General features: G+C 41.2%; 2 protein-coding genes across 4 annotated transcripts; one reads left to right on the top strand and one right to left on the bottom strand.

Annotated features, from left to right (window-relative positions):
* Nucleotides 1-29,448: 29,448 nt before the first annotated feature.
* On the bottom strand, nt 29,449-36,858 carry SBDS (SBDS ribosome maturation factor). Its single transcript, XM_045786137.2, has 5 exons — nt 36,498-36,858; nt 35,695-35,824; nt 33,875-34,075; nt 32,151-32,315; nt 29,449-30,237 (listed from the first exon to the last, which is right to left on the bottom strand). Exons 1-5 carry the CDS (start codon nt 36,623-36,625, stop codon nt 30,109-30,111), a joined length of 753 nt encoding a protein of 250 aa, XP_045642093.1. The 5' UTR covers nt 36,626-36,858; the 3' UTR covers nt 29,449-30,108.
* Nucleotides 36,859-37,624: 766 nt separating this feature from the next.
* LOC123784713 (S-adenosyl-L-methionine-dependent tRNA 4-demethylwyosine synthase TYW1) lies at nt 37,625-248,268 on the top strand. Of its 3 annotated transcripts, none has more exons than XM_087868361.1 (16): nt 37,625-37,805; nt 38,669-38,799; nt 39,420-39,557; nt 45,337-45,438; nt 47,071-47,265; nt 48,806-49,027; nt 54,181-54,303; nt 68,716-68,833; nt 73,236-73,288; nt 108,726-108,844; nt 124,813-124,922; nt 136,484-136,661; nt 154,700-154,835; nt 207,810-207,920; nt 215,992-216,159; nt 248,178-248,268. In XM_087868361.1, the coding sequence occupies exons 1-16, from the start codon at nt 37,802-37,804 to the stop codon at nt 248,205-248,207; spliced, it is 1,938 nt and encodes a 645-aa protein (XP_087724487.1). In that variant the 5' UTR covers nt 37,625-37,801; the 3' UTR covers nt 248,208-248,268. The 3 variants fall into 3 exon arrangements, with proteins under 3 accessions (XP_087724487.1, XP_045642094.2, XP_087724490.1); XM_045786138.2 differs by lacking the exon at nt 248,178-248,268 and adding an exon at nt 239,468-240,603; XM_087868364.1 differs by lacking the exons at nt 47,071-47,265; nt 248,178-248,268 and adding an exon at nt 239,468-240,605.
* The last annotated feature ends 5,402 nt before the right edge of the window (nt 248,269-253,670 follow it).

The following is a 253,670-nucleotide window of genomic DNA, read 5'->3' as shown; positions in this document are numbered from 1 at the left end:
TACCTTTCACATTCAGACATGCAATCTATCTGGAATTGACTTCGTGTATGAGATAGGAATCAAGTGTTGACCCCAAACCATTTGTAGAATAGATCAGCCTTCCTCACTAAACTGCAGGGTCACCTTAGTCATAGACTCCATTCTGTTCCACTGATCTCTTTGTCTGTCCTTGTGTTTACATCACATGACTTTTTCCCCCAGTTTTTTTTTTATTGTGGTAAAATACGCATAACATAAAACTTACCATCTTAACCATTTTTTAAAAAGATTTATGTATTTATTTTAGAGAGAGAGCATGAGTGGGAGGGGCAGAGGGCGACGGAGACGGAGAGGGTCTCCATGCAAGCAGTCTCCATGCTGAGTGCGGGGCCAGAGGTGGGGCTTGATCCCAAGACCCTGAGATCATGAACTGAGCAGAAACCAAGAGTCCAATGCTCGACGGACTGCGCCACCAAGGCACCCCCATCTTAACCATTTTTGAGTGTACAGTTCGGTGGTATAAAGTTCCTTCATATTGTTGGGCAACCCTCACCACCACCCATCTTTTCCAGAACTCTTTCATCTTCTCAAACTGAGACTCTGTACCCATTAACCAATAACTCCCTATTCTCCACACCCCCAGCCCTTGCCAACCACTATTCTACTTTCTGTCTCTATGGTTTCAGTTATTATAAATATCGCCTATAAATAGGCCCACATGGTATTCGTGTTTTGGGGACTGGCTTATTTCACTTAGCATAATGTTTTGTAGTGTATGTCAGAATTTCCTTCCTTTTCAGGTGATGAATATTCCATTGTATACGCATGCTGCATTTTGCTTATTCATTCACTTGGACACTTGGGTTGTTTCCATAAATTTCCCTGTCCCAGAGTCTCAGGGCACAGAAGCATTTAAATCTTCAGAGATGTCTAGGAGTTAAGGAAGGGTGTTTATAGATTTTAAACACAGGTCTGTGTATATAGGCAGAGACAAGAACTGCTTCTCCTTCCCTTCTTTGTACTTTTAAATCTTATGTTTTAAACATATCTGCTTAAGACCCTGCCCTCTTCTTTGTGTGTGTTAAAAAGCACATAACAACAACGAAAGCACAGAACATAAATTTACCCTCTTACCAATTTTTAAGTGTGTAGTACAGTATTGTTAATTATGTGGGTATTGTTGCACAACGAATATCTAGAATTTTTTTTATCTTGCATAACTGACATTCTATACCCGTTGAACAACTAGCTCCCTGCTTCTGTCTCCCCCAGCCCCTGGCTACCGTCATTCTGCTTTCTGTTCCTATGAGTTCGATGTCTTTCCACACCTTATGTAAGTGGAATCATACAGTATTGGTCTTTCTGTGATTGGCTTAATTCACTTAGCATAACGTCCTCAAGGTACATCCATGTTGTAGTATATGACAGGATTTCCTATTTTTAACAGAGAAAAATATCCCATTTTATGTATATGCCACAGTTTCTTTGTCCAATAAGCTGACAATGGACACTTGAGTTACTTATTTGTATATTTTTAGCTTTTCACATGTCTATGACACATTTTGTGTGGGAGGAAGAGGTCCAGATTCATTCTTTTGTTACATGGATATCCAGTTGTCCCAATACCATTTGTTGAAAAGGCTCTCCTGGGGTGCCTGGGTGGGTCAGTCGTTAAGCGTCTGCCTTTGGCTCAGGGCGTGATCTCAGGGTCCTGGGATTGAGCCCCACATCAGGCTCCCTGCTCTGCTGGGAGCCTGCTTCTTCCTCTCCCACTCCCTCTTGCTGTGTTCCCCTCTCACTTGCTGTCTCTCTCTCTCTGTCAAATAAATAAATCAAATCTTAACAAAAAAAGAAAAGAAAAGAAAAGGCTCTCCTTCCCCGCTGAATGCCTTGAAGATCCTGTCGAAATCAATTGAACATAAATATATGGATTTATTTCTAGATTCTTAATTCAATTTCTTTTTGTCTGTAGACTGTCGACGACTGTAGCTATGTAGTAAGTTTTGAGATTGGGAGGTGTGACCCCTCCGACTTTTCTTTTTCAAGATTGTGTTGATTTTTCTATGTCACTTGAAGTTCCGTATGAATTTTAGGATCAGCTTGTCCTTTTCTGTGGGGACAAAAAAGGCATTTAGAATTTTGATTGGGATTTTATTGAATCCGTAGGCCACCTTATGGAGGATTGCCATCCTAGCAATATTAAGTCCTGCAATCCATAAACATTTCTTTAGATCTTTAATCACTTTCCACCATGTTTTATAGTTTTCAGTGTAGAAGTCTTAAAATACTGAGATACAGATTTAACCAAAGAATTGTATTATTTTTGATGCTGTTATAACTGGGATTGCTTTCTCAATTTTGTTTTAAGATTGTTCATTGTTAGTGTATAGACATGCAACTGAATTTTTTATATATATCTTCTAGCCGTCTGGATGCCTTTTATTGATGTATTTAATTTATTTCTTCTTATCCAGTTGCCCTTGCTGCAACCTCCAGTACAGAGGAGTAGAAGTGAATAACATAGTTGAGTAGAAGGTGAAAGCAGCCATCGTTATTTTATTCCTGACCTTAAAGGAAAAGCTTTGAGTCTTTCACTATAAGTATGATGTTAGCCACAGGCTTTTATAGATGCCTTTTATCAGACTAGGAAAGTTCCCTTCCATTAGTTTGTTGAACTTTTTTTTTTTTTAAGATTTTATTTATTTATTTATTTGACAGAGAGAGACAGCCAGTGAGAGAGGGAACACAAGCAGGGGGAGTGGGAGAGGAAGAAGCAGGCTTCCCGCTGAGCAGGGAGCCCGATGCGGGGCTCGATCCCAGAACGCTGGGATCACGCCCTGAGCCGAAGGCAGATGCTTAACGACCGAGCCACCCAGGCGCCCCTGTTGAATGTTTTTTTATCATGAAAGGATGTTGGATTTTGTCACATGCCTTTACTTTGTCTGTTGAGATGATATTGTGTCCCTTCCACCACATGCTCTGTCCCCATTAAAAAAATTAATAGGGTATTACATAGATTGATGATTGTATGTCAAACTAATCTTGCATTCTGTTTTTTTTTTTTTTTAAGATTTTAGTTATTTATTTGAGAAAGAGAGAGCAGAGAGAGAGAGCACATGAGAGGTGGGGAGGGGCAGAGGGAGAGGGAGAATCAGGCTACCTGTTGAGCAGGGAGCCTGATGCAGAACTCGATCCCAGGACCCTGAGACCATGACCTGAGCTGAAGGCAGACGCTTAACCGACAGAGCCACCCAGGCATCCCAATTAGGAATTAGGAATTTGAGTCCTTGCCCTTTTCTTCCTTGGTCAGTGTAGCTTATCAATTTTGTAGATCTTTTCAAAGAACTCTTGATTTCCTTGTTCTTCTCTATTGTTTTTCTATTCTTTCACTTATATCCACTTTCATGTTTATTATTTTCTGTTTTCTATTTATTATTGTTTTTAGAGAGAGAGCGAGTGTGCACGAGTGGGGTAGGGGGCTAGGGACAGACGGAGAGGGAAAGAGAATCCCAAGCAGTCCCCACACTCACTGCGAGCCCGACCTGGGGCTCCATCTCACAACCCTGAGATCATGACCTGAGCTGAAATCAGGAGTCAGACGCTCAACTGACTGAGTCACCCTGGTGCCCCCCTTTTCTTCTATTTGCTCTGGGTTTAGTTTGCTCTTCTTTTTCTAGTTTCTTAAGGTGGAAGTTTAGATTATTGATTCGAGGTCTCAGTTCTTTTTTTTTTTTTAAAGATTTTATTTATTTATTTGACAGAGAGAGAGACAGCCAGCGAGAGAGGGAACACAAGCAGGGGGAGTGGGAGAGGAAGAAGCAGGCTCACAGCAGAAGAGCCTGATGTGGGGCTCGATCCCAAAACGCCAGGATCACGCCCTGAGCCGAAGGCAGATGCTTAACCGCTGTGCCACCCAGGCGCCCCCTCAGTTCTTCTTAATGTAGGCATATATAGCTATAAATTTCCCTCTGAACACTTTTACTGCGTCCCGTGAGTTTTATTGTGTTGTATTTTCATGTTCATTTTCCTTAATGGCTCTTTAATCCTCCTTCTAATTTTTTCTCTTTTTAAAAAAAGATTTTATTTATTTATTTGAGAGAGAGAGTGAGCTTGAGAGAGAGAGAACACAAGCAGGGGGAACAGCAGAGGGAGCGGGAGAAGCAGACTCCCCGTTGAGCAGGGAGTCCCATGCGGGGCTCGATCCCAGGACCCAGAGCCACCGAGGCACCCCTCATTTTTTTCTTTGATTAAATTTACCCTCATTGATTTTATATTTGTATCTCCTTTCTCCTAATCTGAAAATCCCAGTTCTCACTGACACTAGTATATTTACAAATTTGCTCTGTCCCACAATGCATATTCAGCAATCTCAGGATAATAATACTCTCACATGGGGCGCCTGGGTGGCACAGCGGTTAAGCGTCTGCCTTCGGCTCAGGGCGTGATCCTGGCGATCTGGGATTGAGCCCCACATCAGACTCTTCTGTATGAGCCTGCTTCTTCCTCTCCCACTCCCCCTGCTTGTGTTCCCTCTCTCGCTGGCTGTCTCTCTGTCGAATAAATAAATAAAATCTTTTAAAAAAAATAATACTCTCACATTACCACTAACAATATGATTTCTAAAAAACCAAAACCAAAACAAACAAAAAAAAAACCAATCTAGGGGCACCTGGGTGGCTCAGTCAGTTAAGCATCTGCCTTCGGCTCAGGTCATGATCCCAGGGTCCTGGAATCGAGTCCCGCATCGGGCTCCCTGCTCACTGGGGAGTCTGCCTCTCCCTCTCTCCCTCTGCCCCTCCCCACTACTTGTTTCCTCTGACTCTCAAATAAATAAATAAAATCTTTACAAGAAAAACCCAAAACAAAAAGGCTGTCTTCCAGTTCATCGTCTCCTGGAATTATACCTCACTAGGAATGTACAGTCACTTCCATAAATATTACGTTTCAAGTCACCAGGAATAGCTCTTTTTTGTGTGGTTATACCATTATCCAGATATTTAGTACATTTATTTCATTTTGGTTCTGATTTTTAGACATTGCTTTTTAAAGGTTTAATTTTGATCTGCAATTATGTAAAAATAGTAAGTGGTTTCAAGTTCAAATTTATAAAACGAGATATATTCAGAAAAGTTCTATACATTTCTGTTCCTATTCCCGGCATTCTATTTCTCCTCTTCCCCAGTAGGTTCTATTTCTCCTCTTCCCTCTCCTCTTCCCCATTTTTTTTGACATTTTCTGCCTTATCCTTTCATTGCCTAACCTGATGTCATAATATCTTTCTTTGACACCGAATGTTTGGTCTCCTGACACCAGCTGCAACCCGTCCTTTAATTCTCTGACACCGACTGGGTCTCCTCTTCAACATTTCGATTCGGCTCTGACATGAACTCCTGAGGTTGGTGCAGAGCCCACAGGTGAAGCTCTTGGCCCCACAGGACAGCCTCCACGTCGGAGGCTAGCCACAAGTGGGGTTCCCACGACACCCTCCTCACTTTCAATAATTTGCTAGAATGACTCCCAAGACTGAGAAAAACACTTTACTTGTGTTTACCAGATATGATAAAGGATACAACGCAGGAAGAGCCAAACGGAAGAGAAGGCCCAGAGCAAGGGAAGGGGAACAGGGTGCAGAAGCTCCATGCCTTCTCTGTTGTGTGCAGCCCTCCAGCACCTTGAGATGTTTACCAACCCAGAAGCTCCGTGTTCCCTGTCGTTAGAGTTTTTTAATGGAGGGTTCGTTACATAGGCATGAGTGATGAAATCACTGGCTGTCAGTGATTGAACTCAATCTCCTCTCTGTGGGGGATGGGGTAGGAGGGGTGGGGCGGAAATCATTTGGTTTATTATCTAAATGTATGCCCCCCATCATGAATCATTCATTAGCATACACAAGACAATAAATTCCAAGGTTTTAAAAGTTCTGTGCCAAGGGGCGCCTGGGTGGCACAGCGGTTAAGCGTCTGCCTTCGGCTCGGGACATGATCCCGGCGTTCTGGGATCGAGCCCCACATCAGGCTCCTCTGCTATGAGCCTGCTTCTTCCTCTCCCACTCCCCCTGCTTGTGTTCCCTCTCTCGCTGGCTGTCTCTATGTCGAATAAATAAATAAAATCTTTTAAAAAAAATTAAAAAAAAATAAAAGTTCTGTGCCAAGAAAGGAGGACAAGAATCTATCTATCTGTCTCTCTCTCTCTCTCATCTATGTATCTATCATGTGTCAATACTTTATAAGAATTTTTTAAAAGATTTTATTCATTTGGGAGAGAGAGACAGAGCACAAGCAGGGGGAGAGGCAGAGGGAGAGGCAGAGGGAGAAGAAGAAGCAGACTCCCCGCTGAGCTGAGAGCTTGACGTGGGGCTCCATCCCAGGACCCTGGGATCGTGACCTGAGCCGAAGGCAGATGCTTAACCGACTGAACCACCCAGGTGCTCCTGTAAGACTAATTTTTTAGGAGCCCTTTTAGGCTCACAGCAAAATTAAGAAGAAGGTGTAGGGCATTTGGGTGGCTTAGTTGGTTAAGTGTCTACCTTCGGCTCAGGTCCTGATCCCAGGGTTCTGGTCAGTGGGGAGCCGGCTTCTCCTTTTGCCCCTCCCCTTGCTCATGTTTTCTCTCTGTCTGTCTCTCTCGCTTGCAAAAATAAATAAATAAATAATCTTTAAAAAAGAAGGTATAGGTATTTCCCATATACCCCCTGCCTTCACACATGCATAGCTTCCTCCATTATCAACATCCAAATAATCATTTTTTGTTAATGTTTCAGAACATTGTGGTTTTTTTTAAAGTTTTCAACTTTAATTCCAGGATAGTTAACATACAGTGTTATACTGGTTTCAGGGGTACAATATAGTGACCCAACAGTTCTGTACATTTCTCAGTGCTCATCATGGTAAGTGCCCTCCTTACTCCTCATCACCTAGTTCCCCATCCCCCACCCACCTCCCCTCTGGTAACCATCAGTGTGTTCTCTATAGTTAAGAGTTTGTTTCTTGGTTTGTCTCTCTCTCTCTTTTGTTTCCTTTATTCATTTGTTTTGTTTATTAAATTCCACATATATTTGTCTTTCTCTGACTTATTTCACTTAATATGATACTTTCTAGCTCTATCTGTGTCATTGCAAATGGCAAGATTTCATTCTTCTTTATGACTCAGTAATATTCCATTATATGTATGTGTATATACATCCATTATGCACACACGCACACACACATACACGTCTTCTTTATCCATTTATCAGTCAGTGGACACTTGGGCTGTTTCCATAATTTGGCTATTGTAGATAATGCTGCAGTAAACATAGGAGTGCATGTATCCTTTTGAATTAGTGTGTTTTCATATTTTTGGGTAAATACCCAGGAGTGTGATTACTGGATCATAGAGTAGCTCTATTTTTAACCTTTTGAGGACCCTCCGTACTGTTTTCCACAGTGGCTGCACCAGTTTGCGTTCCCACCAACAGGGCACAAGTGTTTCTTTGTTCCACATCCTCGCCAACACTTGCTGTTTCAAATATTCCTTTTTTTTTTTTTTAAGATTTTATTTATTTATTCGACAGACATAGAGACAGCCAGCGAGAGAGGGAACACAAGCAGGGGGAGTGGGAGAGGAAGAAGCAGGCTCCCAGCAGAAGAGCCTGATGTGGGGCTCGATCCCAGATCGCCGGGATCACGCCCTGAGCCGAAGGCAGACTCTTAACAGCTGTGCCACCCAGGCGCCCCTCAAATATTCCTTTTTTATACATCGCAAGTGTATGCACGTATGTTGAATCTACCATTCTTAAATAGCATGCTATATATACACTATTTTCTTCACTTTGCTTTTCTCACATAACTATCTATACCAGATATTCTATAGCAGTGACTAGAGATGTACCTTATTCCTTTTTACAGCTGCAAAATGTGGACGTTTTAGTTAATCCTCTGCTAGTGGATGTTTGGTGTGTTTCTAGTCTTTTGCAAGTACAAATAGTGTTGCAATGAGTATTGTCGTGCATATATCTTTTTTCATTTTTGCCTAGGTATCTTTGGGATAGATTCCTAGAAATGGGATCACTGGGACAATCATGTGTAGTTTCTCTATGTATGGTCAAATTCCCCTCCATTTTGCAATTTCAGTAACATGTAAGAGTGACTTTGATGGTGTTTTCCTTTTTCTTCTGTTTGAAAAAGTTTTTCTTTCCATGTAATTAAGTTTTTCAACCTTTTCGCTTATTGTTTCTACATTAAGAGAGTCTCCCCATGGGGATCCTGGCTGGCTCAGTCAGTTAAGCATCTGACTCTTTTTTTTTTTTTTTAAGATTTTATTTATTTATTTGACAGAGACAGAGACAGCCAGCGAGAGAGGGAACACAAGCAGGGGGAGTGGGAGAGGAAGAAGCAGGCTCATAGCAGAGGAGCCGGTTGTGGGGCTCGATCCCATAACGCTGGGATCACGCCCTGAGCCGAAGGCAGACGCCCAATGACTGCACCACCCAGGCGCCCCTAAGCATCTGACTCTTGATTTTGGTTCAGGTGATGATCTCAGGGTCGTGAGATTGAGCCCTGAGTTGGGCTGGGCATGGAGCCTCCCTAAGATTCTCTCCCTCCCTCTCCTTCGGCCCCTTCCCTCTGCTCGTGTGTGCACACATGCACGCTCTGTCTCTCTTGGAAAAAAGTCTCTCCCCGAAGTTTTTTTTACCCATACTTTGTTTCAGTGCTTGTTTGATTTCATATTTTTTTTTTAAGATTTTATTTATTTATGTGACGGAGAGACAGCCAGCGAGAGAGGGAACACAGCAGGGGAGTGGGAGAGGAAGAAGCAGGCTCCCAGCGGAGGAGCCCGATGTGGGGCTCGATCCCATAACGCTGGGATCACGCCCTGAGCCGAAGGCAGACGCTTAACGACTGCGCCACCCAGGCGCCCCTGATTTCATATTTTTATACTTATATCTCTGATTAATTGGAATTTTTCCTGGTGTATAATGTGAGGAATGCAGTCAACTTAAGTTTTCCACGTGGCTATCCACGTAGCTCTTATAAAAATGTCTGCATTTCCCCCACTGATTTATCTTTATATATAACACATTTCCACATGTAATTGGCCTTTTACTGAATTGGTCCGTTCATGCATCAATACAACATCATCGTATATTGTTTAAATATAACAGGGGCTTTATAGTATGTTTTGATATTTGATAGGGCTGTCTCTCCTTTATGCCCCTTTTCAAGGTATTTCTGGATTTTTGTGGCTGTTTGTCCAGGCCCAGAAAAAAAAATCTCATTATATTTTTTACTGAAATTGTGTTCAATTTAGAAACTACCTTAGGGAGACTGATATCTTTATGATATTGAGTCCTCCTATCTAAAACCATGGTATATGTCTTTTCTTTTTTTCATGTCCACTTTTTTTTCATAATAATATTTTTATTATATTATGTTAGTCACCATACAGTACATCCCTGGTTTTTGATGTAAAGCTCGATGATTCATTAGTTGCGTATAACACCCAGCGCACCAGGCAGTACGTTTCATGTCCACTTTTTTGAGCTTCAACAGTGGTTATTTTTTTTGAGGGAGTGTTTAGCTTTTATTCCTCACTCCAGATTTTTTCCACCCTTTTTGAGAACTAATTGGCGTACGCCACTGTATAAGTGTAAGGCATACGACACGATGGTTTGATTTACGTGCATTGTGAAGTGATTACAGTAGTTTCAGCCAACACCCCTCTTTTCATATAGATACAATAAAAAGAAAGAAAAAAAGGAAAAAGTTTTTCCTTGTGATGCGAACTCTCTAGGATTTACTCCGACACCTTTCTGATACCTCATGCAGCATTGTCACCAGTAGTCATCATGCTGTACGTTATATCAGAGTACTTATTTATCTTATAACTCGGAGGTTGTGCCTTTTGACCACTTGGTGCGTACTTGGTGAACATTTATTGAACAAAGAGTTAAATGTAACAATTCTCATGTCAGGCCTCACCTTTCCATCTATCTCTCCTGCTACAGCTTTAGCCAGACCAAGATCTCTCTTGTCAGGCAATCACAGTGGCCTTCTGGTCTCCATCTCTAGTCTTCCTCCAGGAGATTAAATGATTCTTCAGCCCTGGAAAAAAACGTTAAGGCTAGTAACAAGTTATCTGTTTGGTCTTCATCTTTAACTCTGTGGGGAGTCTCTGGAGGGTTCTGAGAGGACACGAGACAAGATCCCTCTGGTTGCTGTGTGCAGGACAGATGGGAGGGGAGCCAGCCTGGGGGGGAGCGTGTATCAGGAATCAAGGCGCACGATGATAAGGTGTGGGTTCGCAGAGCAATGCCATAAAGAAGTGGAATCTGGGCACCTGGGTGGCTCAGTTGGTTAGGTATCCAACTTCAACTCAGGTCATGATCTCAGGGTCATGGGATCGGGATTGAGCCCCGCTGTGGGCTCCCTGCTCAGGGAGGGATCTGCTTCTCCCTTTCCCTCTGCCCCTCCCCCCTCACGCGCACTCTCTGTCTCTCTCTCAAATAAATACGATTTTTAAAAAAAGAGAAAGAAGTGGCATCGATAGGTCCTGGGATTGCCTGGATGTGGGTGGTGACCATGATGTGGACAGGCTCGAGTCTCTGACTTGGACCGCTGGGTGCTTAATGGTGGGAGGGAGGAGGGAGGGAAAAGGAAGCCTCAGAGAGACATAGGGGCACGTCTATGTGGAGATGTCCAAGACCCCACCAGAGCCCAGAAGAACCATCAGACTCAAGATGCAGACATGAGAATCTCTCACATATCCACGATGTTTGAAGCCACAGGACTGTAGTTTCATAACCAGGAAGATTGGGCAGACTGGTTCCTTCACGGGGTGACCTGAGACACGGAATCCTAGAAAATTCTGTGCTTCATGACATCCTTGCAATTCCCTTCCCCAAGTGCCTGGTAAATACACGCTTTGATGTGGGGCTGTTTTCCCCAGCCTAGTGAAGGGCTCTTGGAAGAAAGGGGTGCTAAGAGTTCACTGGATCGATGTGTCATCACCGAATAGGAAAGTATCAGAGCTTTACTGATGAGGAAGATGTCCTGTGTGATCCTGCCTTCAACACTGGGGTGCATGCGAAGCATAAGTTCTTTTCTGAATTCAGTTTCAGCCCCCCATTTGTCTAACAGTGTGGTGTCCAATATGCCACTTCCTTGCTCGTACACCCTCAGCGACTGCCCGTCTTGTCTAGGATCAAGGCTACACTCCTTAGAGTGGCCCCTAACATGTGTGTGTGGTCAGTCCCCCTTCCCAGGACCCCTCCTCTGAACGCAGCCGGGGTTCCGGTCACACAAGCCGTTTGCTGCCCTTGCCACCCCCTTATCTCTCACACCTCTCTTCTTGCGCATTTTCTGACCCCTTTAGTTTTCAGTGTATATTCCCTGCCTTTCTCCCTCTCCTTCCTGGGTTCTTGTAACATTCCAAGCTTCCAGTGTGATAACTGTCAAATCACTTAACTTTAACCACCCCCCCCCCATGACAGACTGTAAGTTCTACTGGGACGGGGACCACATCTCAATTATCTCTGTATTTCCAGTGGCCCAGCACCAAGCCTGATGGCCTGGAGGGGCTCTTGGAGGAGCCAATGAACGTGACCCATCCATCCAGCGTCTGCTGGTGGCGCGTCACAAGGCTCAAAAAATGCTTGTGGATTTAGCGCCTGGAGCACGTAACAGTAATGTGGTCCCTTGATGGGCATGTTTGTCGGGGAAATGGTGTCCTTCCCTTTCTTACAATATCAGGGTGTTGCCTGCGATAAATAAAGGCTTAAAACAGGTGAACCGTTTCAAAATGGGATGTGCCTCTGGATTTGGGGCTGTTATGCTATTTTAATTTAGTAAAAGAAGAGCAGTTTAGACAAGATGTCACCACATTGTACAATTATACTTAGCTCTCCGTTTCCATCTCTACGCTTCTGTCAGCTTTTGGCTAACGAGCTATTTTTCCAACTCTTCCTTTTCTGAGCCATTTGTTATGTTTTCCTGCTACCTCTCTTCCTGGCTCGGTCTTTATATAACACTGAAACAATTAACATGTTCAAAATGGAATTTTAAAAAGTGGAATAGAGGGGTGCCTGGCTGGCTCAGTTGGTAGAAAGTGCAACTCTTGATCTCAGGGTTGTGAGTTCAAGCCCCATGCGGGGTGTAAGGCTTCCTTAAAAATTGGAATAGGAAAGAGACTTGTTTGTGCTTCTGTGCTGGGCGCCGAGGTTTAAATTACTTGGTTACTGGTGCTTTTGTCAAATGCTGGGACCCATCTGACTGAGAATAATTTTGTGTCTCAGAATAAGAAGTAGGGATGCCTGGGTGGCTCAGTCGTTAAGCATCTGCCTTCAGCTCAGGTCATGATCCAGGGTCCTGGGATCGAGCCCCGCATCGGGCTCCCTGCTCAGCGGGAAGCCTGCTTCTCCCTCTCCCACTGCCCCTGCTTGTGTTCCCTCTCTCGATGGCTCTCTCTCTGTCAAATAAATAAATAAAATCTTAAAAAAAAAAAAAAGTAGATCCTTGGTGGAGATTTCTATCACTCTCCTGAAGCCTGGCTTTTACTGGCCTCTTCTGCCATCCAGGCAAAGGTGAGACCACAGAATTGTCGCTTGTTTGGAGAGAGTTTTCATGGTCAGGAAAAGGAAGCGAGTCAAGTTCCTGTCTCATGGAGAAACCCCCAGTGAATGTCACAGGGAAGTGAAGTCACTATGTGAGTCTTGTCCAGGGAGGCGGGCCAGACCGTAGACACCGATGAGTTGTGAATATCCGAGTTGCCCGGGGATACTGGTGTCCTTGAGGACGCCATCATAGTGTTTCTCCAAGTGGGGTACCGGCATCACCGTCACCCGCAGTGTTTATTAAAAATTCCATTCTTGGGGTGCCTGGGTGGCTTAGTTGGTTAAGCATCTGCCTTCCACTCGGGGCGTGATCCCAGGGTCCTGGTATCAAGCCCCGCGTCGGGCTCCCTTCTCAGCGGGGAGTCAGCTTCTCCCTCTGCCTCTCTCCTCCACTCATGCTCTTTCTCTCAAATGAATAAATAAAATTAAAAAAAAAAAAGTCCATTCTCAGTCCTCCCCGGACCTATGGAGTTTGAATGTCTGGGGACAGGGGCTGGAAATCTGTGTGTTAAGCAAACACCCTGGGGGAAGGTTGGTTCCTGTGTGCAGTCAATATGTGAGAAACTCTCCTCTGAGACAGAGCTCGTCAGACTGGGGAAGGGGGCTATCCGTGGGTTATACGATTTATTTAAAGGGGTGAACTTAGAATAAAAAACATGAAATAGGACAGAAAAGATGGGAGTGTATCTCTGTAGTAAGGCTAAATATCAGTTCATGGAATTTGTATCGTATTGTCATGTGGTGTGTGTGTGTGTGTGTGTGTGTGTGTGTGTGTGTGTGTGTGTGAGGTCATTCTGTAAAATGTACTTCTTACTGGGTTGTGGTCAAAAGGTTTGAAGGCACTTTGCCTTGGTAGCTGCCTGGGGAGGAGGCTTTGAAATAGCAGCCATAGGAGGCAGAGAACAGCCCTGAGAGACCAGCCTGCACTGGCTCTCTGTCTGGAATCTGGGGCTTGGATTTCCGGCCCCCCAGGCCAGTCCACGTCCTGGAGGGAGGGTGTCCCTCGGGCCCGCACCTGTCAGCAGGGGCCCTGCAGCCATGAGCATCTCAGGGCAACCTTGCTTCCTTCTCAGTATGGCGACTACAGCACCGCCCTGCCCGCACCAGGCTGCCCCACCATAGCAGAGCTCTTGCCTCCAAGAGTGAGCGTGTTGGAGACCCCCAAGTGTTGAGTGAGTCTTTGGGGCCCAGGGGTGGTTCGTGATGGTGAGAAAGGGGTCCAGCATTATAGTTGATCTTCCCTCCTCACCCCTCACCTCCATCCACGTTCGGTTCTTGGGTCCTGGCTTCCTAACCACCATCTCCTAAAATCCTTAGTTTTCTCTCATTATTATTTTCCGCACTAAGTTTTGGGTTGGGTTTGGTCCCGCTTAGTACTTTTTAAATATATCGTAGGATACCCTCTCTGTTAGACATGTGGTGTACATCTTGTCTTTCCTCGGGGATCAGAATCTGTGAGCAAGGCCTACACGCCTTTTAGACATTCCTCGCCGTGCTAGGCACTTAGGTGTCTAGTAAATACGAGCTGGACTGAATCGAAATACAGGCTCGGACTGGCCAGATAAAGGAGGGTCACGCCTGTGTGTATTAGGAGGATGAGTGTTTATTTCTCAAGCTCAGGCCGAGTGAGAATCGTATGAATGAAGAAGAATCATAATAATCACCACTCATCCACTGCTTCTTCCGTGCCAGGACTGTGCCAAGTGCTGACACGCGTTTTGTTTAATTAGTGATCCTCACACCAGCCCTGCTGTGCTGCACGTTATGACCACCATTGTCATTTTACAAAGGAGAAAACCAGGGGCATCTGGGTGGCTCAGTCGGTGAAGTATCTGCCTTCAGCTCAGGTCATGATCCTGGGGTCTTGGGATCGAGTCCCGCGTCGGGATCTGTGCTCAGCGTGGAGTCTGCTTCTCCCTCTCCTCCCGCCCCTCCCCGCTTGTACTCTCTGCTCTCTCTTGTGCCTTCTGTCTCAAATAAATAAATAAAATCTTAAAAACAAAACAGGGACATGTGGGTGACTCAGTCGGTGAAGCGTCTATCTTTAGCTCAGGTCATGATCCCATGGTCCTGGGATCGAGTCCCGCATCAGGCTCCCTGCTCAGCGGGGAGTGTGCTTCTCCCTCTGCTGCTCCCCCTGCTTGTGCTCTCTCTCTCTCTGCATCAAATAAATAAATAAAATCTTTAAAACAAAAACAAACGAGGAAACCAAAGTTTATAGAGGCTGGTCAACTTGTCCAATGTCCCATTGCCGTTAAGTAGGTGAGCAAAGACTCGAAGCCAGGCTGCGAGAGCCCCAAAGCGAGACCGTCAGGTGTCATTGAGAGAAGAGTAAAGGCAGGCAAGGCTGTTCCTACTGAGCTCGGCTCTTACGATCGGCACAGTCATGGTCGAGTAATCATGGAGCACCAGGAGGGCTTTGCCACTTGGTCTCGTCATCTAGGAGACTTTATCTCGTCAGAAGAAACCTGTGTTCTCATTCTTGGCAGGTGCTGAGATTTTCTCAGGTGACCGGGGGCCTGGGGGGAGAGAAGGTGACAATGTTGTGCCTGGAGCTCAGGGACCTCGCCAGGTGAGCAAGGAGTGTCACGTTGTCAGTCAAGGTCATGGGCACGGGCAGGTGCTGCGGGGAGCACTGAACCGTAGTGTTGGGTTTTGCTCTGTTTTGGGCGGATGGTACCCCACGGAGCCAGCACTTCGTAATGTGCGGCCCTTTTGGCACTTAAGGACTTCACGTCCATGGCAGGGGTCGTAATGACGTGCTGAGTCTTGGAGTCAGGCGGACCGGGGTTTGAATTCTAAGGATGAACCGCATGGTTGCTTATGGAGAAATTATTTACCTTCAAGCTAAAACTTGAATTTATCATCGGCAATGTGGGATGATGACATTAAAGGCTTGTGTGGGGTAAATGAGAGGGTGGGCAAGGTGTGGACGAAGTGTGTGCAAAGTGCTGTGCCTGGCACGGAGCGGACCCTGGGAAAATGGCGCATGGTCCCCACCATTTGGTTACTATTGGAAGGTCCGCCCAGCCCTGGGCCTGATTCCCTGGTGTGTAAATGGCGCTTTAATAATAACAATCGCGTCAAAGTAAAAATAGCTACGAAAGGGGTCTTCAATAGAGATTTTTGTCTAAAGAGGAGAACTCCCATTTTTTTTGGAATGATGAAACCATGGCATGGTGACGTTAGGGAACGTCTCTGGAGGCCTCATGCTATTAAGTGACAGAACCCGGTCTGCTTGATCTGTGCTCTACCTTTTGCGGCATTTCCATGAAATTAGTGGTGCAATGAGGAAACTCTTAGGGATATATTAGAAGTTCATTAAATCTTTAAAGAGTTGTGCCCACCTCCTGGGCAGCACGGAGATAAACGCCCCTGACACTGCTGGGGAGATTGTTTACTGAAGTATTAAATAGTCATTAGAGGGGCGTGTGGGTGGCTCAGTTGGTTAAGTGTCTGTCTTTGGCTCAGGTCATGATCCCAGGGTCCCGGGATCGAGCCCCGCATTAGGCTCTTGGATCAGTACAGAGTCTGCTTGTCCCTCTCCCTCAGCCCCTCCGCCCCGCTGTGCTCTCTCTCTCTCAAATAAATAAATAAAATCTTCTAAAAAATAGTCATTAGACATTATATAAAAGGGGCAGACTTATAGGGTGTGGCTGAGGCTCCAGCAACATTAATCCCTAACCCCCTTTTTCCATAGACGATCCACGGTATCTCAAATATAAAAATATTCCCTCAAATGTCGTGGACATAAAAACACTCCACCTAACGAGACTAATACAAAATACAAACAGGCACCATCAAAACTCATATCATTTCAGGAATATTACGAAGGGCAAAGTAATGGTTTTAAAACAAAACTATGGAGAATGGACCCTAGACATTTTGCCACCGCGAGTATCATCACGGACTTGTGCCACAGGGATAAGGCCAAGATGAATGCCTGGGGTCTCTCACCCTCCCCCTTCAGCGGGGGTGTGTTTTATCTTAATTCAGTCTCATTTCTGAGTTGAGGTGCCATGAAGTTTCCATGGCCATGTGGGTTCCAGGGGCTGCTTAGAAAATGCATTTGTGAATTATTTCGTGGGAGAAAGATAGTACCATTTCCATCCAGCTTCCCAGTCGAAGGGTCTAAGCTGCTTTCTGGAAATATTTGGCGAGCTTTGGTCAAGGGGGAGCCAGTTAGTTTACTTGCAAAATCAAAACGTGGTCCTTTTCTTTCCTGAGTGCCTGCCTGCCTGGGGCTTTCAGCCTTCAGCCCAAGGTTCCCGTGGGGCAGCACCTTTTCTTCTTCAGGATCCCGTTTCTTTTTTCTCTCAGGTACCCCTGAGATATCTGTCCCTCTGTGAGATTCAGTGTCCTGTCCCTGGTCATCACAAGACTTTCGAAGGCTGGGGATGAAGACTGATGATGAAAAGAGTGTGTGTTAAGCCTTACGCGTGGCTTTATAGGTGGCCTGAGGACCCCGGCGGGCTTCCTGGGGACACTTAGTGTCTCCTAGTCCAGTGGAGTTGCTCAAGGTCTGGGGACGGAAGGTCTGTCTCAGTGCCGTGTCACTCCCACTCGGTTTGAGCTGAGTGGTGGTCATCGTGGGTGTGTTCTGCGGGGACAGTGCCACAGAGGCCAACGGGGCTCATCAGTCATCACCAGCCCATCCTCTACCAAGTCCAAGGGCTTCCACGAAACCATTGCTTCTTGTGCTCATACAAACCCTGTGAGGTCGTCTGGAGATTCTGAGCTCCATCCAGCAGGGGGGGCAACTGAGCACCTGCCATGGGGAGTGAAATGTCAAGGCTGGGGGTTGGCGCTGGGAGGGCTGCACCTGACATCTGACTCAGGACCCTCTCCATGCCCCATGCCCCCCTCCCTCCTGGTGCAGTGGCCCAAGGAGGCTGCTGATGGGCCGGAGCCCCAGCGCTGTGGCTACCCTCCTCGTAGTGGAGACGGTTCTCGTTCATCAGGATGGTTTTCGCTGCTAGTCCATCTGGACCCGGTGTGGGATGAAGAGCGTCTGAGCCAGGGTGTCTCAAGAAAACCCAAAAGCTTTTGTTACTATACATGCACGTTGCAGTCAAGTTAAACTTTCAGAACAGTTCCCTTGGGGAAGTTTATTTTTCTTTGAAGCTGTGCAGAGTTTGGGGGTTTGGACTCCATGAGGACCAGTCTGGTCAGAGGGTCCCCGGCCTGGGCACACTGCTAGAGGCCCCCGCACCCCTCCCCGTATTAGGCGGGCCCCGCAGCCCCAGGGCACCCGGGGCCAACTGGCAGGCTGTGCACCTCAAACCCTGCTATGTCCTGGTTAGGCAGCTTCCGAGGGATGCTGGGGCGGATCTGGGCAGGGATGATTCTAGAAACCCCAGCATCTGCTCCAAGAACACCTCCCACTCCCTTTCTCATTCTAGTACTCTATTGGGGAAATATACACATAAATAAAATGTGAAGAAAATCCATCTCTATTCTTTGCCTGGAAGTAAAATCAGCAATCCCCCTAGTATTTCTCTTCTCTCCCTTCATATTTCCGTAGAAATTGTATTTTAACATCTGCCACAATTTATTTCACAGGAAAATACAAACCACACAGATCTTTTACTTGGTGCGGACACGAATGGAATTCACATTTACAGCATCAGGGTTTTTTGTTTTTTGGGTTTTTTTTCTCCAAATAAATCGTTTGAATGGATCAGCATCTACAATGTTTCCTATAGGGAGAAAGAAGTAGGCAGATCTGATTTCTCAGTGGTTTTTGAGAGTCAGTGGAGCAGACGTGTACACAGTAAAGCAAAATCTCCACCTTCCCACCGCGGTTATACTGATGTATTTTCGGATGTTTCTCCTTCTTATCTGTGGGCTCCTTGAGGGCAAAGGGTGTGTCTGTCTGGCCACTGTGTCCCCAGTATCTGGCCTTGTCTACTGATTTGTTTTGAATTGAGGAAGGAAAAGCTCTGTTTTTGTCATCCTCAAGTTTGGTTCTGAAAGACCCAGGCCAATTGATCACAGAAAAGGGAAGAAACTTTTTGAAAACACAGCATTTTCAGATATTGAAATCACGTCCTTGCCAGTCGGAACAAGTTCTCTGTGGATGCCTGGGCTTCGGGTCAGTGGCTGGAGGCACCCTGGTCCTTCTGTCCTGGACCAGGGAGGGGAGTACAGAGCTCACTCGTAGGACTTGAAGGGGCAGCTTCACTGAGCCCACGGTGTTCTAGACGTTGTTCTGAGTATTTCATGTTGTGTTATCTCACTTAGATCTTCCCCAGTCGATGAGGTAGGTACGGTGAGCCTCCTCTCGCAAACACAGACATTGAGTTGTGCTGAAACTGGATAAATCGCTCTCATGTCTTAGCAGAGCCTTCCTGGTCGTGAGTCACAGAAACCAACTGGAGATCGGCTTTGCAAAGGAATCAAAAAGGGAGGGGCAGGGAGGATCCAGGAATGTTCTGCTGAACCCACGGTCAGACTTGCCACTAGACTCGGGAAGGCCTTGAACTTGGATCAGGAAAGAGCTGGGAGCCTGGCAAACACACCCCTGATTCATCCTTCTGGCCAGCTGCAGAATGGCTTCTTTCTCTTGGCTTCTTCATCCTTGTAGAGAACGATGGCTGCCCCAGAGCTCCTGAAGTCAAGTATTCCAGGGCCAGCCGCCTGCTAAAACCTGATTGCTGCTGGCTCCCGATTCTAAACTCTTTACAGGGACAATTGCATCTTCTTCGTAGGGTCTGCAGCCAGGCACACACCTGTGGTTGCAAGAGTTTCTCCGTGTGTGGAGACGAAGGAGGAGTTCAACCACCTCCATTCTGACCTCAAACTTTCTAATTGATCACGGTCTTTCTGGCTTCTCTCTGAACTTGGCAAAAGAGCCTGCAGGCAAAGCAGCCCCTGATGGGAACCGAAACTACCGCTCAAGCAATGACTGTTCTGAGCCACCTATGACGGACCCCAAGACAATGATAGACCTGACCTTTACTGCCCACCTGCAGGTGCCCGCTGACCTTTGCCCCACATTTTCCTTGCGTAAACCTGGAGGTATTTTCAGCGTTTTGGAGACACTCTTTGAGACGCTAGTCCGCTGTCTTCCTGGTGTCGGCCTCACTGAAATAAATTCCTTTCTTGTTTCACTGTCACTGGTCTCTCCTCAAGTGACTGGACCTGGTTCATTTGGAACCCCGTGCCCCAGCTCCAGAAAGACTGAGCGATGGATTCTAGACAAGCAATGGAAGGGTCGTGGGGTCCACAAACGCTAAAAATGCACGTGCCGCCTACCAAGTTCACACAACTAGTAAGATTTAAATTTCTTTTTATCCGAATTTATTTCAGACTCTGGGCTTTTTCTATTCCTATAATGCTTTAAGGCAAATCTGTTTGATGCTTTCTTTTTAGTTCCTTTAGCCTCCCCAGATGGTTATCTGGTCTAGAAAATTTGTTGCAGAAAGTTGGTTGGAATGAAAGTCTTTCCTTCCTATGCACTTGGTTTCTTGGCATTCCTGTGGCCCCTCTCCGAGCTTTGAACTGTCTAAATGCTTGTTCTTAGCTTAAAATGTTGATTTATAAGCTCCAGTGTGATTCTGAATCACTCGGAGAGTGATTGAAACAGATTGCTGGGCCCTCCCCCCAAGTCTGTGATTCATTAGGTCTGGAGTTAAGTTCAAGAATGTGCATTTTTAACAAGTTCCCCAGAGATTCTAATGCTGCGGTCCAAGGGACTACACTTTGAGAACTGCTGAGCTGGAAAAGCCAAAGTCACGAACGGATCCCCGAAGACACACAGTGGCCGTGAGCTTTGTATAGTTGACCCTTGAGCGATTGGGTTGAACTGTGTGGGTCCACTTATACGTAGGTTTTTCAGGTAAATGCAGTATAGTGCTGTAAATGTGTTTTCTTGATGGTTTTCTTAACATCTACTTTTCTGTAGCTTACTGTATTATAAGCATACGGTATGTGATATGTGCAACATACACAATACGTGTTGTGTCATTGGGCCTCTGGTTAAGAGTATGTTGTCAGGAGCTAAGTGACTGGGGGTCCAAAGTCATATGGGGATTTTGGACTCCTCGCTTCCCCTGGTGGGAACTTCTAAGCCCTGAGCTGTTGAAAGGTCAACTGCACTAATAGAAAGGACTGAATTAGCAAACATGCAGGGAAAATTCAGCCATATTCCATATTTTATTTGAGCAAATTTGGTAAAGAAATTGCTCAGAATAGTGTCTCTGAAAAGCTCTGGGTACACTTATAATTTCTCTGCAAAACTTGGTAATGGAAATGTATTAATTCTTACTATAGAGAGCTGGAATCAGAAAATGCCGCAGCTGCCATGAATGTGTAAAGTGATAAAGACGTAGAAGAGAGAGAAGTGTGTCATTTGATATTCTTTGGTCCTTTGAAAAAGAAACTGTTTTCCTGTGAACACATTTAAGAATGCAAGGCACCCCGGAGCCCTTGGGGGGTATTACGGTGTGAGGTAAACAGAAATGGCAAATTAGCTGTCCACCCTGCCCGCCCCTCCCGGCTTCTGGGAGAAGTGAGTGAAGTGAGCGTGGGGGCTCAGGTCAGGAGGCAGAAGGCTGGGGGTCGGTGAGCTGTGAGGCACTCTGCATTTCACAGATCCCACAGCTGTGTTTGGGAAATCAGAATATCCATGAGGACAAAGTGGACTCTCGAGAGGCAATAAATGAAAACACAAGCCAACGAAAGGAGGACTTAGAAAAAAAGTGAATCAATTCTTGTTAGAAATTCTGTGTTTTGCAGTAGACTTGTTCCTACACCATTTACTTGCTATTCCTGAAGGAGAAGGATTGATTTTTAAAACTAAAATGTCTTCTGAGATGTTACATATCCCCCTGCTCAGAAACCTGATCTAACATGGAGACTTACCTTGAAGATACTTCCCTTCTACTACTTGCCTGGTAATAATTTTTGGTCAAAAGTAACACAGTATGGGGTGCCTGGGTGGCTCAGTCGGTTGAACATCTGACTCTTGGTTTCAGCTCAGGTCATGATCTTGGGGCCCTGGGATGAAGCCCCACGTTGGGCTCTGCGCTCAGTGGGGGGTCTACTTGTCCCTCTCCCTCTGCTCCCCCCTCCCACCGGCTCGCATGCACACACTCTCTCTCTAATAAATAACTAAAAAATTTTTAAAAAGTAACACAGTATGACCATGTAGAAACAGAATGATATAAGCCCTCTGTTTTAAAAAGGAAAATAAGAGATCGGAGATACGGGTTTCCCTCCAAGAAAGGAATTATCTTCAAAATGAAAGGAAACTCTGAATCAAATCACTGATCCAAGTGCTTGTTAATGCTGTGCTGTAAAATGGCTTAGTTTGTGCTGATAAGAACATGAAACTTACAAGCTTCTGAACTCCATGGAGAGCCTGGGCCAGCTGATGGTCCAATCTCAAGAGAAGGTTCCAGGCAAGACCAAACTTAGTTATGTTATGTGGTTTCCTCTGTTGTGTTTCCTTCCATCTAATATAAAGAGATAAAGACTCTTGCTATCACATTGTTTTAGGAAAGAGCTTTGTATAGCCTTTTTAACCTTTAAAGCCCTATGAATGTCAACATTTTCTCAAAGTGTTTTAGGTAGCGGTGGAAAGACACCAACTTGGTTAGGGTAAGAGATAATAGTGTTCCTCATTCACTGATGGTAAATGAACATTTTGAATTTAAATTTTCTTCCTGCCTTTCTGGGTTTTTAAGAGTCGCTTTCGTTCCCAGATGACTGCTATAATTAACAGCCTCCCTTTTGCAGATATTTACAAAGTGCTTTTGACAGTTTCAAAACCTAACACAATAGGGAGTTAGATTTTCATAATCTGTGGGGAAATAGGAGATGGATGCATGATTTGAGGAGACATTCACGGAATCATCCATTGACTTATCAAATACCGTACTAAGCTCCTGTCTTCTTGGGAGCCTCACTCTGCAGGGGCAATGTGGTGATTGCTAGAACCAAGGCCTGGCTTCCCAACATAATCTAGGTCGATTCCCCTCCTCTTGTCTGATCTTCACATCTGTCCAGCACATTTTATCAGTGAGGATAGAGGCTCAAGCTAAGGTGACCTCTGGCTGATGGCCATCCACGTCTGTCCAAGTGGGGAGGGGAACTTCCTTGCCCTCTGTTTCCAAAACAGCACAAAACTTGGACATCACCTGAATGCAGGACATGTTGGCCTCATGGAAAGCAACATGGCAAACTCTGGAAGTCAGCCTGGCCGAGCTTGATGCGCATTCAAGTGGGCTGATGCTCTGTGGTACAGATGGGTATGGGCTTTGCAGTGCTGTCTTCCTCATTGCTATGGTCGCTGGAGTAGCAGAGCTTTGTCCACCACAAGCAGCTCTGGGAAGCGGTGAAGAGCCCTTGAAACCATTTGGAGAGAGAGCTCTTCCAGGTGGAGTCGGAACCCTGCCAACCAGGTGAGCGGCCAGGTGAGTGGCATCCTCCAAGAGGCAAAGTACCTTGGACGCTACTGATTGGGAACCTGTAGTGGGAACTTCTATGAATCTACTTACACGAACTTTTCTCCAGCCTCCCCTGCAATACGGAGTATTCCAGAAGCATCTCACGTAGAACCGCCATCAAAAAGCCATGAGAGAGATGCAGCCGCTGAGGAAGGTGGTCCGGCACAGTTTCTCAGGGAGGTAAGCATCGAATTTTCACAGGATTGAGTGTTTGTGAGCATTGCCATAACAAAGTACCACAGACTGAGCGGCTTAAACAACCGAAATTGATTACTTCCAGTCTGGAGGCTGGAAGTCCAAGATGAAGGTGTGGGCAGCGTTGGTTTCTCGGGAGGCCTCTCTCCTAGGCGTGTGGATGGCCCCCTTCTCCCTGTCTTCACATGGTGTTCCTTCTGCCCATGTCTGTGTCCAAATTTCTTCTTCTTCTGAGGTCACTAGTCATATTGCGTTAGGGCCCACCCCAATGACTTCATTTTAACTTAATTACTTCCTGAGAACCCTATCTCTGGATATAGTCACATGCTGAAGTACTAGGGCTTTACAGCATGCATTTTGGGGGGACACATTTCAGCCCCCACTGCCCAGCAATCCCACTCCTAGATATATACCCCAAAGGATTGCAAACAGGTGGTCAAACAAACACTTGTATATGAATGTCCATGGCAGCACTATTCCCAGTAGCAAAAAGGTGGAAACAACCCAAATGTCCATCAACTGATGAATGGATAAACAAAAATGTGTTTTATCCATACAGTAGATTATTCAGCCATAAAAAGGAATAAAATACTGCATTGAAAAGGTTATGTTACGCGAAAGGAGCCAGATGCAAGAGGCCACAGATTGTAGGATTCCATTTATATGAAATAACCTACAATAGGCCAATGCATAGAGACAGAAAGTAGATTAGTGGTTTCCAGGAGCTGTGGGTGCTGAGGGGGAATAAGGAGTGACTGCTCATGAGTATGGAGTTTCTCTTTGGGGTGAGGAAAATTTCTGAAACTAGGTGATAATGTTGGTATAACATTGTGAGTGCATGCAACATCACTGGGTTGTACACTTCTAAAATGATTAAAATGGTAAATTTTATGTTATGTGTATTTTACCATGCATGCAAAAAGGATCGTGGAAGATTATGGCTGGACATGTGGCCTGGTGTCCTTAGCGTCCCCCCGAAGCTGGCGCCTCGCAAAGCCCTCTGCTTCTTTTGTCTCCTCCAGAGGGGACTTGCCGAAACCACTCTCCGTCATCCTCTTCGCCCCTGGTTGGGTTTTGTGTGTCTGATAAAATGTTTTCTCTTTGGCCTCCTAAGTTGAGGACCAACTAGGAGCTAGACCCAGCGATCAGAGGTCAGCTGGTACGTGAGGGAGGCTGCAGTTAAGGACCCAGCTTAAATGGCCCCAACAGTTCCTGCGTCACAGGCTTGGTCAGCCTCGGCCAGCTCAGCCTTGGGGTGCACGCATGACCCCTGCGGGATGCTCCTGTCAGTGGGCAGGCTGATCTCAATGGCAGGGTATCCAGAAAGGGGGCAACTTATGGCAAGGTATCCAGAAAGGGGGCAGCCCTGTTCCTAAACTCGGCAGCCATGTGTTCCCTCATCCCACTGGGAAGGGATGAGAAGGATAGGAATGTTCCTTTTCTCTGTAGAGGACATGAAAGAGAAATAAATGTTCCTCTCCCCATACCTCCTGTTCCTTTTAACCCCCTCTCCATGCCCTTCTCAGTCACTTTTCACAGGGAATTCTCTAGAGAAGTTTGAATATTTCTGGGCCTTCTTTCTAAAGAAACTGGACAGAGGGGCGCCTGAGTGGCTCAGTCAGTTAAATGTCTGACTTCAGCTCAGCTAGTGTTTTTGTATTTTGGGGGTATATACCCAATAGTGCAATTACTGGATGGTATGATAGTTCTATTCTTAATTTTTTGAGGACCTTCCATACTGTTTTCCACAGTGGCTGCACCAGTTTGCATTCCCACCAGCAGTGCACAAGGGTTTCTTTTTCTCCACATCCTCCCCAACACTTGTTGTTTCTTATGTTATTGATTTCAGCTATTCTGACAGGTGTGAGGTGGTATCTCGTATTCAGGGGATCTGCATTTCCCTGATGATGGGTGATGTTGAGCATCTTTTCGTGCATCTGTTGGCCATCTGGATGTCTTCCTTGGAGAAATGTCTGTTCATGTCTTCTGCCTAATTTTTAATTGGATTATTCGGGTTTTTTTGTTTGTTTGTTTTACTGTCGAGTTGGTAAGTTCTTTATATATGTTGAGTACTAACCCTTTATCAGGTTTGTCATTTGCAAATATCTCTCATTCAGTAGGTTGTCTTTTAGTTTTGTTGATTGTTTCCTTTGCTGTACAGAAGCTTTTTATTTTGAGGTAGTCCCGATAGTTTATTTTCTTTTGTTTTCCTTTCCTTAGGAGACATATCTAGAAAGATGTTGCTACTGCCAATGTCAGGGAAATTATTGCCTGTGTTCTCTTCTAGGATTTTTATGGTTTCAGGGGTCACATCTAGGTCTTTAATCCCTTTTGAGTTACTTTTTGTGTATAGTATGAGAAAGTGGTTCAGTTTCTTTCTTTGCATGCAGCTGACCAGTTTTCCTAGCACTATTTGAAGAGACTGTTTTTTTCCCATTGCCTATTCTTACCTCCTTTGTCAAAGATTAAATGACCACATAACTGTGGGTTTCTGAGCTTTCTATTCTGTTCCATTGATCTACGTGTCTACTTCTGTGTCAGTACCATACTGTTTTGATGTATTGTATCTTGAAATCTAGGGTTGTGATACCTTCAGTTTTGTTCTTCTTTTTCAAGATTGCTTTGGCTTTTTGGGGTCTTTTATAGTTCCATATAAATTTTAAGATTATTTGTTCTTGTTCCGTGAAAAATGTTTTTGGTGTTGTGATAGGGATTGCATTAAATTTTAGATTGCTTTGGGTAGTATGGACTTTTTAACAATATTTGTTCTTCTAATCCATGAGCACAGAATGTTTTTCCATTTCTTTGTGTGGTCTTCAATTTCTTTCTTTCTTTTTTTTTTTTTTTAGAGAAACACCACCAGGCAACAAGATGCAGCTCCTGGGATTTTTTTTTTTTAAAGATTTTATTTATTTATTTGACAGATACAGAGACAGCCAGTGAGAGAGGGAACACAAGCAGGGGGAGTGGAGAGGAAGAAGCAGGCTCATAGCGGAGGAGCCTGATGTGGGGCTCGATCCCATAACGCCAGGATCACGCCCTGAGCCGAAGGCAGACACTTTAACCGCTGTGCCACCCAGGCGTCCCGGTCTTCAATTTCTTAAATCAGTGCTTTATAGTTTTCAGAGTACAGGTCTTTCACCTCCTTGGTTAAGTTTATTCCTAGGTATTTTATTATTTTTGGTGCAATAGTAAAAGGGATTGTTGCCTTAGTTTCTTCTTTTGCTGCTTCATTTTTTTAAAAAAGATTTATTTATTTGAGAGAGAGAAAGGGAGAGCACACGAACAGAGTCAGGGGGTGGGCAGGAAGGGGCAGAGGGAGAGTCTCCAGCAGATTCCCCAGTGAGCGTGGAGCCTGATGTAGGGCTTGATCTCACAACCCTGAGATCATGACCTGAGCCGAAATCAGGAGTTGGTTGCTTAACCGACTGAGCCACCCAGGTGCCTTGCTGCTTCGTTGTTAGTGTATAGAAACACAATGGATTTCTGTACCTTGATTTTGTATCCCACACCTTAGAATGAATTCCTTTATCAGTTCTAGTAGTTTTTTGGTGGGTTCTTTGGGGTTTTCTAAGTATCATGTCATTTGCAAAATGACCCACCTCTTCCTTACCAATCTGGATGCTTTTTATTCCTTTTTCTTGTTTTACTGTGGCTAGGACTTCCAGTACTAAGTTGAATAGAAGTGCTGAGAGTGGACGTCCTTGCCTTGTTCCTGACCTTAGGGGAAAAGCTCTCAGTTTTTCACCATGGAGTATGAGCTTAGTTGTGGGTTTTTCATATAAGGCCTTAATTATGTTGAGGTATGTTTCCTCTAAACCTACTTTTTTTTTAAGGGCTTTACCATGAATGGATGCTATACTTTGTCACATTGTTTTTCTGCATCTATTGAAATGATCATATGGTTTTTATCCTCTTTTTGATGTATCATGTTGATTTATTTGTGGATATTGAACCACCCTTGGCATCCATATAATCTGCAAAGTTTTATCTGTAAATCCACAAACGATTTTCCCTTAATTACAAGCAAGATTTCTAGTCTTGATTCTTCTGTCTCCACATGACGGTAAGAAATAAGCCTGTGGACCTCAGCCCTTGAAAAGCAAGTTAACTCTTCTTGCTGACCACAGGAAGAGCTCCACCATGAATTTCTCGGCATTCAAGTAGCTTGCCAGACAGAAAACGCTTCTGAGGTATGAATTGTGTTGAGTGTAGGAGACAGGTCTACTTTTCTCTGCAATGAAAATGACTCTGTCTTCTTCAACTCAACTCACTCACCTCCATTCCCTAACCAGAAGTCTTACTCAACTAGGAATTTGGTAAAACGGAGGACTCTTCCAGGGGGGTTTAGGATGGGCCCCGGACAACTCAACTAAGTGTACTTGGAGTGTTGTGAAATCATTCCTCTGTAGGAGCTGCAGTATCTAAATGATATTTAGGTCAGGATTATACTTTTAGCTCAGAAGTTTTGCCATAAAATTCCACTTAGACTCATTAATTTTACAGGTACCAACGGGTATATACATGTGGAGATGAAAATCAATGGGCTTTCTCCCCTCAGCTATTAAATGCTTGTGCTATAATCAATACCTTGAGTTTCAACAATGTAAGAGCAGGTTGGCAAAAAACTTATAAATAAGGAGTCTCATTACTACCAAAGTCATAGGGACCTCATGATGTGGGCTTGAGGGTAGCATGCAGGAAAAATCATGTATGTGGCCGCTGCTTATGAGTGCTACCCCATTTCCCATCACAGCCCACGGACTAGGTGGTATATATGACAGCCTGGGGCAAATCAGTGTAAGAGACTGGTTTCAGGCAGAGACAATATCCCGATGGCTGTGTGTGTGTGTGTGTGTGTGTGTGTGTGTGTGTGATCTGTGCAGACCAGAATCCACCAAGCGGCACACCAGCACGCATCAGTATGAAGGGTGGGAAGCCTTAGCTCAAAGCTTGACACCTATTGTAGCTTTGAAGATGGATTTGACAGTCGTTAGCTGGACAAATTTGTCATCTCCCGTGCTCACTTCTGACAGCCCTCACTGAGATCGTATGTATCCCTCCACATTTATTCCACATCTGCTGGGTCCAAACGCACGATGGCTCATCTCCTGCTCTTGAGGAGCTCACCATCTAGCACGCCAGATGGGAATTTAAGCAGCTCTCTAGAATGCAAGGTAGGGTGAAATCCAGGTGTAGGAGGGGATTTCAAAGTGAAATCGCTCCCCGGGGTGGAGTGATTGTGTACGGGTACTAGCAACGCTTCACAGAAAAGAGCTGTGCTAACAGGAAAGGGTAAATTCTAAAATGTCATTCTGACCAAATGTACACGATAGCTTGCATTGAAAAAACGAAAGAAACAGCTCAGTCCTTAAAACAACCCACTAAAGCACCGTTCCTGGGAGCATGATTGGGAACCAAAATTTTTAACAGGTGCAGAAGCGTGACTCATTATGTGACCTACACTTGACATTTCTTAAGGGTCCAGCTTTTTAGGAGATGAATCATGAGAAAGACTTAAGATGATGTCAACTGTTGAACTTTCCTTCTCAAGATGCAGCTAATGAACATTTCTAGTGATTAGGACTTCCAGCCTGAACCACTAACTGTCTAAGCTGGAGATAAAGTGTGAAGTTCATTGGTTAACAATTATTTTCTGGGCCTTCGAGTTTAGATCTTCATGAAACAACAGACTGTACCAGTAAAATGGAATCAGTCAGAAGGCCATCTTAAGGACTGGTATCAAAACGGTAATTCAATTCCAGCATTACATAAAGTGTATGTTCCCAGGATATCCAACAGGGGTATTTCTTCTAACACTGTAAAAATCAATTTTGACTTCGCAATTTCAATTATTTTAAATGGACCATTTCTGAGAACTGGTATTAGCAGTGAATTCTGTGTGCTTATAAAACCCATCTGGACCTGTTCAAGTCAAAAACTTCTGTCCACAAAATACAACCATATGTTCATTTCGAGTGAAACCCTAATTTGTATTCTAGAACATCTCTTTTGAAGATAAGTAGATTTTAAAAAACCTGCATGTTGTCCATTTAAGTGTTTAAGTACTAGAAGAATTATATTCAATTACTTCCCAAATAACTAAGATTTATCAGGTGTCCATCCGAACAGGCCGTTCCAACCGCTCCTCACAGGATTTACTTCATCCTGCTGAGAACTCTCCAACCCTACCAGTCAGAAGGCGGAGAAAAGGAAGGGAGCGTGGAAGCTGTCTAGAAACACAAGCCATAGTTTAATAAAAATAAAGAGTGGTTTTATTGATTACATATAATTCCGCTATATTAATATATATATTATAAACTTTATGGATTAGAAACAAATGACTTTATTTTTACCGAGAATAATCTAGGTTATGGCAGCATGTCCAATGAAGATTACTTCAGTCCTGCGGTCGTCACCGAGCTACCTTTCAGATAATCAGAAAGTCATCATCCAAGCTATGTATTAGGCCACACATTTCACTAAATAGAAACAAGACATTATGTTTTCCTCAGCAAACACTCCCCTTCTGTCATGCCCTCCTACATTTATATTATAACATACAAAGTTTAACTTTTTACCCGCAAGACTTGCCTCAGGTAACTTGCACGTCGGAAAGTACGAGGCATGAGACAGAGCAAAATGCTACTCTGCCCTCTGTATCTTGGATTTTTCATTTTTGCCTAAAACCCCACTTTATGATTAAAACTGAGTGAATCCCACAGCGTAATACTTATTAGGAAAGTCTTTTTGTGTACACATTACCACAAAGATGGAAAGTAGTTTGAGTCAAGTCAAATAGTTGGAGCAAGTATTCGGCAGACCACAGAAACTAAAGAGGACTGTGGGAAAAGAAAATGCTTAGTGTTTTAGGGCTGAAGCGCTTGACGGGTGTCATTCAAATTTCTCGTCTCCTTCTTCCACATCTTTCAAGTTGAGTACTTCCAAAGAACCTTTGCCTTTGGTCTCCTTTTTTATTAGCTCATCGATTTCTCTGAAGCAGCCGGGGTCAATCAGACACACCTGAAACAAGGAACACAGCTGCTGACCACGAGGACGAACACAGCGTCCACTTCCTCTAAGACACACACACAGCACCTGCCGGACGTCCCTACTGCTACGGTTCTACAGTGCCACAGCTGAGACGATGCCCAGGCCGGCGGACCGGGTTCTAGTCCAGCCCTGTCTTTCCTTCCCCCCAGTTTTTACTTAAATTCTAGCTGGTTTACACAGTGCAACACTGGTTTCAGGAGAGAATTTAGTGATTGATCGCTTACATAGTAACACCCAGTGCCCATCATAACAAGTGCCGTCCTTAATACCCACCCCCCACCCACCTCTCTCCACCAACCCTGTTTGTTTTCTATCATTAAGAGTCTCTTTTTGGGGGGCGCCTGGGTGGCACAGCGGTTAAGCGTCTGCCTTCGGCTCAGGGCGTGATCCTGGCGTTCTGGGATCGAGCCCCCACATCGGGCTCCTCCGCTATGAGCCTGCTTCTTCCTCTCCCACTCCCCCTGCTTGTGTTCCCTCTCTCGCTGGCTGTCTCTGTCAAATAAATAAAATCTTTAAAAAAATAAAAAAAAAAGAGTGTCTGCTTCCCTCTATGTTTGTCTTTTCCCCCTTCCTTATATTCATCTGTTCTATTTTCTAAATTCCGCATATGAGAGAAATCATAGGTCTTTCTCTGACTTATTTTGCTTAGCATTATACTCTCTAGCTCCATCCACGTTGTTGAGATCGGCAAGATTTCATTCTTTTTGACGTCTGCATAATATTCTACCGCATACACGTACCACAACTTCTTTAGCCATTTGCCAGTCGATGGACACTTGGGCTCTCTCTACAGTTTGGCTACTGCTGCTGCTGCTATCGTCGGGGTGCACGTGCTCCTTCAGATCAGTATGTTTGTACCCTTTGGGTAAATACCTAGTAGTGCAGCTGCTGGACTGTAGGGGAGCTCTATTTTCAACTTTCTGAGGAACCTCCATACTGTTTTCCAGAGTCAGCCTCTGTCTTTCTAAGTATGCACGTAAGCCTGGCATTCACCTCCCTGCCTGAGGACTTCTCTGGATTCCTTGGCTGTGAAGTGAATGGGACTAGAAAACTATGGTTCTTTTTGTACTAAAATTTAGCATGGACATTACAGTTCAGTGAAAGCACCTCTCTTTGTTGACATCAGAAGGAGAAAAAGAAGCTTGAAGGCCTATTTAGAAATCACGTGTGACGTTTTGAAAAGATCTGACAACTTCGGAGTGTCGGATGTATTGCTCCACATTGAGTGGAATGCTCACCAGTCCCAGGCTCGAGCTCATTTAAACTGAAAATGTTACAAATTCTCAGGGCATGAATCCGCAGACAATGAAATCTATACTGGGTCTGACACTGTGGGGCGAGAGGACCTAACACACAATGCTTTTGTTGCTTCTAGAAAATGTTCTGTGGTACGGGGCGCCTGGGTGGCTCAGTCAGTTGAGCATCCGACCCCTGGTTTCGTCCTGGGTCGTGAACTCAGGATTGTGGGACTGAGCCCCGGGTTGGCTCCGTGCTCAACAGGGAGGCTGCTTGAGATTCTCTCTCCCTCTCCATGCCCCTCCCCCCTCAAATAAATGAATCTTCAAAGAGAAAAAAAAAAAAGTTCCGTGGTAAATAAGGCTGTCCAACTTTTAGTCCTATTTCCAATTTCCTCATAACAGAAGACTCACTGTAAGATATATTCTCTCATCCGAAATGAGCATGGACTTAACAACCACAAAAATCTCAAGGTTGCGTGACTACAAACTAGTTTTACTTAAACCTTGACATTTTTACTTAATTCTAGGTAAGAGGTTTTGGAAATGTCTGTTTATACCCTCTAAATGTCTGTTACACATTTATGACTAGAGAACAGACTACTTTGGTAACATGGAAGCAAAAGAATAAGAGTGTTTTCATCTCACAATTTCTAACTGTTGACTGTAGTCTTCACTCTCTATGACCTTGATCAGTGGCTTGAGCTTTTCTTTCAGCTTCTTCCCTTCATTCACTGGAAGAAGGAACCGGAGTCTCATGTGAGCACGTTCGATCTGCATCTTCTCCTTTAACTGCTTGATCACCTCCAAAGCCTGGCGAGACAAAATTGAAAACGATGGCCATTCCTTCTCTTCTTCTGCGGCCTTACTTTGTAAGGGATTCAAAACAAAGCAGTTTCCATCTGGCTGAATGACGGTTCTTAGATAGAACACAGAGAACATAAGCAACCATACGGAAAAAATAGGTACATTGGACTTAAAGATGACAAACTTTTGTGTTTCCAAAAAAAATATCCAGAAAGTGAAAAGACAAGCCATTGAATAGAAAATATTAGCAAATCACACATTTGATGAGGTACCAGTATGTGGAATAGATACAGAATTCTTACAGCTTGATAATGAAGACACAAATAATTAAAAAATGGTCAAAGGATGTAGACAGTGTTTTCTCCAAAGACGACCAAGGGTCAATAAGCACATGAAAATATGCTGAAATCATAGTTATTAGAGAAATGCAAATCAAAAGCAGAATGATACACAGGTGAATTAATTACAAATATGATCAAAGATGTGGCGAAACTGGAACCCTTGAACACTGACTGGGAACGTAAAATGCTTCAGCTGTTTTGGAAAATGGTTTGGCAGTTCCTCAAAAGGTTAAATATAGTTACCATATGACCCAGCGATTCCATTTCTGAGTACAGAGAAATGGAAACATGTACACACAAAAACTTATAATGAACTTCATAGCAGCCTTATTCATAAGAGCTAAAAAGCAGAAACAATGCAAATATCCATCAATATGGTATTTCCATACAATGGGTTATTACTGAGTCCTAAAAAGGAATGAGGTACTGACATGTACTCTAATAGGTACGAACCTTCAAAGGGCCACATATTGTATGATTCCATTTATATGAAATGTCCGGAATAGCAAAGTCCATAGAAACAGAAAACAAATTTGCCAAACACTAGTGAGAGGGAGGAAACAAGGAGTGACTGTTAATGGCGACAGGGTTTCTTCTGGGGGTGACAGAAATGTTCTCAAATTAGGTAACAGGGAAGGATGCAAAATCTTGTGAATATACCACTGAATTGTACCTTTAAAAAAGATGACTTGTATGGCATGTGAATTATATGTAAATAAAAAAAATGTAAAATACAGAGCTGAACTGACTCTTTAAAAATCCAAGTTTTGGGGCACCTGAGTGGCTCAGTCAGTTAGGTATCTGACTCTGGGTTTTGGCTCAGGTCATGATCTCAGGGTTGTGGGATCGAGCCCTGAATCATGCTTCATGCTCAGTGTGGAGCCTACTCGAGGCTCTCTCCCTCCCCTTTGCCCCTCCCCCAGCTTGTGCACACTGTCTCTTTCATGTAAATAAACAAACATTAAAAAAAAAAATCCAAGTTTTATCCTTAAAGGTTTGATTTGGAAAGGAAGATGAGAGCTGTAGTACATTTTTGCTTCATTAAAAAAAAAAAAAAATTCCATTACTCCTCCCTACAACCCGCATCATTTCCTCCCCCCTCCCCAAAACCTCTACCCAACTACTTCTAAGTAGCATCGTTTTATTTTAACAGACTATTTTAATGTTTTCTTCAGAGAAAACTGATTTTCATTTGGATACTTTTTGACATTAAAAACCACTCACCTGCTGTTTTGTACTCTTATTGGTTTTGACTGAATAGTGGATGTCCTTCATGGCTCTCTCAATAAGGATAACAGTGTATGGTCTCTTTGTTTCAGGGTTCACGCACTTGTCAGCTACAATCGTTGCGATGTCCCTGAACATCTGCTCCAGCTGTGTATGCCGTTCTTTATCCGATACCTGAACCTCTCCTTTAGTCAGAATCTAAAAAAACCCCAACAGATTTTAAAAAAGCAATGCCTTTATTGCACAGTATTTGTTACCTAACCACAAGAATTAGTAACTTGGGGAGAAAATTAAATTCCATCCTTCTCAGCTATTGATACACAAGTAATGATTTGAGCTTCACCTAAAGGAAACACTGGATTATCTTGTGCTGGAAAATCTTCCTTATTTAGGTGGGGAAAGGGGAAAAGGCAATCTTGCAAAGGTTATAAATGGCGAAATCTTTGAAAAGCAATTCCATTTTCAGGTATATTACACTAAAAACACATACATGGACAAAATAAAGAAACTTAGTAGAAGATTTAAGTTTTGGAGGCTTTTTGGAAATTTGGAGGCTTTGCAAAATTGTTCACGTCCTGGATTATTAAAAACAATGTTGCACAACAACAAAACCAAATAATCTGATTAAAATGAGCAGAGAACGTCAACAGACACGTCCAGACGGCCAACAGACGCCTGAAAAGATGCTCAACATCATTCGTCATCAAAGGAAAGAAAATCAAAACCACAATGAGTTATCACCTCACACTTGTCAGAATGACTAGAATTAAAAAACAAAAACCAAGAAATAGTGTTGGCGAAGATGTGGAGAAAAAGGAACCCTTATGCACCGTTAGTGGGAATGCAAACTGGTGCAGCCACTGTGGAAAACAGGATGGAGGTTCCTCAAAAAATTAAAAGTAGAAATACCATATGATCCAGAAATCGCACTACTGAGTACCCCCAGAAAACAGAAACACTAATTTGAAAAGGTACACGCACCCTTACGTTTGCTGCAACATTTACAACAGCCATCATACTGAAGCAACCTCGGTGTCCACGATAGATGAATGGATAAAGAAGATATGGTACATATAGAAATACAATGGACTATTACTCAGCTGTAAAAAGGAATGGGTCTTGCCATTTGCAATGACATGGATGGACCTAAAGGGTATAATGCTAAGTGAAATAAGTCAGGGAAAGGCTAATACCATATGATTTCACTCATATGTATAATTAAGACACAAAACAAATGAACAAACAAGAAGAGACAAAAAAACCCAGACTCTTAACTATGAGAACAAACTGGTGGTTGCTAGAGGGGAGGTGGGTAGGGAATGGGTGAAATAGATAAAGGGGATTAAGAGGTTTGAACTTCCGTTATAAAATAAGTAAGTCACAGAGATGAAAAGAACAGCATATGGAATATAGTCAAGAAGACTAATAACACTCTTTACTGACAGGTGGTGATGATGCTCACCTGAAACTGATGTAACACTGTGCGGTAATTATACTTCAATTAAAAAGAGTGATGTTATGGGGCACCTGGACAGCTCAGTCCACTAAGTATCTGACTCTTGATTTCGACTCAGGTCATGATCTCAGGGTTGTGAGATCGAGCCCCACATTGGGTGTGGAGCCTGCTTAAGATTTTCTCTTTCCCTCTCCCCCAACTCTTTCCAAAAAGAAAAAAAAAAAAAAAGTGATGTTATTCAGGTTGAACTATTGTAGGATAACTACTCCCCAAAAATAATGTTTTAAAGTTTAACACACCTATAAGTACTTCTACTACAAAGAACACTAACGTCAATTATGCTGTAGATGTTAGAACTCACCTGCTTACAGATTTCCGTCTGGTCGTCTGTTCCAAATGCACTGATCAGATCCTCCTTCTTTGCAACTTGACCTTTAGAAACATTTACAAACACTGAGTGGGTCTGCAGAACTTCATCAAGGTCTTTTTCCCTTTTGACAGCAGGAGAGAAAACCCTAAGTGAACACACTTGAAACTTGGAAATTCATTCACATTTAAATACAAGATGGCAACGATATAAACACCAAGAAACAACAAATACTCCCAACTGACCCTCAGTGCGAGGGAACATTTTCAAAACTCAGAACGGATTTGTATTCCTACTTAGTCACTGGAGACAAACGTCACGGGAGTATGCATGAAACCCTGAACCGGGCCGAAGGGCGGGCTGCTGCCAGGGAATCCCGATCCCTAGATGGCAGCAGCGAAGACACTACGCACCTCGGTGAAACTACTGGGCAAAGATCTGTGACATCAGGATGTTCTATTGCTACGGGAACTATCTGGAAGACTAGGTCCCAACCCTTTAATGTTATTTTGGCGAAAGGACCATATCTTGGGGGGGGGGTTTCTTGGCTGTAGCTTTAACGACACCAACCGATTAAAACAAAACCCAAACCAACAACCTAAACCACACTAACCAAATAAAAAAAGGAACCCCTGATTTAGGCGCTAAGCTCGGGAAGGACAGTGATTCTCAGGCTCACAGCCGGAATAAATTTTTCATTTCTTTCCCTGCCAACACCCCAGTTCATTCGAAGCCCAGGGGTAGGCCGCCTCGGAGGCAAGTGTCCGGCCTGAGCCCGGAGGGAGAGGGTGACTCACACGCCGCTCCGCCAGCCGACGACTTTGTTTTTGTAGCAGGCGATTTCGAAGCGCTTCCCGGCGCGCTTCATCCGTACCACGGCCACATTGGTTAGGCGGATCTGGTTGGTGGGGGTGAAGATCGACATGGTGGCTGCTCACAGACGCTGCGTCCGGGGAACCAAGGCTAACCCGCGCCACCGGCCTGACGATCACCTGCGCCTCGCTGTAACGCCCCGGCGGCGCGCGGCTAGACCACTAACTGCCCCAACGGCCGCCACAATACACCCAGTTAACTTATTGCGCAGGCGTCAGGTGTTGCAGACACCAGGGGAGGAAAAGAGAGCAGCAACGCCTGCGCACTGTAGCTTTTACGACATCGTTCTGCGCCGCACAAGTGAGGCGCCCTTCCTTAATGTAATATACTTCCGCCAATGAGCTAAAGAGCTGTGATTGGCTGGTGAATTTCATGTTTTCGCGACCGGGGGGAAACGTATAGCGCCGGTCCGTCTTAGTTCCGCAGAGTTCGGGGCCACACCTACCTTAACTCTTCATTGTGGAAAAATTGTAAGATAAAAAAGTTGAGAAAAAAGTACGATGAACTCCCACAAGCCCATCGCCCTGCTTCAACAATTAACAATATTTTGCCATTCTTGTTTCATTCTCCCTCTTTTTTGTTGGAGATTAAAGCAAATTATAAGATTTTAGCTTTAAATATGTTTGTCTATACTCCTTACAGATGCACCCAACAAGATCAACCAAGTCCTTAATATCACCTAATGGCCAGTCCATAACCAAATTTCCCGAAATAATGCCTTTTTACAGTCGGTGTGTTTCAACTGAGGACCAAACGCGACCACCGATGGCATTTGGTGGACGATACCTTTTTAACGCGCCGGTCTTCCCCCCTGTTTCTTTCCCAGATGCCACGCCCGTCTTGGCCTTGCTCCCCATTGGGTCCGCCCCTTGCACCTCTGCACCAATCCTCGAGCGTTTGGATGCGCTCTGGCTTCCTCGCCCTTGGCCGAGGGCGGTGCTTCCCTTGGGGCCCACCCCTTCCCCTCTGAGCCAATCCGAGCCGGACCAGGAGGGTTTCCTCGCGCGGAGATGTAGGCGGGGCTTCCCTCTGGTCCGCCCCTTCCCCTCTGAGCCAATCCCGACGGGCCGGCGAGTGGCATGGCTGCCCCCAGTGCTGCCGGCTGTGGGGTGTACTGGTAGTGCTTCAAGGTAGTTTGGCGGTCTCCTGGTATCCGCACCGGCCGCCAGGTCTTTCAAGTCTGCAGCCCTAGGGTCTGTCGGGCCGCAGGGCCTGGGCTCTGAGAAGAATGGGTAAGAGCCCCCCCGGTGGGCAAAATTCGTGAGGCGGGAGGAGAGAGGAAACCGTTTTTCTCCGACCCTCTCCGAGCGGAGTGGCGTCCTCGGGCCCCGTCCTTCAGATTGTTGCACTTGTCAGCCCCGGACGCGAGCCGCTGACAGCAAGGGAGTACTGAACCTTGCTCTTGACCTGGCTTTTGCCTCGTGAGGCTAGGGATGAGTTCAGAAGGAGCTATGCTTCTAACCTCAAATAAAACGCAGAGCAAACTGCCCACTGTCTTTTACCCACGTGTGTTGAGGGCTTTTGGTCTTTTCCAGGGTGGAGCCGCAACTGCAAAGGCCACTTTTGCCCTTTCCACAGTGGAGCGGCACCTGTAAACCCCACATTTTAGGCTTCGCCTTTTGAAATTGCCTCCAGGTTCAACATTTGAGGCCAGGTCTATTCACATCTCCCTCCAAAAAATGGGGTGTGAGGTCAGTTCAAAACCCTTTATAAGTAGCAGTGGGTCTTTAAAACTAGAAGAAAGGGAATAGTTTAGTACTTTTTAAAGCTTATGGAGCACACAAAATAAAGCAAAATTCATAATTCCACATGAAGTGTTTCAACTTCTCTTGCTTCCAAATGCTACATCCCAATGAAGGTACAATTTTGTATATTTTCCTGTGTTAGCCTTATCCTTACAATAATTTTATCATTACCATGTGCAGTGGTGTATTATTTTTATTAGAGTTGATTTTTTTTTATAGATTTCTTAGCCTGGTTGTTGAAAATGAAGTTTGTTTTTTTGTTTTTTTTTTAATTTTTTATTCTTAAAATCAGGAAGAGCACCTGTGTATGTGTAGCTTTAAGTAAAATCACCTGTATCATTTAAATTTAGATCCTTCTTTGGATACATGGGACTTCTCATCACCTTTAATGTCATTGTGGATAAACAGGTTTTACATATATTTGGGCTTTGCCTTTGGCATTAGCCTTTGGATTTGTTTCCAGATTGTTATCAGGAAGCAGGTAAGTGGAATTATTTTTTATTGGAAAGTGTTAAGGTATTACATTTATATAGAGAGTTTAGAGTGCAGATTTTCTAAGGTTTTTAGAAAAGCTAAAAGGAACTTTCAGTCACTTTTATGTTTGGTGTTTAGACATTTTTTTTTAATACCTGAAGAATTTATTCTCAGTTTTTAGAGACTAAGTTATTATGGACGGTTATTTATGTGTTCTTTGATGGGCTGTGGATGTCTCACTGTTAAGATACAGGAAGATTTTGTAATTAAAAATTAAACTTGTAAAAAAAGAGATCTCTTCAGCATCTTCAAAGGGCAGTTATCTTCTCTTTTCTTACCACTAACTAAGAATCAGTAAATAAGTTCCTACTGTTATTCCATGAAAGCACATTATGGATGAACGTGTGTATAGTTTTGTCCTGGAGGGAGTAGGAATCTTTATAGTCTTAAGAAATCTGGGTCCAGCCTTTAAAGGACCTGATTATATCAAGGGGTTAATATTTGAGGAGTACATCAGAAAGATAAAGAGAGTAGAAAACTGGTCAGTATCTTTGCTAGTTTTCGTCCCTGTTGAAGTTGGGAAAAGATTCAAACTTGATGGATTTTGTGCAATTGTTTATCTTCAAGGACAAGAACTCACAGGAGAAATCTGTTCCAAAAGCAACTCAGGATTTGATGACAAATGGTTATATCTCTCTTCAAGAGAAGGAAGTCTTTGTGTCTGGGGTGAAGATTTTCTATGGTTCCCAGACTGGAACAGCAAAGGTAAGAACTTCATGTGATACTTTAACTTGGGTTTCCTGATCTTTTAGAAGATCTCTTAAAAGTGTCCACTAACAGTGAACGGAATTAGTCTTCAGGTTTTTTTTCATCTTCTTTTTTCCCTTTTCCAGCTTACATTTTTCCTTTCTGGGGTGGTGGGTGGGTTTTTATTCCTTGTGGCCAATTCCCGTGATTGGTGGTGTCTGATGGTCACTGTCACGAAGGGTCTTTGTTTCGAAGCTTGCTTCTGCCTCAGCAGAATGGAGAGTTCTAAGCCTATTATTGATGGTGGGTGTAGAGGTAGGGGATAGTGAAAGGAGAATGTCAGCAGTAGTGTCCAGTATGGGTCCTGACTTTCACAACTTCGCACGGCTACTTAATAAACTGTATTTTGATTTAATAGTGTTGAAAGTGTTAACAGTAGATACTGAATACTGTCTAAAGTCGCTATATGCTGCAGATGTATATGCTGCCAGCTTCTTTGTTATGAAGGTCACAACTGTTTAGTGCTTTCCAGGGAAGGATTCTAAGGTGAACCTGAAAATGAAGTTTAAAAAAATCAATGTCGAGTGATTTTTGTGTAGTACTAAAGAGGGTTGTACTGCCCTCTTGTGGATGTTTTGTAGAATACTATTTCTTAGTTTTTCAGAACAGTTGAAGGTCACTTAATATTAAGTTCACCTGTAAACAACAGAGGTGGGAAACTGGAAGAAATGGAAAAAAGGCATCTGAGCAGCCAAAACAAAGTCCTTCTATGTTATTTATAAAAGATCTCACTCATAGCCTCTCTCGTGTGTTTTTTTCCCTAAAAGATCAAATTAACACTTGGAGATTGTAACAAATCCAGGGTGTGGGGGGTTCATAATGAAAAGAACTCTGTAGTGAATCTCTTTTTAACTATTTCTTATTTTTGGTTCCTCTGATGGCTATTTTTTTTTTTTTTAAGATTTTATTTACTTATTCGACAGAGATAGAGACAGCCAGTGAGAGAGGGAACACAAGCAGGGGGAGTGGGAGAGGAAGAAGCAGGCTCATAGCGGAGGAGCCTGATGTGGGGCTCGATCCCATAACGCCAGGATCACGCCCTGAGCTGAAGGCAGACGCTTAACCGCTGTGCCACCCAGGCGCCCCTGATGGCTATTTTTTTTTTAACCTGTGTGTGCCATATTTCCAGATTACTAACGTTAGTTAAAAGTTATTGACTCCTGAGGCGCCTGGGTGGCACAGCGGTTAAAGAGTCTGCCTTCGGCTCAGGGCGTGATCCTGGCGTTATGGGATCGAGCCCCACATCGGGCTCTTCTGCTATGAGCCTGCTTCTTTCTCTCCTGCTGCCCCTGCTTGTGTTCCCTCTCTCGCTGGCTGTCTCTATCTCTGTCGAATAAATAAATAAAATCTTAAAAAAAAAAAAGTTATTGACTCCTTATATTAATTAACCAGACATCCCTCAAATCTCAGTGGCTTTATTGTTGGCCACCTCTTTGTTGATGTGGGTTTGGTGACCCTCCTTAAAGCTGTGCCATTTGAATTTCTTTATTCTGCTCTCACACTGAATGGATTCATATTTGGCTGGGTAAGGGAGATTAGTTTCTCCTTGCAACTTCGAAGGTGTCACTTCACCATCATGGCTAGTCTCCTCATTCTTTTGTAGATGACTTGATTTTTTTGTTTCTGGAAGCTTTTAGAATCATTTCTTTGTCCGTAGTGCTTGGAACTTTGTTTTGTTTTGTTTTGCTTTACAGGTTTTATTCATTTACTTGACACAGAGGGAGCACAAGCAGGGGTGAGGGAGAAGCAGGCTCTCAGCTGAACAAGGAGCCCAATGTGGGGCTGATCCCAGGACTCTAGGATCATGACCTGAGCCGAAGGCAGACGCTTAACCAACTGAGCCACCCAGGCGCCCTTATGTTTGAACTTTTTTGAGATGGTGTCTAGATTGGCTCTTTTTTTATTAGCTCTTGTGCTGGACACTTGGGCTCTTTTGAAGATTTGTGAGCATTTCTGCAGATATTTCTTGGGCAAATTTTTTCCCCTTCCATATTCTCTTTTTTTCTTTCTGGGACTCTTGTTAGTTGGATGTTAGAGGTTTTGAATGGCTTCTTTGTCTTAAATCTTTCTTCTCTTACTTTTTGTAACTTTTTCTTTCTACTCCGTGTTGTGGAATTTCAATTCCAAACCTTCTTTTTTGAATGTTTTATTTTGGCTATTATGTTTTTAGTTGCAAAAACACTACTTTTTTCAGTTTTTATATTATCTTATTGGTGATTTAAGAATATCTCTCAATAAGGGCACCTGGGTGGCTCAGTTGGTTAATCGTCTGCCTTCGGCTCGGGTCATGATCCCAGGGTCCTGGGATTGAGTCCTGCATTGGGTTCTTTGCTCAGCGGGGACCCTGCTTCTCTTTCTTTTTCTGCCTCTCCCCTGGCTTGTACTCTCTCTCTCACTTGCTCTCTCTGTCTCTCAAATAAATAAATAAAATCTTAAAAAAAAAAAAAAGAATATATCTCAATGAATTCGTTTTTCTGTTCCCTGATTTATCTGCTTTCTCAGTTTTTCTGTTGCTATTTCTCCTTCTTGCTACTTGTTCTTATGGTATTCTTTGCGATCCATGGTTTTCTTTTAATATTTAGGAGAGAATGATGGGGTAGCTGTTGTGGATTTTCTATTATTGTGTGCACAGATTTGTGTTCTCTAATTATAAATTTTCGCCAGATGTTCTGTGCGCGGTGGGTCAGGGCATGCCATGGGACCTATTGGCCCCACATCTCCCTCTAACTACACCTCAATTTTTTTTTTTTTTTTTTTTGAGCATTAAGCTCCTTGAAAGTGTCTGCGTCACTATCTCCAAATCTCCAGTTTCCGTACTCCTGTTTTCCTTGGGCCACTCTTGTGTGTCCCCACGTGTTCCCAGTGACTTCCATGCTGCTAATTAATTCTCACTCTTCATCTTCCTTGACACTGTTCCTAGGTCATCCGCCTACTCGGCCAAGGCTAGCCTTCCTCACCGTCCTTTGCAGATTTCTCCTCATCTTCTTGACCTCAAAAGATAGGAGTGTCCCAAGGCACAGACCTTGAGACCATGTCTTTATTTGCACTTACCGTACTCTAAGGGATCTAGAGCTTTGCATTCTTACTATTAGATACAATTTGGCAGACTCTTTCTCTAGAGGGCAAGGTATTTTACTTTGTATACTGTGTTTTTTGGGTTTGTAGGGTTTGTGAGCCATACGGTCTTGTTGCAGCTGCTTAGCTCTGTGGCTCTAGTGTAAGTGGCATGACTGGGTCCCAGGACCTTTTACCCACAGAGACAAATGGAGGGCTGGCTTGGACCTGCAGGCCCTAGTTTGTATTCAGTGGTGGCCTCTAAATGCACGTTTTTAGTCTGGCTGTTCCGCTCCACTCCAGGCTCTCCTGGCCAGGGCCCTGTCGTAGGTCTTCATGGGACGTCTGGTAGGCATCCCAAAGTTAGTACGCTCCAGCTGAACTCCCATTTTTTTGCCCAGACCTTTTCCACTTAGAATCTTCACCATTTCAGCAGATGGCGACTTTATTTTTCCAGTTGCCTAGTTAAAGAACAAAACCAAAACCCTTTGAATTCTCTCTTTTTCCTGCTAACCCCCATTCCATTTGTAGCAAATGCTGTTTGTTCTCCTTTCAAAATGGCTCCAGGCGCCAGTCACTTCTCAGCACTCTGGCTCACGGCACCCTCTGCTTTTGTCTGGATCACTGCGGTCACCTCACCGCCGGTCGGTCCCCTTCATTCGGTGCTGCTCGGCCCCTCCCTGGCCTCAGTGTCCCCTCAGCTCAGCAGTCACAGGGACTTCGAAAACTTGAGTGAAATCACGTTCCCTTCAGCTTAAAACCCAGCAATGACCTCCTCATTCACTTAGAGTAAATCAGGGCCCTCACAGTGGCCAGGAGGCCCTCACGTCTGGTTCTCCATTATCTCTTTTACCTCTTGTCCTTGGTCCCCACGTCTCCGGTCTTATTAACCTCCTTGCCAAGCCTGCTCCCTCCTTCAGGCCTTTTCACTTACACGTTGCTCTGCTCGGGGTAACCTCATGGCTTGCCTCGCACGTCCTTCAGGTTTGGCTCAAGTCTATCTTTGAGGCCTCTGCCACCAAACACTTGTTGTTTTTCCAGTTGTGACACGAACTACCCAGAGTTTTTGTCAGACTCCACAGGTACAAGGACCCAGTCTGCAAGACTGTCTCCACGTAAGATGCCAGTCCCTAGTCCCAGGGGCCACCCGTGCTTCTGACTGGACCAGCTATAAATTCAATCCACAGTCCTCTCCTTAGTTCGATAATTTCCTAGAAGAATTCACAGAATCAGGAAATTGCCCGACTAACTATGCTTCCTGGTTTATTAGAAAGGATACAAGGCAGAAACAGACAAATGGCAGACATGGGGCAAGGTTACGGTGGGGAGGGGTGGCTCGGAGCTTCTGTGCCCACCAGCTCCTCAGCACATTAGTGTGTTCACCAACCCGGCAACTCCCTGAGTCCTCCCATTTAGGGGTTTTAATGGACATTTCAAATCATTGGCCGTGGATGATTGAACTCAGTGGGAGCAGTGGTTCTGAAAGTTCTAAGACTTTAATCACGTAGTTGGTTTTGTGGTGACCAGCCCCCATCCTGAAGCGACTTGGGGCCTGCCTCCCCATGAGTTATTTCATTAGCTTACCAGAGTCAGTAAGTTCCAAGGGTTTTAGGAGCTTTGTGCCAGGAACTAGGGGGAAAAAGACTGAAAAAAAAAAGTATATATATATATATATATATATATTTATTTATTTATTTACTTATCTTATGCACCTGTCCTGACCCTCCCTGTGTAAAATAACAACTGTCCCCAGACCTGTAATACTGTGTTCTTACCCTTATCCTGATTTATTTTCTTCCATAGCACTAGTCATCATCCGATTAACTATGTGTTTTCTCATTTCCATGTTTGCTCTGTCTCTGTCCATTAGAACATAAGCTCCCTGAAGGCAGGGACTATATGCGTCTTGTTCATTGTTGTGTAATATTGCCCAGACTTGAGACTGGCACGGTAGAGTCCCAGTAAAAGATGCTCAGTAGGCTCAGCTTTCGTCCTGGGAGATGGGGAGCCAAGTGTTAGATGACTAAGCGAAAAGTGGGAAGGCGTTTTTCAGAGTGCCAACATGTGGCTAGAAGTTTTAGCTTTCCCCAAACATTTGGTTCATTTCTTCTAGAGAAGAGCTAATGGGTGTATTTGGCCGGGGGTAAAGGGCAGATGCTGCCTGGGCTCGGTGTGCACTTGTCCTGTATACAAATTGTCTGCTCGTTGGTTCTCCTCTGCCCCAGGGTTCCCTCCCAGCTTCGCTGTAGTGGCTTTTCTGAGCCCAGACCCTCCCTGGGGTTTTGTCAGGCATATGGACTCTCCCCTAGGGCTTTCTCCTCCCTGTCAATTCTTCTGTTTGCTTTCTGTCTTCCAGAAATGTGTCACATTTCTCACGTATCCCATTCTCTCCCGTCTTCAGTATTTCTTATCACCTGCGTGTTTATTCTAGTAGGGCAAGGCGGCTGGAATGTCAAAAAGCCAATTTAGATGTAGTCCCGCATATGTACTTACAGAGTGAGAACAGCACCGTGGAATGACTGATCTCTATAAAGATGCTTGAGAAAATGGAAGAAGCGAGAATAGTATTTGTGTTTATGATGATAAATGTCAGTTAGTGAAAAAATTTTTCATGATAAAGACTGTATTTTGCTTTAATAGCGTATTGAAGACTTGATGTGATTTTTTTTTTTTTTCCTATTAGGGATTTGCCGCAAGTCTTGCTGAAGCAGCTGCCTCCCTAGGCCTGCCTGTGGCGGTTGTGAATCTGAAAGAATATGATCCAGATGATCGTCTCGTAGAAGAGGTTGGTACTTGGGTTATCTTTTCCCTTTAGTCCAAATTCTCAAATGTAATTGACCTCCTGCATTCTGCGATAAAGAGAATCTTCAGAATAAATTTAATTTTCGCGCTAAGGCGTTTCAGTTGGTTGAGTTTTCAGTATCAGTCAGAGGTGCTGAGCATGTGGTGTGGGACCTGTCCCTTTGGCGTGTGGTCTTTCCTGCTCCCGATCTCATCGTCAAGGGCGGGTGATTGATGGCAGTGTGCTGAGCCTATGACCCATGTGTGAGCTGACCGAGAGGTCAGGAGCCACGTGGGTAGCTGAAAGGGTATGAGTTTTGGAGTTAGAGAAATCTCTTGCTACTTGTGTGACCTCCGTGCCTTACTTAATATCTACGTGGGTTTACTTTCTTCACCTGAGAAATCCCCCTCCTTCTCCAGCTGTACCCAGGGGAGTCTGCCTTACAGTAGAGGTTCTCAAGGTGTGGTCCTTGAACTGGCACTCTCAGCGTCTCCTGGGAACTTGCTAGAAGTGCAGCCCAGCCCCGGATGTGGGACTGTAATTTTACAGGTGCTCCAGATGATTCTGAAGCAGCTAAAGTTGGAGAAGCACGTAGAGCAGGGATGGACGAACTTCTTTTGTAAAGGCCCAGGTAGTCAATATCAGCTTTGTGCAGCCATAGGCGGTGTGTAAACGAATGAGTGTGGCTGTATTCCAGTAACGCTTTATTTAAAAACAAAACAGGGGCGCCTGGGTGGCGCAGTCGTTGAGCGTCTGCCTTCGGCTCAGGGCGTGATCCCGGTGTTCTGGGATCGAGCCCCACATCAGGCTCCTCTGCTGGGAGCCTGCTGCTTCCTCTCCCACTCCCCCTGCTTGTGTTCCCTCTCTCGCTGGCTGTCTCTCTGTCAAATAAATAAAGAAAAATCTTTAAAAATAAATAAATAAAAACAAAAGAAAACAGGCAGTGAGCTGGACTGGGCCTGTTGGACATAGTTTGCCAGTCCCTTCTTAGTGGATAACCCAGCTGTAACCATTTCTTTCTCCCGTAAGAGAATCATGGAGTGTAAATGAGTGAGCTCGAATCTGCTCAGAATTACTTGTGAAAAATTATTAGCAACCTTTGAAACTTTATTATTAATAATGGATAGCTTATAACTGACCTTATGACTTAGAATTTTTAAGGTGCGTTCAAGCAGATGGAATACTGTGGCTCGCAGGACTGAGGGGTATTTTGTTTCCCCATGGAGATGATGGTACCAAGTGTTACATAAGTTACTTCACATTTAAAAAGTTTTCTTGCTTTAATTTTTTATGTAATTTTAAAGATCTCTTTCTATGTTTCTTCCCGATCGATTTGGATTTTGTTTCCAATATGACAACTGGAGACAATAGGAACTTACCGCCGGAGAATTAGAATGGAGTATATAGTTAGGGGCACCAGGGGTACATTGGCAGGAGCAGGAGACTGGATTTTCTCCCCATGCAAGGTGTCCTTGCTCTGTTTTTCTTTTACTTTTGAAAATGAGTAACGTTTTGAAAGCACCTTTGTCCTTAGAGATTAGTATTGATGTAGATGTCGGCGTTTTAAAAAGGGATTTTCTTTACCGGTAAGTTGTATCTTGAATATTCTTCTCAAACGATTACTTTCTTGGTTAGGTCACTAGTAAAAACGTTTGTGCCTTTGTGGTTGCTACGTATACCGACGGTCGACCCACCAAAAGTGCAGAGTGGTTCTGCCAGTGGTTGGAGGAAGCATCCAGTGATTTTCGATTTGGCAAAACCTACCTGAAGGGTATGAGGTATGCTGTATTTGGCCTGGGAAATTCTGCCTATGCCAGCCACTTCAACAAGGTAGGTGTGTGTTGAATTATAGGGATAAATTCTCTATTATAATGAAAAAAAATTCATACCCACACACACACATCCACATGTGTATGTGAAGTTGTCCCCAAACTTTGGTGTTTGATAGTAAACTTCTTGTGTTACTGTTTATAGTGGGGAATTGCTACACACATGTATCCAGGCTTGGGGTGTAGTAGGTTCTCAAGTAAATTTTTATTGAATAAAATGCTTACACCTCCTATTGTCTAGTGTCATAGTAGCCTGGATTCATGGCCATCACGTCCAGTCTGCTGTCCCCAGGCAGGACCTTGTGGATGGAAGATTAGTCATTCTTTGGACTTTCTCAGCCGCCTGTTCTGTTGAACAACCTTTATGGCTCAAGCTAACCCTGAATACAGTTGAGCTCATTGTCTTTTAATCATTAATTTTTAAAGGGAAATAGAAGAAAAACATTCACTGCCTTTTATGTAGTAAAATATTGTTTTGTTTTCCTACATCTTTTTTCTGTACCAAGTTAATTTGGCTCCTTTTCTTTTGCATTCTATTCTCTCTACTTTGTTTTTTATTTTTTTAAAAGATTTTACTTATTTATTTGACAGAGAGACAGCCAGCTAGAGAGGGAACACAAGCAGGGGGAGTGGGAGAGGAAGAAGCAGGCTCCCAGTGGAGCAGGGAGCCCTATGTGGGGCTCGATCCCAGGACTCTGGGATCACGCCCTGAGCCAAAGGCAGACTGCTTAACGACTGAGCCACCCAGGCGCCCCTTTTCTCTCTACTTTAAATAAAAACAATGTAGAGCCTCTCTGTTTCTTGTGGTTCTAAACAGTTACTAGAACTTTTGTATATGTACCTCTTCCCAAAATGGGCCCAGCCTGGCTCACCTATCTTTGGTAGAACGTGAGTAAAGGTGAACGTGGACATCTTTCCTTAAGCTTGTTTTCATTCGTTATATCAAGATGTCTATTTCTGCCCATATTTTCAAAGGAAGTAGACCGCCAAAAACTGGTACAGTTCAGATGTGTAAATGTTCTGTTTAATGCCTTGCCCCTCAGAAAGTCTATCAAGTTTTTGAACTCTTCACTGTGCTTCTTGGTAATCCCTGTGCCTCAGCTTACCTGCTCCTTCTTGCAGTACGTCAAAGTTCTGAATTGATGAAGTCGTGAGTCTTGCCAGATGGGCTGCATTTGCCCTTTGTGTTTAAAATGGGCTTTGCTACATTTCGGAATAGATTTCTTTTGCTAAGAAGTTACGTGATTCTGACCACGACTTCGAATAGTAGTTTTCAAAGTCTTTTTTAGGTAGTAACCTTTACCTTCGTCAAAGGGTTTGTCCCTTTGTTTAAAAAGAGTCTTTTGCAGGGTCTTGTCACATGTAAACAGTGTAGAGTTTGCAGGTTGCGGCTGGGGCTGGGGGGCCTCTGTAGGCCATGTTCCCCCTTCCCCACAGCAGCCAGCAACGGGGCCCCAGAGTGACTTGGACCTTTTGCAGAACAACCGCCCAGCCTGTGATTTAGAGGATTGTGTCTTAGCTCCTCTGTCTTCTTCTTGCAGGTTGGCAAGAATGTTGATAAGTGGCTCTGGATGCTTGGTGCTCATCGCGTGGTGACCAGAGGGGAGGGGGACTGTGACGTGGCTAAAAGCAAACACGGGAGCATCGAAGCGGACTTCAGGGCCTGGAAGACCAAGTTCCTCGCCCGGCTGCAGGCCCTTCAGAAAGGAGAGAAGAAGCCCTGTGACGGCAACTGCAAGAGAGGCCAGTGCGAGTCGTCCGCGGTACGGAGCCCCTGTCCGGGTCTCGCTGCTTTCCTCCTGTGTGTGGGAATGCTGGACCTTACTACTGCCCCGGGAAACTCCTTCCCTGGCTGGTGGTTAGGAGGAAGATCTGCGGCTCCTGTGGTGGTGGTTTAGAGAGTGTGCGGCCTTCCGAGCGAGGCCGGTGTGGGCAGCATGCTTTCCTGTTTCTCTGCTTTAATGGTCGCCTTGCCAGAGTTGCGGACTTCTCCCACAGCTGGCAGGGAGGAGGCAGAGGCCTGAGGTTACACACGTCCTGTCTTCGTATCCCCTAAGCACGTCTTCCTCCCGACCTCTCCTGCTGAAAGACTCTGTTCAGACTGGAAGGCTGCCCATCATTCTAGATTCTTCTCCTCCTGTCCCTCACATTGCAAACGTGTCTCTTTGGTCCTTGTTCAGGGACCCTCGTTTCTTGGAAGCTCATGTCACCTGACTGTTTCACCGCTGCTGCCTTCATGGCTGTCTGTCTGTCATCTTTTGGTCACCTGCTTACTTGTGTCATTCAAGAACCACTTGCTGACTCACTTCTCTCCACCCTTGTTCCTGTTGTTACCCTTGGGGGCAAAGCCATCCGTCCAGGTGATCGATCCAGCGTCCTGGTCCCCCAGGTGCCTGCCCTTCACACCTCCAGCAGCCATTGTCTTCGCTGACCTTGACCCCTCACTTCCACAGTCACCTCTGAAATTTTATGTTCCTGTGACCTCGGCTCTGATCTCTCGCAGGTGTCCTACTTCAAAATTCTTTTGATCCCATCAGTTTTTCATTGGATAGTGAAAACTGCTTACTTCACTTCTGTCCTTACGCAGTTTAGATTTTATACTCATTCTTTTATAAACAATCTTCAGTTGCCTTGCCTTCCAGTCCCTTATCTGACCCAAATGGTCAAACCCCAAGCCAGGTTGAAACCTACCATTTGCCTTTCCATTTTCCTGCTGCTTGCTCTTTGTCCCCGGATTCATGACCACAGGTCCGTGTGTGCACTCAGACCTGCCCAGCAGTGTCCAGCGTTCTTGTGTAAGTTCCCTTTCTCACTCTCCAGATGACTGTTGAATTCTCTTTCTCCCTGCTCCTTCCTCCAGCTTTGTAGGAAGCTGCTGGAGATCTCGTATAGTGCCGCGCACCCCATCTACACATCCTCTCCATCTCTTGTGCTGCAGGAGACCACAGGTCTGAGTCCTGTCAAAGCCACTCTGTGCGTGCTCTGGAATCAAGGGCTTTGTCTCTGTTTTCTGTGTCTCTCTTGCATTGTTAGTCTCTTCCCCTCCACTAGATTGTTCTGTAAATTTATGAACACGCTTTGGAATCACCCGGCTCAAAGGAACAGGAAAAGCAAGCAAGAAACAAATGTTTCTTTTGTTCTGTATGTTTCAGCTGCTGTTTCATTTTTCTCTTCTCTTTCCTGGCTAGTCTTTTTGCTCATGTTTATCTTCCCTCCCATTGGTCCTTAATATTTTTATACAGTGTTTAAAGAAATTGAGGTAAAATTCATACACATACGATTAACCCTTGTGAAGGCTATGATCCCGTGGTGTCCAGTACATTCAGTCTTGTGCAAACACTGCTTATGTCGCAGTGTTCTTTTTGTATGTGTTGGTACACTTGTTCGTTTTGCAGACTGGCCAGTTTCCATCTGATTTGTGTTCATGTTTGCGGGTTCTTCTGCCTGCTCAAATCTGCCACTGAAACCCGCTAGTGAAATTTTTAGTTCTGTACTATATTTTTCACATCAAGAATTTCTTTGTAGCCTTTCTATAAATTCTGTCTCTGTTGGTGTTCTCTATTTGTTGGGACATTGTTCTCCTGGTTTCCTTCAGCTCTTGGAGCATATTTAAGACCATTGACTTGAAGTCTTTATCTGGTAAGTCTGTGTTTCCTCAGGGATGGTTCCGGTTGATTTCTCCTGTGGATAAGCCAGACCTTTTTATTCCTTTGCATGCTTTGTGATGTTGTGTCGAAAACTGCAAGTTTTGAATATTATCATGTGTTAACTCGAAATCGGATTCTTTCCCCTCCTCAGAGTTTATTTTTGCAGTTTGCTGGGTTGTAATTGTTTGTTTAGTGACTTAAAAACCATCTTTGTAAAAACTGTCTATTGTGTCTGGCTTCTTGAAGTCTGTTTCTTTAGTTTGTATTTAGCTAGTGCTGTGACAGATTTCCTTGGATGTCATTTTTAAGTTTCCTTTTTCTTTTTTTTTTTTTTAAGATTTATTTATTTATTTTAGAGAGAGAGTGGGTGTGTGTACTTGAGTGGGGGGAGGGGCAGAGGGAGAGGGAGAGAGAATTTCAAGCAGACTCCCTGCTGAGCACGGTGCCTGATGTGGGACTCTATCCCAGGACCCTGAGATCATGACCTGAGCCAAAATCAAGACTTGGACGTTCAACCGACTGAGCCACCCAGACACCCCAAATTTCCTTTTTTTTTTGATTTAGTGTTTACTTGGTTTTTGTAAACCTTTGTCAGAACTCTGGTAATTAGTCAGAGTTAAATCTGTTGGTTTTTACTTAAGTTTTAGTTGTTTCTATGGGAGAACAGGCCCTTTGAGTTACCTACTCTGCCATTTTTGCTGGTATCAGCCTTGGGTCTTAACATTTAAACAAACTTAAGTAAAAAAAATTTTTAAATCAAAAGTAGCACATGTGCATTTAAACCCTCAAATAGTGCTTCTAGGTTTATAATTAAAAACTATACTTTCTTGCCTTATTCTGTCTAATTCTTATTTCCCCAGGGCAGTCATTTTCAATTCTAGCTTTTTCATCAGATATTTACCTCTATATTCCTAAATAATAAGCCCTTCTTTCTATTTCTTGATTTTTAAAACACTTCAAAATCTCCGTCTCTGTCTCACATAGACACACACACAGAGTATCACTTCCCTTCCTCTCATCTTCTTTGTACAGTTGTATCACACTCTCTCGCCAGACCGTTATTTGTTGTGTCATAGTTGTGACGTGTACGTGCTCCAATCTGCCCTGTGTACTGTGGTATCACGTGTTCATTCCTACACGTTTATGTCCCTTAGATACTGGCTACATCTGCTTTGATTTCTCTATGAATGTTACTAATTCATTCCAAAATTCTAATGGACCTGAAAATTATTTTTCAGTATTCTGTGGTTTTTACTGATTTCTTGGAGGCTTCTCTTGAGTCCTTTCTCCTCCATGTCCTTGGAGGCATTGCTGCTCCAAGACTTGGTGTGGGTGAGGTCCTCCCTTTGACTGGCTTCCTGGGTTGGATTTGCTGATTCCTGTATCTTCTGCCTTCTTATTTCTTGGTTGACTCTTGTTTTTGGAGCACATTCTCCAGTAGGTCTCTGAGAAGGGTTGTTTTGGAAGTAAATTGATTGATGCTTCACTGAGTAGGGTTCTAGCTCGGAGTAATTTCTTTTTTCTTTTTTTCCAGAAAATTGACCACATTGATCTGCTGTCTTCTAGTTAGAGTATTGCTTTTGGGAACTTCAGTTTAATTTGATTCTGAATTTTTATTATAAAATCCTCTTCTCCTCCTCCCAGAAGCTTTAGAAGCTTTGAATAAAATCCCTCTAACTATCTATTCTTTGCTCTGTTTTTTCCCCCAAATTCTCTGGCTATCTTTTCTGCTTTCTCCTCTTGCACAGAACATTTATTTCTAATTGATCTGTACATGAGAAATGCAGCGTCTTGGGGTCCCAGCTTTGACTTTGGTCTTCTGTGTTAGTCTCCCCTCCCAGTATTGTCCCTTTGACTTTGCCTGCTCTTCCCTGGTCCTGTCCAGCTGTCAGTTAGGTTCTCCAGAGTTCAGGAGATACTTCCAGCTCCATCTCTCACGTACCTCTTAGGATTCCCTTTTTTAGTTCATATTTGTCCTCTTTGAATTCATCATATGTTTGTCAACTCAGTGATACGTTTAAAACTGTGCTATTAAAATATTCTGTTATTCAGTGTTATTTTCTTTTTCTTTTTTTTTTTTAAAGATTTTATTTATTTATATGACAGAGAGACAGCCAGCGAGAGAGGGAACACAACAGGGAGAGTGGGAGAGGAAGAAGCAGGCTCATAGCGGAGGAGCCTGATGTGGGACTCGATCCCAGTACGCCGGGATCACGCCCTGAGTCGAAGGCAGACGCTTTAACGACTGCGCTACCCAGGCGCCCCCTCAGTGTTATTTTCTATAGGACGGGTGTTCAGAGTCCTCCACCCTGCAGCTGGGAGAAGTCCCAGGTTCTGCTCACCCACTCTGGTTTGGCTCTCTGCCCCACAGCAGCTGCTCTTTCCTGAGTCCCAGGACGTCCTATTGCCAAGCGCCATGGGTATTTCTCTTCATTTTACTTGACCTCTCCACGGTATTGGATACCGACTCCTTCTTTGAGTCACTCTCTTCTCCTGACTTTCACGATACCATTCTCATTATACCATTCTCATACTCTTCTATTTTCACTTGGAACCGCCTTCCTTTGTCTAATCTCTACCTGGTGGAATGATTCAGGACTTAGTGCGAGGTTCTTTTCTTTGTTGATACTTTCTCCCTGGATGAGCTTATCTAGTTTCATGGCCTTAGATTCTGTCTATGTGCTAGTCATTCCCAGGTTTATATTTTCAGCTCTGAGGTTTACCTTGAATTTCGTTCTCTTCTGTGCATCCTCTTTAAAATCTGCCTGGATGTCTGAGGCATCCCATACTTTACAGATTCAAAATGGAGCTTTTCATTTCCACTCTCCCGGTCTGTTTCTCCCCAAATCTTTCTCATCTCAGTAAACAGCACCACCGTCTCAATTACTTAGAAGAGAAGCCTGAGAGCCATGCTTCATTCCTTCCTTTTCCTCATTCCTGCATTTAGTTCCTCACTAAGCCTGGTTGGTTCTGTGTCTCAGAGGTCAGGGAATTTTTTCTATAAAGGGCCAGCTGGTAAATATTTCCATCTTTGTGGGTTATATGGTTTCTGTTGCCACTACCAGTCCTGCCACCATATCACGAAAGTAGCTATAGACGATTTGCAAGTGATGGTTGCCTTTAGATTTGGCCTGAGGCTGGCTGCATGTGGCTTGTGGGCCATAGTTTGCTGACCTCTAGCCTAAAATATCTCAAATCTGTCCAGTGAACTCACAATCTGGGAGGGTTGCTACTTCGAACAATGTGTTTCTGAAGCATTGATGTTCCAGGAGGAAGAGCCCTTTGAGAGCACCAGTGAGGAAGAGTCTGGTACAGAAGACCATCAGAATCCAAATTCTGTCGTCGATGTTGAGGACCTCGGCAAAATTATGAATTGTGTGAAGAAAGAAAAGGTACTGTAACTCTGGGAAAGAGTGAACTTGGATCCTGCAGTTAGCAAACATCTAGAATTCTATATGGGGCTGTGGTCCATATGAACTCATTAGGCAGTCTTACTTCTTTGCCTCCTTCTTGAGAGTGCCACACTTCTTTGCCATTTTTTAACAATTTTAAAAAAATTTTAATTTAAATTTTTTTTAGAGAGAGAGAGTGCGATCTGGGGAGGGGTGATAGGATGGGCAAAGAGAGATAATCTCAAGCAGGCTCCACACCGAGGGCAGAGCCCGATGTGGGGCTGGATCTTAGGACCCTGAGATTATGACCTGAGCCTAAATCAAGAGTTGGACACTTAACAAGCTGAGCTGCCCCACTTCTTTGCCATTTTTACATGAGCTTGTAGTAGGATAGGCAGATTTTAGGGCAGGAATTGAAGAAAGGGTAGATGGGTAGAGGGGCTTCATTCAGTGATGTGGCTGAAGAGACAGGTTGAACAGCATGAAGAGATTGAGTGTGTTAAGATTCCAAATGGAACTCTCTTAAAGTTGCTTCCCTGTCATACGGGGTGAGTAGTGTTGGGCTTAGGGATAGCACCTTGGTTTGTAGGCGCAGAGATGAGCATAGGTGGAGGCCCTAGGAATCTAGGAGATGTTAGTTTGGGTTGTCATTGTTGCAGTGATGAGATGAATGTGAGAATGTACGGTGCGGTAGGATTTTACACAGATTGCAGTGATCTGAAATTGAAATAGTATAATATACATGATAGCATAAAAGTATATAGACTCAGTTTATGTATGAGTTTTGGGAAATGAGACTATCCTACCAAAAATGTATCAAATGTATAAATTTTAGAAACAAAAGAAGTAAAATTATGGAAAAATCCAAGAAAATCAATGATAAAATTAACACAAACTCAAATGAAAGAAATCAATAAGGTAGCAGGATATAATAATATATTTTCAAACAACAACCAGTTAGAAACCGTAGTGGAAGAGAAGACCCCCACTACAGCAACTATATAAAAGATAAATAAGTATGTAGAAATAAATTTTAAAAAGAAATATCCTAAATCTCTGATGAAAACTGAAAACATTCCTGTAATTAGAAGTGTTCTGGCTCCTGTTGAGACAGATAGAATAAAATTTCAGGAATAGACCCAAAACTATATGGGAATTTCGTATATAATAAAGGTGGCATCTCTTTTCCCTGGGGGAAAAATATCCTTTTAAGGTAGACGATGTTGGGAACCAGGTAAGCTACCTGTGAAAATTTAGAATTTTCTCTGTGCCTCTTACGTACATCAGAATAAACTCCAATTGGGTCAGAGATCTTGATGTTGAAAAAATATATAAATAACAGAATTAGTTGCATTATTATTATTATTTTTTTAAAGATTTTATTTATTTGACAGAGAGACACAGCCAGAGAGGGAACAGAAGCAGGGGGGTGGGAGAGGGAGAAGCAGGCTTCCCATTGAGCAGGGAGCCCAACGTGGGGCTCGATCCCAGGACCCTGGGATCATGACCTGAGCCGAAGGCAGATGCTTAACAACTGAGCGCCCCAGGCGCCCCAGATGCATTATTTTATAATGTGGAGAGAGGTTTTCTGTATGATTCAAAAATAAAAGATTGAATTTACCAATGGTTTTTAAAAAAGATTTGCATGGTTATAAGCATATCAAAAGACAAATGATAAAGAGGGGGAAATATTTGCCCCTTATATAATAAAGAAGGAGTTAATTTTTGTATTGTACAAAGTGTCCTTAAAGTTGAAAGAAAAAAGACCTAAAACCTAATGGAAAAAATTGGCCAAAACACCTAAATAGGCAAGGCTCTAAAAAAGCTCTACAAATAGTCTTTAAGCATATGAAAAAATGCTCAAATTCACTCATAATGAAGGACATGCACATTAAAACTACATTGACATACATTTCTCACCTACCAAAATAGTAAAAGTTCAAATTTTGGACAGCTGGTGAGGCCCGGGGAAAACAGGTACTCACACCTTGCTGATGGGAGTCCAGAATGGTATAACCTGTATGGAGGGGCATTTGGCAGTCTACCAAATTCTCCTGCATTTACCTATGATCCAGCAGGCCCAGTTGTGTGAGTTTGCTTTGAAGATACATCTTTACTAATACAAAAACAGCAAACACACAAGGTTATGCTATAAGCGTATGTAGCAAACAGCTGCCAGATATTGGTTGAAAAAGCATGATATAGCCACACTCTATAGATATTGTTGTGAAATCTATAGATATTGTGTGAGAAAGAATAAGGTGGGGGGGACGCCTGGGTGGCTCAGTCGGCCAAGCATCTGACTCTTGATCTCAGCTCAGGTCTTGATCTCAGGGTTGTGAGTTTGAGCCCTGCCTTGGGCTCCGCACTGGGCATGGAGCCTTCTTAAAAAAAAAAAAAAAATAAGGTGGAGCCATGTGTATTAATGTGATTTTCACATGGTGTTGGATTGGATTTGGGAGTTGATCTGAACATAAGATTTTAAAAAAAAAATGTGTTTATTGTCATGGCAGATTTGCAAATTTATAATTTGAGTGTGTATTAATAGTATTTTGTAGCTGTGTTTACAGAAAGAACCTTTCGTGTTCTTTTTTTTTTTTTTAAAGGTTTATTTTTTTATTTGAGAGAGAGAGAGCACCAGAAGGAGGGGCAGAGGGAGAGGGAGAGAATCTCAAGTACACTCTGTGCTGGGTGCAGAGCCTGACACGGGGCTGACACGGGGCTGGCATGGGGCTCGCTTGATCTCACAAGAGTGAGATCTCGACCTGAGCCAAAACCGGGAGTCGGACGCTTAACCGCCTGTGCCACCCAGGCGCCCCCAGAACCTTTCATGTTCTGACACCAGCCAATACCCAGTTCAGTTCAAATGACCTGCTGTTCAGTTTAATTCCAACACTACCTGAAGTTGGCCTCAGGCTCTGCCGGTTTAGGTTATAGTCGCGCACAAGACTGCCTCCTCGTCAGATGGCAGCTCTAAGTTGGGGGCCACCTGCCCTTCTGATCACCTGGTTATAAATTTGAGGGTCTCATGATCCCCTCAGTTTCGATAAATTTGCTAGAATGACCCAGAACTCATCGAAAGCACTATCCTCACAATGACAGTTTTAAAGGATACAAATTAGAAACAACCAGTGGAAAAGACACATAGAGCAAGGTCTGAGAGCAGAGGCGTGGGGAAGAGACTCAAGAGTTTCTGTGCCGTCTCTGTGTGGAATCCAGGCACGTCATGCCTCCCCACCACATCCATGTGTTCACTAACGAGGAAGCTATCCTGAGCTTCCAGAACTTTTATTGGGATTTCGTTGCATAGGCACGACTGATTAGATCATTGGCCATGTGATTGAACTCATTCTCCGGCTGACCTCCCTCCCTGTTTCTTTCCCTGGGGCTCCAGCTGGCCCAAAGTGGTATTGAGTGGTTGGTCTTTCTGATGACCAGCCCCCATCCTGAAGCTATTTAGGCCCCCCCCAACCAGTCACTCCATTTGCATAACAATGACCCTTCTGGCACTTAGAAAATGCCAAGGTTTTTTGAAGCTCCCTGCCAGGAATTGGGGACAAAGAGCAGATGTGTGCTTTGTTATGCCACAGGCCTAGAAACAGAGGTAGTGAGCACTCAGCTCTTGTTTTCTAAATATCGTTCTTCACTTAAAGGCACCAGGGCTTCTTGGAGAAATGACTGCTTCCAGGGTTGAGGAAGGGAGAGTAACAGATGGGCCTGGGACATCTTGTTGGGCAAGTAGATCCTCAGTGACTGATGGAGATATGTCAAAAGGACATAGGGACCAGTTGGAAGAATTTCCCACAGGCCAAATTTGGGACAATTCGAGCATCAAAAATGAACATAATGATTATGTAACCAACGTAATAGATTCTATTACATCAAATGAGAAAAAAATCAAACCTTGTGCTACTCAACAAATGAGGCACAGGAGAAAGTCTTTATGGAGGTTTTCAGATAATAAATATAGAAGGCATGATCAAGTTAGAAAATCACTTTTTTTCAGTCCCCAGTGTAATAATTGATTTAAGCAAGGATTGGGTGAAATGCCTTTGCGGAACAGATAGTCACATAGTCTCAAAATATCATCCCAGAAACTAATCTACTTAGACGTGCCAAAAATAAATAAATCAATGGGAGAAAAATACCCTTTCAGATGTTTTGCTATTTACAGAGGATAAAATGTACCTTTACAAATGGAGTGATGGAAATCCCAATAAAAGTTCTGGATGTTAAAGCTCAGGATAGCTTCGTCATTAGTGAACCATGAATGTGGTGGGGAGGCTTGATGTGCCTGGATTCCACACAGACTCAGATTCAGCTTCATTGGATGGATTAAAACGGCCTTGTGGTGGATATAGTAAGATGTATACAGCATCATCTATATAGTTCTGTGTCAGAAATGTTTAGCCTGAATCTAGTCATGGGGAAACAGTCAGACAAATCCAGAATGTGGGACGTCTGGGAGACAACTGGCCAGACTCTAGAAAGAGTCAATGTTGGGGCGGCTGGCTGGCTCAGTTCATAGAGCATGCGACTCTTGATCCCAGGGTCGTGAGTTCAAGCCCCGTGTTGGGTGTGGAGCCTACTTAAAATAAAAAAAAAAAATAATGTAATTGAAAAATAAATAAATGCATATTCTAAAAGATTTTACTTATTTATTTGACAGAGGGAGAACAAGCAGGGGGAGCGGCAGAGGGAGAGGGAGAAGCAGGCTCCCCGGTGAGCAGGGAGCCCGATGTGGGGCTCGATCCCAGGACCCTGAGATCATGACCTGAGCTTAAGGCAGATGCTTAACCGAATGAGCCCTGAGGCTCCCCTAAAAATCTTTGTCATATTCTCAGGTAGTCTTTACAACCTCATTTTAAAACCTACAGAAAGGAGTGCCTGGGTGGCTCAGTGGGTTTAGTGTCCGACTCTTGATTTCGGCTCTGCCACCTGTTCTCTCTGGTTCCCTGTTGGTCTGCATCTGAGACCTGCCCCCACCAGCACCCCTCTCTGCTCCCACGGGAACACTCCTGAATTCTTTATTCTAGAAGGACAGGCTGATTCCTACCCAGTGGCGGTGCTCACTTGCTGAAGAAACTAGTCAGTCCTTTGGTGTCTGGATTTCCTGGGCAGGAGTCCTATACTGTCAGTGATGCCCTCTGAGTGCAGGGGATACACAGCAGCTTCTTTGAGGGGCCCCGTTGGAGCCCTTCTCCTGGGGCTTGAGGTGAGAGGTAGGCACCTGCCCCCCAGCCTCTCTCCATTTGAGGTTGGGGGGGGGAGGGGATCTCAAAATACTTTACCGACATTTTTCAAAGAAGTTTTCAAAAATCCTCTGTCCTTACCTCCACATGCTCTACCCTTTCACATCTTTGATAGTGAGGGAGGCATTTAAAAATTTTTTTTAATTTAAAATCAATGTAGTTAACATAGAGTATATTATTAGTTTCAGGGGTAGAACTCAGTGATTCATCAGTTGCGTATCATACGCGGTGCTCATTCCATCAAGTGCTCTAGTTACTGCCCATCACCCAGTTACCCCATCCGAGGTTGTTGGTTCTCAGATAGTCCCTTTGAAAATATGTAACTTGATCTGTCCCTCCCTTTGGAGTTGTGTATAATTTAATACCCTGTTTACATGTGTTTAAAAAATCCAAAGAATATGGCTCCCTGTCCCTGTTCTTCCTAAATCTCCTCTTCACAGGAAGCCACAGTTTACAGTTTGGCAATATTCTTCCAAGTGTTCTACTGCCTTTACAAACACACCTGCATTTTGGTCTAACTTTGTGTGTCTGGCTACACAGATGGGATCTTTTTGTACTCAAAGTCTACAGACTGCTTTTTTTCTTCTAACATGACAGCTTTCCAGTGCTGTCAGAGACATCTACCCACTTCATTTTAATGTTTATGTAGTGGTCCAGGACTGTGTCTCGTAATGTATTTGGCTCCTGTTGATTAACATTTAGGTGTTCGAATACTCTTGCTCTTATATTTTTTGCAGCTGGAATAAATTTATCTCAAGAGTACGTGCATAAAATTGAAATTTCTGGGTCAAAGGGGATTTCATAGTTTTTAATAGCTATTTCCAAATTGCCCTATAAAAAATTGAAGTCATTTTTATTTATTCTTATAGGAGAGAGGTGAGATTTCTCTATATCTTTGCCAACCCTCAGGTGTTATCAGTCTTTTAAGTCTTGCCAGCCTGACAGGTGAAAAATAATAACCTGATTTTAATTTGTATTTCTTTCATTTTGAGTCAGATTGAACGTGTTATCTTTTCCCGTGAACCATCTCTTTCTGTCTGCCTGGTATTAGATAAAGTACAAGGTCTGAGGGCGTAGTCCCCATGACTGCTTTCACTTCTGACACCAATTGCAAGTTTTGGGGGAGGGGGCTCCTGAAAACCACCCTCAGGGTTGGTGATGTGCTAGAAAGACTCGGGACTCCCTGAAAGCTGTTATCCTCATGGTTGTGGTTTGTTGCTGGGAAGGGGTACAGAAAATTGGCCAAAGGAAGAGACGTGTAGAACAGAGTCTAGGAGGCATTCATTCATTCTCCTTAGGACAAGTTGCCCACTCAGCATTGATATGTGACGGTATACGTGGGTATTGCCAACCCGGGAGGCTTATCTGAGCTTCGGTGTCCAGTTTATATTGGGGCTTCATTACGTAGCCATGACTGATTGACTGACTGCCCATGTGATTGAACTCCATCTCCAGCACCCCTGCCGCCCCTTCCAGTCTAGTGCGGTCTGAGGGGCCGACCCTGAATAACAGACTCTGCTTTCACTCAGGAAATTCCAAGAGTTTAGATGTTACTTTCCAGGAACTGGGGGCAAAAGCCAGACTTCCCTTCAGGCAAGGCCAAATTTTTCACTACATGCTGTCCTGTATCCCTTTTTCTATTGGGTCATTTGGCTTCTTTTGTTAAGCTCCTAACCAAAAAAATTCTTGGTTGAGTGTTAAACTCTAAGCCATAATATCTGAAATTCTTTTCTCGATTTAGAGTCGCTGTCCATTTTTCCTGTTGCAGCATTTTTGTTACTTATTTCTAAATACGTGCATGTGTTGGTGTTGTTTCTGTCATTTTCCATAGCTTTGTATTTCAGAAGCCCTGGCAGAGGAGCTATTAAGAATGACAAGTGTGTGGAGTGTGGGTTCAGGGCTTGGCCTAGCCAGTGTGTAACTCAGTGATCTGAGGGCACAGCTTAACCCTCCCAGCCTTAATCCCCTTGTCTGAGGAACAGGGGCCGTGCCCTCTGCCTTCCTCACAGGTGTGAGTCAGAGGAGCACACGTACGTGACGATGCGTCATAATCTCAACCTGACACACGTCGCAAGGAGACGTAAGTTTGCTGAGACATTTTAAGCCGGTTTGTACATTTTCCTACAGCTGGCCAGCCAGTCTGTTTCAGGTTTTCTGCTGTTACAATTAGCACTGCTCTGAGACCTTTTTTACTTTTAAAAATGTATTAATATTTCTTAGGTTGTATTTTCCCCACATTGATACCCTGGGTCAAAGCAAAATGTATAATTTTATGACTCTTAATGAAGAATCCGAGGAATTTTTCAGTGGCAGAACTGTCTTAAAACAGGATAGATTTCAGTGCAAGAAATAGCTGATTTAGATAGATTTCTGGATTTTTCCATACGGTTAAGAGAAGATATTTAAACTTTATTTGTAGTGAGTGAAGAGTTTGGAGTAATTTTTTGTCCAGCTTTATTGAGGTATGATTGATAATTGTATGTTTATGTTGTACACTGATTTTTTTTAAGGTATATTATATGTTGATATGTATACGTTGTGAAATGATTACCACAGTCAAATTAACAAATACATCACTTCACGTAGTTACTTCGTGTGTGTGTATGTGTGTGTATGTGTTTGTGTGTGTTTATTGAGAACACTTAAGCTCTAATTTCAGCAAATTCCAAGTGTCCTGTAAGAGTTTGGAATAATTTGTGGATTCATTTTTTCTTTGCTTTTCATCTTCTGTCCACTAGAGGGCATTGGAGAGAACAAATGAAAATTTTGGGCAGCTCTGTAAATTATTTTTTGAAATGAAATGATTTTGGATTTTATGAACTTCAAGCAGTTGCTTTATGATTTATGGTATTTTAGATTTCTCATAAAAAGTTTCTCCTGAAATCATTAGATTTGGGGCAAAAATAAATATTTCTCCAACTTCAGTATGACATGAAAATAAGCCACCAGTTTTTGTTTTTCTTTCTTTTAGCTTATGGCAGGGTTTCCAAGTATGTCTCGTATTTTCATTTTATATTGGACGTAATATGCTAAACTCAGTGATGGATGGTACTACTGCCTGGCTTTTCTTTTCCAGGTATTTTTTGGCATTGTCTTTGGGGTCCGTTCATACATACTCCTGAGGTACTAGTTCTGCCCGATTCCTGGCAGGCACTGCACTAAGTTGCCTGAGTCGTTACTGTAGAGGAGGCGCCAGGACTTATGAGTGTTGGGCCAAAGTACTCCTATTGTATGACCTCTTTTTGAGTTATGCTCCCTGATTTTCATGGAGTCACACTGTCTCACCCTGTGTGTCTGTGGGAGAGTTATTTTACTTTCTGTCCTTTTGTTTTCTCATCTCTGAAGTGGAAGATAATAAAAGTAACTGCTTATAAAGTTGTGAAGAAGTGTTCATTCACGTACCCACTTTATTTTGTTGCCTGCCACGTAGTGTGTACTTGGTAGCTCTGAATTATTATCGTGGAAGAAGATGTTTTCAAACGGGATGGGTTTGGTCCAACTGGTATACCACCACGGTGTTCGGTCTCCCTCCCTCTGTAGTGAGATTCAAGATAGTAATTCTAGGGCTGAAGAGTATTCGAGGGGTGGAAGTGATGTCAGGAACGAGAGAGCCAACGTGGGAAATGTTGGAAGGTGAGGAAGACAGATGCAGAAGCAGAGGGGTGGTGTGCCAGGGAGCATGGCGTGTTTGGGGAACTTTTTTTTTTTTTTTTAAAGATTTTTATTTATTCAACAGAGACAGCCAGCGAGAGAGGGAACACAAGCAGGGGGAGTGGGAGAGGAAGAAGCAGGCTCCTAGGAAGGAGCCTGATGTGGGGCTCGATCCCAGAACGCCGGGATCACACCCTGAGCCGAAGGCAGACGCTTAACGACTGCGCCACCCAGGCGCCCCAGTTTGGAGAACTCTTAAACAGTTTGGTGTATCTAGAGTTTCAAGTGGGGGTGGGGAAGTGTGGAGTGAAATAGGGAAGGAAGGCAGGGGCAAGATACTGGAGGCCTTTTCATTCTCTGTCACGGGCGTGTGACCTTTAACCTACAGGCATCGGGAAGCAATGTGGTTTGCTCGAATAGGATGGATGGGTTAGGGGTGTTGGGAAAGAGGGTAATTCCTGCACAGATTCAGGATATTAGGAGAAATCAGAGTACATGTCGGATTATCTCATTCAGTCCTCACATTGACCCTGATATCCATATTATTATTGTCTCCGTTTTACCATTTTACAGGGTATGAAGCAGGTTTAGAGAAGTAAAGCAGTTTGTCCAAAGTCAGATGTCTGGCAGGCTAGTAGGTGGTGGGGTCAAGCCTGGACTCCATCTTTTTGTTTCACCCTCCAGGGGAGAAATGGTTTTCAGAAGAGAATCTGAAGAGTTTGGATAGGGTGCAAGGAGTCAGCCAGAGCCTGACAGTTCTTAGGTTGTTTAGTTTTTATTTTTTGTTTTTCTCATGATTGTGATTTATAAACATAGAGCAGAATGTTCCTTTTTTCCTGCAGTAAATAAATGTTGTTAAATACTCCCCACAGCATGTTCCGGTTAAGCAGACAAACAGCGATATCAGTATCATTAGTTTCGGAAATAAATGGCGAATGCTTGGTAATTACTCACCAGACAAGCATTTCAATTTACGAAGGGATCTCAGTGTGTCCAGTTCTGATTATAAAGTTGCATAGTACTGCAGTGGAATAACATGAAGCTGTTCTTCTTGTATTATTATTTTTTAAGGCTTTGGATATTTAATTCACCCAGAAACACAGGTGACATATTCCTTCAACCCCAAGACACTGCCTTTAAACCATCCTGTCTTAGCCAGGAGCGCTATTATAGTGAGTTCTGGAATTTCTTTCTTTCTTTCTTTCTTTCTTTCTTTCTTTCTTTCTTTCTTTCTTTCTTTCTTTTTTTTTTTTAAAGATTTTATTTATTTGTCAAAGGGAGAGAGAGAGAGATCAAGCACGCAAGCAGGGGGAGCAGCAGAGGCAGGGGGAGAAGCAGGCTCCCCGCTGAGCAAGGAGCCTGATGCGGGACTCGATCCCAGACCCCTGGGATCATGATCTGAGCTGAAGGCAGGTGCTTAACCGACCGAGCCACCCAGGCATCCCTGAAATTATTTTCTTTTCTTTTCTTTTTTTTTTATAATGATTTTTTATTATATTATGTTAGTCACCATACAGTACATCCCCGGTTTTCGATGTAAGGCTCGATGATTCATTAGTTGTGTATAACACCCAGTGCACCATGCAATATGTGCCCTCCTTACTACCCATCACCGGCCTATCCCATTCCCCCATCCCCCTCCCCTCTGTAGCCCTCAGTTTGTTTCTCATAGTCCATAGTCTCTCATGTCCTGAAATTATTTTCTTAAGTCAGGTTATCCACAGTAGAATCACTGGGTCAGAGGAAAACCATTTGACACATCTGGTCCAAGTGCTTTTCAGGAAGTCCAGAAAGCATCCTTAAAACCTAGTAAGCAGAAGAACTTTGCATTCCATTGAAACCTTGTCATTTAAAAACTGAGCTGTGACAAGTAAGTGGTGTATAGAGGATCCTTTCTTAAAGAAATAGGAACCTGCAGAAGCGGGGTTAAATTGCAGCAGAAGGAGTTTTAGTTTCAGTACTCGAAGGAGAGTTTCTGATATTGACAGTTGCCAGATCTAGAATCAGTTACCGAGAGAAGTGAGATCTGCTTTTCTAGAGCTAGGAATAGCTTTCTGGAAGTTCTGAGACATTCATTTATTCGGCCAAACATTTCCTGAATGTCCACCCTCTGCCAGCAAGGCTCCAGGCTTGGGCAAGCTGACTGTATAGAAAAATGACCTCTCGGGGGAACCTGGTGACTGTTTTCTACATGACTTGATAAGGAAGGGAATCACTGGATGATAAACTAAGGGTCAATAAAATAAACAGATTTCAACAATCAGGAAGATTCTTTTTCCCAGAAGAGATGTCTGTGTGCTTTGGTAATGAAAAGCTTATTTGTGGCAAAACCTGTTTAGCACCTGGCTAGGTGGAATTTTACCTTCAGATCTTTTAACGGATGACTTTTTTTGCCTTGTTTATTTCCTAGGTGATAATTGGGACGGTACTGTGGTTTCTGGGATGATGGTATGAAAATGAATTAGATGATATTGTTTAATATCTTTTTTTTAAAGAAAATTAGTACCACTTTTGCTTCCATGATTATGTAAGATTAATATAGCCCTATTTTTAAAGGACTTTTCACTTATTTATAGTCATTTTCCTAAATGCCTGGGAAGTTAGCTTATAATCAGCTTTCCTTTTTGCGTTGGGAAGCAGCGCCTTGGAGGGGACGTGCATTTTCTTTCTGGGCAGGTGTGATGGGATTGGGAGCTGGGAAGGGGTGGAATTACACTTTGGAGACCAGGAGATAGTTAGGCTAGCTTTTGCAGCTGTCCTGTCCTTCGGAGAAACCAGGGCTGGTGTGCACAGCAGTGGCATTATGGATGGAGTGAGGCAATCTGTGGGAATTAAAGCTTTAGAACTCGGTCACTTACTGTCCAATGGGGCATAAGGGGGAGGGCGGAATCAAGGTCGACCAGTTGTGGCATTTTCACTTATTTTTGCTTAGGCTGCGTAACAGCTATACATATATATGTTTGTTATATTATTGTATTCTGGGCAAACAGTGAATAGTGTCTGCACCCAGGGGATTAGAATTTGAATTTGAATGGTGCTTTGCACTTCCTTGGGGAGTGTTATGAACCACTGCCTTTCTTTTCAGAAATAAAGTAACTGCTGCATATGGAAAGTAGGGGACTAAACTGCCCTAGAGACAAAGGATAAATGTTTGTCCTGAACACTCAAGACTTTTCATCATGGCCTCTGATCACTTTCCCATATAAATTTTATATCTAGATGGTTGAAATGGAGCAGCTATACTCACATTTTATCATAGATAACTTCTCTAGTAATGGGACATGGTTGATGTTCCATGGCCATCCTTTGTAGGAGTATTCACTTCATAGGGCTCAGAGTTTGGTTTTTTAACCACAAGAGGGTGCCTCTGGAGCTCTGAGTCCAGTTTGGATTTATGTGGCCCTTGGGGTAAGCAGATACGCTGGTGATGTTTTGTGGTGACAGGTGTTTGAGAGCAGATACTGCTACCTCTAGGCCGTTCTTGCGCGATTAGTAGGGAGTTCCAGTAACCTGTGGAATTACCCCAGAGGCATTTAAACACTGTCAAGGTCAAGGTCAATTCATCTTATTCCACCACAGACTTCCTTTTTAAGCCCACATCTTTGCTTTTAGATCTTAAATAGACTTAAAAAAAGCCAAAGGATTCTTTTATTTTTAAATATTGTATTTATTTGTATTTTTATTTTTTTGAGAGAGGGGGCAAGAGGGAGCACGGGGCGGGGGGTTGCGGAGAGGGGAGGGGGAGAGGGGGAGGGAGGGAGAATCCCAAGTGGGCTTCACGCTTAGTGCTGAGCCCAGAGCGGGACTTGATCCCACAACCCTGAGATCATGACCTGAGCCGAAATCAGGAGTCAGACGCTGAACGAACTGAGCCACCCAGGTGCCCCTATTTTTAAATATCTTAAAAGAGTAACTGAAACTTATAAATTGTTTAAATAAAATACTCAGCATTAAACTGATTACTTTTATAATGGATGAGAACAAATCATTCGTTTATAAATTTTTTCAGCTCTATCTGAAAATGTGTGGTTGAGAACTGTGTTAACAGAAGCAAAATTGTTCATTAGCTTTGCGTTTTGATTATATTTAGTAACGAGGAATGCTGACTTTCGGACAGATAGAACTAACTGTGGGTTTATTGTTTCTCATTTGATACCTTTGAGTCTCTAAAGTACTTTTTCACTGACTTCCAATTTTGGAGCAAATCCTTGAAGTAACAGAAAAGGTAGAGAAGTTAACTCCAGAGTTCTTTGGCTTACCTGTTTCTTTCTAAAAAAATTTTATAATCTATTCTACATTTTTTGTCTAGAGAACTTCAGACGTTCACAAAAGTAGACAGAATGATACAGTGAATCCTCGTTACCAGCTGTCCAGCTTCAAACATGGACCATCCTCCCTTTTGTATTAGTTGGCTGCAGATTTCAGTCCTCCTGTGATCTGTGAGGTGTTTTCACTTTTTAGGTAGAAAGGATATTACTGTAAGTTTGCTTACTGATTCACTAGAAACTAGGCACCGAAAATGGGCTTGGTGATGGGGCCGTCGCCAAGGTGAATTATGCTGAATTTCTGTAGGTCTTAGTAAGATCTGCTGAGTGTCTCTCTGAAGTGTAACACAGACATTGTGTGTTGTCTCGGAATTAGTGATTAGCATCCTGCCACCTTGCAGAAAGACATGGAGATAACTTAAAAAAATATATATTTGGTAAGATTTAAAAAGAGAGGAAGAAATGAGTATGAAGGGTGAAGGTCATCATGCAGTATGAAAGCCACTTACGGAGAATCCAAGACAAGCATGATGTGAGGCTTGACACAATCATCAGTGTACCGCTGAATTTTCTAGGAGCCAGAGTCAAAAGGAAACACAATCAGTCTTATATTATCCTTCAGATTTCTTTTTTTCACTGAAGACACATTTTCCCCACAGGATCTTCTAGAAGGAGCCATCGGGGCGGCAGGTGGAGGAGTAATTTGGTCTCCGAGCAAATGGCTGTCTGAGAAGCTGAGAGCGCTATTTTGACTTGTTTTGGGGCTTTGCAGATATAATAACCAGCAGTCTTACATTTTATTGAACTCCGTTATATATCAGGCATAGTGCCTGGTGATTTATTTCTTTTAATCTTAACACATCCCTGCTCCCCAGATGCTACTTTCCTCCTTTTTCAGGTGAGGAAATTGAAATTCAGGGAAATAACTTGATGAATTTCGGCAGCTGTCTGTACTCAGATTGCTAAAAATAATTGACATCTAGATAAGTGGATTGTTGATTCACATTTTATGGGTGTATGTGTGTGAGTATGTGCTTACTTTTTTGGAAACGAAAACGAAAAATAAGACTGGCAGTTCTTCGATCATTGTCTGACTGGGAACATGATCACTTTGGAGGAGACTGGGTTGTGGGCCAGGGTCCGTGATGCACGCCGTCATCCACGCTCTCTGTTCGTGAGTGGTGTGCTGTTACTCTCCGTGCACACGGCCAGTTCTGACTTCTGTTCTTTTAATTTTCATATAGAGAGAAAAGGAGCAACAGGAGGAGAAGAGGAGTTTGGTCAGGAACACGGTGAAGAATGAAGCCAGTGAAAGAAGAGCTATGATAACCCCTGCTCTCCGGGAAGCCCTCACTAAACAAGGTGCAAATCCTTCGGAAGTGAGGTCACAGTACTACCCTCTTAAGCCTCCTAATTGAACACCTAAGTGAGGAAGCCTGAGATAGGGATTGCCAAGAGGAAAGAAGGTTTAGGAGGTCCTTCTGTGGTTAGCCCAGCAGCTGTGTCACGTGTTGCTGTCGAGGGAGCCCCCTCTTGTTCCTGTGGATCACTTGTGTGTTGGCTGCTGGGCCGGCACATTTCCCCTCTGCTTGGTTTATTGGGATGTTAGCGTCAGTGTGGCTCAGGTATGCAGATGGCAAATGCCGTCACGGGCTTCTTTACGAATCATTGTTTATTAAGGCGAAATTATTAAATGCAGAGAAAAGCTCATGTTGATATTAGGCTGGAATCAATTAGAAATGTTTTCTGTCCAAGTATATCTGCGGTTTTGTGGTCATCACTTATTAAGGAGGCTATAACTTGAGATCAAATAATAGTATTGATTTCCTGTAGAAGAAAGAGTGGTCAATAGGGAGTCAGTAGACTGACTTCCTTCCTTCCCTCCCGTCTTTCTGTATTTATCGAGAACCTTTTATGTGATAGTTCTGGCAACGCAGAGAAACATAAGATTCATGTCTCCTTCAAGGAGCCGTCAGCCTGTTAGAGGAGACAGACAGGAATATTCAGTTATGTATATGTATTTGTGTGTGTGTATAATATCTAATGTATACGTAATCTGCTTTTTCATAAGGATGTTCCGACTATTTAGGATCTAGAGTGATTTTATGATAGGTTTAAATCTTTCATCTAGCTGTTTGTTTTCTACTTGTCTCATGTGTTCTTTGATTTCCTTTTTTCCTCTTTTCTGCCTTCTTTTGATTATTTCTTTATGATTCAGATTTACATCCTTGTTGGCTCTTTAGTTACAGCACTGTGTTGTTATTTAGTGGTTGTCCGGGGTTTTACGCTGTATCTCCGTATCATATCACAGTGTATCTTGGAGATGACAGACCACTTCATGTACCTAGAAGAAGCTTCAGTAGTAGCCCTGTTTTCCCCTTGCCACCCTCTAAGCAATGTTTTACTTTTACATGTGTTATAAACCTGTGATACACTGTTACTATTTTGGTTTGACTAGTCAATTATCTATTTAAGATTTAAATAATTAGTAACAATCTTGCATAATCGACTCAGGTAGGTACCACTTTTGGTGCTTTTCATTCCTTTGCACAGATCTGTGTTCTCTCTGGCAGCCGTTTCCTTCTGCCTGAAGGGCTTCGTCTGGCATTTCGTGTAGTGTGGGATATTTGGTGATGAATTATTTCAGCTTTTGTGTATCTGAAAGAGGCTTTATTTCGCCTTCATTTTTGAAGGATATTGGTTGATGGATGTGGAGTTGTCAATTGACATGTTTTTTTTCTCTTGGCGCTCCAGAGGTGTTCCACGGTCTACTTGCTGCCGTCGCTTCTGATGAGGCTTGTGTTCTCATCTTCCATTTGTTCCTTTGAATGGAATGTTTGTAGCCCCTGGCTACCTTTAAGATCTTCTCTTAATTACTGATTCTGAGCAGTTTAGTTATAATGTGTTTCAACGTAGTTTTCTTCATGTTGCTTTTACTTAGGATTTGTTGAACTTCCTGGTGCTGTGGATTTATAGTTTTAATCAAATTTGGACAAATTTTGGCTGTTATTTCTTCAGATATTTTTCTGTCACTGCCTCTCTCTCCTCTTCCTTGGGGACTTCCGTTCCGCAAATCTGTCCCACAGCTCACTGATGTTTTTTTCATTATTTAAAATTCTTTTTTCTGTTCTCCTTTTCATTTCTGCGTAGCTTCTGTTGCTATGTCTTCAGGTATGATTTAGTAACCTTTTCTTCTCTCGTGTCTAATCTTCCATTAATTCTATCCGGTGTGTTTTTCAGCTTAGGTGTTTATAGTTTTCATCTGTAGAAGTTGAGGTTGGGTCTTTTTATAGTCTCCATGTTTCTACTTTTTGAGCCTACGAATTATAGTTACAACTGTTTTTTTTTTTTAAAGATTTTATTTATTTATTTATTTGACAGAGAGAGAGAGACAGCCAGCGAGAGAGGGAACACAAGCAGGGGGAGTGGGAGAGGAAGAAGCAGGCTCCTAGTGGAGGAGCCTGATGTGGGGCTCCATCTCACAACGCTGGGATCACACCCTGAGCCGAAGGCAGACGCTTAACGACTGCGCCACCCAGACGTCCCTCCTATAAACATTCTTAAGCTTTGCTCTAGGGTGAAGAGCAGTAACTTGGAAACAGTTCGAGCCTTTTAATCTGGCGTTTTTGACTTGGGAAGTGAGACCAGAGCTTACTCACTATATGGCTAATTGCTTCTGACTATTGGAGCAGAACACTTCTGTGTACTCTGCTCCTTGCTTGGAATCTAAAGTGGTACGAGCAGGCACAGTTCCCAGCCGGCCGTGAGCACCAGGCATACCTCTGGCCTTTCAGGTGGTTCTTTCTCATTCTTGGTGAATTTTTCTCTCACATACGCACGAAGCAGTACTCAGATATTTCTGGGACTCCTCTGTAGATTCTTGAGTTTAATCTCTGCGTAGCTCTCGACTCTCTCGTACTCAGTTCTGCAAACTCTGTAGCCACGTGGGCTCCCCGGACTCTTGCTTCCATGTCCTGAACTCAGAATACTGGGCTGTTCTTGGGTTGCCTCTCCCTGCTGCATGGCCTAGAAGCTTTCAAGGCGGTAAGCTCTGGTAGTGGTAGGGCTCACCCTGCGTGTTTCCATCTCCCTGAGATTACTGTCCCTTGTTGCCTGATGTTTCACGCCTTGGAAACTGTTGGTTCCTATATTTTGTCCCATTTTTGGCATTTCAGGTGGGAGAGTAAATCCTCTGTTACTTAATCTTGGTTAGAACAAAGTTGTGCGCTATGATTTTTAGCAGCTGCCTGCTTTTGGCTTATCTTGGCATTGTGGTCAGCCACAAGTCTATCCATGCTGTACTTTGCAGTTTTCTTCATACCCGCCTAAATGCAAAACTGTGTAAAACCCTATGTATCTTGGAAAAGAAGGACATAAAGAACTAATATGATAGAGTGTCATTTCTACGACAGGGTATGAACAGCATATAATGTAGGAATCCAAAAGAAGAGATAGAATTTTCTCTGGGAATCTTTTAAATGCGTATTCTGCATCTGAGATTACTCAGTTGGGACTCAGTTCCCTCTTCAAATAGATAAGTGGTGCTTTGTTTACATAAATGTGGAAGAGGATAAAAGACAGAGCCCTGTAAAATTGCCACTAGAGACTTGTAATCCAAACTGACATTGTTCCATTAATCGTCACCCTGTGAATACAGATGTTCAACCAGCCACGGATCGACTCATGCCGTCATCCAGACTATATTTCTCCATTTGCCTCATTTGTCTGCAAGTCAAGAGTCTTTCTGTACAAGAGACTCCTAATTGTGGCTTATGACTTGAAGCCTCGCGAGAAACTTTATTAAATGCTTTCTGAAATCAGAATGTTCTACTTGTTTGCTCTTCTAGTTTATTAAAAAAGGAAATGTGATTACTTTGGCATGGCTTTTCCAGGCTTTTCATGTCTTCTGTGGCTCACGCATTTTAAGTGCTAGGTGATGGAGTGGTGCTGAGAATTCATGTTAGGTTATGGTTCCTAGAATTTTATTTTTCACTTCTTGGGGCAGTATTTCTTTATTTTAATCTCCTGTTGCCCATCTGATTCTTCATCTTTTTTCAAAGATTACCGATGAGGGTTCCCCAGTTGTTTGTTTGAAGTATATTGTTACTTGCTTTTGCTTTACGGCCCAGCATTTGTTTTTGTTTTGGTTTTGTTTACAAAGTTTCCCTGGGTCCTCCAAAAGCCTGTGCGTTCTGTAGTTGTTGAGTGTAGTGCTCTGTGTTCTTCGTCACCTTTACTGTGTTGTTTAGATCTTAGAGCTCTACTGAGTTTTTGTCTGTGGGATCTGATACTGAAAAATGTTAAAAATTTTTTTTCTATGGGGGCGCCTGGGTGGCGCAGTCGTTAAGCATCTGCCTTCGGCTCAGGGCGTGATCCCGGCGTTATGGGATCGAGCCCCACATCAGGCTCCTCTGCTGGGAGCCTGCTTCTTCCTCTCCCACTCCCCCTGCTTGTGTTCCCTCTCTCGCTGGCTGTCTCTATCTCTGTCAAATAAATAAATAAAATGTTTTAAAAAAAAGTTTTTTTTCTATGATTTTGGATCAGCCTATTGTTTCCTTATGTATTTTTAGTCCATGTTATTAGATGCATATACATTTTAAGGTGTTTTATCATCCTGGTGAATTAAACTTATAATGTTTTCTTTCACTGGGTTGTTGCCTACCATTATTTAAGGAAAGAAAAATGATTTTGTTACAGTTTTTTAATCACCTTTTAATATGAGGCTTTGAATCAATTCAGTTTTGTGTTTTGTTTTTCTGTTCAGGTTATCAGTTGATTGGGAGCCACTCTGGGGTGAAGCTTTGCAGATGGACAAAGGTATTTATTTTTATTTAAATGTTACTTCTGTTTTATGCAACTTTTGTATGGCTCTGATATGCTGCCAGTGAATTTTACCATTTTAAAGAATAATTTACAATGTAATGATTTTGAATGAATTTATTAAATGAGTTCAGCATATATTAATGGATGTAAAAAAAAAAAAACTCAAAAAACAAACCCTTTTCCACCACCCAAAGTATGATATATATTAGCCGTTTTCCTCATCCTGCTAAGTTCACTTGTGGCCATTTCCAGCTGTAGCCCCTCTGTCACAGCCAGAAAACAGTTGTTCTACTTGCTGTCACTAGTTCTGTTTTGCGTGTTCTAGAATTTCATATGAATGGAATCATTACGTGTGTTTTTTTGCAAGTGGATTCTTAAACTCAACATAATGTTTCTGAAATTCATCCATATTGTAGTACATATCAGTAATTTATTCATTTTTATTGCTGAGTACTATTCAGTAATGTGAACGTACCACAGTTTTTAATCTGTCGAAAGGCAGTGGGTTGCTATCAGTTTTTAGCTATTAGGAATAAAACTGCTGTGAACCTTCTTACACCACGCTTTGTTAGGAATGTATGTTTCAGTTCCCTTTGGATACATCCTAAAGTGGGACTTGCTAGGTCATAGGGTAGGTGTATGTTTCACCTTTGTAAGAAACTCTCAGTCTATTTTCAGTGTGGCTGTACCATTTTATACTTGCATTGGCAATTTCTGAAAGTTCCCGTTGGAACATTTTCTTACCATCCTGTGGTATTGAAAGGCTTTTTAATTTTAGCCATTCTAGTGAGTGTGAAGTGGTGTCATTGTGGTTTTAATTTGCATTTTGTGGATGACTACTGGTGATGAGGCACGCCTTGTCATGTGCACATTGGCTGTTCTATTTGTGAAGTGTCTCTTGCCCAGATTAGGTTGTTTGACGTTATATTGCTGATTTGTAGGAATCCTTCCTATATTGTGGAAATGAGTCTTTTGTCTAATACGCATTATGAATATTTTCTCCTAACCTGTGGCTTCCTTTTTTCATTTCCCTAATGGTATCTTTTGAAGTCTTAAATTGGAATAAAGTCCAATTTGTCTTTTTTTTTATGGTTCGTGCATTTTGTTTTTTTAGTTTTTTGTTTGTTTGCTTAGTGCTTTTTGCTTTTTATATATTAAGAAACCTTTGCCAACTTCAAGGTCGCAAAGATGCTCTGTGTTTGTTTTTTTCTGGAAACTTCATGTATAGTTTTAACTGTTACGTTCAGGTCTTTGATTTCATCTCGAATTGATTTTTATGAATGGTGTGAGATAAAGGTCGAGATTCATTCCTTTACCTGTCCCCCATGTGGATATTCAGGTGTTTTAGCACCATTTGTTGAAAAGAATTTCCTTTTACCATTGAATTACTTTAGGCCTTTGTAAAATATCAGTCGTCTGTCTATGGGTAGGCGCATTTCTGGACCCCTTATTCTATTCCATTCTCTTTGTCTATCCTCATGCCAATACCACATTGTCTTGATAACTGTGGGTTTGTAATAGTCTGAAATTATGCAGTATAAGTTCTCGGTCTTGTGTTTTTTTTTTTTTTTTTTTTTTTTAATTCATTTCCAGGATAGTTTCCACTCTTCTGGGTCCTTTGCATTTCCATATAAATTTTAGAATCAGCCTGTGCATTTCTATTGTATGTATTTGTTCTGTTTCCTCAGTTTTTGTATTTGTCTTTTTGGCATCCATTCATCACAGGACCAGTTAGATTATCTAAATTTTCTTATTTTCTGTATTCTTGATGCTCTGGCTTTTGGGGGCCATATAGATAGATCTGGGGAGAAACTGTCCCTCCTAGGGCTAGCTAATTCCTAAAGATAACAACAGCCGGCCTGGAGTGTGCCTTTCATATGCAAATCAGCCAGGCCTGGCTCTTTAGCCTTCAGTTACCTCCTTATCTAACTCCCACACCATGCCCATATTTTCCCTGCCCTACTTTATCCCAGGGCCAGGTACCAGACGGTTAGAGACTTAGAGACGGCGCTATAGCCTGAATTATTCAAACAAGGCAGTCCTGCATTGTGTACCCTGTCCTGCCTTGCCTTTCCTGCGGAAACCCCAGTAACAGGTCTGGCCTAGGCTTTCCCGTCGCTCCTCTCTCTGCCTCCCGAACAACCCTGTTGCTCCTCTCTCACCCTGTGTGGTGTGGGTGCCCCCTTGTCTTGGGAAATATAAGTAATATCTTCTTTTTTCATTGGCATTGGCCTCTCCAGGTTGGCTGGCATTCAGTCACTTCCATAAATTAAATTCCCGTGGGTCCAAATAAGATGGCATTTGTAAACAGCTTTATTGAAATATAATTTACCTATCATACAGCTCCTGCATTTAAAGTGCACAGTTGAATGGGTTTTAATACATTCACAGGGCTGTGCAAACATTATCACAATCTGACTTTAGAACATTTTTGTCCCTTCTGAAAGAAGTTATGCACCCAATAACGGTCCATCTTCATTCTCCCTTCTCCTCCCAGCCTTAAAGCACCATTAACCTACTTCCTATCTCTATAAATTCCCCTCACCTGGACGTTAATACTTTATGTGGCCTTTTGTCCTGGCTTCTCGTTGAGCATGCTGTTTTCAGTGTGCATCCATGTGCTAACAGATATCAGTATTCCATTCCTTTTTATGGCCAGTAATATTGTATGTATAGGTGTGTCCCATCTTCTTGTTGTCCATCAGTTGGTGGACATTTGGTTTGCTTCCACTTTTCGGATATCATGAATGAAGCTTCTGTGAACATCATGATTTGTACACGTTTCTGTGTGGACGTGTTTTTATGTGCTCTGGTTATATACCTACGAGTGGAATTTGTGGGTCGTGGTAACTATGTTTAAATCATTTGAGGGACTGCAACACTGTTTTCCAAAGTGGCAGTACTATTATATTTTATATTCCCACCTGCAATGTATGAGGTTCCCAGTTTCTCCACAACCTGCTAACATTTGTTGTTTTCCATGTTTTTTTTTTTTTTTAAAGATTTTATTTATTTGACAGAGATAGAGACAGCCAGTGAGAGAGGGAACACAAGCAGGGGGAGTGGGAGAGGAAGAAGCAGGCTCACAGCGGAGGAGCCTGATGTGGGGCTCGATCCCAGAACGCCGGGATCACGCCCTGAGCCGAAGGCAGACGCTTAACCGCTGTGCCACCCAGGCGCCCCTCCATGTTTTTGATAATAGCTATCCTAGTCGGTGTGAAATGGTTTTCTTACAGTGATTTTGATTTACATTTGCATTTCCCTTAATGACAAACATTGTGGACTCTGTTTATGTGTACTTATTGGCCATTTGTGAATCTTCTTTGGAGAAATGTCTATTCAGGTCCTTGGCCCTTTTCACACTGGGTTCTTTGCCTTTATACTGTTGAGTTGTAAGAGTTGTTTTTGTCCTCTGGATACTAGTTCTTTTTTTTTAAGATTTTGTTTTATTTATGTGAGAGAGAGAGAGAGAGACCATGAGAGCATGAGCAGCGGGAAGGGCGGAGGGGGCAGCCAACTCCCCACTGTGCAGGGAGCCCGGTGCATGCTGGGGCTTGATCCCAGGACCCTGGAATCATGACCTGATCTGACTGAGCCACCCAGGTGCCCCTGGATACTAGTTCTTTATCACATGTAAGGTTTACCTCTCCCGCTGCTGTTGGCGGCCATGTCGCCAGGAGCTGAGTTGCTGCAAACCTCGGGGAACTTGGCTTCTGGTGTCATAGGACCTCCACTGCTGTCTTCCAGGCCTTTTCTCAACCTGTCCTGTCCCCATAAAGAGTATTCCCCACAAAGACCTATTCTTGTGGTTTTGGTTAGCTCAGACCTGGCCGTTCTAAATAAACCACACTTTCTTCTCCAGGCATGCTTGACTTTTTTACGTTCTTTATTCCTGTTCTTAAACATTTCTGTCCTCAGTTCACACTACTGCCTCCTAATGTCTGTCTTTTACTTTGTATTTCTTTGTGTCGTGTCCATCATGACTCCTGCCTCTTCTTGTACCTGGCAAGGAAACAACCTTTTGTCTTCATCTTTCTCCTGGAATGGCCCTGCCCTCAATGCCATAGTCCACAGTTGACCTTTGCTTGGTGCCTCAGTGCCGTTGATGGCCCTCCGTAAGAGGGAGCCCACCGCTCCAACCCCCGTTGTTTTCAGAATATCGTATCTTCTCACCATTCCTCTGAGCATTCTTGTAGTGCTGTCTGCTCCCTAGTCCTGTTGCTATTGTTTATGAATATTTGAGAAACTCTTCTTCTTTGTTTTCCACTGCTGTTTTTCTGCCTTCACCCTGAGGGGCATGAACGTTCTGGTGACACTTCTGGCACCTTCTGTCATTCAGCGTATTCTTGTGCTCAACTGTCTTTTTTTTTTTTTAAACCCTTTCAACATCCAGTATTTGTCTCTTCCAATCCAGTGATTTTCAGTAATGTCAGACCCAATGCCTTCTGCTTATAACCAGTGTTTTATGACCTCCCGTTAACTATTCTAGATTAAATGCACAGATTTACAAATATAATTTCACAGATGTAATTTAAAAAGTCAGTGTTCTGCTCTAGCAGAAAAAAAGGAAGTACTTTATATTAAAATAGTTTGTATTTCTGTGCAAGACGCTTAGGCACTACTGCATTAGAAGGCATGGGGACTATTTCCACCTGCTTATAATGGACAAGTGTATAGTTAAGAGAGAGAAACAGATTAGAAGTTATTCCGTACAAGCTAGACTTATTTAGGTATAATAACAGAAAGAGGGGTATAACCCTCATTGAAATAGGGCTAACATACCAACCAATTATAGACTATCAAATTGGAAAAATGAGAACGATGTACTTGCAGATGAGTGGTATCTCAGTTATAAGTGTTGAAAAAGAACAGTTTCCTGTATTGTAATTTGGGAGGAGTGGAGACAAATTGTGATAGAAAATTTCTGCCTTGAAATTCCACATCTCGTTGAGAGCCACATTCAGTCTCTAATTTATAACAAAACCCTTTAAGTGACAGTGGTAACAGAGATGAGTTAGCAGAAATGGTAGTGTGGCCGAGAGAAGTATGCTGGACCTCTGGTGACAGGCTCAGAGTAAGATTTTGGCAGGCACCCCCCGCCCCAAACAAGTTTGATTTCAAATAATTATGGCAAGATAGATACCTTGTCCTTATGCTATAAAAATTAATAATATATAGAATGACTGTCATAATTTTTTTTAAAGATCTTATTTATTTATTAGAGAGAGCGCGCGCACACAAGCAAGGGGAGTGGCAGGGAGAGGGAGAAACAGGCTCCTGGCTGAGCGGAGAGCCCGATGTGGGGCTCAATCCCAGGACCCTGGGATCGTGACCTGAGCGGAAAGCACACTTAACCGACTGAGCCACCCAGGTGCCCCTGACTGTCATAATTTTAAAACTAGTTTGGTTCGTGAGAATCCTGCATATCATATGTCTGTTATTTAATATTTGGTTCTAAGTCTACGAAAAGCGTCTTGAATCTCTCCTGTATTTGTAGGTGATACCTACAATAATACAGATGCAGGTATTTTGCTGGTGACTTAGATACTAGAAAACAGCATTATTTTCTGTGCCATGGTTTTTCAAAATGGTGACATTTCTTGGAGGAAGTTTTGCATAAAAGAGAATGTTCTCTTATCTTAAGTTACATGGTAGCTGCATTTCTGGAAAATTCAGTGTATGGTAAAATTGTACAGAAAATACTTTATTAGCAAAAGGAAGGTGGAATCCAGGTTCAGATAATTATAATCATATTTTTCACAAGTATGGAGGTCTGGTGAGTCATTTGAAAAGACGTAGAGAACCCCCCCCTTTTTTTTTAATAGGATTTATCCTGAGCATGGCAGGAGATGTGAAACCCTCCTCCAACCATCTCAATAGCAGAAATATTTCCACAGATGTCCGTACCCCCATCGGGTAGCATTGGCTCCATTGAGAACCTCTGCCCCAGTCCATTTTCATTGCTACCCTCCCAAGTTCAGATTGTTCTCTTGAACATTGCAGCTAGTTTTTTTCCCCCTCTAGTACCCGCTTCCAGTGAACCCCCCACTCTGCCTTGCCTGCCCAATTTATCTGACATTAACTAGGTTAGTCTCTGAAGTATACTTCTCTTCTAGCTACTCCCTTCTCAGAAGCTTATGGTGGCTCTCCATTACTTCTTACTTAACACAGCAATTTGGACGTGTAATAGGCATCTTGAACTTAACATATCAGAGGCTGAATTCCTGATTTTCACCCCTGAATCTGTTCCCCTTAGTCTTTACTGTCAGTTAATGGCAATTCTATCATCTGCTCTGGTCAAAAACCTGGGAGTCATTTTTCTCTCCTGTTTTTTTCCTCCCCTCCCACATCTTGTCCACAAGCAAATTTTCTTTTCGGATATATCCAGAATGCGACTACTTTTCACCACTTATACGGCTATACCTTGGTCCAAGTCACTGTCCTGTGTTCCTTTATTATTTCAGTGATCTAAGTGCTTTTCCTGCTTCCACTCTTGTCTGCTCCCTACACAGCAGCCAGATAGATCAAATCCTGTCACTTTACTCAGAATTTCCAGGGGTTCCCTTCTCACTCAGAATAAAGCCTAAGTCCTTCCCGTGGCCTCCAAGGCCCTGTGTGATCTGGTCTTCAATGCTTCAGTCCAGCCACGCTGACCTTCCTGCTAGCCTCTGAACGCACTGAGCCCAAGCTCCTCCCTAGCTTTCTGGTCTCTGTCTGCTCTCTTAGATCTCTGCTCAGAGAGCTTCTGTCAGAATGGCTTGTGCTGCTTGCAATTTCCCAGGAGCACTTACTACCATTTACTAGATTATACCTTTGTTGATGATCCTTCTCCCCTCTTTTCCTTGCAGTCCCTCCTCAACCTAAGAGTCTTTGTTTTTCTTTCCAATACCAAGAATAGAGCCTGGCATGTAATAATTGCTTGGTAAACATTTGTTGGATCAAAGAATTACTAGAATAAAGCCCTGAACCCAAGAAAGAGCCTACCTAGTATATTTTGACCCACTTGTTCAACTTTTTTCTTCTCTCCTTTTTTTTTTTTAAAAGATTTTATTTATTTATTTGACACAGAGACAGCCAGCGAGAAAGGGAACACAGGCAGGGGGAGTGGGAGAGGAAGAAGCAGGCTCCCAGCCGAGGAGCCTGATGTGGGGCTCGATCCCAGAATGCCGGGATCACGCCCTGAGCCGAAGGCAGACGCTTAACGACTGCGCCACCCAGGCGCCCCATCTTTTTTCTTCTCTTGTAACCTTCATACATGGCGGGCTGCTTCTCTTCCCCACGGTAATCTCCACCTGACCAAATCCCACCCATCCGTGTCGGTCAGGAAAACAGAAACTACCCTGGCTATTTTAGCAAGAACAGCTTTAATAAAGTAAATGAACTAAACGCTTACAAAGCCATTGAAAGGCCTGCGGTAGTGAAGGTCGGAGAGGACTGCTCTGGCTTTGAGGAACTGGGGAAGCGCTCACCTCACAGGACACCGCTTCGAGTGACCTGAGCTGCCGCAGCATTAAAGCGAATGCCTCCCAGGAGCCCGCTTGGAAGCCGCTGCAGACTCGGCGTTTGCGCTCTGCCCTTGTGTCTGCCAGCTGCTGCCAGAGAGGAATCGTAGTGTCTCCTTTTTTGTCTTCTCACTCTTGCATAAATGCCTCTCCTTGGTGGAGTTCCTGCAGACAAGGGAGTCTGGGAAGTGTGGTTGGTGCTGGGGCTTCCAGCCGCTGCTTAAACTAGCAGGCTCGGGACCAAGTGTCCACAGCACAGTCTACCTGTCTGGGTACTCAGCATCTGTATGTACCCTTCTGCCTATAGTTACTTTCTCAAATAGTAACATGAACAAAACATTTACTTCTGCCTAATCTGTGGCAGCTGCTACTCCTGCAAGGGAGGAGGTGTTCATTTATTTACTCTATTCCTTTAGAGGGAGAACACTCTTTTGCGGTCTTGTACCTAAGGGTGAAATTGTAAGGTTACCTGTCACCGACCCATCCGTCTTCCGTAAGTGGTGAGGAGAGGGGAAAGGTGATATGGCTAGCTGCGACAGTCCTCCTTTGCACCTGGTCACCTGTCCTGGTTGCTATTATAATTTTCTTCTTCCACTAGGCAGGTCACATTTCCTTTGTGCTCGATGAATGCCTGGTAGGATGGTTCCTTACCAAGTGGGTCATCCGGTGTGCCAGTGAAGAGTTTGAGCCAGCAGTGGGCCCTCCTGCCCACTTCTCTTAACTTTTACCTATTGTCCCTGAGTCCCAAGAGATGCCCCAGTGATCCCCTTGGTTCCTGACAAAAACCTTGTTTTTATGGCATGAGGAGCTCAAAGGAGCCAGGTGACTGTGTTAACTTTTGAAACTGTGGAGAGTAAGCTGCTCAGTCTTACTTATAAGGTAACAAGTTAGCCTGGCAGAGTTTCATAGATGGTGGCAGAGGACACCGAGCTGCCGGGTCAAAGGCCAAGCACAGCAGGCAGCTTGAACATCATGTTTATGTTGGTTCCCGTGTTCCCCAAATGCTAGGAGGGTGATGTGGAAGTAGGCCCAAGGGAATGCTGGGCACACGGTGGATTTATTTTATAGCTGAGGCACCCCAAGTTAGGCAGTCCCCAGCCTTACAAGACGGTTGTTTGCAAACCTGCCCCAGTGTCAGCTGGGGGATACACATTGTCTTTTTTTTTTTTTTTTTTAAAGATTTTATTTATTTATTCGACAGAGATAGAGACAGCCAGCGAGAGAAGGAACACAAGCAGGGGGAGTGGGAGAGGAAGAAGCAGGCTCATAGCGGAGGAGCCTGATGTGGGGCTCGATCCCAGAACACTGGGATCACGCCCTGAGCCGAAGGCAGACGCTTAACCGCTGTGCCACCCAGGTGCCCCACACATTGTCTTTATTATGCTGGACAGGAAGCAAATGTGCCTTCTACCCTGGAGGGAGATACTCTGTCCTCCAAGGCTGTTTGCTCTACAGACATCCTTGAAGGATAGCCTGGGACTAAAGCTGATGTAAGAGGTGCAGAGCCATCATGGAGAGTTGTCCATTAACACAGCTCCCCTGGAATCTGGTGGAAGCATTCTTCCCTTGGGAACCTGTAAACTGGAGTCAGTGTTCAAGGGATGGAGGGCAGCAGTGGAGTGAGTGGTGTACTGGTGGGAATAGTGAGAGGAGACGCACCTCCGTCCGCCTCTTCAGCTGTCTCCAGTAGGACTTCTCTGCAGTGATGGGAGCGTTCTGTATGTGCAGTACACAGTACGGTGTACTAACCACGCACCAACACCTAATTCCTGATGCCTAACCGCGTACCTGCCTGACCACGTAACTAATGCAACGGCTAGCCACGTGTGGCTTTCGAACACTTGAAATGTGGCTGGTGTGACTAAAGAATTGAATCTTAAATTTTAGTTAATTTTAATTCATTTAAACTTAAACAGCCACACATGGCTAGTAGCTACTATATCGGATAGTGCAGTTCTAGGCCTTCTGATCATCCTTCCTCAGTCCCTAAAGGAGCTTTCCTTGTTTCTCTAATAAAGGGGAAGTCACTTTGACTACTGTTGATTCTAAAGCTGTTTTTCTGCATCTCTCCGGAAGCAGTTGTCAGTTTCTAATTCATAACACAAATGTTATGCACAGGCCTTATCGCCCCACTGAAATATATGTTCAGAGTCATTTCAAAAATAATCATTTATTACTGTAGAAACACTGTCCGTGTATTGTAGAAAATGAGAAAATTGGCAGAAATAAAAATAAAGTAAAACATATTTCCACCATAGGCTCAGCACTAACACTAATATATAAGCTTTCCGTGTATATATGTTCATTTTTACCTGAATGACCTCATTCTATATATACAGTGAGATCATACAGTTTTATAACCTGTTATTTCCTGGCAGAGAATCTCTAGTTTACAGTAAATCTTCATTTCATCTAATACCCAGAACATATTCATATTTCCTGGATTAGCTCCCAAATGACCGTTAAAACTCGTTAGTCCTCACATTTCATCCGGTTATGTCTGTTAAGTCTCTTTTTTCAACAAGTCTAGTATTTTTTTTTTTTAATGACACTGACTTGTTTAATTAGGGCAGTTTTGCACAATATCCAACCTTGCATATTTATCTGGTTGTTTCTTTGTTTTTTGAGTATATTTAAAAAAATTTTTTTATTTAAATTCAGTTTAGGTAACATATACTATATTATTAGTTTCGGAGGTAGAATTTAGTGATTCATCAGTTGCGTATAACACCAAGTGCTCATTACATCAAGTGCCCTCCTAATGCCCATCACCCAATTATTCCATCCCCCAACCACCTCCCCTCCAGCAACCCTCAGTTTGTTCCCTATTGTTGAGTCTCTTATGGTTTGCCTCCGTATTTTCATCTTATTTTATTTTTCCTTCCCTTCTGCTATGTTCCTCTGTTTTGTTTCTTAAATTCCACATACAAGTGAAATCATATGGTATTTGTCTTTCTCTGACTGACTGACTTGACTTAGCATAATACCTTCTAGTTCCATCCACGTTATTGCAAATGACAAGATTTCATTCTTTTGGTGGCTGTGTGATATTCCATTGTATATATATATACACATATATATATACACACATATATACACACGCATGCACATATACATATATATGCACACACACACATATATATATACATATTTATACACACATATATATACACACACGCATGTGCATATATATACCACGCCTTCACCCATTCATCTGTTGATGAATATCTGGGCTGTTCCCATAGTTTGGCTATTGTGGACATTGCTGCTATAAACATTGGGGTGCATGTGCCCCTTTGATTCAGCATTTTTGTATCCTTTGGATAAATATCTAGTAGTGCAGTTGCTGGATCGTAGGGTAGCTCTATCTTTAACTTTTTGAGGAACCTCCATACTGTTTTCCAGAGTGGCTGCACCAGTTTGCATTCCCACCAACAATATAAGAGGGTTCTCCTTTTTCCGCATCCTCACCAATGTCTGTTGTTTCCTGAGTTAATTTTAGCCATTCTGACCAGTGTGAGGTGGTATCTCATTGTGGTGGTTTGTATTTCTCTGATGCCAAGTGATGTTGAGCATTTGTTCATGTGTCTGTTGGCCATTTGTATGTCTTTGGAGAAATGTCTATTCATGTCTTCTGCCCATTTCTTGACTATATTATTTGCTTTTTTGGGTGTTGAGTTTAATAAATTCTTTATAGATTTTGGATACCAGCCCTTTATCTGATAGGACACTTGCAAATATGTTCTTCCATTCCATAGGTTGCTTTTGTTGACTGTTTTCTTTGTTGTGCAAAATCTTTTTATCCTGACGAAGTCCCAGTAGTTCATTTTTGCTTTTGTTTCCATTGCTTTGGAGACATGTCTAGCAAGAAGTTGCTGTGGCTGAGGTCAAAGAGGTTGCTACCTGAGTTTTCCTCTAGGATTTTTCCCCATTGAGGGTGATATTCTCTGTGGGTCTTACATATATGGCTTTTGTGATATTGAGGTATGTTCCTTCTATCCCTGCATGGTGGAGACTTTTTATCAAGAAAGGATGCTGTATTTTGTCAAATGCTTTTTCTGCATCCATTGAGAAGATCATATGGTTCTTGTTCTTTCTTTTATTTATGTAGTGTATCACATTGATTGATTTGCAGATGTTGAACCACCCCTGCAGCCCAGGACTAAATCCCGCTTGGTTTTGGTGAATAATCCTTTTAATGTACTGTTGGATCCTGTTAGCTAGTATCTTGTTAAGAATTTTTGCATCCATGTTCATCAGGGATGTTGGTCTCTAATTCTCCTTTTTAGTGGGGGTCTGTGTCTGGTTTTGGAGTCAAGGTAATGCTGGCCTCATAGAACGAGTTTGGAAGTTTTGCTTCCATTTCTATTTTTTGGAACAGCTTTAGAAGAATAGGTATTAATTCTTTGAAGGTTTGGTAGAACTCCCCTGGGAAGCCATCTGGCCCTGGACTCCTGTTTGTTGGGAGATTTTTAATTACTGATTCAACTTCTTTGCTGGTTATGGGTCTTTTCATATTTTCTGTTTCTTCCTCTTTCAGTTTTGGTAGTTTATATGTTTCTAGGAATTTATCCATTTCTTCAGAATGCCCAATTTGTTGGCATATAATTGCTCATAATATTCTTTTAGAATTGTTTGTATTTCTTCAGCATTGGTTGTGATCTCTCCTCTTTCATTTATGATTTTATGTATTTGGGTCCTTTCTCTTTTCTTTTTGATAGGCTGGTCAGGGATTTACCACTCTTTTATTAATTCTTTTAGAGAACCAGCTCCTAGTTTTGTTGATCCATTCTACTTTTTTAAAAATTTCTATATTATTGATATTTGCTTTAATCTTTCTTATTTCTCTTCTGTTAGATTTAGGCTTTATTTGCTGTTCTTTTTCCAGCTCTTTTAGGTGTTAGGTTAGGTTGTGTATTTAAGACTTTTCTTCTTTCTTGAGAAAGGCTTGTATTGCTATATCCTTTCCTCTTAGAATTGCCTTTGCTGCATCTCAAAGGTTTTGAACTGTCATGTTTTCATTTTCATTTGCTTCCGTGTATTTTTAAAATCCTTTAATTTCTTGGTTGACCCATTGATTCTTCAGTAGGATGTTCTTTACCTCCATGTATTTGTGGTCCTTCCAAATTTTTTCTTGTGTTTGACTTCAAATTTTGTAGCATTTTGGTCTGAAAATATACATGGTATGTTCTCAGTCTTTTTGTACCAGTTGAGACCTGATTTGTGACCCACTATGTGATCTGTTCTGGAGAATGTTCCATGAGCACTTGAGAAGAATGTGTATTCTGCTGCTTTAGGATGAAAAGCTCTGAATACATCTGTTAAGTCCATTTGGTCTAGTGTGTCCTTCAAAGCCCTTGTTTCCTTATTGATCTTCTGCTTACGTTATCTGTCCATTGCTGCGAGTGGGATGTTAGAGTCCCCTACTATTATTGTATTATCAATGAGTTTCTTTAATTTTGTTATTAATTGGTTTATATATTTGACTCCTCCCAAGTTAGGGGCATAAATATTTACAATTGTTAGATCTTCTTGTTGATAGACCCTTTTATCATAATATAGTGTCCTTCTTCATCTCTTATTACAGTCTTTGGTTTAAAAATTAGTTTGGGGGTGCCTGGGTGGCTCATTTGGTTAAGTGTCTGCCTTCAGCTCAGGTCATGATCCCAGGGTCCTGGGATCAAGCCCTGCATCGGGCTCCCTGCTCAGCAGAGCCTGCTTCTCCCTCTGCCTCTGCTGCTCCCCCTGCTGTGCTCTCTCTCTCTCTCTCTGTCAAATAAAATCTTTAAAAAAAAAATGAAATAAAAATTAGTTTGTCTGATGGGCATATTTCTTTATTCCCAATATTTTCTTGTAACAGAGAAGTTACACTGAAAGGCTTGATTGATATTTAACATTTTTGTATTATATAGTATAGGTCAAGTTGATTGCATTCATTGATGTATGTTGTGTTAAATCATTAGACTTGATAATCTCACTGACCCACCATAAATGATGCTAATATTGACCATTGAAATAGGGTAATGACAGTGTGTTCTCTTTTTTGTCTAGCTGTTTTTTCCTTGCTGATAGAACTTTACTTTGGCATTTTTAAAACATCCAGTTCCATACTAATAATGAAGTAGCAGAGAAATTAGGAAAATAATCCCATTTACAATTGTACCAAAAACAATAAAATACCTAGGACTAAACTGAGGAGGTAAAAGACCTGTATTTTGAAAACTATAAAATATTGATGAACTAAATTGAAGATAACATAAACAAATGGAATAGTCCATGTTCGTTTGTTGGGAAAACGAATATTCTTAAAATGTCCATACCACCCAAAGTGATCTATAGATTTAATGCAATCTACAGATTTAATCCCTGTCAAAATACCAACAGCATTTTTCATAGGACTAGGACAAATAATCTTAAAATTTGTATGGAACCACAGAAGCCCCTGAATAGCCAAAGGCATCTTGAAAAAGAAAAACAGAACTGGAAGTATCACAATCCCAGATTTCAAGACATATTGCATCAAAACAGTATCGTACTGGCACAAAAATAGTCTTATGGATCAATGGAACAGAAAAGAAAGCCCAGAAATAAACCTGTGATTATATGGTCAATGAATCTTCAACAAGGGATATAAGAATATGCAGTGGGAAAAAGACAGTCTCGTCAACAAATGGTGTTGGGAAAACTGGACAGCTACATGCAAAAGAATGAAATTGGACTACTACTTTCTTATACCACACATAAAAGTAAACTCAAAATGGATGAAAGACCTAAATGTGAGACCTAAAACCGTTAATATTCCAGAGGAGAGCACAGGCAATAATTTCTCAGACATTGGCCATAGCAGCATCTTCCTAGATAGGTCTCCTGAGCAAGGGAAACAAAAGCAAAAATAAACTATTGAGATGATATCAAAATAAAAAGTTTCTGGGGCACCTGGGTGGCTCAGTCGGTTAAGTGTCTGCCTTTGGCTCAGGTCCTGATCCCAAGGTCCTGGGATTGAGCCCTGCATCGGGCTCCTGGTTCAGCAGGGAGTCTGCTTGTCCCTCTCCCTCTGCCCCTCACCCCCGTTCATGCTCTCTCTCTCTCTGCTCTTGCTCAAATAAATAAATAAAATCTTAAAAAAAAAAAAAGTTTCTGCACAGCAAAGGAAGCAATCGACAAAATTAAAAGACAACTAACTGAATGGGAGAGGATATTTGCAAATGACATATCTGATAAAGGGTTAGTATTCCAACTATATAAAGAACTTAAACAACTAAACACAGAAAACCCCCCAAATAATCCAATTAAAAATTAGGCAGAAGGCATGAACAGACATTTCTGCAAAGACATCCCGATGGCCAACAGATACATGAAAAGATGCTCAACATCACTCATCATCACTGAAATACAATCAAAACCACAATGAGATATCACTTCACGCCTGTCAAAATGGTTAAAATAAAAAACACAAGAAACAGCAAGTGTTGGCAAGGACGTGGAGAAAAAGGGAACCCTTGTGCAGTGTTGGTGGGAATGCAAAGTGGTGCAGCCACTGTGGACAACAGTATGGAGGTTCCTCAAAAAATTAAGAATAGAATTACCATATGATCCAGTAATTGCACTACTGGGTATTTACCCAAAGAATACAGAAGCACTAATTTGAAAAGATGTATTGCACTGTTATTTACAATAGCCGAATTATGGAAGCAGCCCAAGTGTCCATCCACAGATGAGTGGGTGAAGAAGATGGTGATGTATATCTACAGTGGAATAGTACTCAGCCATAAAAAGAATGAAATCTTGCCGTTTGCAACAACATGGATGGATGGATCTAGAGGGTATTATGCTAAGTCACATAAGTGAGTCAGAGAAAAATACCATATGATTTCACTCATATAGAATTTAAGAAGCAAAACAGACAAAGAGGCAAACAAAAAACCAGGCACTTAAATACAGAGAATGAATTGATTGCTAGAGGGGAGGTGGGTGACACAGGAGAAGGGGATTAAAAGTACTTACTGTGATGAGCACTGAGTAATTACTGTCGAATCACAGTAGTGTAAACCTGAAACTGATACAGCACAGTATGTTAATTTTAGTGGATAGATGAATATAAATAAGTGAAATCTAACCTTCTCTCAACTTCATTAAGCTGCTGTTTGCTTTCTTTCTTTCTTTTTTTTTTTGGAATACCATTTGATAGTACTTGTCTGAAAGAATACATATTTAGGCTTTGTAAAATAGTATTTTCAATTCTGTTATTTCTTCTAGAGTGTTTACTAGCATTATTCTGTAAAGAAGATTTTTTTTGATTATTAACTGCGGATATTTGGTTACTTTGCAATATAGTTCTTATTGGCAAGTTAGGGTAAATGCTTAATTCACTTTAGGTACCAGTTCTCAAAGTCGATGCTACTTTACTAGCTGCCATAAATGGTAACAAATTATTCTCTTCTCTGTTTTAGAATATGATTATGTTATTTTGCTCAGTTCAGCCCATTACAGTCATTTTCTTTATTGATCCTAAATTCTCACAGTTTGGCTGGTGGGAGCTTTTCTAGCTGACTCCTGGGTCTCTCCTCCCTCCCCCCCTCCTTTTTTTTAGTTAAAGTGTTTTCAACATTATTGAACCATAATCGACATGCAAGAAATTGTATGTGGAATATACATTTTGATGAGTTTTGACATATGTATGTACTAGTGAAACCATCATCACAATCAAGACAATGAACACCCCCAAAATTTCCTTGTGCTTCTTTGTAATCCATCTATCTCTTTATTCCTGTCTCCAGGAAACCACTGATTTGCTTTCTGTCTGTGTATATAAATTTATATTTTCTTGAATTTAATATAGTTTTGCATTATGTTCTCCTTTTGATCTGGCTTCATTCATTTGGCCTAATTATTGAGCTTCTTCCGTGTTTTCGTGTGTATCAGGGCTTCATTTCCTGCTGAACCTATTCCATTGTATATATAGGCCACTATTTATTCATTCACTTGTTAATGGACATATGGAGTGTTTCTAGTTTTTTTGCTCTTGTTCTTGCTCCTGTGAAGTCAGTGCTGTGAACCTCATGTATAGTCTTTGGCCATAACACTCATTTTTCTTGGGTGTACACCTTGGAGTGGAATTGCTTAAGCATATGTTGAGTGTTAGTAGATGTTATGAATAGTTTTCCAAAGTGGTTCACCTTCATTTCAATTTTAACATTAGTTTTCACATAATTTGATTTTATAATTGTATCACTTTTTCCCCCCCTCAACAAAATTCTCGATTTTTGATACTGACATGATTCCTTCTTGCTGTTAACCTACATTCGTGATCTGCAGACCCTGTGGGGTCCCAGAGGTCAAAACCGTTTTCATAATAATGCTGTGGTGTCACTTGTCTTTTTTGCCGTGTGAGCATTTGAAGTAATGGTGCAAAAGCAGTGGCGGTTAAAAAAGCTGACCCCTCAGTATGAATTAAGGCAGTAAACCAAACTGTACTGGTCGTCAAGGTACATTCACTCTGTTTTTTATTTTTTATTTTTGTCAGTTACACTTACAGATTACCTTGATAAAGTAGGAGAAATTATAAGTTTTTAAAATCTCTACCTTTGAATACCTGTGTTTTTAATATTCTGTATGAAGAAATGGAAAGTATGCATAAAGCACGTCTGTTGCAAAGTTACAGTTGTCTTTAGGAAGACATTTTTACAGTTAGGCTGCTGGTTGCTGTGTTCATGGAATGACATTTTAACATATAAAAACAATGGATTGTTATTCAGACTTGGGTGTTTGGCCAACGTTTTTTTGGTTTTTTATTTTTTTAAATAATCAAAGTGATCCTGACATTTCAAGGAAAGCCATCGAAAGTATTTATTGCCAGAAATAAATTTGAGCCTTAAAATGAAAACTAGAGTTTTGGAAAACTTGTATTAATTGTCGTAAGTTTGGCAGTTTCCCAATACTTAAAGAGTTTAATGATGAGAACAGTTGTGATATTAAAAAGTATGATTTTTTAAAATACTATATAATGAAACGTGTCAATATTTGGAAGATCTGCATAACTTTGTGAACCTTTGTTTTCCAATGCATGATGTTGTAAAATCAAATTCAAAGTGCAGGATAGACAAATAGATTTTAATGTAACAAAATATGAAAAGTTCATTAATAGTTTCCAGATTCCATAGTACAGTCAATTTTTAATGAAACTTGTGGACCTTTGGTATAGTATCAAAGTAGAGCCTTCACAATATTCTGAAAAGGCTATTAAAGTACTCCTTTTTTTTCCAGCTGCATATCTGTGTGAGGCTGGATTTTGTTCACACACCATAACCACAACAACATACCATAGTAGTTGGAATGGAGTAACGGATAAGAATCCAACTGTTTTATACTTTTTTTTTGTCTTGAAAAATATTTTTTTTCATAAAACCATGCTATTATGTTAACATGTAGTAGGCTTGTTGTCTTAAATGAAATAATGTAAAAATAATTTAAACATTTCTTGGTTCTAATTTCTATTATGTTAAGACTGATTGATATAAACCACGTATATGAAAGTTCTTTAGGATCCTCCATAATTGTGAAGAGGAGAGAAAGATTGTAGCTCCTTCTGTCAATAGAATTCATCTCATTAAGAGCGTACATTCCAAATATGTGTTCTGAAGTTCTTTGCAATAAATTGTATGTCTGTATGACTATGGTGGTAATTCGATATTTGTTAATATATTTCAGTTAGATTTCAGTGTAAAGACCTTTAAAAACTTATTTTTTTTTGAATAGGTTAATAAGCTTTCATGTTTTTCAAGGTAAAACTTTAGGGTTGTATAAAAAAGATATATACAGGGGTGCCTGGATGGCTCAGTTGGTTAAGTGTCTGACTCTTGGTTTTGGCCCAGGTCCTAATCTCAGCGTCTCAGGATTGAGTCCCATGTTGGGCTCCGTGCTCAGCAAGGAGTCTGCTTGAGATTCTCTCTCTCCATCTCTCTCTGCCCCTCCCCCTGTGCATGCACACTCTCAAATAAATATTAAAAAAAAAAAGATATACACAATGAGGTCAGAATCATTCAGTTTTCCTCTGGATCACTTAGCACAGAATATGGTAATCGTATATTAAGTAAACATATATTAAATATCTAAAATCAGTATATTTGCCTGTCTACCCAGAGAGCTGCAGTAATCACCATATATTAAAAGGATTTTGTTATAATAAGCCAAAAATTGATCTAGAGCTATTAGCCGTTATATTGAGTGTGAAAGCTCTTTGAAAACTAATAAATTATGATGTGAGGAATTTTTGCCTTCAAGCTTGGAGTGAACATAATTAGTATAAATGATATAGGAGTCTGTTAACTGGGTAGCCCTTAATGAACCATGACTCCCAGTGTTCACACTCTTGTAGTCCTCTCTCACAGGACTCAGGGCTTGGCCATGTGACCTGCTTGGGCTAATGGGCTATTAGCAAGCACAGTGTAAGCAGAAGCTTAATAAGTGCTTGGACATTGAGGCTTGTCCTTTTGGAAGGTTTCCTCTGAGCACCCAGCCGTTGCGCTGTAACGAAGCCAGTCTAGAATAATGGAGTGAATGAGCAAGGCCCCTCAGCCAGCATCAACTGTCAGACATCTGAGTGAGGTCTTCTTGGGTGTGTAGCCCCAGCTGAGTTCCCTCTTGCGCCAACTGCGTGCGTGACCTCAGCGCACACCATAGGGCGTGGGAAAAGCACCCAACTGACCCACGGAATTAATAGAGAAAGTAATAGATCGGTGTTGTGTTAAGCCTCTGAATTTTGGGGCAGTGTGTTATGCAACAAGAGGTACCTGAATCAGATAGTATTGGCTACTTACAAGGAAGTGGTTATGGTTCACTGCTGATGTGGTGGGTGTTAAGTACCTTCGTGGCAACTCTCGCATCCTGTAGATCTGAATTTAGATGGGAATGCTGAGAGGAGCACAGGAAGTGTGATTTAGTCTTCTTTTCTTTTCTCAGTTCTGTGTCAGGGAGTGTTTGCTTGAAAGCGGAAGGGTCTGGCAAGCATTCTGTCAAGTGCTCTGTGGCTTTGCCATCTCATTTTCTAAACCTCTATCCTTCCGAATGGAGTCCTGGGGAGTAGGAGATTCTTTCAGCCAGGAAAACATGACTTTGTAAGGATACTGCTGGAGGAGGACTTGCCTGTTCGATGGTCACTTTATTGACAGTTTATTTTCCTGGTCTTTACCACTACAGTGTGGAAAAAGGTATATATATTTATCATAAATGCATACATGAATATGTACGGCATATATGCCATCTATAGCGTTTATGTATAACGTATGTCCTGCGTGATCTAGCACTTTTACTTTTCATTGTGAATGTGGCTTCTACTGTTAAGTAACAGTGGTATTATAGAAAAATCACAAGTCACATGTCCCAGGGAGTAGGAGAAATGACAGTGTGACACTGCTATACCACGGTCAGTCACTCAGCAAATATTCTGTGCTTAGAGACAAGTGGAAGGTAATAGGGATGTGAGAGAGGCCTGCCCTCACTGATTTTGTAATTCACCGTGGTGAAAAGGGTCCTTCTCCTGTCTTCCCTTTGTACGTGTTTTCCTGTTTCCCTCTCCCCAACCCCAAGTAAAACTCCGATAAACCCAAGCCCAGATCAGAAGTTGACTTGGTAATAGTCTTTGCCGATTTTTGGTGTCGTTTTTCTATTTCTTAGAGGAGTGTTGAAAACTCCAACTCTAATTGTGGATTCCCCGTTCTCATTTCAGTTCTATCAGTTTTTGCCTCATGTATGTTGAAGCTCTGATGTTAGGTGCATAGACATTTAGGACCATTATGTCTTCTTGGTGAATCTGCCCTTTTATCATTACATAATATCCCTCATTATCTTTGGTAAGGGTTCTTGTCTAGAATTTCAATGCCTCGTGTTAATTTAGCCATCCCAGCTTTCTTTTGTTTAGGCATACTATCCTTTCCCCATTTTTCTGCTTTAACTTCCTTTAGTATTTGTCTCAGAGCAGGTGAGCTAGCAATGAATTCTCTTAGTTTTTCTTTACCTGAGGATGTCAGTATTTTGCTTTTATTCTTTGTTTTTGCTGCATATAGAATTGTGGCTTGACAGCCTTTCTTTCAGCACTTCGAAGATATTGCTCCATTGTCTTCTGGCCCTCGTGGTTTCTGATGAGAAATTCCCAGTAATTCCCTGCATTGAGTTCTGCCAGAACACAATAAGTTGTGGGAGGGGAGTGCCTATAAGTCTTACTGAAATGCTCAGCCGCAAGTAAGTGGTGAAAAAGCACATTGTCAACATTAAGAATAGTGTGAAGTAGGATGCATGGTGATGAATTATGCAGATAGCAGTTGGAAAAGCGATCACATTCTGGTGAAAAAATATAATCAGATAGTGCTTAAACTTGTGATCTTATATTTAGTGGAAAGGTTCACAGACTTTGTGTGTGACCCTATTTTAGGTTTATCATTCAAATCATTTGTCCTTAACAAAACTACTTTTATTATTAAACTTTTATTATTAAAATAGCACATGTTCTTTGTAAAAAGTAAAAAAAATATAGAAAATAAAATAAAACTTATATTCTACCTTACAGAAATCTTTTTTTTTTTTTTAATGATTTTTTATTATATTATGTTAGTCACCATACAGTACATCCCCGGTTTCCGATCTACCTTACAGAAATCTTAAAGTGTATTTTCTTTCAGCCTTTTTTTTACTATTCACCTTTATGTATATTTTTACATGTTTGAAATAATATTATATATGAAATTTTGTATCAGTTTTTCTCAACATTATAACAAGCATTTTCCTGTTGAAAAATTTTTTCTAAGTATAGTGACTACATAATTCTAAATGAAAGTGCCATAATTTAATTTGCCATTTATCTGGTGGTGGTGTGTTTTTTTTTCTCCCACTAATATAACTAATTATGTGAAGAATGTGTTTTTGTTTGAAGCTTTGTTTGCATTTAGATTGTTTCCCTAGAGTCCTAGAAATGACATTATTAATTGAAAAGGTTTGCTAGCTATCTTTTCTTGTCATTTCCTATGAACTGTTTGTAAAACTGTTAACAAAGTCTGGATCTGGCATTTATTGGAAATATTTTTCCTAGTTTGTTTTTTGCTCCTTCAGTTGTTGTTATTGTTGATGTGCTTAATTTTTACATTTTTATTTATTTTTATCCATTTAATGTTGCCTTTGTGTTTTCTTCTATTTTTTTAAGCTTATGGAATTCTTTCTCACCTAGAGATTTAGAAAATAGTCCCTTCTGTCTTCATGCTACTTTTTAAGACTAGTTTTTTTAATTCTGTTAAGCAAAGTTTACCATGCTCATCATTTTTAACTATACAGTTCAGTGGTATTAAATACTTTTACCTTATGCAGCTGTCGCCTCCATCCATCCCCATAACTTTTTTTTTTAAAGATTTTATTTATTTATTTGACAGAGATAGAGACAGCGAGAGAGGGAACACAAAGCAGGGGGAGTGGGAGAGGAAGAAGCAGGCTCATAGCGGAGGAGCCTGATGTGGGGCTCGATCCCAGAATGCCAGGATCACGCCCTGAGCCAAAGGCAGACGCTTAACTGCTGTGCCACCCAGGCGCCCCCATCCCCATAACTCTTGATCTTGCAAAACTGAAACTTTTTACCTATTAAACGATAACTTCCCATTCTTCCCTCCCCACAGCTCCTAGCAACCACCATTATACTTTCTATGATTTCAACTACTCTGAGTATCTCATATAAGTGAAATCATACAGTGTTGGTCTTTTTGTGACTGGCTTATTTCACTTAGCATAATGCCCTCAAGGTTCATCCATGTTATAGCGTATGTCCTTTCCTTTTTAAGGCTGAATAATATTCCACTGTACATATATACCACATTTTTCTTTATCCATTTATCTGTTGATGGACACTTGGCTTGTTCCATGTTTTAGCTGCTGTGAATAATGCTGCTATGAACATGGGTGTACAAATAGCCCTTTGAGACCCTATTTTCAGTTTTTGGGAGCAGATCCAAAAGTGGAATTGCTGGGTTCTATGGTAATTCTATTTTTAATTTTTTGAGGAACCTCCATACTGTTTTACGCTGGAGCTGTACCCTCTTACATTCCCACCAACAGTACACAGGGTTCCGGTTTTGCTGTGTCCTCACCAACACTTGTTTTGTTTTTGTTTTTTGATAGTAGCCATCCTAATAAATGGATGTGAGTATCTCATTGTTGTTCTGATTTGCATTTCCCTGCTCGTTAGTATTGTTGGGCATCTCTTCGTGTGCTTATTGGCCATTCATATACCTTCTTTGGGGAAATGTCTAGTCAGGTCCTTTGCCCATTTTTGATTGGTATTAGTTTTTCTTTAAATATTTGGTAAAATTCACCCAGTAAAGCAATCAGATATGAGGCCTTTTTGTTGTTGTTGCTGGGAGATTGGTGGTTACTGATTCAGTCTCCTTACTAGTGATAGGTCTATTCAGTTTTTCTGTTTCTTTGTGATTTCTTGGTAGATTTTGTGTTTCTGGAAATTTGTTCATGTCAACTAGTGTATCCAATTTCTTGGTGTACATTTGTTCATAGTACTCTTATATCTTTTTTATTTCTGTAGAATTGGTAGTAATGTCCCTACTTTCATTTCTGGTTTTAGTGATTTTGAGTCTTCCCGTTTTTTTTTTTTTTTTTTTTTTTAGTCCCATCTAACTAAAGGGTTGTTGATTTTTGTTGATCTTTTTGAAGAACCAACTTTTTAGTTCGTTGATTTTTCTCTGTTGTTTTTCCGTTGTCTATTTTATTGATCTAATCTTCATTATTTCATTTCCTTCTGCAAGCTTTGGATTTGTTCATTCTTTTTCTAATTGCTTAAGTTGTAGAGTTAGGTTGTTGATTTGAATTAATCCTCTTTCTTTCTTTCAATATGAGCATTTATAGCTATAAATTTCCTCCTTTTTTTAAATAATAGTATTTTTTATTATGTTAGTCACCGTACAGTACATCCCCAGTTTTTGATGTAATGTTCTATGATTCATTACTTGCATTTAACACCCAGTGCACCATGCAATATGTGCCCTCCTTAATACCCATCACCGGCCTAGCCCATTCCCCCCCTCCGCCCGAAGCCCTCAGTTTGTTTCCCAGAATCCATAGTCTCTCATGGTTCATTCCCCCTTCTGTTTACCCGCCCCTTCTTCTTCCTTTTCTTTTCCTACCGATCTTCCTACTTCTTATGTTCCATAAATGAGTGAAACCATATGATAAATTTCCTCCTTACCAGTGCTTTTGATGCATCCCATAAATTTTGGTATGTTTCTGTTTTTGCATTTTCATTCATCTCTGAGTATTTTCTAATTTCTCTTGTGGTTTCTTCTTTGATGCATTGATTGTTTAAAAGTGTGTGGTTTAATTTCCATAATTTTGTGAACTTTCCAATTTTCTTTACTCATTTCTAACGTCATCCCGTTGTGGTCAGAGTAGATACTTTGTATGATCTCTGTCTCTTAAAAGCCATTAGGCTTAATTTTTTGGCCTAATTTGTGGTCTGTCCTAGAAACGTCCTGTGTGCATTTGGGAAGGATGTGTATGCTCTTGTTGTTGGGGGGAGTGTTCTGCATATTACTCTTAGATCTAGTTGGTCTGTTGCGTGAAGTCCTCTGTTTCCTTCCTTGTCTTCTCCCTGGTTGTTCTTTCCATTGTGAGTGGGGTATGAAAGTCTCCAATTGTATGTAGAGCTATTTCTCCCTTCAATTCTGTCCATTTCTGCTTCATATATTTTGAAGGTATGTCATTTGGTGTGTAAATGTTTATAATTGTTCTATATTCTTGCTATTTTGAAACTTTTATTAATATATAATGTCTTTGTCCCTTGTAACTTTTTTTTGATTTAAAGTCTGTTTTGTCTGCTAATAGTATAGCTGCTCCTGCTCTCTTTTGATTACTGTTTGAATGGAATATCTTTCCATCCTTTAACTTTCAACCTGTGTATGTCTTTGGATGTAAAGTGAGTCTCTTGTAGACAGAGTAGAGTTGGATCATGTCTTTTTATCCATTCTGCCAAGCTCTGTCTTTTTATTAAAGAGTTTAATCCATTTAAATTTAAAGTAATTACTGATAAGGAGGGGCTTACTTCTGTCATTGTGCTTTTTTTCCCTATATGCCCTATTGTTTTTTTTGTCCCTCATTTCCTACGTGTTTGTCTTTTTTCCAAAGTTGAGTTTTGTAGTGAAATGTTTAAGTTCCTTCTTAATTTCCTTTTGTGTATATTGTATAGCTATTTTTTTGTGTGGGTGTGGTTACCAAGTGGATTATATTTAACATCTTAAAGATGTAACATTTTAGTTTAAAGTCACTGCAGTTTAACTTCAGTAACATGCAAAAACTCCACCTTTACAGCTCTGTCCCCACCCCTTGCAGTTAATTGATGGCACAGAACTACATCTTTATACTTTGTGAGGACAGAAATATAAACTAGTAATTCCTTTAAATGCAGTTATTTCCTAAGTTATGTAGGGAACAAAATTTGGAATTACAAACCAAAGTTGCAATAATACTAGTTTTACACTAATAAAATTTTTTTAAATGTCTCTTAAATCATGTAGAAAACAAAAGTTACAAACCATTGTTACAGTAACACTAGTTTTCATAATTGGCCCTGTATTTACCTTTATTGAGGTCTTTACTTCTCCATATGGCTTGGAGGTACCGAGTAGTGTCCTTTCATTTCACCGTGCAGGAATCCCTGAAGCATCTCTTGCAGAGCAGGTCTAGTGGTCATGGACTGCCTCAGCTTTTGTTTATCTGGGATGTCTTGATTTCTCCCTCAGTTCTGAAGGATGTATGGGATTCTTGGTGAAGTTCTTTTCTTTTAACACTTTGAATATCTTGGCCCACTGCCTTTTGACCTCCAAAGTTTCAGATGAGAAATCTGCCCATAATTTTATGAATGATCCATTGTATGTGATGATTCACTTCTCTCTTGCCACTTTCAAGGTTTATTCTTTGTCTTTTGAAAGTTTGAGTATAATGTGTCTTGGTGTGGGTCTCTTTGAGTTCATCTTACTCGGAGTTTGTTGAGCTTCTTGGATGTTTACATTCATGTCTTTTATCAAATTTGGGAAGTTTCCAGGTATTGTTTCTTCATATATTCTCTCTTCCCCTTCTTGTGGGACACGCACGACGTGCATGTTGTTCTGCTTGATCTGTCCCACCGGCCCCTTGAGCTCTCTTTGCTTGTCTTCATTTTTCTTTCTTTTTGCTCCTCAGCCTTGATAAGTTCCACGGTCTTATCGTCAGGTTCACTTATTCTTCCTGTTCAAATCTGCCCTTGAATCCCTCTAGTGAATTTTTCATTTCCATTATTATACTTTTCAGCTCCAGAATTTCTTTTTGGTTTCTTTTTAGGCTTCTTAGCTCTTTTATTATTCCGCGTTGTTCACACATTGTTTTGTTGATTTTCTCCACATCTTCCTTTAGTTCTTTGAGCACCTTTAGGACCATGTTTTTAAGGTCTGTCTAATATATCTGCCAGAAAGTATTTTTCAGGAACAGGTTCTGTTGAATTATTTTTTCCCCTTCAAATAGGACATACTTTCCTGTGTCTTTGTATGCCTTGTGGCATTTGAACCTAGTCATGTGGTAACTCTGGAAATCAGATTCTCCCCCTTCTACAGGGTTTGCTGTTTTTTTTTGTTATTGTTTTTGTTTTATTGAGTTTTGTAGGCTCCCTGTAAGGATCAGGCCGAGGTGTAAACTTAATGTCTAAAGTCTTTTCTGAGCCTTTCCCTGGGCATGCGTAGTAACTTTCTGTTTTTCCCTGAATGTTCCACTGTATTTGAATATACTAGTCTTTAATGTCTGGTTCCTGAAAGGGTGACAGTGTAAAGTGAAGGGGGATAAAAATAGGTAGAGGCCCTTATGATGATCTCTTGGAAGTCAGCTGGAGGGGTAAGGCCTTGCAAAAATGGGGGGTGGTGATGCAACAACATTGGCTGTACGCCTCTTTGTACCTCTGTGATCAGAAGCTGCAGTTAGCAGTCAGAGCATAGGTCCTCAGTATTTTGCAGGATAGGGTCCTTTTTGCCCACCCTAGCCACCACAAACGGTGTGCAAGCTGCCCCAGGAACATGTGCACAGGTGTCTTAGCCTGCTGTGCTAAGAGCTGAAATTAACCGTTCAGGCCTTTTCCTGGAAGTTGCAACCCTTCAGCTGACTTGAGTTTCAGAATAGTTATATTAGACAGATTCTGCCGGTGCAGTTGTCCAGGTGGGGAGACTGATTCCTGGTGGGTCTTCCTCCTCCATGTTCCCCAAATTCATCTCCTGTTTGTACTTTTTTAACAGTTTAATCAGTTGGAATTTATTTTGCTCTAGAGTAGGAAAGAAATATCTAAGTCAGTGGTCAGTAGACTTTTTCTTAAAGGGACAGATAGTGACTTTTTAACACCTGTGGGGCATACGCTCTATGTGGCAGCTTCTCAGCTCTGCCATAGCACAAAGCAGCCATGGACAATAAGTGAACAAATGTGGGTGACAGTGTTCCAGCGGAGCTTTACTTGTGGAAACAGGCAGCAGACTCGTTTTGCCCCATAGGCTGCAGTTCATTGACCTCTGCATTGAATTCTCCATCCTCTGTCAAAAATTGGAGTCTGAACTTTTACCCACTTGCAGGCTAGCAGGTTAGCTGGCCACCGTGTCATGGATGCTGGCAGAAGGCACGGATGGTTTATTATCATAAGAGCTCTAGCCAGAATATCATTATTTACTCTGGTTCCTGAGCCCCCAGCGCTCAGGGAGCAGCTCTGGAAGGGCCAGGTAACATCTGTATGTATGTTATAGGACAGGAACCCCAAGTTTAGGGAAAATGGAGCTCTTAGAGTTAACAGTAGTCCTGCCTGACCTTTGTCCTAGAGGGACATCTCCTTATTAAACTGGACAGTAAACATACATATCATTTGCTCCGAGACACTCTGTCTTCTAAGGCTATTCACTATACAAACCTTTTTGAAAAGATAGTCTAGAATAAAGGCAGTCAGTGCTGCTTACGTGACATTCAGAGAGAGAGAGACCCATGGAGATCTGTCTCCCCTCAACCCATCTCCATTCCTTCCCCAGCACTCCGACCCCCAAATTGATGTACGCAGGGCCTGCCTGGTGATGGTGTCTTGCATTCATTCAGTGTGGCTGTGCTGGGCTGCAGTTTTATTTTCTCAGGCTCTCATTTGCGTGTAGGCCAAGAATTCATGGATTCATGAGTTTGAGGCTATCTATAACTTTTCCCCCTGGATTTATAACATAGATTTAATTCTAAGTGTGTATTACTCTCAGGTCTTTTCCTTTTCCTCCCTGGTTATTTACTAATTTTCAGATGTGAGAGTGCTTCCTTTCAAAATGTGTTGTCTGAGGATTTATGGTGTGGACAAGGGGGCATAAACCCCTTTCTCCCTGTTCCTTCCTACTATGCACAACTCTGAACCCTGGAAAACACAAGAGGCACCAGATGAGAACTTTGAAAGGTGGTAAGAGGAAGGCTAACTGGTTTGGGACCCTAGGAGTAGAGGAAAGATAGGGCAGTAGTAGGATGTTTTATATCTCCCCGCCTAAAGAAGAAGGCAACTCGGACCCCGTGTTTCCTGATCCTTAATTTAGCAACAGAAAGCACCTAAGGGGGCGCCTGGGTGGCACAGCGGTTAAGCCTCTGCCTTCAGCTCAGGGCGTGATCCCGGCGTTATGGGATCGAGCCCCACATCAGGCTCCTCCGCTATGAGCCTGCTTCTTCCTCTCCCACTCCCCCTGCTTGTGTTCCCTCTCTCACTGGCTGTCTCTATCTCTGTCAAATAAATAAACAAAAATCTTTAAAAAAAAAAAAGAAAACCACCTAAGGAGGCTCATTTGTTCCCAGTATGGGATGAGAGTCCCTTCAGCAGGATCAGGCAAGCCCAGTATCACTGCCAAGGGAATCGGTTGGGATCCCCACGGACAGTAAGCAACTAGGACAAGTAGTCTCCTTCCCTGCTGGACCTGAAATTCCCCTCTCCTGTCAGGAGATACCAGGGTGGCCAGGAGAACGTGGAAAGAGAGAGATCCTTTCCCACCATCTACTTTTCCAACAAGTGACCTGACTTATGAAATGCTCTCCATCCCTGCTGGGCCTGAGGGTTCCCTTCCCAGCTGACAGATACCATGGTGGCTGAGTGGTACTGGCAAGAGGGATCTGTGGGCATTCGGTCCAGCTGGGGAAGCCTCTTTGTCCCTGTGCCCTGAGACTCCCCTGTCCCACTCAATTACTGGGGCTGTTAGGGGCAGTCAGCCAGAGGCACTTTGCCACACAAGTAGCCTACCCTGGGAGGCCTGCTGGCATTACACCGTCCTCCTCCACTGAGAGACCCCCCAGGGAGCCATCCTAGAGAAACCCCTTTTTCTAACAGCAGAGACCAGTGGGAGCCCAAGCAAATTACAGTGCAAAGGTTCTGAAAATTAAACTGCCATTGGAATCGTAGCACACAAAGTGGTCCCGGACCTGCGTGCTCAACCTAAACAAAGTGACTGCCTGTTAGAATAGGAGAATTAAATAAGATCTCGAGTACCCTATCATAGTAGATGGAATGTCTAGGATGCAGTAAAAATCACCTGTCGTGCCAAGAGCCAAGAAGATCACAGCTTGAACAGAAAAAGGTGATGAACTGATACCAACACCAATGAATCCGATGATGGAAAAATCTGACAAGGATTTTAAAGCAGCTGTCATAAAAATGCTTCAGCAATCAGTTACAAATTCTCTCGAAACAAATGAAAAAATAAAAAATCGTGGCAGAGAAATGAAAGTTGTAAAAAGAACCAAGGGGGAATTATAAAATTGAAGAATACAGTAACAAATAAAAAAAGCTAAACTGTGAATGGGCTCAGTAGTAGAGTGGAGATGACGTAGGATAGAATCGGGGCCTTACCATATCAGCAGTATGATCTGTAAATAGGATAGCTTGATAGGATTTACCTGGTCTGAACAACAGAGCAAACCCCAAATGGGACAAAACCAAAGAAATCCACATCATGATGCCTTAGAATTAATGACCTGGAAAGTAAAGAAAGAAAAGATCTTGAAAGGTGCTAGAGAAAAATGATGTATTAACATTAATTTAAATCAGGTTTCTCATCTGAAATCCTGGAGGCCAGAAGGATGTGGTACACATTTTTCAAATGTTGAAAGAAAATACCTGATGACCATTAATTCTGTATCTGGCAAAACTGTCCTTCCAGAATGAAGATTAAATAAAGACATACATGAAAGAGAACAAAGAATTTGTTGTTTGCTGATCTGCCCTTAAAAATTGGCTTCTAATGAAATAGTGAAAGAAAGATTATTGGAGCACAAGAAAGTCAGGAAGAATGACGGAAAGCTCAGAAATATGGGTATGTGCAGGAGATGATCATTTTCCTCACGATTCTTAGAAATCATTTGATGATTGAAACAAAAATTAAAATACTATGTAATACTCAGGGCAATGATATTTAATTTACAAGAGGAAAAGTTAAAGGGAATGGAAGTGATGTTTCCACACTTCACTTGAGGTGTAAAATGTTAATACTAGCAGACTCGGAGAGTCATGTATATATATGTAAGTATACGTGTGTATACAGCATATACATAAGTCCTGCATATATGTAAGACTCAGAGTAACTACTACAAAAACTATACAAAGAGCCGCCAACAACTACGAAAAACGTTTACAAAGGGGTACACTAGAAGAAAAAAACCCCACAAGATAAATGAAGTTGGAATACTGAAAATCTTTAAGTAACCTGCAGGAAATTAAGAGTAATGAGTATGAGAATGAGAGGAAACAAGCAGGAAATGAGTAATAAAGTAGCAGAACTGAAGACTAATGTATTAGTGATTGCTTCAAATGTAAATATTCTAAAGATTTTATTTATTTGAGAGAGGGCGAGAGAGAGCACAAGCAGGCAGAGCTGTAGGCAGGAGGAAATAGAGAAGCAGGCTCCCCGCTGAGCAGGGAGCCTAATGTGGGGCTCTATCCCAGGACCCCGGGATCATTTTTTTTTTTTAATTTTAATAATGATTTTTTATTATATTATGTTAGTCACCATGCAGTACATCCCCGGTTTTCGATGTAAGGCTCGATGATTCATTAGTTGTGTATAACACCCAGTGCACCATGCAATATGTGCCCTCCTTACTACCCATCACCGGTCTATCCCATTCCCCCACCCCCCTCCCCTCTGTAGCCCTCAGTTTGTTTCTCATAGTCCATAGTCTCTCATGTTTCATTCCCCCTTCTGATTACCCCCCTTTCTTTATCCCTTTCTTCCCCTACTGATCATTCTAGTTCTTATGTTCCATAGATGAGAGAAATCATATGATAGTTGTCTTTCTCTGCTTGACTTATTTCACTTAGCATTATCTCCTCCAGTGCCGTCCATGTTGTAGCAAATGTTGAGAACTCGTTCTTTCTGATTGCTGAGTAATATTCCATTGTATATATGGACCACAACTTCTTAATCCAGTCATCTGTTGCAGGGCATCTCGGCTCCTTCCACGATTTAGCTATTGTGGACATTGCTGCTATGAACATTGGGGTGCATATGGCCCTTCTCTTCACTACGTCTGTATCTTTGGAGGACCCCGGGATCATGACCTGAGTCAAAGGCACACGCTTAACCTCCTGAGCCACCCAGGTGCCCCTCAAGTGTAAATATTCTAAATATACCAATCGAATGATAGATAATTGGCAGAGTGGGTAAAAAAAAAATAGGACCCCGAAATATGATATTGATAAGAAACTCACTTCAAATTCAGTGACATGGGTAGGTTGAGTAAAGTTATAGAAAGATACATGCCAAGCCAACAATAACCCAAAGACCAGGATTGCCTATATCAGTATCAGATTAAGTAGACCTCAGAGTGGGGAAACATACTAGAGACAGAGAATGACTTTTCATAATGATAAAAGGATAATCCACACTAAATGAGTATACATCAAACATTGGAGGCTCAAAACTGACATAGTCGAATGGAAAAATCTTAAAAAATAAAAATTCACAGTTATAGTTGGGAACCTTTTTTTTTTTTTAAGAGCACACATGCGAGTGGGGGAGGGGCAGAGGGAGAGAAGAGAGTCTCAAGCAGACTCCCTGATGAGTGCAGAGCCTGACACGGGGCTTGATCTCATGACCCTGAGATGAAGACCTGAGCCGGAACCAAGAGTCAGCCGCTTAACCAACTGAGCCACCCAGGCGCCCCTATAGTTGGGGACTTTGAAACCCCTTTCAGTCTCTGCTAAAACTACTTGATTAAAAATCACAAGGATATAGAAAATCTGAGTAACACAATTAACTACTAGGATCTGATTGACAGATATAGAACATATTACCCAGCAACAGCTGAATACATATGTTTCCGAGTACCTGTGGAACATTGACAAAGACAGACCATGTCCTTAGCCACAGAACAAATCTCAGTGGATTTACAAGACCTGAAATCATAATATTGTTCTCTGACCATAATGGAATCAAGCTAGAAATTAATGATAGAAACAAAAGGAAAATCTCTAACTGCGTGGAAATTAAACAACGCATTTTTTAATAAGCCCTGGGTCATAGGAGAAGTCTCAGATGAAATGAAGAAATACATACAACTGAATGACAGTAAAAATAAACTGTATGTGGGATGTAACTCCAGCAGTGCTCAGAGGGAAATTTACAGCAATAAATGCTTACATTAGAAATGAGGAAAGATGGCGAGTCAGAAATCAATGAAAATCTAAATGAGTGTGAATGTAAATGAACATCCAAATGTAAATCTAAGTAAATGTTGATGGATTAGAAGACACAATATGGTCAACTGTCAGTTTTCCCCAAATTGATCCTGTACATTTAATGCAATTCCTACTCAAATCCCCGTAAGGTTTTTGTAGAAATAGACAAACGTATTCTAAAATTTATAAGGAACGGTCCTGGCCCTAAAATAGCTTAAATGGTGTTGAGGAGGAAGAACAAGATGGGAGGAATCATATACCCTGATATTATAGCTTACTCCCATTGCTCCAGTAATCAAAACAGTGTGGTACTGGTGGAGAGACGGATTAGCCCCGTAGACTGCTAGAACAGAATAGAGATCCCAGAAATAAACCCACATACATGCCTAACTGATTTTTTACAAAGGTGCAAAAGCAACTCCTTGGAGGAAGGATAACCTTTCCAACAAATGGTTCTGGGGCAATTAGACATCCAGGACACCACCACCACCGCACCACACACACCACCACCACCACCGCGCCACACACACCACCACCACCACCGCGCCACACACACCACCACCGCGCCACACACACCACCACCACCACCGCGCCACACACACCACCACCGCGCCACACACACCACCACCACCACCGCGCCACACACACCACCACCACCACCGCGCCACACACACCACCACCGCGCCACACACACCACCACCACCACCGCGCCACACACACCACCACCGCGCCACACACACCACCACCGCACCACACATACCAAAAGTACATTCACACGCACACACACACTCAAAAAGTTTGTTTTTTTTTAAACTTCACGTCTTACCTAAAAATTAACTGAAAATGGATCATGAGCTAAAGTAAACTAAAGTAAAACTGAGAGAAACGTGCCATCCCTCTTCTCACATGCCTCTGTCCCTTTATCCTTTTCGCCCTTCGGTATTCACTTTGGACAGCACCCCTCTGGGAAGTTCTCACTGGTCCTGCAGGGCTGGCTGGCTTAGTTATCTATCTCAAGGGCTCTAGTCACACCGTGATGGACATTTGGCTTTTCTCTGCTTGCCCAGCATCTGGGCCTTTTCATGTTTGGGGAAGTCCCTGTTAAATCAGCTTTGTTTAGCACAAGGGCCCCCTGTCTGCTACAGAAGCCAAGGAGGAGACATACTGTTTCCTGGTGTCACCTGCTAGCAGTGTGGGTGTAATGGTATCATTTAGGATTGTCACTGCCTTTGCCTGAGATTTTGAGTATGGAATGAGTGATGGAAATGACCTGGGACATGCAGACCTCATTGTTGGGCTCATGGCAGCAGCATCTGCTTTTCAGGGGTGGTGCTGGTGATGGTATCTAGAGAGTGACGGCATCTACAGTAGATGGGTTCTGAGGGATTGAGGGCTGGTCCTGCTGCCAGCTGGCCTTCATTCCTGCCTTTGTAAAGATTCTATGAGTTGTGGGGTCCTTTCAATAAATCCTTTTTCTTTTTAGCCAGAGGCAGTTTCTATTGCTTGCAAAAGAATCTTGAATGATTCAAATACCCTATCATAAAATAGTATTGCACATTTTGCCTGTTTACTTGTTGTTTCCTCATACTAGATCGTGGTTGGGGGCTCTGTCTTATTCCTTCTTGTACATTCAACACACAACATGCTTGAGGTATATTACCTTCTCAGTAAATAATGAAATGTTCAGGTCTTCAGCTTTGTTTCTCCATTGGCATGATATTTTGTGGCGGTTTCCCTGTGACTTTGACATTTAGAGGGCTTTTATTTTTAGTTTTCAGTGCTGTTTGCAAGATTTGAATGTTTTGTTTGCCTTTTGGATATTTTATTGGGAACTTGAAAGAGAAATTGTAGTTACCTTGAACAGTATTTTTTTTTTTCTTCCCTCCTTATTTTTCTTAATGGAAGTACCAAGTGAGATGGACAAGGGAACCTTTTTTATCAGGGCAAAAATTAAGACTTTGTGATCAACCAACATAGTAATCAAGCTGGTAGATTTTTTTGAATTTTCTTTCATTGTATATTATAATGTTAGCACAGTGATATATATTACACACAATTACACACACACACACGCTCATTGTGTCTCCTCATTTGTTCCTGTTGTTAATTCCATCATATGTCAGTCTCGGTGGAGATGAATCAACATCTCACTTATCTTGGATGACTCTGTTTTGTCCCTCTAGTGGGGAATGTCTTTGAATGCACGTCCTTAGCACTCTTCTCCTTTTCTCCACTAATATGAGCCCAGTCACCATGACCTTATTTGCATAGCTTCCCCCCAGAGTTCACTCTTACTGAAATCAAGCCTGTCTTTTTTTTTTTTTTTAAGATTTTATTTATTTATTCGACAGAGATAGAGACAGCCAGCGAGAGAGGGAACACAAGCAGGGGGAGTGGGAGAGGAAGAAGCAGGCTCATAGCGGAGGAGCCTGATGTGGGGCTCGATCCCATGACGCCGGGATCACGCCCTGAGCCGAAGGCAGACGCTTAACCGCTGTGCCACCCAGGCGCCCCATGAAATCAAGCCTGTCTTGCAGGGTTTCTGCGTGGATCTTTCTGATGAGAAAGATAATATCTTGTGATTCCAACCCTAAGTTGATCTGCACTATTTCTTCAAGTTATTCATTCTTACTACACTCACTGTGGTTTTATGACTCACATATTAAATAGTGTCCTTTTTGGGAAAAGTCTGTTTTCTACATTCATGCTGCTTGTCCCCTTAACGTTCTCAGTGTATTCAAGTTCTTCCCTTCAGCTGACGTAGACTGTGCTCCAGGATGCGTTCCCTTACCCACCCTCCCTTATTCAAAGCAGGGATACTCTTTTGTGTGAGTGCTGCTCCCCTCTTCTTGGAGCCTATCTTACCTATCCCTTGATATTATATATTATTGTACTAATATTATTTGAGGCAGTTGAATGGATTTGAAAATGAAAGCGTCAGTGGTCTTCTCTATAGAGCTTTCAGAGTTAATGAATCACAGGTTTATTTCGTTGGGTTTTAGAAAACTTAAAGGACCATCAGAACCCAGAGCACCATCAAAACACTATAATGTTAATTTTCCACATCATGCAGATACCAGTAAGGGTATTTATGGTTATGAAATGCACATTTTTTTCCCTAAAAATGATGTCTTGGTGTTTTGTTTCCTTGCCTTGAGGATTTTATTCAGATTATCATTTGTTTTTTTTTTTTTTACTTTCACAGTCGATGCTCCGAGGAAGAGGAGGTTGCTATAAACATACATTCTATGGCATTGAAAGCCATCGTTGCATGGAAACTACCCCAAGCTTGGCTTGTGCAAATAAATGTGTCTTCTGTTGGCGGTAAGTAAAAATGAATGGCTGTGGTGACCAAATATGTAACTGTCTGTAATAATCAGTTTCTGTTCAGCGTTGCACTCAAATTTACCTAAAGCTCTGCTGTTTCTATAATTAACCCCCCTTTTCATTCCTAATATATTTATGCATTTAGTTGTTTTTCTTTGATCAGTTTTATTGGGGGTTAGCCAAAATTATTTTTTTTAAGACGTAGATTTTAGCTTCATGAATCCTCTGTACTATATCTTTGTTTTCTTTTTCAATAATCTACTACTGTTGGTTTTTTTTTTACCCCCTGTTCTTTTCTAACTTAGACTGTTAACTCATTAATATTCAGTCTTCAATAAGTGTTTAATCAGAAATTTTCGTGTAGTACTTCTTCAGCTACATTCCATAGAATTTTGATTAGTTAATTATTTTTAAAATATTTTTTATTTGAATATAGTTGACATACATGGTAGTTTGAGGTGTGCAACATAGATTCAACAAGTTTATGCCTTACGCTGTGCTCACCACGAGTATAGCTCTCATCTGTTACCATACCACACTATTACAATACACTTGACTGTATTCCCTGTTCTCTACCTTTTATTCTTTTTTTTTTTTTTAAGATTTTATTTATTTATTTGACAGAGATAGAGACAGCCAGCGAGAGAGGGAACACGAGCAGGGGGAGTGGGAGAGGAAGAAGCAGGCTCATAGCGAAGAGCCTGATGTGGGGCTCGATCCCCTAACACCGGGATCACGCCCTGAGCCGAAGGCAGACGCTTAACCGCTGTGCCACCCAGGCGCCCCTCTACCTTTTATTCTTATGATATATATTCATTTGGGAACTGGAAGCCTCTGTTTCTCACTCCCCTTCACCCATTTTGCCCATCTCCCATCCCTTTCCCCTTCTGGTAACCATCAATTCTCTGTATTTATAGTTCTGATTCTCTTTGTTTCTTTGTTCATTCATTTGTTTTGTTTTTATATTACACATGTAAGTGAAATCATATGGTATATTTGTCTGTGTCTGTCTTATTTCATGTAGCATAATACCCTCTAGGTCCATCTGAGTTGTCACATATGGCAATGTGTCTCATTCTTTTTTATGGCTGAGTAGTAATCCAACGTACATATGTACCATCTCTTCTTTATCCATTCATCTATTAGTGGACACTTGGGCTGCTTCCAAATCATGGTTATTATAAATAATGCTGCAATAAATAGCAGTACGTATATCTTTTTGTTTTCTTTGGGTAGATAACCAGTAGTGTTGGGTCATATGGTAATTATGTTTATAATTTTTTGAGTAACCTCCATACTGTTTTTCACTGTGGCTGTACCAACTTATATTCCCATCAACTGAGCACAAGGGGTTCTTTTCCTCCATATCCTTGCCAACACTTGTTATTTCTTGTCTTTTGTTCTAGCTGTTCTGACAGGTGTTAGGTGATGTCTATTGTGGTTTTGATTTGCATTTCCTTGATGATTGGTGATGTTGAACATCTTTTCATGTGTCTGTTGGCCATCTGTATGTCTTCTTTCGAAAAATGTCTGTTCAGGTCCTTTGCCCATTTTAAATCAGATTATTTACTTTCTGGTGTTGAGTTATATGAGTTCCTTATATATTTTGGATATTAACCCCTTACCAGACACACCAGTTTCTTCTTTTCTCCCTGTCCTCTGACAGTTACTTTTTAATTTCCTCTTTTGCTCTTTGGCTCATTCCTTGCCTGATGAATTCTGATTTTGTCTTTGGCTTGCTTTTATTGCTCTGTGTTACAATGGTAGGAGAAGTAAACCATCTCTATGGCTTCATTAAATACCTGTAGTTTGATATCTCTATATTCTTGTTTGTTGTTTGTTTTGGTTTTTTTAAAGAGAGAACTCGTGAGCTGGGGGAGGGTGTGGGGAGGGAGCAGAGGGAAAGGGAGAGAGAGAATCTTAAGCAGGCTCCACACCCAGTGCAGAGCCAGTTGCAGGGCTCTGTCTCACAAGCCTGAGATCTTGACTTAAGCCAAAATCAAGAGTTGGATGCTTAACTGACTGAGCCACCCAGGTGCCCCAAAGACGTTTATAATCTTTGTCTCTAGCCTTAGTCTCCCTTCTGAGTTTTCATCCTCTGTTTGCAGTTGCCTTTTGGATGTATTCTCTCAGATGATCCACAGGTACTTTAAGCTCAATTTGTCCACAGTGGAATTTATTATGCTCTCTGTTAACCTCTTCCTCCTATTTTGGTAATGGCACCATTAGCTATCTGAAAGGCTCTTCTTTCTCTAACTCACTGTATCCATTTCATTGATTTTTCTCTGATGTTTTTCTGTTCTCAAGTTTCATTTGTTTCTATTCTGATCTTTATTATATACTTCCTTTTGCCGCCTTGAGCTTAGTTTGCTTCTCATTTTCTAATATTTTATATTGTATAGGTAGGTTGTTGATTTTTTTTAATGTGTTTACAGCTATAAATTTCTTTCTGAGCACTGTTTTAGCTACATTCCATTCATCTCTAGTATTTTGTCATTTCCCTGTGTTTTTTTCTTTGATCCAGTGGTTGTTTAAAAGTGTTGTTTAATTTCCATATATTTGTTGATTTTTCAGTTTTCCTTCTGTTCTTCATTTCTGCTTTTATTCCATTGTAGTTGAAGAAAATATTTTGTATGATTTCAGTCTTTTAAAATTTATTGACACTTGTTTTATGGCCTAACAAAGGGTACATCCTAGAAAATGTTCTGTATACAATTGAAAACGTGTATATTGATTTTTTTGGGTGTATTGTTTTGCATATGTCATAGGTATTATTGGTTTATCACATTGTTCAACTGCACTGTTTCTTTATTGATCTTCTGCCTAGTTCTGTCCATTATTTAAAATGTGGTTTTTGAATTTTATGATTATTAATGTAGAACTGTATTTTTCTCTTAGCTTATAAATTTTTGTTACATATATTTTGGTGCTCTTTTATTAAGTATGCATATGCTTATAATTGTTAACATCTTCTTGATGGATTGACCTGTCTATCAATATATAGTGTTCTTCTTTGTCTTTTCTAATGGTTTTTGACTTAAAGTCTGTTTTGTGTTATATGAGTATAGCTACCTCAGCTCCCTTTTGGTTACTATTTGCTTTAAATGTTGTTTTTCTTCCTTTCACTTCTATTTGTGTCTTTCGATCTAAGTGAATCTCTTAAGCAGCATATTGTTGGATTTTTTTTTAATCCATTCTGCCAATCTCTGGCTTTTAATTTAGGTAGTTTAATCCATTCACATTTTGCTCTTTGTTTTTATAAGTTTTATATCATTTGTGTTGCACACTTTATCACTGCCTTCTTTTGTATTTGATATTTTGTTATGTACAATTCGACTCCATTGTTTCCCTTTCTATACATTTTTTAGTTATTTTCTTCATGGTTATTCCTCTGGGGATTAAAACTAACCTCTTAAACTTACAGCCTCTACATTTAATTTTCTTCATTTGTGGTAGTTCTGTGAAGTTGCACGAATGCTATATTAGCAAATACTAAACTATGACTTTTAGGGAAAGTAAAGGATTAGGTTCTTGGAATCCTCTTGTCACAACATATTTGCTGTTTTATCAGTATATACTTTGTTTTATGTGTGTTTCTGTATAAAGAGGCCTCATTTTGTATATACTTTTGATTCATTAACATTGATCTTATGGCCAACAGCATTATATAACTCATGCCTGAATGAAGCTTATCTAACATACATATTTTCCCTGCAAGGCACATCATAGTCTTCTTGTGCTTAAGAACACTACACAGCACTTTAGCCCTGTGCTTGGTAACTATTTTAAATAACAAAAAGCACAAAATGCAAAAAATGGGACATTAAATTGACTGCAGTATGAGAGCTTCAACAAGAAGGCAAAGAGAACATTGTCTTGTTTGACCTCATTTGGGAATGCGTGTACTAAACTCAGATTTTTTTCCTGTTCTGTGAGTGACCATGAATGATCACAAATATTGACCTCAAGTACTGATTTTGGGGTTACAGATAAATTTTAACAAGTATGTAATTTTACAAATATGGAATCAGCAAATAATGAGGATTCACTTTATTTTGAACAAATACCACCTTTGGTTCAGCAGTATTCAAAAACTCGGCTCATACAAAGCTTCATTCCTTCTCCTTTGTGGGGTTGTCACAGATTACAACTTTATGCATTGTGTGCTCATTAACATAGAATTATGATTTTTGTTTTATGTATTTGTCTTTTAAATTATATAGAAAAAAAAGAAGTTCTAGAGTTCAAAAAGTTCAGTAATACAGACTTTTTTTGTATTTGCCTATGTAATAAGCTTTATGTTCTGTATTTCTTTGTATGGTGCAAATCTGTCTAGTGTTCCTTCATTTCTGCTTAAAGGACTTCCTTTACCATTTCTCGTAGTGCAGATCTACTAGTGATGAATTCCCTCAGCTTTGCTTCATCTGGAAATGCCTGTATTTCCTTCAGTTTTGAAGAATAGTTTTGCCAGATATGGAACTCTTGATTGACATTGTTTTTTCTTTTAGCATTTTAGATATGTTGTCCCACCATCTCTTGACCTCCATGGTTTTGCTGAGAAATTCGCTGTTAATCTTACTGATGATCCTTTGTATGTGATGAATATCTTTTCTTCAAGATTCTTGAATCCTTTGTCTTTCAGCAGTTTGGTTATAATTTGCATCTCTTTGAATTTATTCTGCTTAAGTTCCTTGAGCTTGTTGGATGTGTAAATTCATGTCTTTTATCTAATTTGGGAAGTTTTTAACCATTATTTCTTCACATATTCTTGCTGGTGTCATACAGGTCCTTAAGGCTGTGTGCACTTTTCTTCACACTTTTTCTTTTCCTGCTCTTCTGACTGGATGATTGACATATATTCAAGTTTACTGATTCTTTCTTCTCTAAGCCTGCTCAGTTTGCTGTTGCAACCCTCTGCTGAATTTTTCATTTCAGTTACTGTACTTTTTAGTTCTAAAACTTGGTTTCTTTTTATCATTTGTATCTGTTAATATTCTGTGTTTGTTGAGACATTTTTCTTGGTTTCCTTCAGCTCTTTGAGCATGTTTAAGACAATTGACCTAGTCTTTTTCTAGTAAGTGTGATACTTGTGCTACTTCAGGGATAGTTTTTATTATTTTCTTCTGTAAATGGGTCATACTTTTCTTGTTTCTTCATATGCTTTGTAATGTTTTATTGAGAACTGACATTTTGGATATTATGATGTGCTAACTCTGGCAGTCAGATTCTCCCCATTCTTCAGGCTTGTTTTTGTTGCTTGCTCTGGGTTTTAGTTGTTTGCTCAGTGAGTTTTCTAGACCATTTTTGTACAGACTCTGTTCTGTGTTGTGTATTGTCTGTGAAGCCTGTGTTTTAGTGGCCAGGGAATATGTTGGCAGAGACTTCCTTGAGCTCAGGGAGCCAAAGAAAAAAGAGTAATAAAAGCCCTTCCCCAGTCTTTGCAGATTGACTGTGTGTTGGGGTGTTCCTTCAAAGCTTGACCAGGCTGTTGACAACTCTGCCTTTGCCTTCATTTCCTGTTTGTGCTGAGCCTGAAAATCAGTTGCTGGTGAAAGTTTAGTGTCGTCTCAGGGCTTTTCTTAGCATGAATTCTGTCTGGGCATGTGTTAGGCTTTCTTTATTCCCTGGTGTATGTGAGTGCTTTTCAGTGCTTTGACTCACCCAGAACTCCGTCTCCCAGCGTTTCTTTACAGGCATTCAGCTAACTGTTGTTTTCTTGAACTGTAATCCTTTGGTGCAGTCAGCAGCGGATTGTTTATCTACTGAGATCTGTGTGGAGTTCCTTTTTTTAAAACTTTGACTACAGAGTTTTTTGAATATAGATAGAATAATTTGTATAGTGAACCTTTGTGTACATTTTATCAACACAAAGCCAGTCATGTTCCTTTTATCTGCCCCAGTGCTCACTATTTTGATGCTGATCCCAGCCACACTATTGTTCTGTCTGTACATACTAAAGTTGGCAGATAATATAAAAAATTAGATCTTTTAAGAAAGAATATAGCCCTTATACCATCATCTTGTATTAAATTTTCATCGTCTCCTATTAAAGGGAATACGTGTATTTGCTTTTCTAGTTATCCAGGGATATAGTAAAAAACAAACAAGCAAACCTGAAAAGTATCTCTTTGGACATCCTGTTAAATCAGTGGTTTTCAACTGGAGCAAAAGTGCTATTTTTTACTCTGTGGGGAAACCTTGGCCATTTGACAATGTCTGGAAGCATTTTTGATTGTTAAAGCTGAGGGAGGTGTTTCTGGCGTCTAGTGGGCAGAGGTCAGCGATGCTCTTAAACATCTTACAATGCATAGGACAGACCTGTACAACAAAGAATTATCCAGTTCAGAATGTCAGGTGTTGCTGAGGTTGACAAGTCCTGTGTGCAGTGGTCCACAGGTGCCCTTTCAGTCAAGAGGACTGCTGGAATGTGGTGGCGTTGAAATAAAATGATATAGCATATCTCCTTTTTAGTGAGAGAGTCTGTGCTTATGAAACTTAAAATTTTATAGGATGAACATTTGCCAAACAAAAGCCATGTGAGTATGTGGACTGAACCATTTGGATCACATAATACTTAGCTTGTAGGAGAAAGAGTCAAGGCCTTTGTGTCCTAGTTCTCATTGCATTGCATTTTACAACCTCTTCTTTTTTTTTTTTTTGAAGATTTTATTTATTTATTTGACAGAGATAGAGACAGCCAGCGAGAGAGGGAACACAATCAGGGGGAGTGGGAGAGGAAGAAGCAGGCTCCTAGCGGAGGAGCCTGATGTGGGGCTCGATCCCATAACGCCGGGATCATGCCCTGAGCCGAAGGCAGATGCTTAACCGCTGTGCCACCCAGGCGCCCCTTTACAACCTCTTCTAATCTCTCCCTAAGATTCTTGAAATAAGTAGTCGTGTGTTTATGTGTTGTTGTTTTGAAGGTCAAGATTCAAAGGAAATAATAGGATTTAGTGGGTAATACCCCTTTCCTGTGTTACTTGTTCATAACCAATCATGCAGTCCTTTAGTTTCTGAGGCAGTAAATTTACCCAGTTTTTAATTTTATTGAGAATTTTTTTATTTATTTGAGAGAGAGAGCGAATATGAGCAGGAGGGGCAAAAGGGAGAGGGAGAGAGAATCTCAAGCAGACTCCGTGTGACCTGAGCCAAAATCAAGAGTCAGACACTTAACTGACTGACCACCCAGGCACTCCTACCCAGTTTTTAAAAAAGCAAATGATATACTTAATAAATGCATTAATGAGATTTTAAATAAAAGTAAATGGAGAGGTTTCACTTACCATAGCTTCTGATAAAGAAGTACTGGTACACTAACTTTAAGATTAGAATTCACCATCCATTTCAATTATAAATAGTTTAATACACGTTAGAAAAGGCCTAGAAAAATTGACTTAAATGCTTCTGTGAATGTTTTATTTATCTTTGTTTCATTTTACAGGTTCTTAAAAATCGCCTCTGAGCCTCAGTTTCCTAACTGTAAAATAAATCAGTAATACCTTCCTTACATGGTTGCAGTGAGGCTTAATTGCTTGAGGGAGATGGTGCATGTGAAAGTGCTTTATACTGCAGTGCGATGTGCAGATGTGAATTTTCCCAAATGAATTTCTCTACCTTTATTTGGATAATATGGGTAGCAGATGGTTATGGATAGATAAAATATTACTGTGCTGTTAATTTTCAGAAGGAGTTGTTGAGTGCTATGCATACAATAGCTCAGATTTACCAGTTTGTCTCCTGTTTTCTGTTTATGTAAGTGAAAATTTCGTACTTTGAAATTTCAAATTAAGAGTTTTATCTGTCTTGAACAAATAACGTGATTACAAGAATGGGCAAAGGATCTGAATAGAGTTCTCCAGAGAGGATACACAAATGTCCAATAAACACATGAAAAGGTAATAATATTCCTAAATTGGAAGTAAGTGAGATGTTCATCCACTGACTAATGGATAAACAGAATGTCCACCCAATGGAATATTATTTGGAAATAAAAAGGAGTGAAGTAGTGATACATAGTACAACATGGTGAACCTTGAAAACATGCCGCTAAGTGAAAGAAGCCAGTCACAAAAAAACGTAAGTAGTATGATCATATTTCTATAAAATGCCTTGAATAGAGAAACCTGTAGAGACAGGAAGTAGATCAGTGGTTGCTTAGGGCCTGGGTGGATGTGTGGATTGAAGAGTGGTAACTAAGGGGAGCAGGATTTCTTTTTGGGAATGACAAGAATATTCTAACATTGATTTGTAGCGATGGGTGCACAACCCTGAATATACTAAAAGCGATTGGATTGTACATTTTAAATGGAATTTTATGGTAATGTGAATTATATTTCAATAAAGCTGTTAAAAAAGTTTGCTTGAGCAGTAAACACAAGTTTTTAAAATATATTTTAAATGTAGTTCGAAAGGTCACCCTTGCGTATAGTGAAAATTCAAAATATATAAAAGGTTACCCTGTGAAAATTGTCCTTTTCTCGTTCTTGTCTTCCCGTCACTTAGGTTTTCAGAGCTATGCTACACATGTGCAAATAGATTTGTGAGTGTGTGTGTGTATATGCCTTTGTATATACACACACACAAGTGGCAGGATGCTTTCTGCATCTTGCTTTTTTTTGCTCCTACTTTGTAGAGATCTTTTCATATCAAGTGCATATAGATTTAGAATCAGATCTTAATCTGATAAATTAAATCATTGTTTGGAAAGCAGGAAAGAAATACATTTAAAGGGCCCTTTTTTTAATTGATTAACATCACAATTGAAGTTTATTCATTCATTCATTTATTTTTATTAATAATAATTTTTTATCATGTTATGTTAATCACCATACAGTGCATCCTTAGTTTTTGATGTAGTGTTCCATGATTCATTGTTTTCTTATAACACCCAGTGCTCTATGCGATACGTGCCCTCTTACTACCCATCATCAGCTTATCCCATTCCCCCACCCCCTCCCCTCTGAAACCCTCAGTTTGTTTCCCAGAGTCCATAGTCTCTCGTGGTTCATTCCCCCTTCTGTTTAGCCCCCCTTCATTCTTCCCTTCCTTCTCGTACCGATCCCCCTGCTATTTCTTATGTTCCATAAATGAGTGAAACCATATGATAGTTGTTTTTCTCTGCGTGACTTATTTCACTTAGCATAATCTCCTCCAGTCCCGTCCATGTTGCTGCAAATGTTGGGTAATCGTTCTTTCTGATGGCTGAGTAATATTCCATTGTATATATGGACCACATCTTCTTAATCCATTCGTCTGTTTAAGGGAATCTTGGCTCCTTCCACAGTTTAGCTATTGTGGACAAAGCTGCTATGAACATTGGGGTTAAAGGGCTTTTGTCTTTAAAGTAATTACTAAGGTATGTACGTTCCACAAAAATTTCTTCGTTCTCTGTATGTAGTAGGATTGTAATAACATTTTGCTCCAAAGTAATATTTTATTATTATTGTTGTAAGAACACCTAACATGAGATCTGCTCTCCTAACAAAATTTTAAGTGTATGTACGATACAGAATCGTTCATCATGATGTTGTCTAGCAGCTCTCTAGAGCTTGAATCTTACATAACTGAAACTTTGTATTTGTTAAATAGCAATTCCCCAGTTCCCCCTCCTCTAGCCCCTGGCAACTACCATTCTACTCTCTGCCTCTGTGTGTTTGACTGTCTTACAAACTCCATGCAAGTGGTATCATGCAGTATTTGTACTCTTATGGCTAGCTTATTTCATTTTAGCATAATGTCCCCCAGGTTAATGCACGTTGTCACATATGGCAGTATTTCCTTCTTTTATAAGGCTAAATAATATTCCATTGTATGTATGTACCACATTTTCTTTATTCACACATCTTGGCTAATGATACTGCAATAAACATGGGAGTGAATGTATCTCTTTGAGATTCTGTTTTTAAATCTTTTGGAAAAAGACACAGAAGTGGGATTGCTGTATCATATAGTATTCTTTTTTAAATTATTTTTAGAAACTTCCGGACTGCTTTCCATAGTGGCGACATCATTTTGCATTTCTAATAGTGCATAAGGGTTCTAATTTCTCCATATGCTTGCCATCCTGTGTTATTTTATTTTATTTTTATTATTTTTTCTGATAATGGCCATAGCAATGGGTATGAGGGGATATCTTACTGTGATTTTGCTTTGCATTTCCCTGATGATTAGTGATGTTGTGCATCTTTTTTTTTTTTTTTCCTTAAAGATTTTATTTACTTGACAGAGACACAGCGAGAGAAGGAACAGAAGCAGGGGGAGTGGGAGAGGGAGAAGCAGGCTTCCCATTGAGCAGGGAGCCCGATGCGGGGCTCGATCCCAGGACCCTGGGATCATGACCTGAGCTTCGAAGGCAGATGCTTAAGGACTGAGCCACCCAGGTGCCCCGTTGAACATCTTTTGATATACCTGTTGGTCATTAGTAGATCTTTGGAGAAATATCAAGTTCTTTGCCCATTTTAAAATTGAGTTACTATTATTATTTTTTGCTGTTGAGTTAATGGAATTCTCTGTATATTTTGGATATTAATCCCTTATCTGACATCTAGTTTGTAAATATCTTTGCCCATTTCATAGGTTACCTTTTCACTCTGTTGGGTTTTTTATTTTTTGATCGGGATATGCTTTGTAGTTTGTTTTAAGGCAAATGAACTTAAACTGTTCCCCTTAATTTTTTGATGTGTTCTTTTTGCTCTGGTAGAAGATAAATAGCAAATAAGCAGATTTAAAGAACAAAATCTTAAATAACTGGTGATTAGGTGGTATGGTGTGTGGCAGTATCATCAATCAGGTACAGTTGAAAATGGTAGAAGTTTTATCTAAAATTATATGTGTGAGATCAAAAAAGAAGAGAGGGAATAAAAAATGTTAACTAATGAAAGAGGATATATAATTATAGTGCCTCAAAGATTTAATTGTTTAGTTAATATTTGTTTATTAATTAATAAATGAGTATTTGAAAATTTGGAAACATTTTCCTTGTAAATTTATTTATTTAAAAAAATTTATGGAGTTTATTCAGATTTCATCAGTTTTAAATGCACTCATTTGTGTGGTGTGTATGTATGTAGTTCAGTACAATTTTATCCTATATTTAGAATTGCGTATCTAACACCACAACCCAAATACAGACCTTTTCTATCACCAAAGGGCTCCTCTTGTTACCCCTTGATAGCCATAGCTACTCCTTTGCACTCCCTGTTCCTAATCCCTGGAAATCATTAGCCTGTTCTCAATTTCTAAATTCCTTGTAAAGTTTAGATTTTCAAAAGTAATTCAAGAAGAATGTCCTTGTGAGTACTTTGGTAATCACTATAGTAATGGAATCAGTAGTTACAAACCATTATCAGAAGGAAACCAGACCTAGATGGTTTTATAAGTAAGTTCAAGGAAAAGGAATTCTCCAGAAAGCAAAGACAAAGGGGATGCTTGTAAACTAATTTTAAGAAACTAGTGTAACCTTGATACCAGCCCAAAGATCAGCATGAAAAACAAAAATTGCAGTGCAGTTTCACTCATTAGCATGTGTGTGAAATCCTAAGCAATACATTAAAATACAGAGTCCAAGGGCACCTGAGTGGCTTAGTCGGTTAAGTGTCTGACTCTTGATTTCAGCTCAGATCGTGATGTCAGGGTGGTGAGATCAAGCCCTGTGTGGGGCTCCATGCTGAGGTGGAGCCTGCTTAAGAATCTGTCTCTCCCTCTCCCTTCAGTACACGGGCCTCCCTCTGAGCACTCTCCCTCTTTCTCTCTCTCTCTCAAAAAAAAAAAAAAAAAAAAAATGGAGTCCAGCATCAAAAAACAACAACAAAAGATCATGGTCAAGATCGGTTTAATTTTTGTAAATATAATTTTTTCTTTTTTAAAATTGAAGTACAATGAACGTATAGTTACATTAGTTTTATGTGTACAATATTATGATTCACCAATTCTTTTTTGTTTTGTTAGAGTGTGAGCGTGGTGGGGGAGGGGCAGAGGAAGAAGGAGAGAGAGTTTAAGCAGGCACTACACCCAGCATGGAGCCTGTAGCGGGGCTTGATCTCACAACCCTGAGATCATGACCTGAGCCAAAATCAAGAGTCAGAGGCTTAACTGACAGTCACTCACGCGCCCCAAGTGATTCAGCAATTTTATGCATTACTCAAAGCTCGTCAAGATAGGTGTACTTTTTTTGTTATTATAGCTGTGTAATTAGTATTCCACTGTACAAATGTTTTTGCATTTTTATTATATATTTTGGACACAGATTAAATCAATTTATACTTCAGTATGTGAATATGAATACTACTTTCCTGTGTTTCCAACAAGGTTTAGTCTTTTAAGGAAAGAAAACCTTTTCTTATGTGACAGGTTGCAAAGGTGTTATAGAGAGTTCTGGTATATTCATTCACCTTCCTGTAATGTTAGTATCTTACCTTATGATGGGACAATTATGACAACCAAGAAATTAACATTTCTTGTTAATTACAATAGATAAAATATTATTAATTCAACTGGAGACTGTTGAGATTTTGCCAGATTTTCCGTTACTGTTGTTCTTTTTTTTTTTTTTTTTTAAAGATTTTGTTTATTTGAGAGCAAGCGAGTGAGAGAGAGAGCACACACGAGTGGGGGTGGGGGGGCAGAGGGAGAAGCAGACTCTCCGCTGAGCAGGGAGCTGGATGTGGTGCTCAGTCCCAGGACTCCGGGATCATGACCCGAGCTGAAGGCAAATGCTTAACCAACTGAGCCACCCAGGCTCCCCCTATTACTGTTTTTTTTTTTTAACTGTTTGAGGATCCAGTCCAGTATCCTACATTGCCTTTAGTTGTTATGTGTCCTTAGTCTTTCCCAGCCTGTGACAGTTCCTTAGTTCTCCTTGTTTCTATGGTTTTGACACTTTTGAAAAATACTGGTCAAGTATTTTGAATAAGGTTCCTCAATTTGTATTTGGTATATTTTCATAATTAGAATGAGATTATGGATATTTTTGGTGGATCCGTGACGTCAGTTCATCAGACCTGCGAGAAGGTACACGCTCTCAGTTTGTCTTATTGCTGATGGTGTTCAAGGTAGGGACAGAAGTTGTTTGTTTTGTTTTTGGTTTTGGTTTGGCTTTTGGATATCCAGTTGTTCTAGCACCATTTATTGAAAGGATTATCCTTTCTCCCTTGAATTGCCTTTGCACCTTTGTCAAAACTCAGTTGATAATATATGTTGAGTATATTTCTGGTTTCATTTGTTTTGTTGATCTGTGTGTCTCTCTTTGGCCAATACCACACATTCTTGTATATAATAAAGACAGTTGATTTTTATGTATTGATCATATTATCTTAGACACTCGTTAGGTTCCCTTACTAGTTCTCATTAGTTCCAGTCTATTTTTTGTAGATTCTTTTGAATTTTGATGTAGACAAATATGTCATTTGTGAAGAGAGAGTATTCCCTTTTCTGGCTTCATTTCGCTGATTAGAACTTACATGCTGCATAGGAGTAGTCAGAAGGGACATTTTTACAATGTTCCAGATATCAAGAGGAAAACATTCATTCTTTCACCATTAAGTCTGATGTTAGCTGTGAGGGGTTTTTTTGGATCCCCTTCATAAAATGAAAGAAATTCCCTTTCATTTTTAATTTGCTGAGAGTTTTTGTCATGAAGGGATGTTGAATTTTTTCTTTTTTTGGTGTTGAATTTTATTAGATACTTCTTAGAGTGATTGATTTTTGCATGCTGAACAGACTTATATTTCTGGGATAAACTACTTGGTTGTGACACATTTTCCTTTTCATATGTTCCTGCATTCAGTTTGCTTAAGGTTTTTGTTTGTTTATTTGTTTGTTTAGGTTTCTGTCTCTATGGGTCGGTAGTTTTCTTTGTAACGTCTTTTTTTTTTTTTTTTTTTAAAGATTTTATTTATTTATTTAACACAGATAGAGACAGCCAGCGAGAGAGGGAACACAAGCAGGGGGAGTGGGAGAGGAAGAAGCAGGCTCATAGCGGAGGAGCCTGATGTGGGGCTCGATCCCATAACGCCGGGATCACGCCCTGAGCCGAAGGCAGGCGCTTAACCGCTGTGCCACCCAGGCGCCCCTCTTTGTAACATCTTAATATGGTTTTTGTATTAGAGTAATGCTGGCCCCATATAGTCAGGTCTTGTGTGTGTGTGTTTTAAGATTTATTTATTTATTAGAGAGAGAGAAAGAAAGAGAGAAAGAGGGAGTGGGGGGAGGAGCATAGGGAGAGAATCCCTAAGCAGACTCCAAGCTGAGCACGGAGCTCGACGTGGGGCTTGATCTCATGACTCTAGGATCATGACCTGAGCCAAAACCAAGAGTCAGATCCTTAACTGACAGAGCACCCAGGCACCCCATTTTTTTTTTTTTCAGGTCTTGTGTTTGAACTTGATAATATCTTTTAACTGGTGTGTTTAAACCATTTATATTGAAAGTGATTATTGGTATGGTTTGATTAAATTCTACATCTTGCTGTTTTCTCTGTGTTTTTTATTTTTCTGCCTGCTCTCATGTTAATTCAGTATTTTAAATGATTTTATTTTATGCTTAGTCTTGGCTTATTCTTTATATACCTTTAAAATATTTTAGAGATTCTCCTAAGGTTTACAGTATACATCTTCAATTAACCAGAGTCTACCTTGAAATTATATACCACTTCATGTATAGTGTAAGGATTTTACAACAGTGTATTTCTTATTCCCCTCCACTGTCTTTGACTATTGTTGGCGTAAGTTTTACATAAGTTGTAAACCCACGGTACATCATTACTCTTTTTTACTTACACTGTCAGTTATTTTTAGGTAAATATGATTTTTCCCTCCCCTCCCTTTTCCAGTGCTCATTATTTCTTTATATAGATTCAGGTTCCTATCTATTATATGTTTCTTTAGTCTGAACAATTCCCTTTAACATATCTTGTAAATATGTGTATTTTGGGCCTATTTGTGTTATCCCACAGCTCTTGGATGCTGTGTCCCTTTTTTTTTTCCACTTAAAAAAGAAAACTTAAGTGTTTTCGTTGGCTTCTTTGCACCAGTCTCCAACTTTTTTTTACTCTTTCCCCAGCTGTTACGAGTTACTGCTGAATCTGTTGAAAGCCTGTTTTTTCATATTTATCATTTCTTTTTGTGTATTGTGATTTCCATCTCTCTGCTGAATTTACCCATCTGATCTTGCATACTACCCACCTTTTCTATTAGGGCTTTTAACATATTAATCATTGTTTTTAAAATTCCACTTCAAATACTTTCAACACTTGTGTCAAGAGTTTGGCTCTGCTGATTGCTTTGTCTGTTGGAAATGTGTTTTTCTGTGCCTCATATTTTTTGTTGTTGTTGTTTAAAGTGAGACTTATTTACTACGTTAGAGACTGAGGTGAGTGATTTTTTGTGTTTGGAAATCAGTACACCTTTCCTTTTGGCTTGGCCTTTCTTTTTGGAGTTTAGGTTAATCAAGTCAGGAGCTGGGCTTGAGTTGAGATGTGTTGTTTCTGTGCTCACCCTCATTGTACCACTGGCTTAAAATTCCATTAGGGGATACCTTAAGTGTGGCATAGGGGCTGGTTTGACAGAGCTTTTTTCTCAGTGCCTCATCCATCCTAAACTTTAGGTGTTCCCACTGTGCTGCCTCTCAGGGAGGGTCAATGACTGTGATTTTGCAACTCTTCCAGAAATATTCTATCAGTCATTAATGGATGCTTGTTAGCCTGGTGGTGGGTGATGGAAGAAAAGGTTGCACGTTTCTTATTGTTCTAATTAAACCGCAGTCTTAGCCAGGCTCTTCTTCATCTGACCTTCTCTGCTAGATATCATGACCTGCTATCAATAGCTAAACTCTTAGGGGGAAACCAACCCTGATTTTATGACATTGTGGTTTTACTACAATGATTTTATGATTTTACTGCTATTGCATAGTGAATGACTAGCTGAGACGTTATTACAGAGTCCTTTAGAACTTTTGCCTCTTGTTCTCAGGCACCACACCAATCCAGTGGGCACCGAATGGCGGTGGAAGATGGACCAGCCTGAGATGATCTTAAAGGAAGCCATTGAAAACCATCAGAGCATGATTAAGCAGTTTAAAGGTATTTATCTACCCTCTACAAAGGAATGCTAATTAGCATGAATTAAACTGGCTGAGAAATTGCCTCTTTGACAGGATTTTGTCCCCACTGGCAAATTTTCATATAGGGAAGTGAAAACTTTGTAGAAATATTACATACATTTTGGCCTTTTTGTTTTTACTGACAACTTCTATATCCCATATGATGGAAGAACTAAAAAAAATTAATTCAAAGCTTAGCAGTTTAGAATATGGTACACTCAGCCTGTAAGTTTTGCCTGGGAGTATATCATCATGCTTCCCAAAAACTTTCGATGTTGTTCTGTCTTGATAAGCACAAAGCAGCTTAATGAATGGACAGAAAAGTTTAGATCATTGGAGAAATCTTAAATATTATCAGTTATGTGGTATTTGGAAAGCATTTTTGAATAAATGACTTATAAAAAGGAGGGATTCTATTAGTATCACATGATCCATAGTGATGTGAAAATTCTGCCACTCAGTTTCTAGAAATTCCTAATTCAGTTCTGTTTCATACTTAAAGGTGTTTGACTTTACTGGAGGTTACTGGTTCTCAGGCTTTAGTGTGTGTCAGAATCATCTGGAAGGCTTGTTAAAAAAGATTCCCGGCTTCCTTTTCTAGAGATTGGTTCAGTAGGTCTAGAGGTGGGGCCCAAGGATGTGCATTTCTACAGCTTTGCAGGTGGTGTTGATGTTGTTGAACTGGAGTCCATACTTTGAGGCCCATCGCCATAGATAGATATGGTGGCCTTAGAAAGTGCTGGCTTTGTAAAGCGATAGCTGCATATGCTGAACTGAAATTTGTTAGGTTCCCGTGACATCTGTCTGTCTCCACCTACCACTTGGAAGTCCTTCTCTCCTCTATTTTCCTTTCCTTTGCTATGCAAAAATTCATGGTAAAACATGAATTTTAACCAAGGTTGTGTTGATATAGACACTCTTGTGGTGTTAACTTCATATGTGGAAGTGTTTATAGACCCCAGTAATTATCATTTTTTTTTAAAGATTTTATTTATTTTTCTGACAGAGAGACAGCCAGCAAGAGAGGGAACACAAGCAGGGGGAGTGGGAGAGGAAGAAGCAGGCTCCCAGCAGAGGAGCCTGATGTGGGGCTCGATCCCAGGACCCTGGGATCACGCCCTGAGTCTAAGGCAGACGCTTAACCGCTGTGCCACCCAGGCGCCCCAGTAATTATCATTTTGAAGATCAGGTGATTCTTTTATGTGAAGAAATTTGTCAGGTCACTGCTTCTTGAGATTAAAGTACTTCTGATAAGTGTGTGTGTGTATGTGTGTGTGTGTGTGTGTGTGTGTGTTTAAACACACCAAGTAGTTCTCAGTTCTCAGGAGACACTGGCTGGGTGTCCTGTAAATTTAATTCAGTTTTAACACTACTGGAGGTAGCGCCTGAGCATGCGGGTAAGGCTTTGGTCCTGTAAGACTGCCCCACGTCAGACCCCAGTCTCTAGTCGGGGTTGTTACCTGTGCTTCTGACTGACTGGCTATAAACTGAAGGTTCCCACTACTTCCTGTTCAGATTTGGTTAATTTGCTGGAGTGGCTCACAGAACTCAGAGAGACATTTATTTACACTTCCCTGTTTATTATAGAGGGTTGTACAGAGGATTCAGATGGATGGCCAGGTGAAGAGGTAACATAGGGCAAAGTCTGCAAGCACAGCAGCTTCTGTCCCGAGGGACCTGGCATCCATCACCCTCCTGGCACGTGAAGGCACTCAGCAGCCTGGAAGCTCATCAACTCTTACTGTTCAGGAGTTTCTTTGGAGCCTAATATGTAGCCCCACGTCCCCTTCCAAGAGATTGGTGGGTGTGGTTGAAAAATTCCAACCCTCTAATCACTTGGTTTCTCTGGTGACCAGCCCTGTCCTGAGGCTGGTTAGGGGCCCTAAGTCGCCTCATTAGCTCTGGTGTGCTCAGAAGGGGCTCCTTATGAATGACTAAAGATACTGCTTTCACTCAGGAAATCCCAAGGGTTTTAGGAGCATTGTGCCAGGAAACAGGGCCAAAGACCAAATACATTGCTTATTATACCTCAGTCCTTTTTGTTACTGTTCTTATTTCTTATGAGAATTTGAGAAAGGGAATGCAAATAATGATTAATCAATAATAATTTATTAAGGATAATCAGTCAAGGGGCACCTGGGTGGTTCAGTCCTTAAGCGTCTGCCTTCGGCTCAGGTCATGATCCCAGGGTCCTGGGATCAAGCCCTGCATCGGGCTCCCTGCTCAGCGGGAAGCCTGTTTCTCCCTCTCCTACTCCCCCTGCTTGTGTTCTCTCTCTGGCTGTGTCTTGCTCTGTCAAATAAATAAAATCTTAAAAAAAAAAAAAAGGATTATCAGTCAATAACATACACCTTTATTTTATTCTTTATGAATTTTCTAAGGAATGCAGACCCGTGCATATTTGTGTGTATCTGTGTATGTGCTGACTAATTTTTGTACATCTGCAAAGATGCTAATAAAATATTTAAATTTGTATCTTGACTTTTAGCCTCAAGCACTTTTTTTTTTTTTTTTAAACAAATTACTTTCTCTTGTGTGGATAGAGCAGCGTCTCTTATCAGTGTTTAGGAAAATTATATGAAACTGGTAAAGAACTAAGTTTCCACATCTGGTATCTGACTAGCAACACGCACTGTTGATTTAGTTAATATTGATTATTGATCTTTAGACAAATCATATGCCTTCTTTAAAAACTTCAAGGTGAAGTCTTGTTTTCTTTTGAATAATGTGTTGGTCAGAGTTCTCCAGAGAAACAGTCAATAGGATGGTGTGTGTGTGTGTGTGTGTGTGCGCGCGTGTGTGTGTGTGTGTGTTTAGAGATTGAGAGAGAGATTGATTTAGGGAACTGGCTCACATGATTGTGTAGGTTTGGGGTAGACCAGTTGCTGGAGGTTTAGGGAAGAGTTGCGGTTCAAATCCAGAGGCAGTCTGCTGGCAGAATCCGTCCTTGCTTGGGCAAGGTCGCCTCTGTTCTGTTAAAGCCTTCAACTGATTGGCTGAAAATCATCCGCCTTATAGAGGGCAATCTGCTTTTATTCAGAGTTCACTGACTTAACTGTTAATCTCATCCAAAAGACACCCTCACAGAAATGTCCAGAGTAATATTTGAACACATATCTGGGCACTGCGGTTGAGCCAGATTGACACATAAAATTAATTATCACGGATTGTGACATCAGAAGCGGGCAAATGCCAGAAATTTATCTGTATATTCTAGTAAGTTCGTTTTGTTTTAGTGCTTAAAGAGCCCATCGTACCCTTCAATAACGGGGTGATGACTGAGGATGCGTGTTTCCCGGACAGCTGGCAATCTTCCTGAGTGATTTGTGTCCCAGGCAGTTGGTGTGGGGAGGAAGCAGCCCTGAGGAGTAGGCCTTCATTCTTTCATTCTGAGATGTCCTTGATACAGGATGACAATTTGAGTTTTGACAGTTACTTTTCTGACAGGAGCATTTTTGCAAATTCACTTTAAATGGAAATAAGTAATGAATAAATCATAGGGCTGACTGTATTCATGTTAAGAGCATGTGTTAGGTGAACTCGGTGAGCACATGTTCTTTGTTGTCTGCCTGGCTTGTTCGAAGGGCTTGTCCTGAGCAGAAGGTGTATCTGGTTGGTTACCTTGTACTTACTTTAATCGGCAGGCATCTCAAATGGTTTGTCTTCAGGTTCCCATGGTGTAAGAAACAGAAGAGTTTTTAAAAATATATGTTGTCTTATAGGGGGAAGATAGATAAAGGATTGCAGAGAGAAAGAGTAGAGCATATCTGTGGACAAGTGAATCCTGAATTGGGGTTAAAATGTCTAAGGGGGAGGGAATGATCCCCCCCCCAATTCAACAACGACTATCAACTTCATTCTTAGAAAAGCTTTTATAGAGGGGCACCTGGGTGGTTTAGTCATTAAGCATCTGCCTTCAGCTCGGGGCGTGATCCCGGAGTCCTGGGATCGAGCCCCGTATCAGGCTCCTCCACTGGGAGCCTGCTTCTTGCTCTCCCACTCCCCCTGCTTGTGTTCCCTCTCTCGCTGGCTGTCTCTCTCTCTGTCAAATAAATAAATAAAATCTTTAAAAAAAAAAGAAAAAAAAAAAGAAAAGCTTTTATAGAATATCCACTTTGCCCTAGTAATTCCCGCAAAGGATTCTTTTTTCACATCTTAATTACTTGACTTGACACAGTGATACCATGTCAGCACAACAGCTATTCATTTAATCAACAGTAAATTTTCTACAAAGGTTTTCAAGTTGGAACTGGTGACCTTTGTACACCGGCACTCTTCAGGGTGCCAGAGCAGTTCTTCTTTAAAGTAGTAGTAGTAGAAATTGGGTTTCTGTTGGAAGCTGTGCTGGGTGTTGACAGGCTGGCACATGGGCATAAAGGAGCTCTCATTCATTGTAGTCTATGTTTTCACAAGGAGTGAGAACTGCCTTCGTCTTCAGTGTTTGATCGTGGTAACTATTTGTTAATGCTTTTTAAATTTCATTCCAAGCTTGAACAAGATATTACTTTTTTGAAAATCTGTCTTATTGCTATAATAATTATACTAAACCTGGCTGTGATACTATAGTATTAAAAGAGGAAAAAACCCTACTTATTAAAGGATGAAATACATCATTTGTAAAAATCCAGAGCTCTTCTAGAAAACTGGTGGTAGTCTGCTGCCCTCAACAAGCATGTTAGTTGTTTTCTTTTTAAAATATCATAATGGGCAAAATTAGGGCATTTTAGTATTTTGGAATATTGGTGATATTTTCTGTCTTCTTGGCTCTCAGCAGAAAGTAATCTAAACCATTCAAATGCATGGTTGTTGATTTTATTGTAGACATTCATCAGGCAATGAGATTTTGTAATTTCACTCAGTCTTTATCGGTGTACGTTATAAAGTTTTCTTTTTTTTTTATGAACCTGAATGCCTCCTGCAATCAGTGAATTCTCTTTGTTCTATCTTTTATTCGTCCCTAGGGGATAGGGTATAAATAAAACTGGTCCCCTTCCTTTCTGAATGGTGAGCCTCAGAGTAAAGATGGTGAGACTAATACAAGTCATGCTACTTGTTCCGAACCTCATACTCTCACCTGAGTGCGGTCCTGACACGGATCCTAGATGTGGGCTCCAAAGATGCAGATACATAACTCTAGATTTCATTTCAGTCCCTGGTGGACTCTGTTTTCTCTCTTCCCCAAATCTGAACTCCTCAATAGAGATCGATCTGGAGAGGTGGCTTAACTCATGTGATGTAGTTACTCCTGCAGGCCCTGCAGGAAAGTTCCCCTTTCTTCCACCCCCATATTAGAGTGTCCCTATTAGAGCACTGATACTATTACCTTGTGCCCCCTGGTGGCTTAAAAAAAGCAAAACAAAATTAAAAACCAAAGGAATGGGGTATTACTGGTTTCCTTAGTTAGAATTTGGGTTGCATTTTCCTATAGGAAAAAAAATTGATTAGTTAACATTGAAATAGATTTCTTAGTACTGTGGTTTAGGTATATTGCAGATTAATTTGGTGTTGGGGAGTTTGAATGGTAACTTAATCTTCATTTTAACAATATTGTTAGCTGTGGGAATACAAATTTCAGGTTTAGCAGAAATGCTTTAGGAACATTATAGGCAGTTTTCAAACAATCAAAGCCATTTCCGTCTTAGTTGGTTATATTCTGGATATCCTAACTTCATCCTCTCTTTAGAGGTTCAGTTTTAACTTATTAATAATTTCTCTTATTCTGGCTTACAGTCCTTTGTTTTTTAGTGTGCCTTTCTACCCCATGGTGAATACTTTCTCTCTCCCATGGGTCTGGTTCGGTCATTTTATGATTTTGTTTTTGTGGAGGGGGAGACTTGCTGTGGGTATTGTTGCTTAGTCCCTCTGAGTTTCACGCTTTAGCTAAGTGGCCAGCCTCGAACAGATTTTGAAGATATTCTGATTTTTTTAAATGCTTCCCTTTTGTGCTTCTGTTCTCAATTCCGAGGGCAATTATTGTCTCTTCAGTTATTTAATTGAATCATTAAAATATCTTTCTCCTCATGACCTTTATTAGCTTTCCCTTTATACACATGCAGAATCAACTTTATATTGATTACAAGTGGGTCAGAATTTCAGTGCAGCTCAGCATCTGTTCAAAATTCTGCCTGTCCCCCTCGAAACACCTCCACACCAGGGAGAAATGTTCCAGAGTGGGGTGGAGGTTTCCTTAGGTCACTTTCCCATCAGTTCAGCAGTCAAGTGAGTGAACACTCTTTGTCAGGAACGTCCTCAGTGCTGAAGGTGCAAAGATGAAAAAGACATCATTTGTGCTAGATGTTTTTTTTTATCTATAGTTTAAGTTAGACATGAAGTAATGCAAAAAAATACGGGTCTCGGACAGATGGTTTTCACAAACAAGGTATGCTGAAGTACACATCCAAAGGAAACATGGGGGTGGTGAGGAAGAGAGCTCCACCTGCTAACTGTTTTCTGAAGGTTATTTATGGGAAACCTCACAGTGGAAGTGACTAGATCGAAGATTTATGTGTCGTTTAACCAGGAGGGTTCTTAGGAAAATCTTTGGCTGGGGACTTTAAATGTTATGAGAAGAAAGAAGAGAATATTTTATGTCTGATTGACCCACACTTTAGAAATAGGCATGAATACCCTATGCTGAGCAGTAGATCATGTTTTATTTTGTATTACTTGGTTTTATTGCTACGACAGAAGGATAACACTTCCGGCATCGTAAGTTTCTGCTTTGGCATCTTTGAGTGAGATAAAGTATGCTCCATAGTTAATCTGATGACTGTAGTGATTGTCCAGGATCCGGAAGCTATTCAGGATAAGAGAAATATCAGAAACTTGCTTAAAGAAGAAAAAAATCAGAACAACAAAGCTGAGTTTAGTAGTGAAGGGGGTAAGGTTTAGGGAAACATGAGAATAGAGAGAGAGAGACAGACAGACACTCCCCATGTGGAAAATATCTCTGTAGATTTGTTACTGAAATGTAGTGTTTGCTGTTCCCTGGACTGCCTTTCTGCTCTGGGGCTTCTTTCTATTAGAAATTTAGAGGATGTCTTCTTTTCTGACCTATTTCCTTGAGGGCAGTGAAGGAAGGCAGGAGATTGATTGGGTCCCTAAGGGCCTTGTTTTGGGAAAGATCAGTATAATAGCCTCTGGCAGTGAGCACGAAATACAAACGTGCTTTTTATAAAGGAGAGAACCACGATTTTATGTATTCTTCTCAATACCTTACTTTTGAGAAAATTAGGATAATTTTGAAATCCTTTTAGGAGATTTACCCATGGGACATTTTTGTCTTGGTTTTTTGTTTTTGTCATTGTCTCAATGGGCAAGTTGGTGTTTTTAGTTCAGGCTCTCAGAGAGGATGCCTGCTGATCCTTTGCTTTTGCGTTTTCCTCCTTCCCTGGCTGCTCCTTGGTCGTGTCCTCTAATGACCCCTTTTCCTTTCCCTAGCCATGCGAGTGTTCTAGCAGTCAGTTCACTTCTCTGTCTGCACTCACTGCCCTGGCAGTCTTATCCAGACCCGGAATAGAAGTACCATCTGTTTGCCAAAATGTTTATTTCCCCCCAGTCCGTTCTTCCAGAATCCAGGCTTGAACACTGGACACTCATTCACACATGTGTAACAGACATATCAAACTTTACCATTCTCAAATTGAGCACAAATTCCTTACCTGCAAAACCTGTTACCCTCAAAGACTTTTGTTTGTCTCAGTTGGGGGCAGCTCTGTTGCTCTGGCCAAAAGCTTGTAGAAATGATCAGTTGCCTCTCTTTCTGTCATATCCTACATCCCATCCGTTAGAAAATCCTATTGATTATATCTTCAAGATCGATCTCTTCCTGCGGCCTCCGCCGTCACCACCTCAGTGGAAGCCGCCATCATTTCTTGCTTAGATTATACGATAGCCTCTTGCCGGATTAGCTGCTTTGCCCCTTTGTTCTCAGTTTGGCAGCAAATCTGATCCAGACATTTAGGAGGAAATTCAGATGATGCCACCTTTCTCAAAACCGTGCAGTGGCTACCCCGTCTCTCAGATTCCTTGAACATGTCAGCCTGCTCCCACCTTAGGGCCTTTGCTCTGCTGTCCACTGCCTGGAGTGCCTCTTGATTCTCTGGGCCTCGACCCTCATCTCCTTCAGGTCAGATCTCACCTTTGCGGTGAGCTTCTCCGGACTGCCCTTTCTTCGAGAAAGCTGCCTCCTCCTCTTTGGATCCCCGATCTTCTTTACCCTGCTCTACCTTTCCTGTTCCCTACGCTTATCACTTTCTAATACACTGAAGATATGCATATCCTGTGTGGGAGCCAACAGCCACATGTGGCCCTTTATATTGTAATCAATGAAAATTTAAATAAAAAATTTTGTTCATCAGTCGCACTAACCACATTTTAAGTGCTCGAGTCACATGTGGCTGGTGGCTGCTGTATTAGATTGTACAGAGAACATTTGCATCGTCTCAGAACATATTATTGGACTACACTGGTAAAGAATTTACAGATTTATCATGTTTGATGTTTATTCTCTGTCTCTCACAAGGATATAAACTTCATAAAGGCAGAGGTTTTTCTCTAGAGAAATTATTTATAAAATTATTTACTGTAGAAAAGTTGCCTAGAGCACTAGTTGGCACATAGTAGGTGATCAACAAATATATGTTGAAGTGAGTGGAATTACCATTTTATTTGAAATAATTACAAGATTGAATTTCTGTGTCAATTTGCAAAGTAATTATTATTAAAATAAAAATACTTGTAGCTAACATTTTTGGAATGCTTATGTGCTGGGCCTGGCACTGCCCTACATATTTATTTCATTGAATTCTTGTAAAAGTTGTGGATGGGGGCGCCTGGGTGGTTCAGCTGGTTGAGAGTCTGGCTCTTGATTTCTGCTCAGGTCATGATCTCAGTGCCATGAGATCGAGCCCTGTGTCAGGCTCTCCATTCAGCACGGAGTCTGCTTGAGATTCTAACTCTCCCTCTGCCCCTCCCCTTGCTCGTGCACTCTCCCCCTCTCTCTTTAAATAAATAAAATCTTGAAAAAAAAAGGGTGCGTGTGGGTGCGTGTGTAAAATTCCCATCTATAGATCAGGGAATGGGCATAGAGAGGTTGAGTGGCTTGACCAAGGAAGACAAACAAGCTCGGTGGTACAGCCAGAATTTAGACCTGCGACACGAGACTTCCAGTGCTTAGGGCCCAGCCAGCGCTCAGTTATTTTATTTCCTGAGTTTCGGGTCAGTTTTGCAGTTGAGGTTAAATCTGTCCTTCTACTCATCTGCTCATTGGGGGAATTAAAGTTAATGATATTTTGTATAAAAAGGAAATGTTACGCTTACTGCTGAGTGGTTTTGGTAACATATAGTGAGTTAAGGATCATTTTTTTTTTTAAACTTGATTCTTAAGATCTTAGATTTCAGTTACCTAAAAAATTATTCATTTAAAAATACTGGTGTGAAATACATTCTCAGAACTGCAGTCAGATCGTGATCACAGCAGGTATCACCTGCCACATTTAGATCGTTCTGATTTTAGCCTGTATTGTGTTAGTTTGATCTCTTGGGTATTTAGTTGCAGTTGCTTATTTCCACATAGATTGTGTGTGTGTGTGTGTGTGTGTGTGTATAAAATAAAATCACTTCCTGGAAACTAAGGTACAAATGAGCAGTGAAATCTGACTTTATTTTCTCCAGGTTTGTTGTTGTTGTTAAGGTGATATTGACTGGGGTTCCATCATTTTAAGAAACCAGGATAATGGCGGTAATAAATTCTTAACAAATGTTTCTTGTGTGCCAGGCACTCTGCTGAAGCCTTTTACATGCATTATCTCATTTAATGCCAACAAAAATTCTTGGAGGTAGGGACTTTTTACTTTTCAGGAAATTATGTTTCCAGGGAAGCTGATGAGTGGCTGAGAGGGAATATGAGCGTGCTTCCTCCCACCCCCAGTGTCTGCAAGGAATCTGTGTCCTTCAGAGACTCTATGGTTTGAAAAACAACCTTGAGTTAATTGATAGAAGTATCTGAAGTAAAGGAGATAGATTTTTATTTCTCTTTTTATACTCTTTCCAAGTCTTCCAAATTCTGTCTTAGAATGAGGGACTGTCATGATTGCCTACTACATTTGAATTGAGAACAGTTCTCAACCCACTCTGTACACTGGAATCAAATGGGGAGTGTTCAAACAAATGCCTGAGTCCCATCCCCAGAGGCTTTGATTTAACTGGTTTGGAATACCACCTGGACATTGGGATTTTTACAAGTGCTTTGGGTAGTTCCAGTGTCCGGTGAGGGTTGAGAACCTGTGGTGTGTGTCAGTGGTCCCCAACCTTGTTTGCACATTGAAGCTTCAGAAACCACTGATGCCTGTGTGTCTCCCCCAGGATTGTGATTTAATTGGTCTGTGCTGGGGTCTGGAGTTTGGAAGTGTTAAGATTTTCCAGGCAATTCCACGGTGCAAACAGATTTGGGGACTTCTGGTTTATGTAGCGGTTTTGGACCCTGGCTGCACATTAGTATCACTTGAAGAATTTTAAACACTCCCATTATCCTGGTTTACACCCACCCCAATTAAGTAGAATGTTTGGCAGTGGACCTCGTTTTTGACACTCAGATGACTCTGGCATGCAGCCAAAGGGGAGAAGAGAAGTTCAGGGTTCTTCATTTTCTCTCCTATATACTTCTGGATCAACTCCATTTAGTTTCACAATTCAGAATACTTGTGGAATGAAGGGAGAAATGACTGGTCTAGAAGAGGCTTTTCCTTATACTGAGTTCAGCTTCTTCCCCCCATATTTCTATTGTGGTAAAATATACATAACAGAATATTTACCAGTGCAGCCATTTTTAAAGTATAAGATTCAGGGTCATTAGGTTCATTCTTAATATTGTGCAACTGTCACCACTATCCATTTTCAGAACTTTGTCATCATCCCTAACAGAAGTCCTGTACCCAAGAAAAAATAACTCCTCGTTTCTCCCTCTTCCCAGCTTCTGGTAACCTTCCACTTTCTGTTTTTCTGAATTAGCCTCTTCTAGGTACCTCAAATAAGTGGAATCGTACATTTGTCCCTGTGTGTTGGGCTCTTTTCACTTAGCATAGATTCATCCATGTTGTCACCTGTCAGCATCGCATTCCTTTTGCAAGGCTGAATAATACTTCATTGCACATTTATACTAAATTTTGTGTATCCATTTATCTGTGGATAGACATTTGAGTTCATTTTCTTAGACCAACATGAAAGACTACAGAGCTAAGCAAATTATGGAAAGTAATATGTTCTGCATTCCGGATAATTAGCTAACAAAGTTCGTTTCACCTCCTTATATTCATGTAGTTTAATTAGTATTAAAACCGAAGATGAGATTGCTGATTTTTCTGATTTACTAATTCTAGCTCCCCCCGCCCTTGTTATGTATTATTTGAATGATATAGAAAATGCATTTGCCTTCTATAACCAAAGAACAATTAAGAAAAATTAAAAATCTTTAATTAAGAAAAAAGTGATATTGTTTCCCCATGCCTTATAGAGCTTGTTGCTTTTCACTGTGTTCTCCAGGAGTACCAGGTGTCAAAGAAGAACGTTTCGAAGAAGGGATGGTGGTAAAGCATTGTGCGTTGTCCCTTGTGGGAGAACCCATCATGTACCCAGAAATCAATAGGTTTTTGAAACTACTCCACGAGTGCAAAATCTCCAGTTTCCTGGTCACAAATGCACAATTCCCTGTGGAAATCAGGTAAGACATCCAGCTTATGAAGATACTCTGCTTGGATCTGTGTTTGACTGAAAGGCATCAGGTATTCGAAAGGGCTTATTGATTACTACCTACATACACATGTTGGCTTTTTGGAGGTGAGAGATGGGCCTACTCTTAAAAAATTCATTCTGTTAGGGAAGATAACAGTAAAAAGAATAGAGGCACAAATCAATTGCTGGGGGAATTCAAAAGAGAATGCAGTTTTTTTGTTTTTCCCCAGAAGGGGAGAAATAGGGTAAAACTTCTCAGAGAAGCCACCGTTTAATTGAAATCTTAAAGGTAGGAAGCTGTAGTTTTTAATAAGAACCTCCCGAGAAAGGTAGGAAGTTAGGGTATTTGTGATACCATTATGTAAATATAGTTCATTTGGACCGCAGAGTGTGTGAAAGAGACTGGCAGCTGGAAACCAAGTTGAAAGGTAGGGGGTAGATTGTAGAGGACTTCAGGTGCTGTTCTTTGGAAAGATCTTGCTTCCTGCAGAGCAGTCTGCTAGCGTGGTTTAAAACGGGAGAGCCAGAAAGCAGATGGGAGAGTGTTTGTTTAGGTAAGAGTCATAAAGATGAAGGTAAGACTTTGAGAATGAGGAGCCGTAAAGAAGACATTATCGAGACGTAATGGATCAGCTTGGCAAACGGCATGGCTCTGAGAGCCCAGCATAGAAGAGGACCAGTCAATGACTGGAGGGGTTCCAGCCATGCTGATTGCTAGGACTATGGGGCCCTGGAGCACTAGAGGATCATGTAAGGAGCATGTTTAGCATGTAAGGTGTTGAGTTGGTTTGGGTGACTTAGAGGGAAGGCTTTCCAGATAGAAATGACCATCTTCTGGGGCCTGGAAATGACCTGTTTTTGCATTATACTTGAACTATGCACATATTGTAACACCAAAAACATAAGATTTTACTTATTTACCTGTGCCTTCCTCATAAGACTGAGTTGTTTGAGACTGGTGACCCCTGCTTATTTATGTTCATGTCACTGGTATAGAGCCTATAAGTTCTCAGGAGATGGCTAGTGAAATATTGGGGAAATTACCACATAGGAATAAAAGACAATGATCTTTTAAAATTCAAAGTTGTTTTGTAAATACCGACCAAAGGAGTATAACAAGAAAAAAAGGAGAAAATAATTTTCTTTTTTTTTTTTTTTTAAGATTTTATTTATTTATTCGACAGAGATAGAGACAGCCAGTGAGAGAGGGAACACAAGCAGGAGGAGTGGGAGAGGAAGAAGCAGGCTCATAGCAGAGGAGCCTGATGTGGGGCTCGATCCCATAACGCCAGGATCACGCCCTGAGCCGAAGGCAGACGCTTAACCGCTGTGCCACCCAGGCGCCCCAGAAAATAATTTTCAAATATAAAAAGACAGTATTGGAGTGATGTCAGCGTCACGGAGGCCTGCCTCGTTCCTTTTCTCTCTTGCCTTCCATTTACAACTAATCAGACGTGCGTAACCAAAGAAAAGCACCTCTCTACAGCACACCAGGACACCCGAGAGATGCATTCATGTGTGCACCCAAAAGTGGGTGGATTGGGCATTGGAGGAGGCAGTGGAGTGAGGGGAGTGGCAGCAGAGGCTGCAGGGACAAGTCTGGTAGGGGGCCAGCACCACCCTTCTGGCAAAGCAAGTGGAGGGTGAAGGCGATTGCTACAGAGCTGGAGAACTTGTTTCTCTCTCTGAGAGACCACAGTAGGGGGGGGAGGGGAGGGAGGGAAGGAAGGAAGAAGGCAGACACAGAACTGAAGGAAAGTATGTTTCCTGCTGTCTGCCCCAGGGGATTTAGGCAAAAGGACTGCCCACTGAGCTCTGGGAACCCCCGACTTGAGGATCCTACTACCCGGTCATGGGGCACACCCAAAGCCCAAGGTGCTAAGCACACCCCTCCTTCCACTGTGCTGCCACCCCCCCCCCTTTTTTTTTTAATGCACAGCTCTCCCCGCCTTAGTGGGGAGTCAGCACTAGTAAGAGAAACCAAAAACTTGTGCTGCAACTCCACCTTCTGGAAGAGAAAAGGAAGGCTTCCAATTACTAACCTGTTAAAATTATTAGAATCAAAGTAAACAAGGCTTTTACCTAAATAAGAAAGGTGTTTCCTGCTTTAGATGCAGTGGCAGAGGCACTTTTCATGAAACACTATGAAAAATCATGGTAATATGATATCACAAAAGGAAAATGATGATTTTCTTGTAATCGAACCCCAAAACACAGACTATTGCAATCTGATACATAATTCAAAACTAGCTATTATGATGAAATTCAGCAAGCTACAAGAAAGCTTGTAGAAAGGCAATACAATGATCTCAGGAATAAAATTAATGAATAGAAGGAATACCAAAGAGATTGAAATTCTTAAGAAGAACCACACAGAAACTCTGGAGCGGACAAACTCAATGAATGAAATGAAGAATCCATTTAGAAAGCATTGAAAATAGAGCAGATCAGATGGAAGAGAGAATTTACGAGCTGGAAGATAGGAATCTAGAAATGATTCAGGTGGAAGAGGAGAGAGAACTAAGATTTTAAGAAAGTAAAGAAACCCTGTGAGAACTATTGGACTCCATTAGGAGAGTCAACATTAGATAAATGGGTATATACCAGAGGAATAAGAGAGAGAGAAGGGAGCAGAGAACATAAAGAAATAATAGCTGAGAACTTCTCAAACCTGGGGAAGGAACTGGACATACAAGTCCACAAAGCTAATAAAACACTTATCTCAATGTGAAAAGACCTTCTTTAAGACACATTATGTTGAAACTGTCAAAAGTCAATGGTAAGGAATTTTAAAGGCAGCGGGGAGAAAAAGGCAGTAACTTACAAAGGAACCTGCATTAGGCTATCAGCAGATTTCTCAGCAGAAACTCTATAGCTTTGGGAAGAGTGGAATGATTTTTTCAAAACAGTGAAATATAAAAACTGCCTCCCAAGAATATCTGGCAAAGTTATCCTTCAGATATGAAGGAAAGATAAAGGCTTTCCCAGACAAACCAAAACTGAGGGGAGTTCTGCACCACTAGACCTGCCTTACGAGATAGGCTGCAAGGAGCTCTTCAGGCTGAAATGGGAAAATGAAAATACACAAAACTGATGAAGGTGGTAAATGGACAGTTAGAATTAGAAGACTGTAACTCTTTTTTTGAATAGTATATTAAACTCTTAATTATAATAGTATAAAGGTAAAGGAAAAGCATTAAAAATGATTGTAGCTACTACAACTTGGTAACAAAAATCACAGCATGAGAAGATAATTTGTGACATCAAAAATATTAAAGAATAACAATTATTATATGGTTTCACTCATATGTGGAATATAAGGAAGAGCACAGAGGACCATAGGGGAAGGGAGGGAAAACTGGGAAGAAATCAGAGAGGGAGACAAACCATGAGAGACTCTGGACTCTGGGAAATAAACTAAAGGTTATGGAAGGGAGGGGGTGGGGGATGGGGTAACTGGGTGATGGGTAATAAGGAGGGCATGTGTTGTGATGAGCACTGGATGTTATGAATGAATCATTGAACACTACATCAAAAACTAATGATGTACTATATGTTAGCTAATTGAACATAAAAATAAAAAATAGTGAATAAAAAGGATGAAATCTTTATAGGCAAATCAAGATAAATTGCTATCAGCAGAAAAAATGACTGTTTTATCTATGAGACGTTTTTTGTAATCCTCATGGTAACCACTAAGCAAAAATGTAGAGCATAGATACGAAACATAAAGAGGAGGGGAGACTGAGCAAATCACCAGGGAAAACCACCAACTTACAGAGGTAGAAACAGAAGGAAAAAGAAACAATGGGAAAGCAAAAGATTAAGTGGCAGTAGTAAATCATTACATATCAATAATCACCCGAAATGTAAATGGATTGGATCCACCAATCACAGGGCACAGAGTGCCTGAATGGATTAAAAACAAAAAAACTCCCGTAAGATTGAACTAGATGCTGCCTATAGGAGACTTTCTTCAGCTCTAAAGACATCTATAGGCTCAAAGTGAAAGGATGGAAGATGACAGTCCAAGCAGGTGGAAATCAAAAGAAGGCACGTGGAGCAATGCCTATATCAGAAAAAATAGACTCCAAGTCAAAAAGCATAACAAAAGACAAAGAAGGTCACTATATAATGATAAATGAATCCGTACATCAAAAAGATAGAACACTTGTAGATATATACAGTTCCAGTACCCAAACACCGAAATATATTAAGCAAATATATTAAGAGATCTTGAGGTATAAATCAATAATACAATAACAGTAGGGACCCAGATAACCCCACTATCAGCAATGGACGGATCAAGAAAACATTGAGACAGGAAATCAATAAGTAAACATTGGAATTGAACCACACTTTAGAACGAATGGACTTAACAGACATACATAGAACATTCCAAATAAATAAAGAACTCAGTCAATTTAGCAACAAAAAACAATCTGATTAGAAAATGGGCAGAAGAACTAAATAGGCATTTTTGCAAAGAGGACATCAGAATGGCCAGCAGGTGCAAGAAAAGATGCTCAACATCACTCATCATCCGGGAGATGCAAATCAAAACCACAGTGAGAAACCACCTGTTAAAATGGCTGTCACCGAGAAGACAGGAGACAACAGGTGCTGGGAACCTTTATACTTTGTTGGTGGGAATGTAAGTTGGTGCAGCCACCATGGAGAAGAATATGGAGGTTTCTCAAAAAATTAAAAATAGGTCTACCATATGATCCAGCAAGTCCACTTCTGGATATATACCCAAGGGAACTGAAAACAGGATTTTGATGAGATATATGTACTTCCGTGTTTATTGCAGCATTATTCACAATAGCCAAGAATGGAGACAAACCAACTGCCCATCATCAGATGAATGGTTAAAAAAAGTATGGTACATATACACAATGAAATATTATTCACGGATGAGAAAGGAGGCTATCCTGCCATTTGCAGCAACTTGGATGGACCTCGAGCACATTATGGTATGCAAGTCAGAGAAAGACAAGTACTATATGATATCACTTATATGTGGAATCTCAAAAAGTTAAATTTGTTTAAAAAAAAAAAAAGAAATAAAATGGTGGTTATCAGGGAATGATGGAGGGTATTTAAAGGTATAAACTTGTAACAAGTAGTAGATAACCCGTAGAGACCTAGTGCACAGTATAATGAATATAGATAATAATACTGTACTATGATTATATTATGTGATAAATGTTACATTGGTAATCATATTACATATATAAATGTAACATGCTCTACACCTTAAACTTACCCAGTGTCACATGTCCAGTTTAGTCAATAAAAAAGACACTATTGTTTGTAAAAAAAAAAAAAATCATACACAGGCACGCACAAAGTCAGTTTAAAATTTAACATCATAGGAAGTCAGAGAGTTGGTTAAAATTGGCTCCTGGGCAATAATGAGAAAACCAGTGACATTGTCACAGGATAGCTAAAATATTACTTTTTCAAGTTGTAGAAAAAGGTAAAGTTAAAAGGGAAACGCTTTTAAAATGTCAATGTATAAATTTTGCATGGGTTACCATTCCTTTTTAAACATTTTCGTTAGGTTTAAAACCCCTGGGTTTTCAGATGGCTCATGAGGGAGAAGTTGGGATAGAGAGGTGTTGGGATTTATATACACACAACATATACAAAAAGGGAGTCTATCCCAAATTTGAGGCATATGTGTGTAAAAAAGAATTAAATCTTCCAGAAGTGGAATGTAGGTAATTCTTTGCAAAATGATAAGATGATTCATTGTTTGCTCACGCACAGTACTCCTTGCAAATGCTTACGGATTGAAGAAAATTACAGAGAGATATAAATAAGCTGTGTACTTGAAAGTGTCCAGCAAAATGCCTGGCACATAGTGAACATTCAGAAACTGTCCTTGGGTCTTTCTTCCCCACTCTCACTGGTGAGCCTCCTCTTGTCAGCAGGGGGATCATGATACGACACGATGTCCATACTGGTCTTGACTGCCATCCGTGAAAAATGGGATACAAAGGCATTGATTAAACCAGTCTGTTAGAATGGGCAATGGTCAATTGGGAGGGAGACAAAGAGGAAGAAGTGAAGTGGCAGGGGCGGGGGAATAGGAAATTAGCAGATTTCTCTGATGTTGAACGCAAGAGTTTAAAAAAATGGAAGGGTACACCCTATGAGGGGTACTCAAGAAAGAAAGAATGCTCAGAAAAGGGGAGTTCCCTTTTTGGATTTTTAAAGCATTCTTTGAGCTCCTGTATCAAGGGCGCCATAATTCAGGGGTGTGCGTCCCTTCTTTAGTTATGTCCTTCACTGGGCAAAGGAGAGAATATGCGGGAAGTAGCCATTGCAAGTTTGGACCTCAAAGAATTGGCATATCTTGGTTATTTATTGAAATACCTATTTAGACAGAGGAAAAAAACCCAAAGCTGAGATTGACAATTATTGCTAGGATCAACACACTATTGCTAGGATCTGAGATTTTCTGATAATTGATACCCTAATATAGATGGATTGAAGAGCATAACGTCTTAGGTGTCCCTTTCTCTAATGCAGAGCGGTCTACTGGCATGGCAATAACAGATATGCCCAGGTGTTGGGAGTCCTAAATACAAGGGAACTTTCCTCCCCCCACATTTCCCCAAAGAATGATGTGAATAGTTCAGAAAAAAGTTAAAAGAAGAGCTCTTAGATTTGACATACCAGATACTAAGATGTGTTCTAAAACTATGAGTTTCAAGTAGTCTGGACTGTACACTGGTGAAACGAAATAGTCCTGAGCTACCCCTACTTTTAAACGAATACTTTCCTGACTTGAGGCCTCTTTGAGCTGATCTAAGCGCTCTCTCACTTTAACCCATTGGCCCAAGAGAAAATGGAAAGAGAAATACTTCTCTGAGTACAGATCATACTGTTTCATTTCTGTGAATTTGGAAGAATCCAACTACCAGTTGTTTCTGGTGTCTTAATTTCCTTTCAGAAAAACAAGGCAATAGATTTATGAATATAGAACAGAGGCCATGAATTTTGGAAGTTACCCCTAATGTTTATAGTGCTAATTCTATACAGCAGGTCAGCTCATTCAGTTGAGCTATCAAGTGAACATCTTGTAACCATTTTATCATTGAGCATGCTCTGGGAAGTAATAATGTGCTCTGGGTAATTGTCAGTTTACTAATTTTTTTTTTAATTAAAAATTTTTTTTTCCTAAGTTACTGCAGTACCACCCATACTTTGATACCTTCTAAGGAGATTCTTGATTTTGTCAGTTGGCCTTCCCTTGACCCACACGCAAGTGTACATTCAGACTACTTGCCTTTTCATGATACTTAACTTTTCCTTAAGAGAATTTCAGTCTCCCCTCCAGCTCCAAAGTATGTGGCTTTTTGCTGACAGTTCTCCCACCAAGGGGAGTTTTTACAGTGAGTAGTCCGCAAGGATTATGGAGGATAGAAGCTAACACCTCGGGCAAATGAGAAAGCTGTTAGATTCGGTGCAGCTTTATGATTTTGTAAACACAGGGGTTAATAAAAGCTACCAGAATACGTAAGGCACTTCGTATTAATAATAGGACTGGTAGCGGTTGGGCCATAAAAGCCTTTTCTCTTGAGGAAAGGCCCTCTTAATTCCGCCAAAAAAACGTGGTTTTATAGTGGTATTTTTGGCAGGCGTTTCCCTGAGATGTGGTAGCATCTTACCAGTTATCTTTTCTTGTGATCATTCATCTTAAAACCGAGTCACTCAAACTAACAACCATTTATTTAGCTCATAATTCTGGGTCAGCTGGCTTTGCTGGTCTCGGTGTTGTTCATGTGTCAGTTGGCAGATCTGCTGGGCTGGCTGGTTTATGATGGCCATGGCTGGGACAACTGGGGCCCCTCTTCATGGAGCTTCTTACTTTCCAGTACGCTGGTCTGAACTTCATCACATGGTGGAAGGATATCAGAGCAGCACAAGAGGGCGAGCTTCAGGGCAGAAGCCTCTTTTGAGCCACTGCGTGCGTCATACTTGCTCACTTCCATTGGCCAAAGCAAGTCCCGGCTGAGAGGGCAGTCCCAGCTGCAGGGCAAGGGGACGTGGATATAGGGAGAGGAGGAGTTTATGGCCATGTTTGTAGTCTACTGTGTGGCACAACGGGCTGTAGTGGTCAAGGAGGATAACCTTGAACCACTGGGACTCTGTATTTTTTAGGAACTCAATTGAAAAAAAAAAGTGATAATTTTATGGGATGGCTGGAGGGTTGGTTGTTAAGACCAAAGGTTTGACATTGGCAGTTGATCAGAAGTAGGTTTTATTTGTCCTGCACCCCCTTTAAAAGCTTTTTTGGTTTGTTTTTTGAGCCAACAGTTAACATCCAGAGATTTTGCATGAAATCTGAATTTCTGACTTTTGGAAAGGACAGTCTGGCAAGAATTGTTAAAAGCCAAGTATAAAGTGTGTTTTTTACAATACCAGAACACTTCACTCTTACCTGGTTTTATTACTCACTGCACTCTGACACCAGACATGTGGGTTTTTCCACACCAAGCAATTCTCCAGTTCTCCGTGGACACCAACTGGGTGTCCTGCGATTCAGTTCAGTTATGACACTACCTGGAGTTAGTGTAGACTGCATAGCTTAGGGGCTCAGCCTCCCAAGACTGCCCCACTTCAGATATCAGGCGCAGTTCCAGATTGCGCCTGGACTTCTGACCAACCAGCTATAGATTGGGACCTCCCACGACTCCCTCCTCAAGCTCAGTAATGTGCTAGAACAGCTCACAGAAAAAGGGAAAACCATTAACTTACTATTATTGGTTTGTTATAAAGGATACAACTCAGGAATAGCCAAATGGAAGAGATGTGTGGGACATGGTATGGGGGAGGGGGCGCTCCGCTTGATCCCGTCTCCAGGCACACCCCCTCCCCCCAGTACCTCAGTGTGTTCACCAGCCTGGAAGCTTTCGGAACCCCATCATGTAGAGGGCTTGTGGAGGTTCGAGGACATAGGCAGGATTGGGTCGGTCTTTGTCAGTTGGTGATTAGCTCAATCTCCAGCCTGTCTCCCCTCCCTGGAGGTTGGGGGGGGTGGGTCTGAAAGTTCCAACCCTCTAATTACATGGTTGGTTCTCCTGGCAACCAGCTCCTATCATGAAGCTGTCTAGGGGCCACCAGGAGTCACCTCATTATTAAAGTAAATCTTTATGGTTGAAGGGGGCTATGATGGGTAACAAAGGATGCTTCTCTCACCTCTGTCACTCAGGAAATGCCAAGGGTTTTAGGAACTTTATGCCAGGAACTAGGCATAAGTAAATATATCGTATTATACAATATCACACCAAGTAATGGTTATCTTTTCGAAGAAGCCTGTGGTTTTCAGCTTGCCAGACTCTTCCCCATTTTGTTGTCTCCTCTGTCATGAGGCTGGTGTCACCTGCCACTTGTCAGAGGAGTTCACGGTTCATCCTCTTACAGCAGAGAAGTTTCTGTCTCCATTTCTAACAAATATGAAACCATGGAAGGTACCACATGGTCAAGGAAAATGGAAGCATATCGCTTTGAGTAAGGAAAGAATATTCTTGTGTGTTTCCTATGCACTCTGTGTTTTGGTCTCCAGAGAACTTTCTCCTTTAAAAGTGGCTTGCTTGACTCACACTATATCCTTGGCCCCTATAGGCTTGTGAGTTGATGACCCTCGTTCTAATTCTGTACAGTCCGTGTTTGCATTCAGCCCTGCAGTCAGAGCGGTCCATCACACCGTTGTTCTGCTAGGCGCACCGTGTTACTCCTTCCTACAGACTGCTCTGGGCTGTGATGCTGGTGCCCTACAGTAGGACACCTTGTTGAAAGCAGACCCCTGAAAGGCATCTCGTTGTGAGGTAATGAGGTCGTTGAGAGGGATGTTCTACCACACTGAGTAGTTTCTTCTCTCTGGGGACTTGCAGAGAACTAACTGGGGTGTTCTTCCTTTGTGGACATTTGAAACCTATGACCGTGTCTCCCTTTTTATGAGTGTTTTAGGGTTTAGAGGCTCTCTATAGACTTTTTGTAGCTCTTTGTAGACTGACACGCTCTTAGCTTCATCTGGAGTCCCCCTTTTATCATTATTTTCTTATCTGTTTGTTTTATTTTTAAGTTTACATTTAAAATCCAGTTTTTTCTTTTTTGGTAAGTACTGTTGATGCACGGCTTTCTGTGTGCCAGCAGCTGATCCTGTGAAGACAGAACTCTGGTCCGTATGTAACTGTGCACAGTTAGCGCTTAACTTCTCAGACCTCCCCACCCCCACCGGATTTGTCCGTTCGTTCTTTTACTTTTGAGCACCTTCTTCTGAAACTGTGAACTTCATTCGCTTTGTTTTGCTTTTTCCATCAGTATTTCTGTTATTTTGTTTGCTCTGTATGTTTTGTTTTCTTTAGTTTTTGCTAAGACATTTACCATATGTGTTAGAGAACCTCTAGAAATTAGCTCTTCACATATTAGATGCTTAGTGAATGTTTGAAGAAATGCATGATTTTTAATGAAAATAGTTTTCTTGTATTTGTTAGCTCAAAGTGGTTACAGAAAACAGCTTCCAGTGAAATGAAGATTATACATATCACCCGATCCTTTCAATAGAATCTTTTCCCCCCTCCCAGCCTGTTTCGTTTGTAGTAAATATGTTAAGGTTTAAAATGTATGTCTTTTCTTGTGTCTATGAATTGATCGAATACTTTTCAGAAATATGCAGGTCTACGGGTGCCTGGGTGGCTCAGTTGGTTAAGTGCCTGCCTTTGGCTCAGGTCATGATCTCAGGGTCCTGGGACTAAGCCCTACATTGGGCTCCCTGCTCAATGGGGAGTCTGCTTCTCCCTCTGTCCCTTCCCCTGCTTATGCTCTCTCTCTTTCTCGCTCAAATAAATAAATAAATAAAATCTTTAAAAAAAAAACATGCAGGTCTAGACAGATTAAAAAAAGAGAGAGGAAATACAGTCAGGTGTTAAGAGCTGGGCTCTGGTCTAGAAAAGATCTGGTTAGAATCCTAACTGAATCTCTTGCTGTCTTAGTGACATGAAGATAACTCTCAGGGCCTAGTTTCCTAACCTGTGAACTGATTTTGTAATCATGACGGTCTCATAGTGGCATTGTGAGTATATGAGATAATACATGAAAACACTTAGGAGTTTCACCATTGGAAACGTAGGCTAGATAATAATTTGGTCAAAGTATACTTTAAGACAAGCACCATTACTTGAGACAAGGTAGACATTTCTTAATAATAAAATTTTAAACCCACCAGGAACATAAAACAATATAACAATTTAAAACTTGTAAACAGTCAATAACATAATCTCAACATTGAAAGAACTATGAGGAGAAGTAGTAGGCTTTTAACATACTTCTCTCAAACTGTTAAAACAAGCAAATTAAAATCAATAGCAATAGTGAAGATTTGAACAACGAAATCGACAAATTTCGCCTATATTACAGAAATAGAGCATTGGAACCAGAGACTTTGAAATATAATTTTTTTCAAGAGCATGGAACTTGATTGCAGACTGATTACCTAGTGGCCATATGCTGGGCATTATAGCAAGTTTCCTCAAAGTATTGAAATCATATAGAGCATGGTACTGAACATACTGGAATTAAACTATAAATCAACACAAAAAGATTAATAGAATATTCCATTGTGTTTGTAATTTAAGCAGTATACTTCTAATTCACTTATGGGTTCAAGAAGAAATCACAATGGACGTCGAAAATATTGTAATGGATAATGATGGGAATAAAAACAAAACTTATGGGATAGATGTCAGCAGGAATAACAGAGTACAGACCTTCAAAACCTGCTCCTCTATAAAAACAATGAGAACACTAGCAAAAATTGTCAGAATCAACTTTTTCTTGTAGGTACCCAACAATCTGAGGAGCATTTATTCTAGAAAAATGGCTGAATCTCAGTAGGAACAGTAAGCCTTGTGGTATGTTAATATGGCCTATTTCATGTCCTAAGCTTCATGGTGTCTTTTTTTTATACTAATTTTTTATTTTGTTTTGTTAGTCACCATACAGTACATCCCTAGTTTTTGATGTGGAGTTCCATGATTCATTACTTGCGTATAACACCCAGTGCTCCATGCAATGCGTGCCCTCCTTCATACCTATCACCGGCCTAGCCCAATCCCCCACCTCCCTCCCCTCTGAAGCCCTCAGTTTCCCAGAGTCCACAGTCTCTCATGGTTCATTCCCCCTTCTGTTCACCCCCCCTTCATTCTTCCCTTCCTTCTCATGGTGTCTTAATATGTCCTATTCCATCCCCACTCGCCCAGCTCTGTAGTAGCCTTAAACCATATAGCTTATAGTCATAGTAAAAGCCAGCAGCCTGGCAGCCAGGGGAGGGGGCAGAACAGAGTTGGAGCTCCTTCAGAGTCCCATTTCCAGAGATTTGTCATCATGTGGGTTATGTGGCAGTTCCCTGAACCCCTCACGCACAGGGGTTGTCTTTATTTGAAGTGACTCACATTCTGTCCAGTGAAAAAGCTTTTCTCTGGGGTGTTGCTCGTTATCGGCAGTTATCGGCAATCAAGCTAACTAAAGAAATTAAAAGGAAGAGCTGGGGAATGAGATGTTCATAGTGAACTTTGAAAAGCTCCAGTGTATTCCTGGGAAGCTAGAAGCCAGCCCGTAGGCAGCCCGTCGCCTGATGTTGATGTCTTGAGCAAGCAGACAGTGAAAACTGAGGTAGAGTTGTCAACTGCATGCCTGGGCATGGAAGGCAGGCCCCAACATACACACAGAACCTTCAGCAAAGGCTGGAAGCCTTTCTGGTCGAAGGCATTTAAGGGTATTTCTGGCCAATCACCAGCAGACTACTAAGCTAACGGAACAGGCTAAACACAAGAAAGAATACAGAATTTACCAACGTAGTTCAGTAACAACAAAAACAGCAACAAACAGATAAAACAGCAACCCTGGGTTGGGAGGTATCTAATATACAGAATTGCACATAATAGTATTTAAAATGTTAAATGTTTATTTAAAAAATCGTGAACTAGACAAAGAAGTGAGAGTATGGCCCATACACAGGGAAGAAAACAGCTAGTGGAAACTTTTTCTTTAAGAGTCCACATATAAGTGAGTTCATGCAGTATTTGTCTATCTGTGTTTGGCTTAGCTCACTTAGCATAATGTCCTCCAGGTTCATCCGTCATGTTGCACATGGCAGAATTTCCTTTTTTTCTCATGGCTGAATAATATGGCACTTTCTTTATCCATTCATCTGTTGATAGACACGTTTTCATGTCTTGGCTATTGTGAATAATGCTGCAGTAAACGTGGGGATGCAGATATCTTTTCAAGATACTGATTTCATTTTCTTTGGATAAATACCCAGAAGTGGGATTGCTGCATCATATGGTAGTTCTATTTTTAATTTTTTGAGGAGCCTCCATAGTGACTGTACCAATTTACATTCCCCCCAGCAGTGCACAAGGGTTCCCTTTCCTCTGCACATCCTCGCCAGCACTTGTTATCTTGTCTTCTTGATAACAGCCATTCTAACAGTGGTGAAGTGATATGATATTTTGATTTACATTTCCTTGCTGATGAGTGATGTTGAGCTCCTTTACAAGTACCTGTTGGCCATTTGCATGTCTTCTTTGGAAAAAATGTCTATTCTAGTCCTTTGCCCATTTTTAAAAATCAGATTAAGTTTTTTTGCTCTTCAGTTGTAGGAGTTCCTTATATATTTTGGATATTAAACACGAATAGATATATCATTTGCAAATATTTTCTTCCATTCTGTAGGTTGCTGCTTAGATTTTGTTATCATTTCTTTTGTTGTGCAGAAGCTTTTTAATTTGATGTGGTTCCACTTGCTTATTTTTGTTTTTGTTGCTTGTGCTTGTGAAAGACCTTTTCCCTATGTTTTCTTCTAGGAGTTTTACAGTTTTGGGCCCAACATTTAAGTCTTTAATCCATTTTGACTTAATTTTTGTGAGCGTTTTAAGATAGGGGTCCAGTTTTGTTTTTTGTATGCGAATATCCAGTTTTCCCAGAACCATTTAGTGAAGAGACTGTCCTTTCCATATTGAATAATCTTGGCTCCCTTGTCAAGTATTAGTTTACGGGTTTATTTCTGGATTCCTGATTCTGTTTCATTTGTCTGTTTGTTTTAATGTTGTTAATGTTTTATTTTTTATTTATTTTTTTAAAAGATTTAATTTATTTATTTGACACAGAGAGAGAGACAGCCAGCGAGAGAGGGAACACAAGCAGGGGGAGTGGGAGGGGAAGAAGCAGGCTCCCAGTGGAGAAGCCTGATGTGGGGCTCGATCCCATAACGCCGGGATCACGCCCTGAGCCGAAGGCAGACGCTTAACGACTGCGCTACCCAGGCGCCCCTAAAGTTGTTAATGTTTTAATGTTAGTGTTAATACCATACTGTTTTTTTTTACTTTATCTTTGTATTATAGTTTAAAATCAGGAAGTATGATGCTTTGCACTTTGTTTTTTTCCTCCTCAGGATTGCTTTGGCTATTTGGAGTCTTCTTGTGGTTCCATACGAAGTTTAGGATTGTTTTTTCTCTTTCTGTAAAAAGTGCCATTGGAATTTTGGTAGGGATTGCATTGAATCTATAGATAGTTTTGGGCATTATAGACATTTTCATTTTCACCATATTAATTCTTCTGATCCATGAACATGGGATGTCTTCCCATTTGTGTCTTCAGCGTCTTTGATCAGTGTTGAGAGGTTCTTGAAACTAACATAACAATACACTTTCTAAGGCTCCATTTCTAGAAAGTGATTCAGTCTTGAGAGAGGCCCAAAAACCTGAGTTTGCAGGTGCTTCTGATGCAGGTGGTCCTGACCACACTTGGAGAAATACTGCAGTGAGGCTTGAAATACTGCTCTTGGCTTTCTTTGACAAAGCGCCAGCCGGCACTGTTTGTGAACTGACCATTCTGATGGAGGCATTGTGGTGCAGGGCTGGGGAACAGGCTCTGGAGTCACATCTCGGCTCAGATGTCACTATTGACACTTGTGGATTCTTGAACAAGCTGCTTAACCTTTTGAATCTCAGTTTCGTCATGTCTGAAATTGGCAGAAGTAGCAACTACCTTGTTGTTTTACTGAGAAGATTTCATGGATGGTAAAGCACAGAGCACAGAGCACCCAACGCATGATGAATACTCAGTAAATCCTTCCCTTTTCCTTCATCCTCCTCCTCTTTTCCTCCTAAATTATCTGGCCAGACCTAACAGCCCCAGATGGTCTTAGGGATTCTGGTTTTAATGGTGGTGGATGTATGGACCACTCGGTTATTATTTATTTATTATTTATTTATTTATTTATTTATTTATTTATTTAATTTTGTTCAATAGGAGCATCAAACTTTAAGCCATTTGATTTCTTGCAAATATAAATCTCTTTTCCTTTTTTCCTTGCTTTAGTCATTGGTAGGCCTTGTTCTGCCTTCCAAGCCAATGGCCTGCTCATCTCTACAGAAAGGCAAAAAGGAAGAGGGATTTTTATGTTCAGTTGTCAGTGCATTTATATATATGATTCCTCTTAACTCAGAGCTTTAAAACGAGCAGGACAAAGGATCGTCGCAATAATCTTGTCAAGATTCATTGGGCATTTTCACTGGGGACTGGGTTTAGGATTGTATTTCCCTTTTATTTTATTGTCCTTTTTAATTGTTCTCAGCAGCAATGTGAGACTCTCAGACACAAATTATTATCATTGTTTTAAGGTTATAGCATTCTCTTGCTTTTTTGGAACGAAAATGATGCTATCTCTGTATAGAATGGTGACAGATAAATGACCACGCTGAGAACCTTATTGCTTGTCCTTTGGAAATAGAGGCCAACAGTAGGCAGACATAAGATCCTTGAGGCTCAGAAAATTTCTCCAAGGTACTGTTAATGTTTCGAGTCGCTTAGGAGTAAGTTCTGTAATTCCTAGGGACTTTTCCTCCTCTTCATGCTTCCTCTGCTCTTTGGTAAGAGATGTATAAACTTCCTTGATCATAGCATCTCAGACATTTAGTACCGACTAAAATTTCTTATTGGTACTGTTAGTGTCCAGGGCTTCCTTTTTTGGCAAATGATGGAGGTTTGTAAAATAACTATGGCCTTTGGAATTTACTGTTCATAATCTTAAGTAGTTATAAAGGATAGTGAAAAGGTCAAGCCAGTTGCCATTTTGCATTAGGCAGCTTTATGACAAAGTCCTGTAAGTATCAGATAATGATAGCCAGCAGTATCCATTAAAACAATCTCTTTTATTTTTTGTAAAACATAAAGTCCAGTTAAGGTAGCATAGCCTCTCTGTTATTGAAGAGGCTCCCAGCAAAAGGGATGGTGAGACAGAATGCTGCCATTAACAGTATCCTCCTGTTTTTCATTTTCAGTAATTGATGTCCTTTGCTCAGTAGTGACACAAGATTGAACTTTTCAGGATTCCCTTTGTATGCCAGCATTGGAGAGGGATTAAAGCAATGAGTCTGCCAGTATTTTAATCACTTCTTAACTTTGGTTAGAGCTTCTCCACTTTTAATAACTTTGGGTTTAGACCCTTCCGATTTTTCCATATGTCACTAAGCCAGATCATTTTAAGCATTTGTTTGGCCTGCATGCCCTCAAAAGTTAGGTTAGCTCAAGTCAACAATATCAAGTAAAAAGTAGCTTTAAGTACCTGCCTGTATGGCTGGATAAAAAAAATAGGGTTCCTGCCCTTCAAGGTCTCACATTCAAAGATTGATAAGGCTGATATTGATAGATACAAAAACATAAAACCAGTTTGATGGTGAATTTTATGACATGTGAATTATATTTCAATTTTTAAACGTGCATAGACTTTGAAGCAAAAAAAATGCATAAATGAATTCTGGGGGTAAATACAAATTCTGGAATAGTTATAGAAAGTTAATAGTGGGAGAATTTGGTCAAAGCATTATTAAAGGGAAATTTCATTCTAGTTGCAAATTTATTGAAGAAGATGAATTATGAGATCTGGTTTTGTTGTTGTTGTTTTTAAAATTTTATTTGAGAAAGAGAGTGAGAGAGAGAGCATGAGTGGGGGAGGGTCAGAGGGAGAAGCAGGCTCCTCACTGAGCGGGGAGCCCAATGTGGGGCTCAATCCCAGGACAGTGGGATCATGACCTGGGCCGAAGGCAGTCGCCTAACTGACTGAGCCACCCAGGTGCCCCTTGAGACTCATTTGAAGGGAGAACAGGGAGGTTATGGAAAGAATATAGTCTGGACTTAAAGTATAACTGGCAACTAGTAGAGTAGATAAGAATGAATGACTTTCATTAAATGAATCCGTGAGTTTGAGAGAAGTGGAGAATGAGTGGTATTCATGGAAACTGATCAAGAAGGCAAAGAAGAATAATCTGCAACATACATTTTTCTTAGGGGTTGTGCTCTTTTATAAAGGCTCGGTTACTGTTACAGCTCCGCATTGCTTCAAGCTCCCTCCCTAGGTCATTGTTTGCCCCCACAAGGCTGGACTTGAAACCCACTCTGGCTCTCCAAGGCACAGGTGAAATCCTGCTGTGGCTTTGTGCCTTTCAAAGAAGGTTTGAGCTTTTTGGGTTGTTTCTTGTTCCGTAGAAAACTTCCGTCAGTGAATTGAGGATAGAAGGTGGCCTGTCAGCACAGACACCACGTGGTTGTGGCATTTCAGCTGTATAAAGCTTGAATGGCAGAGTTCATGGGGAAACTCAAGTCTGAGACCCCTTCTAATTGCCCTGGGCTGATGGGGCCTGACCTGAAGCTAGATCTCATTTTGTTTTCCACTAAAAGCTAGTGTTTGCAGAGGGACCAATTTTAAGTAATTGAGTGCTTTCAGTTTATTAAGAATGGTATGCAGTCATTGTTAGAAATAATCAACTGACAGCCCATTCTGTCACATTATGAAAATCATTACTTCAGTCCTTTGGGAGAGGTAGAAGCCTGTAGACCCCCTGAAATGTTTAATTACCATGTCTATTATAGACTGTAAATTTTACATCATGAAAAACCTGACACAGGCATAATTTTTTTCCCTGTTTTTTGTTTTTTTAAATTACAAAGGAACCTCAAACCAGTTACCCAGCTATATGTCAGTGTGGATGCTAGCACCAAAGATAGCCTGAAGAAAATCGACCGCCCACTCTTCAAGGATTTCTGGCAGAGATTCCTCGACAGCTTAAAAGCCTTGGCAGCAAAGGTAAGAATTATGACATCTTTAAAAGAGAGAGAGAGAGAAAAGAAGTGGAGAGAGGTTTTTTTTCCTATTCTTTTAAAAATAATAATAAAAAAAGAATAAAACCTTCAACCTTTTTTTAGACTTCCACTTACATTATTCAATAAATATTTATTGAGTTCCTCTTAAGTTTGTAACACTCTGCCTTATATGTATAATTTGCCCTTCGTGTATTTAGGGAGAGAGATACACGCTCCCAAAGTTAATTAATAAAACATGGCAAAGTAGCAGCTCATAGCAGCCCTAAAAGAGGTGCCAGCAAATAGTATATGTTCAAATATGAGGTTAATTTTCTTGAATTTCTAAGACCGAATTTCTTACCCAGTAAGGAACACAATCTCAGGATGCCCAGATTTCATCTTTCTCTGCCAGCATTTGCCCTTTCTTATGTCTTCTCTTACGTCATACTTATTTTCCTATTAGATCTCACGTAACCTTCTGATTCTTCTTTTCCATTAACCCCGTGTCTCAGTAGTTGGTATTTTCTGTTAGTTCTGCCTCTCTTCTTCTCTTGTAGCAATTCCCCTTTCCTGTCCTCTCTGCTTTTGCCTACAGTTCTTCACACTTTACCCAAACATGACAGATAATGAGAAGCACTACGGGAGTTTCAAAAATTACAATTTCTTTTTCCTAGTGGGATTTGAGAATCTACATTTTAAACATCCCAAGTGACTTGTGCAGGCCACATCTGGTACTCATCATCCCAGAAACCCCCCTGTCTCTCCTCTGCCCAGCATTTACTTTACTATTCCTAATCCATCACCGTCTGGCCTAGGAGGGCAATACTTGCCTGCTTCTGTTGGCATTTCTGCAGATGCACCCAGCACTTTTTCTGAGTCTTTGCTTACCTCCTCAGAGCCGAGATTGTCCTTTCTTTCCATTTCTTTGACTTGTAGAAATCCTATGTGACCTCCAAGGCTCAGCTTCATCATTCAATTTTGAAGCCTTTTCCAGTGGCAAACAGCCGTCCCTGTCTCCTTTCTTAAGTTTTATATCTATAAACGCACATTATTTCTTCTGTTTTATCTTAGCTTCTCTTCTCCTCAACTGGATTCCTTACTCCTGTCTGAATTCCACACAAAGTCTAGCACAGCACATTTAATGGTATTTGAAAGTGTTTCTTAAAAGAATGAATGGGTGGAAACTCAGCAGAGCTCTGTCGTGGTAAAATGTACGTACACAGTTTCTTGACTGTTCAGATATTTAGAACCCCTCCTTCCCCCGTTTTGTGCTGGAGAAGTTAAACCAGTACCTTGTTTTTGGTGATTTGGCGATTAACACTGACATTATTTAGGTAATGCAAAATAGGCATTTGGTTTCTGATCTGTCTCGGATTATTGATAAAGCCAGCAAGCTAGGTGCTTCTGGGTTCCTGAAGTCTCTTTGTCTCCGGATTTCACCCTTAGCTCTATCACCTTTATCTGTTGCTGAGACAGGAGATACATGGCATACAAGTCAGAATGCACTTGGAAAGCGAACAGCAGGAGCTGGCATTATCAGACACATCAGGTGTGGCAGATGACAAGTGGGCATTGGTAGAATGGCTTAATGGCTTCTTTTTGTTTCTTTTGGCCAAAATTTTCCACAAAATGCATTCTTATCATGAAGTTACAAGCCTTTACATGTCCGTTTCAATTCTGACTACTTTGGGTTGGCTCATTGAAAGTAATGCGGTAACTTAAACTTCTGTGGTATTTTCTAACTTGTGAGCTTTTTACATATAACATCATTTTTGTGTCCATGTAACTCTGGTTGGAAAACTTCCATTGGGCCCTTTAAACTATCTGCTGGCAGATGGCGCACCTGGGTGATTCAATCAGTTAAGCATCCATGACTCCTGATCTCAGCTCAGGTCATGATCTCATGGGTCATGAGTTTGAGCCCCGTGTTGGGCTCCGTGCTGGATGTGGAGGCTACTTAAAAAAAAAAAAAAAAAAAAAACAAGAACTATCTGCTGGTAGATCAGGGCAACCGCATTCTAAGCATTTTGTAGCAATTAGAATTCATGTTTCTTATTGTATCGTTTACATTGCCATTTAAGAAAGAATATCTGTGGCAGGAAGCTGCTCTTAAAAGTTTTCTTAAGTTCACTGTAGCTATGTTATCTTCTTCTGAATATCTAATGTTATTGGTACAGTAGATTCCATCAAGAAAGGTCTGTTTTACTGCTGTTTAACACTCAAAAATAAAACATTTATATTGTAACTATACTTACTAGCTAGGGTCAGACTTGTAATCTGTTTTTTTGAGTTTTTAAATAAAAACTTTTAAATAAGAGTGACTTTTCAGCTATTTTAATTAGAACATCTCTATATCTATACTATCATCTTTTGTACTTGTTTAGGCTTTTAGTACTTGAGTACTTTTTGTTACTTGTTTCAGGCTTAGCAAGGAAAGGCATTAGAAGAGAAAGAATTTCTTGAACTTTTATAAACAGAGAAATTTGATTTGTCTTAAGATTTTCAGCCTATTTATGAGCTAATGCAACCCAAAGTAGAAGAAGGTAGGAGGATATTTTGTTTTATTTTTTAACTCTTGGCAAGTATAATGTTTACACTTCCAGATCTTTATCCTTTGTCAGAATGTTCCGTTTCAAATATGAGGAGAGAAATATATTAGTACTTGAGTATGTGGAGCTAAAAAGCAATTCCATCAAGATAACACAGCAAAAAACGTGTTAGCTTCAATTTCCGTCCACAATAGCTACTTGTCAAACAGTCCTTTTTTGAAAAAAGAGAAATCCATCTTGTACAAGACAACACTGCCTACCTTTGGCAGTAGACTTTTATCAGCAGCGTGACCAGATGTGTTTCTTCCGGCATGTTATTATGCCAGCTTGAAGATCCAGTAGGATAAGCAGTGATACCGATATTCTTGAAACCTCATATTTGAAAAGAAAAACAAAAATAGTTTTTTGCATTACACTTTCTTGGATATCAGAACATTAGCATTCTTTCTGCAGATGTGAGCATGCTCTGACCTGACGTTATTGGAGTTAATATTGTTTCATTGTTAAGAAGGGCTTATGAGAAACAAACTGAAGACCTCAGAGGGGTGGGGGAATGGGATAGACCGGTGATGGGTAGTAAGGAGGGCACGTATTGCATGGTGCACTGGGTGTTATATACAACTAATGAATCATCGAGCCTTACATCGGAAACCGGGGATGTACTGTATGGTGACTAACATAATATAATAAAAAATCATTAAAAAAAAAAGAAGGGCTTATTATACATTGAGATAGCTTTGTATCTAATATTTAGATAAGTCAGTGTATCCACATGGCCTACAATTTGCAGATTAAAAAACAAACATTTAATATGTGACTTCCTTGTCTCTGATCATAAAAACATTACATGTTCATTATGGACATTTGGGGGAAGTAAAGAGAAATATAAAGAAATAAGGAAAGAAGTTACCTATAAATCCAGGACCTTAAGACAACTGCTGATATTTAAAGTACTTTTATTGGGGGGATGCTTTTTTACATACATCATTCAATTTTATATGTTGTTTTTTGTTGTTAAAATTAGGTCATCATGTTTCTATGCTACTGATATTTCTGTGTGGCCTTCATATTAAGGACAGCTTAGTCTTTCTTCTCAGTGTGAGATAATAGAAAATATTTATATATTGGTTTCTGTACCCAATTCCTGGCACAGAACTCCTAGAACATTTGTAACTTTCTAAGTGGTAAGAACACAAGGAGCATCTCTTGTTTTAGTATTTCATCTTTCACCCCATACTTAACATAGGGCTCCTAAAACCCTTGTAGATTCCTGAGTGATAAGACCACGAGGGCCATCGTTGTTCTAATGAGGTGACTCTGGGTGGACTCCTAGGTGGCTCCTAGATCGGGGCTGGTCACCAGAAAGACCAAGCTGATTTGAAGGTTGGGATTCTCTGCGAATTCTCCCCACCCCACACCCCTCCCCACTTCTCTAGAGAGGCGAGAGGGGCTGGAAGTGGAGTAAATAATTGATCATACCTCTGTGAGGAAGCCTCCGTAAAAATCCCAGTAGGGGGTTTGGGGAGCTTCCTGGTTGGTGAGCACATTCACACCAGGAAGGTAACACTCCCCAACTCCGTGGGGACAGAAGTTCCTGGGCTGGCTCCCAGATCTCACCCGATGTATGTCTTCACCTAGTTGTTTATCTGTATCCATTAATAAACTGGTAAGTATAAGTAAGTGTTTCCCTGAGTTCTGGAAGCTGCTCTAGCAAATTAACCGAATCTGAGGGAGAAAGGCTGTAGGAACCTTTGACTTATATGGCCCATTGGTCAGAAGCATAGGTGACAACCTAGATTTGTCATTGGAGTGTAAAGTGTGCTATAGTGACAGAAAGGAGTTAAATTGTAGAACACACAGCTCGTATTGCAGAGAATTGCTTGGTGGGGGAAAACCCTTCATACGTTTGGTGACCAGAAATGTTCTGTGTGAGTTATCAGTAAGGCAGACACATAGGAGAGAACCTTGGATCTTTCCTTAGTCACTCAGCTTCCTGATTGTTGGCCAGTAGGAGGATCCAGCAAGAATGTGTCGTGTTCTGGCACACTTGTTCAATTGTGGGGGCCCGACAGTAAGTCAGGTTCCTGACTTTTTTTTTTAATAAAGATTTATTTATGTATTTTTTAGAGCACGAGAACACCCGAGCAGGGGGAGGGCTGAGGGAGAAGGAGAGGGAGAGAGAATCTCAAGCAGACTTTCCGGAGCCCTACACAGGGCTCAGTCTCATGACCTGAGCCGGAGTCAAGAGTTGGCCACTTATCCGACTGAGCCCCCCAGGCGCCCCCGGGGTCCTGTTCTTTGTTTTTTTTTTTAATTTTTTTTTTTTATTATATTATGTTAGTCACCATACAGTACATCCCCGGTTTCCGATGTAAAGTTCGATGACTCATTAGTTGCGTATAACACCCAGTGCACCATGCAATACGTGCCCTCCTTACTACCCATCACCAGTCTATCCCATTCCCCCATCCCCCTCCCCTCTGAGGCCCACAGTTTGTTTCTCATAGTCCATAGTCTCTCATACTTCATTCCACCTTCTGATCACCCCCCCTTTCTTTATCCCTTTCTTCCCCTACCGATCTTCCTAGTTCTTATGTTCCATAGATGAGAGAAATCATATGATAATTGTCTTTCTCTGCTTGACTTATTTCACTTAGCATTATTTCCTCCAGTGCCGTCCATGTTGCAGCAAATGTTGAGAACTCGTTCTTTCTGATAGCTGAGTAATATTCCATTGTATATATGGACCACAACTTTTTAATCCATTCATCTGTTGAAGGGCATCTCGGTTCCTTCCACGATTTGGCTATTGTGGACAATGCTGCTATGAACATTGGGGTGCATATGGCCCTTCTCTTCACTACGTCTGTATCTTTGGGGTAAATACCCAGTAGTGCAATGGCTGGGTCATAGGGTAGCTCAATTTTTAACTTTTTAAGGGACCTCCACACTGTTTTCCAGAGTGTCTGTACCAACTTGCATTCCCACCAACAATGTAGGAGGGATCTCCTTTCTCCACATCCTCTCCAGCAATTGTTGTTTCTTGCCTTGTCAATTTTTGCCATTCTAACTGGCGTAAGGTGGTATCTTAGTGTGGTTTTGATCTGAATTTCCCTGATGGCTAGTGATTTTGAACATTTTTTCATGTGTCTGTTAGCCATTTGTATGTCTTCATTGGAAAAGTGTCTGTTCATATCTTCTGCCCATTTTATGATTTATTTGTTTCTCGCGTATTGAGTTTGAGAAGTTCTTTGTAGATCTTGGATACCAGTCTTTTATCTGTAGCATCATTTGCAAATATATTCTCCCATTCCATGGGCTGCCTCTTAGTTTTTTTGACTGTTTCCTTGGCTGTGCAGAAGCTTTTTATCTTGATGAAGTCCCACAAGTTCAATTTATCTTTTGTTTCTCTTGCCTTTGGAGATGTGTCATGAAAAAGGTTGCTGTGGCCGATGTCGTATAGGTTGCTGCCTATCTTCTCCTCTAGGATTTTGATGGATTCCTGTCTCACATTGAGGTCTTTCATCCATTTGGAGTTTATTTTTGTGTATGGTGTGAGAGAGTGGTCAAGTTTCATTCTTTTGCATGTAGCTGTCCAATTTTCCCAGCACCATTTATTGAAGAGACTGTCTTTTTTCCACTGGATGTTTTTTCCTGCTTTATCAAATATTAGTTGCCCAGAGAGCCGAGGGTCCATTTCTGGGTTCTCTATTCTGTTCCATTGGTCTATGTGTCTGTTTTTGTGCCAGTACCATGCTATCTTTGTGATCACAGCTTTGTAGTACAGCTCGAAATCCGGCATTGTGATGCCCCCAGCTTTGTTTTTCCTTTTCAGCAGTTCCTTGGAGATTTGGGACCTTTTCTGGTTCCATACAAATTTAAGGACTATTTGTTCCAGTTCTTTGAAAAATGTCCTCGGTATTTTGATCGGGATAGCATTGAAAGTGTAGATTGCTCTGGGTAGCATGGACATTTTAACTATGTTAATTCTTCCGATCCATGAGCATGGAATATTTTTCCATCTTTTTGTGTCTTCCTCAATATCTTTCAAGAGTGATTTATAGTTTCTAGAATATAGATCCTTTACGTCTCTGGCTAATTCCAAGGTAACGTATGGTTTTTGGTGCTATTGTAAATGGGATGGATTCCCTAATTTCTCTTTCTTCAGTCTCATTATTTGTGTATAGAAATGCAACTGACTTCTGAGCATTGATTTTGTATCCCTCCACATTACTGAATTGCTCTATAACTTCTAGAGCAATAGTTTGGGAGTGGATTCTTTTGGGTTTTCCATATAGAGTATCATGTCATCTGCGAAGAGAGACATTTTGACTTCTTCTTTGCCGATCTGGATACCTTTTATCCCTTTTTGTTGTCTGATTGCTGTTGCAAGGACTTCTAGTACTATGTTGAATAATAGTGGCGAGAGTGGGCATCCTTGTCGTGTTCCTGATCTTAAGGGAAAGGCTTCCAGCTTTTCCCCATTGAGAATATTTGCTGTAGGCTTTTCATAGATGGCTTTTATGAGATTGAGAAATGTACCCTCTATTCCTACACTCTGAAGGGTTTTAATCAGGAAAGGATGCTGTATTTTGTCAAATGCTTTTTCTGCATCAATTGAGAAGATCATATGGTTCCTGAGACTTTTCTTGTTGATATGATGTATCACGCTGATCGATCTGCGAATGTTGAACCACGCTTGCATCCCAGGTATGAATCCCACTTGGTCATGATGGATAATCCTTTTAATGTACTGTTGGATTCTATTAGCCAGGATCTTGTTGAGGATTTTGGCGTCCATATGCATTAGGGAAATCGGTCTGTAATTCTTCTTTTTGAGGGGGTCTTTGCCTGGTTTGGGGATCAAGGTAATATCGGCCTCATAGAATGAGTTTGGTAGCTTTCCTTCTGTTTCTATTTTTTGAAATAGCTTTAGGAGAATAGGTATTATTTCTTCTTTGAATGTTTGGTAGAATTCCCCAGGAAAACCGTCCGGGCCTGGAGTTTTGTTATTTGGAAGGTTGTTTATCACTGACTCAATCTCTTCATAATTAATTGGCCTGTTTAAGGAATCAATTTCTTCCTGTTTCAGTCTTGGTAGTTTATAGGTTTCCAGGAAGGCCTCCATCTCTTCCAGATTGCTTAATTTATTGGCATATAGCTGTTGATAAAAGTTTCTAATAATCCTTCCAATTTCATTGGTGTTGGGTGTGACCTCTCCTTTTTCATTCATAATTTTATTAATTTGGGTCCTTTCTCTATTCTTTTGGATAAGTCTTGCCAGTGGTCTGTCAGTTTTATTGATTCTCTCAAAGAACCAGCTTCTAGTCCTGTTCTGCTCTACTGTACTTCTGGTTTCTAATTCATTGATTTCTGCTCTAATCTTGGTCAACCGCTTCCTCATGAGTGGATTAGGCCTGTCCCTCTGTTGCTGTTCCAGCTTCTTGAGGTGAGAATATAAAAACTGTATTTTAGATTTTTCTATTCTTTTGAGTGAGGCTTGGGTGGCTATGTATTTCCCCCTTAGGACTGCCTTTGCAGTATCCCATAGGTTTTGGACCATTGTGTTTTCATTCTCATTGGTCTCCATAAATTGTTTAAATTGATTTTTGATTTCCTGGTTTATCGAGTCATTCCTGAGCAGGATGGTTCTTAGTCTCCAAGTGTTTGAGTTTCTTCCAAATTTTTCCTTGTGGTTGAGTTCCAATTTCAGAGCGTTGTGGTCTGAGAATATGCAGGGAATAATTTCAGTTTTTTGGTATCGGTTGAGACCTGTTTTGTGACCCAGAGCATGGTCTATTCTTGAGAATGTTCCATGGGCATTAGAATAGAATGAGTATTCTTTGGTTCTGGGGTGTAGTGTTCTATATATATCTATGAGGTCCAACTCGTCGAGTATGGCATTGAAAGCTCTTGTTTCTTTGCTGATTTCTTCTTAGGTGATCTGTCTATTGCTGATAGTGGAGTGTTGAGGTCCCCTACTATTAGTGTATTTTTATCTATATGTCTCTTTATTCTGGTTAAGAGTTGGCTTGTGTATCTTGCTGCTCCCCTGTTGGGGGCATATATATTTATAATTGTCATATCCACTTGTTGGATACATCCCTTAAGAATAATATGGTGCCCTTCTGTGTCTCTAACTACAGTCTTTAGTTTAAAATCCAATCTGTCTGATATGAGATTTGCTACCCCAGCTTTCTTTTTAGGTCCATTGTCGTGAAAGATGGTATTCCACCCCTTTACTTTCAGTCTGAATGTATCTTTGGGTTCAAAACGAGTCTCTTGTAGACAGCAAATGGATGGGTCATTTGTTTTTATCCAATCTGCAACCCTGTGGTGTTTTATGGGAGCATTTAGGCCATTTACGTTGAGACTGAGTGTTGAGAGATATGATTTTAATGATGTCATGTTGCCAGTAAAGTCTTTGTTTCTATCGGTTGTGACTTTCTGTTCTGTATCACTCTTGGGGCCTTTTTACCTTTACAGAACCCCCCTTAATATCTCCTGTAGGGCTGCTTTCGTGGTTACGAAATTGGTCAATGACTGGCGATTCTGGAAGGTCTTTATTTCTCCATCAATTCTGAATGACAGCCTTGCTGGATAAAGGATCCTTGGCTGCATGTTTTTCTCTGAAAGGCTTTAAAAATGCCCCCCCCCCAACCCTTTCTCCCATTCCAGGTCTGTGTGGACAGGTCTGACATAATTCTGATACCTTTGCCTTGGTATGTGAGAGATTTCTTTGCCCTGGCCGCTTTCAATACTGTATCCTTGGATCTAATATTTGCGATTTGCACTATGACGTGACGTGGCGTAGGTTTGTCATGGTTGAGATTGGTAGGGGTCCTCTCTGCCTCTTGGACACGAATGTTTGTTTCCCTTGCTAGATTAGGGAAGTTTTCAGCTACAATTTGTTCAAATATCTCTTCTAGACCTCTGTTTTTCTCCACCCCCTCAGGGATGCCGATGATTCTGGCATTGGAACGTTTCATTGAGTCAGTAATCTCCCGTAACCTACATTCCTGAGCGTGGATTTTTTTGAGTCCAGATTTTATTTTAGCTTTTTCTTCTACTAACCCATCCTCCAATTTGCTGATGTGTTCTTCTGCCTCATTCACCCTGGCCGTCAGAGCCTCTAGTTTTGCCTGCATTTGGCTCATAGAATTTTTAATTTCTGCCAGATTCGCTCTCATTTCCGCCCTTAGAGATTCTATATTCTCATTTACATTTTCGTTAATACTTTTTTCAAGTCTACACGTCATCTTGACCATTGTTACTCTGAATTCCATTTCTGATGATTTGGTTATATCCATATCCATTAGTTCTGTGGCAGAGGCCACAGACTCATTGTCTTTTCTTTGCTGGGGGGGATTTCTCCTTCTCGTCATTCTGATGAGGAGAGGTTGCGGGGTTGTCCAGAGCCCAAATTATTGACTGGGACCCAGGCCGTGTGCCCTTGTTTTATAGGGACCATAGGGATGTGGGCTTCTTGATTTTTCAGCCTGCCTTCTGTGTTCTGGGGGAGGGGCCTGCCGCACCGATACTCAGGCAGCCCTGTTTGGGTAGAGTCTCCGTGTCCCCTGCGAGGGGGGATAGGGATGGGCACACTGTGAGCCGGTATTTCCAGGCTTTTGTTCTCTGGCGGCTTTCCCTGGCGGTTTGCTGTGCCTCTTCTGAGAGTCAGAGCATCAGTGGCCGAATCTCAGCCTCTGTCTCAGAACAGAGAGATCGCGGACCGTTCTCCACTGATGTTCTGGCCACTTTAACTCTGTTTCTGTTGGTGCTGCTCAACCCTGCAGCGTCCCGGGATGTGCGCCCCACACCCGGCATCCCAGCCCTCACCTCCAGGGCCGGCGCGTCTCTGTCCTTTGTGTTTCTAACACCACCAGTTGCCCCCTCGTGCTCCGAAGCTCCGGCCCTCAGTCTGGTGGCGTGCCTTCCCGGCTCCCGGTCTCAGTCTGGATCCAGTGAGCACACCGGTTTCCGGAGTTCCGTGAGAAGTCTGGTGGTGGCGCGCTCCTGGCTCACGGTCTCAGTCCGCTCTCTCACGGGTGCCGGTCCGCGAGTCCGCCCGCTCCCCCGTGCAGGTGGCTGCCGCTTCCCGGCGTCCAAACGCGGCGGCTCCCTCCCCCTTCCGTTTATCTTCCGATGTCTGTGCACAGTTTCATGGCTCCCCGCTTCGTACCTCAATACTCAGCACTGGAGATGTTCATTTGTAGAGATCCAGATGCGTCTTCCTGTGTCTCAGGTTGATTTCTGTGGATGTTCAGGCTGGTCTGGTACCTATCCAGCTCGACTCGGGGGACCGGCTGAAAAAGGGGTCCCCTACTCCTCCGCCATCTTAACTCCAAGTCCGGGGTCCTGTTTTTATCACACTTGAGAGGGAGCCTTGGTGGCCTCTGCTGCTCTTGAGTTGCCACATACACATTTTGTCATTTTTAAACATTTCTGACATCAGGTGCAGCCAGAGATGGCGTGTTTTTATTATTTATTATTACCAATATTTAATTGGTAGCATTGTTATTTTCATAAAGGAGAGAGAGAAAATAATTGCGTCTTACTAACTAGAGTACCTTAGATGAAGCAAAATAGCATATCTTCTTCTTCCCCTCTGTTGAGGATGAGCGTGTCTGCCAGCCGTTGTTCTGACTCGTTCCCCTGTTATTGACCTGTTTTACTTCCGCCTCCCATCACTGATGCCAAAGTCTTACTCTTTAGCTTTATTCCGTCTGACTGTGGTGTGGATCTGTTTTGTATTATCATCTTTTCTTAGGCTTTATCTTGCACTTTATCTTCTTCTAACCTGGGAGCCCTCTCCATGGTCACGGGCCTCCCGGGGTGTTGATTCCATCCAGCCTGGGTTTCATGCCATTTTACCCTCCTCGCTTGACGAAAAGGATGTCCTGGTTTTAGCCCCTTTTGAAATCAGACCGAGACTGCCATGCTTGATCTCTCCAGTAGTGTTATCCAGAGCCAGTGTCTACAAACGGACTAGTTTCCTCCAGTGCCGGGAAGTTTTGTAGTAAATAGGTTTTCTCCAGACCTGACTTCTGCCTCAGCTTGTTTCAGGGAAAGATGAACGGGTTGCATCTTAGGTTCATGTGGAGGCATCAGGTAATCAGGTCAGGCAGATGATTACTTAGACGGCCTGGGGACTCAGCAGTGTCAGAGTATGAACACGAAGAAGTGACAGTTGTCTCTGTAGCCGTAGGTTGCTGTGGAAGGCAACGAGGGATGGAATTGCCCAAGAAGGCTCTAGAGAGGGCCAAAGAAGGAGCCTTAGGGAAAATAAATTTTGAAGCTTTCGAAATGAGGAGCATAGAGAGAGTGAGTGTGGCAAGAATTTGATAAAGGTGTTGGTGCAATTCCATGCAAGTATGGTATGTTACATACAATTCAAAGAGACAGGTTCCAGAAAGAGTGAAGGGGAAGGGAAAGGTATGAGGAAAAAGAAAACTTGGTTTATTAGTTGGTCTCTAATGACTATGTCAAAAGGAAGTAGACTAAGTGTCTTGTGGAGAAGCCACTGTGTAGTGGGTTGAATGGGAAGAACTGAATGGAGAGAGTGACCAACAGATACTAATGTAATAAATATTAACCTTTTGTACCAAGAGCAACATTATTTAATGAAGAAATTAAAGGTATTCCCTTTTATCAGATAATTGTCTAAGCATATCTGCTGAAAACCAATTTGAAAATAAATATTACCTGTAATGAAGAAAATAAGATGACTCATATGCCACCAGAATTCAAAGATAAAAAACACTATTGCTATAATGCTGTATCTTCCAGAGTTTTAACTTATGTGTGTATGTATATGTGTGTGTATTTTACTTACAAAATGAAATCATACCGTACATATTTTTCCAACTGTACTTTTTATTTATAATACCGCAATTAAAATATTTATTGAAAATATCAACTTCTGTCACCATAGATTAATTTTGCCTATTTTATGGCTATAACAATTTAATTTTGCCTTTGGCAGCATTCCCTGACTCCCTCCTTCCTCTTCCCTGGTTTATATCCCACAGTGCCTCTATCCAGCACTTAGCAACTGGAAAGGTCCATGTCTTTTTGCCCACCATGGTATTGCCAGCTCCCATCACAGTGTGACGCACAAATTGCCATGAGACCCACTCCCCTCTTGATGTGTATTTCATTGTTTCCCAACGATTTGTCTTGGTGTGATAGTTACGAGCTTGGGATTCTGAAACAAGACTAGGTTTGGATCCCATCTCCTACCACTGCTTGGCTGTGCAGTATTGGACATGGGGCTCAGTTTTCTCATCCGTAAAATGGGGTTAATAACAGTGCCTACCTCATAAGGTCTGGATAGAAACATCTAAAAACATCATGGAATGCCTGTGTTTAAATTTTAAAATATAATGCCCTCTATCACCAATCTTGTACATAGGATTGATTTTGGACATTTTAAAAGATACAGTAAGATGGTAAATACCAATGTAACTACCATCTAGTTTAAGAAATAAAATATTACAAATTCAGTTGTAGTCCCTGTGGATCTCTTTTCTATTATATTTCCTTTCCTCTCCTCTCTTTCAGAGGTAATCAATAATCAATTTTGTGTTTATCATTCCATGCTATATTTAGACTTCACTCTATATTTACAACTCCATAAACAGCTGTTTTCTATATATTAAAACTGTATATTATAGTATCATCCTATAAATATCATTCGCAACTTGTCCTTTTTTTTTTTTTTTGACCCTTTTAAAAAACAAAATTGACTATTTCAGCTATTTTTACACGGACAGTTCAGTGGCATTAAATACTTTCACATTGTTTTGTAACCATCACCACCATCCATCTCCAGAACTATCTTCCCAAGCAACTATATACCCATGAAACAGTAACTCCCCTGCAACCTTTGTTGGTTGATTTAATATTATATTTGTGAGGTTTACTTACACTGCTACCTCATGCTTTTGAGATACTGTAACTGCCCCATAGCAGTCCATCCTATAAATACCCCACAGTGTATCGATCCTTCTCCTGAGGGTGAGCATTTCGGTTTTTCTGAAGTTTTCAACTCTCAGCTCCCAGTGAACATTAAGGAGGGTGTCTCTTGTGTACGTGTGCAGGAGTAGTTTCTTTAGGGCCCACGGCCAGCAGTGAAAGTTGCCGGACTATAGGATACACCCGTCTTCAACTAGATTTTTTTTTCAGGGTACTCAGGAGCATGGCTATGCTTCAGAGGCGGGTGTAGGAGACTTTCCATTTTCTGTCCTTGCAAGCACGCGATACTGTCAGCTTTTTAAAATTTTGCCAAGCTGCTGGCTGTGACTTGTTGTCTCTTTGTGGTTTTATTTTGCATTCCTCTAATGAGTGGGGTGAGCATTTGCTCATGTTTTGGGCCATTTCCTTAATCACCTTGACATACCTTGCTTTTTTCCCCACTGGTCGTGTATATAAACTTTTTTGATTTTAGGAGCATTTCTTTCAGTAATGGTCTCTCCCATAACATCGGTAGGGTTTGTTTTCTCACATCCTTCAAGACTCCATTCAAATATCACCTTATCAGAGAATTCTTCTCTGACCGTCCTTCGGAAAGGAGTTCCCCTCCTCGGCAGCATTCTGATCCCTCTTCCCTGCCGATTTTTCACATAGTGCAGGTCACTGCCTGACTTATGTGTTTATCGTCCGTCTCTTCCCCAATTTGAACATGAGCTTGGAAGAGCAAGGACATTGTCTCGTTCCCTGCTGGGTGCTCAGTGCCTCCAATCGTACTTTGCCGGTAGTACGCATTTAATAAATATTTGTAGAATGAATATAAGAACACATGCATGCTGGTATTCAGGTTCCCAGAAATGATGACCCCAGCCTCGGGCTATGTAGAGAAAGCAAATGCTAAAGGATAATAAAAAGACCCCATTTATCCAACTTGTGAGCCCCAGCAGGGTGAGTGCATCCAATCTGTCAGAGAACCTAGGGAAAAGCATAGAACATTTCTGCTAGTCCAGAAAAACTCAAGTTGACAAAGATACAGGTAACCCGTCTTAATTCTGCCCGTCTCCCCGCAGTGCCTGCAACAACTGGATAACAGCTCCTCTGAACCAGTGGAATGGAGACAGAAACGTTCTATGTACATGTTTCTTTTTTACTTGAGATGTACATACCATGAAATTCTCCCTTCCAAAGTGTGCAAGTCTGTGATTTTTAGTACATTCACGATGCCGGGCAACCATCACTACTGTGTCATTAATGGACATTTTCATCACCCCAGCCTTTTATTTATAATGTTAATATATATATATTTTTTAAAGACTTTATGGTTTGTGCTTAGGTTTTCAAATACCTGTATCTCTGTGTAGAGTGTGTGCTGCCTTCCAGGGCTGTTGCCCCTCGGGGTCTGCCCAGCAAACCCATGCAGGCTCCATCCAGCCCACGCCCAGCAGTTCCCGGGGGTATTCGCCCCCATCAACCAGATCTGCACTCCCCCTAGCCTCACTGGCAAGGCTGGAGGCTAGGTTCAGGATTGAACTACGTATAAGGCAGACATTGGATCTTGCAGCGAGCATTATTACTACAAGTTCTTATGTTTAATAGTAAAGTTCCAGTAGCTAACATTTATTAAATGATGGCTTCCTAAATTCTAGAACTGCTGATCCTTTATGCGCGTCATTTTACTTTATCTTCGCACATTTCTTATGAGGTAGATATTGGTGTTACCCGTATTTTACAGATGAGAAAATGGAGGCTTACAGAGTTGTTTGGCTTCCTGGTATTCTTTCATTATCTTTTAGCTTGTGTTTGTGGAGGTCGTCATTGCTGAGAACCTGAATACCAGTTACGGAGGCCGTCAGACTGGTATTTAAACTCCAGTTTGGTTTGCAGAGGGCTTCATTTTGTCAGCCGTTACTCTCTACCCAGAAGATAGACGTTAGTTCTGCTACCTAAAGTTAACATTTTTCCCTCTCATGTTTATTCTATGAACCAGGACAATAAGATGCATTTTTTTAAAGATTTTATTTATTTATTTGACAGAGATAGAGACAGCCAGCGAGAGAGGGAACACAAGCAGGGGAGTGGGAGAGGAAGAAGCAGGCTCCCAGCAGAGGAGCCTGATGTGGGACTCGATCCCAGAACGCCGGGATCACGCCCTGAGCCGAAGGCAGACGCTTAACCGCTGTGCCACCCAGGCGCCCCGTATTTCTATCTTATATAATGTGATGAGGTGGAGATTTTCATGGGTTAGCAAAAGTTTATGGAAACATTACAATTATGGAATTCTGTAATGATCTCTTGCCAAGATACTAGTTCTGGGGGAAGATTTCGTCTGATCTGAATAATGAATTAAATTATAAATTGCCTGTTGTTTCACATGGGAAAGAAATACTTTTGGATGTAATCATCATCATGTGTAATTCATAGTGCTCACTGATGAGCTGGGAAGACCGTGGCTGTAATCTCTACTTTGCTGAACGTAGGTCATTGTACTATGTAGCAGTACGTTGCAGTGAGGGTAGCATGAGAAGGTGGACAGGATTGACTATTGAAACTAACACGTTTTAAGTGAGTGGGAGAATGACAAGTTTTCCTGTTTTCTTAGAGGTGTTTTTGGTTGAGAATTGGTTGGTTCAAGTGACTTCCTTCCTCCACCACTTTTAGAAAGAAAGGTGCCGGAACTAAAGGTGACACTAATCAAGTCCTCAGAATTCCTCCTCTCTTGCAATTCACCCCTTCTTTATTGTTATTTGCTTCTAAGACTAAGACCTTTTCTTCATCCCTTGCTAAGTGCAGAATTGCAGAATATTCTGAACCGTACTTTTTAAAGCATATAGTTAATGATAGCCCTACCTCACAGAACATGGGAAAGTGCACTTTGCTGTTTCTATTGGGCAGAATGCTCCTAAACCCACATTAGAGGGATTCCAGCTTGGTAGGGGTGGTATAATTCAGCACCGCGGCGCCAGTTTAAACAAAGCCTCTGGGAGGCATTGCTCATCGCTCGGACTTGGTCTGCAGAGCTGAACGTTGCGGCTTCCCCCTTGGATAGAGCTGTATTTTTAGAGGTGGGCACTGAGACCCAGCCTTAAAAAAAGAAATCCTCTGAGGGGGCCTGTGGGAGGAGTGCGTGAAGCCCCCCTGCACCAGGCTTCCTGCCAGGAGGGCCTGTGTCTTCATCACTGTGGTGCTTAGTAAATGCTTCCCTAAAGAGGCGTCACAGCCACTGCCGGAAACGACCTCATCTTAGCAGCAGGGAGAGCCCCACGCTCCCACACCACGTCGCTCTTCTTGATCTCAGGGCTCTGAGAAATACGTTTACACCGAGAAACCTGGGAGATGGCTGCGCCTCCGGAATCAGTCTTATGTTCTTGTTAAGTAGTTGAAGTGGCTTTGGAGAAAGCCTCTGGGCAGCTCCCTCACTGTGGCCGAGGGCTAGCTTTGCCGGCACGGCACCTCACAGACAAGAGTGGGGACATCATCCCGGCCATGACGGCCTCTGTACTGACACCCTGTTCTGTGGAGCCTTGGCTTTCATGGGGCTTGATTTCTAGAACATGTGTAGCTGCTTCTCAACACAAGAGGGTGACAAAGTCCTGTGTGACCTTCCAGGCCAGGCCATCACCATTTAGTCGTCAGTACCCTTCTGTAGTTATTCTGTGGGCCTCTACTTTGGGCTGCCTTAGACCAGCTATGGCTCCCTGCTTTGTAGGAACCCTAGGAAATGTAGTGTTTAGCCAAGGCATCTTTATGATGCCAAACAGGAAATGTGGGGTACTGAACTGGTGGCCATCCTGGCCAATCAAGGACGTGCAGTGATTTCTGACAATCTGTGGGGGAGTGCCGGCGGATCATTCTATATTCATCCACACTGAGCACTTTGGTAGACCTTCTAGAGAAAGGCCTGATCTCTAGCCACTGAATATCAGTTGAAAGTGCAAGGATAGGGTCAGCTGCTTGTAGACAGTTGCCCTGAGCCAGAATCAGAAGCCACGAGAGGGGGTGCCTGGGTGGCTCAGTCGTTAAGCATCTATCTTCGGCTCAGGTCACGATCCCGGGGTCCTGGGATCGAGCCCAGCGTCGGGTCCCTGCTCAGCGGGAAGCCTGCTTCTCCCTCTCCCACTCCCCCTGCTTATGTTCCCTCTCTCGCTGGCTGTACTCTCTCTCTGTCAAATAAATAAATAAAATCTTGAAAAAAAAAGAAAAAGCCACGAGAGGAGGGACATGGGCACCCTAGCCATGCCGTCTCGCACCTGGCAGAGTGCTCTTCAGGTGGAGAAGGGTGGAGGAGGTTTAAGTTGGATCATTGGATGCTTTTGTGACAGTGAACTTCTTTGCTGTCAAGATTCAACCCTGATTCTCAACACTCGCGTACCAGTGAGACGGTGGGCTAGATACCCGCATGGCCCCCCCCAGTCTGTGACAGAGCCTGTGCTCCCGAGTCACACCCTCCATGGTTTTGAAGACCGGCTCCACCTCTGCGAGCTTCGTGATCTTAGGCAGCATCCTTGTGGCTCAATTCCTTTATCGGTAAGATGAGGATACTAGGACACCCGCCTCCTCAGGTTCTTGTGAGGAGTAGATGAGTTATTATGGACAGTATTACTGGAAGGGCCTATAAAAACAAAGTTAAGACTTAATAAATAAGTCATAGCATACTTATAACTCTCCAAAAAGACTTAATGGAAATTTTTAATCTATATTTCATTTTGAGGATTTTTATGTCCCAAATTTTTAAAATACATATTCTTTTAAATAAAAATTACTCGTGAAAATACATACTTAAATTTATATCTGTTTTGGATATGCACATTTTACAGCATTCCAAGTTTACCTGGTCTCTCTGCTTTGAATATTTATTTATTTATTTATTTATTTTTAAAGATTTTATTTATTTATTTGACAAAGAGAGACAGCCAGCGAGAGAAGGAACACAAGCAGGGGGAGTGGGAGAGGGAGAAGCAGGCTCATAGCGGAGGAGCCTGACGTGGGGCTCGATCCCATAACGCCGGGATCACGCCCTGAGCCGAAGGCAGACGCTTAACGCCTGCGCCACCCAGGCGCCCCTGCTTTGAATATTTAAACCAGAAATGCCCTTTTTTTTTTAAAAAAAAGAAAAAAACCCTGTACCTCTTTAGAGGAAGGAGAAATTCAGTATAGGAGGGAAATTCTAAAAAGAGTTTTGATACAAACATCTTCACGTAATCTTCATTGCTTTATTTCATGTGTATTATCTGTGGATCCTTTTTTGTCTTGAGTTTTAAAATGGAACAAAAATCTGTAACACTTGAAGCAAGTATATTTAGACACATACATACATACATATATTTGTAACCAGTGTGTGCATATGTTTTTGTGGTATCTCCATGTTTATTTACATACATATAAAATATGTATATATATACACACATACATGTGTATGTATATATGTATTTTGCAGAATCTCCAAATAAAAAATTTAAGTCTCAAAATTTGAGAAACTATAAAGATCACCATATGAAAAGTAAGTTGTTTTTCTCTTAAGGATTATTTTCTTTGTGAATCATATTCCTTCGTGACTTGTTAACGTAAGAGGGGAAAGATTGCTTGTCTTTTGCGCTTAGAACTTATAAAATACTAGTCAAGCCTCTCATTTCTTTCCTTGAATTTTTCCCAGTTACATGATGGTTTGTTTTGGGATGGGGATAGTTTTGAAAATAGACTTCTAAATCAAAGTTTAAAATAAAGTTAATAAAGTGAATAAAGTTAGGGAAGTTTAAAATACCGAACTAGTTTAAACTTAATGAAAATGCTACTGCCGATCATTAAGTAAAAGAGTAATAAACCCCATAGAGAAATAAGCCAAAGATACAAACTCTTAATGGAAAACGAAATACAAATGGCCCATAAATACAGATAAAAATGTCAGTGAGGAAACAAGTGCTCTCATACATCTCTGGTGAGAATATAAATTGGTACAACCTCATCTTTGAAGGACGCTTTTGTGCTATCTATTAAAATAAAAAATGCACGTGCCCTTTGAGTGAGTGGTTCATATCTGGTAATTTACCCTGAGACATAGTCACATCCACACGAAGTAAAATATATGCAAGATTATTCATTGGGACGTTATTTATAATAGCAGAAGATTGGAAGCAAGCTAAATATCCATCAGCAGAGAACCAGTTAAATAAAATACGGTACAGCCTTCTGTATACAGAAAGCGTGACTTCTTTGTGACCTGAGTGTCTGAAGGTGGAGGGAGATCTTTGGCTGTTTTCCTCTTTGCACCTTTTCAGAGTGTTCTGACTTTTAAAAAGGATAACCATCAGAAAATGCCCCAAGAAGGTAATCTTTCTAGGAAAAAGAATCATAAATACCGTTTTGTATTCCTTTTCTTTTTAGTGTTAACAGCCATTACTGAAGCTCGACTAAAGCAGAGAAGGTGTTGGAGAAGCTAAAACGCCCCTAGCAGAGAGCAGAAATTCGATTGTAAACCAGATGATAATCGGTTATAAAAAGTAGGACATGGTAATTGTCTCATGTACAAACATTTTCATCGGAAGCACTTTTTCAACATTTTACATGTATTTGTTTTTCCTAAATATTCTACCCAACACATGAAATAATTCCCAAGACTTACGCTTGTGACTGGTCATCTTAAACATGTTATTTGATTACCGTGCGGTACAGTGTTTACTGAGAAACAGACTTTTCTTTCAGATTCCATCTCCAGTTTTTGTCGTTGTTGCTTTTTGGGTTTTTACCCTTTTGAGGTGTTCGGGCAGTGATTGTGCAGTTAGTGTTTAGTCAGAGTATTTGGTGGAACCCCGTGGGGGTCTTTCCGGTCTTCAGAAAGTGAGTGTAGGGGAGGCGTTTGATCCCACCGTGGCACATACCAACTCTGTGACCTGGGCTCAACGGCTGAGCCTCTGGAATGCCTTTGCTTCCGCACCAGTTGAGTGGGGTTAAGAGGAGTTCCGCACATGCCAGACTGTGTGTAGGGATCAAGTGACCTAACACGTGTAATCCTCTTAGGACAGTGGTTGGCGCGTGGGCTCCATAACATTAATGCTATTCTTAATGAAATTAGTTCAGACTTAAATGGTGATCATCTGCCTCTTACAATAATTTTTGGTTACAAATGATTGTCAGCATTTTAGAGGCTTTGTTTTTACTGTACTCATTTCAGCCACCTCTTACTTTGAGTTCATTATGTTTGCAGTCCTGTGTTAGGCCCAGGGATATATATAATTGGTTATGGTCCAGTGCCCTGGAGGAATTGCAGTCTTCTGGGGACAAATGGACAATTTCAGTAGGAGGTGACGAGCGCTGGGAGGATGCACAGGGACCATAAGAGCATAAGGAGTCCCTGGGATCAGAAGCTTCCTACATGGGTATTAAGGAGGGCACGTATTGCATGGTGCACTGGGTGTTATATGCAAGTAATGAGTCATGGAACACTACATCAAGAACTAGGAATGGTGACTAACATAACATAATATGTTATGATATGGTGACTAACATAACATAATAAAAAATTATTATTAAAAAAAAAAGGAAAAAAGAAGCTTCCTACAGGAGGTGACAGGAACTGAGCCTGGGACTTCACCATTAGTTGTTACTTAAGGCATGATCTGTAAAGTCCAGCCCTGGTCTCCCAGCTGCCCAGCGCTCCCTGAGAGCCCCCACTGATTCCCAAGGTGCATTCCCAGTGGGAAAGAAGAGCAGAGCTTGGGGATACAAAAACCTCGTGTGGCTCGTTAACAGGTTCAGTTCTGCAGGAATCCAAGAGCTGGGGGATGGGTGGGGTGAGGAGTGGAATGACTAGAGATAGAACTGGTGTTGGGAAGTTCTTCAGCTGTGGTAAACAAAACAAAACAAAAACAACAACAAAAAAACAGATCTATGCTAACTCAAAAAATGCAAAATGGTCTTAGAGATCTCACTGTCCACACGTTTAAAGTGCCTAGCACACCCACAGTTTCAAAAAATTTATTAAAATCTGTGGTTCTAAAAACACTCTCAATTAGTCATTTGAAGGTGAAAAAGTGTTTTTAATGTATATTCCAATTAGATACTTTTTTGACTTAAAAATTGTGTTGAACAAAAACATTGATAATAGCTGTGTAACTATGGGGTTGTGGGTGATATTTTAACAAGTTTTCCAGTTTTCATTAAAAATACCATCTATGATAACAGTAGAGAAGAACAATTTATATTTTATCTTTAAAGTTTGCTGTAATTTTATATAGGTCAATAATGTGGCTGTGGATAATTTATTCAGTAGAAATTTCTAGAACTTGATGGTCTAAATAACCAAATACATAGAGTAATACCCGTTTTGGGCAGAGGACTTTCAGGGCCAAAGCTGTTTTCCATTTGAGAAAGTGTCTTTTACCCTTTCTGAGGTATATTAAGGTTAGCCCTGAGTCGATTGTGGCTTGAATGATGGTGAACAGTAGTGACACACTGCAGCTCAAAAAATGATAAATGGTTTTAAAGATCTAGCTATCCACAATTTAATAGAATTTTATCTACCCTTTGACCTCTGACTCATACATCATCAGATTATCTGAAGGATATAGGAAGAGACACCTCTTCCAAATATAGGCACACGCTACAGACCGTCTTCCTGTAGGGTGCGGGTTTCCCAGTACAACACCTTTTTGTTTTTAAAATCCAGACTTCAGGGGTGCCTGGGTGGCTCAGTCGTTAAGCGTCTGCCTTTGGCTCAGGGCGTGATCCCGGCGTTTTGGGATCGAGCCCCGCATCAGGCTTCTCTGCTGGGAGCCTGCTTCTCCCTCTCCCATTCCCCCTGCTTGTGTTCCCTCTCTCGCTGGCTGTCTCTCTCTGTCAAATAAATAAATAAAATCTTTAAAAAAAAATTAAAAAAAAAATAAAATCCAGACTTCATAGAGCACAGGAGTCTTTCACTACAGTGTTTTTAATTGATATTTACAGGGGCAGGATTTATGTATTTTTTTCAAAAACCTAGTACAGCATTTAAAACAAAATGATAATGCGAGGAAAGTCCTGAGTGACATTCCAGATACAGTTCATCAGATCATCACAGTCAGGCGTAGATGATTTGAAAAGCTCACTGAGTGGCCGCTGTGGGGACTTGGCTTCTCGATGGTGCCCACACTGCAGGAGGCCACTTCGCTTTACCGCACACAGTTGCTGTTAACCTTGTTTGTTTTCAGTTGTTGAGTCGGGAAGTGGTGTTTAACATATTACAGACTGATACAATAGTTATTATATTTATGGGCGTTTTATCTTGTTTTAGTTTTATTCTAAGAAAGTCTTTGGAGGCTTTGAGTTGATGTGTAACATTTTAATTTTTCTTAAAACAATGTGAAATATGCTTCATTTAGTATTTTTATGTATGATGTTAGGTTTCAGGAACAGATTACTGCTGTTAGCTGGGAGATGCTTGTGTTACTATTGTTTCATGATTTTTAATTAACCAGTGATATGATTTAAAAAAAATTTTTTTTAAGATTTCATTTATTTATTTGAGAGAGACGGGGAGAGGGAGCCGGAGAGGAAGAGGGACAAGCAGACTTCCCACTGAGCTGGGGGCCTGACGTAGTGCTTGATTCCAGGACCCCAGGATCATGACCTGAGCTGAAGGCAGATGCTTAACCTACTGAGCCACCCAGGTGCCCCATGATATGATGGTTCTTGAAGTGTACTGGGTATGTGTTTCCTATGGCCACTTTCTTTTTTTTTTTAATTCCAGCTAGTTAACATACAGTGTAATATTAGTTTCAAGCATACAGTTTAGTGATTCAGCACTTTCATGCAACACCCAGTGCTCATCAGGACAAGTGCTCTCCTTAATCCCCATCACCTATTTAATTCATCCACCCACCCACCTCCCCTTTGGGAACCATCAGTGTGTTCTCTTAGTTTTCTTCTCTCTTTTTGTCCCTTTGCTTATTTGTTTTGTTTCTTAAATGCCACATAAAAGTGAAATCATATATTATTTGTCTTTCTCTGACTTATTTCACTTAGCCTAATACTCTAGCTCCATCCACATCCTTGCAAATGGCAAGATTTCATTCCTTTTTTTTTTTTTTTTTTTTTTTAAAGATTTTATTTATTTAGGGCTGCCTGGGTGGCTCAGTCAGTTAAGTCCCTGCCTTCAGCTCAGGTCATGATCGTAGGGTCCTGGGATCGAGTCCCACACTGGGCTCCTTTCTCAGTGGGGACCTGCTTCTCCCTCTCCCTCTGCCTGCTGCTCCCCCTGCTTGTGCTCTCTCTCTCTCAGACAAATAAATAAATAAATAAAATCTTAAAAAAAAAATGTTTGCTAGAGCGCCAGTCATCATTTTGAGCAGGCAGTATGAGGACAGATACAAGAAGGGCACATCTTTTTAAGATGGTATGTGTATCTCTTCCATTTACATCTTTTTGGCCAAAACTTGGTCCCTTAGCACATCCTGCTGAGGGAGGTTGGGAAGTATCATCTTTTAGGTGAGTGTACTGTTGTCCTTAAATAGTTTAGGCGTTCTGCTTGATAAGGAAAAAGGGGAGAATGGGTATTAGCAGGTGACTAACAATCTACATCACTGAAGTATGAAATTCAGATGTTGTCTAACATTTGGCAGCAACGAAATAAACTTATTAAGAAGAAGAAAATATTCAAGATAAAAGAAGTCAATTAATTTGGAGGAAAAGTCCCCAAATATTTACATGTGGAAGATTATTGATGCCCATTACCAAAGTAATCTCAGTGGTTTGGTGGAGGTGGAAGGCAGATTGTATAATGTTTGTAAGAAGGATGGAGAACAAATGGCATCTTGGGAGGAGAAGGGAGACAAAGCTTTGGGATTTGTTTGGGGTGGGGTGTGTTATTCGTTGTTTGGTTTGAAGTGGAGGAGGCCTCAGCGTGAACATGGAGGTAGAGGGGGAGATGTAGACATCCTTGATCTTTATGTATCTCAAATAGAGGTATGTTTTATTTCTAATTTCTAGACTAATGGTCTCATCAGTGCTTTAGGATTCTAGCATTATTGCAATGTGTGTGTTAAGACAAATATTCTTTATACTCATTCAGCACAGTGTATTTAATAAGATTTTTTTTTTTAAATTAGTGATAGTCCTCGACACCACGTTGGAACTAAAGGTCACTTAATGATGCTTATTTGAGAGGTAGAATTATTTGTCCTAGTGTGCATAAATCATGGATTTTCACCTGCCAAATGGTTCGAGGGGACACAGCAAGGGCACTCAGACATATGAAAAATGACCAGCACTTTGAATTTGTTTTTACTGGTATTTACTTTGAATTTGCAGATAGTATTTAGGGAATATTTACTTGTTAGTCGGAAGTGGTTTAGGGTTAGAAATGGGGGAGATGCACTGCCACAAATGGGTCTCACGGAAGTCATCAGCCCTCTATCCCTAAGAGACCAGTAGGCATTCTTTGCTGCCACTTTGTAGACTTCATCCTCTCTAAGTTCTTTCAAGTGGAATAATTCAAAGCCGTTCATCTCAAGGCTCATTTTAAAAATTTTATCGTAGGTATTGCCATTTGTGGAGATTAGAGTTGAACCTTTTTATGAGAATCGTTACATTTGATTTATGAAAAGAGTTAGGAGGAAAGGGAAATCAAAAGAATGGTCAGAAGCTAATTTCTTCTGCTTATTGAAACCAGAAAGAAGGAAGTACTTTCTCAAACTGACATTTGAAGACCTTTATTAGTGTATTTGGGCAATGAAGATAGTGGAGACTCCAAGCTCGGTTTGATTTATGGCAGCGGGAAGATAACCCGCTCTGCTGACGTGGCCCGTGAGGAGCCAGGACACGTGGCAGAAACTCATTTGCCACCTTCATAGGAGTAACAAAAATGATGCCATTAGTTCCTTCCTAGTCTGTGAGGTTGGACTGAAATAAATACCATTTATATTCCGTCGTTTGCACCGTCACTTCATCCAACCACACAGTGGGGAAAAAAGGTGTTTTGCCTGTAACAAGTTAGAAATGTTAAAAACCACATAAATAGAATTTGAGCAACCCTTAAAGTTGGTTAGCTTCATCTCCACCAGTTTTTGCTTTTTGTTTTGTTTTTTGAGAGAGACAGCTTCATCTCCACCAGTTTTTGCTTTTTGTTTTGTTTTTTGAAGAGGGAACATAGCAGGGGGAGTGGGAGAGGAAGAAGCAGGCCCCCAGCAAAGCAGGGAACTCGGTGCAGGGCTCGATCCCTGGACCCTGGGATCACGCCCTGAGCCGAAGGCAGACGCTTAACGATTGAGCCACCCAGACGCCCCCATCTCCACCAGTTTTAAGAGTCTTTCTGATGAGATAGCTTCTAGGTTTATAGCCTGGAGTCACATCTCAAGATATCAGGAGACACTGAGCTGGTGCAGTGCCTTCACAAAACCTCTGTCTTACCTTAGCGTAAAGAGCATTTCTGTTTTTTCCTGTTCCTGCCTCAGGATGGAAAATGATCGTCTTTTGACTTTATGTACTTTGAAAATAACCTGGTAGACACAGAAGACATTGGAGAATCCCTCCGTTGTAGGTGCATTTGTGTATTTGTAACCCATTGCAATGAAAGTGCCTCTCTGTGTTTCCCAGGGGAAAGGCAGTGATTATTTTGAGATTCCTGCTTGCCAGTTTCTGGGGATGTTGGCATGTAGGGGCTGAGGACAGGATGGCATAGCAGAGCACACAGATCACCTCCCGCCCATCTTTTTAGATGGTTCCACTTGGTGGAGTTGCATTTTGAATACATTGGGTTCTTTACCAAAAGTAAAGATTATTTCCTAAAAATTCCATGTAGTAGGAAAAGTCACATTGGAAGAATTTAGCACTTAAAGCAAAATTTAGATTGAAATAGGGAATTATAGTGAATCAGTGAAAGCCCTTACAAATACTATGTTCGTAGAGAATATTAATAACATTTTATAAATCTTTAATTAGCAATGGGTACTGTTAACTTCTGCTTCTCTGTTCCTTGCTTGCAGTAATAGTTTCAGACTCCCCTACAGTAACCACATGATAATTGCAAATTTGTTTTGTTCTGTGTTTATGCATAGTAAATAACGCCTTTGCTTTTTTCTTCCTCTTCGACCCATGGCTAAATTGTTGACTTTCAGGTTTCGCTATGGTTCAAGAAACCCAGAGAATAGGGTGCTTGAAATTAAAAGCCTGGGGATAAATTTTATTTAATTCATTTCGTTTATCATGTTTTAAAATGTTCTCCTTAACACAGAGTAGCTACCTATGGTTAACTTTATCCCAGATCTTACCAGAATTTATCGAAATTAGAATTTCCTGTTTCCTAATCGGTTCCAAAGTGTATTTTATTTTATTTATTTTTTTTAAAGATTTTATTTATTTATTTGACAGACAGAGAGAGCCAGCGAGAGAGGGAACACAAGCAGGGGGAGTGGGAGAGGAAGAAGCAGGCTCCCAGCGGAGGAGCCTGATGTGGGGCTCGATCCCAGAGCACCGGGATCACGCCCTGAGCCAAAGGCAGACGCTTAACGACTGAGCCCCCCAGGAGCCCCCCAAGGTGTATTTTAAGGCCTGAATTTGTTTTGTCCTTTTAACTCTTATTCCTGTCTGTAATCCAAAAACCTCAACTGCTCTACCTTTTATTTTCTATCCTTTTTTCTCTTGCTAATGCCGAGATCTCTCTTTTTTGTGACCTCTCCCTTAGTAGTGATTCAGAAATTCCTGTACATTCTCATTGAAGCGTTCAGAGTTAAGGAAAATATAAATCTACAGGTGGTGAAATTTTACAAACGAGGAACTGGTGATGGAGGAGGGGTTACCATGTCTAGAGGCAGCGTCTGAAAGCAGTTATTTCCCAGCAGGCATCATAGCGACTGATGGGGGGGTGGGAGACGACAGCCCTAGGCCCAGATCTGACTTGCCTCTGCTTTTGTAATAAAGTTTTACTTATTTACATACTGTCCATGGCTGCTTTCCTGTTACAATGGCAGAGACCTGTTAGAGCCGCAGAGACCGTTTAGCTCCCAAAGCGACCCCTGGATGGAACTCTCCGTTCGGGCGCTGGGGCCTCGCTGGCCGGCTGCCCTTGGTCCTCCTGAACTCGGCTTTGTTCACCTGACCACCGTTTGCTTCCTGAAGCTCTCTCCTCCCTTGGTGTCTTCGAACATTTCACTCTCTCATTTTTCTGTTCCTTGCCACCTCCTCCCCCTTTAGGCCTTGCCTCACACCCTGTCATTGGAGGTGTTTCCCAAGCTTCAGTCCTCAGGCTTGCTTTGTCTCTCGTGATCTTGCTCGAACACATCTTTCTGTGCTCCCTGCACCCCAACCCTAGCCCCGTTCCCTCTCCTGAGTTCTGTTTCCTGTTTTCTAACGAAATGTGCCTCCCAGACAAACTCACCTGTTGCTCTCTGCTGGCTCCTGGGATTCTGAATGTCTGAAACCCACCTCGTCTGTGTTCTCAAGCCTGCTTTCCTCCCTGCCTCCCCTCTTCCTATTAGCATGGCTGTTCTGCAATCACTCTTCACCAGGAAGAAGTCATTTTTACTCTTAATTCACACTTAACCATAGTTGAGATTAGCATCTTATATTTCTTGGGCTTTCCCCATAACACCAAAGCTATACATGCAGAGTATATGTCCTTTTAGTCTTATGTTTATATATACACATATGTACCAGTATTTTTTTAGGTATCGTACTGTATGAATTGTTTTATAGTTTGTGTTTTTAAGACAAAAAAATTACTTTATCAAATTTACTCTCATAAGAAAGTTACAAAAGTGTAAAAACTAAAACCTCCCTATTTGAGCTCCACTCCTTTGACGCCTTAAATCTTATTTCCCAGAGGGATTTCTGTTCACTTTAGAAGCATCTTTGGGGCGCCTGGCTGGCTCAGTCAGTAGAGCCTGTGACTCTTGATCTCGAGGTTGTGAGTTTGAGCCCCACATTGGGTGTGGAGTCTACTTAAAAAAAAAAAAAAATTATTTTCATTCACATATTTAATGCATGTAAACTATACTTGAATTTTAAAAATACAGACTGGATCTTGCTTTACATATTGCCTATAGGTTGCTTTTTTTAAATCAATATATTTTGTACCTCTGTATTTGAATACAGATAATTTTACCTCATTCTTTTATATAGCTGCACCCATATGGCTATGTTATTTAACCATTTCCTGATTGATGGTTATTTCTATTTGTTTGTTATTATAACCAGTGGAGTATGTTTTTATTTTTTAATGAAATTGTACTTTAGAACAGTTTCAGAGCTATAGAAAAATTACAAAAACAGTACAGAGAGTTCCCATGCACTATTATTTCTCTATTTTTAATATGTTACATTTGTATGGTACATTTGTCATAATTCATGAACTAATACTGATGCATCAAATTCATATTTTATTCCAGTTTCCCTTCTTTTTTCTTTCTTTTTTTTTTTTTTTTTTTTTTAAGATTTTATTTATTTGACAGAGAGACAGCTACTGAGGGAAGGAACACAAGCAGGGAGTGGGAGAGGAAGAAGCTGGCTCCCAGCAGAGCAGGGAGCCCGATGCAGGGCTCGATCCCAGGACTCTGGGATCATGACCTGAGCTGAAGGCAGACGCTTAACGACTGAGCCACCCAGGTGCCCCCAGTTTCCCTTTTCTGTTCCAGGGTCCCCCATTCCATTTAGTAGTCTTGTCCCCATAGGCTTCTCTTGGCCAGTCTTTTTTTTCAGACTTTCCTTGTTTTCCTTGCCTTGACAGTTTTTAGAAATACAGGTCAGGTATTTTGTAGAATGTCCCTTGATTGGGATTTGTCTGATGTTTTTCTTGTGATTTGACTGCAGTTACATGTTTTTGAGAAGAAGATCACAGAAGCAAAATTTATATACATTAAGATTTTCTCGGGAGGTTCTTGGGTGGCTCGGTTGGTTGAGCATTCAAGTCTTGATCTCAGGGTCATGAGTTCAAGCTCCATGTTGGACTCCACGCTGGGTGTGGAGCCTACTTTAAAAAAAAAATAATAAGTTTCTCTCTTTCAGCTGTAAAGTTCTGTGGTTTTGATTAATGCACAGTGTCATGGATCCACTGTTAGATTATCATGTAAAACAGTTTCACTGCTCCAGAAAATCCCCTGGGCTTCACCTATTCAAAATTCTCCACCTCCCCGCAGATCCCTGGCAACCACTGATCTTTGAACTCGATAGTTTTGTGTCTTCCTGTATGTCATATAATTGGAATCATATGGTATGGAGCCCTTTCATACTGGCTTTTTTCACTTATGTTTATACAGTTGAGGTTCCTCCATGTCTTTTGATGGCTTGATAACGCATTTCTTTTTTTATCATCAATACTTCATTATATGGATATACCACAGATTATCTGTTCCTCTGTTGAAGGGCATCTTGGTGGCTTCCAGTTTTTGGTGATTATGAGTAAAGATGCTGCAAACATTTGCATGCAGGTTTCAGTTAGTTGAGTAAATATCTAGGAGCTCCATTGCTGGATTGATGATAAGTCTGTGTTTCAGGCTGTAATGAATTGCTTGAGCTGTCTTCCGAAGTGGCTGTCACATTTTGCATTTCCCCTGGCAATGGAGAGTTCCTGTTGCAGCTTATTCTCATCAGCATTTGGTCTTGTTAGTTTGGTTTTAGAACTTCTAGTAGCCACATAGTTAGATCCCGTCGTTTTAATTTGGGGTTCCCTAATGGTAAATTGTGTTGAGCATCTTTCAATATGCCTGTTTGCCATCTGTATATCTTTTTTCTTGAGTCGTTTGTTCAGAGCTTTTGCCCATTTCTTAATTGTTTTTTTTTTAAATTGTTGAGTTTCAAGAGTTCCTTGGATATTTTGGATATGAAATATTTATCAGATACATGCTTTGCGAATACTTTCTTTCAGTCTGATTTGTCTCTCATTCCCTTAACAGCATCTTTCTCAAAACAGAATTTTTTAATATTAGTAAAGTCAAACTTACCAGGTTTTTTCTTTCATAGATTATGCTTTTGGTATTGAATCTATAAACTCATTACCAAACCCAAGGTCACATTGATTTTCTATTGTGTTTTCTTCTAGAAGTTTTAAGGTTTGCATTCTATATTTAGGTTTTTTCTTTTTTTTTTTTAATATTGTATTATTTATTTGACACAGAGAGAGAGAGAGTGCGCACAGTTAGGGGGAGCGGTAGCGGGGAGAAGGAGAAGCAGGTTCCCCACTGAGCAAGGGAGCCTGATGCGGGACTTGATCCCAGGACCCTGGGATCATGACCTGAGCTGAAGGCAGATGCTTAACTGACTGAGCCAAGGTGGCCCTACATTTAGGTGTGTGTGTGTGTGTGTGTGTTTGTGTGTGTGTGTGTATGAAAGGTGTAAGGTTTGTGTCTCCATTGATTCATTCATTCATTCATTCATTCAGTGTGGACGTCCAAATATCCTAGCACCATTTTGTTGAAAAGACTGTCTTTTTCTCAATTGAATTGCCTTTGTTCCTTTGCTAAAGGAACAGTTGACTTTATTTGCCTGGGTCCTTTGCTAAAGGAACAGTTGACTTTATTTGCCTGGGTCCTTTGCTAAAGGAACAGTTGACTTTATTTGCCTGGGTCCATTTCTTAGGTATCCTGATGATGTATATGTCTTCTTTCACCAATATTGTATGGTCTTATTTACTATAGCTTTTATAGTAAATCTTGAAAATGGATCATGTGAGTTCTCCAACTTTGTTCTTCCTTAGAATTGTGTAGGTTGTTGTAAGTCTTTTACTGTTCCATATAAACCCTGTAGTTTGTCAGTATCTGTGAAATAGCTTGCTGAGATTTTGGTTGAGATTCTGTTGAATCTGTAGATCAAGTTGGGAAGAAGTGACATGCTAACAATATTGAGTCCTCCAGTTCATGAACACAGAATATTTCTCCCTTTAGATTTTCTTTGATTTCTTTAATCAGACTTTTATAGGTTTTTACACATAGATCTTATATATAGTTTTGTTAGATTTATGTATAAGTGTTTCATTTTTTTGGTCCTATTGTAAATTTTTTTTTTTTAATTTCAAATTCCAGTTGTTCATTGCTGGACTATAGGAAAGCAGTTGACTTGTATATTAATCTTGTACCCTGTGATCTTGCTGTTCTCACTTAATAGTTCTAGGAGGGGTTTTTGTCTTTTGTTTTTTTTTAGATTTTCTGCATAGACAATCATGTCATCTGTAAATAAAAAGTTTTATTTCTTCCTTTCCAATTTCTATACCTCTTATTTCTTTTTCTTCTCTTATGGTACTAGTTGAATCTTTTGGTACCTTGTTGAATAGGAGTGGCGAGAGGGGACATCCTTGCCTTATTCCCAGTCTTAGGGGGGGAAGGTATCCTGTTTCTCACAATTAAGTATTGTATTAGCTGTGGGTTCTTTGTAGATATTCTTTATTGTTTTGAGGAAATTCCCCTTTATTCCCCGTTTGCTGAGAATTACAGCATGAATAAATGTTGGCTTTTGTCAGATAATTTACTGCATTAATTGATTTTCTACACTATGATTTTTCTGCACCAGCCTGTTTGATGTGCGATGTTGAGTTTTTTGAATACTGAACCAGCCTTCGATACCTGAAATAAATCCCGACTGGTCAGCACGTGTGTAATTATTTTTATACATTGTTGGATTCAATTTGCTAATGTTTTCTTTTTAAGTCTATGCTCAGGAGAGATATTGACCTCAATTTTCCTTTTTTAAATGCCTTTATCTGGTTTTGATTTTAGGGTAATGCTGGCCTCAGAATTCTATTAGAAGCGGTGCCTCTGCTTCTGTTTTCTAGAAGAGATTGTAGTAAATGGTATCATTTCTGTCTTAAATGTTTGGTAAAACCCAACTGGGCTTGCTGCTTTCTGGAAGGTTATTAATTATTCATTCAATTTCTTTAATATATATAGCCCTAATCAAATGATTTCTTCTTATGTGCATTTGGTCTTCAAGGAGTTTGTCCATTTCATCCGTGTTATCAAATTTGTGGGCATAGTGTTGTTTAAGTATTCCTTTATTATTACTTCATTGTCCATGGGGTCAGTGGTGATGATCCCTCTCTTTATTTTTGATCTCGGTAAATTACACTTTCTATTTTTTTTTTCTTGGTTAGCCGAAATAGAGGCTTATCCGTTTTAATTGATTTTTTTTTCCCCCTTCGGAGACCTGTGTTTTGGTTTTGTTCATTTTTCTCTATTGGTTTTCTTTTTTCACCGTCATTGATTTCTGCTCTAATTTTTATTATTTCTTCTACTTGGTTTAGGCTTAAATTGCTCATCATTGTCTACTAAAGTGAAGGCTTAGGTTATTGATTTTTTTTTTTTTTTATTCGGCAGAGATAGAGACAGCCAGCGAGAGAGGGAACACAAGCAGGGGGAGTGGGAGAGGAAGAAGCAGGCTCATAGCAGAGGAGCCTGATGTGGGGCTCGATCCCAGAACGCCGGGATCACGCCCTGAGCCGAAGGCAGATGCTTAACCGCTGTGCCACCCAGGCGCCCCTTAGATTATTGATTTTTTTCACTTAGGACTATGTCATGACCCTTTGTGTAAATATTCTATTACACTGAGTTTATTTGCTGCGTAGTTGTTCATCAAGTGGGTTTGCCGTTAGTTTTTTTTTTTTTTTTAACCCATCTGCTATTAAATACCACTGTGAAAACCTGTGTACATCTTTGCTCACATTTCTGATTACTTACTTAGAATAAGTTCTGGAAGAGAAATTCCTGGGGTAAGAAATTATAGTTGTAAATGTTTTAAATAGATATTGCCAAATTTGCCCTGCAGTAAGTTTATATCACATGGTCTTGTGATTTCTGTACATTTTTACCAACTTCAGATATTAATATTCCATCATTACTCTGCTTTAGAAAACAATAAAGTTTTATATGTGCATTCTGATAAGTCTTATTTTTTAAAAAAGATTTTATTTATTTGAGAGAGAGAACACAAGCCAAGGGGAGAGGCAGACATAGAAGCAGACTCCCCGCTGAGCAGGTAGCCTGACGCGGAGCTGGATCCCAGGACCTTGGGATCATGACCTGAGCCGAAGGCAGACACTTAACCAACTGAGCCACCGAGTTGCCTCTGATAAGTCTTATTTTTAATGTTAATTTTCTTTTTGTTGAAGTGTAACATATATCACTAAAGTATACAAGTCCTAATTAAGTGTACAGCTTGATGAATCTTTAAAGTCAATCCACTTGTATAATTAATACCCTAAAGGTCTCTTTCATGTCCCTTCCCCACTAGTAGCCACTCTTCTGAATCATTAAATATGTACTCTTTTATTTGGTCTAGCTTCCTTAGTAGCATTATACCCATCAGCTTTATCCATGTTATTGTATGTAGCAGTAATTAATTTTTTTCATTGACCTGTAGAATTCCGTTGTAAATAGGTCACAAAACTTTTTAAATTCGTTCAACTGTTGATGAACATCAAGGTTGTTTCCAATTTGTGTCTATTATGAACATTGCTGCTTTGAACTTTTTTTTTTAACCAATGCCCATTGTATTAATGTGTATTTAATTATCTGTGGTATTAAAATAATTTGCTGTATTTTTCTTGACCATTTGTATGTATTTTTCTGTGAAATCGTGTTTTGGTTCTTAACCATTCTTTTGAGATGTTTGTGATTTTCATTAACTTGCAAATGCTTTTTATTAAGGCCTGAGGATCTCTTTCTGTGTGTGTGCATATACACACATACACACGTATATGTGTGCATATCTAGCTGTTTACTTTTTTAAAGTATGGTATGAAACAGGGGTTCTTTTTCCCTGGTGTTGATAATTGATTGAAGCAATATCCATTGTTTGAATAATTCATTCTCTGCACCATGATTTGTGATGGCTGCCTGTTGTAATCAAGTTTTCATATATTCATGGATGTTTCTAAACTCTCTACTGTCTTACATTGGTCTTTCTTTCTTGTCTCATTGCCACATGGTTACTATAGCTTTAATAAGACTTGATATTTAGCACCAAAGACTCTTCAATCAAAATTGTTTTTTCTTCAAAATTGTCTTGCTGATTCTTAGTGCCTTTATAATACATTTTCATCTTTATTTTAGAACCAATTTGTCAGTTTTCGTACCCAACAACCACAGGCACACACACAAGTTTGGGATATTGATTGGAATTGCACTGAATTTGTAGTTTAATTTGGGAAGGTTGCCGTCTTTATGAAGTCATCTTCTGTTTGTCGCTTATTTTAAAGTTGTCGGCTCTGTCACTTTAATTTTCTTTTACTGGAGTTTATTTTCTAATTGTGGACTATGTTGGCTGTCTTCGGGGAATGTCACATTTCCACACATCTTTGGAAATTGTTTGCAGGCTCTTCTTGAGTAGGAGGTTATTTTTGCTTACACGGGTGCTCTAACAGGCTGCTAGGTCCAATTCCTGGCCACAAGGCTGTTTCATTATATTTTTTTCAGCTAGCTTTATCTGTGGACTTCTCATTTTTCATTTCATCTATATTGCAGTGGGGATGGCTCAAGAGATGAAGTATCCTTTTGACCATATGTCCATTATACGTCCTATTTGGTAAATAATGTGAATCAGATTAGTAAGGATTTGGATGAAAGGCTTAATTTTTGGCATTTTAGTATCTGTATAACGAGTGCCATCTACCCTTCTTCCAGGCTCATCTTGCTGTCATTCCAGATTCACTTTCTTATGAGTCAGACATGAGCTAGAGTTCTGTATACACAGGCACATCTTGTCACTGTTAAGCTTTCCAGGGAGGAAATTTTATAGGCTTACTTCATGCACTTAGTCACCTTCTAATGACTCATCCCCCCCACCCCCCACCCAGAGCCAAGTTTAGGCACAGGGAGGTTAATTGGTGGGTTAAAACAATCTGAACATTTCTTAACTATAAAATATTTGCATTTGGACAGTTAATTCCCCAGGAAGGGAGCCTTTAGTATATAACATTTAGGGCTTAAATTCATGCATTGTTCCAAGTAATATTTCTGGAGAAATAGATCTATAGGATTTATTGAATTTAGGGGTGTATGGTTTCTGGCCATTCCATATTCCTTTCAAATTTACTGTCAGTAGTTCTGCCGGATGTGTTTTGGCTATATTGAGATAGCCTCCTCATACCATCTTCTGTACCCTTTGGATTCAGGTGTTTCTGTTTGTGTCTGCTGCAGGATGATGGATGGACCTTGCCTGTGGGAACATTGCCAGAGATTTTACTTCTTTGTCAATATCCGCAGTCATCCGAGTCGATGTTGCTTCGGTGATTGGAGTCTGTGTATGCACCCTGGTGTAGGCAGTAACACGATCTTCTACTTATTGGGTTTTATGACATTGTTTACCTGACTCGTATTTACTCTTCTGTAGATAGGCTACGTCTCTCATTCACCTTGTGGCAGAGGCTTTGGACTTTAGAGGTTCTGTCACGTGGAAAGTAGAGAGAGTGGCCCTATGATTTTTGTGCTCAGCTCTTTTTTCCTCTAGAAACCTTAGCGTTTACTTATTCTCTTTCATTTATTTTTGTTTTGTCTTTATTCTTTATATTCTTTCTCCCTTATTTATCTTTTCTTAAAGATTATTATTCTCATTCCTTTTCCTTGCGTTCCCATGTTGTAAATTTCTACATTAGTGGTTCTCAGGGCACAGTTCATTTTCACACAGTGAAAACTGTCCTGTTAAAATGCCAGTGGAGTGGCGCCTGGGTGGCACAGCGGTTAAGCGTCTGCCTTCGGCTCAGGGCGTGATCCCGGCGTTACGGGATCGAGCCCCACGTCAGGCTCCTCCGCTATGAGTCTGCTTCTTCCTCTCCCACTCCCCCTGCTTGTGTTCCCTCTCTCGCTGGCTGTCTCTATCTCTGTCGAATAAATAAATAAAAAAATCTTTAAAAAAAAAAAAAAATGCCAGTGGAGCCACGTCTTCCACTTTCTCCCAGCCTCCAAAGGATGGAGAAACAATGCTCCATATTACTCTTGGGCTTTTCTGAAGTGTAGATATTGCTGCCTTTTAAATCCTCTAATGGGAATTTTTTTCCCCCTGCTATTGGGTATTTATTTACAGTCTCTCCTTCTGTCATTCAACTGCCAGTGCTCTTAGCCTCCTTTGTCTTTTGCCTTTTGCCCTTCTGAACTTTCACTTCTTGTGGGTCCTCAAGAGATGAACCCCTTTGCGTATGTGTCTGTTTATGCACTATAATACGTGTCTGCGTGTGTGGTCTCTTCTGTATCTATACGTAGAGCACATATACGGTTTCACCCTCCTCCTACTCCTTCACACAGGCAACATCTTCCTGCATATTAGCCATGTTGCCAGGAGAATGTCAAGCCCTTCTTTCTTTTTTGCTATTTAAGTAACTTGTAGAGGCACATGGCTCTTCAAACTCCGGGCATGCTCTGTCTCGTATTCCAGTGGATATGCATGGTCTTCTGAGGCTCTGCTGAACCCAAGGCAAATCTTTTTCTGTATCCTTTACTAAATTTCTGGTCTTTGGGCAGGAGAATTTAGTTTAAGCCATCTGCTATAATGGATAGTTGAAATCAGGAATATCAAGAGACTATTAAGCTGATTCAGTCTCATCTCAAGAGTCAGTACTACTAAAAAGTGTGTGTGTGTGTGTGTGTGTGTGTGTACATGTTTTCTGACCCCCCAACTTTCATTATATTTCCTTCCAAGCCTCTTTTATGTCATTAATAATACCATATGAGTACACTTTTGTCTTTAGCCTTTTAAAAATTCAACACTATAACATAAAAATTATCCCTCATCATTAAACATTCTTCTAAAACCAGTCATTCTCAATAGGAACAAGTACAAAAACACAAGTCCCCCTCCCCATTTCCTACCCCTTTCTGAAAATCACATCTCTACCCCTTTCTGAAAATCACATCTCTATTGAGCTCTCTCCCTTTGTTAGGAGTGTGTTTCTCTGCTATGTTAGGATTCATAACCACCGCTCTGAAATATCATCTTTAGTGTTAAATAGTTATGTCATAAATCATCTTTCTCTTTCCTGGGATTGAAGCTCTTGAGAGTTTATAATATCTCATTATTATAAATAAAGCTGGAATGAACATTCTTATTCATCCGTATTTGTCCACAATTTTTATCATTTCCAAAGGTGAAAATTTTGGAAGTGCAATTATTGGGTCAACAGATTTGAGTATTTTTCAGGTTCTTTAATCATGTTGCTGTGTTACTTTCCAAGGTGTTTTTACTGAATTCTGCTTTAATCATCAGTGAGTGAATATGCCTGTCTTGTTAAACTCTAGGCAGCACTGGATATTGCTATTTTAAAAAATCTTTGCCAATCTGATAACCCAAAATGGTACCTCATTACTGCTTCAATTTGCATTTCTTTGATTACTAGTAACTCAGTACCATATTTTAGGAGACCATTTTATCTTGTTTTGACACAGCTTCAACTTGAGTTCGTCTTGAATTGCAACTGTCAAGATAAATTGTTGGAATTAAGAGCTGTAGTCCTGGGATATAATAACCTCATCCAGACTATGTAGCACTGAAAGCTGCCTAATTAGAAACAACAGAATTCTGTCTAACTCACAGTTATATATTTTTAAACTTTTTATTATAGATTTTTAAAACACGCAAGAGAAAAGAGAATAATACAAAGAGTTCCTGTGTAACTGTGATCTTCACTTTGACAACTATCGGCAGTCTTCATTTCTTGTTTCATCTGTCTCCCCTGTGTTTTGGGGGTGGAGGAGGCATTGGAATATTTCAAGTCAAATACATCTATCACATTATCCATGAATACTTGTGTATATAACATAAAGGGCTTGGGGAAAAAAAATGAGTGCCTTTTCCCAGCATTTTGCTTATATTTCATCTCTCATAGGATTTATTATTAGAGTATATCATCCTTACAGGAAAGTGCACAGAGCTTAAGTGGATGGCTTGGTGAATTATTATAAAATGAACACACCTCTGTGTTCAGCAAGCAGCTTAAGAAATACAATATTAAGAACACCTTCACAGTCACCCTTCTGCACCATTCATGTTTCCTCCTGGTCATTAGCCCCTCTTTGGTCTAAAAACAGTCACTGTTTGACTTCTGACACTGTAAGATAGTTTTCCCTGTTTTCGAACTTTATAGAAATGGAATCATACAGTACAGAACTGACCCTTGAACAATGCCGGGGTTGGGGTGCTTGCCCTCTTGTGCAGTTGAAAATCCATGTATAACTTTTGCCCCCCAGAAACCAGCTACTAAAAGCCTGCTGTTGACCAGAAGCCTTACCCATAGCATAGTCGATTGACACGTATTTCGTATGTTATATGTATTATGTACTGTATTCTTACAATAAAGTAAGCTAGAGAAAGGCAAATGTTAAAAAGTCATGAGGAAGAGAAACTACATTTATACCGAACCATAAAAAATTCACGTATAAGTGGATCTGTGCAGTTCAAACCCTTGTTGTTCAAGGGTCAACTGTATTTTTCTTTACAGGGTTGTCAGATTTATCCATGATGCATGCAGTTGTAGTCCCTTCATTTTCATTGTTGTATTTCATTATATGAATATGCTACAGTTAATCTATTTTACTGTTGAGGAATAGTCACGTCGTTCCAGTTTTTGGCTATCATGAATCATCCTGTTAGTAATATTCCTGTGCATGTGTTTTGCTGTATGTATTTGCTCATTAATGTTGGCCGTGTATCTAGAATTGCTGGGTCATTTGGTATGCATGCACTCACCTTTAGTAGGTCATGCCGATTTCTAAAGTAACGTATGAATTTACACTCCTAACAGCAGTGCGTACCAGTTGTTTCGCATCCTTGCCACCAACTGGTTTTGTCAGTCTTTGTGGTGGTGGTGAAACAGTATTTTCTTGGGGATTGAATTTGCATTTCTATTCACTGGTCATTTGGATACCCTCTTTTGAGAAGGATACTTGCTTCAAAGTTAGTGTTCTCTGTCCTTAAGTCATAAAAACCATTCTTATTCAAGGCCATACAGGGACATTATGGCTTTTGCCGATATTTCTTTTGCATTTGTCTTTTTTCTTTTTTTTAAAGATTTTGTTTATTTGACAGAGAGAGAGAGAGACAGCCAGCGAGAGAGGGAACACAGGCTGGGGGAGTGGGAGAGGAAGAAGCAGGCTCCCAGCAGAGGAGCCTGATGTGGGGCTCGATCCCAGGACTCTGGGATCACGCCCTGAGCCGAAGGCAGACGCTTAATGACTGAGTCACCCAGGCGCCCCAACATTTGTCTTTTTTCTTATTGGTTTGTAGAAGTTATTTATATATGGTAGCTATGAGGAAATGTCTTTTTTCAGTCTATGGCTTGTCTCTTTCTTTTCTCATATCTTTTGATAAGGAGAAGTTGCTAATTTTAATGTAGTCTAGCTTAATCAGGCTTGCTTTTCTGTTGCGTGCGTTTTAAACTGTTTAAGAAAGTCATGAAGAGATTCTTATTGTTTAAATATTTTGGTTATTTTTCTCTCACATTTAGGTCTATAATCCATTAAAGAATTTTTTTAAGTGTGGGTGCTTTTAACCCCCTACATGAACATCCATTTCACCTAGCACTGTTTATTTAAAATACCATCCTTTTCTACCTTGTTCTATCGTGTCAATTTTGTAATAGATCAAATGTCCATAGTTGTTGCTCGTTTCTGGTTTTTTGTTGAGATTTATAATGGATAATTGACATATGACATTTTGTAAGTTTAAGGTGTGTTCATTTGATACATTTATGTAATGCGATATGATAACCATGGTAGTGTAAGCTAACACTTCCATCACATCCAATAATTATCTTTTTCTTTATGGTGAGAACATTCAAGATTAGTCTCTTAGCAGCTTTGAAGTATATGATGTAAGATAGTGTTAACTATTAATCACAATGCTGTGCATTAGATCTCTAGAACTTTATTCATCTTATAACTGCAAGCTTGTACCCTTTGACTAGTATCTCTCCAACCCCACCCCCCCAGCCCCTAGTAACCACCATTCTACTCTGTTTCCATGAGTTCAGCTTTTATAAATTCCACATATAAATGATATCATACAGTTGACTGTTAAACATCATAGGGGTTCAGGGCATCAACCCCCTGTGCAGTGGCAAATCTGCATATTAACTTTTGACCCCCAACACATATTTTGAATGTTCTATATATTATACTGTATTCTTCCAAGAAAGTAAGAAGTAGAAAAGAAAATGTTACTGAGAACATCAAGGAAGAGAAAATACATCTACAATACTGTACCTATGTGCCCTCTGAAAATCCATGTGTAAGTAGAGCCACATAGTTCAAAACCGTGTTGTCCAAGGGTCAGCGAGTTGTATTTGTCTTTCTCTGTTTGATTTACCTCTCTTATTATAATGCCTTTGATGCCCATGTTTATCCATTTTGTTACAAATGGGAATATTTTATTCTTTCTCATGGGTGAGTGATAGTCCTGTGTGTGTGTGTGTGTGTGTGTGTGTGTGTGTGCGCGCGCGCGCGCTCACACCACATGTTCTTGAACTATTCATCTGTTGATAGACACTTAGGTTGTTTCCATATATTGGCTATTTTGAATATCCTGTTTTCATTTCCTTTGGATATATACCCAAAGATGGGGTTGCTGGATCATATGCCAGTTTTATTTTTATATTTTGAGAATCCTTCATAGTGACTGTACCAGTTTACATTCCCACTAACAGTTCCCTGAACCCCAAATCTAAAAAGGGTTCTCTTTTTCCACATCCTTGTCAACACTTGTTTTCTCAAGGATAACTATTCTAACATGTGTGAGCAGGTATCTCATTGTGGTTTTGATTTACGTTTCCCCGATGTCCAGCATCTTTTCATGTACCTGTTGGCCATTTGGATGTCTTCTTTGGAAAAATGTCTGTTTCAGTTCCTCTGCCCATTTTAAAATCAGATTGTTTGTGTATTTTTGTTACTGAGTTTGTAGTTCTTCAGATATTAACCCTTTATCAGAAAATCGTTTGTAAATATTTTCTCCCATTCCATAAGTTGTATGTTAATTTTGTTGATGATTTCCTTTGCTGTGCGGAAGCTTTTTAGCTTGATATAGTCCCATTTGTCTGTTTCTGCTTTTGCTGCTTGTGCTTTTGTTGTCATATCCAAAAGTCATTACCAGGATTAGTGTCAGAGAACTTTTTCTCTGTGTTTTCTTCTAGGAGTTTTATGGTTTCAGGTCATAATGTGTAAGTCTTTAATCCATTTCAAGTTAATTTTGCTGAGTGTTGTAAGATAAGGGTCTGTTTCCATTGCTCTGTACATGACTATCCAGTTTTCCTCTCAGCATTTATTGAAGAGACTGTCCTTTCCCCATTGAGTATTCTTGGTTCCCTGGTCGATTATTAGCTGACCGTACATGCATGGGTTTATTTTGGGCTCTCTGTTCCATTGGTTTTTTAATTTAATTTAATTTAATTTATTTATTTTTGATGTAAAGTTCAATGATTCATTAGTTGCGTATAACACCCAGTGCACCATGCAATACGTGCCCTCCTTACTACCCATCACCAGCCCATTGGTTTATTTGTCTGTCTTTATGCCACTGCCATACTGGTTTGATTATAATAGCTTTGTAGTAAACTTTGAAGGCAGGAAATGTGAGGGCTCCAGCTTTGTTCTTTTTTCTGAAGATTGCTTTGGTTATTGAGGGTCTTTTGTGGTTCCATACAAATTTTCAGATTGTTTTTTGATTTGCTGAAATCCCATTGGAATTTTGATAGGCATCGCATTGAATCTATAGTTAGTTATGGGTATTATGGACATTTTAACAATATTAATTCTTCTGATAGTTTGAAATATTTTATGAGTATTTCATCTTACATCAATTTCTGCTTTTATTTCCCTTTTTTCTTTCCTGTATTTAGATTACCATTCACTTTCTGACTTCCGGAGATGCTTATAGATGTTCAATCTTCTTCTTATTTTTAAAATTGAGATATATACATATTGCATGGTGCACTGGGTGTTATATGCAAGTAATGAATCATGGAACATTGCATCGAGAACTGGGGATATACTGTATGGTGACTAATATAACAAAATAGATATTATTTTAAAAAATTGAGATATAATTCACAGAGCATAAATTTACCTTTTTAAAGTATATAAATTCACTGGTCTTTAGTTTATTCACAAAGTTGTGCAACTGTTAGCATTATTTAATTCCAGACCATTTTAATAGTGTCTGGCTTCTTTTGGTTAGCATAATTGTTTGGAAGATTCATTCATGTGATTGCTTGAATCAGATCCTCATCCTTTGTTTTCCTAGCTGAAGAGTACTCCGTCGTATGGATATACTACATTTTGTTTATCCTTTCTTCAGTGATGGACATTGGGTGTTTCTACCTTTTGGCTCTTACAAATAACGGGCTGTGAATATTCATGTTCAAGTTGTAGTGTGAACCTGTGTTTCTAATTCTTTCAGGTGTATCTGCCTAGGAATGGAATTGTTAGGTCTTACGGTAATTGTATGTTTAACTTTTTGAGGGACCGCCAGACTGAAGCACAAGTTTTTCATTTTGATGAAGTTCAGCTTATTTTTTTTTTTCATTTGCTGCTTGTGCTTTTGAAAGAGTTGCATTGTCTTAGCTCTTACATATAGATCTTTGATCAGTTTTGACTTAATTTTCATGTACAGTGTAATGTAGGGGTTCCACTTCATACATTTGCATGTGAATATCCTGTTGTCTCAGGACTGTTTGTCAAAGACACTATTTTTCCTCCACTGAATGGACTTGACATGCCTGTCAGATCAATTGTCTACATATGTGTGGGTTTACTTCTGGACTCAGTTCTATTCCATTGATCCATATGTCTGTTCTTATGCCAATATCACACAATCTTGATTAGTATAGCTTTGAGTAAGTCTTGAAATCAGGAAGTGTGAGTCCCCCAGATTTGTTCTTTTTCAATGTTATTTTGGCTCTTTGGGTCCATATGCATTTCTCTGAAAATCAGCTTCCCCTGCTGAAAAATGGGCAGCTGGAATTTTGACAGGAATTTTTAAATTTTTTATTGAGATGAAATTCAAATAACATAAAGTTAACCATTTTATTTTTATTTTATTTTTTTAAAAGATTATTTATTTATTTATTTGACAGAGAGAGAGAGACAGCCAGTGAGAGAGGGAACATAAGCAGGGGGAGTGGGAGAGGAAGAAGCAGGCTTCCAGTGGAGGAGCCTGATGTGGGGCTCGATCCCAGAACGCTGGGATCATGCCCTGAGCCGAAGGCAGATGCTTAACGACTGAGCCACCCAGGCTCCCCGTGTTAACCATTTTAAAGTGAAGAATTCACTGGCACTTAGTACAGTTCATGATGTTATTCAATTACTACCTCTACCTAGTTCCTGAACATTTTCGTCATTCCAAAATAATGTCTTGTATTCAGGAAGTTGTTACTCTCCCTCCTCCCTACCCATTTGCTCACAACCACAAATCTGCTTTCTGTTTCTAAGGGTACACCTGTTCTGGATAATTCATATAAATGAATTCATGCAGTATGTTCTCTTTTTCATTCCTGGGATAAATCCCACTTATTCATGCTGCATAATATTTTAATATGCTATTGGATTTGGTGTGATAGTATTTCATTGAGGATGTCTGCATTTATGTTCATAAAGGATACCGGGTATTTTCTTGTGATATCTTTGGTTCAAAGGTAATATGGCTTTGGAGGAGTTCAAAAGTGTTCCCTTTTCTCCTGTTAACAGGAAGAGTTTGAGATGTATTCTTGAAACGTTTGGCAGATTTCACCAGGGAAACCATCTGTTTCTGGACTTTTTTTGGTTGGGAGTTTTTTGATTACTGATTTAATCTCTTTACTTGTTATAGGTCTGTTCAGATTTTCCATTTCTCTGTGAGTCATTTTTGGCAATTTGTGTGTTTCTAGGAATTTGTGCATTTAATCTAGGTTGTATCTAATTTGTTGGCATACAGTTGTTCACAGTATTCTCTTATACCCCTTTTTATTTCTGCAAGGTTGGCAATATTGTCTGCACTTTCATTTCTGCTTTTAGTTGTGTCTTCTCTCTTTTTTAGTCTAGTTGCAGATTTGTCAATTGTGTTGATGTTTTCATAGAACCAACTTGAGGTTTCTTTCTTTTCTGGTGTTTCTCCATTCTCTCTTTTAGTTCCGTTCTGTTCTCATCTTTATTATATCTTTCTTACTTTTTGCTTTTATTTTAATTTACTCTTCTAGATACTTGAGGTGTGAACTTAGCTTAATGTTTGAGATCTTTTTGTTTAATGTAGGTGTTTACAGCCATTAATTTTTCTCCAAGCACTGCTTTTTCAGTTTTTCATAAGTTTTGATACATTGTGGTTTTGTTTTTATTCATCTCAAAGTATTTTCCATTTTTGCTTTTCCTCTGGTCCATTGGTGTGTAGTGAAAAATTAATTTTACCTAAGATGTATGGCTTTTGCCCTTGGCTACTAGGAGATATCTCTTGATTCTTGAAATGTCCTACCTAATAGGAGTATCTTTGTTTGCGTGGGGGCTTTGACCACTGGACAGTCTAGAAATACGATTTATGGTGGAGGCTTTGGAGCCTTGTTAGTTTCATAATTAATTCAATTACTAGTTCTAATCTTCAGAGGAACTGATAACTAAAAGTATGACTCTGAACCTCCAGCAGGGTCTGGAAACCCAAGTTTAGCCATGTGGGCAGTATGTGATAGAGCTCCAATAAAAACTCTGGACACCAAAAGCTCATGTGGGATTTCCTGGTTTGACAATACTCCTGGTGAGAAATTGGCTGTTAATCTTATTGAAGATCCCCTGTGTGTGCCTGTTGTTTGGTGCATATATGTTTATGATTGTTATAGCTTGATGAGTTAACCATTTTATCAATATGTAAGGACCTTTCTTGCCTCTTGAAACAATCTTCTACTTAAAATCTATTTTGTCTGATAATCAGAGTATAGCCACCCCAGCTCTCTTTTGGTTACTGTTTGCATGGAATGTAGTTTTCCCCATCCTTTCACTTTCAACCTATCTGTATCTTTGGATCTAAAGTGAATCTATTTTGTAGACAGCATAGAAATCTTTAATTTTTGAAAGAAAAATCCATTCTGTCCTTTAATGGGTGAATTTAATCAACTTACGTTTAAAATGATTATCGATAAAGACTTGTATGATTTTATGTCTTGCATCTTTTTGTTTCTCATTTCTTCCAGTATTGCCTTTTTTAGTTTGATTGATTTTTTTTTCCAGTGTACCTTTTGATTCCCTCTTCATTTTCCTTTTTGTATATTTTTTTAGTTATTTTCTTTATAGTTATTCTAAGACCTTTAATTTATAACAGTCTAGTTTGACTTCTGGCTAAATTAACTTTAATTACATCCTGTACAACTCCAACTTCCTCCTTTATGTTGTTAACTTCACAGATTACATTTTTATATACTGCATGCCTGTTTAACATAGATTTGTAGTTACTTTTTAATGTAGCTGTCTTTCAGATCACATAGGAAACAAAAAGAGTTACAGACCAAAAATAGAGTAATACTGGCTTTTATATTTATCAATGTAGTTACCTTTATTGGAGTTCTTTATTTCTTCATATGGTTTCAAGTTACTGTCTGGTGTCCTTTCCTGTTGTTCTGAAGGACTCCCTTTACCATTTCTCCTAGGGCAGGTCTGCTCACAGGAACTTCCTCAGCTTTTCTTCATCTGGAAGTGGCTTAGTTTCTCCTTGATTTTTTGAAAGATGGTTTTGCCAGGTATAATGTTCCTGGTTGATAGTTTTTTTTCTCTCAGATGTTTAATTGTCATCCCACTGCCTCCTGACTACTATGGTTGGTGATGAGAAATATGAGAAATTGGCTCTAGATCTTGTCAAGGACCTTTCATATGTGATAAGTCACTTCTGTCTTGCTGCTTTCAAGATTCCTTTTGTCTTTTGACAGTTTGATTATAATGTGTCTCAGTATGGGTCTCTGAGTTTATCCTTTTTGGAGTTTGTTGAGATTCTTGGATGTGTAGATTTATGTTTTTCATCAAATTTTTGAAGTTTTTGGCCATTCTTTTTTAAATATTCTTTTTGCTATTTTTTTCTTCCCTCTCCTGAGACTTTTGTAATGTGTATATTAGTACACTTCATGGTGTTCTGTGGATCTTTTAGAAGAAACGTAAATAATAAACCTACAACCTTTCTCTTCCTTTTTGGGAAGTAAATGTTGTTAGTGGCTTGATGAGTTTCCTTGAATGATTTCCTGTTCAATCAGATTTTCTTCACTGAGTTTTATAACCTTGTCTTTACCCTCTTTCCTTGGTCTGCGTTTTCAGTTGTTCATTAAGGTTGAAATTGAAATTAAGTTGGGCTACTTAATTTATTTTGAGATTAATTCTATAACAGTTTTCCTGCTTATCTTTGAATGTAAAGAATGTTTCATTTGGTTGCATCATAAGTTGTATCTTTGAATTTATTTTCTCCTTCTTTGTTTATTTGCCTTATCAGATTGACACATTTTGTTTTGTCTCCCACGAATAGTATAAAACTTAGTTAAAGCCATTTCAATAATAGGTGTGGTTTCTAAGGAGTTTGATAGATTGCCCAGTTTCTAGGAGAGGTATTAAAATATTCCTTTGTTTTTAGAAACAATAGTCATCAGTGAGGAATTGTTTTGATTTTGAGGTGTTTTTGTTTTGTTTTGTTTTTGCTTTAAGTCATTCAATTCAGAATTAACTTTCTGGGGGCGCCTGGGTGGCTCAGTCATTAAGCGTCTGCCTTCGTTTCAGGGTGTGATCCCGGAGTTCTGGGATCGAGCCCCATGTCAGGCTTTTCCGCTGGGAGTCTGCTTCTTCCTCTCCCATTCCCCTTGCTTGTGTTCTCTGTCTCGCTGGCTGTCTCTCTCTCTCTCAAATAAATAAATAAAATCTTTAAAAAAAAAGGAACTTTCTGATGAGCATGCAATGTGGTCAATATTCACTTTGGTTTTTGTAAATTGAGGAGATAGTGCAGAAGACAGCAGTGGCGGAGTCTTACTTTTGCCGGTTTCCTGGCTCCTCTGCTTTTGGTATTACTACTGTTGCTGTTTTTTTCTGACTCTGGCTTTGTTCACTTACCAGAATAGAATGTAAGTTATACAACAGACGACACTTTGCTTTGTTCCTTGTCATATCTCCAGCACCTAGAATTGTGCCTGGCATAGAGAAGGACCCAATGACTATTGGCTGATGCCTGTGGAAACAAATGAATCTGTGGAGCAGCTGTGGTGGTGGTGGTGGTGATGGTAGCTGAAATGTATTCATACCCTTCTTTGTGCCAAACCATGTTCTGAGTCCCTTGTTTTAGTGCTTTTAATTCTACAGTAACACCGTAGGATGCTGACGATTACTCTCCCATTTTGCAGAGGCACAGGGGGCATGCTTGAACTCACAGTTGACTCCAGAGCCATAGCCTAATTGTTACTCTGTGGTTCTTTCTTCATCTTATACTTTTTCCTCCCTTCTCCTGTCCTTCCTGACGACGCAGGCCTTTTCTGCCCTGTACTGAATCCTTTTCTCCCTTGGTTCCCTTTGATAAACATTTAACATTTACCTTCGGTATTTTGACCTCAGTTTTTAGTCCATGTGTTTTCAGTTCATGTACTGCTTCCCTCTAAGAAACAACATAAGTTAAAACACAAATTTAAACTCTGTCACAAAGATCTGGTCTAAATTTTAGAGGTGAACATCTAGGTCTCTTGCTAGAGACCAGCTACATTTGATGTGATGTTACTTTTAAATATCTCCCCTCCCTCCCCCATGTTACTGTGTTTGCACCACTGGGGCAGATCGGGGGGGGATCTTAGACTCTCAAATTTAACAGAAAATACGTGAAATTATAATATGCCAACATCTTGACACTTTTGACAAATCACATCGAGACATTTTACAAATAACATTGAACACTAAACAGCACGTAGCTAAACTGTTTGCCTGAATTAAATACCTTCATCCTCGTTTTTATATTCTGTGGTATCACACTATACACCTGTCCCTACCAGATAACGTGCCACATTCAGAAAATTCTGCAGTAATAACCGTTCCAGTGCCTGTGCAAATTAAAAGTACGAAATACCCAAACTGGAAAAAAAAAAGTTTAATTCAAATTAAATGAATGCAATCCAGTTTACACTCTCATTTTTTTTCTTTTTTTAACAAAAAGAAGGGTAAAATAACTTGCAAAGGAAATTCCAGCTTTCACCTTTCAAGCACATCTGCACCCAGTTTTTGTTTTAATCTAACCTAACTAGTCTGACACCCTTTTGTTCTTCTAGAGACCTTAGGAACTGCTTTAACAAATTTTAAACAGACTTTAAATAAAGTCTCTGAAATGATTCCATTGAGCAAGCTCCCCACAGACACAGCAAAACCCAGACTGTGAAGTTGATAATTTGAAAAGAACTAATCTAATCAAGTCCAATAATACTCCTTTTCCAGTAACCCCATAATGCTTCTCTTTGTCTATAGCAATTTGATTATAAGTATGCTATAGATAAAAAGGTATGAAAATTAGTTATTTCTGCTGATCAAGAGATACGAAGTGAAAAAGAAAGCCATAAAGTGTATGGAAATATTTCTAAGACATTTATAATAGCCCTCTTATAGCCAGATTATATAAAGAATTCCAAAAAAAAAAAAAATCAGTTGGAAAAAGACAGCCCAAAAGAGAAATATTTAAAATACTAGGACAAGTACTTCACAAAAGCCAACATCCGAATGGCCAGAAACATAATCAGCTTCTTTAGTAATCAGGCAAATACAAAATAAAGCAATGCAAGGGTGGCAAAATTTAAAGACTAACAGCACCAAGTGTTGTGAAGAAGAGAAATAGCTGGAACTCTGCGACACTGCGGGTGAAAGTATGGTGGAATGACTTTGGAAGCCGGGGCTGGCAATATCTGCTAGAATTGCACGAATACACATCCGGTGACCCAGCATTTCTGCTCTGAGGTGCATCCAAGAAAAATGTGTGCTCTCGTGCCTCTCAAGAGTTAACTATAATAACGCCGATGGCAACGTTATTTTGTGAGAGACCCAAACTGGGAAAAAACAGACAGCTTTCCCTAGCAGTATGTTCATATAATGGAGCACTAAACGGGAATGAAAGTGTCTGTACAGCCACGTCCAACAGTATGGATAATCTCACAAATGTCAAATTCCGTGAAAGAAGCCAGACCTAAAAGAATATATGTCGTAACAGCATTTCATACAGTTTCCTACAACAGGCAGAATTCAACTCCAGTGTCATAAAAGTGTAACGGCATTGTTTTATAACAGCTAAAAAGTAGGAATGATCCAAATGTCTATCCGTGGGGGAATGGTTGAATGAATTGTTGTATACTGAAATGCTGGAATACTGGACAACAAAGAAAATAAGCCAATGTGAACATCCAGTGACATGGATGAATTTTATAAATATGTTGAATGACAGCAACAAGACACCAAAGAACAATGGTTCCATGGCAATGGTTCAAACAGGCAAAAATCTAAACCTGTAATGTGAACGTCAGGATGTTAGGTGTTTTTGGGACAAAGGGAGCCAGATGGCGGCTGAGCAATGGGTGTTTTCTTTATGTTAACCCCTTTAGTTACGCATACATGTTTGATATACATTTCTCTTCGTATGTTTCATTTCACAATATTAAAAGGTTTAACAAAGCGAGAGAGAGCTATACCATTTGGGTTCACATCCCAGCCTTGCTGCTTTCCAGCTGTGTAACTTTGGGAAATTTATTCAGCAGCTCTAGGCCCCAATTTCATAACTGTAATGTGGCGATAATAATCAAACCTATTTTGTAAGATTTGTTGTAAAGATTAGACAAATACTGGGATCTTCGCTATGATATTAAGCACTTAAAACAACAGCTGGCATGTGGTAAGTGCTGAGGAATTGCTAACTCCTGCTATTGTTACTGTTGGTATCGTTGCCAGTTTATTTGTTCAAGGGAATTTTAAACTCCCACTGGAGTTAACGTTATGTTTATAAATCTATCATGACTCTCCATGTCAGTGAGTTTTTGTTTAGGTCTCTCAGAAAAGTTTATTTTCTTGACTGTCCTTGTTATTTCACAAACTAATTACTAGGTATTTTATAAATGTATTTTATAATTGTAAGTAGAATTTTCCTTGCTTGCATTTCATAATTGGTCTTTGCTGGCATCTAGTAGCTAATACTGTTTAGGATTTACTGCCGTCAGTCTGGATTCTAAGTTCTACATGAATTCATGCTTTTTATCCTGTGTAGGACCCCCAATTTACACAGGGTAGAAACTGAGAACAGGGGCGCCTGGGTGGCTCAGTTGTTAAGCGTCTGCCTTTGGCTCAGGTCATGATCCCAGGGTCCTGGGATCGAGTCCCATGTTGGGCTCTCTGCTCAGCAGGAAGTCTGCTACTCCCTCTGCCTCTGTGTTCTCTCTCAAGTAATTAAATAAAATATTAAAAAAGAAAAGAAAAAAAGGAAAGAAAGAAGGAAGGAAGGAAAGAGAAAGAAAGAAAGAAAGCAAGAAAGAAAGAAAGAAAAAGAAAAAAACTGAGAACAGAGGGATAGAGGTAGCTAAGTATGTGGTCTTGGATTTGGTCTGGCCCCAGCACCCATATTTACCCCACTAGTCTATGCCAGGAAAGCTGTTCGTTTTTATACTTTTATTTAGTAACTGGCCAGTTTTCCTTAACATAATTTTTTAGTTGACTTTCTTAGATTTCCAAGAAGCCAGTTATATCATTTGCAAGTAATTATTTTTTGTATAGTATCCCATAATTCTTGTTCCCTTGCCTTATTGCTTTGATTTTAACTTTCAGGGGAAGTGTTGATAAAAATAACAGAGTGGACATTCTTCTGTTAGCCTGGCTAAATGGGAATGCCTGTATTTTTTAAATGACTGAGAATGACATTGTTGACTGGAGAATGTTTTCTTTCTTCTTTTTTTTTATTATGATATGTTATTCACCATACAGTACATCATTAGTGTTTGATGTAGTGTTCCATGATTCAGGAGAGTGTTTTCTTTATGTTAAGAATGTGTTTTAATTGTTTAGTTACCAAATGGTCTTTGACTTGTTTATTCTATTTTGTTTTAAAATTAGGGATGGCTTTTAAGTTATATCAACTATCTTTGTATATCTCTGAAGATGACCACGTGGATTTTTCTGTGTTGAACCATGTCATGAATCGTCTTTGCATTTCTAGAATTTTTTTTAAGATTTCATTTATTTATTTTAGAGAGAGAGCATGAGCCCAGGGAGGGGCAGAGGGAGAGGGAGAGCGAGACTCTCCAGCAGACTCCTCACTGAGCACAGAGCCCAACACAGGGCTTGATCCCACGACCCCGAGATCATGACCTAAGCCGAAATCAAGAGTCCAACGCTCAACTGACTGAGCCACCTAGGCGCCCCACATTCCTAGAATTTTTAACATAGTGCCGAATCTTATTTGCTATAATTTCTGTAAGATTTTTGTGTATGTAAGTACAAATAAGAGTGGTCTGCAGTTCTCTGCCATTTTTTTAGGTGAATTCTAGCTATGTAAGCAGAATCTGGAAGATTTTTGTCTTTTCATGCATTATATACTGTATTTTAAAATAATTTATGAGAACATTTTATGGTATGGCTGACTAATACCGTTCGTTAGAGTTTTTCATTAAAGATCTCAAGTGTTTCTTTTTCACTAATTACGGAAATCTTCAAACATAGACAAAAAGTAGAGAGGTTGATATCATTTTGTTCATTTCTCACCTCACTTTGTTTTTCTCTCAAGTATTTTGAACCTTGCTACTTAAAGCATAGATATTGCCTGGGAGCTTGCTGCAGATGGGTGCCATCACGCACACATAAGCACGTACGTCACATCACCCTTGCCACACACTATTGGTTATAGGCAAGTCGTAGATCCTGCCCCCCACTCTTGTTTTAGGTTTTCAGCCATTATTAGTAATGTTCTGAGATGTTGAAATAAGGCTTTGAACATTTAAAAATTTGTCTTGGGTCCTGGAAGGAAGTGACAAAGTCAAAATCATAAACTTTTTAAAGCCTTTGATGTCTGTTGTCTAATTGCTTTTCAGAAAACCAGTACTTCTTTTGGTTAAATGGTAAACAGGTGACAACACTGACAGTTCCTAAATGTGCCTTTTCTGCCAACGAGATCATTAAATGATGAGAAAGCAGGAAAGAAGACAAGAGTAATTAGAAATTCTTATCCTAAACACTTGAATGATTGGTATCTGAAAGCCTGAAGGTTATTTGAATTAATTTTCAACAGTCTTAAACTATTTGATCAATTTACTGTTCCTTCCTAAATCTAATTCAGTGTGTAGTTGTCAAGAAACATTTGGGTGCCTGATATAGTGTTAGAGATTATGAGTAAGAGAAGATACATGCTAACATCTGTGCCTTTAAAAGGCTTATGGGACTCTTACTGTGTACTTTTTTTTCATCTTTCTACAAAATATAACTTGGACTTACAAAAGTTCACGCCGAATTTCACCTTAGCTGGGTTCTCATTGAAGAAATTTGAAAATCTTCTTAGGTGTGACTTCCACCAATTTAAAAACAAGGTTGGCTTTTCCTCTGTTGTAGCAACAGCGTACTGTGTACAGACTGACTCTAGTGAAAGCATGGAATGTGGATGAACTCCAGGCGTATGCCGAGCTGGTGTCCCTGGGGAATCCTGACTTCATCGAAGTGAAGGTAAGCTCCTGCCGGCCCGTGGTGCTTTGTTGGCCACAGGGAAGTTAGCATCTTTTAAAACTCTGCAGAGGGTCCCAGATGTTTTATTTATTCATTCAGAAATATTAATCAGGAACCTGGCACTGTTCTAGGCATTGGGGATAATAACAGTAAAGACTAAGCTTTTGCTCTTATAAAGCTTATATGTATGGAGAGGTAGACCGTCAACACAAAATGAACAATTAAAAACTACATTGTGACATTAATATGCTGAGAAATAAAATAGTGTTATAGTGAGGAATTGGTTGGCTTTAAACTAAACTTTTTTTTTTTTTTAAGATTTTATTTTATTTATTTGACAGAGACAGCCAGCGAGAGAGGGAACACAAACAGGGGGAGTGGGAAAGAAAGAAGCAGGCTCCTAGCAGAGGAGCCCGATGTGGGGCTCGATCCCCTAACGCCGGGATCACGCCCTGAGCCGAAGGCAGACGCTTAACGACTGAGCCACCCAGGCGCCCCCCTAAACTAAACTTTTATTGTGAAAAATTTCAAACATAAACAGAAGTAGAGAGACTGGTCTAACGACCCTCCATCTAATCATTGCCCGGCTTCAAAAGTTATCAACTCCTGACCAGTTTTGTTTCAACTCTACCCCTACCCATTTTCTCTGCCTTACCCTATTATTTTGAAGCAAAGCCCCACATTATATGACTCATCCATAACTGTTTCAGTATATGTCTCTAAAAGATATACACTCACTTTTAAACAGTTATTCAGAATACTGTTCTCACAACTGCACAGTAGTAACAATAGTCATTCAAGTATCGGAAATAGAAGGTTTTAAACTTGACCAATTATTTCTTCGTATTTAAACAGTATTCGTGAATCTGGGTCCAAATAAGGGTCATTGACTGAAATTGGATTATTTCTCTCTAAAATTTCTTTTAACCTGTTCGTTCCTCTTCCCTGTGTCCCACCTCCCACACCAATGATTTTGTTGAAGAAAATGGATCGTTTATCCTGCCTGGTTCCCTGTGTCTATATTTTAGATTTTGCTGATTGCATATTCCTTTGTCCCCTGGATTTCCTATAGATTGGTAGTTAGATCAAGAGAAGCTTGATCAGATGTGTGTGTGTGTGTGTGTGTGTGTGAGTGTCTACATTTCAAGGTCAGTTGGTTGGTGGTGTTGTATTCTTACAGCAGGAGGCAGTGATGTCTGATTGTCTCTGGCCTGTTTTTGCCAGTGTTTCTTTGGAACGGATTCCTGTACGTGGATTTATGTGCCAAAGGGCAGGTATTGTTTGGGTAGTATTGTGATTGGCTGTCTTAGAGTTCATAAGGAGGGCTTTTCTGAGGAGATGACTTTTTTATAACGGATTTTTTACAACAGATTCCTTCCAAATAGGAAGAGGCCATGAAGTACACAAAGGCCTGGGGGTCAGAGCATTCCGGGCAGACGGCACAGGTAGTGTTCAGAGGTCCCATGTGATCCCAGTGGGACAGCTGGAGTTGGCAGAGACACAGGGTGAATCACAGAGGTGGGATGGGGCCAAATTCTGTTAGAACTTTCAAGCGAGAAAAGAACTGGGTTTTATATTAAGTTTAATGGTAAGCTTTTTGAGTAGTAGGTATACTGGGCAAAGGTTTTAAGCTGCCGTGTGGTGTGATCTGATTTGTGATTTTAAAAGATGACCCTGCTGCTGTCATGCGTGGATTACAGAGGTTCAGAGTAGGAGTGGGTAGACCAGTGATAAAGCAAGAGATGTGGTGGCTGGGGGAAGGGCATTGGCAATATAGTGGAACGGAGTGGATGCACTTGGGATAAATTTTGGAAGTAGAACCAGCAGACCTTGTTGCCAGTTGAGACTCAGGGAGTGAAAGAACAAAGAGAATCAAGAATAGCACCTGGGATTTTGGCTTAAGCAGTCGTGTGGATGTGGAACAATTTACTGAGGTGGAAAAGACCAGGGCAGCAAGTCTGGGGGTAATTTCACGAGTTCTGTGTTGGCCTCGTTCATTGGAGAGATCGTTTCAATATACAGGTACAGGTCCAAATAGGCCATAGTTGATGTAAGCCTGGAGTTCTGCGGCTAAGACAGGGCTGGCTGTGGTCATTTGGAAGTCATCAGCGTGCCATGGTAGTTAAAGCTGTGGAGTGTTACGAGGCAGATGGTTTTTTTGGACAACTGAGAATCCGTACAATGAGAAAAAGAGACTGGAGAATCCACCCAGTCTCCGAAAGCTCCACGCTTCGGTGTACGTACATGAAGCGGTCGTACTCGATGTCGTTTTAGAGGGTGTTTCAGCTTCCCAGCTGTCTTTTAGTAAGTCCCACTTTCCGTGGTGGTACCCTGGAGGGGCCGGGGAGGTGGGAAGAGACCAAATGTTGCTGTCTGAGCGTGCGGCAGTACATCTCCACTCAGGTCAAAGACACTCTTTTCTTTTGAAATTGCTCTTAATTTTAAAAGGCTCCCCTTGGCAAGAGCTCTAATGATGCAGAGATGCAGACTGCATCTGCAGTGTGTGTCCGCTTAAGAAAACCTTGCCAGCCTTAGGGATTCATGGTGTTTTAATTTATGACTGAGCTGTTAAAGAATGCTGCGTCCAACGATGTTGCCGTCAAACCTCTATTATAAAGCAAGTTGGCTGGATCACACGGTCACCTTTTTTCTCCCTCCCTCCCTCCCTTCCTCCTTTCCTTTCTTCCTCGTTTACAGAAAAGAATCACCCAGTATTATTTTTAAAAGAAAAGTGGCTACTTTGTAAACAGTGTAATTCTCTGATGGGTATTTTTTCGTTGGACAAACTATTAACGTAACTCGGAAATAAAGCCTTCTGTCCACAGCTGAGACGTTATAATGACATAGTCTCTTTCAAACAAGAGTCCCATTTTACCATTTTACTCTTGCATCCAACAGATATTTTTCAGCTCTGTCCATGCGCCAGGCCTCATCAAAGCACCAGAGATACCACATTTGTTGTGGATATGTTGTTTGGGAAATGGATGGTCTTATTAAACAAGGCAAAGTCTACAGAAGTAAAATGAGCCACCGGGAGAGATCTTATTTAAAAATTCTTGGAGAAATATGTAATCTAATCTCAATTTTAACTGCCTTGCGTAAATGATAAAATATAACCTAATAGATAACCTTTGTCTTGGGGGAAAGCATGGTGGTGATCTGCTCGTCTCTTGTAGAAGGCCTAAGGCAGAAATGGCCTGCGTTGAGGACTGGATCACATGCTTTGTTAAAATCAGCTCTTATTTGTCTAGCAGGTTAATGAAGTATCTTCCTTTTAAACTAAAGTAGCAAAGGGGATGTTTGCAGAATATGGTATACTTAGGAAGCAGAACAAGTTCTAGAATAATATTTATTATTTGATTATTTTTAACCGTATATGTTTGGATATATTTATATATAAGAAAAGTATGGAAGGATATAAGACTGTTCACAGGGTTGTATTTAGAAGAAGAGCAGGGAAAGGCTTTAGTGATTTTATTTTTCACGTTTCCATGCTCTGCGGATTATTACAGTGAGCGTGCATTACTTTTGTAATTCCAGTGATGGAAATGAAATAGTAAAGGAGAAAAAGCAGGCTTTCCTGTTCAATAGAGTCAAACTGTTTAACGTCTAAAAAAGCATTTTCATTGTTGTTGCCTTATTAATTAAAGTGAAAAATTTTCTAAAATGGAGGAGTTTTAAAAATAGTAATAACAAGCCTTCTCTGAAAAACATTTGACGAGAGCTAGCAATATGGTAGGCTAAGTCACCTCAGATCCCTCCAAAAACAAACAGAAGTAACCGCGTTAAAATAAACATACTTTGGAGAGCATAGCCATCTGTCAGGTCCGTAAGGAAGTTCCTTCAGGGCTTGAAAAAGAGAGACCACCCTCGTGGTACCTTGGAGCTCCGATAGGGATGGGGGCTTGGGTCTGAAGCACAGAACACTAGGCCCTTTCACTTCCAGTGAAAGCACAAATTAGGATAAAATTTACCCACTGACACAGAACGGTGCTTGGAAGCTTGTCCTTCGCCTGTGCTCTTGATTAAAAAAAGAAGTCTCCCAGGGCTTGACCCTCACAAGGGCGTGGCATTAAAATTTTAATAGTACCTCAGCGTCCCATAAAAGCCCTGAAGATGTGAGATTGATCATACAAATTGACCCTAGGCTGGTGGTGGGCCTGGGGCTCCTTGCAGAAGCAAGCGCAGTACTTGTTCATGTCTTCTGTATTTTCCAGGCATGTGCGCGCGCGCAGGTGTCTCTCCTGGTCCCCGCACACTGGAGTCTTGTGGGAAATGGGGAGGAGCACAGCTTTGATACATTCCTAAAAAGTACCGCTGTAGCCTGGGCCAGGTTACTGATCCTCTTTGAGACTAAATTTCCTCAATATTAAAATTAGGCTTTAATAGGTTTGTTTTGAGAATTCAGTGGGATAATACATGCCTGGACTCAGTAAATGTTTAGATCACTTTTCATTAAGCACATTTATTTAAACTAAATCAATAGAAGCTATTTCTTTATTATATGGGTTCCCTCTTTTCTTTCATTGCTAGTCTTATAAAACATTTTTCTGTTTTATTCCCTGTAAATGAACGTATATTTTAGCTTCATAGAATTAAATAGGCCTTTATTTGCTAGCCCAAGAATCTTAGTGCTCATTATTTGCTTGCTTGTTTGGGAAAATGTGTTTCATGTTATAAACATCTGCCATATTGAGAAACTTTCATAGCACAATCCATTTGTAAATGAAATACTGTCTTTATATTCTCTCCCTCGCATTGCACCTTGAGAAAGTAAGTGCTCAGTAATTATTTGTTGTCAGATGATTTAAACCTCCCTTACGATTTTGGCACTGTAACCGTCTCCAGAGCTCAATCCTTGCAGAGTACTCTTTGTAAAACAAATGTCTTAGCCTGACCTCACTCCCTTCCTTTGCACAAAGGTACAGAAAATTACCAGTTATTCATGTAGCAGTCCCTCACTGGTGTTCATCAGTTGCTTCATAACTAGTCATTAAAGAGTAGAAGAATCCTGAATGATGTGAGTGAAATTTTATATTAGACCAGAATAGGGTTCTGGAGTTTAATGACACATAGAAGAATATGTGACTTGATCTTTAGGTCATTCAGCATAGGTCGGTTGGGGGTACAGAGAAGAACAAGGTGCAGCCCTTCCCTCCATAAGCTCAGAATTTAGACAGAATTATACCAGTTATCTGGTAAAAGCTATGCACAGTAATGATGAGTTTGGGATCAGATGGAGTAGGGGTTCCTGAATAGAAATCAAAGACAGGGTGGAAAATTTAGCCAGGTGAAGACTGGATGCCGAGTGGGGCAGTCAGTGGGAAGGCCTCGTGCCATGCTGAGACGCTGGGGCTGGGTTTTTGTGGGAAGAGCTGTTGAAACATTTTCAGGACAGAGTGTCATGTTTTGGGTATGTTGTGCAAAAAGTCATGAAGACAACATTTCTCAACAGACTATAGGAGACAAAAACAATATCAGGAGTCTTTTGACACCCAGTCAGTTTAATTAAAATGTCAAATAGTCAGACTGGCAAAATACTGCTCTTCCCACAGACCTTGAATCCCCAGGTAAACTGTCCAAGCAGCCAAAGACCTTAGGGCCTCCGTGTCCTAGAGCAGAGTGATCCATCTGAAAGGCACCAATGGGATGGTGTGGGTTGTGCTTTCCACTACAAACCCAGACATGCGTAAGCTGCCCTGTTCTTCAGGAACTTTCTTTGGGTCTGCTTGTCACTCAACCTAGAGACTCTGAAGTGAGTGCTTTTCAGTTGCCACTTTGTACCCATCTGTTTTCTTGAGTTCATTCTTTTTTTTTTTTTTTTAAAGATTTTATTTATTTATTTGACAGAGAGAGAGACAGCCAGCGGGAGAGGGAACACAGGCAGGGGGAGTGGGAGAGGGAGAAGCAGGCTCCCAGTGGATGAGCCCGATGCGGGACTCGATCCCAGAACTCTGGGATCACGCCCTGAGCCGAAGGCAGACGCTTAACGACTGAGCCGCCCAGGCGCCCCTTGAGTTCATTCTTTTTTCAAAGTTGTGAGGGGAAAAGTTGGTGCTGGTCATAGATGGGCTGGGGGCAGGATGGTGGTAGGGTAAGAAGGTAGCAGACAGCTGTGATGTAGAAAAAGAGGCATTTTTAGACAATTTAGGTAAGGTGTGATCAGGAACGAAGTCAGGGCAAGTCATCGGTCAGCACCAGATGGAGCACCAGAGAAGGGGGCATTAGAGCCTGACTGAGGGGGGCTCGGGCTTCCCTGAGGCCGATTTCTGCCCACAGCACTTCTGTCACAGAGAACACTGGGGCTCTGTGGTTGGTTCGGAAAGTTGCTCGCGCTGCCTACCCAGAGGATTTTGTCTGGGAAAGTGTCACGTGGAGGTGCAATAATATAGCCGTGGCATTCATTTTCTCATTGCCTTTCCAAACCGAGTCTGTGTTTAACGTTCCATGATTTAATATTGCTGAATTAGGAAATACTGAAATATTTTCCAAAACCCTTGTTATAAATGTAAGATCTCACCTAAAACCTCTGTTTCAGGGAACTTTCTAGATATGAAAAATAAATTCCTTTGTATTAGCTACTATGTACGTGCTTGTTCATATAATTCACATATCATAAACAGCACTTAAATTGAAATAAAGTTCATTTTTATGACTAATTTGACCTACCAATTAATCCTTTTTCTGTTTTGTATACATTTGAGGAAATTTAGCACAATTTTTCAGCCATACCTAAAGATTTTTGAAACTTACATTACTTGCTTTTTTAAGTTCACCTAAATCTCAAGCTCAGTTTAATGAATTCTGTAAATCATCGGGCTGATAGAGGAGATGCTCTTGTTTATGGCGGCTAAGCTGGGGCGCCTCCAGTTTATGTTCGGCAAAGGTCATCTCAGTTTAGCGTACCAGTCATGTTTTTGAACAGCCATCTGGAGCCCAGCGTTTTGCAGAGCTCATCTGAGTCTTCGGCCAACTCCCAGCTCCACCATCTGCAGGGTCACGGTCACTCCACAGTGCTCCTCCGTGGGTTTTTCATAAAGTGGCACCCTGCCCCCTCCAGTCTGTGTGCGTGTGTGCACGTTTGCACGTGCACACGCACTCGCATCCGTGTATGTGTGAGAGAGTGTGAGTGGATGTCTTTTTATTTCAGTTATTCCGTCCTTAGTAGTAGCATATCTAGAATATTCAAAACACTTGTCAAGGAAGTTTGTTCCTGGAGTAAAGAGGCTACAAAGTTAAGATATCCTTATTAAGAGTAAAGTATCATTATGTAACTTACCAAAGACAGAACTTAATTATGAAACTTCGGAGTCCTATATGCCTGGGCTGTCAGGGAGAGTTCAAGAGACTTAGAAGCCAGTTTACCTCCATTTGTACGACTCAGGAATTTCTGGAGAGGTGAGATACAATCTTCTAACATGCAAGTGTGTAAAGGGATGTATGTATAGTCACAAATGTATTTTGTTTGGCATGAATCTGTGTTTATAGGTATCCATTTATAAAATGCATTACAAAGTGATCTCCTTAAAGAATAATTTCAAAGGGATGCCGAGCTGGCCCTTTACAGGAAAACCTTACCAACCTTATCAAACGTAAACTGTACTGGAAAATGGGAGCTCATCTTATTTTCCCAGTGAATAAGTTGTTCACTGAATTTTTGTGGGTGTCAACCATGCCTCCATTATTGGTCTAGGAGATTATAATTCCTTGAGAAGTAATCTGTTACAGTGCACAAAGGGATCTGAACGAGAAGATACATTATTGGTTCAAATACAGTGCTGTTCCCAGACAGCATTGATTGTGACCCATGTAGCAGGGTACCCAAGCACTGCAGGGGCAGGGTGGGGAGGGCATCGGCCTGGGAGCTCCTGCCTACTTGTATGAGCTCCTAAGCAGATTTTATCATCTCGAATTCACTATTACTGTCTTCATCTTTGCATTGGGTTGGGTTGGATTGGCTGGGGTGGAGTCGGGTGGATTATGTCTAGAAGCCTTTCTGGCTCTGCCATTCTTGCTTGATGACATTTAAATAGGTCTGTAATTATCTCGAACCGTTGTAATGCTTCCCCAGGGTGTCACCTACTGCGGAGAGAGTTCAGCAAGCAGTCTCACCATGGCCAACGTGCCCTGGCATGAGGAGGTGATACACTTCGTCCGCGACTTGGTGGATCTGATCCCCGACTATGAAATTGCCTGTGAACATGAACATTCCAACTGCCTCCTGATAGCTCACAAAAGGGTAAGAAGAGCTCAACGACGCATTCTTCTATCTGCTCCTTCTCTTCCTCTTTAGTTTCTCCTCCCTTTGTTAGGGCAGGTATCTGCTTGTTTGCTGCTTTTCCTGAAACAGACTTAAGGAAGCCCTCAGTGGGTATGTGGGTAACGATGTGGGAACACAGGCCAAAGAAATATAGAAAAAAAAAATTAAACTTCCTTACAACTTACAGCCCATTGACAAGTGCTTGGGACAGGCAGGGTGACCTTCCTCTAGGAACTCAACTGTCTCAATGTTAATACTTTGCTGAAGGCAAAAGGCAGCCTTAGCTTGACATTAGCCCGACCTCCAGGATCCTGTAGTCTTCTTTAACATTGGAAATCCCTTTGGAAACTTCCATTTTCTCTAACTCCCCCCCCCCCAAGATATATGTTAGTAATCATCCTCCAAACATATGGCTCCCTGATATACAGCTGAAGGGTTTATGACTAAGGTTTTACTAGACAGTAGTAAATGACTTTTTCCTAAAAGCAGCTAGCCCCTCAAGGTCCTGGAAACCTTGCTTCCAAGTTCCTGAGAGACTTACACTATCCCTAACCTCCTCCCAACTTGAAAATAGATAAACTCCTCACAACCCCAGTGCAGCTCTTTCTGCCCACAGGTCCTGTCCCTGTGCTTTATTAAAACCACCCTTTTTGCACTGAAGATACCTCGAGAATTCTTTCTTGCTGTGGCTCCTGGACCCCAACATTTCACCTCAGATAGGATGGCTGTTGTTGAGATTAGATGATAGCACAGTGAGTTTTGTTAGACTCCTCTGCCTGGGTTTCTGTTCGAGTTCTCCATTACAAATGCTTTTGAAAAAAAGTGGACATGGGTGAATCCTGACAACATTATTCTAGGCGGAAAAAAAAAAAACAACACAGAAAAGGGCACATATTGTATGATTCCATTTGTATGAAATGTCCAAACCAGGTAAATCCATAGATTCAGAAAGTAGATCAGTGGTTGCCAGAGACTGGGGAAGAGCAGGCTGGGAAGTGACCACTTTCTTTGGGGGTGATGGAAATATTCTAGAATTATCGAGTGGTGTCAGTTGCCCATCTCTGTGACTGTACCAAAAATCACTGAATTGTACACTTTAAAAGGCTGAATTTTATGGCATGTGAATTATAATCACAATAAAGATAAATTAATACCAAAAAGGTAATAAAGGTCAAGAATGGAGTACCTCTTCTATAAGTGCTTTTTATCAAGTAAAGTCAGGCTTAATTTGAACATGAAAGAACATTTTATCCTCCCCAGAAACCTTAACTGGCTTCCCGAACAGCTTCTCAGGTTAACGACATTTAATAACACGAGATTTGCTCAATTAAAATTTCACATCCTCTAGCCTCAACAAACACCAGGTTAAAAGGCTCTCATGCTTTGGTTGCAGTGAGATTGTATGTAGCTGACCTATGGTCTGTCGGACTTAAATATTTAGACAGAAGAATATGTTCTGGGACATCAAGGAACAGAGAAATAAAGGCCACCTGGTATTTGAAATGTTAATTAAAGTAGCTACAAAGCTAATTAACTTACAAAGCAAAAATCTTAAAAATTAAAGCCAAAAAATCTGAATTTTATTTTCTAGTTTTTCACTCACTGTTCTCTTAGGTAAGGTAGTGCCTTTATAAAAAATTATCTGATTGAAGAGGCAGTGCTCTGGAAATAATCCTGACTGTGGTGGTGAAGTTCTGTGTCCTCCGCCGAGACTGTTCTTCACATCGTAGCCAAAGACGTCTGTATAGAATATAGACCTCTGCTGCTCAGGTGCTTCAGTGACCTCCCTTTGCTTTTAACGTAAAAATCAGAATCCTTAATGTGACCCTAGGACCCAACATGATCAGGCTTGTCTACCTCTCCAGCTCCGTAAACTGCTCTTCCCTCTCTTGCTCTGTACTTTCTTTATTTTCTCAGCCACAATAGGTCTCAGTTTTCCTTTAATTAGGTTGGGAGTCATGTACTCTTTTCTGTTCTCTCAGTGGTTGCACTGGAAATGCCTGTATGCGTCCTCGACTAATCAATGTCGAATGGTAAAGAGTACTTTTACACTCTGACTGCAATGCAAGGGCCTGAGAACACCTTACCATTTTTCCCTGCCCACCTCACATGCTGTTACTCTTGGGTACATTAATTCTAAATGTGGATAAGGAGAATATTGTTAAGTGCCCTGTATAGTCAGGATTCGTTTAGATTTACATGCATCTTTAACACTGTTTTGCTGTCTGTTCCTTTCTGCATCTTTGACCCTCCATGTGGAATTGTTTTCCTTCTGCCCAGAAAACACTTTTTAAAATATATTTTAGTGGGAGTCTGCTGAGGGAAAATTCTGTTCTTGTTTGGAAACGTATATTTTGGCTGGGGATAAAATTGTAGGTTGACATTTGTTGCCTTTCAACACAATAGAGATATTCTCTTGTCTTATAAATTCCACTGATTAAAAGTCAGCTGTTGCTTTGTTGCTCCTTTTCAGGTAATCTGCTCTTTTCATCCTTCTGGCTTCTTTTTTGGTTCTGCCCATATCCACAGGGAGTTCTCAGAAGGAGCCAAGCAAATAACTGAAATTTAGTGTGATAAATGCAATAACAGACATAGCTACCGGGTCTGAGCCAGCGCGAGGAGAGAGGCTGAGATTGACCCTCATCATCTCACGTTTGTTGAGCACCCAAGGTGTGTCAGGCACTGTGGTGGGTGCTAAGAGTACAAGGATGAGTTAAGCAAATAGTCGCTGCCTTCAAGAATGGTCTAACAGGGGGCGCCTGGGTGGCACAGCGGTTAAGCGTCTGCCTTCGGCTCAGGGCGTGATCCCAGCGTTATGGGATCGAGCCCCACATCAGGCTCCTCCGCTAGGAGCCTGCTTCTTCCTCTCCCACTCCCCCTGCTTGTGTTCCCTCTCTCGCTGGCTGTCTCTATCTCTGTCGAATAAAAAAAAAAAAAAAAAAAAAAAGAATGGTCTAACAGGAAAAAAAGGCAACTATCAAAGCAAATCAATGCCTCCAAAGTCTTATCAGAGCAACGATGGAAGAGAGTGGAGCCCAAAGGGAGCGCACTTGGGATGGGATGGTACTCTCAGGAGAGGCTTCACGAAGGAGTTGCCGTTTGACTGGATGTCCAGTGACAGCCCAGCTAGGAAGGACGTTAAAGCAGAAAACCGTACAAGGAAAGGCCCTTGGAGAAGCGCAGAGGCCTAGCCTGTTGGGAGAACGACAAGTAGTTCGGTATGGCCGGAGGTCAGAAGAAGGGTTGGAGGGAGAGGAAGGGGGTGCTTGGTCAGGGGCAAGAGCACTGATGGTGCTGAATGGCAGCCTAGTTGTGCCTTCTCCTCTACACATGGGCAGGCGCTGAAGGGTTTTAAGTAGGGGAGTGACACAGCCAGATTGGAGTTTCAGAAAAATTTCTCCAGCAGGGGATGAACTGCAAGACTAAAAGAGAAACCAGTTAGAAACTGTTGTAATAGTCCAACTGTCCGAGGGCGAAGTGATGAGGGTCTGAAACAAAGCTGTGAAGGGAGAGAGAGAAGTGGTAGACTTGGTCAGATAGTCAGTGCAGGCATCCTAGGTGAGTTGGGGGCTGCTGTCCCCTCAGTCCTGCCAAGCAGATGTCGAAGTGCAGGCTCTCCCCTCAGAACCTCTGATACCACTCTGACTAGGAAGGAAGGACCACCTCATTGCTGCTCCCCGGTGACAGTATGGGACGGATATGGGGGCCTTGTTGCCCCTAGGTGGGGGTGAAAGTCTTGGCTCTCTGCTAAGCTTCCTCTGTCTCCGCTCTAGCGCGGGCAGGGAGAGGCGCCTTGCTACGGCCAGGTGGATGTCAGTGCTCCTGAGACCGCAGGGGGCGTTGGGATGGCCGGATTCTCCACTCCACCTTCTCTGAGAGCTCCCCAGCCGCGAGGAGGGGTGTTCAGCTCAATGTGGCTGGGCAAATGTTCAAGTCTAGGATCCCCACAAGGTGCTGACTGACCTGGGGGTGAGAATCGGGCATTTTTCTCATGGCCTAGGTTGGTTATTGCCAAAAAGTTTTCTTTCCTGTTAGCTAGGCTGCCCTTTTCCTGGTCCTTTGGCTAAGAAAAGCAGGTTTTTCATGGGGCTCTAAGATTTTTTTTTTTTAACACTGTTTGTGCCCTTTGGTATTTCTGGACTGTAGGCTTCAGCCAGGCTTCTGGGCTCCAGCACCCAGTGCAGGATATAAGAGCCAAAAATAAAACCCAGGGAATGCACCACTCTTGTTGTTCCTCAGGTCTTGGGGTCCCTAGCCAGTCTGCCTTCTTATATCCACCTTGAAAGTCTTCTTATGTTTGTTTTATGTATAATATCCAGGGATTTTAGCCGTATAGTGGGGGAGGTAGGAGAAGTGCACAGAAGTCTGTGACCACAGTTTTGACATTTATAGTTTTGGTTTAATATCTCCTCAAAGAACAGTAATGCCAGTCTACTTCAAACACCGTTTATTAGTAGATTGTTAGCAGATTATTTCCATGGGAATTGACTTTCTTTATGTTAGAAGTGTCACCCAGTATGGTTACAAGGCTGCCCCTGCAGTGTTACTGGATTTTCCTGAAACTTACATGAAAATATCCTTGCCTGATCCTAATCAGAGCCCATCAGATCCCATTTAATAAGTAGGCCAGCAGTTCACAAATGGATGCCTTCTTAAGATTACAAAAAACAGAGCTATAACCAAAAACCAAACAAAGGAAATAAACAGAAAAAAGACAAAAGAAAACCTAAAGAGTAGAAGAATCCATAAAACAAATCATTTAGTTCATAAATAACAGAGTGGGTATTGACTGTTTAACGACCTCATTGTTTATACGGCCAATGCCAAGCTTATTGTTTCTCTGGTATATTTTTGAAACAGGACGTCTCACAGTGAATGCAAAAGAAAAACCTAGATATTTTATTTGATTCTTAATGGCTTTCACAATCAGGGCCTGTTTGGCCTTGTTTCAGGCGCCCTCTCTGGGCCTTTGCAAGGTACCGCCATGTTGCTTTTTTTCTTCCACCTTGCCCAAGATACCTCTTCTGCCAGAGATGCACTCACCACCCTGCCCCACCCCAGTTCATGTGCCGAATTTCTCCTCCTTAAAACTGTAAAACAAATCTGTTTGGGGGCTACTTCTCTCAGATCTTCTCTCAGCGCATTGATAAGGCTGCCTTCTTTAAGGAGCTCTGGGTTCCTGGAACACAAGGATGTCATCCCCAGCACTTCCTGGAGTCCCTGGGACACAGTAGAGTCTCATTGTTGAGTGAACTGACAGCCTCTTCACTGTCCTCTCCTTTCCTTCTTCGCGGTCTTACCTTCAGAAAGCAGAGATGTTGTTCCATTGTCCTTGCTAATTTTGAAATGTATTTACCTTCTTCCTTATTACTTATTCATTCAATAAATATTTATTCTACTGAGTTTGCTATTTCATAGGTCATCAGTGACCTGCTAGCTGTTAAATCCAGTTGTTTTCCTGTTCGCCATTTCTGCATGGGCCACGTAGTATTGCTACGTGATTAGCCAAAGCCCTCTGTGTTTCTGCAGTGGGAATCCGACGCTGATCCATGCTTTTTGAACGTACTATACTTGTCGGATTCTAGTGAAGTTGGCTGGCAGAAATAAGAGCGTGGCCATAAAGTCCAGCACTGAAAATCCCTCCATTGTGGCATTTCTTTCTTTATCCATTTCAAAAATTTTAAATTCTCTGATCTAGGATACCATGTAGTGCAAAGCGTAAGGTGAATTCTTTAAAAGAAAAAAAAATTCTAGGGATTTCAAGCGTTGGTTGAATATTTACATTTAGATGACCTTTAAAGATTCTGCATTAAATTAGTAAGATTTTCACAACATGGAACAGCCTCTGGAGAATCCATTATCATCTGTATTACCCTATCCATCCCCAGAGTACTCCATGGTCATCTGCACCATTTACAGTGATCTTGTTATTGTCATATGTTACATCACACGCAAAGCATTTCTTCATTGTTACTGGAATTTTTTATAATGGATGATTATTTTTTTCACAACAGTTTTGTCATTTAAGTGATGTTTAGACTCTAGATAAAGGAGTTTCTGCTCTCGGTAAGAGGGAGTTTCTTTAGTGGGTGGGAGTAGAAAGTGCAATGAGTTTCCTTGACTTTGAACAAAGGAAAGACGGAACAGACTCAAGATAAATCAGTCAGCATATTTTAGTTCCAAGGTTGAGCTGGAGGGACAAAGAGATAAGTACAGTTGCCCACAGGAGACTGTCTAAGGGGGAGGGTGGACACGTCTGTGTGCCGGGATAAGGAGACACAGTCACCCTTCTGCTTCTGTGTTTCCCATTAGCTGCTCAAATGTAACCTTGGACCTGTCAGTCTGCAAGCTAATAAGACCATGATGAATACGATACACTCTGATACTTTTAGTTTAGAAACAGTGAAGTCCTTCCTCTCTGCATATTGGTGATATCCTATTAAAGTGGATCACGGCTGTGGAAACCAAGTAGGTTAGATGTATGGCTTGCAAATCCACAAAGCGTCGTTTTAAAACTTCAATTGCTAACTTTAAAAAAAATAAATTTTATGTCTCAGTACATACAGTTTGGGATTTATGGAAAGATTGAGACGATAGTACGAAGAGTTCCGCTGCACTCGAGGTTTGCTTGTTACTAACATCTTACATTGGTACAGTACGTGTGCTAAACTAATGAACCAGTATTGCTACGTGATGAGCCAACGCCCATAGTTCAGATTTTCTTAGGTTTTACCTAATGTGCTTTTTCTGTTCTGTTCCATCCAGGAGAACACATTATATTTAATTGTCATGTCCCTTTAGGCTCCTCTTGGCTATGGCAGTTTCTCAGGCTTTCCTTGTTTGGGATAATTTTGACAGCTTTGAGGAGTACTCACAGAACATTTTACAGGATGAACCGCTACTGAAATTTGCCCAAGGTGTTTCTCATAAGACTTGGGTTGTGGGTTTTTAGGAGAAAGACCACAGAGGTAAAGTGCCATTTCCGTCATCCTGTGTCAGGGATGCATACTGCCAACATGATTTACAGCTAGTGATGTTGACCTTGGTCAGCAAATTGAGATAGTATTTGTCAGGTTTCTCCACTGTAAAATTATTCTTGCCCTCTCCCTTCTGCACATTGACTCCTTTGGAAAGATGTCACTATCTACAGCCCGTATGTGAGGAGTGGGAGTTACGTTCTACATCCTTGAGGGTGAGATAGCTGCATAAATAGGTTTATCTCTTTTTCCCAGTTGTTAATTTATTCAGTCATTTGTAACAGTATGGACTCATGGTATGTATTTTATACTTTGGGTTATAATCCAATTCTACTTTATTTCTTCCGTTGCTCAAATTATTCGAGCTCTGGCCACTAGGCTCTCTTCTAGTTGGCTCTTGTGCTCCTTTGATAGACTCCCATCAATGTTCAGGGCTTTATTTGGTTTTGGTTTTGAGCACTTCGTTACTTTCTGGCTCTACCAGATGCTCCAGGCTCATCTTGTGTATTTTCTGCTCCAGTCCTAGAGTCAGTCATTTCTATCAGGAGCCCTGGTTCCTTTTATTGAAGAATGGTGTTAGAAACCAACATCTGGGTGAAGGTGTGCTTGTTGCTGCTAGGGTGTTGCTTCCTCTTTTACGCCCTCTAAAAGGTATATGACAGAGAAAAGAAAGCGTGTGTATATTCTAGCCTTTGTATATACACATGGGTGTAAATATTTCTACATGTATCCGTTTGCACCTGTATTAAGCTAAACATACTCATGTCTCAAACTCTAATCCACTGCCAGCATGACTCACTCTAGCCTCCTCTCCTTGCTTATTTGTAAATTCCCTTTCCAACAGTGAGAAACCTAGCTCCTTGTATCAGCCATCCATTTACTGAATCGTTCGGTTCCAGTATACATGTATAGCAGTATGAGAACTTTTAACCCTCGAGTACAGTGCTGGTGTGTAGGTCCTTTTGCCTTCAGTCTTAGAAGCCCCACTCCCTTCCAGAATTACTTAGGTCAGCACCTTTTCCTCTTTCTCCCCTTCAGTGAAATTATTTATTACATTTGTAACATAGTTAGATTCTCACACACAGTCTGCACCTCTTCTGGGATCCCCTGACCTCCTAAATGATTTTTAAAATTTTTCATATTTTAAGCTTCAGTATTTGTACTATAAAGCTGCATAGTTTTGAAAAGTACATAATGTGAAAAGATGAATGAACATCTTTTCATATGTTTATTTGCCACCTGTATGTTTTCTTCAGTGAGGTGTCTGTTCAGATCTTTTGCTTATTTTTTAATTGGGTTGGTTATTTTTCTCATTGTTGAGTTTTAAGAATTCTTTACATATTTTGAATACATTTATCAGATGTGTTTTGCAAATATTTTCTTCCAATTTGTGATTTGACTCTTTATTCTCTTAACTGCCTTTCTCAGAGCGAACATTTTTAAGAAAATCTGGCTTATGAACATTTTCTTTCATGGATGATGCTAGGTTTCCAAACTCAGGGTCACCTAGATTTCATCCTATGTTATCTTCTAGAAGTTTTGTAGTTTTATAGTATATGTTTAGGTCTAAGATCTGTTTTGAAAGCTGTAAGATTTATATCGAGATTTTTTGTTTTGGTTTTTGTTTTTGTTTTGCATGTGGATGTCGAGTTGTTGAAGTACCATTTGTTGGAAAGACTGTTCTTCCTCTGTTACATTGCCTGTGCTCCATTTTCAAAGATCAGTAGACTATATTTGTGTGGGTCTATTTCTGGCCTTTGTATTGTTTCATTGATCTATGTGTCTGTTCTTTCACTAATACTATGCAATCTTGACTTTTGTTAGCTTTATTGTAAGACTTGAAATTGGGTGGTATCAGTTCTCCAACTTGTTCATCTTCTTGGCTGTTGGGTTGGCTATTCTAGGTCTTTTTGCCTTTTCATGTAAACTTCAGAACCAGTTTGTTAATACCTATAAACTAGCTTGCTAAGATTTTGTTTGGGATCGAGCTAAATCTACAGATCAAGCTAGGAAAAATTGACATCTTAACAATATTCAGTCTTCCAATCCATGAACATGAAATACCTCTTACTTAGATCTTCCATGATTTTTTTCACTTTTTTCCTGCATATAGATCCTATACATGTTTTGTTAGAGTTATACATAAGTGTCCTATTTTTTTTATGTTAATGTAAATGGTACTGTGTTTTTAATTTCAAATTCCAGTTGTTTATTGTTGGTATATGAGAAAGCAGTTAACTAATATTTCTCAAAATATTACCTCATATTTTGCACCCATGTTGTAATCACTTATTAGTTCCAGAGGGTGTTTTGTTATTGATTCTTTGGATTTTTTTACATCAGCTAATCATGTTTTGTATGCCTCTCTTCCCAATCTGTGTATCTTTTATTTCCATTTCCTGTCTCATTGTGTTAGCTAGGACTTCAAGTATGATGTTGATTAGAAATGGTAAAAAGGTGGGGCTCCTGGGTGGCTCAGTCGTTAAGCGTCTGCCTTCGGCTCATGGCGTGATCCTAGCGTTCTGGGATCGAGCCCCACATTGGGCTCCTCCACTGGGAGCCTGCTTCTTCCTCTCCCACTCCCCCTGCTTGTGTTCCCTCTCTCGCTGGCTGTCTCTCTCTCTCAAATAAATAAATAATAAAATCTTAAAAAAAAAAAAGAAATGGTAAAGAGGGATATTCTTGCTTTGACTCTGATTTTAATGGGAAAGCAACTGGTTTGTCACCATTAAATATGATGTTCACTGTAGGGTTTTGGTAGATGTGTATCAGGTTGAGGACATTTCCCTCTATTTCTAGCTTGCTGAGAGTTTTTAATCATAAATCAGTTTGAATTTTTGTTATATACTTTTTCTGTAATTATCGATATGATCATATTTTTCTTCTTTAGCTATTGATGTGATGTGTTACATTAATTGATTTTCAAATGTTGAACCAGCCTTGCCACACCTGGAATAAATCCTATTTGGTCACGGTGTTTAATTTTTTTAAATACATTGTTGGATTTGACTTGCTGGTATTTTGTTGATTTTTACATATATGTTCATGACCGTTACTATTTTGTAGTTTTCCTTTCTTATAACGTCTTTTTCTTGTTTTGGTATTAGGGCAACCTTGCTCTCATAGACTGAGTTAAGAAGTGTTTTCTCTGCTTCTGTTTTCTGGAATAGTGAGAATTGGTGTTATTTCTTTTTTAAATATTTGGTAGAATTCACCAGTGAACCTGTCTGGAAGAGGGTGTTGTCAAGCAACTTCTAGTATCCACCTGTCTTTCAGCCTTTCTGACCAGCTCCTTCTCTTTTCCCTTTCCTCCCTCCTTTTCTCTTGGCTTCTTTTGCTTCTTCATTTCTCATATCACCTGGTGTGGGTGCTTTAGCCCCAACTTAACTCAAGCACCTACCACTTGGTCTAATCTCAAGTGCCAAATTCTCAAGAAAAGACACATCAAGATATAAGATCATATTATCTGCACACAGACCTAATTTTACGTCCTCCTTCCTTATTTGGATGCCTTTTACTTCTTTTTCTTGCCTAATTGTGCTGGCTAGAACTTCCAGTAGTATGATAAATAGAAGTGATAAAAGCGGGCATCCTTCTCTTGTTAACTGATCTAAGAGGAAAAGTTTTCCGTCTTTCACCATTGAGTATAATGTTTATGGTGGGTTTTTATATATATGGCTTTTATTATGTCAAGATATTTTCCTTCTATCCCTAGTTTGTTGAGTATTTTTATCATGAAAGTATGTTAAAATTTGTCAGATGCTTTTTCTGCATCAATTGAGATAATCATGTGGTTTTTTTCTCTTCATTCTGTTAATGTGATATAATACATTGATTTTCCTATGTCGAACCATCTTTGCATTCCAGTAGTAAATCTCACTTGGTTTGGTGTATGGTTCTGAATTTGCTTTGCTATTATATTGTTGAGGATTTTTGCATCAGTGTTCATAAAGGATATTGGCATGTCTTTTTTTCTTTTCTTTTTGGTAGTATCTTTGTCTGGCTTTAGTAGGCAGACCTCATAAGGCTGAGTTAGAAAGTAGAAAGTATTCCCTCCTCTTCAGTTTTTGGAAAAGTTTTGAGAAAGACTGGTATTGGTTCTTCTTTTAAAGTTTAATAGAATGCAACAATGAAGCCGTCAAGTCCATAGCTTTTTTTAATCGGGAGATTTTTGGTTACTGATTCAATCTCCTTACAAATTATTGGTCTACTCATAATTTATGTATCTTTGTGATTTAGTCTTGGTAGGTTTTGGTGTTTCTAGGAATTTGTCCATTTTATCTAGATAGATAATCCAGTTTGTTGGTGTACATTCATAATAATCTTTTATAATCCTTTGTATTTCTGTAGACTCAGTAGTAATGTCCCTACTTTCATTTCTGATTTTAGTAATTTGAGTCTTTTCTCTTTTTTTTTCAGTCAGGCCAGAGGTTTGTCAATTTTGTTGATTTCTTTGAAGAACCAGCTTTTGGTTTCAGTGCTTTCTTTTTTCTATTCTCTGTTTCATCTCTGCTTTAACCATATTATTTCCATCCTTTTGCTAGCTTTTGGTTTAGTCTTTTTTTTTTTTTTTCCCTCATTCCTTAAGTTGTAAAGTTAGGTTGTTGATTTGAGATCTTACTTTTTAAAGTAAACATTTATAGCAATAAATTTCTTTCTTAGTACTGCTTTTGCTATGTCCTATAAGTTTTGTTTGTTGTGTTTTCCTTTTCACTTAGTCTCTTAATATTTGCTAATTTGCCTTATGATTTCTTCTTTGACCTACTGGCTGTTTAGGAGTGTGCTGTTCAACCACCACAAATTTGTGCATTTTCCAGTTTTCCTTCTGTTACTGATATTTAACTTTATTTCATTATGGTTAGAGGGATACTTTATATGATGTTTATCTCTTAAAATCTATTTAGATTTAATTTGTGGCCTAACTAACATGGTCTGCCCTGGAAAATGTCCCATTAAAACTTGAGAAGAATGTGTATTTTGTGTTACTGGGCAGACTGTTCTATTAGATCTAGCTGATTTATTGTGTTGTTCCAAGTCCTTTGTTCCGTACTTCTGTCTGGTTGTTTCATCCATTATTGAGAATGGGATACTGAACTCACCAGTTATATTGTAGAGCTGTCTATTCTTCCCTTCAGTTCAGCCAGTATCTACTTCATATATTTTGATGATCTGGTACTAAATATATAATGTTTATAATTATTGTGTCTTACTGTATTGAACCTTTAACTAATATAAATTGTCCTTCTTTCTGTCTTACCATCTTTTTAATTTGGAATCTATTTTGTTTGATATTACCATAGCCATTCCTGCTCTCTTTTAGCTATTGTTTGCACGGAATATCTTTTTCCATCTTCTCATTTTCAACCTGTGTGTGTCTTTGGATATAAAGTAAGGCTCTTATAGGTAGCATGTTGTTGGAGTGAGTGAGTGAGTGTGTGTGTGTGTGTTTAATCTATTCTGCCAATCTCTGATTTTTTTTTGAGTGGAGAGTTTAATCCATTTACATTTAAAGTAATTACTGATAAAAAAAAGGGCGGGGGCTTCTGTCATTTTGCTGTTTGTTTTTCATATGCCTTAGAGCTTCTTTGTCAACTCTTCCCAGCATTTTCCAGATATTATCCTGTTGTCTTCCAGCAGGATCTTCTAGAATCTTTCATCATTGATGTTATTCCTTAGTTTGGTGTCTGCTGACAAACTCAACAATCAGTAACATTTACTGAGTTCACTTTGATAATGCTGTGCATGCATTAATTCATTTAATTCTTAGAAAAATTCTGTGAGTCATAAATATTACTTTTCTTCATATTCTAAGGGAGATATCTCAGGCTAAGAGAGCACAAGCACAATTAGAGTTCAATCCCAGATATTTCAAAATACAAATGACATGGTGATCATGACATCATACTGTCGCTCAAGTGCTACAGAGCAGTCAGACTTCCGATTCAGTGTTGATCACAGACTCCTCCCTCTTGGACATACAAATTTGCAATCTGTAAAGGGAGGGAAGGAAGAGCTTTCACTTCCCGGAGCCCTCCTTTCTTGGAATAGGAAGGGAATTGTGTGTCTCCATTTAGGTCTTAGTGCAGTGTTCTCCTAACAAAAACTACTGACAGAATATTTTACCTTCTGTCATATGTGTAGAGCTCATGCTTATCAGACAGAGGCCTGGTTGCTTCCAGTAATTGCTTTCAGAAAATTGCCAGAGAAAATTGGCATTTTGGTGACATTGCTTAGAGGACTTAGCTCTACTCCAACAAAATTGTAGCTGAAGATGGAAATTCCAGAAATTGAGTGTCCAGATTTAAAAACTTTTTAATTGCACTTGGATGTATCTAGAATTCAATTGCATTATTATAGTTTTGCTTCTGAAAGTGATTCCCCAGAAAAGGAGGCAACTCTGCTCGGCGCTCCACTGTCGCATGCAGTCAAGTGCACTTTGAAGTCTGTGTGGTCTTTGCCTCCTCTTACCCGAAGAACAAACAACACAGTTGTAGCTAGGGTAGTCAAGAACAAAATTCGTAAATCTGGGAAATGCAGATACTACTGTAGCACTCTTTCTTTGTGTTCCAAAATCACTTCTCCCTCAAACTACCCCGGCATTTCCTCTGCTCCTTCCCATTCACATGTCCTTCTGAGTTATGAAGCCCCTCTTCCATCCTCTGACCAATACCTTCCCAGGGGTCTGGTTTCTAAGTATTACTGTATGTCTGGAGGACCAAACTTAGGAAATAACCGACACTAAGATCATAACTTCTTGAGAGTGTGAAAAATTCAAATGAAATGTATGAGTCTTTTTTTGGTTAGTGTTCTTTTTTATTTTTATAGTATTCTACTTTGTCCATTGTATGTGGACTTTGAGTTTCGGTTGTAATTTTACCCAAAGAAAGGGTGGATCTTTGCCCTCAGCTTCTAAGATGTGATTTCCAAGCTCTTGGAATGTCCTGCCTGTGAAGAGTGTCTTTGTTTTTTGGGGGGCCTTGGGTCACACCTGATAGTCTACACTAAGCATGTGATTTAGGGTAGGGCCTTTGACTACATGGTATGTGTTTGAGCTTCAGAAGAGCTGGGAACTAAAGTCAGCCATGCCACAATCAACCATGTCTAGGTGACCAAGTCCTAGTTAAAACTCTGGACATTAGGGCGCCTGGGTGGCTCAGTCGCTTAAGCATCCCATTCTTGATTTTGGCTCAGGTCGTGATCTCGGGGTTTTGAGATCGAGCCCCACTTGGGGTTCCACGCTGTCCTTGGAGCCTACTTAAGATTTTCTCTCCCGGGGTGCCTGGGTGGCACAGCGGTTAAGCGTCTGCCTTCGGCTCAGGGCATGATCCCAAGCCCCACATCAGGCTCCTCCGCTATGAGCCTGCTTCTTCCTCTCCCACTCCCCCTGCTTGTGTTCCCTCTCTCGCTGGCTGTCTCTCTCTCTGTCGAATAAATAAATAAAATCTTTAAAAAAAAAAAAAAAGATTTTCTCTCCCTCACGCTCTGCCCCTCCATCCCTCCCGCCCTGAAACAACAACAACAACAACAGCAACAACCTCTGGACATTGAGGTTCAGGTGAGCTTCCTAGGTTGGCAGCGCTCCGTGCCTGTCTGGAAACTCCATGCGTGGAACTTTCCTAGAGTCTGTCGCATACGGCTCTTCCCTTGGCTGATTTTAATCTGTGTCCTTACGCTGTAATAAGCCATGTTCATTTAGTGAATTCTCTGGGTCCTTCTAGTGATTTGTCAAAGACCATTTGAAGATGGTCTTGGGAACCCCTGAATATACAATTGGTGACAGAAGTGAAGGTGGTTTTGTGGACTCCTGAACTTTGAAGTGGTATATCTATTTTCAAATCCCAGACTCACCATTTCTCATTTTTCTTATCTGAAAAATGGTAACTCTGTTTACCGGGTTATTATGATGGCTAAATAAAGTGACAAATATGAGGCAACTAGAATAGTGCCTTGCCTATAATAGGCCTTTTATAAAGGGTCTTCCCTAAAGGCGCTGATGATTTGACTTTTCAGTAAAGAATACGGCAGTATCATGTGGAGAAATATTTGCACAAACTCTCTCCAATGGTGATACTAATCAAAAGCTCTTGATTTGCCCTTTTTAGCTCATATGCAGGATTTCCTCCTTATTTTTAAGTCTTGGATGTGTAGAGAAATATGATGCCTTTGAATGATTAGAACTTTTCCAGGAGCTACACAGTATTTATAATTTAAAAGCTGGCATAATTTCAGCACGGTGTGCTTGAGGCATGAGATTGACAGGCCAAATGGTAAGAATTTTCGTGGCATTTTGATTTTGAAGTAGCTGTGGGTATTCCATATAGACTTACCTGTATGGAAGATACTGTTGAAACTAATGGAAAGTCGGTTCTTCATCCAAAAAAAAAAAAAAAAAAGCAATGTGCTCACCTAGACTGCCTATGCTATTAGGAACCAGTTAAGATAATGGGAGGAATATCTCTCACTGTGGCAGTTTTATTTTTTTAGTTATTATTTTACCAGAAGAGACAAAAGCTGTGTAAATAAAAACCAATCAGAGGCCGAGCAAGCTAACCTTAGAGGTCTGCATGTGTCTTTTGTTTCCCCTGCATTTGCCTTGGAACAGTCAGTTTCTGTTGTGCTCTGCTTGGGTACAGAAATAGCAGACAGCATGCTTCTCCTCAGCGTGCTCGTTGTTTAGACTTTGTGTTGAGGAAGGTTGAAGGACGCTACGAATTAGGGGCATACGGATTATTTTCTGTAGCTTTTAGATCAGTTAAACAAAGGGATTAACTTAGAAATAGGATACTTAACTAAATCCAGGGGTAAAAACAATCTCTCTGCGCTCCAAAATACTTGAAAGACCCCACGGTTATTGTTAGTTCTGTCATTTTTCCGGTTTGACAGCTAACAGTGTGTGATAGTATAATGAACATAGGTCCTGAGCTCCCACAGATTTGAGTCTTGGCTCTTCTACTTCCAGAGGATAGGACCTTTGGCATACTTGTTACTCAGCTCTTTTGGACTTTTGCTCTTGTTTTAAAGATGAGACTCCAACCACACGAGTTTTGTTTAAGTGGGTCACACAAGCTGGAGACCCAAACAGTGCCTAGTGCCCAGTGGGGTGCTTCACAGATGGCCATCACGACCGTCGTTGTGCAGGGCTTCCCCTTTCCTCTTGCCTCTGTTCGTTGGTTTGGGTTGTTAATAAGATACTCTTCCCTTGCTTTGAGAGATCAGTCATTACTATCTTAAATTTTGTTTTTTAGTTTTATCAAAATTCTACATGGGCAGTTTAAAAAGTCAGAGTTGATTACAAAAATCAGCCGTTCCTTGTATTTTCCTCAAACATAGCTCCTTTTCCTCCTCTCAGGCAACAACCACTTTCAACTTCTGGGTGATTATTTCGGTATTTGTCTTTACATCTCTAAATAACGTACTTAATATTGCTCTATTCACTGTTTTTTTTTTTTCTCATTGTCTCTTTATTCTATGGAAGATGAGATGAGGCTCTCCGCTACCTTTGCTCATCACACCCTTTCCTGTTCTCCCCCCTTTGCAATGTATGCATACTGTAGTTTTGTGCATTATATGACCAAGTGAGCACTGTTCACTGTTGGGCAGTGCAGTCTCCTATGATTGCTGTTTGTTTCCAGCATACCTTTTGGTTTCCTTGGAGTTAATATTTATCTTATTTTTTCTTTGTCTAGATTTCTATATTCTTTAGCTAAACAAACTGTCAAATTCTCTGCCACCTGTATCTCCTCTCAGACTTTCAGATGTGTTGGGTTCTCTACCATGGTCATCCTTTTATTTATTTATTTATTAATCTATTTATTTTTAAAACTATTTTAATTCAGTTAATCAACATATACTGTGTTGGTTTTAGAGGTACAGGTCTGTGATTCATCAGTCTTATATAATGCTCAGTGCTCATTACCTCACATGCTCTCCTTAATGTCCATCACCCAGTCATCCCCCCTCCCCTCCAACATCCCTCAGTTTGTTTCCTGTGATTGAGTCTCTTACGGTCTGTCTCCCTCTCTGGTTTTGTTTTATTTTTTCCTCTCTTCCCTGATGATCCTGTTTTGTTTCTTAAATTCCACATATCAATGAGAGCATATGATAATTGTCTTTCTCTGATTGACTTTTTTCACTTAGCATAATACCCTCTAGTTCTATCCATGTTGTTGCAAATGGCAAGACTTCATTTTTTTGATGGCTGAGTAATATTCCGTTGTAGATATATACCACATCTTCTTTATCCCCTTCATCTGTCAATGGACATCTGGGCTCTTTCCATAGTTTGGCTATTGTGGACTTTGCTGCTATAAACATTGGGGTGCAGGTGCCCCTTCGGATCACTACATCTGTATCTTTGGGATAAATACCCAGTAGTACAATTGCTGGGTTATACAGTTGCTCTATTTTCAACTTTTTGAGGACCCTCCATACTGTTTTCCAGAGTGGCTGCACCAGTTTGCATTCCCACCAAGAATGTAAGAGGGTTCCCCTTTCTCCACATCCTCGCCAACATCTGTCATTTCCTGACTTGTTAATTTTAGCCATTCTGACTGGTATTGCATCGTGGTTTTGATTTGTATTTCCCTGATGCTGAGTGATGTCTTGTTCATCTTTTTAAAGGAGTCTCCCCAGAGGCACTTTCTGACCCACCTGCTTTGGACACACAGCTGTCATACTGGGACTTCCTTGTGCTCCCTCCTGTGTGGGATGTCTTGTTTTGGGGATCCCTGTCTCATTCAAGTGAAACATCCTCCAGTAGATTCCTGAGAAGGGTTATGGGGGAGGTCCAATTTATTGAGAACTTAAATATCTAAAAATGTTTTTATTCTCCCTATGCACTTGACTGATAGTTTTGCTGGGTATGGAATTCTAAGTTGCATACTCGCCCCTGTGCAATCAGAGCCACTGTCTGAGCTTTCAGTGTGGTTTTTGAGAACTCTGAAGGCATTCTGATATTTAATCCTTTGTATATGACCGTTTTGCTCTTGTTAGGATTTCCTTTTGTCTCCATTGCTTTGAAATTTCACTGAGATGTGCCTCAGGCGATGTGTCTATTCTTATCCTTTGTCCACCCCTTTAATCTGGAAACTCATGGCCTTCATTTCATAAAATTTTTTTCCAGACTTATTTCACTGAGGATTTCCTCCTTCCTATTTTTTCTCCTTTCTTTCAAAAACTGGTGTTATTTTAAAATTGGATCTCTTGGCCTAGTCCTTTAGTTTTTTATTTATTTATTTTTTTAGTATCCTCTCTCCTGTTTTCTCTTTTTTACTCTACATTCTAGGAAATCTTCTTAAATTTTTTCTTCTTACCTTTACTGTGGATCTTTCATCTTTGTTCCTATAGTTTTAAAGTCTAAGGTTCTTTTCATTCCTTGAGGGTTTCTTTTTAGAGGGTAACTTTTTTTATGGATACAATATTATCTCATTTCTCTGAGGATAGTTGTTTTAGTTTAGTTGTTTGGGTTTCTGTTTTGTTTTGTTTGCTGTTTTCTTCTTGCCTCCACTCTGTTTACTCTGTTACTCTTTTCCTTTGGTTTACTTTCAGTTCTCTTGTTAGAAGTTTTCTTCAGATGTTCACTAGTTGTCGGCTCATATTTAAGTGGGAAACTAAAAAACATATTGAAAGTCCTAAGTGTGTGGACTGGGCTTGACTTTATCTTAGAGAAATCTAGCTGAGTCATTTCCTTAGGAAAACCCAGATAGTGCTTTTCAGTCCGTCCTCTTGGGCTGGCCAGAAGGCTCCCCTATTTTTCCCCGGGCTGCATGACCATCAGAAGTGGGGACGTGGGCAGGGATTAGGGCTGTTCTGAACCCTCATTTCTGGTATGATAGCCCTGTTCTCAGCTCTACCTGCTACCCCATAGTCCATGGATTTTTCTCTCTTACTGTTTTAGGAGAATAAACCTCTTGTCTTCTGCTGGGAAGGGTGTTGGGTCGGTTGGGCTGCTGCTCAGCTGTGTGTCTGTGCAGGGTGTGGGGGGAACTTGGGATTCTAACAGTTTCTTGCACAGAATAGAAGTCTGTCTTTGGGGCTTTTTTTGGGGTGCGAGGAGTCCGTGCTTCTTCTACCCCTACTTCCAGAGGTGACTGGTGCCTCCAGTTTCCAGGCCTTTTGGGAATTCTGAGGCATAAATCGGGTCAAATCTTGGATTTTTCTATTCACTGGCCTAAGATGCAGTTCTCATGGGTCTGCTAAGCCCGTTATTGCTCACCCATCATCCTTCCCGCTTCTGCAAGTTTGACACTGTATTCTCCTCTCCTGATGTCTTTGCTTTTACAAGTTTACCTTTAGTGTCACTCTAGTGGGATTTCAGGAAGTGAAGTACATGTGTGTGTGTTGAATCTGCCGTCTTTAGTAGAATCTTTTTAAGCATTAAAATAATAAAGAATCTACTTGTCATGGTCCTGTTCAATGAAATCTTCCCTCTGTGAAAGAGAGAAAACAACGAGAACAAGACCCTTGGTGCTGCTATTTGTCCCGGACGACGGGAGCCCAGAGCCCTGGCCCATCTGCCCAATAAGGCCACAGATCCCGAGCAGCCTGGCTCTTGCAGCTAGGGCCGTACTTCACTGTACTTGTCGTGTGTTTGGAGATCACCTGTGACCTTTTGAGTTTATTTGTAATTCTGCATAGATTTGCCTCTTCCCTTACCATTGGGAATTCTTGAAGCAGGGTCACCCCGTGTCTCAGCATACTTAACCTCAAATTTTGTGATTTGGGGTTTCTTTCAGCAATATTTTTCTGCCAGTCATGTCAGATTTTGCCCTTTCAGCTTTTGCCTTTTGCCTGAAACAATTTGACTTTTTCTGCATTTCTATTTAGTATTATTCTCAGATGGTCCTGAGAGGGGCATACATAGATTCCTTTTTTGCCCTAGGAGTCTGATGGCTTTGTGTTAATGTAGGATTACCCGCTGTTCCAGACTGAATATTTATGTCCCTTCAGAATTCACGTGTTGGAGACCTACCCCGCCGCGCCCCCCCCCCCCCATGGATTTAAGATAAGGCCTCTAAGGAGATAATTAAGGTTAAATGAAGGTCATAAAGGTGGGGCCTTGATCTGATGGGATTGGTGTCCTCATAAGAAGAGACACCCCCCCACACACACACACACTGAGAAAGGAACCTGTGAAACCACAGGGAGAAGGTGGCTGTCTACCAGAAGCTTCCTCTTGGACTTCTAGCCTCCAGACCTGTAGGAAAACTAGTATCTGCTGTTGAAGCCATCCAGTCTGTGGTATTTGGTTACGGTAGATACCAAACAGCTAACACACCTGCTTTTCTTAGACTTCAGCCATCGGAGTGGTCAGTTGTCAGATGTCAGCTTACGGTTGTCATATTTGTGCAACTGACTGCCTCCGTTTTAAGCCAGAGTTAGAATTCTATAGTCAGAGGAGACCAGATCTTAACTGCATTAGGGGTCAGGGAACCTAGCATCCTACAGCAAGTGACTTTTTTTTTTTTTTTAATGAAATCATTTGCCATAGTTTTGTGAAAGTTGTGTTTCCGGAACGTGTGTGTGTGTGTGTGTGTGTGTACGCGCGCGTGTGTACTAGATTGAGATACAAAATATATTTCTTATTGCAAGTGGTGGTGAAAAAAGATTCTAAGTCTGTTGCTTTAATTTAAGCTAATCTTTCAGTCTATGTTAGAATACCCGTGGCAAGTGATGATTGTTGGAGTTTGAACGAAAAGGAAGACTGGGATTGTGGACCCTGAAGGGTCAGACTTTGGAACCCAGAAGGGGGCCTAGAGATCTAAAGTCCAAAGGAAGAGGCATAGGGAAGAGGAGAATTCGGTAATCCGTTTCACCCAGCAAGTGAAGTAGAGGGCGCCCAGGAGGACTTTTCTAGTAGGGCCACGCCCCTGGGGGTGAGGGGTGATTTATCACGTCTTTCTCTGCACTCCCAAAGTGCCTTGCTCATAACCTTACTCGCTGCACACACGTTATATTATAATTATTTTTTAAATGTCTGTGACTGGGCCAAGTCCATAGTTAGCCCTCCATAACTGTTACAGGAGGGAGAAATAAAAGGCGGCCATCATTATTGGCCTGTTTTACTGTCATACCCGGTAACGACCCGTGTGCTCCTACACTGGCTGGAGTGTTGCCCGGTTCTGGTAAGCTATGACCGTGGCGCCTCCTCTCGCGACTGCGCTGTGAAAACCACACATTCTGTTTCACGGAGCCAACAGCAGCAGAATCGCATTCTCTCTCTCGGGATGTCAGTAGAACAGGTGGAAATTTTCATCATCGTGGGGTCTTCCAGCTGTGCTAAGAGGTAAGGGGAAAGAGGCTAGGCCTTTGTATGTCGGGAGTGCCAGCATCAGTTTTAAGTCAGGTATAGTCACAAAGCCAGCAGTATTGGTGTCGGGGAGAGTGCTCTGGGGGGGCAACTACACAAGCAGTTCTAACATGTCGTTGGCCAAGTTCAGGGGAGTGAGGTCCTGTGGCAGGTGAACTGTCATCGTCTAAAGGGATTCAGGAAGACTTCCCAGAGCAAAGGGTGTTTTGGGGGGGATCTGAGGCTTGAGTAGGTGTTAATCAGACAGAGGGGGTAGGATGGGAATCACGTGAGAGGGGAGTTAGCTCACGAAGAGCCTCCAGATGGAGGTTTGATATTTCCACTGCAGGTTCTCAGTCATGGGGCTCTGTTCTGTCGCAGGCGTAGTGAGCTCAGAATCCCAGCCTGCAGAAGGTGGAAGCCGCCAAACCTGGCGTCAGAAGGTCCATCAGCAGGAGGACTGTCGCTGAGTCCCAGAAATGAGGGCCTGTGTTAGGATGGCGTCAGGATGGTAGAAATGCTGCTCACGAGGAATCCATGGGGCTTGATGTATTATGGGTGTGAGGGGCCAGGGAGGGGTGGGGGCACCTTTGACTCTGGAGTCCTGAGGCTCAGTACTCAGGGATGACTGATTGTTTTCATGGTAGGAGAGAACATTTGAGAGCAGTCTGTCTTGGGAGGGAAAAGGATGGGAGATGTGGATTTTGTATCTCAGGTTGTAGAGTTCATAGAGGCCCCAGGGCACCATTTCAAAAAATGGTCTTATTAGAAGATAATTTCTCATGATTCATAGATAGACTCAACTTTTCCATTTATTTGGTACTTTTTTCCCACTAGAAACCTCTTAGCTGTTGGGTAAAAAATCAGATGTCATTGAAATTCAGCATATTTTAATATTCTGAATCCAGGAAACTATACATTTTCAATATTTTTCTCAGCTAGAACACCAAATTGTTACTTCACTTTGTTCATAATCAGGGTTTTTTAGAAGACAGCTTAACAGAACAATTTTTCTGTTTATAAATCAGGTATCTATGTATCACATATTTACACAAATGAGTTCCAAATAGATGCTTTGAGTCAAAAGCCTTCACAGTTCAATTAGTAATTCCTCCAGAGCTTCATCAACTTATTTTCTGTTTTCTTCATTCCTGGTCATTATTCTACAATGACTTTTGAGAAGCAATTTTCTTAAAAGAGTACAAATTGGATTATTCCTCTTTAGTGAATTGAAATTCTTAGCAGGGCTTTCCACTAATGAGATATTGTATCCATGTTGGGTTAAACAGGCCAGTTTGAGCCATTTAGTTAGCATTTCAGAATTAGAAATCATTGATCAAAGCTTCACTAATAACTCAAGCAAAGTTTAATAATAAAATGGATCCCACTAGGTGCTGCTAACACAACCAAGAAAATTCATACCAAATAAAAAGTGGCAACAACAGGAGTTAGAATTAGCTCGTCCAGGGGCACCTGGGTGGCGCCGTTGTTAAGCGTCTGCCTTTGGCTCAGGGCGTGATCCCGGCATTCTGGGATCGAGCCCGACATTAGGCTCCTCCACTGGGAGCCTGCTTCTTCCTCTCCCACTCCCCCTGCTTGTGTTCTCTCTCTCGCTGGCTGTCTCTATCTCTTCAAATAAATAAAAATAAAATCTTAAAAAAAAAAAACAAAGAATTAGCTCGTCCATTAACACATGATAATGCCAAAAAAATTTAATTAACCTTCTTTCAGTGATACTGCTGAAGATAAACTTGACTTGCAATTCCAGGATGAGTTCTTTCTCCGGCACTTGGGTCTTCCTTGTCCAGCACAGCGGCAGTCCTAGGAGAAAAGAGACTCCCCTCTGACCGTCATTCATCCTGCTTTGATACGGAACCATATCTGGAGCGTGAAAGAATTTTCTTTAACTTGATAGGAAGAAAAGAAATCAGGCTTATTTCTAAATTTTTAAAATATCTGTTTTTTTTTTTTTTTTTCCAATGGATGTTTTTACTTCTGACCTGACGACACTTTTTCTTTCCAGTTTAAGATTGATAGCGAATGGTGGACGTGGATCGATTATAACCGCTTCCAGGAGCTCATGCAGGAATATGAAGATAGCGGAGGGTCAGCAACTTTCAGCGCAAAGGATTATATGGCGAAAACTCCTCACTGGGCATTATTCGGTGCTAGTGAAAGAGGCTTTGATCCCAAGGACACAAGATATCAGAGAAAGAACAAATCAAAGGATATTTCTGGATGTTGAGATGATCTGACTGTTGGGTACTGAAGGACAAGAACTGATGGCCCCAGAAGTTTCTCAGCCCCCACTGTGATTCTTCCAAGGACACATCACACGAATTATATTTCATGTAGAGGAGACTGTAAGGCTGCACGTGGGGACGCGAGTCACATCCCAGGGTTGCGGAGGCAGCAGCGCCACCATTGCTTTCCAGAGCTCAGGCCCTGTCCTGATTTGACTTCTTAGAGGACCATCATTTCAGGGGAAATACACAGTCCTTAGAATGGAACTGATGGCTTTGAATTATAACTTGTAAGACTCGCTCTAATGCTATTCCTGGGGGTGTTGTAAGGAACGGATATGTGTTCCTCTACCCCTCTTGGGCTGTTGGCTGTTGGCCTTTGTGGAGCGTTCCTCCCCAAGGTAAGTATATCTGCTCCCTCCAGGACCTCCATCCCTTCTTTATATCTCAAGATAACACCTCCCGGGAGTCATTCAAGTTGTCATAATTCTTGATTATTTTTAAACACTGCATAGATTACATGAATTTTTGCTTAGTACCAGCTCTTTATGAAATTGAATTGATCTGAAGGTACTAGATCTCATTCCACTCTCATATAAACTACTGTAGAAGGAATGAGGGGGCCGCATTAGTGTTGGAGCTCTCTTCCATAGGAGGAGGGATGCCCTGCGATGCCATGGAGTAGTCAGTCTCACAGATGCACTTTGAAACTGAGTGCAGTTTGCTTTTGGTTTAAAACGTCAGTGTTTAAGCCCCTGTCCTTACCCACAGAGCAGGTCCCCACCTTCTTTTCCCTCTTGTAGCCCGAGCTACTTTACACAATCTGTTTTTAGGGTTCGAGTTTTTTCTAATTGAAAACATCATTAAATACTTAATAGTTTTTTAAAATATCATAGTTGTTTTTAAAAAATTCCTTTATCCTAAAATTTAATTAATAAAATCTTTTGTAAAAACTAGAATTTTCTTTTGAGTGTTTATTTTAAAGATTCTTCTACTCCTGTGGTTCGAAGCCCTATCAGAATTGACCTCCTCTTTATATATCAGCTATTTTGTAAACCCTCTATTTTCTGCTCAAGTGAAAATTCCTTGATAATATAACCTGCCTACTCGCTCAGTTGAAAACCAGGCTCTGTATTTCTGTCTAAGTGATATGGGATGGGATGGTGGCAAAGCATCACGGAAATCCTGTGTTCTTCTTGAACCTACCTCATCTTCAAGCTTTTGTTTCATCTCCTCCTGTTCTGGTGACTTGTGAGACAGGCAAGAGACCGGAGTGGTGCAGGCCAGTGAGGCAAGATCTCACTGAAACCCAGATGGGTCAGTGTTCATTGAACAGAGATGCAAAACACCCTGAAAGTGGAATGAAGTGTTAAAAAGCAAGTGCTCGTGTGGAGGGGAGGCTGGAGGCAGGACACGCAGAGCTGTCGACCATCCTCAACCTCTTTTTTTCAACCACAGTAAGGACTTCCATGAACCCACTTTCCCTCTAAACCAAGAAAATATGGGCAAAGTGACTAAAATCAATGAATTTTAGAATTTGGATATTTAACCAAATCTTCACAACGAATTGAACGTTATCTGTTAAGAGAGAAATCAATAAAATGAACTGTTGACTTCTCATCAGAAACCATGGAAGCCAAACGACAGTGGGGTGGTGTCTTCAGAGGGCCGAAAGGAAAGGCTTTCAACCAACAATTCTTTGTCTAAATCCTCCTTCAGAAATAAAGGAGAAATTAAGACATTTCCAGGTACACAAAAAGTGAGAGAATTCACCCGCAAACCTGCCCCACAAGGAATACTGAAGGGAGTCCTTCAGGCTCCGATGAAAAGTACCCTGGGCAGTAACTCAAAATCACATGGGAAAAGTAAAGAGCACTGGTAAAAGTAACTACATAGGTTTTATGAAAGACAGTATAAACGTGTTTTGGTAACTCCTATTGTAAAGCAATAATTATGGAGCTGTGTTGATGGACTTACAATGTGGAAAGATGTAATTTGTAGGACAGGAATAGCACAAAGGGGTATAGAGGGAACATAGATGTATTGGAGCAACTATTGATTACCTACTAGAGAAATAAAGTTAGTATGAATCCAAAGTAGATTGTTTCAAGTTGAGATGCTACTTGTAATCCCAAGAGCAGCCACTAAGAGAATAAAATTTTTTTTTAAGATTTTATTTATTTATTTGACAGCCAGTGAGAGAGGGAACACATCAGGGGGAGTGGGAGAGGAAGAAGCAGGCTCCTAGGGGAGGAGCCCGATGTGGGGCTCGATCCCAGAACACTGGGATCACACCCTGAGCGAAGGCAGATGCTTAAGGACTGCGCCACCCAGGCGCCCCTAAGAGAATAAATTTTTAAAACATGATAAAAGAGTATGATTCTATTCCATTGCCTCTGTGTGGGCTTTATCCCACACATGAAGCACATCTCCCACACAGCTGGGTCGCCTACGATTCAAGTAAATCCTGACCCTGTCTACCCAGAGATGAGATGAGATTACCGCAGGTTAAGGACTCAGTGCCACAAGGCTGCCAATAGCCAGCCCGGGTTGTCAGCGGGGCTTCTGAGCCTTGGGTATAAACTGGAGGTTCTCACAACCCTCTCCTTGGGTTTGATTAATTTGCTAGAGCAGCTCACGGAACTCAGAAAAACACTTTACTTACTAGAGAAGAGGTTTATTGTAAAAGGATGTAACTCGGAAACATCCATATGGGAGCCATGCATAGGGCAAGGCCTGGGGAATGAATGGGTGCAGAGTTTCCATGCCTTCGCTGAGCAGTCCACTTCATCATTCGCTCTATGTGTTCACCAACCCCAAGCTCTCTGAACCCTGACCTTTGTGTGTTTACAGAGGCTTTATTGTATAGGCACGATGGATTTAATCATTGGCCATTGGCGATTGAACTCAATCTCCAGTCCCTCTCCTCCCCCAGAGGTTCTGGGGGCTAGATTAAAAGTTCCAACCCTCCAGGGGCGCCTGGGTAGCTCAGTCGCTAAGCATCTGCCTTCAGCTCAGGGCATGATCCCAGGGTCCTGGGATCGAGCCCCGCATGGGGCTCCCTGCTCTGCTGGGAGCCTGCTTCTTCCTCTCCCACTCCCCCTGCTTATGTTCCCTCTCTCACTGGCTGTCTCTCTGTCAAATAAATAAAATCATAAAAAAAAAAAGTTCCAACCCTCTGATCACAGGGTTGGTTCCCCTGGCAGCCCGCCCCCATCCTTAGGTTGCCTAAGGGTTTTCCGAAAGTCACTTCATTAATTAACAAAAGACATCCGTTCCTGCTCTCGGCACTTAGGAAATTCCGAGAGTTTTAGGAGCTCTGTGCCAGGAACAGGGACAAAGACCAAGTAAATATTTATTATAAATCACAGTATCACAAGCAGCAAGGGAACTTAAAAGGTACCCTAGAGAATATCTGTTTAACACAAAAGAAGGCAGTAAGAGGAATAAAAAAACAAAGACCTAAGACATTCAAAAAACAAATAGCAAAAATGTCAGGCATTCATCCTACCTATAGGTAAGTATATGATGTAAATGGATTAAGTGCCTCCAATCAAAAAAGAGAGATGGCAAAATGGATTGTTTTTAAAAAGCAAAAAATTATATGTTATCTGTAAGAAACTCACTTTAGGGGCGCCTGGGTGGCTCGGTCGGTTAAGAGTCTGTCTTCAGCTCAGGTCATCATCTCAGGGTCCTGGAATCGAACCCCGCATCAGGCTCCCTGCTCAGCGAGGAGCCTGCTTCTCCCTCTGCCTCTGCCTCTCAGCCGCCCCTTGTGCTCACTCTGTCTCATGCTCTCTCTCTCTCAAATAAAATCTTTAAAAAAAAAAAAAAAGAAAGGAAAAATTCACTTTAGAGTCAAAGACTTGAAAAAGATGGAAAAAGATTTTTTTTTTTAAGATTTTATTTATTTATTTGACAGAGAGACATTCAGCGAGAGAGGGAACACAAGCAGGGGGAGTGGGAGAGGAAGAAGCAGGCTCATAGCAGAAGAGCCTGATATGGGGCTCGATCCCATCACGCCGGGATCACGCCCTGAGCCAAAGGCAGACGCTTAACCGCTGTGCCACCCAGGCGCCCCGATGGAAAAAGATTTATCATGGAAGCAATAACCAAAAGAGAGCTGGAATGGCTATACCAGATATTAAAAAAAACAAAACAAAAAACAGACTTTAAGGCAAAAAAAAATTGTTACTAGGGATGAAAAAGGACATTTTTATATTGCTAAATTATAATTGAATTATAATTTTATCTTCGTAGAAAGATGTAATGATTATGAACATATACGCACCTAACAGCACGGTATGCTGGGCTCACTGCGAGTGTGGCTGCCATCTGCCGCCATACAACACCGTAAAAACACCATTGACGATATTCCCCACGCTGTACCTTTTATTCTGGAGACTTGTTCGTTCCATAACCAGAAGTCTGTATCTGCCAGCCCCTTCCCTCTGGCAACCATTAGTTTGTTCTCTGTATTTATAGGTCTGACGCTGCTTTTTATTTGTTTATTCATTTGTTTTTTTAGATTCCACATGTAAGTGAAATCATATAGTATTTGTCTTTTTCTGACTTATTTCACTTAGTGTAATACCTTCTAGATCCTTCCATGTTGTTGCAAATGGCAAGATCTCATCCTTTTTTATGGCTGTGTACTATCCTGTTACATCCATCTATCCATCCGTCCGTCCATCCATCCATCATCCCACATCTTCTTTATCCATTCTTCTATTGATGGACAACTTGGGTCGCTTCCATTATCCTGGCTGTTGTAAGTAATGCTGCAGTAAACATAGAGGTGTATATATTTTTTCAAATTACTGTTTTCATTTTACATGGGTGAATTTTTTGATACATGAAATATATCCCGATTAAGCTGTAAAAAAAAAAAAAGCGAAGGGCAAACCCTGAATGTTTATTACAACCAATATAGCATGAGAGAAGCATCATAAATCAATGGGAATTTGAAAGAAAAAATAATTTAGTTCTGTTCTTTATACTAAATACTAGGAAACGTCAAATGAAACAAAATCTCCAAAGAACCTTAGGTGAAAAAGGCCTTTCTTGACGAGGGCTCCCAAACTTTCTCCTGAGGAGAGTCACCTGGAGGGTTTGTTAAAACACAGATTCCGGGTCCCACCCCCCAGTTTCTGAGAGCAGTGTGTTTTCTAACACATTCGTAGTTTGACAAACGCTAAGAGAGCACACACTTTCAGAACAACTTGTAGATATAAAAACAATGTAACAACTCAAAGTTTCGGAAGGTCAAAAACTTTACAGAATGTGTTCAAGTGTCTAATAATATCAAACATCCCATAAACTAAAAAGACAAATTGGGAAAAACAGTTTGCATGAGATAGGGTTGACCTAGCCTTACTCTAAAATCTCATCATTTCATTTAAAAAATGTTAAGACTTGGACGCCTGGGTGGCTCAGTTTGTTAAACGTCTGCCTTCGGCTCAGGTCATGATCCAGGGTCCTGGGATCGAGTCCCACATCGGGCTTCCTGCTCAGTGGAGAGCCTGCTTCTCCCTCTCCCTCTGCCCCTCCCCCACTCATGCTTGCTTTCTCTCTCTCCCTCGCTGAAATAAAATCTTTCCAAAAAAATGTTAAGGCTTGACTGGTTAAATAAGCAAGGGCTATAGAACATAAAATTTCATCAATGAGGAAACAGAGCTAGCTGCAAAATACGAACAGCTGTTCACTTTCAGCAAAAAAAAGGCTAATTATTTATTTATTTTTTATCAAATTAGCAAAATGTTAAGGTAGAATACAGGTATTGCAAAAGCAGTTCGGCCATGTGTCCCAAGGGCCTTTATTTTTGAAAAACTGACTTAAAGAGAAAAATAGTTTTAAGTTTAAAGGTATTTATTATAGCATTTTATAATAGCAAAACCCAGGAAACCTAAATGTAAAATATGCTAGGCATTTAGTATTTCTTGAAAGAACGGCGAAGTTGTATTACAGCATGTTGTGTAGGTAATTCATTCGTTCAACAAATGTCTATTAAACACTGATTGTGTTCTAGCGGCCGAGGATTCATTGGTAAGTTTAAGAAAAAGAGGGGAACGTAAGTCTTACCATTATGATGCTGACATTCACCAAAGACAAAGATTTACACAATAAATGTTAGTCATCAAACACACTGTGGTAAGTGCTAGGAAGTGGGGCGGTCTCGCTGTGAGTGTGTCGATGAAGAGATTTCCTAGTCGGGGGAGGTGTGCCCTGAGTGTGCTGGGACCTACAGGAGTCCCGGTTCCAGAGGTGGGGTCAGGCAAGAACACTGCAGGTGGAGGACTGAACACGATCAAAGGCTGTTGGTCACGGAGGGTCACGGCGCATCTGAGTCGCTGTAGGAAGGCCACAGTGCCTGGAGGGTGGGGCGGAAAGTGTGGGAGAGGGCCAGGACACTCAGGGAACTATAATGGGTGATGACTCAGGGAGCTGTAGGCCAGGCCAGGCCCTAAGAGCAATTATGCAAAGGAACAAAATGATTAAATTTGCATTTTAATAAGCACTCTAGCTGTGGGGTTGCAAAATGGCTTGGAGAGACCTACGCGGAGATGGGTTGGTAGATGAGTTCCCTGGGTGGGGTAGCATTTGTGCAGTGCGCACCCCTCCATGCTGACCCTGGTGGTGGGGATGGACAGCAGTGGATAGACTGGAAAAAGACCTTGGAAGGTAACACGGATTTGGCCACAAATTGGTTAGTTTGACGTGAGGGGGTGGGGGGGAGGGAAGAAATGTCCAGGATGACTCCTGAGTTTCTGGCGTGAGGACAGGATGGATGATGGTGTCATTCTCCAGGCTGCTTAATCCTGGTTGGGTCATTTGTGGACACCTGGGCTTGACTTCTGTTAAAAAGAAAACCACAGGCCCAAAATGGCCTTACTTGGGCTAGGCCAAGTCACCAAACTAGGGCTTAATCCTCAACCTAGTTGCAATTTCAACCTCCCCCAGAAATGTGAAGTCTCTTCATCCCTCTCCATCAGGAACTTTCTGGTCGGCACCGATGAGGCCCTTGGCCACAGGGCCTTCTCCATCCCCCAGAGGAAGATGCGGCAACCTGCATATAATAAGCCTCCCTGCACTCCCCACCCCCCCACAGGGAAGGTGATCTTGCCCGAAACAATCCTTTCTTTTCTTTTGCTTATAACTTTCTTGCCCCACCCTCCTTCCTAGAAAAACTTTCCATTTTGTACAACTCCGTAGAGCTCCTCTGTTTGCTAGATGGGACGTTCCCCGATTCACGATTCACTGAGCGTCTAACAACACCAATTAGATCTTCAAGTTTAATTTGTTTCTTAACACTTCCCAGGGGAAGGTGGAGGCCACGGGCAGGGATACAGTTTTTGGGGTGGGGGAGGGATGCGAAATGTGCAGATCATCATCTTAAGTTCTAAGGAGACCTGAGGAGACAGAACGCAATGAGAAGAGGGGGAAGGTCCAGCGGGTAGTGGCGGGACCGAGAAGGAAGGGTTAGTCGGGGACGGGGTTAGGGGTCAAAGCAGCAGGTGCAGGCACAGTAACCCAGGGAGGAGGGCGGGCCAATGAGAAGTGACCAAGGAGCATGACAGAGGACGCCCTTTGGACGGGGATCGTCCTGGTCCTGATCAACACCCTGAGTGGAGTGCTGGCCCTGAGAGGAAGGTTCCGAAGGACCCTGAACAAGAAGTTTATGATAGAATGCTAAGTTTGAAACACAGAATACAAAATCCTGATATCCTAATTACGTAAAAATCGTATGAAGCCACACTTGACCGAATATGTATTAAGAGAGTAACACAGTCAAAGGTATGAGAAAATGTATTTTCTTTTTTTTATAATATTTTTTATTATATTATGTTAGTCACCATACAGTACACCCCTCGTTTCTGATGTAAAGCTCGATGATTCATTAGTTGCGTGTAACACCCAGTGCACCATGCAATACGTGCCCTCCTTACTACCCATCACCAGTCTATCCCATTCCCCCACCCCCCTCCCCTCTGTAGCCCTCAGTTTGTTTCTCAGAGTCCATAGTCTCTCATGTTTCATTCCCCCTTCTGATTACCCCCCTTTCTTTATCCCTTTCTTCTCCTACTGATCTTCCTAGTTCTTATGTTCCATAGATGAGAGAAACCATATGATAATTGTCTTTCTCTGAGAAAACGTATTTTCTATTTCTCCGTGAGTAAACCTCTAAGCTTTTTCCTTAAATAAGATCCTGAAATCGAAACCCTCCTATAGTTGGAGTTGAATATATATTCAAAACCGTGTATTTTGTTAGCAGAAAGATTATTTAATCTTTCTCCGTTGTTCTTTCGGTGTGCTGGATTGTTTCTCTCACTTTTTACTGAAATACAAATTGAAGAGCTCTTCCTGGGACACGACTGATTGAATACAAGTTGGCAGTGATTAATTTTGCTGGCTTGTTGGCCTGCTTAGTGCTTTTGTCTTTTACCGTTTCTTTTCATTTAGTGAAATAAAGCGCGTCATTTTCATGCCTAGGTTTTGAAGATGTTTGGTACAATGCTGTAAATCCATTGCATTTTCTGGATTAAGAAAATCCTCTCGTGTGGAAGGAATCCTGGTGCATTCGGTTTCTCCTCATGGATTTCAGGAATCCTGGTCTCGATGTTAGAGAAAAAGAGAAACTCCCAGTGGCCTCAGACCTCAACAGAAGGGATGATGTTTACAACCGGCTGTGAGCCAAACGACTCACTTCTGGGTAAGAAAAGACCCTTTGAACAAGCGATCATTCTGCAAGCCCTTCTCAAGGCTTTGCACGTTCTTATCAGGACGCGGTAAAGCCCAGATAATGCCTTCACCTTCCTCCTAATTGAGGAAGCTAATTAAATTTATATTCTGAATATCGGTTAAGGAGAAGGTGGATAAAATCACCTGGTCTGTTGAAAAGTCGAAATGTTCTTTTCAACAACTGGGCCCCCACCCCACCCCCGTCCTGCAAGGAAGAGCCCGCATTCCCCGATCTGCCTGGGCTGGCCCTGGACACGGGGACCCCTGCTCAGAAAGCGGTTAGGAAAAGCCAGTCTCCCCAGCAAAGGGGTAAGCGAGGGCACGCAGAGGGGCCCGGGGGTGCCCCCCCCCCAGTCCGGTTCACTCTGAACAGCGGGGCGCATGTGACGGGACGGGATGAGTCTGGATGGTTGAATGGTCCCCAGAGCCCTGTGTCGAGGGCATTTCGGCACATCTGGGCTTAGCACGAGTCAGCTGGAGACGTCTGCAGCACCACGAGATGTGGCCTTGGAAGTCTTGCCACTTACCAAGTGCTCACAGAATAGGAGTTCCTGGGGAAAGGCCCCAAGGCCCCTGGGACATTGGGACTCAGCTTGCTCGGGCCCGTCTCTGACCTGGACCCTTCCTGGGTGAGCAGAAATCAGTGTTTCTGCTCTAACACAGATCGCTTCTGTTCCTCGGTGCAGGGCTGGGAGCTGGGGGTTCAGTAAGCAAGGTCCCCCGAGTCAGGTGGAACCTGGAGTTGAGAGCCGGGAAGGCACAGCCATGTCCATGGATAGGCCACGGTAGCACGGGGTCATTTGGCGTGGCTGATCGAAGCCCATCAGCCCCGATGGTCCTCTGGGTGATGGGCTCTATTAGCTGTCAGTTTGCAGATGGTGCTGGTGGAGCATAATCATAGAAATTGTAACAGTGGTCATTAATTGAGCTCTGCCTGTATACCAGGCACTGTGCATGACCTACGCCCTCCAGACTCGGGCTTTAAATGATGGGCACTGGTCAGAACTGTAACTCTGTGCCTCACCTCCTTCTGTCCAGCCACCAGACGGGCCACCAGTGGGAGGGCTCTAGAATGCGTTATCTGCAGGGTTCTAGAATCCATGTCCCTTCCACCTAAACCCTTCTGCGGCCCCCTCAAGCCCATAGGCAAGTCCAAACTCCTCCACCCAACACCAGAGGCTGCCTGCGCTCTCGGACACACCTGACTCCCTGGTCCCAGGAGCGGCTTGCAGCTCTGGGAACTTCGCTCCTGCCACTGCTTCTGTCTGTCATTCCCGTCCTCAGCGCCAACCTCCAACCAGCTCCTACTCAGTTTCTAAACTAAAACTTCTGAGTTTGTCATTTGTGATTAACCTGATTCAGATGGCGTCATTGGCTTGCTGGTTAAAGTATACATTTGCCTTGGTTTTTTTTGCACCGTAGGCAACTAAGCACAGAGCTTTTCAACATATCTGCATATTCATAGCATTGGGGTGTATTACAGAGTGAGCTATGACCCTGGGGACGGAGCATCCTCATTCCTGCTACTCCGTGTTCAGGGCCAGAGCCTTGGAGAAGGGTGTGATGCCCCCCAAAGGAGAGGAGCAAGGCTGCACGAGCTCTAGCTGCCCACCCCCGAAGTCTGACCTCTGGGTTTATGTTCAAGCCACAGAACATTTTTATTCACTTTGTACTTGACTTGAAATAATTGATGGTTGGAAACAAAACATGGACCATATTTTAATAATTTTTAAGTTTGAGGTGGTTTTGTCTTTTCATTTTTCTAAACGAGTGCTAGGTGGGAGAAGATTTGTCTATACCGTAGAGAACCAAACTGCTGCCATAGGCATGAAAGCATGTATCAGCATGCTCTCTGCTACCAGGAACAGAATTAGCCACTAAGCGTGGTTTTAAACAATAAGCATTTTTATTGTCTCGTATGAACAGTCTGGAAGCAGGCGGTCCCCATGTTGGATATAAAGAGGAAGATTCAGGGGCAGCTGGGTGGCTCAGTCAGTTGAGTGTCCGACTCTTGGTTTTGGCACAGGTCATGATCTCAGAGTTGTGAGATCGAGCCCCGTGTCCCACTCCCCGCTCAGCAGGGAGTCTACTTGAGAGTCTCTGTCTCTCTCCTTTGCCCTTCCCCCACTCTGCTCACACTCTCACTCTTTCTCCAAAAATAAATAAAATCTTTAAAAAAATAAAAATAAATAAAGATGAAGACTCAAAGACCCAGACACATTCCAATCTTTCCACTGCATCGTTTTGAACACATTGGCTTTTGTCTTCAGGCTGTTTGCCCCATCGTCTCAAGATGGCTGCCACAGCGCCAGGCATCACATGCTCCATCGTGTTCAAAGACAGGAAGGAGAAGACAAGGAAAAGAGCTCTCTTTGTTCAAGTCGCTCTATAAATCGAGGAGGGAAAAAAAATCCCTCTGAGACTTCTCTTTAAGTCTTATTAACCATAAATGTGTCACCTGGCAAACCTCAGTTACAAAAGACACCGAGAGCACAAGTATCTGGGATTTTCAGCCTCTACTGAGGGAGGTGGGCTCTGTTAGGACAGAAGCACATGGACAACAACTCCATTTGCCACAGAGGATATATTCTTGCCCGTGCAGTTCGTCTATCCACAGGAATGGAGCACCTGCTCACTGCCAGGTCCTTGCTCTGGGGGCTGGAAGAGGAGATTCACTTCGTAAGACGTGGTCCCTGCCTTACTCAGCCGGGGGCAGAAGCAGTACCTATGAACCAGAGATGAAAATTCAGCAAGGTAAATCCAAAATACTCTTGGACCCTGGGAGCAGGACTGAGACACCGGCTTGGTCTTAGAGAATTGAGAGCTTCACAGGGAACGTGACATTTGAGCTGTGTCTTGAAGGATGAATAGGAGTTTGCTGCCAGGAGAACGCAAGGAAGAGACCATTTCGGGCCAAGGGGCTGGGAAGTGGATCCAGGGCACCGCAAAAGCCTGCTTTGGTTCTACCGACCACGACCACCTCTGCTCGGTGTTCAACCACCCGCCACCCCCATCCTGGCCCTGAAGGCGGTCCGCCCTTGCTCGGAGCTGACTTCACAGCCCATTTTGCTGTTCTCAGAGCAGCAGGGACCTGTGCTCATTCCGCTCAGGGATTCTTCATTCAGAGGGACGTGGAGTCCTTCCAGCCTGCAGCGAGTGGTCTGGGCTCCCGTGTGGGGCATTGCTTCCTTGTGCAGCCCATGGTGACACTCCCACTTTTGGGGGGATGCCCTGGCCCCCACCCACTGTAGCAGGGGCATCTGCACTCAGCCTAGCCCCGTCTCGGCCCTGAGATTGGCTATATGACCCGGTGGGCACGGACCATGATGGGTCCAGATGTGAGCGGGATTCAGGCTGAGTCAACTGAAGACCCTCGCTGGGTTTCTGCACAGCAAGCTGAAAGAAAAGGCTGCTTTTTCCTCTCTGGGCATAACCTGTAAGGATGAAAGTTCAGAGCTGCCAGCTGATCTGAGAGCACATGATCCCCATATCCAGGGTTTCCCATGCACTCCAGTTATGGGACCGACAGATCATGTGGTTTTACTTGGGGTCATCGGAGCTCGTTTTACCCTTTGCAGTCAAATCTTGGCTAATGCAACAGGCCATCGGCAGTGCAAGCCCGTGTCGCTGCCTGGCCGCCGCCACTCCTGGGAGTTAGTGTCCCTGACCCAGTGATGCTCTGTCTTCTGTCCTGTTGAGGCTGGTTGGAGGGAGAAGCACTCCTGTGGGGCCTGCCTCAGCATCTCTGCTCCCAGTTCTCTAGGACCTTTCTGCTGTGGCCCCATTCATTTCAAGCCATCGAACGGCTCCTGTGGCCCCAGCGGTCCAGGGCCGCTGTACTGCAGGCCAGTGTCACTCCCAGCTATGCAGGGACTCCGTGTCACCCATGGAGGTCCCACGGGGGCTGCCGGAGCCCGCTGCAGGTGACAAAGCTGCCTCCACCTTTTCACTCCCTTGGGAGGGAATGTTCACACCTTCCCCGTGCTTGGGGTACATGGCCCAAGGGAGCCCAGGAACTTGCTGGCACGTGGGCCGGGGCACAGAGGTGCGGGCCAACATGGCAATTTCATCACCTCCGGCGTCCAGAGCTCCCCTCCCCAGGCAGCCCGCCCCAGCCAGGGTGTCTCCAAGCCTTCATCAGCCAGAGTCTCCTATAATCAGGGAAATCACTGCTCTGCTCTGCTCTGCAGTCTCTTCTCCTGAGTGAAACGCCCTCCTGAGTTCAACCCCTGGGATCAGCCCATGAACCAAATCCAGCCTGCGACCTATTTTTTATACAGCTGCAAGCTAAGAATGGTTTTTATGTTTTTAAATGGTTGGAAATAAAACAAACCCAGAAGAATATTTCATGGCACGTGAAAATTACATGAAATTCAAATTTCTGTGTCCGTAAGTAAAGATGTATTGGACCTTGCAACGCCTGACCCCTTTTGCACATTGTCTGTGGCTGCTTTTCACAGGATGAGCAGTTCTGACAGAGACCATATGGCCCTGCAATGCCTAAGTTCTTTACCATTTACAGAAAAAGCTGGCTGACCCTGCTCGGTGCTGTCCCTTTGGCTTCCTGGTGACTTCTGTTCCACCCGCATCTCCCAGAGAAAGGAACACCCGTGCTGCTGCTACATGGGGACTTGGAGTTTACAAGGGACATTAAAGAGGCTTGCTTCCGCTCTCACGGCTCAATACCAAAGAAATCTCTCTTCGTCTGACATTTTGGACATCTGAGGGGACTAGGCGACTTCTTACGAGTCGGCTGGGCTTCCAACACCCTTCAAATGACAGCATATGTCAGTAGATGCTTCAGACACAGAGGCCGACTCCAGGCCAGCCATGGGGCTGCTGTTCTACAATGTTCCTCCACTCTGCACCGGCCTTAAGGGTACCTCTCTGGCTCCATAAAGAAAAGCCCCAGTTCTCCCCTTTCCTGGGCCAGCTGTTGTGTGGACCTTGCTGAGGATTCAGGAAACTAACTGGGACCTTGAGCCAAGATGTCTTCGGGGCCCCCATGGCAACCTCCCACTAACTTTTTGTCTGGAACCCCAACATTCCAGAATGTGGGCTACCGTTACTCCTAGTCTCAGCTGGCGTGGCCATGAGGAGCATGGGGGCCCTGGGGAGCTTCTGAACTAGGGGTGGCTGAACGGAAGTGTCACTGATGGCTTGGCGTCGATGGAGGAGGCCGCAAAGGTCCGTCGGTGTGCACTGGCTGCAAGTAGCGATCCCACATCAGTCGCGGCTTAAGCA

The sequence above is a fragment of the Ursus americanus genome, chromosome 2, assembly GCF_024610735.1.
Source record: "Ursus americanus isolate L20-20 chromosome 2, mUrsAme1.1.p, whole genome shotgun sequence".
NCBI classification, from domain to species: domain Eukaryota; kingdom Metazoa; phylum Chordata; class Mammalia; order Carnivora; family Ursidae; genus Ursus; species Ursus americanus.
Note: the sequence above shows the minus strand (reverse complement) of the source record. Positions and strands in the feature narration are given on the sequence as shown.

Excerpts from the sequence above, each read along its gene's own strand:
- SBDS (XM_045786137.2), bottom strand. The coding sequence starts at position 36,625 with ATGTCGATCTTCACCCCCACCAACCAGATCCGCCTAACCAATGTGGCC. Across the intron at positions 34,076-35,694 it reads AGACGGAAATCTGTAAGCAG|ATTCTGACTAAAGGAGAGGT; the intron begins GTGAGTTCTAAC and ends GGGTTTTTTTAG. Across the intron at positions 32,316-33,874 it reads ATAAGAGTACAAAACAGCAG|GCTTTGGAGGTGATCAAGCA; the intron begins GTGAGTGGTTTT and ends TTGTCTCGCCAG.
- LOC123784713 (XM_045786138.2), top strand. Across the intron at positions 38,800-39,419 it reads AGATTGTTATCAGGAAGCAG|GACAAGAACTCACAGGAGAA; the intron begins GTAAGTGGAATT and ends TTTATCTTCAAG. Across the intron at positions 73,289-108,725 it reads AGCTTTGCAGATGGACAAAG|TCGATGCTCCGAGGAAGAGG; the intron begins GTATTTATTTTT and ends TTACTTTCACAG.